The sequence below is a fragment of the Pongo pygmaeus genome, chromosome 9, assembly GCF_028885625.2.
Source record: "Pongo pygmaeus isolate AG05252 chromosome 9, NHGRI_mPonPyg2-v2.0_pri, whole genome shotgun sequence".
Classification (NCBI taxonomy): domain Eukaryota; kingdom Metazoa; phylum Chordata; class Mammalia; order Primates; family Hominidae; genus Pongo; species Pongo pygmaeus.
In genome coordinates, this window is record NC_072382.2 from 23,713,394 (window position 1) to 24,001,751 (window position 288,358).

Consider the following 288,358-nt stretch of genomic DNA (forward strand, 5'->3'; position numbering starts at 1 on the left):
AGCATCCCAGTGTCCTCCAACAGGCCAACAATCAATGGAACACTACTTAGCAACAAAAACTATTGAATCATTGACCCACGCAACATGGGCGAACCCCAAGTGCATTCATTATGTTGAGGGAAAGAAGCCGGACTCAAAAGGCCATACACAAATTCCATTTATATGACACTATGGAAAAGGAAAAGTGACGGGGTGGGAGAGCAGACCCGTGGTTGCCCAGGGTTAAGGGTTGGGGAGCTTTGACTACAAAGGGACAGCATGGGGGAGTCTTCTTGGGGTGATGAAAGTTTTGTATCTTGATTGTTGTGATGGTTGCATGATAGAACTGTACACCAGAATGAATTTCATAGTATGTTAATTTTAAAAAGTCAAGTGACTGGGCTGGGCATGGTGGCTCAGGCCTGTAATCCCAGCACTTTGGGAGGCTGAAGTGGGTGGATCACCTGAGGTCAGGAGTTCAAAATCAGCCTGGCCAACGTGGTGAAATCCTGTCTCTACTAAAAATACAAAAAATTAGTCAGGTATGGTGGCGCATGCCTGTAATCCCAGCTACTTGGGAGGCTGAGGCAGGAGAACTGCTTGAACCTGGAAGGCAGAGGTTGCAGTGAGCTGAAATTGCACCATTGCATTCCAGCCTGGGCAACAAGAGTGAAACTCCGTCTTAAAAAAAAAAAAAAAAGTCAAGCAACTGTTGAAGGTTTCAGGAAAAAATTGTGGTGAGGTGGGGAAGCAGGGAACCACATTTAGATACATGTTAATTTCGATGGATCCCCGAGTGCATAAAGGCTCACTGTATTCAGTAACAAATGACCTTGCTGTTCTCAAAATACATCTGATAAAACCGGAGTTTGTTGGACTTTAGCTGCGTAAAGAAGAGGTCACAGGTATGACTGATGTAAGAAATTACAGACCTGCTTCTAAGAAATTGCAGTCTGTGCTAGAACCAAACCCTTCAAGTTCCATGAGCCATTATCTGAGACGATCAGTGTCTGATTACATCCTAGGAAAGTCCATAGAAATGCTGCCTTCAGTGGAATCCTGTCCCAAGGGGAATGCCCGACTTACAGATGCACCCCAAGGCTGTCTGTGAAACTTACTTGGATGAACTTTAAGATCAGTGCTTACCTGAAGGCCATGACTTTGTGGCTTAGATGATTCTTCCTTTGCCAGGAAGGTCAATTATATACCAAACTCTGAACATGTGCTGACTGTATGTCTTTCCCAGTTAAATGCATCATTCTAATAAGTTCATCAACTATAAAACCTAGTGATGGATTGTTTCTTCTCCCCTCACCTTGCTGCTGAAAGAAAGATAAAGCCAATGTAGGGCTTGGGAAGATCAGATCCAGAGTTAAAGCTGGACTTCACAGCTGCCCAAATTAGCCAGGTTCTAAAGAAAAATCACACAACAGACCTATTTTGCTCATAGACAATTTTATTTTTTTTCTCAGTATGTGCCCTTGAAGATTCCAAAATGTTGGAGTTTCTGATTCTCCTGGGATCAAAGGTAAAAGCATTGTATGGAAACACTCAACCTTGGCTCATTACTCTCCTGAGGAGCTAAGTCTGGAGGCCTCAGAGAGAGGGAGCTGACATTCACAACTTACTCCAAGATGGGTAACACAGTGAACAAAGAATTAGTAAAACATAGACTCAGTCTGTAGAGGGCTTCAAATATACATATTCTATATATATAAACCTGTTATATAGGATTTCAACTTATTGGTTTCCTTGTGATTTGTAATTAAAGTACAAATGATAAAGATGTTGCACACTGCTGATTTCCCCTTCTCAGCCCCCCTCCCTCCCCAACATAAATAACATTACAAAGGTCAGGTGATCCTAAGAATTTTTGTTGTTGTAAATATTTTGTTTTTAAAATCATATTCCCCTTCCTCCCCTGCAAACTACCTCTGAGAGTTTGTAACATAGCAGCATGGAATGGACAAGACGGGACAGCATGGAGGTCTAACAGAGAGAGCGCAGAACGTTGCTTCTCACTGAGGGGCACCAGATGGGCTTCCGCATTTCCATTGACAACAGAGGCTACATTGACAGGAAGCAGAGAATGTGCAATGCGGCTTCGTCCTCCTCCAAAGAGAAGGCTAGCTGGACCACTGAGAAAAGCCCTAAAGGCATTGAGGTTTTTGGAGACAGAGCACAGCTCCAGAAATGTCTTGGCTCAGTATTTACACAATATCTTGAAGCTGCACTTTCCTTTTAAGAAATGTGTGTTTCTGAAGGTGCCTCTTCTGAGGTTGGTTGGGGGAAAGGAGAAACTTAAAAACAAAAACAAACCAATTCCCACATGTGTAAAAGTCCTGTTATAAGTCTTAGTTATTTTCACACACATCATTAATAGTAGATACTGACAATGATTGGTTTCTTTTCTTATTCTTTTTTTTTTTTTTTTTTTTTTTTTTTTTTTTAGAGCATGAGTAAAGAGAAAGAGAGAAGGAAGAAGTGCACTAAGGAGAGCGCCGTCCCTTCTTCAGCATTAAGTGACACTGGATGGTCTGGATTCGGTTCTTGGCCGGGACAAACTCGGGCTGAAGCTTCAATGTGGATTCATACCACACCAGTGCTTTTTCAAATTCTTCCTGTGAGGGCCAAGGAGACAAATGTGAGGGGATGGCACCAGCAGACTAAATATATACTGTGACCTCTTTTTTCTCAAGAAGCACCTCTGTGCTAGGGACAATTCTGCAGCATTTGCTCAATGGATCTAAGTCTTTGTGGAAAACTCTGAGATTCCTCTGGGAGGAAACAGCTGCCTTTATCCCCGAGGTATAACATCACAAAGGAAACTATGGCAGCGCCCAAGAACAAAAGGGTTTGTAGAGCAGCTTTTACAAACCCAACAACAGTAATAATTGTGGTAATAATGAGACCTAACATTCCTGAGTGCCTGAAATGTGCCAGGCACTGTGCTAGGTGCTTTATGAAATCCTTCCATTTAATCCTCACAGAAACCTCTAGAACCGTGCCTGACAAATGCCCATTATGCATCTGCCTAAATTTTCTAATGTAGCTGGAAAGACGGAAACTAAGTCAGGTATCTCAATTGGACTTGTACATTTTGAAGAGTTTTAAAATTCTCTTTAACATTTAAAAATGCCAACAAAGATTGGGAAATGATCCCTGCCATATTGAAGGTTAATCTTTTACTTAGAGTTACACTCTCAAAGAAGAGCCCAAATCAACTGGTTTAATGCCTTCTTCTAGCCAAATGAGAGACATAAGTCCTCGTTCATAGTAGCAAACTTCACATTTACTGGGGGCAACAACAGATTCTTCAAGAAGCAGAGGGAAATCTGCATATTTGGCAATACCTCCCTGGCAAAATACTTCTCGCCTCTGAAGTCAAGAATGATACATGAAGCTGGTAGCCCAGGGCTGCTCACTCTATAAGCCATTACTGAGAGCATCTTGGGAATATCCCTATGTGTGATGCCACATTTTAGATGAAAGTGAATGGCATGATTCTCATGCTAAATTGGGTTATGACAGCTTTTAGAGGGTCCCCCTGGGATTTTCAGTTCTGAAATCAGTTCTTGTTTCTGATCAGAATGAGGGATCTGGATGACTTTGCCATTTTCTCTGTAAATGGTATTCCATGAAACTAGCGGAATTTCTTCATTCATTAACTACTTGGTGAGCACCTACCATGTGCCAAAAACACTGTGAGGCACTGGGAACAGGGAGGTGAAGAGCCGGTAGGCACTGGGAAGAGGGAGGTGAAGAGTCCCCAATGAGCCCGTAGGCTAGAGGGAAAGACAAATACTTAAACAAAAAATTATAAAACAAAGTGAAAATCCAGCAAGAAAAATATGCAAAGGGTGTCATGAGTGCGATGACAGGTACCTTAGCCCAACCTGGAAGCAAGAGAGCATGTGTGTGTGTCTACATGGAGTGTTAGGAGAGGTTTTCTGGAACAGGCGGTGTCTCCAGGAAATTGTAGGTAAATCTGACTCTGCTGTTAATGTTCAACTCAGGTTGAGGAACTATGTAGTTGCAAATACTTAGAAGAATTAGATGTATTATTTTTTTAAAAACCTCTTGAACCCTTATCCATAAAATATAACATTGGTGGAGCTAGCAATTTTAGACAAGCTTACAGGAAACTGGTGGGCAATGACATATTCAAAGAGGTTTTGAAATCAAAGATGTGCTACTGTTTGGCAGAGTCTGTACATACTGCTCACACCCCCATCTCACCATTGCCACGTAGACATTGCCCAGAGTGAAGTGGTTCACAGCAAAGTGTGGTGCGATCTCTACTGCCATGGTGGCTACTATGACGGCGTCATTCCAGAGCTTGGCATTGTGCAAGATGTTGGCCAGGCTAATCAGGGGCACATCCTGGGAGAAGAAGGAGAATGGTGAGAAGGGAAAATTGGGTTTTGAGCTTTCATTCTTGTTTTTGGTGATCATAAAGAATACAGTCTGTGTTTCCTGGTGAATGGTTAGAACAGTGCCACTCAAAGTGCTTTTGTGCTGTTTGCTACTGGTCTGTGATAGATAAGGTGCTTGTACCAGAATATAAATCAATTACTTCTTTCATTGGCGAAGTCTTGCTTCGAAAACAAACACAACAAAATGTCAGCTGAAGTAAACAATCTGCTGAATAATGTAGTTGGTTTCTTCTGGTGAAGCTCCTTGTCTCACTGCAGACTGCTAATAAAAAGTCTGTGTACTGTCCACAGACCACACTTAGAGTCATGCTGTCAGAAAGCCAAAATAATTTCTGCAAGAACCATTATATCATTAGGGGTTGGCAAACTTTGGCCCATAGGCCAAACCTAGTCTTCTGCCTATTTTGAAAAAAGTTTTATTGGGACACAATCATTCCCAGTCCTCTACGTATTTCTGTGGCTGTTTTCATACTACAATGCTAGAATTAAGCACGTGCACCAGAGGCTGTCTGGCCTCCAGAGTCCAAGTGTTTTATTCTCTTGCCCTTTTCAGGAAGTTTGCTGACTCCTAGAGGTATAGGGCCTCAGCCCTTCCCTATTGCCTAACAGTATAGAGTACAAAATGATGGATGGAACAAGTAGCAATATTGCTATCATCACAAATATCATTCCCTTTAAATGTCTTACTTGAGCAACTGTTACCTGTGTCATGCCATATTGGGTTCTGTAGCAGACAGAGAAGAAACAGAAAAAAAGGACCCATCTTTGTGACAGCCATAGAATGCATGACCCTAGACGAGCTCATTGAAGTTCAATAAGGTGCCCAAATTCACAAAGCTAGTAAGAGGTAGAGCTGTGTTTAAAACTCAGCAATGCCTGACAGTAAATCCTGTGTTCCTTCCATCATTCCATATTGCCTTGATGAACAAAGAAGACACCAGCCATGTCTTTAAAAAGCATAAGATCTGGATTAATGCAGAACTCAGAACACATGGATACAAATGTGCTGATAAAACACTGTACTTTCTCATCCGTCATAACAATAACTGGTCTTCTGGAAAAGTTTGGTGTCACACAGGGTTAGCCGGTTTGTTTTTTGTTTTTTTTTTTTTGTGGAAAAAGTAGAAGTCAGACAAGGACCAGGAACTGGCCAATGTACATGAAGAAATGGAAATTTGCTTCTATCTCTGCGCTTGGAAGCAAGCTCAAGCCAAGAGGATAAGCAAAACAAGTCTAAGAGGTCACCAGGCCCCTGAGGACAGGCTAAACTCAGACTGACTTCTATGTGTCAGCCCACTTAGGCCAGTGCATTTGCTGTATGTTGGGTGGCTCTGAACACAGCAGAAAGGGGACTAAATGCAGTAATGTCTTACAGTGATCTGGAAGGCCTTCCCCACGTTCCAACCTGCTAAGGCTGGGAAGGCACGCAGCAGGGACAGTTCACAGGCTTGCTGGGGCACAAGCCCAGTCAGAAGGTCTCCTGCCCCATTCTCTCCTCGTAACATGTCCTCACTGGCTGAGCATGAGGGAGGCTGGTTGAAAGGGCAGAATAAACCATGGGGAATGGAAAGGCCCAAGGGGCAGAAGTTCCCACCTTCTGAGTCCCACTCACCTTCATCTGGTGTGGCGCATAGTGCAGAGCCTGGCGGAGGCAGTCGATTGCCTTCTTTCCTTGGCCTTTCACCCTCCAGTAGAGGGCTGCCATGCTGGAGAGGACCCAGGACGTCTGGTTCTGCAAAGGAATGTTAGCCAAGGCTGGTGTCCTTTCAAGAACATACTCACTTATTACCAAGATTAAGTTCAGTAACACAAGTCATGACCAATCAACTGAGTATTTACTAAGTGCTAGCACTCTGCTCAGCACTTTCTGTTCCTCCTGTCCTTCATTAATCCTTAGAACAATCCTGTGAGCTTGATACTACTATTACAGCCCTTCTATAAATGAGAAAACTATGACTCAGAGAGGTTAAGTGTCTTGCCCAAGTTCACTCAACTACTGAATAGCAGAATTATATCTCATATCTATGTTCTATTTTATTTAACTTTCTGAATAGGTAACACAGTCACATGTTTCAAAAACCAGGAAGTATACAAAGTTATACCATGAAGTCTCCCTCCCATCCTTGTCTCTATGGTAGACAAGTAAACACTATTTTTAGTTTTTTATGTTTCCTTCTAGAATTTCCTCCCCTCCCCTCCCCTCCCCCCTCCTCCCTCCTTTCCTTTCTCCTTTTTTTTTTGAGACAGAGTCTCGCTGTCGCCCAGGCTGGAGTGCAGTGGCATGATCTCAGCTCACTGCAACCTTCACCTCCCAAGTTCAAGCGATTCTTCTGTCTCAGCCTCCCGAGTAGCTGGGATTACAGGTGTGCACCACCACCCTCGTCTAATTTTTGTATTTTTAGTAGAGAGAGGGTTTCACCATGTTGGCCAGGCTGGTCTTGAACTCATGACCTCAGGTGATCCGCACACTTCAGCCTCCCAAAGTGCTGGGATTACAGGCATGAGCCACCATGCCCAGCCGGATTATAACAATTTAATCTCCTGCCAGAAATATGTAAGTATCACCATTTCCTTATAGCCCCATCACAGAGTTTGTTACTAAACTCTTAGGCCCCTGACAATCTGATGGGTGAGAAATGTGGTTTTAATCTGCATTTCCCTTCTTATGAGTAGGGTCGACCATTCTTTCATATTTGTTAGCCTTTTGTATGTCTTTTCTGTAAATTATTTGCTTTTATATTTTGTTAATTGTTCTGTGAGGTTTTTGTCTTGTCTGTTGGTAAAAAGTTCTTTACATTTTAGGGAGATCATCCTTGCCTATGATTTACAGATAAGTTTCCCAAGTTTGAAGTCTGTCTTTGGACTTATGGTACTTTGTGTGATGCAGATTTTGATTGCTACAGAATTTGTTTTTTTATGATCTTCAATGACTTCTGGATTTTCAGTTGTAGTTAGGAAGCCCTACCTCATTCCAAGGATATAAAGAAATTTTACTGGGCCAGGCTTGGTGGCTCACAGCTGTAATTTTAGTGCATTGGGAGGCCAAGGCAAGAGGAGATCAGCCTGGGCAACACAGCAAGATCCTGTCTCTACAAAAAATAAAAAATTTAGCTGGGCATGATGGTGTGCACCTGTAGTCTCAACTACTTAGGAGGCTGAGGCAGGAGGATCGCTTGAGCTCAGGAGTTTGAGGCTGCAGTGAGCTATGATCACACCACTTAGTGCACTTCAGCCTGCAGGAGACAGAGTGAGACCCTGTCTCTTAAAAAGCGAAAGAAATAAATATTTTACCATTTCCCCTACAGAATTTTTATAATTTCATTTTTTACATTTAAATATCTGATCCATTTGAAATTTAATCTGCTGTAAAGTAAAAGATATGACTCCAACTTAATTTTTCTCCAGATAGCTACTAATTTGTCTCAAAATTTAATTAATAATTCACCTCTCTCCCCACTGAGATACTACCTTTACTATATATAAAACTACAGTATTTAATTTAGGCTGAATTTTGAATTTAGGTCTAACTTTGGATTTTTAAAATCTATTCCATTTGCAACTTTTGATTGATGATCTCTGACTCCCAGCCATTACAGAAGAGGCACTCAGAAAACTTAACTGCTTGTCTGACTGTTTTCAATAACATTTTTGTTAATTTTATAATTCTACATTGTCAGGGCGTATAGTATTTACATTCTGACCTATCACCCTATGCCTCACCTTTTAGTATTGGTTTTACAGCTGAATATAATCAGTGGTCACTGACATTACTTTTGTGTGGTTTTCCCAATCATCTCCTGGTGGCTAAAGCTCATCTTCTAATAGTTTCCTCAAGAAGGGCTCATGGGAACAATATTCTTTGAGATCACTGCTATGGGTTGAACTATGTTCCTCCAAAATTCATATTTTTAAGTCCCAATCCCCTGTACCTCAGAATGTAACTGTATGTGGAGGTCTTTAAAGCAGTGATTAAGTTAAAATAAGGCTATTAGAATGGGGCCCTAACTCTAAATGACTGGATTTATATGAAGGAGCTAGAAGAAGGACAGACACACCAGGGTCCTGTGTGCACAGAGGGACAACCATGTGAAGAGGCAGCAAGAAGAAGAGAGAGGTCTCAGCGGAGACCAACCCTGCCAGTACTTTGATCTCAGGCTTCCAGCCTCCAGACCCATGATAAAATAAATTTCTGCTGTTTAAGCCACCCCGTCTGTGGCATTTTGTTCTAGTGGACCTAGCAAACTAATACATTCATATATGTTGAAAACTTTGTCTGGTGCTTTCAGAGCTAAAAGACAGCTTGGTTGGATTTAAAACCACAGCTTATTCTTTCCTCAAATAATGTGTCAGCATCTCTCTATTGCCTCTTGGTGTGGAATACTGCTGCAAAGAAATCTGAAGCTAGCCCAACTTGTTTCTCCTTGTTAAGTGACTTGTTCTTTTTGACTGGTATTCCAAAAGGATTTTAAATAAAATGATCTTAGGCCAGGTGTGGTGGCCCACACCTGTGATCTCACCACTTTGGGAGGCCAAAGAAGGCAGATCACTTGAGGTCAGAAGTTTGAAACCAGCCTGGCCAACACGGTGAAAACCTGTCTATACTAAAAATACAAAAATTAGCCTGGCGTGGTGGCAGGTGCCTGTAATCCCAGCTACTCAGGAAGCTGAGGCAGGAGAATCACTTGAACCCGGGAGGAGGAGGTTGTAGTGAACCAAGATTGTGCCACTACACTCCAGCCTGGGTGACAGAGCGAGATTCTGTCTTAAAACAAATAAACAAAAAACACAAAAAAGGTATTTCTTTAATGCTAATATTTGACACACAAAAGAACATAAATAATTAAATACACATATAATATATAATTTCTTCTTTTTTCTGAGGCAGCTCTTGCTCTGTCCCCCAGGCTGGGGTGCAGTGGTGTGATCACAGCTCACTGCAGCCTTGAACTCCTGGGCTCAAGTGATCCTCCTGTCTCAGCCTCCTACCTCAGCCTCCTGAGTAGCTGGGACTACAGGCATGCACCACCGTGCTTGGTTAATTTTTAAATTTTTTGTAGAGATGTGATTTTGCCATGTTGTCCAGGCTGGTCTTGAACTCCTGGGCTAAAGTGATCCTCCCACCTCAGTCTCCCAAAGTGTTAGGATTATCAGAATGAGTCACCGTGCCAAGCAAATATATAATTATATAACATAGTTAAATATTAAGTATATAACTATGTAAAACATATTCATGCTGTAAAACATACAATAATGAATATTCCAGAAACGACCACCTTACTGAAAAATGAAACTTGTATTTACTTATGTGTTCTTACACCATTCCATCCTCACACACTATTCTAAATGTTATCTTTATTATTCCATTTCACCTTTTAAATATAGTTCTATCTCTGACATACATGTGTACTTGACTCAACAATATACATTAGTTTACTTCTTCCTGTACTTTATGAAAATGGTACAGTAGTCCCTCCTACCTGAGGGGGATACATTCCAAGACCCGTGGTGGATGCCTGAAACCATGGATACCATCCAGTTTTACATCTACTATTTTTTTTCAATCTGATAATGAGAGGCAGGGAGCTTCTACACGATGATTCACATCCCGTGTGGACTAAGCCCAACAGCAGGTGGTTTCATCATGCTACTCAGAATGGTGGACAACTTAAAAACTTTTAAATTATTTACTTTTGGAATTTTCCATTTAATATTTTTGGACCATGATCAACTGTGGATAACTGAAACCGTGGAAAATGAAGCCGCAAATAAGGGGGGACTATGGCGTATTGTATGCAGTCTTGTCAAACTTGGGGCTTTTTATTCAACATTATATTTCTAAGATTCATTCATGTTGTGTTTATTCAATTTCCTTGCTGCACAATTAAATGCTCATTAAGTTGAATATACTACATGGTATTTATCCATTTTCTGTAGATGGGCATTTAGATTGCTTCCTGGTTGTCTCCTGTTATAGTTAGAGTAGACACCACGGAGTAGAATTTCTGGGCCACAGGATATGCATATGTTCAAAAAAAAAAAAAAAAAAAAAAAAAAAGAAAACCAAGAGATTGCCAAATTGTTTCCCAAAGGTGCTATGCCAACTTACAACCCCATTCACATTGTTTAAAAGGACCTCTTGATCCATATCCTTCCTAACCCTAGGTACTGTTGGTGAGGGGAAAATGGCATCTTCCTGTGGTATTACTTTGCATTTCCTGATTACTAGTGAGATTGAGAATTGTTTCTCATGTTTATTCATCACATATCACTTCTGTGAAATGCCTGTTAATAGCTTTAATGCATTTTTCTATTTTATTACTTTTCATCAATTTATATGTTTTGTATATTAATCTTTTGTAGATTAAATGTGTTACACGTTTTCTCTCCAGCCTGCCTTTAATTAAAAAAATTAAACTTTAATATACTTTAATTCATTAACATTTTCTTTTATAGTTATTTTGTGTCTCCTTTAAGAAGAAAACTTTCCTTACTCCATAGCCAGAAAGGTCATCTCCTACATTTTACTCTAATTTTTAACATTTTGTTTTTGATACTTGAGCCCTTAATTCATGTGGAATTGAATTTTTGTGTAAGATATTAAGATTGAAATTAAGTAAGCAATTGCCCCAGTACATTTCCTGAATAGTCCCTTCTCTTCCCACCAATTTTCAATATTACTTTTTTAATATATCACAGTTCTGTATGTTAGAGCAGAGGTCCCCAACCTTTTTGGCACCAGGGACCGGTTTCATGGAAGACAAATTTACCATGGATGGGGTAGGGGGTGGTTTTGGGATGATTCGATTGCATTACATTTATCGTGCACTTTATTTCTGTTATTATTACACTGTGAAATAATTATACAACTCACCATAATGTAGAATCAGTGGCAGCCCTGAGCTTGTTTTCCTGCAACTAGATGGTCCCATCTGGGAGTGATGGGAGACAGTGACAGATCATCAGGCATTAGATTCTCATAAGGAACTTCAGTGCAACCTAGATCCCTCGCATGTACAGCTCAGGCAGTAATGCGACCAATGGGGAGTGGCTGTAAATACAGATGAAGTTCACCTGCCACTCACCTTCTGCTGTGTAGCCCAATTCCTAACAGGCCACAGACCAGTACCCATCCGTGGCCTGGGAGTTGGACCCCTGTATTCGAGTCTGTTTCTGGGCTTCCTAGTCTTCCTAGCCATTTTTATTTATGCTTGAGCAAATAGCATAATGTCTTGTTTTATCAAAAAAGTAAGACAACTCTCACTTTATTTTGCTTTTCAAGAGTGTCAGGTCTATTCTTCATGATTTACCTTTCCATATAAAGACCTGCTTTTCAAGTGCCATAAAAAACCCTGCTGGTACTCTGATTATAATAGCATTGACTCTATAAATCAAATTGAGGAAAACTGACATGTTTATAACATGTGTCTTCTTATCCATGAACATTATATATCTATTTATTTAGATTGTTTAAAATGGTTTTTAATAAAAGTTTTACCTCTTGCTGCACAGAGGTCTTGATAACTTTTGTAAGATTTATTGAGAACTTTATATTTTTATAACGATGTATATTTTTTAAAATTACACTTTTAAATTTTGTGCTGCTGTACAGAAATGCAACTTTTTATTTATTGAGTTTACGGGAAGCCACTTTGAGAAAAATATTATTTCTAAAAAACTGTGGAGTCTTTGGGGTTTACTATACAGATAATCATATCATCTCTGAATGACATTTTGTTTTTTCTTCTTTATACTTAGGCCATTAATTTCTTTCTTTCTTTTTTTGAGATGGAGTCTCGCTCTGTCGCCCAGGCTGGAGTACAGTGACACAATCTCGGCTCACTGCAACCTCCGCCTCCTGGGTTCAAGTGATTCTTCTGCCTCAGCCTCCTGAATAGCTGGGATTACAGGGCTGCGCCACCATGCCTGGCTAATTTTTGCATTTTTAGTAGGGTGGGGGTTTCATCATGTTGACCAGGCTGGTCTCGAACTCCTGATTTCAAGTGATCTGCCCACTTCGGCCTCCCAAAATGCTGGGATTACAGGCGTGAGCCACTGCGCCCAGCCTAATTTCTTTTTATTGATTTACTGTACTTGCTAGGAGTTTCAGTACAAGGTTGAAAAGAAGTGGTGATAGTCTGCATTCTTTTTCCTGATTTCAAGTAATTATTTTTCATATTTCCTCATTAAGAATCATCTTTGAAGTAGATGTTTTGTTGATTATTTTCACCACATTAAGGAAGTTACTAAGTTTTATATTATAAATGGGTATGAATTATATCAAATGCAATCTACTGAAATGATTTCATAGTTTTTTTCCTTTAATTTGGTGACTCAAATTTTATGTTTTCCTAGAGTTAGACCATTTTCAGTATTTCTGGGATAAACCCAACTTGGTCAAGGTATATCTCTTTCTAAAGAAATGTGCTGCTGGATTCAGTCTATTAACATTTTGCTTATGATTTTGATACCTAAGTTCATGAGTGAGATTAGTGCTCTCTAACTTAAAAATTATATATGACAACATATATAAATATATATAATTTTTCTTTCTCATAATGTCTGGTTTTGTTTTAAAGGTTATACCTGTCTCAAGGAATTAACTGGTATGTCATTCCTTATTCTAATGTCTGGAAGTCTGTTTATATCAGGATGAGGTATTTCTCAAAAGTTTGTAGAATTCACACTTGCAAAATCAACAGAGCTTGTTGTAATCCTTGTGAGAAGATTTTTTAAAAACTTACTACTTAATTTATTTGAGAATTATGAGATCCTTCAGGTTTTCTTTTTGTTCTTGAATCAGTTTAAGTACATTATATTTTTCTAAGAAATTGTCTACTTGTTTTCAAATTTATTGGCATAAAGTTGCAATTATATGCTTTTCTTATCTCTTAATTTGATATAACCATAGTTTTGTTTTGCCCTTTTTCTTGATATTGAGTATTTGTACTTTCTTTTTATCTTAATTTTGCCAAAAGTTTATTTTACTACTTGTTTCAAAGAAACAACTTTTGGATTGTTCATCTTCTCTATTGTATCTTTGTTTTCTATTTCATTGATTTCTACATCTAGTAACAGAACTTAGAAATACACAAATTGAAAACTTACAGGACTAAAATAAGATATAAGCAAATTCATAATTATTAATATAGTTGAATATTTTAGCCTCTCAGTAACTTATAGAAGACCAAAAAAATCAGTAAAGAAAACATAAACAATACTATCAGGAACTTAACCTAACTGATATTTCTAAAATGCTCTACCTAACAAAAGCAGAAGACAATATTCCTTTCTAGTGCACATGAAGCATTAACCAAGATAGGCCACATTCTGGCCCATAAAACAAGCTTGAATAAGCTGAAAATAATTCAAATCATACAAAGTATGTTCATTTACTACAATGGAATTAAACTAGCTGTCAATTAAAGAAAGATATCTAGAAAACACCCAAATAGTTGGAAACTAAATATCATACTCCCAAATAACTCATGGGTCAAAAAAATTAGAAGGAAAATTATAAAGTACTTTGAATTGAATGAAAATGAAAGTACGACAAATTAAATTTGTCATAAATTTACAGGGAACTTTTAGCATTGAACATCTACATTAGAAAAGAAGACAGGAATCAAGTCAATAATACAAGCTTACATTAAAAGCCTAAAAAAAAAAACTATTAAAAACCTAAAAAATGAAAAGCAAATTAAATCCTAAGCAAGTGGAAGACAAGGAAATTACAAAGATAAGAGCAGCCACAAATGAAAGAGAAAACAAAAAGATGGTGAAAAGTCAGTGGATCCTCAAACTGATTATTTAAGATAAATAAAACTGGCCAAGCATGGTGGCTGTAATCCCAGCACTTTGGGAGGCCGAGGTGGGTGGATCGCTGGAATTCAGGAGTTTGAGACTGGCCTGGGCAACATGGTGAAACCTCATCTCTACTAAAAATACAAAAAATTAGCCAGGCATGGTGGTGCAAGCCTGTAACCCCAGCTACTCAGAAGGCTGAGGCACGAGAATCACTTGAACCCAGGAGGCAGAGGCTGCACCGAGCTGAGATCGCACCACTGCACTCCAGCCTGGGCGACAGAGCGAGATTCTGTCCCCCCATTCCCCAACAAACAAAAAAAATCAATAAAATTCATAAACTTCTAGCGAGTCTGATCAGAAAAAAAAGAAATAAGATACAAAGTACCAATATCAGGATTAAGAGAGGGTCCATTACTACAGATCCTACAGATAGTAAAAGGATGATAAGAAAATAATATGAAGAACTTTATGCCAATAAAGTAAACAATTTAGATGAAATAAACAAATCCCTTGAAAGACACAATTACCAAAGATCACCAGAGAAGAAAGAGATAATTTGAATAGCCCTAGATCTATTAAAGATATTAGAGCTATAATTAAAAACCTCCCACAAAGAGAACTCTAGGACCAGATGGCTTCGCTGGCAAATTCTATCAAATATTAAGGAATTCTCTACAGACTTTTTCAGAAAACTGAAGTGAAGGAAACACCTCCAACTCATTAAACAAGGTCATTATTATCCTGATACCAAAACCTCACAAAAACATAATAAAAAAACCACAGACCAATATCCCTCATGAACATAAACACAGGTACAAACTGACTGACTTATGCATAATGGAGAAGGGTGTTTATGTTGACAGATTTGCAATTTCTAACTGTAGATCTATCTTTCTTTTGTTTGCTTTACATATTTTGAGGGTATTTTACTGAATATGTATAAGTTTAGAACTGGTATATCTTTCTGGTGAATTAAACATTTTATCATTATGTAGTCATTCTCGCTACTCCTAATAATTATTGTTTTGAAATATATGTTTTTCAGGTAATTAATATAACTATGCCTACCTCCTTTTTATTAGTTTGTACCTGGTATTTCTTTTCCAATTTTTTTGTTTTAGATGTAGTCATAAAAATACGCAGTTCCTTTAAAAGTTTTCCAATTTGACATTATTGTCACTGCTATATTATAGATCATTTTATATTTGTCCAGATTCTTGAATGCTTTTTTTTTTTTTTGCATTTTCTTGTATTGATTTTTTTTTTTGGCTCATCCTCTTCTTACTTCATTATTTTATCCTCACAGGTTCTAGATTTGTGTATTCTTTTAATGATACCCTTAAATTTTACTGTAAAAATTTAACAAAGTCTAAACAATGTATTATAACTCTCTTCTCCTGAATAATAAAAGGGCTTTTGAAAACCTAAGATCTGATCATCCCACTCTTAAATATACATTCTACTTTGTACAGTATTTCAGTCATTTCTTTTAAAATCCCACAAATTATTATTTTCCACAATGTTTGGGTTTGTATCTTATTTGCTTAGCATTTTATTTTGTCATTTTATTTGCTTAGCAAATCTTCTTGGGTCTCAGATAATTCTTCTGCAGCCATCTTATAAAAAATTTTCTTTAGAACAGCACTCTTGGTAGTAAATCTTTCCAGCTCTTTGCTTATCTTTAAATATCTTTATTCTTCCTTCATTGTAGGTCACACAATTCTAGGGGGTCTGGTATCCTTTCACAATTGTCATCTGGCCTTAATAGTGGCGATTAAATAGGTTGTCATTTTAGCCATCATTTCTCGTAGGTGATCTGTCTTTTCTTCCTGTCTCCATGAGGGCAGAGATCTTTTGAGTTGTTTTTCACTGATTTATCCCAAGCACTTAAAAAGTAAATGGCATATAGTAAGCTTCTACTAACCATTTGTTGAATGAATGAATAAATGAATGAGTGAATGAATAAATGGCTACTGTGATACTTATTGAGCTATTGTCTTTCAGGTCCAAATCTGCTTTGTGATAACTGCTGGCACTCTGCAAACCACATTTCTCCTTTGTTAACAGGCTTCTTGTTAGGTTCAGCAAACATGTGCACTAGAAGATAGGAAGGCAAGAGGGAGAAGGCACTTCTTTCTTCCTGTTTGCATGCTGCTTCTGTCAGTGTTATTCCAGCAACAGCACTCTAGTCTCCAGGTTCTTTAAGCACTCCCAGACCCAGGCTCACTGTACCCTTCTGCCACAAGGCTGTCCCTCTCTGTGGAAGCAAGAGCTCCAGCTCCTCAGAGTTTCTCCTGTGAACTTCTAAATTCTGAAAACCCTAATCACTTGCTGCCCTTTTCCACACCTAGAGGTGGGAGCTGTTCCCTACAGTTGTCTTTAGTTTACTTCCTTGTTTCCTTTTTCTCTTTCAGCCCTCTACAACAATGTCACCAATTCTCTAAATCAAATTTGCTTTTCTGAAATACCTAGTGTTATTTCTGTTTTCCTGACAGTACCCTGACTGAAATGGATGCTTTAAGATACCTTTGCCTTTGCTATTTTGTAGTTCTACTATAATGTATGTAGGTATGGATTTCTTTTTATTTTTCCAGCTTCGAAAACATGGTACTTCCTAAGTCTGTTGATTCATTTGTCTCCTTGTCTCTATAATATTTCGGGTAAATTTTTTACAAAGCTTGCAATTCACTATTTAATTATGTCTAATTCATGTAACCCATCAACTGAATATCTGACTTACACAATTTATTTTAGTTTAAGATGTGCTAATTTGCTTTTTAAATTTACCTACTCATTTCTGATGCTATTTGTTTTCTCATCTTTGTAATCACATCATTTAAATGTTTTATAATGAAAAATTTCAAGTATATACAAAAATAAAGGAACTACTCTTTTTTTTTTTTTTTTTTTTTTTTTTTGAGATGGAGTCTCGCTTTGTCACCCAGGCTGGAGCGCAGTGGCGTGATCTTGGCTCACTGCAACCTCTGCCTCCCGGGTTCAAGCTATTCCCCTGCCTCAGCCTCCAGAGTAGCTGGGATTACAGGCGTGAGCCATCACACCTTGCTAATTTTTTGTATTCTTAGTAGAGACAGGGTTTCACCATGTTGACCAGGCTAGTCTCGAACTCCTAACTTGGTGATCCACCTGCTTCAGCCTCCCAAAGCACTGGGATTACAGGCGTGAGCCACCACGCCCGGCCTGGAACTACTCTTTTAAAAGTTGCACTCCTGGCTGGGTGTGGTGGCTCACACCTGTAATCTCAGTAATTTGGGAAGCCAAGGTGGGAGGATTGCTTGAGGCCAGGAGTTTGAGACCAGTCTGGGCAACATAGCGAGACTACATTTTTATGAAAAAAATTTAAAAATTAGCTTGGCATGGTCCGTGACTGTCGTCCTAACTACTTGGGGGGTTGGTGGATGGGGCAGGGAGGATGAGGCAGGAGAATCACTTGAGCACAGGAGTTTGAGGCTGCAGCGAGCTAAGACTGTGTCACTGCACTCTCGCCTGGGTGACAGATGGAGACCCTGTCACTTTAAATTACATAAATAAATAAATAAAACAATATAATGAACCCTCATGTGCTTGTCATTCAGCTTCAACACTTATCAACTCGTGGCCATGTTGTTTCATCTATAACCTCATCCATGTTAATGTGAAGCAAATTCCAGATTTCATACAATTTCATGAGTAAATTCTTTAGTGTGTGCCTCTAAAAGATAAAAACTCATGTTTAGAACATCAGCCTATGTACATTATGCCTAAAGAAGTGAAAATGATTCTTTAATATCATCAAGTATTCAGTTGGTTGTTCCTATGTCCCCCAAGTATCTTACAAAAGTTTCGTTTTGCTTTTACAGTTTGAATCACAATCTAAATGTGCGCCATACATTGTAATTGGCTGCTTTCTCCTTAAATCTGTTGTGATCTCTGGAGTCCATCTTCATTAGCTTTTTTCTTTACAAATTTATTTTTGTAGAAGAAATAGGTTATCTGTCCTGTCGGTTTCCAGCATTAGACTCTGCTATTGCATCCTCATGGTACCATTTAACATGCTCCTTTGTTCCCTGTTATTTCTCATAAATTGTAATTAGAGAAGTGACTGGTTTAGATTTAACTTTTGGGGGAAGAGTAGAGACAAAACTACTTTATAGGTAGTGATGTGTACTTCTAATGATATACACATACTGTCTGGGTGTCTCTGAGATGTTAGCAGCAAGTGATGATCACTGCTGATATTCATTAAGAGCTACAAAACTGTAATATTCCAATGTTATCACTTTCAGTTTATTAATCTTAATATTCCTAGAGAGACTTTCCCTCATCAATTGCTTATCCCCCAAAAAAAATTAATTTAGAAAAGGAAGGATACACGCTTTCTACTTTTAATTATATCTACATTGAAAAAAAACTATTCCCATGTGATATGGTTTGGCTGTGTCCCCACCCACATCTCAAATTGTATTTCCCAGAATTCCCACACGTTGTGGGAAGGACCCAGGAGGAAGTAATTCAATCATGGGGGCCAGTCTTTCCCATGCTATTCTCGTGATAGTGAATAAGTCTCATGAGATCTGATGGGTTTATCAGGGGTTTCCGCTTTTGCTTCTTTCTCATTTTTCTCTTGCCACCACCATGTAAGAAGTGTCTTTTGCCTCCTGCCATGATTCTGAGGCCTCCCCAGCCACATGGAACTGTAAGACCAATTAAATCTTTTTGTTCCCGGTTTCGGGTATGTCTTTATCAGTAGCATGAAAACAAGCTAATACAGTAAATTGGTACTAGCAGAGTGGGGCACTGCTGAAAAGATACCTGAAAATGTGGAAGTGACTTTGGAACTGAGTAACAGGCAGAGATTAGAACAGTTTGAAGGGCTCAGAAGAAGACAGGAAAATGTGGGAAAGTCTGGAACTTCCTAGAGACTTGTGGAGTAGCTTTGCCGAAAATGCTGATAGCAATATGGACAATAAAATTCAGGCTGAGGTGGTCTCAGATGCAGATGAGGAACTTGTTGGGAACGGGAGCAAAGGTGACTCTTGTTATGTTTTAGCAAAGAGACTGGTGGCATTTTGCCCCTGTCCTAGAGATTTGCAGAACTTTGAACTTGAGAAAGACGATTCAGGGTATCTGGTGGAAGAAATTTCTAAGCAGCAAAGCATTCAAGAGGTGACTTGGGTGCTGCTAAAGGCATTCAGTTTTATAGGGGAAGCAGAACATAAAAGTTTAGAAAATTTGCAGCCTGACTATGCGACAGAAAAGAAAAACCCATTTTCTGGGGAGAAATTCAAGCCAGCTGCAGAAATCTGCATAAGTAGCAAGGAGTCTAATGTTAATCCCTGAGACCATGGGGAAGATGTCTCCAGGCCACATCAGGGAATTTCATGGCAGCCCCTCCCATCACAGGCCCAGAGGCCCAGGAGGAAAAAGTGGTTTTGTGGGCTGGGCCCAGGGTCCCTGTGCTGTGTGCAGCCTAGGGACTTGGTGCCTTCTGTCCCAGCCGCTCCAGCCATGGCTGAAAGGGGCCAACATACAGCTTGGGCTGTGGCTTCAGAGGGTGGAAGCCCCAACCTTGGCAGCTTCCATGTGGTGTTGAGCCTGCGGGTGCACAGAAGTCAAGAATTGAAGTTTGGGAACCTCCACCTAGATTTCAGAAGATGTATGGAAAGTCCAATTAAACCTCTTTTTGCCCCCAGTTTCAGGTATGTCTTTATCAGCAGCAAGAAAATGAACTAATACACCATGCATTCTCCAAGGCACAATTATCAATGCAAATTCAATAGTTTAATTGTAGGTGATGCATTTCATTCATTGCAGTTATTATCCTCCTGTTGCTCAAACTGTCTTATGTTTGGCCAATGGGAGCTTATTCAAGTTCATTCCAAATTCTTTTGATACAACCTTTGTTGTCATTGCGAGCTTCCTTGCTTTCCCAGACTTGGTAGAAGCTTTTTCTCCAAAGAATACTGGTTCAAATACTTGGTAGAAGCTATTTCTCCAAGGAAAACTGGTTCACCTAGATTGTGACCTTTAGGTACCGCTTTCCACTAAAATGGAAGCTAAAGTCCACAATCTAGACACTAAAGGTGCTTATTAGTACTGGATCTGCCATTACCTCTAGTTTTTTCAGCAAATAAAGCTAGGAACTTTGTATTTTAAAAATGATAAAACACATCAGAATTTGTACCAATATTTCCAATTCAAGACCACAGGTGTTAACATCATCATTCTCACATCTGTATCTCCTTTCATCTCTACTAAAAATTCCAGTTCTCAACACCAAAAAAGAACTCATTCATTTCACAATACATACACTTAGAATCTCAGAAGAACACTATCAATATCATTAACAACATTATTGAAAATAGTACAGGTTGAGTATACCTAATCTGAAAATCCCAAATTTGATATGCTCCAAGATCCCAAACTTTTTGAGCACCAGTGTGATAACTGAAATGCTCATTGGAACATTTTGGACTTTCAGATTTGGAATGCTCAAACAGAATAATGCAAATATTCAAAAATCCAAAAATATCTGAAATTGAGGCTGGGTGTGGTGGCTCACATCTGTAATCCCAGCACTTTTGGAGGTGGAGGTGGGTGGACTGCTTGAGTCCTGGAGCCTGGGCAACACAGGAAAGACCTTGTCTCTATTAAAAAAACTTAAAAATTAGCTGGGCATGGTGGCACATGCCTGTAGTCCCAGCTGCTTGGGAGGCTGAGGTGGAAGGATTGCTTCAACCTGGAAGGTTGAGGCTGTAGTGAGTGGTGATCATGCCACTGCACCTTTAGCCTGGGTGACTGCTTTCCTTATAAAACCGAATGCCTTTAACAGCACCCAAGTCACCTCTTGAATGCTTTCCTGCTTAGAAATTTCTTCCACCAGATACCCTAAATCATCTCTCTTAAGTTCAAAAAAAAAAACCATCTGAAATTCAAAGCACTTCTGGTCCCAAGCATCTTGGATAAAGGATAATCAATCTGTACAAGGTTTTCTTTGGTTCTTAGGGTAAATCTAATTAGGGATGTATAGTCAAATACAGTGGACCCTTGAACAACACATGTTTGAACAGTGCAGGTTCACTTATACATGGATTTTTTTCAGTAAAAGTTAGACCAAGCGTGCTTGCCTCTCCTGCCTCCCCTTCCATCTCCTTCACTTCTTGTGCCTCTAATACCCCTGAAACAGCAAGACTGACCCCTCTTCTTCCGTTCCTACTCCTCAGCCTACTTAACATGAAGATGGTGAGAATGAAGACCTTCAAGATGATCCACTTCCACTTAATGAATAGTAAATATATTTTCTCTTCCTTATGATTTTCTTTTCTATAGATTTTAAGAATACAATATAAAATACATATATAAAATATGTATTAACCGACTGTTTATGTTATCATAAGGCTGCCAGTCAATAGTGGGCTATTAGTAGTTAAGTTTTTGAGGAGTCAAAAGTTATATGTGGATTTTAAACTGTGTAGGGAGTTGGCACCCCTAACTTCCATGTTGTTCAAGGGTCAACTGTAATTGTGTTTTAAAGTCACTTGGAATAATTCCTCTTGATAATTCCCTTTGGTATGGTTATACTACCAACTGAATACATAGGCTCATTTAAGTAGAAACTGCTTTATTAAAAATTTTGTGTAACTGTGCAAAATATTTACTTGGTTTCAAAGTCAAATTGAAAAAATAATGTAGATTCAAGGAACCTAGCTTCATTCCTTGTCCTCGCCACCCTATTTTCTTTCCTCTATGGAAAACCATTTAAAAATATTTTTAAGATTTAGTCTTCCATTTTAAAATATCTTTTTCTCTACATATATCCACTCTTCCCTTGCCATTTTTTAAAAAAAGATAAGTAGTATCCTAAGATATTATTTTTTTCCACTTTTTCTCCTCCACTTGATATCCCGGAGATTTTATTCCATTGAAATGGTCCTTGTTCTTTTTGACAGCTGCAGAAGCCTCCACTGTGTGGATGTTCACACATAATGTACATCCACAGGGAGCTTTTCATTTAATCACTCTGCTACTGCTGGGCATTTGGGTTGTTTCCAATTTGCTACAAATCAGGTTACAATAAACAGCCTCATTCAAAAGTATTTTTGTTTTAATGTTTTTGCCAATGCATTTTTGGGAATAGTTACTAAAAGTAGAATTGCTGGCTAAAAGGGTAAATGAATGTATAATTTTGCTAGATATAGTCAGTTTCTTCCCTGTAAAGGTCATCCATTTCTTTTTTTCTTTTTTTTTTTTTTTGAGACAGAGTCTCATTCTGTCGCCCAGGCTGAAGTGCAGTGGTGCACTCTTGGCTCACTGAAACCTCCGCCTCCCAGTTCAAGTGATTCTCCTGCCTCAGCCTCTCAAGTAGCTGGGATTACAGGTGCCCACCACCAAGCCTAGCTAATTATTTTTATTTTTTTATTATTAGTGAAGACGGGGTTTCACCATGTTAGCCAGGCTGGTTTAGAACTCCTGACCTCAAGTGATCCGCCTGCCTCGGCCTCCCAAAGTGGTAAGATTACAGGTGTGAGCCACTGTGCCCGGCCCATTTCACATTTTCATTAGCAATGTATGGCAGTGTGTTTCCCCACAGTCTAAGAGGTTTTAGTCTTAATAAAACTTCTGAATTTTTTGCCAGTGTGATGGGTGAAAAATATCTCAATGTAGTGTGGTTTTGATTTGTTCTTTTTCTAGCTTTTTGGGATAGAAGCATAGATCACTGACTTTCATCTCCTCTCCCCTTTCTGTTTTAAACTAATATATCCATTTAGGATATAAACTTCCCTCAAGTATTGCTTTAACTGCATCCCACATGTGCTGATATACCATATCTTTTATACTGTATCATACATTTCAAAATATTTTCTAATTCCCTTTGTGCTTTTTTCATTGACCCACGGATTATTTAGAGGTGTACTGCTTAATGTTACCAAAATAGGTGAAGATTTTCTTTTTTTTCTTTTTTTCTTTTTAGACGGAGTCTCACCCTGTTGCTCAGGCTGGAGTGTAGTGGAGTGACCACAGCTCACTGCAACCTCTGCTTCCCAGGTTCAAGCAATTCTTCTGCCTCAGCCTCCCGAGTAGCTGGGATTACAGGCACGCACCACTGTGCCCGATTAATTTTTGTATTTTTAGTAGAGATGGGGTTTCATCATGTTGGCCAGGCTGGTCTCGATCTCCTGACCTCAGGTGATCTGCAGGTCTTGGCCTCCCAAAGTGCTGGGATTACAAGCTTGAGCCACCGTGCCCAGACTGGAGATTTACTATCTCTTCTTTTGTTTCTGATCTTTTTTTTTTTTTTTAGCTTAATTCCACTGTGGTGAGAAAACATACTGTAAATGATTTAAATGTGTTAAACTTTAACTGAGGCTGAATTTATGACTCAGGTTATGATCAAGATGGTAAATGTTCCATATGGCTTTTTAAAAATGAGTAGTTTATCATAGTTGATATCAACATTATAGAAATATCAGTTAGGTCAAGTTTCTTTTTTAGTAAGATGATTTATATTTTTACTGATTTTTTTGTCTGCTTAATTCTATCACCTATTGAGAGGTATGTTAAATCCCACTAAGACTGCAGATATATGTTTAATATTTGTTATATAACTTAAAACTATGCTATTAGTTACATATAAATTTACAACTTTCTATATCCCTAGTGGACAAACCATTTTATCATTATGAAATGTCTTCCTTTAACCGTAGTAATGCTTCTTACCTTAAATTCCATATTATCTGATATTAGCATAACTACACCAACTTCCTTTTTACTTGTATTTGCATGATATATCTTTTTTCTTTTCTGAAACAGGGTCTCACTTTGTCACCCAGGCTGGAGGGAAATGGTACAATCATAGCTCACTGCAGCCTCAAACTCCTAGGCTCAGGATTCTCCTGCCTCAGCCTCCAGAGTAGGTATGCTACTATGCTTGGCTAGGTTGGTTGGTTTGGTTTTTTTAGTAGAGATGGTCTCTCTATGTTGTTCAGGCTATTCTCAAACTCCTGGTCTCAAGCAATCCTCCTGTCTTGGCCTCCCAAAATGCTGGGATTACAGGCATGATCCACTGTGCCTGGCTGATATATCTTTTTAAAATTTGTTTAATTTTAACTGTTGTATATTTTATATTAAAAAGCACATAATTCGGTTCATATTTGGTTCGTATTTGAAAACCCAGTTGATAATGTCAGTACTCCAGTACCTGAAGTACTTAGTCCTTTTATATTTATTCTGCTTACTGATATATTAGGTTTATCTGTCATTTTACTATTTGCCTTCTATTTCACACATTCCTTTTGTCCTCCTCTGTCTCTTTTTAAAAATTAATCAAATGTTTATTACTCCTTTTCCTTTAATTATACGTTTTGCTCTTCTTTAAGTGGTTAGCCTAGAGATTGCAACTTGCATCTTCAACCTATTACACACTAAAAATACATATTATTACTTTAATTTCATTACTTTCTTGATAATGCTAAAACCTAGCACTTTATCCGTGAATACTCATGGGAAGTTGATCTCATGTTAACCTTTTGGCTTGGAAATCTTCCCCCGTGGGAAGGGATGAAAGCTGGAGACAAACTTATGCTGAGAGAAGCTGTCCACTCCTCTCCACTGTCCATAAATTGGACTTGACCAGAAACCAAACTGCAGCTGGGCTGGTTGGCAAAAATGATTTTGCCTTGGTGCAGCTGATGCATTAAGCCAAACTAGGCATTGATGACTGGCTGGGGGTGGGAAGGAGACAAGCACATGAGCTTGAGAGTTTATGTCTGTGACTGGGTCTGTGATAGGACATTAGTGGGTGGAGCAGCCGGCTGGCTCTGACCAAGCTGAGCTGCCTGCTCGTCCAATGTAATGTCTACGAGCCTCTACCTAAGGAAGTGGGGGACAAAAGTAGGGGAATTACTCTACAGCAGCCCACATGGTTACATAAGACTATGTGGTAACCTGGCATACAAGCTGGTGCAGTGGCAATGGCAGCAGCTTGGTGCAAGTCTAGGGCCACCGGTGGAGCCCTCTGAGCTGCAGCCTGAGTCGCGTCCTGAAGGTTCCGATAGTGCAGATGGATCAGGTGGATTTAACCCTAAAACAGAGTCCGGTCAATGACATCTGCTGACAGTTAGTGACAATTAATGTCAATGTGAACTCAAAAACTCCCTAAGGAGACAATTAGAGATGGGCTTTTGAAGAAATAATAAATAATGACTAGTATTTTAAAGGTTGAAGCTAAAAGAACATGGGAACACTTTTGCAAACAGTAAACAGGAAAGGGGCACTTTTACTTTGTTATCACTGCCATTGAATAAGGCATTGGTTTTAATGCGGGGTCCTCAGGTCAGCAGTATCACCCAGTATCACCTGGGAACTTATTAGATATGTAAATTCTCAAGCCTCACCCTAGAGCTGCTGAGCTAGGAAGTAAGTCATAGGGCACCAACAATTTGTGTTTTAACAAGGCCTCCAGGTAATTCTAATGTACCCTAAAGTTTTAACTCAAGGTCGTGGAAGTCAGTCCATGAGCCTAAAATGGAAAACGATGTTGGATGAAACTTCTAGCTTTATTTCCCTAAATATCTAATGTCTGTTACAGGTAACATATGGTAAAAAATAACACTGGTTGGTAAACCTATCTGGACTGAGATGATTGTAAATAAACTACAAATACCTGATGAAAAGCCACAGCTTTGAGCTTCTGAGTGTCAGGGTTCTTATAGCCAAGCCATGTCCCTCTCCAGGACTCTATGCTCATGGGGCTATTACAAAAGATATTGATTCTTTTTTGGAACTTAGGGTATCTAAGCTAGGGTAGTTCCCACAATTAATAAATTGATTTGTTTCCTTCTATCTGAACTGACACTTGGCAGAAAATGCGGGTGGGCAGAGAATGGCCCCTGGACTAAGGTGCGAGCTATGTGAGGGCTCACTCTGGAGGTATACCTCTGATGCTGCTGCAGCGGCATGAATGTGAAATGTCTAACTGGTCCTAGGATTATCTAACGTGGTCAGTACAGTTCCCTTCTGCCTTTTATTGTTTTATTATCAATGATATTTCATTTTGATTTCAGTTCCCATCTGCCTTTTATTGTTTTATTATTGTTGTCATACATTTTTACTTTGGAAGATGTTACTGTCCGTATTTTGTAAAGCCATCCTCATTTCTCTGTCTCCTCGAACATTTACCTTTTCTGTGGCTTTCTGTTCTTTCCTATATTTCTGAGCCTCCATGTGGGACGGTTTCCCTTCTGCCTGAAAAAACCCTTTAGTGATTTTTTAGTACAATCTGTTGGTAACACGCATCTTCCAGCTTTTACTGGTCTAAAATCTTTATTTAACTTCCATTTTTAAAAAGTGAGGTATAACTTACATAAACAAATGCTCAGATCCTAAGTGTAACATTCACTTTTGACAATTAAGTAACAAAGACACAGAAATACCAACACTCCAGAAAGTTCTTTCATGCGGTATCCCAGTCAACACCTTCCCCCACGGAGTAATCACTGATCTGATTTCTATCCCTATATGTTATTTTCCCCTACTCTAGAATTTCATATGGTTAGAATCTTAACTATGCATTTTTTTGTGACCAACTTCTTTTGTGAGAATAATATTGAGATTCATCAATGTTGTGGATGTTGGTTCTTTTTTGCTGAACAGTATCCACTGTCTCAATAGACCACTGTTTACCTATTCTTCTATTGATGGGCACCTCACTGTTACCAGTTTTATTGGCTATTATGAATAAAGCTGCTGTAAATATTTTTTTTCCAAGTATTTTGTGGTCATATGTTTTCATGTCTCTTTGATAAATTTCTAGCAGCAAAATTACTGGGTCATGTATATGTAACTTTTTAATAAACTGACAAACTGTTTTCCAAAATAATCATATTATTTTCTACTCCCACTAGCAACATACGAGGGTTCCAGCTGCTCCACATCCTCTCCAACATTTGTCATTATCAGTCTTTTTCACTGTAGCCCTTCTACAGGGTATGAACTGGTATTTCACTGGGGTTTTATTTTTCATTTCTAGATGACTAATACATTGGGTACTTTTAAAATGTAATTACTACACATATATCGTGTTTTGTGAAATGTCTATTCACAAAACTCACCTTTAAAAAATTGCGTTGTCTTTTTAAAAATTACTAAATTGTAGTTCTTCATATATTTTGAACTCAAGTCCATCAGATATATGTATTGTGAATATTTTCTTTAAGTCTGTGTCTATTTTCTTAAGTGTCTGTTGAAGATAAATTTTATTTAATTTTTTTTTAAGCTGGAGTGCAGTGGCACAATCATAGCTTATTACATCCTCAAAGTCCTGGGCTCAAGCAATCCCCCCACCTCAGCCTCCTGTGTAGCTAGGATTACAGGTGTTGCTGGCTAATTTTTAAATTTTTTGTAGAGATGGGGTCTTGCTATGTTGCCCTGGTTGGTCTTGAACTCCTGGCTTCAAGTAATCCTTCTGTCTTGGCCTCCCAAAGTGATGGGATTGGAGGTGTCAGCCACCATGCCCAGCTGAGAAATTTTAATGAAGTCCAACTTATCAATTTTTTTTTTCTTGTAGAGTTCATGTTTTCTAAGAAGTCTCTGCCTACACCAAGAACTTAAAGAGAACATCTTATGTTTTGCTCTGGTAGCTTTATTGCTTTACCTTTACTTTTATGTCTATAATTTATCTCAAGTTGATTTTTCTGGATGATGTGAGGTATGGGATTTTTCTTCTATATGCATATCCATGCATTCCAGACATACTTATTACAGAGATTTTACTTCCTTCATTCAAATGCTGTGGTGCTCTTTGAGAAAATCACTTGACCATCTATGTAAGGGTTTATTCTTGGCCTCTCTCTTCTGTTTCACTGTTCTATTGGTTTATCATTTTGCCAATAACACACATAATGATTACTTTATTTGCTTCATTTTTAAAGGATATTTGCAGGGTACAGAGGTCTAGGTTGGTGCTGTTTTCTTCCAGCAATTGAAATGTCACTCTGTTGTCTTCTGGTTCCATTGCTCCTGCTGAGAAGTCAGCTGTCAGTCTTGGACATTTGAAAGTGAGTTCTTTTCTCTATCTTTTAAGATTCTATTCTCTGTCTTTTGTTTTCGGCAATTTGCTATGATATTCTAGTAAGGCTTCTTTGTATTTATATCTGTGGATCACACACTTTCTTGAGTCTGTGAAATAATGTCTTTCATAATTCTTAGGAAATAAATTCTGAGCCATTACCTCTTCAAACATTGCTCCCGCCTTGTTCTCTCTCCTCTTCTCCTGGGATTCTGTATGTTGGATTTTTTCGTTTTTGGATGTGTCCCACATGTCCTTTATTCCCTTATCTCCCCTCTGCCTCCACAAATTCCTTTATATCTTTATATATCAGTTTGGATATTTTCTACTAAAAATGATTTTCTTCTTCATCTTCAGTTTGGATATTTTCTAATAACCTGTTTTGACCTATCTTTCATCTTTTCCGCTGTGACTAATCATCTGTTCTACTGTTCTACTTGTTATTGTAGTGAAAACTCATAAAATTTATCTTAACCATTCTAAGTACACAGTTCAGTAGTGTTTAGTATATTCACATCATGTAACCAACCTTCAGAACTTCTTCATCTGGGAAAACTGAAACTCAGTATCCATTAAACAACTTTTCACACCCCCTTCCTCTCAGTTGCTGGCAACAATCATTCTATTTTCTGTCTCTATGAATATGACTACTCTAGATACCTCACATAAGTGGAATCATTCAGTATTTGCCTTTTTGTGACTGGCTTATTTCACTTACTATAATTCCTCAAGATTCTTCCATGTTGTAGCATGTGTTGGAATTTCCTTCCTTTTTAAGGCTGTATTCATAGTATGTACATCCCATATTTTGTTTATCCATTCATCTGTGGATGGGCACACAGATGGCTTCCACCTCTTGGCTACTGTGAATGGTATGGCTATGAAAATGGATGTGCAAATATTTCTTTGGAATCCTGCTTTCAATTCTTTTGGATATATATCCAGGAGTGGAACTGCTGAATCATATAGTAATTCAATGTTTAATTATTTGAGAAACTGTGATACTGTTTTCCATAGTGGCTGCATCATTTTTTTTGTTAGTTTTTATTTCATAATCATAAACTTAACTCTGCAATCCAGCTATATGTGGAGGGATATAATGAAAATATAGAACTCAAAGAACTGCAGTGAGAGCACAAATGTTATAGGATATTGTGAGCTAATGGGGTGGAACGGTGCTCTCCTGAGCTACAAAAGGAAAGGTCTGGTGGTTAAGATAAAACACAAGTCAAATTTATTAGCGTTGTGTGCAGTTGGCAATGGCGATCTTGCTTGTCTTGCCATTCCTGGACCCAAAGCATTCCATGGCTTCCACAATATTCATGCCCTCTTTCACCTTGCCAAAGATCACATGCTTGCCATCCCACCAGTTGGCCACAGCAGTGCAGATGAAAAACTGGGAACCATTTGTTTTGGGTCCAGCATTTGCCATGGACAAGATGCCAAGACCTGTATGCTTCACAATAAAGTTCTTATCATCAAATTTATCCCCGTAGATGGATTTGCCACCAATGCCATTATGGGGTATGAAGTCATCACCCTGGCATATAAACTCTGGAATAATTCTGTGAAAGCAGGAACCAAATCCTTTGTCTTTATTGTTCAGAGTGTGAAAGTTTTCTCCTGTCTTTGGAAATTTGTCTGCAAATAGCTGAAAGGAGATGTGTCCTAAGGGCTTGCTGTTGATGGTGATGTTGAAGGGCACAGTTGGGATGACCATGGCCTAGTGACAGGGGGTGTTGGGGGACAGCAGTGTCTGCAAAGCCAGCTGCATCATTTTATATTCCCACCAACAGTGCATAGGCATTCCAATTTCTACATCCTTGCCAATGCTTATTAATTTTATGTTTTTAATAGTGGCCATCCTAATTGGTGTGACGTGATATCTCATTGTGGTTTGATTTGCATTTTCCTGATGATTTGCGGTATTGAGCATATTTGCATATGCTTGTTGGCTGTTTGTATATCATCTTTGGAGAAATGACTATTCAAGTCCTTTGTATCTTTTTTAATTGGGTGATTTTGTTTTTAATTTGTACAAATTGTTTATATAATTTGGAATATTAACCTTTTATTAGATGTACGACTTGCAAATATTTTCTCCTAGTCTGTAGGCTGTCTTTTCACTCTGTTAATTGTGTCCTCTGATGCCCAGAAGTTTTAAACTTTAATATGGTCCAATTTGTCTATTTTTACATTTGTTGCCTGTGCTTTTGGTGTCATATCCAAGAAATACATATATTGTCTTAATGCTTTTTTCCTGTTTTCTTCCAAGAGTTGTACAGTTTTAGGTCTTACACTTAGGTCTTTGGACCATTTTGAGTTAACTTTTGCATATGATATAAGGGTCCAACTTCATTCTTTTGCATATGAATATACAGTTTTCCTAACACCACTTGTTGAAGAGACCATCTTTTCCCCATTGAATGGTCTTGGAACCCTTGTGGAAAATTATTTGATTATATATATGAGGGTTTATTTTTGGGCTTGCCATTGTCTAATTTGATTTTATACCCATCAATTGAGTTCTTAATTTCAGTTATTGCAATTCTCAGCTCTAGAATATCCATTTGATTCTTTTTATCCCCCACAAGTTCCAATTATCTGGGGGGAAATTTCTCTTTTATTTATTTTCTCCCTGTCTTCTATTTTCTTGAACACATTATCATTGTTATTTCAAGTCCTGGTCTTAACTCCACTGCCTGAATCATGTGTGGGTATATTTCTATTGTCTGCTCTTTCTCTTGGTTTTCAGTCCCACCTCTTGAATGTCTAGTATAATTTTACTAAAAGCTTGACATTGTGTCTAAGAAGTTGTAGAGGCTCCATATGATGTTATCTTCTAAAGAGAGCATTCATACATTCCTTAGCTTGGCAAGTAGACAATAAACTTAATTCAATAGCTGACTGAATTTGGGCTGCTATGCCATTGTGTAAAGGCTACAGTTGGCAATGGTGGTCTTCTTGCTGGTCTTGCCATTCCTAGACCCAGAGTTCACTTACCCTTAGTTTTGTCCCTTCTTAAAAGGCACAAATCTCCAGACTTTCCAAATGAAATCCCCAGACAGTCACCAAAAGCCTCTTGTCCTCAATGCTGGGTCTTGAACTCTAATACTAGCCTCCTAAAAACAGTTTTTCATAGCTTTCTACTTGGCTTTCTGGTCTCTTGTGTTTTGTAGCTTCAGAATTTGCTAATGTATTGTGAAGGGTACTAGGCTCACATCTCTGTCCTTCCCTTCTCAGCAGGACCTTAGCCTTTCTAGTATCCAATCTTATTTCTCTAGCCCTGCATGACTTCTAAAGGCTGTTGGTTTCTCTGTCCAGATCAGCCTCCTGTATTGTAGCAGATCATTCTCTCTTTAAAAAAAAAAGCTTGCATTTCCATTTTTTTCCTCTTTGTAATTCTGTTTGACAATTTTCCATAATTTTCTGCTTTCATTTTCTTTTCTGCTGCATCTAGTCCATTTTTCTAAGATTGTTGACTTTCTTCCTTCCTTGTAAAAGCTCCTTAGAAATTAGGTTTAAAATCCCTTTATCTGTAATATAATTTGAAAATACTGTTCCCAGCTTTTCATTTTGTTCATTGCGCCTGTTTGAAATGCAAGTTTTTAAAAAAAATTTAGTTATTCATATTTTTCCTTAGTGTGTATGAATTTTGAGTCGATTAGGAAATTTTCCCTATATCCAAGTTATAGAGAAATTCCCATGCATTTTATTTGTACTTGTATGAAGTCATTTTGTTACATTTAGTTTAATCTCTGATCCATTTAAAATTTATCTTGGTGTGTAGTAGAAGGAATGGATGTAATTTTTTTATTTTTTTTGAGATGGAGTCTCACTCTATTGCCCAAGCTGGAGTGCGGTGGCACGATCTCAGCTCACTGCAACCTCCGCCTCCCAGGTTCAAGTGATTCTTCTGCCCCACCCTCCCGAGTACCCGGGATTACAGGCGTGCACCACCACGCCCAGCTAATTTTTTTTTGTATTTTTAGTACAGATGGAATTTCATCATGTTGGCCAGGCTGGTCTTGAACTCCTGACCTCAGGTGATCCATCTGCCTTGGCCTCCCAAAGTGCTGGGATTATAGGCAGGAGCCACCACACCCCGTGGAATGGATATAATTTTATCTTTTCCCCTATTTAGCATTAAAACATACATTTCCTTTCACTGATGAGATGCTGCCTTTACAGTATTCGAAATTGCCATATGCAATTAGTCTTTTATTCTTTCCCATTGGTTTGTGCATTCATGCAGCAATATCAAACTACATTAATTAAAGGCTTCATGTACATTTAATGTCTTCTAGGTTAAATCCTCCTCTTCTCCCACTGTTCTTTTTTTCAGTTTCTCTAATTATTCTTGATTGTTTCTTCGAGATAAACTTAAACAATTATTAATAGCTTGCCTGGCACCAGAAAAAAACCTGGCATTTTTATTGTTATTGCATTAAAATGACTAACTTAAGAGAACTGACATTATATGATGCTGAGACTTCACATGCAAGAACATGGTTAAGTCTTTCCATTTGTTCAAGCCTAGTTTTGTATTTTTCAGAAGAGTTTTAAATTTTGGAGATTAAAAAAAAATTGCCTAAGGTATTTTCTTTTAAAATTCTCTTACAACTTCTTTTTTTAAATTGTATATATGAAAGCTATTTATTTTTGTATGATAACCGTACTGATTTCTGGCTTAATCTGTATTGGTCAATATCCATTTCCATGCTAAGAAATTTAAATCTTTGGAAATTTGTTGAGGCCTTTTTTATGGCTCAGTCATATGTTAAGTGTTCACATATGATAAACGTTCCTTCCTTGTGCATGTAAAAGAATGAATTTTGGGCCGGGCATGGTGGCTCACACCTGTAATCCCAGCACTCTGGGAGGCCAAGGCGGGTGGATCACGAGGTCAGGAGTTCGAGACCAGCCTGGCCAATATGGTGAAACCCCATCTCTACTAAAACATACAAAAATTAGCTGGGTGTGGTGGCACATGCCTGTAGTCCCAGCTACTTGGGAGGCTGAGGCAGGAGAATCACTTGAACCTGGGAGGCGGAGATTGCAGTGAGCCAAGACAGCGCCACTGCACTCCAGCCTGGGCAATAGAGTGAGACTCTGTCTCAAAAAAAAAAAAAAAAAAAAGAATTTTGTCACTGCTGGATTCAGTGCTTACATATGTCAGCTAGGTCCAGTTTGTAATTGTGGTGTTTTTGGTCTGCTATAATAATAACTGCTGTCAGTTATTATAATTTTATTCAAATCTACTTTGATTGGGAATATGTCTATTTCTTCTGCCAGTTATGTCAATGTTTACCTTATATATTTTAGACTATGTTCTTAGGTGCACACAGTTTACAGAACATACCTACCTTGTGAATTAAATCTATATTACTTTCCTATAGCTACTGTGACAAATTAACACATACTTGGTGGTTTAAAACAATAAAAATGTATTCCTTCACAGCTCTTAAGGCAGGAGGTCCAAAATCAGTATCATTGGGTCAAAGTCAATGTGTCAGCAGGGCTGTGCTCCCTTCAGAGGATCTAGAGAATCTGTTACTTCTCTCTTCTGGTTTCTTGTGGCTGCTGGCATTCCTTGGTTTTTGGCTGCATAACTCTGCCTCTATTGTCACACAGCCTTCTCCTCTTCAGGATTAAGTCTCTCTCTGTCTCCTTCTTTATAAGAATACATGTGATTGGCTTTAGGACCCAACTGGATAACCCAGGATAATCGCTCCATCTCCAGATCCTCAATTTTATCTGCAAAGTTCTCTTCTTTCCATACTGTGTATGTATATAGTTTTCACAGGTTCCAGGGATTAGAACGTGGATATCTTCGTGGGGGGGCACAATTTAGCCTGCCACAGATCCCTTTATTGTTATAAAATATTCCACTTTAACTCCAGTAATGCTTCTTATTATAAAGTTTACTTTTTCTGACAAGGGTATAGTTATATAGCTGGTTTTTTTTTTTTTTTTTTTTTTTTTTTAATCTAGCCCACATTTAATTCTTAAGTTACACAGTCTTCCTCCATGTAACTACTGATGTACTTGGGTCTATATTTGCCATTGTACTATTTGTGCTCTACTTTTATGTACCTTTATCTTCCTTGACTTCCTTTGGATTAATCAAATGTTCTACATGATTCCATTTTCCTTCTATTAAAGTTACATTTAAAAATAATTTTTAGTTGTTAGCCTAGAGCTTAAAACATGCTTTTTTACTTATTAAAGCCAATGCAAATTATTACTTTTACTACTTGGCTGATACCAATTAAGCCTTAGGACTTTTAAACTCTATTTGCTTCCCTCTCATCATTTAAGTTATTGCTACCATTAATTTTAGATATACAGTACACAAAACTGAAACTCCTCAGGGTGTACAATTATTATTTTGTACAGTTACTATTCATTTACATATGTTTCCCAGTGTTCTTCATTCTTTCTTCCAAGTCCATATGTCTATCTTGGATTATTTTCCTGATAAACTTCCTTTAATTTTTCAGTGCAGGCCTACTGGTGCCAAATTCTCTCTGTTTTTGTTTGTTTGAACACATATTTGTCTTGCCTTAATCTTTTAAGAACATTTTGACTGGTTTAGAATTCTAAGCCTGCAGTTTTCTTATTCTAGCACTTTAAACATGTTGTTACAATGGCTTCTAGTTTCTATCATTTCTGTTTAGAAGCTAACAGTCTCATTGTTGCAACTGTGAAGGCAACTGGTGAATTAACAATGGGCCACATATTCTTTGTCACTACCATCAGGTAGAGGATATTTTCCCTGCCTGTAATTTTGAGCAGGCTCCAGGACTTGCTTTGAAAGGCAGCATGGATGAAGTAGTGCTGTTTCAGTTTTACGCACAGGCTCTAAGAGGCCTGGCCCAGATGCTTCTGCTTTCACCCTCTTGGAGCCCTCAGTCATCACATGAAATAGCCCAGGACCCTGCTGGAGAGAGAACTGCAGCTGTGCCAGAGCTAATGCAGCCACCCCAGTTGAGGCCCCAGACATTTGAGTAAAGCCATCTTTGGTGGAGTCCCCACATGTCTGCAGTAGCATAAATGACTCCAGGTGAGACCAGAAGAAATGCCCAGCTGAGTCCAGTTCAGACAGTAGACTCTTAAGCAAAGAATAGTTTTGTTTTAAGGTAGTAAATTTTGGGGTGATTTGTTAGGCAGAAAAAGATAACTGAAATAGTATTTGGTATTTAAACAGAGCACTGCCATGATAGAAACTTAAGACATGTAGCACTAGTTTGGGGACTGGGTTATAGACATTTGGTGGAAGAGCAGCAAAGAGACTACTAATGGAGGCTGGAAAACCACTGAGGAAATTGGTATTTCAGGCTGGACAGAAGCCATGTAATCTACTGACAAAACAAGTGAGACTGTATCTTGGAAGACAGAAAAAGTACCTAGTGAAGTTATAAATCTGGCTAAGGTTTCCAGGAAAAATGCTGAAAGTGATAAGCAATTTTTCAAAAAACACCTGTAGAAAGGTATTAAAAGAGAGAAGAACTAAACAAGGAACTGCTCAGTTTCCAGCAGAATTTAGAGGAAAATACTTTCAATCTGGGACTTGCAGGGTTACAAAACAAAACTTTCTCGTTACCAGCTTCTCCAGCAAAAGGTTCTAAAGTTTAAAAAAAAAAATCCAGGGTGTTAATTGTAAGACTATGGCCTGAGGATCAAGATAAAATAAAGCACATGCAATACAACCTTGTTATTACTACAGATGCTCCCTGACTTACAATGGGGTTATGTCTTGATAAACCCATCATAAGCTGAAAATATTAAGTTGAACAGTATACCTAACCTACCATACATCATAGCTTAACCTGTCATTGCTTAAACGTGCTCAGAACACTTGCATTATGTTATAGTTGAACAAAATAATCTAACACAAAGCCTATTTTATAATGAAGTGCTGAATATCTCATGCTTTACTGAATACTGTACTGAATGTAAAAAATAGAATGGTTGTATGGGTACTTGAAGTATGGTTGCTACTGAATGAATATAGCTTTCATACCATCCTAAAGTAAAAGAATTCTAAGTTGAACCATCATAAGTGGGCGACCACCTGTACTTCAGAAAGATTTAAGCCAGTGCCTAGCTGATGCTCTCAGTTAGACAAAAGACATATAAGACTCTAAAGGGTATCATTCCCTGATTGACATTCAAAGTACATAGAGGACTCCTTGAAGAAATTTGTGGGTGTGGCTTCTCTCTGGTAGAGTGAGTGGTTTATAATTTCAAAGTCCACAAAGCTTTTTAAAGAAGTTGTGCCAGTGTGGATAACTGTGCCAGTTGGGACAGAGCCTAGAAGCAGGCTGAGAAAGCTATTCAGCTACAAAAACAGGACATTTCTCATGGAAAAGGAAAGAGCTCAAAGGAAAAAGTCAAGAACTGAGAAACAGAAAAGGGAGCCAACTTCAGAGAACCAAAATAGACTAATCAAATGTTCCCTACCCCTGGAATTGGGGGAATTGGTGACATATAGGCAGATGGATTTCACAACTGCCATGGGATTGCTACACGCCTTCAATTTCCTCTCTTGTAAACTTAGTCAATTGATGTGACATTGTATCCTTGCCGTAACAATGTAGGTTGTATGTGCGGGGGTGGATAAGACCAGTAACTGTTTTTTAATTCATAGGTTTACAGGTGAAGAGAAGCTGTATCTGAGGAGTCTCTTCCATACACAGGAATCCTCTCTTATCTGAGGGGAATATGTTCCAAGACTCCCAGTGTATGCCTGAAACTGTGGATAGTACCGAACCTTATACCAACTATTCGAACCTTATACAAACTATTATTTTTTCCTATATACAAACCTATGACAAAGTTTAATTTATAAATTAGACACAGTAAGAGATTAATAATAATAAAACAGAACAATTACAATAATATACTGTAATAGAAGTTGTGTGGATGTGGTGTGCATCTTTCTCTACCTCAAAATGTCTTATTATACTGTACTCATCTATTTTTGAACCTCAGTTGACTGTGGGTAACTGAAAACTGTGGAAAGCGAAACCATAGTTGAGGGGGAACTACTGTACACAAGTAGACTCTGAGCCTGATGCCATAATTGGATGGGACTGTGGGGTTCTTGGGGTGGGTGTCATTTTGCATGCAGGAGGAATTTAAGCAATTTGAGCCAGTAGGAAGACTCAGGCAAATGAGAGATGCCCTAAAATTCTATCTGCCCTCCTCTTCACCCATGTCTTATCAAGAAGTGAAGTCCTATCTGTTTCCTTGAATCTCAGCTGGCTTTGTGATGGCTGGCTCTGACCAACAAGAATGCAGTTGAAATGATGCTCTATGAGTTTCTAGGCTTTGAGAAGCCGGGCAGATTCTGTTTTTTTACCCTTCTGAAGCCCTGACCCGTCACGTGCTTATTACTGTGCCAGAGAGACCAGGTGGAGCTGGAGAGACCAGATGGACTTGGAGGGATCACGTGGTACTTAAGAGACCATGTAGAGATGGAGCCTCGACAGCTCCCACTCTTCCAGGCTTCCCCAGAGGCACCAAACATGAGAGTCAACAGCTCTTGGGTGTGTAGCCCCAGCAACATAAGTGGCTTCAGGTGAGATCAGCAGAAGAAGTGCCTGGCTGAGCCCAGCCCAGACAGCAGAATTACAAATAAATAAATGGTTGTTAAGTTCTGTAATAGTAAACAGCCATTTGTTTGTTTGTAACAATAGGTAACTGATACAGAAATAATATTTTTCCTCCTGGCTCTTAAACTTTTAATTTTCCTAGGTGTGCTTTTCATTGCACCTATTCTGCTTGGGGTCTGCTGAGCTTCTAGAATCTGTAGGCTACCTTTCATCCATTTTGGAACATTCTAGCCCATTTCTTCAAATATCACTTCTGCTCGATTCTGTTACTTCTCTATCTCCCAGACCCTAATTATATGTATGTTAGATCTTTGGAGTTTTTCCATCACGTTTCTTATGCTCTTATCAATCCCCACACTCCCTTATTTTCTCTGTGGTTGTGTCTGTATATTTTTCTAGTTCACCAATTCTGGGCTGTGCTCTGTTCAATCTGTTATTAAACCCATTCAATGAGTTTTCATTACTGTATTTTTAAGTTATAGAATGCTTATCTGATTTTTAAAGTAGTTTTTAGTTCTCTGGTGAAAAGGTACTTTTTTCATCTACTTTCTTCATCTTTTCCCTTATTTTTGTGAATATATTAATTGTAGTTATCTTAAAGTCCTTGTCTACTGAGTATAATATCTCTATTATCTGTAAAGCTACTCCTATTGTCTGCACTTTGCCTTATTATCAACCATACATTCTTGCTTCTTTGCATATCTAGTATTTTTTTCTAAAAATTGTATTCTGGTCTTTCTGTATAAAAGAACCACAGCGGCTCCAGATATTATACTTCATCAGGGCAGTTTTTCCCTTCATTCTATTAGGCAAAGAAGTCGTAAGACTATCAACTCATTCCTGCCCGATAATGTTAGGTTGGGGCATATAGTTTGGCAAGACTCAATTTGTCTGGGTCATTCCTGTTCCTCTGCTGTGGCACTCTCCAGGAATTCTGATTAGGAACTAATCTAGACCTAATGCTAGATAAGGAACTAATCTAGATGTAATCAGAATCCCCAGAGTGCCACAACTGAGGAACAGGAATGACCTCAGGTGTCTAGTAGGTAGGTGTTTGTCTCCTCAGCCCAAAAGACTTTTTCCTGTTAGAGATCCCCAGCTCACTTCAGTCTCCCATCGAAGTAGTATTAAGATGAAAGTCCTGAGGGGAAAAAGCCCTATGCTTATGGCTGGCTCTGTTACCCAGCATCTCCTTATTTCCTAAGCAGTGCGAGATGGAGAGATTTCACTCTACCTTTCCTAAGTTTTGAGCCTAATCCCCCAGACTCCTGTGTGGCCTTAGTTCTAATCAAAATGCTCCTTGGAAAAAAAACTGGTCATGTGTTTGATTTCCAATCTGTTAACTCCACTTTGAACAACTGCTAAAAGCTTTACTACTTTCTCTTTTTCCTCAGTAATGGCTTTCTCCCTAGGCTAAGGCCAGTTCTTAGCTCACACCCTGAATCAACAAGTGCTGGGGGCATAGGCAGGGAGACACAGCTGGCAATCACCAGCTCACTTTGGAAAGGTTCTTCTGTCACTAGCAATTTAGTTCTTTCGTATCTTGTTGCTTGCCTGGTTTTGTGATAGCTTTAAAAACATGATTTTAAAAGTTTATCTGGTTCATTAAAGTTACTGTGATGCACTGACCTGCCTTGATCTACTACATCCTAACTGGAATATTACTTTTACAGGTGTATTAACTTTTAATGTTATTTGACTAAATTCTTGTATTCTTTGTAGTTGCTTTTCCATGGATTCTTTTGGGTTTTCCAGACATATGATTTTATTAGATACAGTAGGCAGTCTGAATGCCTTTGTCTATATTAATACATTCAAACTCATGTTGAGTAGTAGTAGATAGAGTGGACATTCTTGTCTGGTTCTTGACTTCAGTGGAAAAGCATTTAGAAGGCGCCTAGTAAGGTCCTGGCTTTTCTGCTAAGTGATATATGTGTGTGTGTGTGTGTGTGTGTGTGTTATTGTGCTAAGAAAAGTATCAATTATTAGAGTTCTTAACCTAAGTTGGTACTGAATATATCCAATGTTTGCACAAGTCTGGATATGATTATATGATTTTTCCTCTCTATCAATATGAAGGATGATATTAATGGTTTCCAAATAGTAAATCAATTCAGTATTCCTAGAATAGCCTTTTAGTCACGATGTATTTTTCAAAATATGCTGTTAGATTATGTTTGCTACTATTTTACCACTTTTGAATTGTTAACAAGAGAAATAGGTTGGTAGTTTTATTTTTTGATGCCATTTTTTTCAGATTCGGGGAACAATGATATGTTTTCTTTGTAAAATACATTTTCTTTTTTTGATACTCTGAAATACAGCAGCATTGGAAATTTTTGGTCTTTAACGGTTTGTAAAAGTCCTCTGTGAAGTCATCTGGGTGGGCCTAGTGTGCTTTTTGGTTGGAGTTAACTATTTTTTCCATTTCTTCTATGGCAATCTTTCTGATTTAGATGCTGTTTCTACTGAGAAATAATATTTTTTAGAAAACTACAATGCAGCATTTTTTCTGCATTGTAGTTTTCTAAAAAATATTATTTCACCTAAGTTTTCAAACATATTTGAATAAATTATATGTTTTGGTCAAAGTAGTCTGATTCTCTAAGCTTCCTATTTTTGTGGTCATGTCCCCCTGCCTTTCGAATTTTATTTTGGCAATCTCCTTTTTCTTTATTAGGTTAGCTAATGATGTATCTATTTTATTGATATATACCTCAAACTAAACTTTTGGATTCACTGTTTCTACTGATTTTCTGTATAATTAATGCATCCTTTTTCTTTGTTAATTCTTTTGCTTTTAGTTTATTTTTTCATCCTGGTTTTGGGTGTTTAATTTATATCTTTTCTTCTTATTTTTCATTTTGATTGATACAGTACTTAATGCTATGAAAATTTCTCTGAAAACTGTTTTAGTCTGTTCTACAGACTGTTGTTTTCATGTATCTTCAAGAAATTCTAAATTTTTTATTTTCCCTTTGACTCAGTAGCTGTTTAAATGACATGTTTTAGACTTTCCAGGTAGGAGGGCTCTTATATTGTTATTATTATTATTATTATTTTTGCATTCTGGCCAGAAAATGCTACTTTTATTTTCTTCTTTGGAATTTGTTCACTGCTCTGATATAATTTTCACGAATGAATATTCTATGTTCAAATGATGAAAAGATGTATTTTCTATAATCAAAGTTCAGAGTTTGATATATCTAATAAGATCTACCTTACTGATTATGCTATTTAGGTCTTTTATATCCTTATTAATTTTTTGTCTGGTATTATGTGGTATATTTTAATCTGTTTCTCTGAATCTCCCTTAGTCTCTGCTTTATGACATTTGTTTCTGAGTTACTGGATACATAAATACTAATAATTATTACAAATTTATTGTAAACTGTAGTCTTTAGCATTTTAAAGTATATTTCTTTGTCATGTCAAGCTTTTTGATCTAAGTTTTTCCTTGTTAGGTATGGAGATCATAAACTTTGTTCTCTTATTTGTATTTGCCTTGTATGCTTTATCCATTCTTTTATTTTTACCTTAAATCTTGTTAAATTTTATTTGGATATTTCTTGAACACAGCATAATGTTTGGCTATGCTTTGTTAAACAATTTGAAAATCTTGTTCTTTTAATAGTTAAGGTAAGAACATTTGCAATTATGGATATAATTGTTTGTCCTTGGTCCCCTGAATTCATCTGTTTAATATGTGTACATGTGTATTCTTTTACTATACTGGCTATCTTATTTGCATACTGTCTTTTTTCAGCTTATCTTTTGGTATTTAGGAAGGCTTGTATTGTATCTATATAGTAAGGCCTTTATATAATACCATTACTCTCCCTTCCTTCATACTTTTTTTGGGCTATATTCTATTGGTCCCCTACTATGAACAGTATGGAAATTACCTGATAAACTTTTCTTACATTTCTACCTTTCCTCCCCACCAGCATTTAATTTGAAGTATCATTCTTTAATTCCCAACCAGTACCTATTAAGTAATCAGTGAGCTTATTTTACCTTTCATATATTCTCCTATTCTCTCACCATTTTTTGATAATTGTACTATACCTACATTTTCAGAGCTCAAACAATCCCCAACTTAGGATTTTTCAACTTTATGACAATGTGAAAGTAACAGGCATACAGTAGAAAGCAGTACAACACTCTTGTGAGCTGTAGCTGCCAGTCAGCCACATGATCACAGGGTAAACAGCTGATACTCTATAATATACTGTGCTGCCAGATGATTTTACCCAACTGTAGGCTAATATAAGTGTTCTGAACACATTTAAGAAAGGCTAGGCTAAGCTATAATGTTTGGTAGGTTAGGTGTACTAAATGCATTTCGACCTATGGTTATTTTCAACTTAACAATGGTTTATCAGGATGTAACTCCATGGTAAGCTGAGGAGCTTCCATAACATACGATACTGTCTTGCCTCTCTTAGAGCCATTATTCAGTCTTGGCTCTATAGACAAATATATAATGCTTGCTACTAGTCCCTTATACCAATGCTGCTCTGGTCATTTTGGCTGTCTGAAGCTTATCTCTAGACAGTCTTCTCAAGAAGGGGCTCATGGAAACAATATTTGTTACATGTTAATGGCAATTTGTCTGTGGACTCTATATTGATGGTCAGTTTGGTAGCACATAAAATCCATGGCTCCTCTTTTTTTATTCTTTAAGTATTCTAAATATGTTACTCCATTGTCTTCTGGAATCAAGAGTTGCTGTTGAAAAATCTGATTATATTTGCTTTCTTTCTTTCTTTCTCTCTCTCTCTCTTTTTTTTTCTTCCAAGATGGAGTAATTTTGCTTCAATAAGCACTGCTGTTGACTGTTCTGGATCAGTTTTCTATGACACACAGTGCACCCTTTTAACAAAATATATTTTACAGAAATAGAATAAGACTCAAATCTTATTTATTTGAATCTAGAGCTTAAAATATGTTCCTCTCTAACACGTTATCTTCAATTGTTCTTTAACTCTCTATTTTATTTTCGTCACTTGTCACTTCTGTCCTCTATGTCCCTTTCTGTGTTTGTGCTGTATTCCTCTTGCTGCTCCTTTCAATTTTGTCATCAGTTCTGTGACAAAATTTTTCTACTACTGACCTGTTTGGCCTGGCACTCAAGTTTAATATATCTCAGTTTTCTATCTCCTGTTTTTATATCCATTGCTAATCTTTCTCCTGTGTTTTTATATTTTTGCTTTGTGATCTTTATTTATGTAGGCTAATTTTTTTTTTTTTTTTTTTTTTTTGAGACAGGGTCTCACTCTGTTGCCCAGGCTGGAGTGCGGTGGCATGATCATGGCTTACTGCAACCTCAACTTCCTGGGCTCAAGCGATCCTCCCACCTCAATCTCTCAAGTAGCTGAGACTACAGATGTGTGTGAGCATTTTAATTTTTTTGTAGAGACAGGGTCTCGCTATGTTGCCCAGGCTGGCTCAAACTCCTGGGCTCAAATGATCCTCCTGCCTTGTCCACCAAAGTGCTGGGATTACAGGCATGAGCCACTGTGCCTGGCCTAATATTTTAATCCATGGAGAAAAGTTCAGTCTGAATTATAATGTGTTCCATGACAATATTTTCCTGCTGTGTGTTCTTTAGTAAGTTTTGCTGCTTTTTCCTATGGTTTTCATTCATTCATTCATTCATTCATTCATTATTTATTGAGACGGAGTCTCACTCTGTCACCCAGGCTGGAGTGCAGTGGCACGATCTCGGCTCACTGCAACCTCCACCTCCTGGGTTAGCACTGATTCTCCTGCCTCACCCTCCCAAGTAGCTGGGATTACAGGCGCGTGCCACCACACCCGGCTGATTTTTGTATTTTTAGTAGAGATGGGGTTTCACCATGTTGGCCAGGCTGGTCTTGAACTCCTGTCCTCAAGTGATCCACCCGCCTTGGCCTTCCAAAGTGCTAGGATTACAGGTGTGAGCCACCAGGCCCGACCGGTTTTCTTTTATTTTTGTATCAGTGCTGTCTCTGCTCTGTTTTTATTACTCAGGATTTTCCTGGTTGGGCTACTTATAGAAAGTTCCTTCAGGTAGTAGAATTTTGCTGATGTTTTCTGAAATTGCTAACCCTGCCTGACTTCTGCTACAATTCATCCTGTATGGTTTCTGTGTGGATCATAACCACTTTTGGCAATCCTTACTTTTTTTTGAAGTCTGGGGATCATGTGTTTGCCCTAGTTTCATTATAATTGGAGTCTGCTGATGATTTTTCCATGTGCGATATCTGGAAGATGAAGGAAGTGGCTATCTCACAATGTCACATTCATACTTGAAGTTGGGTTGATTCTTTAAATGACTATGTTAAATTAGTTTTTAATATTATACAGTAATAAAGTAGAGAGATTCTTAGCCATAAAGTAATAAAATTACATTTAAAAACCCCTCCTCTTTACACAAATATCACACAGAGGAAGAAAAGGAGTCTTAGAACCTGTCAATGATATTTTCTGTAGGCTCTATGAAAATGCAATTTGGTAAATATTTTGTTTCATGATTTCAAGAGAAAAGACATTTCAAAGTGTGTTTCCCATCCATCATCCAAAATACCAAATATTCTTCACCATCAGAAGGATATCTGACTTATTTCATATACCTAGATTCCATGGTTTCCAATGCTACCACCTCTATACACACATACTGGGGTAAAGAAGAGAAAACTGACGAGGTAAGTTTCACCACAGAAAGCAGGCAGAGACACAGAAAAGAATATTACCCAAGTGACAGAAAAAGCGACTGAAACATTCTGAGGGGAGTTATTTCACATTATCCTTTTAGCCACCAAGTGCTAAGTAACTAACAGAAGAGGTTAGAGACACTTAGGAGCAAGTAACCTAGAAAAGAAGTTAGAAGGAGGGCAATTGTTTCCAGCTTTTCTGTGGGGTGACTTACCTTTTCCAAAACTTTGGCAATTCGGGTGCCAATCTGTTCAAGCGACTGTTGTGGATATTGGTCTTTACCGAGATTTTGTAATACCTGGAAGGAAGGAAGATGGTAGATTAGAAGAATGAAGATGACGCAGGATCTAGATAATACTGCTAATGCTGAGTTGGGCACTGTACCACAGAGGCAAACTGTTTTTCTGGGATACATGCTATGGTCCTATTGGTAAGGTAATCTATGGAAGACACATTTAAGGCTGTTTTATCATCCCCTCAGCTCTCCCACATGTAACAAAAATTACAGAATGTAAAACACATTCATTATAGCAACATTAGAACACAGAGTAAATGAAATAAACTATGTGTAATCTTGTCATTCAGACATGTAAAGACATATAGAGAGGTATTAACAACCACTTTTAATACCTTTATATGTCTTTCAGATATTTTTCTATGTACATTTTTTTCTCACAAAATATTGAATTACACTGTATACTGTTACCTATGTTTTCAAATTATATATTGTGAATATTTATTCAGGTCAATAAGAATATTTCTACATATTTTCTAATGGTGCCACTGTATACTATCTTACATCTATACCAAAATTTATTTAACCAATCCTCTACTGTTGGATACTTGTGACATGTTTTTCCAATTCTTCTAGGTATACGCTTTGCTAGGTATATATTGGGTCTGCCTTCCTTACCTTTCCTTCTTAAAAATGTCAACAGGAGAATTAACTGCCCCATACATTTTTCTCAAGAGTCGGTATTTGATGGCAAGGCAGAACTACCCCCCTTGAGGGGTAAATCAGAATTAAAATTCCATGGTCATAAAGAAAAAAAGAATAATAAGCTCAGTCCCAGGGCCTGAAAGAAATCAGGCTTGGCCCAAATCCACCTAGGTGATGCCTAACTGAAAAAAGCCCGTTTTTTTTTTTCAAAGGCCTGGTCACCTGGGCTTTCCACTATCAATGTGCATCCTAACCGTGAAGCTAAAAAACGCTTGAACAAAGCCGAGCACTCACCTCTGTTAACTGACTCTCCCCTGTGTAGTGCAGGCTGGCTCGGTTGGAAACCCCATGCAAGTGGTCCAGGGTATGCATACTCGTGGGGAGATTGCCATTGCAAAGAGGCTCCATTGCTGGCTGCTGTATAGGGGTGGCAAAATCTATGTGTTCTGTGATGCTGAAAAACGGAGATTACCACATTAGCTATGGGAAATTTTTGAGTAGGTGGGAAGAGAAGAGAGACAGCATTAACAATCAGCTCATCATAGCTTCAACATGCTATCCCGATTTTAAATGAGGTAAGTTTTCTTCTAGGATTTCTTCTTCCAAGATATAAGTGGTGATAAATACCCACAACTGGTTATATCTTTTAGTTTTCTTTTATGCACAGCAGCACATTCCTCCCCACAGAAGAAGTTACCTAAAGCTTAGACAGTAAATCTTATAGAGATACAGCCGTACATTGTATTTAGGTGTAAGACTAAGTACTTCCTTTCATTTTCCCACCATATACAAGCTAACTATTATAGATTATCGTATGCACTAATATGACAAATTGGCACTGCCATGTTTTACTTGCAGCTATTTAAAAAGTCTAACAATTATTAGGCAAACATTCACTCATTATTTATTTAGAGCCTATTACATGTCAGATACAAGGACTATAATAATGAGTAAAACAACATAGTTAGTCCCTGCTGTTATCATGTTCATTCTCTTGTGAGTGATTCATTTATTACACGTGATAAGTTATAAAAGATAAAATATGGTGCAATGACAGTACACTCCAGGAGGATATATGTTGCCTCTGTGGTGGAGGAGGGTAACTAGTGAAGGATTCTGTGGAGGTAAGATTAAGTTGAGGCCAGAAGGTTTAGTATGAATTAACCAGCTGAGAACCCACAGTGAGAACAATGCCACAGACAAAGGAGACACCACGTGTGACAGCCCTGGCAGGAGAGAGGGCAAAAGAGAGGATGAAAAAACAGGCAGGGAGCAGATCAAGAAAGGCTTTGTGGTCCACTTTAAATAGCAGTAAGAATTTCCTAGAGTGCTTTAAGAATGATTTGACTTACATTTGAAGAATTCTGAGTACTGTGGAGAGAATAGATTGAACAGAGGCAAGAGTGAACAGAGCAAGAGGACCAGCTAGGAAGTACTGGATGAACTGATGTAGGGATGGTTATGCTCTGGTTTGAGGAGGCAGCAATGGAGATGGAGAAAAGTAGGTGGTTTTGAAAAATACTCAGGGAGTAAAAGTGCTAAGAATTGGTAACAGGCTGAATTTGAAAAGCAAGGGAGGAAAATCGTTAAGGATAACTCCCAGGTTTTTGGCCTAAACATTGCTGGAGCTATTTACTAAAAATAGGAAAAGAAAAAACAAACAAACAAAACAATAATTTTTTAATATGGAGAGTGGGCAAGAAAATGATGACTTTAGTTTTCCTGAGCATGGGGTGCCTGAGTGCGATATAGACAGGTCAGGGAGACAGACAAATGAGTTGAAGGCATTGTAAAAAGGTCTGGTCTGGAGATTCAAGTTTGGGAGCTGTTAGTACATCTTTGTGTTGATTGGAATTTTGGGAGTAGATCAGTCTGACTAGAAGTGATTACAAAATAAGAAGGCTTAGTGGTAAATCCTGGGGAACTCCCACACCTAAAGGGTAGAAAAGGGGCCAGCAAAAGAGAGTGAGTGTCCAGTGAGGAAAAAGCAGTTATCAGAGGCATCTACTATGTCTTGGTAGGTGTTTGCAAACCTGGATTTGCTCTGGCTCCCTTACAACTGCATGACATTCATGAGAAACCATGGGTTTTGTGCTTCTATAGAGAGGATCCAGTCTTCAATTCAAACTAAGCAGGTTATACATGGCTGCTAGATAGCTTACAAAGGACAGGTGAAGGCACCGGGAAGGGGGGCACACTCACTGTTTTGCTACAATGGGTTGGGTCCACCTGGGGGCCATGGTCAGCATGGTCATCCTTTGAAAATTCAGCTCTAGAAAGGATAACTCTTCTACTAGCTGCTAAGAGGGCATTCTTAAAGTCAGCTGGGTTCAATGGGACTCAAATGCCATAAAGGAGGGAGAGGCTTAACATACTTACTCAATGTTTTTTGAAGAAACTGCAAGCCAGGTACTCACGATGGCAGTCAGCTCTACCCAGCGGAGTTTGAGGCATTCGTCTGGGCTGGGCCATCCCAGACGCTGGTAGTCACGTTTTTTTCCTGGAAGGAAAGTATGCCATGAATCCACGCAATTGCAAAGGAACAGAACCCAAAGGGCCTTATGCTCTGGTGATTACTTCACCCGGATTGGTGTATTTGGAGGTGCTAGTCATTCCTGTAGTCTTTAGCATTTCCCCCATCTATGATCTAATTAAAATCTCGTCATTATGCAATGGAACTAAAGATCATCTCTGAGTAAAGATAGGTGGAGAAGAAAGAATAAATGAGTCCTTTGCTAGATTTAAGATTGATCAACATGAAATAAGGGGTTAAGGTATTCTTCAATGTTAACATTCTTACCAAACTTAATTTTTGCCCCTCTGTATTTTGATTTTATAAAGACAACTCCAACTTAGTAGAAACATTTCTCTCTAAAGCAGGGTTTCTCAGCCTGGTATTATTGACATTTCAGGCTGGATAATTTTTTGAGGGACCTGCCCTGTGCATTGGAGGGTGTTTAGCATCATCTTTGGCCTCCACCCACTGGATGTTGGTAGCACTGTTCCCCAGATGTAACAACAAAAATGTCTCCAGATATTGCCAAATGTCCTCTGGGGGACAAAATCACACCCAGTAGAGAGAACCACTACTATAAAGAAGAGCAACAGGGAATAATGATGTTAATGAAAGATCATCATCTCCTCCCAGCCCCCACCACAACACTACAGTCCAAGAACCAGCCTGGTTATCAACTATTCGAAGAGCACTTCCTGTGTATTCAGATCCCATGCTAAGTGCTTTACATCCTTAACCTCATGAGGTTAAGTTTTTTCCATTTTTCTTTTTTTAAATTAGAGACAGCACCTTGCTTTCTTGCCCAGGCTGGAGTGCCGTGGCATGATACTAGCTTTCTGTAGCCTTAACCTCCTGGACTCAAGTGTTCCTCCCACCCTGGCCTCCCAAAGTGCTGGGATTATAGATGTGAGCCACTGCATCTGGCCTGAAGTAGGTTTTAACCCTCATTTCTCAGATGAGAAAACAGAGACTCAGAGAGACTAGGTGACTCCAGGTCATCTGGCTAGCAACTGGCAGAGCTGGGAGTCTGTTTGACTCTAACGTGTATGTTCCCAATCAACAAGCTATTTAAAGCTATGAAAAATTTTAAAGCTCTGTTTATTAATATCCTTCGTAGGTACCACCTTTTGGGTCTGGGCCCTTTACTTACATCAAATCCCCAAGAAAAGAGCAGAACTGTCTTGTCTGGGAAGGGTTTTCTGAAGGAGTTATTATGGAATAGGCAGGAAGGAGAACTTTAGTTCTGTATAGCGCTTTTTATATTATAGGAATTTACCAACAGTAGAAAACTGTTTGAGGTACAGGCAGGGGTTTAGACTGAGATTTTAACAAAACAGAAAGGAACAGTTTTGGAAGAGTTTCAAATTAACTCTGTTTAAATTAATAACTTAAATAAGCCATAATTTTCACAAAAAATCTAATTTTTCTTTTACATTTAATAATTTCATTTGAAAAATATTTATTGAGCACCTGTTATAAGGGGCTGAGAACCATAAAAGACACTAGGGGTACAGACAGGAATAATAAGACGGCCTGCTCTTGAGCTCACAGTCTAGTAAGGAAGGTAAACATAAACAAATCATTACAATACAATAGGAAAAGAGCTAGAGCGAAGATATAGAACAATTGCACAGAGGAAAGAGTAACTAATTCTGCCTGAAGGTAACAAGGAAGAGATGGCACTTGATTTTGAAGTTTAAGGATGAGTGATATTTTAGCACGGCAGAGGGCAGAGGGGGCACAGGGCATTCCAGGCAGAGGGAACAGCATGTGCAAAGGCACTGAGGTAAAAACATGAGCATGGTTGGTTCAGAGAATGGTGTTGAAGGGTACACAGAGGCGGGCTGTAAAGGGTCTTGTACACCACACTAGGAAGTTTGAATTTTATCCTGTAGGCAATGGGAAGGCTTCAAGCCCACATCTCTCCATCTGGTTCACAAGGATATCATAAGAGGCTCTGTTAAATGCCTTGCTGAAATCCAGTTACATTATGTCTATGGCACTTTCCTGGTCTTCCAGTCTAGCAGCCCTAACCAAAAAAGGAAATGAAATTAGTTAAGCATTATTATTAGTTCTTAGAAAATCTACAATGGCTCTTAATGATCTCCATTTTTCCCCCATGGGCTCACAAACTATTTAATACTTTGCTTTATAACTTGGTCAGGATTTATCACGAAGCTGATTAGTTAGCAGTGAATAGAATCCATACTAATTTGAAAATTGGGATTTTGAATCTCTCCAGTATTTCTGTCCTCTATGCTTTAGAGCTTTTCACTTTAATGCCAATAAGTGGTTCCATGATCTCATTTGCAAGTACATTCAATGCCCTACTTGGGCCCACCAACTTGAATACATTTAAAACTGCTTAAGTGCTCTTGTATCATCTCAACCATATTCGGCTTTAGTTTTCACTTTTATAATACATTTTTAGTTTTTTGTTTATAAAAGTAATATAGGCTTATTGTAAAATATTTAGAAAATGGAAAAGTCATACAGAAGAAAATAAAAATCACCTATAGCTGTTAGCACCCAGAGATGACCATTTATAACATTTTGATGTATTTCCTGCTAGTTTTGTTTCTATGTGCTTGTTTATTATACCATATTTCATCAAATCTAAGATCCTGCCTACTGTAAATATACATTATTTTACAGGATTTAAGAAAGAAAAACAGTGGCAATATATAAGATACTATCAACTGTAAGATGTATTCCAATTTCAGAGATATTGAAATGTGAAAAAAATGTAGTTGATGAAATATAGCATAATGATTAACGTATTCTCTACATTTACTACTTTATAAATTGCTTTTCTTTACTTACTATATTACCAATATCTTGAGTGCATATTATGCAGCATAGACGTGTTATGATTTATTTAGGCAATTACAACATTTAGGTTGTTTACAAATTTTTATTATAAGCAATCCCATGATCAATATCTTTCTACTTACATCTAGGACACTTGTAAGATGATTTACTTAGTGTAAATTACTAGAAGTAGAATAACTGGTATATTTTTAAATTTTCTGATGCGTCTAGTCAGACTACCCCAAAATTCACTTCAGTTAAATAAAATGTGTGTTACACATTTAAAAACAATTTGATAATCAAAACTGGTATCTTACTGTTTATGCCTGCACTCCTTTGATTGCTGATGAGGTTGAACATCTTCTCAAGTTTAGTGGCCATCTGTGTGTGTGTGTGTGTGTGTGTGTATGTATTTGGTGAACTGCCTATGTACGCTGCACGCATTTTATTGAAATACTGTGTGTTTCATATTGATTTGTAGGTGCTCTTTAAATGATATTGATACCCTCTGCTAATCACATATTCTGTAAATATATACAAAAATAATCTACAAAAAAATACTTTGCTTCCGTCCTTTGTCTTATTTTGTGGTACTTTCCAGTGTCAGAATTATTATTTTCTTTCCCTCTCTCTGCCTTAGAAAGTTCTTTCCACATGGAAAGAGCATGTAAATATTCACCTAGTTTTTCTTCCTTTATGATTTATTACACATGTTAAATCCACTGGAATTTTCATTTCCATAATGTTTTAGAGTTTGAACATTTTTTTCATTGATACAGAAGATAGACTGGTTTCTTGACCACTTTGCCCCTTTATCATCTCATCTGAACTATTTCAAGTTACAAATACAACCTTTGTGAGAAATGAGATAGTGACATCTAAAACAAGAAGCTGGCATATTAGACATTCAAATTTACCTTGTGGCCCAGGAGATGCCACCTTGGGGCCAGTGATCTCTAGGTTTGCTTGGTAACGATGTCCATTTTCTATCTGACTTGTTTCTACTTTTTTCCCAGGAGTTTTCTTATGATCTCCTTTGGGTTTCTTTACACGTTTGACCTGGAATGTAATCTGGGAAACAGAAACATGTTAGGGACAAATGAGAACAGTGATCAAATCTGTCAATGATTTGTGAATACTAGTTTAAGAATAACCAAGTACTGTGCTCAGGTTAAGTTCTCTCCTTGAGTTTAATTCTTAAAGACCTAAATAAAAAATGGTTAGTGAAATGAACAAAATAACCTAGTCTCAAAGAATTTATAGAAGAAACTGAAAAGAAAGATGTCTGAACTGGACAGTTCCAAGTCTGCAGGCTCTGACAGTGGCTTCACACCCATCCCATTTCCTCCTGCCTCCCAGAAGAGCCAGCAATACATAAGTAACATGAAATGCTTCCTCCCAATAAAATTCCAATGTGAAGGCTGTCCTGGAGTGTATAGCCAAGTAGTGCCACATATCCAACAGAAACTTCCCACTTTGCATACTAAGATCCCCTGAAAGACATGGGCTACAATTTTGTGAGAATTAAGTTGTCAAACTTACCCATTCTGTTGCTTCATCATCTTCACTTCTGCAGTCTCCATAGCAAGAGCTTCTGGCCACTCCATCCTGGGGACCTTTCTTCAGCACCCGTATTCCTTGTAAGTCTAGACGCCGCCCTTTCATCTCTAGTGCACCCCCAAAGCCTTCCAAAGGCCATGCCTGTTGAAATTCATCCACCAAAGCCAGTATTTCTTCTGACATTTTGGTTTCATCGGAATTCTCCATCTCATCAGAACCATTGCTCTCCTCAACCACCGTACCTGAAATTCAAGGGCCAGCACGTTAGTAAAAGGTACATAACACTCATTCAAGACCTTGGGTGACTCCAACCCTGCTTCTGGAGAAACGTTTTGGCTCTGCTTAGAGGCACTTCTATAGCCCAATGTAATAAAAATACCATTCAGCATCTTCAAAATACATAATAAAATACCAACTTTGTCATCTAGCGTTTGCCAAAAGCCTGGCTGAGAACAGTGGCAGCTAGACAGCAGGCAGTCAGAGATTCTGTTATTAGTGAGCATGAGGACAGGTATGTGATACACTATTTTTTAAAAAAGATCCACTTGCTCTACATTCAAAACATAGATGGCAAGGATGAAGCTTATTATGTTATTTAATATATGAGATTCTTCAAGGTTTATTCAAATATCTGGACATAGCTGTGTGTCCAGACCATATAGCTGGCTTAATTGCCTTAACTGAAAAATGATTTGTTTAATGGAAAACTAACCTAATTCTGCATGAAGGCTCCCATTTTTCACTAATGGCTGATATAAGAAATAGCAATATACTACAATAATTTCTTTCTAAAATGATTACCAAGATATTATTTAGGTGGCTCAAGTCTCTTATATAAAGACTCCTATGGAAGACTCTCAGTGTAATGGCCTAGCAAAAATTCTCTCCCCTGAGAACTCAGTATGTTTCCTTCATTATCCAATGAAGGTTACATAGCCCTCTTGAGTTCTCCTCTAAGCTCGAATAACAAGGAAGCTCAGGCAAAATTTGCCCGAGTTTCTTAACAGAAGCCTTTCTTTTAAAAAATTCTTCACTACTTAATTTTTCCTGTTTATTTTGAATTGGCTGGATGTTACACCGTGCATTCCATGAAAGTCATCCCTAGGCCCTTTAGGAAGTAGATAGCGTACAAGAACAAATAACAAAATGTCTCCTTTTGTAACACGTACCCACAGGAAAACCTGAGAGCTCTGGGTTGATACCTCACAAAACGCCAGTTTCATTATTCTAGTGCAATAATCTTCAGTTGGTAATTGTGGCTTGTTCAGGGATTTAGAACATGGCATTACAGCCATGCACCACATAATGAAGTTCTGGTCAATGATGAACTGCATATACCACAGTGGTGCCATAAAATTATAATATTGTATTTCCCCTGTACTTTTTCTGCATTTAAATATGTTTAGAGACACAAATATTTACCATTGTGTTAACGCTTGCCTACGGTATTGCAGTACATAAACATGCTGTAGAGGTTTGTAGCCTAGGAGCAAGAAGCTAAACAATATAACAAGGGAGTGCAGTAGGCTATACCACCTGGCTTTGTGTAAGTAAGTACGGTACACTCTATGATGTTCCCACGATGGCAAAATCATCCAAGGACGCATTTCCTAGAACATATCCCTGTCGTTAAGCAACACATTGGAAAAAATTCATGCTGTTTAGCTACAAAGAGTTCTGCAAACCCAGTAATCCAAGGTTATTGCTTCCTTGTGCTCCTACCATATGGTAATATTTATCATTATTTAAAAATTCTGAGAGAGAGGGGCTTTCATTAATGGAAACTGATATTCAAATGAAGAGAGAATACGGAGCTTGCTGCAGGTTTCTGTTGCTGGTAGCCATTAAGCTTTTCCAAAGGCTGCTGGGGTTGGGGCGACAGCAATTCCTAAAAAAACAAAACTAAATATGTACATATTTTTATATTTTCTCCTCACAGGTGAGGAATAAGTAGATTATAAGTGTGCTCTGAGTTGGCAAAAAATAAACCAAACTTTATTGACAGCCTACTATGTGTCTATCTCTGTAAGCTGTAGGTGGGAACAAAAAAAAAAGGAAAGTTTCTAACCTTAAGAAATTAAATATAATGAATTTATAATCAAATTGGAGACAGAAAACTACATACATGAAATAATAAGAGAACAATTAATTTTTTTTTAAGAGGAAAAAAATATTTGCATGTAATGACAAAATGCTTCTTAGAGAAAGGCGGACTACCTGAGACAGGATTTAAACAGACAAGAGTAGAGGGTCAGGGAGATCACTCACCATAGGGACTTTTTTTTTTTTTTTTGAGATAGAGTCTTGTTCTGTCGCCCAGGCTGGAGTGCAATGCAGTGGTGTGATCTCAGCTCACTTAAACCTCTGCCTCCTGGGCTCAAGTGATTCTCCTGCCTCAGCCTCCCAAGTAGCTGGGATTATAGGCGCAGGCCACCATACCTGGCTAATTTTTTTGTATTTTTGTAGAGATGGGGTTTTGCTATGTTGGCCAGGCTGGTCTTGAACTCCTGGCCTCAGGTGATCCGCCCACCTCAGCCTCTCAAAGTGATTGGATTCAGGTGTGAGCTACTGCATCCAGCCTTCCAGAGTGACAATTTTTTTTTTGTTTTAAAAAGCATGTATGCATAGACTCATTTGTCTACTCACATACATACAGGGGTAGTAAAGGCACATGTGAGGGCATTAACAATTTCAAATTAATTAGAACAAAGAATGTATACGGGGATAGTAACAAATAAGATACTGAGGAAAGGTAGGTGATGTTATAAATGTGTGGGAAAGTCATGAAGAGGATTTGTTGTAAAGGGAGCCTCTTGTTTCTTAAACAGAAGAATAACAGGATGAGGGCCATAAAAATTACAAAGGTTAAAGTCTTAGAGTAGTAAATCAGTTTGTGTATTGGAACCGGGGTGTTGGACAAGGAAAGAGAAGACAGAAGACAAAGAGACCAATTAGAAAGGTATTGAATAATCTTTATAAGAGTTACAGAAGTAGCTTGTCTTAAGGTAAAGGGAAAAGGAATTTTTATAAAAGAGAGGGTAAAGAGGTATACAAGGAAATGTTAATGGAGAAAAATTAATAATAGGATAGGCTATAGGTGATTTCAAGATTTTTAAGTCTAATGTGAAAAACTGGGATTTTTAATATATGACTGTAGGTTTAGAATCTGTGAATATGTAAACAGAATGATATTTATAAAGACAATGGAGTTAGGAAAGGGCAACAGGATAAAGAGTTGGAATTGTAGACACTTGTCATTAATTCATGAAAATGTTTGTTGCCGTATCTAGCAATGTGCTGAGGGCTGGGTTGTAACAACCCATGGAACTTACAGTCTAGACAAGAATGGATGGAGGAATGTATCTTCAGATATTGTCCTATATAGAACACTGTCCTACACAACTGTCCCATACAGCTGAAAATACAGAATTCTGGTTTGGTGAAAGGTCTGGATTGTAGAGAGATCTCGGAAGGTTTCAAATTATGCTTGAAGCAAGAGGAATAAGTAAATCTTAGGCTTGCTGCTTGTAAGACAGATGGTATGATATAAACTGAAAACAGAGCCTATTTTTTCTTGATTTCGTTACCAAGCACCATTTTCACACTGGCAAAAAGAATAAATATTGTGAAGTTGGAGAGAATGTGAGCATCCACAGTGAGGTTTATGTGAGTTCACATCCTTTACTGAGATGAAGCCTATTCCACGGTAGTGGGAAGGTTTATACTTGTATCTGAGCCATATTAGGTACTATCAAGAATCACAGGGACTAGAAGAAGTGTTAAGAGATGAAGCTACGGGCCGGGTGCGGTGGCTCACACCTGTAATCCCAGCACTTTGGGAGGTTGAGGAGGGCGGATCACCTGAGGTCAGGAGTTCGAGACCAGCCTGGCCAACATGGTGAAACCCTGTCTCTATTAAAAAATACAAAAATTAGCCAGGCGTGGTGGCGGGCGCCAGTAGTCCCAGCTACCTCGGGAGGCTGAGGAAGGAGAATGGCATGAACCCAGGAGGCAGAGCTTGCAGTGAGCTGAGACTGTGCCACTGTACTCCAGCCTGGGTGACAGAGCAAGACTCCATCTCAAAAAAAAAAAAAAAAAAAAAAAGACATGAAGCTATGCATATGTAGTCCTGTTGAAAACAAAAAGAAGCTTGTAATGTTCCACACACATCTGAAGATTCATGTTTAAGTCTGTGCACCTCACTTTAAGAGATGTCCAAAGCAGAGCACATTCACAGAAAATATACTTGGCAAAAGTACTCAAAACCATTTTAAATGAAGAGAGACTGAAGAAGTCGACGGGGATCCAGTGGCAGGAAGAGTAGCTGATATATTACACCAAAGATTCGGGCTTGAAAAGATTTTGAAAAATTCCAAAGAGATTACTTCAAAGACAATGAAGAGACTAGATGCCATAACATAGTTATTCAAGGAAGTGAGGACATTTAACTGAAGGGAAGCAAAGACATAGGAAAGGAAGGTAGGAAGGAACAATAACCATCTTCAACGCCTAAGGGAATGTGCTATTAATGAGAAACAAGACTGATGCTGTTAGCCTCATAAGACAAAACTAGAAATGAGAGGTCATGTTTAAGCTCAATATTAGGAAAGACTTTTGGATCAGATGACAATGGTTATCCTGGAAGAAACTGGGATCATCATACCTGGAGTAGAAACAGAAGCCAGTTAATGGCTGCAGAGGACACTACTGAGAGGGAGTGGAATATCAGAAGCCGATTAACAGAAGGTGACTATATTTGATAAGAAACAACATTAACAATTTTAGAAGAGAAGTTTCAAGGAGTTTAGGGAGCAGAGGATGGAAAGATGAGTGCTAGATTCAAAACAAGACAGAAGTAAACATAGCCATAGAAAGAGGTAAAGAACACAAATTCAAAGAGATGGCCAGCAAAATCTGACCGACAACATCTTCCTCCAGAAAGTCTTGCATGAGTAATATCAATGGGTGCTAGAGTACTTAAGATTGTGGCTTCTGAAGACAAGTAAGGCACATACTATCTTTAATAACAATACTGTAGAAGGAATATGTCCCTTTGTCTCACAAGAAAGAAAGAGTATTCTAAGGAATTAGACAAACTTGGTTCCAAATTAAGATTACCACCATACGGCCGGGCGCTGTGGCTCATGCATTTGGGAGGCCAAGGCAGGTGGATTGCCTGAGCTCAGGACTTTGAGACCAGCCTGGGCAACACAGTGAAACCCCGTCTGCACTAAAATACAAAAAAATTAGCTGGGTGTGGTGGCATGCCCCTGTAATCCCAGTTACCTGGGAGGCTGAGGCAGGAGAATTGCTTGAACATGGGAGGTGGAGGTTGCAGTGAGGCGAGATCGTGCCATTGCACTCCAGCCTGGGTGACAGAGTGAGACTCCGTCTCAAAAAAAAAAAAAAAAAAAGATTACCACCATAGGGCCTCGGGCAATTCTGTCTTCAGTTCTAGGTTTCTCTTTAAAAGGCAGTGATCTGATTTGAAGTCAGATTGGGAAGCTGCAGATATGCTTACAATTTAACATATAAACAATGACATAAAATTTCAAGCCAGTCATCAGAAAGCATAAAAGGCTTAGATTAAATCACTCGGATTAAGGTAGGTAGGGAAATCATTCTCTTCTGAGCAGAAAACAATAATCATGAGTATTCGTTGCCACCAGTTGTGTTCTTCCTTTTTTTAGCTGGGTCAGTATAGCAAGAGAAAACCGGGAACTCTGAGTAGATAACCTAGAAAAGCAAACAGGGAATCTTTCCTGTAACAATTCTTGTGCAAATATATTATGGCTCCCTTTAACTGAACAGATGTTTACTGATCATGTACTATGTGTACGTGTTTGTAAAGACTTTGACTCCTGAAGATGCAATTATATCTACATTTGTAGAACATTTACTGGGTTCTGAGTACCAGGCACTATAAAATAAATGCTTCCCAAAGTTATTTCATTTAAATACTCAAAACCACTCTATAAAGCATTTTTGTTGGTTTGTTTTTAAATAAATGAGGTAAAAAAGGCTCAGGAAGATTAAGTAACTTGCAAATCTGATCAGATTTACATTTTAGAAACAACTCTTTGGATGCACAAAAAGTTAGTTAACAGTGGTTGTTTCCGCTTTTAAAATTCTGTATTGATTACATGTATTCTCTTTCTTCACATACAGACTAAAATAAAAGACTAGATTTAGAGAGCCAAATTAAGATGCTACTGCAATAGTGTAGGCAGAAATGAAGAAAGTCTGAATTCAAGCAGTGGCAGTGGGAATAAATGAAGAGAGACAGATGCAACAGGTCTGAGAGACTGACTGGATACAGTGGTGCCTGGGTGAGTTGTGATGTTCTTAAGAGAGATCAGGAATACAGAAATTAGAAGCATTTCAGAAAATAGAGCCAATATTAGGAGGAGTTCAATTTTGGATATGTTACATTTAAGTGCCTATGGCACATCCAGATAAAGAGTACGCTAAAAAAAAAAAAAAAGTGGAAATAAGATTTGGAGTTGCAGAGAATGTCTTAGCTGAAATATAGGTCTGGAGACATTGGTGTAGCCAAGGGTATTTGAATCACCAAGAGATAATACATAGAAGGTCAAAGTTAGGATCCTGGATAACCCAACAAATAAAGGGCAGAATAAAGAGTAAGTGAAAGAAATTTTAAAAGATGGTGTGTGGATAGAAGAAAGCCAAGAGCAAGTGATATTCCAGAAGCCAAGAGGAAAGGAGAGAGTTTCAAGAAGTGGGGAGGAGTTATGCATGGTTCCAGATACAGTAAAGTGGTCAAGTGGGTGAATACTAAAAAGAAGTCATGCGTTTTGGCAATTCCGATAATCTTAGCAAGAACTGTTTAGTACAATATAGCTCAAAATGTGGTCATAAAATGGAATCTTAGGAGAGGGCGTAATAGGTAAGCCCACTATTCCAAATCTTCATATTTTACTGGGTTTAGTGTAAAAGCAAGTTATCTTCCTTTTATAATGATATACTCAATATATACTAGTAACATTAAGAAGACTGATACATCATCAGATTTGTTCTAGCAATAGAAGACACTGAGGTAGAGAACAAAGGAAGTGTGAAGAACACTTTCACACTATAGCTTGTCTTCTGCCTCACCACCTAGGGGTCACCCTCATGATGCCACAATATAATGATTGTTAAAGAAGAAAACAAATTCTTAAAAGTAGAGAAAAGCCTAAGCTTAAAGCTTGAGAGTTGATTTTTCCCCAGAAGCACAGCTCAGGTCAAATCAACTTACTTTCAAGTCTAAGGGCATCTGAGTCCCTCCCTGAATTCTCAACAGAGAATACAGGGTCCTCCTCTGTTCCTCTCTCAGAGGGCTCTTCTTCAGCAGCATCCAGTGACTGTGAGTTGTCAAAATATTTCTGTTTGTCATGGCTGTTGTCCAGGGTTTTCTCATGACAATTACCTCAATGACAAGAGACACAGATATAGCACATTAGAAATATCTCTCTTGTGTAGTACTATAGTACAAGGTCCTAAAATATCAAGAAGAGCAAAAAATGTGACAATGCTGGTTTTTCTTCAGCAGAACACACAAAAATCAGTGAGCTGCAGCACCCAAAGCCAGATCATTACTGTGATTCAAGATTTTGCGCTAAAGTTCAAGTTTCAGCTGTAGGCTATTGTCAAGTATGTAGGAGGAGAAAAACAACTGTAACAACAAAGATCAAGCCCCAAGACCTTGTTCCATTCATAATGGCCATGAAATATTTTCTTGAAGTTAGAAGTATCATCAAAAAGCTTTCCTTCTATTGTGAGAAATGACAGGTTAATACCTGGATAAGTCTGAGATAAATTATAGCAGAGAAAAATACTATTTTTGCATCATGGCTTAAAATGAGATATATCAAAAGGTGATGAATTACTAAAAACTAAAAGCCAAAGAATTAAAGGGGGAGGATGGCAGAAAGTCAACAATTAAGGCTGCAATATAACTTTCGGAAATGTTTTGCAATGTTTCTTTTGGAAAACAAGTTCTGGTCATGTCAATAAAAATAACTTTTGGCATGTATAGTGGGAATGACCTCTATGGCGACTTTTATCTGTGAGTCAAAGGATTTTGATCGTATTAAGAGTTTTGTGTTAATGTGAACCCAAACCTCCACTATTCAGCTCTACCTGATGGTCATTCTCTGGGTAGGGGAGTATGTTACCAGATAGTTATATCTAACATGGCAGCAATCTGGCTGACATCTGTCCCTCCTTTGACTATCCTTGGTTAGTTCTAGCTGATCTGGCAAGCTGAATAGGTGTCCTCTTTCCCCCTTGTGTTCCATGGACACTGTCAATGAAAATGCATTTTCAGTGGAGAATCACAACTTTCCTGTTAGAGGACAATTCTTTGGTTAAGAGTGTGTAAGTAGCTGCTCTCCTTTACCAGAACATTGAAACACACTCTAATTTTTAGAGAATGTTGTCTCAAAGACAGACCGATTGATCGATCTATCTATCTATCTATCTATCTATCAATCATCTTATCTGTGTGTACAGATTCACCAAATCAAGCTCTCTCCACATGAGTGGAAACACAAGATGTCTCTTTCTGGACAGATGACTCTCTTTCAGATTTCACAATTTCAGGAAGTACTTCTAATGCCATCTCCCTTACTGTGCCAAGAAAACGTAATGGACTCAAAACCTTTTCCAACTTAATGACTTTAGAGTAAGGGGACCACATGCTTAGAGAGTCACTTTCCATTTTCCACTATTATACATTGGAGGCTACCATATTTAACAAGACTATGTCAGAAATTGAGGATTCTTTAAGAGTTTTAGCTCTCAAGAAATCGACAAACAACTTGGGCAGACAGTAAATACAAGACAACAAAGAATACTTGTTCCAACACTTTTACACTGTTGGTGGGACTGTAAACTAGTTCAACCCTTGTGGAAGTCAGTGTGGCAATTCCTCAGGGATCTAGAACTAGAAATTCCATTTGACCCAGCCATCCCATTACTGGGTATATACCCAAAGGACTATAAATCATGCTGCTATAAAGACACATGCACACGTATGTTTATTGTGGCATTATTCACAATAGCAAAGACTTGGAACCAACCCAAATGTCCAACCATGATAGACTGGATTAAGAAAATGTGGCACATATACACCATGGAATACTATGCAGCCATAAAAAATGATGAGTTCATGTCCTTTGTAGGGACATGGATGAAATTGGAAATCATCATTCTCAGTAAACTATCACAAGAACAAAAAACCAAACACCACATATTCTCACTCATAGGTGGGAATTGAACAATGAGAACACATGGACACAGGAGGGGGAACATCACACTTTGGGGACTGTTGTGGGGTGGGGGTAGGGGGGAGGGATAGCATTAGGAGATATACCTAATGCTAAATGACGAGTTAGTGGGTGCAGCGCACCAGCATGGCACATGTATACATATGTAACTAACCTGCACATTGTGCACATGTACCATAAAACCTAAAGTATAATAATAATAATAATAAAAAGATTTTAGCTTTATCCATCACATTTTAAATTTCTCACAAAGAGAAAAAAAAAAAAGAATACTTGTTCCAAATACGTGCTTCAGAGAATAAGCTTTGAGTAGTTAGAACTTGAATTTTAAAGAATAGGCAGGACTTATAAAAGGGGAACTACATGAAATGGAAGAAATATTTTTTGAGTGATTTATATTTTTTCCTCCACTTTACCCTCATAAAAACCATGTGCATCTTCATTTTACAAATGAGGAAACCGATTCTCAGTGAAATAAAGTAACTTGCCTAAAGTCAAAAGTAAGTAGTAGATCTGAGATCTGGATCAGGTTTATCTTATTACAAGGCTTCTAAGCTTCCCCCCGCCGATCAGTAGGGAAGGCAGCATTCTAGGCAAGGAAGAATGTGTTGGGCAAAGCAACAGCCACAGGAATTCTCATTTGTGTTTGGGAGCAGTGAAAAGTACAACTTGTAAAAGACTGAATGTGGGGTGTGTGTGTGTATGTGTGTGTGTGTGTCCGCCCATGGAGGGCTAATGGGAAAGAAGCCATGAGCAATGGTAGTTGCTTTCTTTCTCCAGATTCTCCTATGACAGGACAGAGGTGGTTAATTTGCCTCCACTTCTGTTTTCACCATCTGGTATGTGTAGTTAAGTCAGGGGAGCTAAACATAAGAGCATTACACCAGCATGGCACATGTATACATATGTAACTAACCTGCACATTTTGCCCATGTACCCTAAAACTTAAAGTATAATAATAATAAAATAAAAAAAATAAAAAAATAAAAGAAAACATAAGAGCATTAAAATAAAACAGAATAATGACATCAACCAACTCTGCACACCCAACTGAGTATAATTTATTATGAAGAACATCACACTTCTCAGAGACAATTCTTAATTGGGATATAAATAAGCATAACTATTAAAAGCAGAGAGGAAATAATTATGACAATGATGCTGATTAAAGCATTCTTCACATTGACACACGTTGTGTAAAACATTATAAAAGCAAAGGACAAACATTTAAGACTGGAACCCGGTGAAACTCTGTGTTTCCTGAAGTTGATTTCCTCCCTCAACATTTGATTCTCTTCTGTTTCTCTCCCACCCTCTGCCCACAGTAAAAATTTAATTGGTCTCATCTTTTTAAACTTATGCAATATGAAAAAATACCTTGTAGGTAATTTATAAAATATTATGTGCACAAGGGACCCTGAAGCTAAATTACTCCTTCTGCATGACCTCAAACTCAGACATCTTGTGCAAGCCATGTGCATTCTAAGAATGTCTTGTCCTCAAATTCAGGAAATTGGGGCCAACATCTCTCAGAGGAAGACGAGAAGAAGAATCAGGGAGGAGAACAGGAGGAATAAAAAAAGAGTAAGAGGTTTATGTTAGGGTATTTCTTGGAAGTAGGCATCAAAATGATCACATAAAAGCTACATGCTTTAAGATTAGAATTGTGAATACTAACGTTCTTACGCTCAACTGTTAAAAACAGACCAGTTTGGCCAAGCGCGGTGGCTCACACCTGTAATTCCAGCACTTTGGGAGGCCAAGGCAGGCGGATCACGAGGTCAAGAGACCGAGACCATCCCAGCCAACATGGTGAAACCCCGTCTCTACTAAAAATACAAAAAGTAGCTGGGCATGGTGGCACATGCTGGTAGTCCCAGCTACTCGGGAGGCTAAGGCAAGAGAATCGCTTGAACCTGGGAGGCGGAGGTTGCAGTGAGCCGAGATCGCGCCACTGCACTCCAGCCTGGCAACAGAGCGAGATTCCATCTCCAAAAAAACAAAACAAAACAAAACACCCAAAAAACCAACAAAAAAAACCAGACTGGTTTAGGGTTCTGATGTGATTTGCATATGTAGCTTGGCGATAGTTGAATTGCCTAATTTTAAAAATTACTCCTTCCAGTTTCTAAGGGTAGGTGAAGTATTTCAGAAGAACTTAAAATTTCCATTCTTTAGACTACAGTATAGGTCTGCTCCAGCTCAAAGGGGAACTAAAAAAAGTTGCCTTTGTGGAAAAATATTGCCTGTTTTCCTGGCAGAGGTCGGAATGATGTTCTCATTAAAGAAACACAGGAAAATACTGGAGAAGGAAAAATGGAAAGATACCTGGAAAGTAGCAAGTCATCTTCTATGCATAAGACTTATTTTTTGCTGACACAAAAATGGGGAGATTCTATGACTTACACTAACCTTGAGAGGTATGAGTTTTCTTTAAAGGAACAACACTATTTAAACAAAATGCTTTAGGTAACAAGGTCCCAGGTGAAAATGGAAAACACTTTTCTGTGTTTAATGCTGTTACTTGCTTGCAAAGCATTTAGCATCTAATTCAAATCCTGGCAGTTCGGTTTTTCTTAGAAGTAAGAGACTACAAAGATTATCAACTAAGTATAAAACTTCAAAAAGGGTATTTCTGATTCTGGAACTACTATGAGATCCTAGTATATTAACATTCTTTTCTATGCTTAGAGTATCTCCTGCATAAATAGGGTTATTAATACTAACCTATCTTACAAGGGTGTTTGGAAAAACAACTACATATTTAATATACCTTGTCAAAGTAAAGTCTCCTGATGGGTAAAGTCACAATTTATCATGTGGCTAAACAGTTTTTCAAAGTATATTAAGTTCTCAGGATCTCCTATCTTCTCATCTTAATTGTTTACAAATTGCTAGAAGAGTATTTTCCACTTTCTAATTAGAGCTGGGTAACCAATTATTTGTTAAAAAGAATTCTTACCTTCTAAATCTCATATATTGGTAGAGATTCCTGGTTGGGTAACTTAGGATGCTTTTCGGTTAGTTATAATAAAGAAATGCCACAAATGAATCGAGAGGCATCAAAACTTTGTAAGAGCCAAGTAACTAAAGCCAGCACCCAGTGATAAGATCCTGTGGTTCTTTTAGCATTAGAGCAGTGGTTATGGGTACAGCCTGGCGCAAGACAAGTTACTTTACCTTTTTGTGAATCGGTTTCCTCATCTACAAACTGAGTTTTTTGTTTTTGTTTTTCAAGAGATGGGGGTCTCACTATGTTGCCCAGGCTGGACTTGAACTGCTGGGCTCAAGTGATCCTCTTACTTCAGCCTCTGGCATGTGCGACTGCACTGGCTGCAAACTGAGCTTAATAATAATATCTATTTCATTAGGTTGTTGAGAATTACATGCAAAGAGCTAGACCATTGCCTAGCACATGGTAAGATGCTATTATTATCAGCCTTGACTCCCTGAAAAGCTGCACTGGAATAGTAAGTTATCCCAATGTAATCCTTTCAAAATAAGGCCTTTTAGTTATAGCCAACTCAGAATCTCTAGTATGATCAATTAACCTGCTATTAGAAGTTATCAGGGTATCCATCTCATGCCAGTTAGAATTGCGATCATTAAAGTCAGGAAACAACAGATGCTGGAGAGGATGTGGAGAGATAGGAATGCTTTTACACTGTTGGTGGGAGCATAAATTAGTTCATCCACTGTGGAAGACAATGTGGCGATTCCTCAAGGATCTAGAACTAGAAATACCATTTGACCCAGCAATCCCATTACTGGGTATATACCCAAAGGATTATAAATCATTCTACTATAAAGACACATGCACACATATGTTTACTGCAGCACTATTCACAACAGCAAAGACTTGGAACCAACCCAAATGCCCATCAATGATAGACTGGATTAAGAAAATGTGGCACATAGACACCATGGAATACTATGCAGCCATAAAAAGGATGAGTTCATAACCTTTGCAGGGACATGGATGAAGCTGGAAACCATCATTCTCAACAAACTAACACAGAAACAGAAAACCAAACACCACATGTTCTCACTCATAAGTGGGAGGTGAACAATGAGAACACATGGACAGAGGAGGGGAACATCACACATCGGGGGGTGGTGGCTAGGGGAGAGATAGCATTAGGAGAAATACCTAATGTAGATGACGGGTTGATGAGTGCAGCAAACCACCGTTGCATACGTATACCTATGTAACAAACCTGCATGTTCTGCACATGTATCCCAGAACTTCAAGTATAATAATAATAATTAAAAAAAGAAGTTATCAGGGTATCTGCATAATTTCAACTTTCTGTGTGTGTGTGTTTGTGTGCATGTATGCAGGGGATGCTGGAGGCAGTATAGAGTCCATTTCTACCAACCTTTTAGAAGAAAGCAGCAATTAATTCAGATCAAACTCCTCAGCATATCTAAGCCCCAAAATATTTAGTACACCTAGAAATTAGTCTCACAGTAGGCTCTGCTCTCTAAAGGACATTTTAATAGACAGACTGCCTTACAATATGAAAATAGGCTATGGGTACCATGTTACCTATAGTCTTTTACCTCTTTGCTGTTCAACAACTCCCTCCCTATAGTTTTTTGGTTTGTTTGTTTTTAGGCAGAATTGCTCTGTCACCCAGGCTGGAGTGCAGTGGCATGATGTGGACTCACTGCAACCTCTGCCTTCCAGGCTCAAGCCATCCTCCCACCTCAGCCTCTCGAGTAGCTGGGACTACAGGTGCACGCCACTACACCTGGCTAATTTTTGTAATTTTTGTAGAGACAGGGTTTCAGCATGTTGCCCAGGCTGGTCTCAAACTGCTGAGCTCAAGCAATCTGCCTTCTTTGGCCTCCCAAAGTGCTGGGATTATAGGCATGAGCCACTGTGCCCAGCCCCCTCTAGTTTGCTAATCTTGCTTCAGTCCTTCCCCAAACTTTTTGTTTTCATACAGTAAACATAAGTTATATTCCCATGCAATTTATTATAAAACTAATTCCTAAGACATAAATAATAAACTGATTTGTAATGCGAGCTATAATTCAAAATTTAAGACAAAGATGTTAGAAAATTAGTCTTTGTGAAACAGTGGAATATTCTAATGGTTTTCCTACCATCCCTGCTCCAACAGGCTTATATTATACTCTACAGTCTCCTTTCTTCTGCCTTTCAGAAAGGTTACCCTACAGGAAGCATTCTGATATATTCAATTAAAGTACCTAGGTGGAAAATACAGACAACGTCATCCTTTTAACAGGTATGAGTGACTTTTTCTATAGTATTCTCTCCTTACCTTTCTACCCAACTGCACTCAAAATTATGCAGTTATAAAAATGATTTCTTTTGGAAATAGGTAACTTAGAAACACATGGTGACTGTTTCCTTTTATTATAATTTAAGCTACCTAATAACACTATTTCATATTTATCTCTAGTAAAATATAATCTGTCTTTTAGAAGAGATAGTAAAATACCATGAAGTGAACAAAAATATATCTTTCAGTTGCTCACCACTGTTATACAAAATTACTTAAAAATATTACCAGGTGATACTACAGGTGACATGTGGGACTTTGGCACCACACAGAGTAATAGGTATAGCTGAGGAAAAAGGAGACCTTACTGGGAATAGATACCTTTATGATTTTCACCTCCAGATGTTGTAACAGAGTCTAACAGACCTTTTACCAAGAGGAACACTTCCATGGTATAAATTCAAATCCTGCCTTGGCTGCAGCCTTACCGTACAAACTTGGGCAAGTCAATTTACATCTCTGTGTCTAGGATTTTTTACTCTGAAATGGAGAGACAAACTACTGTCCTACTGTCAGAGGATTCTTGGGAAACGTCATTAATGAAACCACTGCTAATATAAGCATACAGAACCTGAATCTGGGTGAAACCTAGGTTGCTGATGACTGTACCTGAGACAAATGAAGATGCCTCACCTCCTCTGCCCTGTTCTATCCTCTATTTGGGAAAGAAAAAAGAAATTATTTGAATAGAAATAATGGCTCCTTAGAACTGTTCTCATTCAGTAATTACTGCTGAATGAAATTCTTTGCAGAAGGTTTTAAAATAATGGTTATGTACTGACTGACCTCAAAAGTACAATGGCAAAGAGAAAACAGACCATAGTAAAGACTCGAAATCAGCACTCTCTCCTGGTGAGGTGATTAAGTCAGAAGAGCTTACAGGAAAAAAAAGAAAGAAAGAAAAGTATGTGATTCCCAAATATGAACGTGTATGTGTGTGTTTCCCTTTTACTACATATTCTGGAGTTGAATTCTGTCCTGGGAAATACTCTGTTCACACATGGTCACACCTGAAACTTGCTTTGCCTAAGAATTTAGAGCTGAATTGGTTTCTGCAGACCTATATGCCCCTGCATCCCATATGCCCTGATGCCTTTTAGAGTAGAGAAAGGAGAACTGGCTATAAATCTGGCCTCTTGGTCTTGCCATGTGGCCTTCTCTTAAATGACTAAAGCACAGGAAGCAAAGTCAGCACTAGTTGAGACACAGATACCATGACATGTAGGCTGTGTTAGAAACTATTTTAATGAAGAATCCAGGCTTTCAGCAGTTATAAGTGCTTCTAGAAAGGTAAATGATCAGATTACATATCTAAAGCAAATTTAAAATTCATTATAAGTTTACTATGAGACTTTTCCACGCAGAAATTATATTGAAAAAGAAAATTAACTGACATAGCTATTTTTTTTTTTTTTTAATTTAAATCTCTGGCTTACTTCAGCCTAGGGAACTTTTCTTCAAGCAAGAATACTGGGGAAACAAATTCAACAGACTTCCTGAGACTGACTCATAGGTGTTAGTTTTCAATGAGGGTCAAGAGAGACACTAGTTTATAACTTTCATTAAAAACAGGAGGGACCGAAGGTGGGACAATACAGGCCACTTGTCAGATGTGTTAGCTCCTAGTGGACCAGTAAGATAATACAATTCCATTTTTCTTCTCCCTCTTACAGTGGGAACTGTAGACCTTAAAAGGAGATTTGTATCTACTTATGTATATTGAGAGGGGTTTCCTAGAAAGTACTCTGGGCAAACTTTGGGTGGATACAAGTTAATTACTTGTTATTACATTTAATACTTAGTTATCTAGTTCAGACTTGAAATATCATCAGCTACTTTGCCATTAAAGAATATTCTACGTGCTAAATGTTGGGGGGAGGGTATGGAATGCTTGGTGAGCTGGGGTATGCAGATGAAAAAAGGATTGGTTTCTGTACTCAAGGAGCTAGGAGAGTCTTGTTAGAGAGTTGTGTGATGTACACAGATAACTACCATGGCAAGTCACAGGAGCCAAAGGAGAGGCACAGTTAAATTGTCTGATTACACATTACTTATAATTAGGAGATCAAGTAAGGCATATGGTGGAAGTGGGTCTTGAAAGATGGGTAAAATTGGTACTTTTATGTGTATGTGTTGTGGGAAAGAGCTGGAGAGTTATGGGATAGAGCTGCAGACAGCAATGAGTGCTAACTCATCAAACTAGCAAAGCAGGATGTATGTAGTCAAGAAAATTAACTACCCGCAATAGCATCATCATTTGGTACCAAGATTTGGTACAATTTCCACAGATTCTGCAAAAGGCAGATGTTATAAAGTTCTTATAGTCAGTGACCTTAAAATACAACATATCTTTCTGATTCAATCATACACTCTTACAGTGAGTCTGCTTCACTCAATTCTTAAACTTAGAACAAGCATACAAACAGTCGGAGGGGGCTTAGATTTCCTAGCTACCCACAACCGTTAGTGTTTACCATCTGCCTCTCCTTTTTCCTGCTACAAGTGGTCACCTGCTGACACAGAGGAAAGTGATCGAGTAGGAAAACCAACAGGCTTGGTTTACATAGTAAGTATGATATTTAGGCCAACCAAACGTCCTTTGCATTGGTATAGGTAGTAAGTATGATATTTAAACCGAAGTTTTAAATATGGTATTGGTATTTAAAACTTACTAGCAAACTATACTTGGTTTAGGTAGTAAGTATGATATTTAAACTTACCATTGGTATAGGTAGTAAATATAATATTTAAACCAACAGACCTTGTACATTACACAACTCTCTAACAAGACTCTCCTAGCTCCTTGAGAGCAGAAACCAATCCTTAATTATGCCCAGCACTTTTTGGGCTTATCAGGCTTGTCTTTTTTCCCTAGAGCAAGGATACAGAGCAAGGCTGAGGCTAATGAAGTTACAAAGGCTATTTTGTCTTTTTTTCTTCTCAAATTAAGTGAATTACAAGGACAGTATCTTGAAATGAGAACTCAAGATCCTAGTTATTCCATAATTGATCAAGATTTGAGTCTAGTAATACCTCATAGGTCCTAGATAGAAGGAAAAAGATCAAGCGCTAGGAAATGTCCTTTGCATTGGTAGAGGTAGCAAGTATGATATTCAAACCGAAGTTTAAAAAATCCCACTGAAGTCCCTCTATCAAACAACGTTATGAGCAGAGACTTGTGGATGGATCTCAGTAATAAAGTTTCCTAATACCCTGATTGCAGATCCTGCCTCAAGGGTATGGAATTAAGATAGGCACTTTAATTTGAACATATCTATTTACACGTAAGTAAATATGGCCAATGCATGATCAAGGGGAAAGTGAAAAGCACATGATGATATCATGTATTTTTGTTACATATTGTTTCCTCTTGCTTTATGCCACCAAATGAAAGTCACCTGGGGCACTCACCTCAGTGGCCACTTTGCAGGTAATAACATGGTTTCCAGGATCTTACTCAGTCTCTTCCAACTTTCAACATTTATGGCTTTTAGCCAGTGTACTGTGAGAGGGGTGGTGAATTGATTATTAATTGGTTCATATTAGGTTTTTCTCTAGCTGTATTTCTCATCATCAAGCGAAACAGGGCTTTATTATTACAGAGGTGCAGCAGGAATCAGAAAACTTGCTTGACAGCGGTACCTGCTCAGCTGCTACAGACCTCTAGCTCTTTTTTCCTGAAATGTACTTAGGCAAATTGTGCTTATTATTTTCTATAATCATCTCACTGTATATTTGTGACCTGACTGGGTTATTAACAAAGCCTGACAGCAAAAGAGGTTTAAAGGATGGCAAAATTTGAATGACAAATTTAGGTTTGTTCCTATAAAAGGCAACTAAACGGGAAGACAAATCCAAAGCTATGGTCTTTTCAATATCTGTGAAATGTGATTTAAATTTCTCCTGCATCTTTGAGATAATAATTAAATATACTTTGCTGGTTAGTAACAGATTACTGAGATTTTCCTGGCCAGAGTGGCTCAGTATGAAATAAATTCAACCACTAGTAATAAATACTAACAATGAAAGAAAAAAGGGGGAGAAAAACCCAAACAGCATACACATGTACACATATATATGGCAGACATCCTCAGTCTTATGTGTTTTAAAATCTCACGAATGTTCTTTTCTAATGATTATCAGACTCGCTGCTTTATATCCAGCAGGCCATGGAACTGAGTAGAGATCATCCAATGATTAAATATGAAAAGGGGTTTACATAGTTCGTGCTGTTTTAAAAAAATAGTCTAAAACTAGGAACTCATTTCAACTGTCTCAAAGCAAACATAATTTTCTGAGGCACAAATCACTTAGAAATTTTAAAAAGAGCCCGCTCTACCAACGTAGAATAGGTTGTGTGTATATTTTGCCAATTAGAATAATTTTTTTAAATTATTTTTTTCAAGAGACAGGTGTCCCATCATGCTTCCCAGGTTGAAGGGCAGTGGTGTGATCAGTGTGCACCCTAGTTTCATAGTCCTGGTCTCCAGTGATCCTCCCATCTCAGCTTTCTAAGTAGCTGGGACTACCGTGCACATCACCAAGCCCAGCTAGAATCATCTTTCTGAATGGAGAAGAGTTGTATAAATGCTTGCTATCTAAGATGGCAAAGCTTAACATTACATAAACTGAAATGTCTCCAAAACATCTAGAATGATGAATGAAAACTCAAGATTTAGACAACATCCAATGAACTCGCCTAACTCACTACACACAAGTGTATATAACAAGAAGTCAGGCCCCTTCAGTTCCTGTAAGGAGAATGAAATACAACTGCAGCAACAAACCATATTAAAAATACCTTGTTAAATGACTAGGGGAACTATATAAAACAGACCCCCTCTTGCTTATAGGGCTTAGACTATCCTTCTGAGAAACACCCTATTTCTTCAATCACCCATCAAGGTTTTCTACTATTTTATTGAAAATATACAATTAACTTTTCATGTTTCTTCTTTTTTTTTAGACAGAGTCTCTGTTGCCCAGGCTGGAGTACAATGATGCAATCTCAGCTAATGCAACCTCCACCTCCCGGGTTCAAGCAATTCTCCTGCCTCAGCCTTCCCAGTAGCTGGGATTACAGGCATGCACCACCACACCCAGCTGATTTTTGTATTTTTAGTAGAGATGGGGTTTCGCCATGTTGGCCAGGCTGGTCTTGAACTCCTGACCTCAGGTGATCTGCCTGCCTCGGCCTCCCAAAGTGCTGGGGTTACAGGCGTGAAGCCACCATGCCCAGCCACCTTTTCATGTTTCTAACAAATGAAGTTTTTAAAGAAAGCTTTCCTCATTTGTGTTCTATTATTATTACATGTTTTTTAAAGAATGATTCTCAGCCGGGCACGGTGGCTCACACCTATGATCCCAGCACTTTGGAAGGCTGAGGCGGGTGGATCACCTGAGGTCGGAGTTTGAGACCAGTCTGGCCAGCATGGCAAAACCCCATCTCTACTAAAAATACAAAAAATTAGCCAGGCATGGTGGTGGGCACCTGTATTTCCAGCTACTGGGGTGGCTGAGGCAAGATAATTGCTTGAACCAGGGAGGTGGAGATGGCAGTGAGCCGAGACACAGCCACTGCACTCTAGCCTGGGCAACAAGAGCGAGTGAGACTCTGCCTCAGAAAAAAAAAAAAAAAGAAAAAAGAATGATTATTGGTTTCATTTCCTATTTGCTTTAAAGTTATTTTAGTCACTAAGTAACAGGATAAAATATGAGCTGTATTTTAGAAACTATAATAGCCCTAAAAGTAATTCAATTATATATAGAGAGCTCACTTTAATACTTTCATTATTCTAAAATTTATTAATGTTGTTTTAATGTAGATATTTCCCCATTTTATAGAAAATGCTTTTGATAAAATGAAGTCACCAATGATTTCTAAACTGTTAAACCCAGAGCTTCCCACAGTTTATTCATTTACCAATTACTATCATGATTTTTCCATAGCTAGCAGTATCATTACTTAACGTAATGTTTTTCTTTAATGAATCTAAAGTTTAATCTTACACTAACTTAGGTTAAAAGGCAAAATCATTACCATTTTTCATAAATCACAGGTTTTATGTACCAGTTATTTTTTCTAATGCTCATCAAAATAAACCATAAATATTAAAATTAAAATACCAACTAAAAGCTTGCAAATGAACCAATTCAGGACACACTACTATTGTCCTCTTTGTCCCTCTCAAACTCTCTGTTCTTCTAAACTTCATGACCCTGCTCTTCCAGTGCCTCTATTTACTCACTCTTTCACTGACTCTGTTCCTTAAATGTTAGTATTTTCTAAGATTCCATTCTTGGCATTTTCCTCACATCCTGCACATTCTGAGGGAATCAGAGGCATCTCCAAATGAACATGTCTATCACTGAACTTGCTATTCCCAGCACATCAATGCATAGATGATTTCTCCTCTGTATTCCCATTCTTAACAACATTGACGTCTATCCAGTTACCAAAGTTAGAAACCTCTCTAGTTAATTCACATTCTGAGACAACTGTTTTCAGCCTTTCCTCTCTCATCAAATCTCCAACATTCTCTGTACCTCTTCATTCTCATCTGACAAGTCACCTCATATGTTGCTGAGAAGTAATCAAAAGTCCCACCATCAAATCTTTCAACATACCTACAACTTTACTTATATATCATCCTTGTTCCTAAGGACCACTCGTACATTCGTGCCTTAGATTTCATCCCCTCCTGTCTACTCAAGAATTCTGCTTCTACAGTTAGCCCTTTGCTGCATCTTCAATCTTTCCCACTTTGCTGGATCATTCCTATTGAAACATGCTGCAGGGCTTTCTATTTTTAGAATAACAAAAACAAATTCCTTCAACCCCACAGGCCCCTCCAGCTATATCCCATTTTCCTGCTCTTCACTATAGCAAAACTTAAGAGTTGCTTGCCATCCTCACTTCCTCATCGCCTTCAAAACCGATTTCACACAAGCTTTTACAAGATTACCAACAATCTCCATGTTACTAAATCCAGCGGTTCATTCTCTGCCCACATCCAGCTCAATCTCTCAGGATATAGCATGCTGGTAAAATAATAATGATATGCTTGATAACCCCTTAAAACATTTTCTTCACTTGGCTTGGGGGATAAAATACGTCAATGGTTTTTCTACTAGCTTACTGGCTACTCCTTTATTGCTCTTTTTCTTCCTGACCTTTAAATGTTGGCTAGAATACCCTAGTAACTGATTTTTGACCCATTTTCCTTTTTATAGTAATTATTGAGGTAATTTCATCCAAGCTAATGACTTAAAAAATGCATACGTCCATGACCCATAAATTATTATCTCTAGCCTGGTCTCTTCCCCATCATTATAACACTCATGTATCCAACTACCTATTCAACATCTCTACTTGAACACTTAATAGGCAACTCAAATTTAACACGTCCAAAACCAAACTTGTTTTTCTCCCCAAATCTGCTCCTTTCTCAGACCTGAGTATCTCATTAAATAGCACCACTATTTACCTGATTGCTCAGGTTCCAAATTTAAGAGTCACCCTTGACCTCTCTTTCTTTCATTTCCCATATCCCTTTCTAGGAATGTCTTGTTGGTTCTACCTTCAAAATATATTCCAAATAGGATCATTTCTCACTTTCTCCCTGTCCACCCCAGTGGTAAAGGCCAATATCATCTCTCACTGATATTTTTGCAATAGCATCCTAACAGGTCTTCATGCTTCTGCTCTTACCCCACTAGTCTATTCTCAACAGAGCAACCAGAGGAATTATGTTAAGATGTAAATCAGTTCAGAACACTTTTGTGTTCAAAATCTTCCAAGTCAGCAGTCCCCAACCTTTTTGTCACCAGGGGCTGTTTTCGTAGAAGACAATTTTTCCAAAGACTGGGGGGTGGGTGGGGATGGGGTTTTGGCATAATTCAAGCACATTACATGTTTTGTGCACTTTGTTATTACATTATAACATATGATGAAATTATTATACAACTCACCACAATGTAGAATCAGTGGGAGCCCTGAGCTTGTTTTCCTGCAACTAAATGGTCCCAACTGGGTGTGATGGGAGACAGTGACAGATCATCAGGCTTTAGATTCTCATAAGGATCGTGTAACCTAGATCCCGCGCATGCATAGTTTACAATAGGTTCATGCTCCTATGAGAATCTAATGCCACCACTGATCTCACAGAAGGCGGAGCTCAGGCAGTAATGTGAGTGATGGGGACTGGCTGTAAATGCAGGTGAAGCTTTGCTTGCTGGCCCACCACTCACCTCCTGCTGTGCTGCTCAGTTCCTAGTCATACATCTTTCTCTTAGAAGAAAAGCCCAAATTATTAGAATGGTCTGCAAGGCATCAAAAAAGTGGCTCTATCCTCCACCATATTTATCTCTGCTTTCATCTCCTACATCTCCACCACAGATGGAAAGCCCTCCTTGCTATTCCTAACATGAACATTTGCAATGCTATTCTCTCTGCCTGAAATGCTTTTATGCTGTATGTCTGCATGGCTTAGAACCTCTATCCTCCCTCAAGTCTATGTTCAAATGTCACTTTCCCAGTGGGGCCTCCCTTAATGACCCCAACCCCCTGAGCACTCACTTTCTAATTAAATGATTTATTATGTTTATTATCTACTCTCTGTTTCCTTCTACTAGAATGCAGCTCTGTAAGAGCTGGAGGTATTTTCTGTTTGGTTTCCAATTCCTAGAATAGTGACTGGCATATAGTAGATAAGTGTTCATTGAATGAATGAATGAATGAATGAAGAATAAACCACACCCAGTTTTCTTTGGTTGAAAGAAAACAAATTGTTGCTTTAGAACATTATATCCTCTATCAAATTTCATATTTCTTAAGTATTATTTGGCCAGGCTAACAACCTATAATGATGAATAGCTGTGAAACCTGGATGAATAGCTGTGAAAAGATCTCAGGCAAGGGCTAATAGGCTCATTCTTTAAAATAAAACTTTTTTTTTTGGCATGCAGGACAAAAAATTCACATTAAAAACCAACAAATATTTATATATAATGTCTTTCAGAGGCTGAAGTATAAAATCATTGATCATCAGAATCTGATAATACTGTCTCTAAGTTCTCATAAAAACCAAAAGTATCCCTTTTGTTCAAAAAAGCTAAATGCTGGAAATCCCAAAAGAAAAATACTGTCTACTAAGCTAATACTACAGAAGTACAGCCATAAGATCTTCCATGTAAAATAGAAGGCTATGTGGCAATCTAATGATGCAAGATTCAGAAAAGATCAGGGTGATATGTTAAACTGAGAGACCATTTTAGGTATGCTCTTGGGGTTCATTATGACTGCACCCCATAATCTAGTTTACATCCATGTTTTATGTAGAAATCCATCTCTTTTGAGGGATGACATAAAAAGTGTAGTGATTATACCACTTTTATAAAATGTCCCAGGTATCTACAAATATGAATTCTTTCAATCTTTCAATCATGGCAGTGGAATAATTTATGACTGGCTGAAGGTAGAAGTATTATGCATAGGAATCACACTGGCCCTGGAAGACAGAGGACTCACTTTTTAGTTTCAGCTCCGCCAGTGACTGACTGTAATTTGAGTAAATCACAATCTTTGCTTGTAGGTTCATAAATACAAAAATTCTTTTTCCTATTCTCTCCTCTATCACGTTAAATACATGTTAAAGATACATGTTAAAAAACTGTTAACCAAGTAACTACAGCCCTTTTAAGTAAAAAAAAATACAGATTTAGACACATTACATACACAGAAGTACATTTGGTTTTGTTGCAGGATATACCTGGCATCTCAGGATTTTAAAATCTGCAATACATCAACCAGTTTTAATTCTTTTTACAGAAATAAATGGAGGTGACCTAACTAGTAGCATATTTAAAATGCTGTAAGAGTCAGGTGCAGTGGTACACACCTGTAGTCTCAACTGTTTGGGAGGCTGAGATGGGAGGATTGCCTGAGCCAGGAATTAGAAGCTATGGTGTACTACGATAGAGCCTGTGAATAGCCACTGCACTCCAGCCTGGGCAACACAGTGAGACCCTGCCTCTAAAAAAAAGTACTATTAAAATTGGGTCTATAAGAATATCTTTTTTTAAAAAGCAGATACCTTCACTAATTCTTATAAAAGAATGTAAAAGGATGTGATAAAGCAAAGATCCTTCATTGCAGGCAGTATATATGCTGGATAATCCACTGGAGGGCAGCAAAGTGCAGGATTTCTTTTTCTTCAACATCTGAACTCTGTAAAATTGCTTTAAGCTGCAAGTTATAAATCTACAAAAATTTAGGTAGAAGAACACAGACTAAAACTACAGGCAATGAAACAAGTTATAAAAGGAGATATGATTTACATAAATAGATGCTATAAATACAGAAACACTGTGAAGAGAAGACAAAATAATCCATCTGCACATTGGAATAGATATTAAATCTCATGTATATGATTTGAAAATTCTACTTTTTTCTCCAGAGACAAAAGCTATCAAATATGTATTAGACAGAGAAACTTGCAGACAATTATAGGAACACCTAGACATTAAAGTCTGAGTTCTTCTGCATAATACTTATTCATACTTTCTAAGGATCTGGGCCAATTTTTTTAAGTAGGCATGTGCCTCAATTAATTAAGAAATGACCAGAGATCAGAAATCTTGGGTTTAATGCTTAATTATATGCGGTAAACAGCGATGTTGCTGTTGGTGGCATAAAAGTCTAATAAATAGAACCTACTGGTTTTATGCTAATGTAAGAAAAATAATATAGACCATTAAAAATAAAGTAAAATCAAATGTATCAAAGATATAAGTCTAGATTACTTTAGTAGTAGAAAATATCTTTGCTAGATGTAACTTTTTAATTTGCAGATTAGTATTTCAAAAATATTTTACGGTAATAAATGCTTGGAAAATCCACTATCATGTTGTAATGCCACATCAATGTATTTCTGGACTTTTCTACAGATTCGATATTTAATCATTTTGCTCATATTGTTATTAAAAGTTATCTTCCATTTTTTAGAGAAGATAACCTTTACTGTTCCATAAAGTTTCATTCTGTGACACTTTTATTTTTTCCAATAAAAAAAGGCTGTTTTTTTAAGTGTTGAGCACTTTATAGACTTTGCTTATATTCAAAAGCATTATAAGTTTATTTAACAGATTCTATTTTACTTTTAAAAGGACGAAGCTGTTATTGAAGAATAAGTTTGCTACAGTAACCAATTCAGTTCTGCTTAAGTTAAATAAAATTGTAAAATGACAAGCCTATAAATGTGGAAAACAGTAGGTATTTTAAAACTGCCCAAACAAGATGTTTTATCGAAACTGAAAGCACTTTTACAGTCAATTCAAGAGTGGGCAAGTAAAAAAAATCAATGTATTAAGTTCTACTTCACAGCATCCTTGAAATGGTAGTGATATAAAACTACCTATAAAAGACCAGGATTTATGAAATTTTATTCAAAAGAGGGAGAGATGATGATGATAAACAGCTGCTATAAGAACACATGCATCTAACAAATGGCAGCCAATACACTGATTTCTAGGTTAATAAAAGTTTGAAAACATTGTCAGATAAATAATACTTCATTAATCAATACGGTTTTAGCTATGAAGTCTTTATAAGTACAAAAAATTTTTTTTAGCATAGTGATTGTGTATTTTTAAGTTGAACAAAACAGTATTTACAAGTAATAGAATACATTACCTGCATAGGCATTCCAAGAAACACAAACTAAAAATCTGCATTAAAAATTCCATGATTATATATGAAAAATAACAAAATACTTGCTAATGTTAAACTGCCCATCCTTTTACTGCCAGGTCATACTATTTAAGACATTCTACTATATTATAGTTGCTGTAAAAATAATTGCTTATTTTTCTTTTTTGAGACGGAGTCTCGCTCTGTCACTCAGGCTGGATCGTGCAGTGGCACAATCTCAGCTCACTGCAACCTCTGCCTCCTGGGTTCGAGCCTGAACTTCAAGTCTGATTGTCCTGCCTCAGCCTCCCGAGTAGCTGGGATTACAGGCGCCCGCTATCACGCCCAGCTAATTTTTGTATTTTTAGTAGAGATGGGGTTTCACCATGTTGGCCAGGCTGGTCTTGAACTCCTGACATCAGGTGATCCACCTACCTTGGTCTCCCAAAGTGCTGGGATTACAGGCATGAGCCACCATGCCCGGCCAACAATTATCATGAATTCTGTGACCCAGCCAGCAATTTCATGGATTCCGTGACTACTACATGGAAAAAGAATCGTAAGCCTTGTCACTCTCTTGAAACCTCTGCATTGTCATAATAAATACTTAAAACACATGTCAGACAAGAAGATAACTTATGAAACTTATTTCAATATTGCAAACATGAAAAAGGAAACGGCAAACAGAATCATCTGATTTCACTAAAGGTAAAGAAATCCTAATCATCCTTCAGAGGTTTTTTTCTTTTTTTTTAATCAATTATTTAGCAAAGCTCAGAGATAAATGGAATAGATGCAACTGTTTAGATTTCAAACATAAGAAGTTCCTGGGTTCTATAAAGGTGTTTGGCTTCTTTCAAGTTTTAGGTTTTCAAAGCTACAACTCAGCAAAGTAACTATGAATGAATGGGATTACTCTGGAAATAAGTAACTCAAAATCACTGTCAAAGAAAAACACAATATTGAAATTGTTTCACTACTACTAACGAATTTTTAAACCTAGAAAATGCTATAGCATACATATCCATTAGAAGGTAACAGTATTTAGGTGTTAGCAAACGTTGGATTCTTTTCTAATTCATATCAGAATGATTTTAAGTCTACCAGCAGTAATAGACTATTAGCTGTTCTTAGGTAAACTATGACATTTGAAAGATCACAGCATTCTGAGAAGATGCAGTAGAATTTTTAAAACAAGAAGACCACAGAATATATTCCAGGATTAAGTAACTTCTTCTGGTGGCCTTAGTGCATTTGAGCAGACATTCTAACTAAATTTAGTAAATTCATTAATTACAATGTAAAAGGCGCTAAATATTTTTTATTGATGAGCTCCCTCTGAAAGAACTATTATTAAAAAAAATTGTGTTTCCATGTCAAATTATTTTCTTTTGTTATTATATTGGACCCAATAATATTCTTTGAATTCTCTGGACTATCAGATACCACAACTCTGAGAAAGATCTGTTCTGAGTTATTAGTTTCCTGGACCAGTTGAGGTTACATTCTGGGGAAAAAGTTCAAGACAACTGTATTCCCTCTTTTGACATGAGTGACATGTACTAAGAATACATTCCAAGAAACTGAAATACTAAATAAAAACATGTAAAATTAATGCTAAGGAGAAGACTTTTTAGAAAAGGGTCACTACATGTATACAGTGACAAAATGCTTCTTCTCAAAAACAGAAATAAATTTCAATAGAGTTGAGGGAGATGATAGTAAATCAAGAAAAGAAATTCTATTAATATAAAAAGCTCATTGAAAAAGTAAAATCCTTTTTATAAGGCTGTTCTTAGGTAACCCACAACATTTAAAAGACCACAGTGTTGCGAGAAGATGCAGTAGAATTAAAAACAAACAAACAAAAAAAGACCACAGCATATCTTCCAGGATTAAGAAGATAAAAATTCACAATTTGCACCTTTAAAGTTCTGAGCACCTTGTATTCACTACGAATTTCTAATGGCTTATTTTTAGCCAGTATCTACTATATGGTAAGAACAATGCAACTATTATGTATCCATAAATATAAAAAATTTAAAAATAAAAAAGAAAGTAATGGCAGAGCTGCAGCTCAAACATGAATCTGTAAGATTCTAGTGCTAGCCACTCCACTCTATTGCCTTGCTATACTGTTTTGGGCCTTTGGCATTCATAAAAGAACTTTAATTCAGATTGTGCTCAACACTGACCCACAACTGAGCTACAGAGGTATATTGCTGGGAGATTCTTGGTTTCTTCAGTAAATAATTGGGCTTTGATATTTAAAAGGCAAGCACTACTTACTGTCTGTCATTCTATTAAAATTGTAAGGCAGTCTGGTATAGTGAATCAACAAAACCACTTTCTGGTCCCAAATCTACTAATAATTATTGATGTCTTTTAGACAAATCACATAAATAAGTGGATGTCAGGATTTTCTTTGTTTTTAAATATCAAAAGTGAAGGAGCTGAACTAATATCCATCTGATTAAATATCATAATCTAATTTGAATATTAACAAAGCACCCACTGTGCACTCTACAATGGCTAGATACTGAGGATCCACACGTATGTAAACTGCACCCATCCCAATTCAAGGCAGAGAGTTAAAATTCATGATTTTATTTTTTCTTATAGTGAAGGTTAAACAGAGAACCAAGTATCATGTGATTCTTAGAAAGAACGTTCTAATAACAAAAGTGCAACAGCTTTAGACATTAGCTTTACCCAGGTGGATACACCTATACACAGGCATATATGCCATATATATGCTGTGGGAGGGAGTGGAAGCAGGGAAAAATATGCCACTTAATGTCGGGTCACTATTTTAAAGGTAGAGTAAAGGTCTGAATCACCTTCAATGAAAGACAAGGAGCTGTATTTCAGTGACTGAGTATACAGAAGAACTGCTTCAATTCAAACTGTATACTTTGACTTCATGGACAGGAAAAATGTACTTTACTAGGAATGTCAGTTATTATAAAACACTGGAGATTTTGGAGGGAGGAAAAAAATCGCAAAGCCTATCCATCCCAGTTGAATATACCATGTATTTTAGTTAGCCTTTCTTAACCAGAGTTCTAAGAGAGAATTAAGCCTTAATACCCTAAGGCATCTATAGTAAGTAGGGAATTAACATCTTTTCCTATGCATCTGGAATTATACTGGTTATCTAAAATCCTTGGGTAAAATAGAGAAAATCATTTTCTGTGTTCTTTTGATCAGAAGAGGAACTCTGGCTGAACTCATTAGTTTGTCAGCATTTGAAAGCTGCTTACCACTGCAAACAGAAGAAGTGATGTTGTACAGAAAAGGATAAAACTGCATACAGCGGATCAACTTCAGGCTGTTTTCACACTCTGGGCATTTGGTGGTTAATTTCAAGGCCTGTCTAAAGGCCTCAAGTGCCCCACTGATATTCTTCAGAGCAAGGTAAGCATTTCCCAGGCTCAAAAAGGTCAGAGGCTGAAAAGAAAAAAAAATCGGCAAAACGTTAATGAACTAATATTTTCTGGGAGTTACAAAACGTTTACAGTATATGGCTTTTGGCTCTTTTTAGGTTACCCCATAAACGTTATCGCTAACTGTCCATTTTATTCATACCAGCCAATTCTAAACTATATAATACATGTAAATGTGTTTACTTTTTTTGCTAAGATAAAAAATATATAAAGTATGTAATATAAACTATATATGTATATATCCCTGTAACGACCATACTGCTCAAGACACTAAAATGTTTTCAGTACTCCAGGAGGTTCCCTTGGGCAATCCAACCCCAGAAGTAACCATTGTTGTGATGTGACTTCTGTCATCATAGTTCTTGAACTTCAGGTAAATGAAATCAAACTGCATGTTCTCCTATGAGTACATGTAATATGTGTCCTTTTGTAGCTTCTTTCACTCAATCTAAAATTCATTCATGCTTCTGTGTACATCAGTAGCTCACTGTTTTTTAAGCTGATGTGTAATGTTCTAACATAAGAATATACCACAGCTTGTTCATCTGATTGGCAGTTGGGCTATTTCCACTTTCGTCTATTATAATAAAGTTACTACGAATATTCTTGTAAATGTCTTGATAGGCATATTGTCCTCATTTTCTTTGAGTATATACTTAGTACAGGTTGTAAGGTAGATGTATATTTAGTTTTAGTAGATACAACCAAATAGTCTTCCAAATGGATGCACAAATTTACACTCCTACCCGCAAGTGTGAGAATTCAGAGACTCTGTATTGTCAGTCCTTTTAATTTTAGCTATTTTAGTGAGCTGCAATAGTGTCTAACTGTGGTTTTCATTTGCATTTCCATGATGAGTAATAATGTTGAGGATTTTTTTTTTTTTTCAGGTGCCTATTGGCCATTTGGATATCCTCATTTCTGAAGTACCTGTTCTTTTCTCTATCTAAAGGAATTAGATTGCCCTTAATGCCTTGAAGGAGCTCTCTGTCTATATTATATATTAGTCTTTTGTTGAAAATATTTATTGCAAAAATCTTCTGTCTATGGTTTGTTTTTTACTCTCTGAATAGTATCTTTTGATAAACAGAATTTCTTAATTTCAATGAAGTTCAGCTTATCATTTTTTTCTTTTATAGTTAGTGCTTTTTGACATCTTTGCCTACTGCAAGGTCATAAAGACTTTCTCCTATATCTTTATAAAGAAGGTTTATTGTTTTATCTTTCATATTTTGGTACATGATCCACTTTAAATTAATCCTGTGTTATGGTGTGAGGCAGAAGTCATAGTTCTTATCTTTCTCCATAAGGATATCATCCAATTACTCTAGCACTAACTTACTGAAAAACCAAAATGTTTTTTCCTCACTGAGCTACAGGTACACCTTTGTCATAAATCAGTGGCCATATTTATGGTGGTCTACTTCTAAATTCCCTATTATGTTCCATTGCTATGTTTGAGTATCTTTGTACCAATACCATACTCATTTAATTACAGTAAATCTCAAAATCTGGTAATAAAAGCCTTCCAACTCTGTTCCTCCCCATCACCCTGCCCCCATTTGTGTGTGTGTGTGTGTGTGTGTGTGTGTGTGTCTATTCTAGGTCTAGTTCTATGTAGATTTTAGAATCAACTTATCAATACACAAACACATATATGCAATTACTAGGTGTTTGACTGAGATTGAATTGAATCTATAAATTGATTTGCAGAGATCTTACATCTGAACAATACTGACTCTCTCAATGTGTGAACATGATGTATATCTCCCTTTACAAGTTGGGTATCCCTTATCCAAAATGCCTGGAACCAGAAATGTTTTGGATTTCAGATTTTTTAACATCTTTGAATATTTTATTATATTTACTGGCTGTACATCCCACATCTGAAAATCCAAAATCCAAAATGCTCCAATGAGCATTTCCCTTGAGTGTCAGGGAGCACCAACCTTGGTGCTCAAAAAGTTTTGGATTTTCGAATGTTTGGGATTTCAGATTTTTGAATTTAGGATGCTCAACCTGTATTTATGTCTTCTTTCTCTTCGTGATATCTTGTAATCAGTATATAAATATTGTATATCTTCTTTTAGGTTTATTCTTAGAAATCTGATGTTTTCTTTATTTCCTTTTTTTGAGACAAGGTCTCATTCTGTTGCCCAGGCTGGTGTGGAGCTCCTGGGCTCAAGAGATCCTCCTACCTCAGCCTCCCAAGTAGCTAGGAGTACAGGTGCATACCACCAAACTTGGCTAATTTTTTTGACTTTTTTGTAGAGAGTGGATCTCATTGTGTTGCCCAGGCTGGTACTGAGCTCCTAGGCTCAAGCGATCCTCCCCTCTTAGCCTCTCAAAGTGCTGAGATCACAGGTGTGAGCCACCACACCAGATCTGATGTTTTCTTGATGCTATTGTAAACAGTGTACTTTGTATGCTATTTTCCAATTGTTTGCTGAGACTCTGTTTTCATAAGCAGCCCAAAGTATTTAGTTTAGGCCATTTTAACTGAAATACATCTATAGTGTTTTTATATTTGCTTGTGTGCCAACCATAAGTTTTAAATTTATTTTATTATTAAAAATAGTTAAAAAGATCTAAGAATGTTTTATTTTCAAACTGTATAATATATCCCTATGTAAAACAATGCTTATGATTTATCCAATTACCTGCTTTTGACTGGGGCTGTTAGATCATCAGAAATTTCTCACTGTAACCAAGCCAGAGGATAAAAAATATTCTAGATTAAGGAAGTCTAACCTAAGCAGCTCAGATTACATTCAAACTATTACTTAGTAGTTCACACCCAGATACAAAATTAAATCCCATACTTAGACTTCAAATGTATCTTTATATTTTGCATAAGGAAACAAAGTGTTATAATTATCCCTATGACAAAATGATGGCTGTAAAAATATCCTGCATTGAGATGAACTGGTTAGCATTTTGGAAAAAAAGTTGAACTTCATCCCTTGAACCAAAAAATAAGTACTGAGTGTTTACTATGTTGCAGGCATAGTTTTGAACATTGAAGATACAGTAGAAAATAAGAAAGGTAACTGCTGCCTTCATAGACCTTACAGTCTAGTGTGGGGATGTCAGTGAGTAAAATGGGACGGAGAAAAATATAGAAGGAAGAAATAGAGGTAGCACTAGATTGGGGGGGGTGGGGAGTGCACCATTTAAAATAGAGTAGTATGAGAGGACTTACTGAGAAGTTAGTATTCATAAGACTTCAAGGAGGTGGAGCAAGCAATGAAGAATATTGGTGGGATGAAGTACTCCAACCAGAGAGGACAGAAAATGCAAAAGACCTGAGGTAGGGGCATGCTTAGTATATTCAAGGAACTACAAGGAGGCAAGTGAGGCTAGAATAGAATGTGCTAAGGAATGACTTGACACAGATAAGGTCAGAAAAGTAACAAGGTCATGTAGGACCTTCCATATCATTACAAACTCGTTTCCCGTGAGTTCTATGGAGAGCCACTGCAGGGATTTTGAGCCAACAAATAACAACATTTGACTTTTTATAAGGATTTCACTGTTGCTGTATGAGAACAGACTGGGGGACAATGGCAGAAGCAGAGACACCAGTTTAGAGGCTATTAAAATAATCCAGACAAAAATAATTATGGTTTGGATGGGACAGCAGTAGAAGCAATGATAAGTAGTAAAATCTGAGGTATATTTTGAAAACAGAATCAACAAGGTTAGCTAGTGGACTGAATTTTCCCTGAGAATAGGAGAAAGGTATGAAGGAAGCCCCTAAGTTTTTGGTCTGAGCTACTGGAAAGATAGCTTTATTATTTCCTGAAATGAGGAAGACTGGGAAGAATAAATTTGGAACGGTGTTAAGGAGTTTGGTTTTGGCCTTTCGTTCTAGAGTGCCCTTTAGACATCTAAGTGGAAATGTCAAGTAAGCTGTTGAATAAAGGAGTCTGGAGTTCAGGGCAAAGGTGACAGGTAATTCAACAGGAAAAGGGCAGTCTTCTCAAGATATGAAGCTGAACAACTGGATATCCGTGTAAATATGAACTTTGATCCCTACCTCACACTACAAAGAAAATTTAACTTGAAATGAATCATAGACCTAACTGTAAAGCCTAAAACTATAAAATATCCAGGAGCCATCACAGGAAAACATCTTTATATATTTGAGAATCAACTATTCAAAGATTAAGCCATAGAAAACAAAAACAAACAGTTTCGTGAGAACACTTGAAATCTAACAATAGAAATCAACATTGAAAAGACTGGCAAACTTACGGGCAATTTTTAAACGCTAAGATAAAAAGGCAAAGAGGGAAAATATTTTTAACACATGAGAGATGGAGTTAAAGAGTTTATCATACAAAGGGTTTGCACAAAATTTAAAAAACAAAATTCTAAAATGAACAAAATGTATATACAAACTTTTACTTTAAAAATACAATTACAAGGTTGGGCGTAAGGGCTCACACCTGTAATCCCAGCACTTTGGGAGGTCAAGGCAGGCGGATCACTTGAGGTCAGGAGTTTGAGACCAGCCTGGCCAACGTGTTTCTACTAAAATACAACCCTGTTTCTACTAAAAGTACAAAAATCAGCCGGGCATGGTGGTGTGCACCTGAAATCCCAACTACTCCAGAGTCTGAGGCATGAGAAGAGCTTGAACCTGGGTGGCGAAGCTTGCAGTGAGCTGAGATCATGTCACTGCACTCCAGCCTGGGTGACAGAGCGAGATTTTGTCTCAAAAAAAAAAGAAAAGAAAAAAGAAAAAAAAGAAAAACAAAAACAACCATAAGATAAAACTTTACGTTACAACAGAGAAGTGGTATTTTTAAGCAAGCAAACTTGTTTTATAAACGTTAATTCATAGGTAGTATAACATGACTAGAGTATTTGCTCTGTGGCCAATCTCCCTGAGTTCAAAACCAAGCTGTGACTTCCCATAAATCCCTTACTCTGTACATTTAACTCTTAAGAGTTTCCTCATCTATCAAAGGGGAAATTCCATCTCACAGGGTTGTTGTGAGGATTAAATTAGTTATTACATGTAAGATGCTTAGTATCGTGCCTGGCTCTAGTAAACAATCAAAAAAATTGGCAGTTATTTCAGTTGTTCAATTCTAATAAAGACACAGGTGGAATTAATATTTTTATACCTTGTTCATGGCAATATATACTGGCCAAATCATTTTAGTGGGTTGTTTGGTATTTTGTGCCAGAGCCATCAAAATATTCATTCTCTTATTGACTTAGTAATTCCACTGCTAACAATCTTTAAGACCTCTGCAGAAAACCATCATTGATAATAGCTAAGTACTGTCAGCAAACTAAATATGCGACAACAGAAAAATAGGTTGTGGCATATCAGTTCATTGGTCCTTTATACAACCATTTAAATTGATGGCTTTAAAATTAGGTAGGAATAAATTTTTAGAGATCACCTGTACAGTAGAGTTGAAACATTATGAAATATTTGTATAGAAGACATGCTTATAAGGAAGAATTTCCAAAAGTTGGGAAGAGGGTGCTGATTAAGGAACATTTTTGGGGCCGGGTGTGGTGGTGCATGCCTGTAATCCCATCACTTTTGGAGGCTGAGATGGGAGGATTGCTCGAGCTTGGGTGTTCAAGACCAGCCTTGGCAACATGGTGAAACCCCATCTCTACAAAAAAATACAAAATTCAGCCATAAGTGGTGGTGCATGCCTGTAGTCCCAGCTACTAGGGAGGCTGAGGTGGGTGCACTACTTGAGCCTAGGAGGTGGAGGCTGCAGTGAGCCGTGACCACGCCACTGCACTCCAGCCTGGGCAACAGAGCAAGACCCTGTCTCAAAGAAAAAAAACAAGGTATATTTTTGGGGTACCCCCCTGATCCATTAATTTATCTTTTTATTCTTATTGTAGCACCATGGTATTTAACAACTAAAATTTTAGTATGATTTTAAAATATCAAAAGGTAACTGATCACTAAAGGAAGTCTTTTTTCTTCAGAAGAATAGTACCTAAGTCCCTTGGCTGAAAACAGTAAAAAGGGAATCATGAAAAGTTTCAAGGGAATACGGCTGCATTGCGCTTTCCATTTCCCACTTTACCACATCTGTTCCCACTGTACCAGCACCTGGTACACAGTAAGCACTAGATAAATATTTCATGTACTTCTCTGGCAATGTGACCTGTTACATAATATTGAGATTGTAAACTTCTGCTTAAAATCCAGTTGTGAATTTGTGTATTTCAAAAGAAAACAGGCAATATTTTCTTCTCATCCTTAAGAAATCAGCTTTCGGATACCATAAATAAACCTCAACCATTCATGCACATCCCTTCTAAAGGTTTCTTTGGATATAAAACCTATAAACATTAAGATATCAGGTATACAATCAATTTAATTGTATATTTATTATAACTGAATTTCATGAAACCTAAAATGACGGCAATTATAACATCCATCCTGATATCAGAGATGTTAAAATATGAAAAACAAAAGTTGTATCTTCAAAACCATGAACTACAAAGCACTGATGTAACTCCATAAGATGCATGTTGAGAGCTTTGGGGCATGAAAATCAATGTATCTATTTATTCTTACGAAAACCATCTTTGAACTGTCCTCTGGCTTGAATGGTATAAGTATTTCTATAAATTAAAGTTGTAAAACAGTGTAATATTAAGCAGTGTGCACGCTGTGATGAGTAGGATAAAATACAAACCAGATGTTTCAGACTGACATAAAAAAGTGGCAGTATATTTTTACAGCTATGTTATTCTTATTTAAATGTAAGTTTCCAAAAAAAACTTAACTGTGTAATTACAAATTTCACTCAAAATTTAAAGAACACATCAAAATGAAACAAAAGCTTTTTCATACTCTCTTGAAATAATGCAAATGCTACTGTGAAAGACAAAACATGACATTTTTTATGCTTTCCCTAGAAAAATACAAATTGTAATCTAAATTTGAGTTACCCTACATAGTATACGGAACTATGAAAACCCTTAAAACCTCACCTCAGAGCTATTGATGGCCAAAGCTTGAAGTAGCAGCTTAGTGGCATCAAGATGAAGGCCGTAATGAATCAAAAGGTTGGCCAAGTTGACAAGAGGAACATCTTGGTATTGAAGTGGAGCTAAATTCAAAGCCCTCTGAAGACAGGCAATAGCAAAAGTGCTATTTCCTACTGCTCTCCAGTATAGTCCAGCTTCATTGAGTATGAGCCAGACAGGAGCATTTGGCTGAAAAATCCAAAAATACTTCAGTTAGTACAAGAATGCAGTACTTGTTCTAAGTAAGATTTTTAATAAGTGTATTTTAACTTTTAATTATAATTAAGAAGCATTTAAGTTTTAGATGTGTATTTTAACTTTTAATTATAATTAAGAAGCATTTAAGTTTTAGATGTCTAAAGTAAATGACTTACCTTATTAATAGCATGAAATAAGAAAGACCCAATTTCTTCTTCTGGGATAGTAGAGTTATTAATACGGGAAAGCAAAATCTGAAACATCAAAAGGAAGACTGACTCAATTGAAAATAACAGGGAAGACATTTGAAAAGAATTTCTATAGATGGCAGTCTTTTCTTGAGCTCCTCAGGAACAGCTAATTTGAACAAATATTTATAATCATATATATGACATAAATTCATTCACATACCAACAGGTGTTGACCTGCTCACATGTATATAATAGTTTAATTAAAAAGTTAAAAAGACATATTTACCCCCACACATTAAAGTAACCTACCATACCCCATTAAAGTCAGCCGAAGTGTTCAGAACCCAAGAAGAAATCATTCAAAAGACAACAGCATGCAATATCTGCTGTAATAAAAATCTACTGTCTTTCCTTCCTGGAAAATACCAGATCCTCAATTATTCTACTTCATGTTCCTGCAGCATTTATATAAGTGTAAACAACTCTAAGGCACAGATCATGGTCTGTTTATCTTTGTATTCCTAGCATCCAAAACAATGTCTGGCACATAATGTTTTTTGCCTAACGAAATGTCTGTTGAATGTAAGTAGTAGTAAGTGCCTATAGTTTTGAAATTAACTTAAAAAAAAAAAAAGGTGGTTGTGATGGTCTGTGATTGCAAAAAAGGTAATTTTTTTTTTCATTTTTATCTATGGAATGATATCTAATATGGTAATCTACAGTAATAAAACACTCATAGTTATACATAATTAATAGGAATTTAGGAAAAGAGCATAACTGAACTTCTAATGTTTGCAGAGTCGTTATCAAATTAATATAAATTCCTAGGGACCTCATATAAGGTCACAGCAGGGTTGATAAGGCCAGAGAAAGAGATTCTTCAAGCTTTCAATTTATATAAACTTCTGGAGGCCTGGAGGATGCAGAGCTAACTTTTAGTGGTTGCAATGGCCTGCATTACACCGACTCCATTAGATAACAGAGAGTTCTGTGCTACTCATCTTTCAAGTGCTCTGAGTTAGAGGAATAGTGTTTAGGTGATCTATGTATAGCAGCTCCAAGGAACTCGCTGGCATTTCTTTAATAGCATGACTGACTTCGCCATCATTTCACCAGTTCTTTAACTCTATCCTTCCATTTTATATACTTAAAACTCAACAGCTACCTTCTATCAATTTTTTGTTCCATTTAAGAGGCTTCTGAAGTCACCCAGAATGGACGGCAATAAATACCAGCCTAAGTGAGCCTTACTTTTCGTGCATGGTCATCTGGCATTTTGGCTTTCAGATCCATGCGAACCTCTAATTCTTTGACTAAGTAGGACAGAGTGTGGCTTTTTCTGAAGTCAGTTATGGAACAGTCAGGGGTTTGGGCCTCTTCTTCTGTAGAATAATCATCACTGCTGAGTTCGTGGATCCTGGCACAAGAAAAAGGAACAAGATTCATATTTTCAAAGTTTGGGTGACTTCAAGATAAAGACTTAACCTTTCAAGTCCAAGGCTGGTGCTCTCAAAGAACCGCTAGATGACAATCATGCAGAATCAGGTGCTTTGCCAAATCCATCAGCACTTGCCTGAGTCCTTTGTTTTCTGGAGGCAGAAAATACGTTGGCAATTCCCCACCAACAGGGACTCTAGGGTAGCTTTCTGTACAATCTGCTCTTTTAGGCCACAGAATATGCTGTTTGTCCTGATAAACAAACAAAATTTCTCATAAATTTCTTTGGAATCAGTATTTCAATATGCTAAATAAACTTTTAAAATGATATAAATATACTACAATAATTGAACAAAACTATAATATCTTAAGATGATGGTAGACTCTATAATATTCCTGCTACTGCAGATTATTAATCTAAGTCAGTAATTCTACCTGCTTTACCACAGACTGGTTCAGGGTTGGGCGGGTATAAGCCAGTTGAGCCAGTGAGACACAAGAAGAGGCTTGCTTGGGGCTTTTCGGAAAGAGAAGCAAGTCTTAGGCTCTTATGTTACACATGAACAAAAAATCATGTTGTTCCAGTTGCTGCTGGCTGTCATCTTATGACCATGAAAAAAACCAAGCTTTTGGATGAAACCAATACTGTGGATGGCAGAGTGAAGAAAAAAAACAAAAAAAAAAGAAAAAGAAGAAATGGGTCACTGATGACATCACTGGACCACTGAATCAACCAGACCTGAAGTTTATCCTATTTCTGGACTTCCTGTAGTAACAGGCACATTTTCTTTGTGTTTAAGTTAATTTGAGGTGGAGCTTATGACTTGTACCTGAAAGCATACATAAGCCTATAAAACCTATTTGAACACTATTTTTCCCTGAACTAAGGTCTTTTCTTTGCCAATGCCAAAGTTTAACAATTGTTTTATGATTTGTAAAATGTTAATTTTCTCAAAATATAAATAAGATGTACCAGAGGCTTACTAAACTTAAATCTTCAAGCTATCAAACTTTGAGGGATTTATATTAAATATAATTAAATCGAAGTGGCTGTTTAATTCTGTTAAACCCTTGATTAAATTCTGAAAATTTAATGGTGAATAAAAAGCACATAGTCTCTGTCCTCATACCTTGGTATCTGCCTCAGCTAACCTACAATTCTTTCTTAGCTAGTCTAGAAAGGCACATGCACTAACTTGTTTATTGTCTGTATCATCCACCAGAATGTAGGCTCCAGAAGAGCAAGCGGGCTTATCTATTATACTGCTAGCATTAGCCTGGCACACAGGTGGGAGTTCAATAAAAGAATGCCGATTAAGCGAAGTATATAAAAACATACACTTGGGTCAAGTTTAGAAACTTGTTAAGGTTGGTAATAATACTCAGAGGATAAAGCTTTGAATTGAAATCAGGGTGTCTATCTGCTCTACTTGATTGGGAAAAACTCAAGGCAGAAATTGCATCTTACTCATTCACTACCTAGCAGAATGGCTTCCATTTAATAGAAATGTACTACACATTTGCTGAACTAATCTGAACAGTCATAGAGGCCATATTAGTCAGTGAGGTTGAGGGCCACTGCTTTAATGGATCTTGTCAGTTTGAGAAAACTGCTTCATCATCCTCTATTAACTTACCCTATATGCATCAGAGTCCCTGCCCCAAATCCAGAGAATAGAATGGGCTACGGGAGAAGACTTGACCGAATCATTGATATCACTCTGATTTGATTGAACATCAAAGTTCACAGACATCATACTGGAGGTTGATGAATCCTCACCAAACTAGAAAATGAAACAAAAAGTTCAATCAAATTGAAAGTGGAAAAGGAGTTGTGACTATAATTTAACTCACACCAAAAAAGCGAGTGAATATTCAAAATTAGTAGAAAATCAGAAAGTAGCTCAGTAATAAAGCAATTGGATCTTTTAATTTTAAGAGCTATGCCCCAACGATATTCTTTCATGGATAATACATAGTTAGCAACTTTCAATAACTTTGCCATTGGAGTATGAGAAAAACGGCATAGGTCGTTTTCCTGTCCCTTTGCTTCATTTTTATGATTTACTCTCTTTAGGTTAATAATTAGCTAATTGAGAAATCTGGTTAATTATTCCCCTTTTCTTCCTACACTAAAATGCTCACCACTCTAAAATTAGCGTGCCGTGTGTGGGTAGAGGCGAGGGAACTTAAGAAAGTATTCTTAAGGGTTCTATAACTATCACTTAAGGATTACAGACTGTTGTGCAATCAATTACAAAGAAAAGTTTTGGGGGTGAAAGGGTAACCTAGAAGATGAGAGAACACAAACATATACAGCCTTCCTTCAAAGCAAGGTGGAACAATGTTGGATATACTTACAAAGATGCTTGTGTGTTTCTGAAACCTTGCTAGATAATGAGAATGGGACTGGGGATGTGATGGGGTAGGAAAGACATAAGAAAAAGGAATGAATATGATGAATTTGTAGCTCTAGGTCTTTATGAATAGGAATGGATTCTTTCACTATATAGCAGTGATACAATTTTATGAATATAGACTATTGGAAGCTACACTCCTTCAAATGATCTGTCTTGAGACCATGAAAAAGTCCAAAAGGTACATTGGGTTTCAATCTATTTCATTTCTAAACATCCCCCTTTCTTCCCTTTAAAATGCTTGGTTTTAAGATAAAGAGCTATAATCCCAGAGGGTGTGAATCTGGTCTTCTTTATTTTTTCCCTTGGAAATCAAACATGAGATATTGCTGGGAGCTGGTTTACAATACTCATAGGAAGCTTTTGGTCTCTATCACTATTTCCCCTTTTAAATGGCTTCTTAATTTTTCTCTTATTTTTTCCCAATGCAGTCTGGATTTTTCCAATTAAAGAGTTCTAAGTTTTTGTGGTTTGTCCTCCTACAGATGCTCTCCTAATCTCTTAGTTATCTTAATTAGTTATTGCTGGAAATTTCTATATCTACAATTAGACATGATAAGTTTTCTCTAAGATAGAATAAATGTTTTATTTCTAATACAGGTTGAGTATCAGTTTTCTGAAATGCATGATCAGGAGCATTTCAGATTTGAGATTTTTTTGGATTTTGGAATATTTTATTACACTTACCTGTTAAGCATCCCAATCAAAAAATGTGAAATCCAAAATGCTCCAATGAACATTTCTTTTGAGCATCATGTCAGTGCTCAAAAAGTTTCAGTGTTTGAATCTTCTTTTTTTATACTCAGAATTCTGGCTGTACTTGCTGTCTGTATCACTTATTCAACATCAATTATATACTATTTGGTATCATTATATGTGTTAGTTCTTCCCAACTAGATAGATTAGGATTGTATACATGTATGTGTGTGTGTATATATATGTGTATATATAGCGACAGAAAGTGAGAGAAAGTACACACCTAGCAGTGTGCTTAATAAAGATTTTCTGTTGATAATGAGCATTTTGTTGGTGGTATTGGTTGAGGCAATATAATTGGACTGATTACTTTAGGAAACAAATAGCATGGTTGCTCTCAAATTTTAAATAGGTCTTACTCTAATAGGGAAAGTGGGGAGATAAAAGCTTTGAGTTCAATAATAATAATAGCCCAATTCTAGCTCCCATGGTAAAGGAGAAAAGAATCAAATGCACGTGCATATAAATATTTAGATGGTACTTTGAGAAATAGAAAGCATCCATGGAGTTACTGAGTACTCCCTATAAAATCTGACTTTGTAAACATAACAACATAACAGATAATCAAAATCTCTCTCTCGCTCTTTCTTTCTTTCTTTATTTATTTTTTTGAGACACAGTCTTGCTCTGTTGCCCAGACTGGAGTGCAACGGCATGATCTGGGTTCACTACAGCTTTGACCTCCAGAGCTCAGATGAATCTCCCGCCTCAGCCTCCCGAGTAGCTGGGACTACAGGTGCATGCCACCATGCCTGGACAATTTATATATGCTTTTGTAGAGATGGAGTTTCACCATGTTACCTAGGCTGGTCTTGAACTCCTGGGCTCGTGATCCTTCTGCCTCTGTCTCCCTAAGTGCTGAGATTACAGGCGTGAGCCACTGTGCCCAGCCTCAAAATCTTAAATATCTAAATGATAATCACAAATTTTAGAGATCAAATATACAAAGAATCAAGGGGAAAAACAAAAGTTTTAAAAAATCTTTATAAAGCAAACGTTTATAAGAATTAGATTGGACCAAGAAAAAGACCTGAACATAGTCCACATTTTCAAAGATATCTCCACGATGATAGCGTACAGGCTGGTCCCACTGGCAATGTAAACTATGCTGCTGGTTGACCAGTCGGCATATCTGATGATTTCCTGGAATAAGAAAGGAAATTACACAAATGATGAGCAAGGTCAACAATGCCAATGTGATTTTCTTAGACTAAGTCATTTAGTATCAACCCTGTATCCCTCAGAGCCTAGCAGGCTACTTACATAGGATGTACTTATATAGAGAAATATTCATTAATGGTTAATCAAATTAAATCATTCTAAGAAGTCCTGGTTTTTCCTTCTATAAAAACAAAGGGACTCCACTAGATGATTACTGAGGTATCTTTCAGCAATTATGGTCTATGATTGTAAAATCTATTGATTACATCGTTTTAAGAGACTTTGGCCATCTTTCTGGAGAGAATTTGCTTTACATACTTCATAATTTTGTTTCAAATGCATATATAAGAGCTCAGGTTGCATTTCAATATACTGGGCGGTAAGTAATTCCAAAGACTGAGCATACTTTTTACACTCATAATAGCAAAGAAAACTTGTTAAGGGAATTGTAAAATAAACTATAAATGGTCACAGCTAAGTGCCAAAGGTTAAGAGGCTTTCTTGACCAACATACTTATCAAGGGAGAAGGGTATAATTAAGAGATTCTATTAATTTATTCTCTGGTATTGAGTTGTCAGATCTGCTCCCTTGTCATTAGAAACAAAACATTCTAGATATAACCAAATCATTGTTCTCATGCCAACCCAACCCTCTTCCCAGAAAAATAAAATTGGACACATACACAAATCTACATATAATTTTGAGGAGGATTTCAGAACCCCCTGAAACTAATCCATCGACCCAGGTTAAGAATTCCAGTCTAAAATTTTACTTCTAAAATACCGTTTTTAAGACAGCAAGAAAAAAAGGAGTATGGATGGGTTGTTTGTAGGGTGGGTCTGGCTTGAATTCACTTAGTGTAAGGCCTTGTTACCCACAGTGCAGAATTTTCAGACCCGCGGCAACAGGCATCACCTGGGAGCTTATTAGGAAGGCAGACTCTCAGGCCTCCATTCAGACCTACTGAATCATAATCTGCATTTCAACAAGATCTCCAGGAGACTGATATGCATATTAAAGTAGGAAAAAAAACAGATGTTGAACACAGAACGCAAATAACTGTTAAGACTTCTAGGATCTACAAGACTTGTTTTTTATTTCAAAATGTAAATTTGAAAAAAGCAAGGCAGACCCAACCAGCTCCCCAGGCCTCCTGGTATACCCACAGTGATGAATCATGCTTTCAAGATGTAGGGAAGTCATAAACACAACTTCACACTGCTTTAAGGCTACAAGAAAGTTATGATAGTAAAGCATGCTAAAAGTGAATTTCCTAACCTGTCTTCAACTACTTGGAGTCACTACTTACCTAATTGTGCCTCTTTTGCCATCTGAGTCTCATGAATGATATTTCTTAAGATTTGCTCCTCCTGAATCAGTTTGTGTTTTTCTAGGATTTCCTGCTGTCTCAGGTAGTGGTCATGCTGCTTTTGATACTCTTTTAACTCATTCAGTGTTCGCTGGAGAGATCTTAACATTTTTTAATACCAGGAAAAAGTTAGAGCTATAAAATCATAAATTTTAAACCCACTTAAACGCATAGATTTTTCTGGTTCTCAGCAACAATTACTGTGTGTTTTCCTTTTATTTAACATACAACCCTGTACCACCAGTTCAAGAATAATAGGGCAAAAAGATAAATGTGAAATTCTTCCTTTAAATACAACTTTTTTAAAAAAGAAATGGAGTCTTGCTCTGTTGTCAAGGCTGGATGGAGAGGCCTGATTGTAGCTCACTGCAGCCTTGTACTCTTGGGCTCAACTCCTGGGCTCAAGGGGTCCTCTTGCCTCAGCCTCCTGAGGAGTATCTGGGACTAAGGCACACACCACCATGCCTGGCTAATTTAGTTTTAGAAACTGGGTCTTGCTATGTTGCCCAGGCTAGATTTGAACTCCTGGCATCAAGTGATTCCTCCCCTCCACCCTGCCTCAGTCTCCGGAATAACTGGGATTACAGGCATCAGCCATGACACCTGGCAATACAACTATCATGACATCAAATGGTATGTTGCATTTTTCAGGTGCCATAAAAAAAATACATGACAATATACAAGTTTATGTATTTAACAACTCTATTTCTCTCTACAAAATTTGCATTAGTTCCATCAACATTCAAAGTCTTTCTAGAATCCTTTCCTCCTTTTCACTTTTTCCCTAGATTCTGCTTAAAGACAAAGTTAAGAGTTAGGGGCCACAGTACTTTGCTTTCATACTCTAGCTTATTGGTTACAGGCCAGGAAAAACTACAGAAACTATGCTTCGAAAGGAATATGCTTCACCACCTGATTTCAGTAAATCAGCTGCCTGATTACATTTAATCAGAAAACCCATACTGCCTATTACACACGGTAACATATAGAGATTTTAGGAGCTATACAGATTGTGTAAAGATACAGCCAGCTCAATTATTAAGAGCATGATATTGGAAAAAGCTCAGCCAGGTATAACAGAAACCAGTTATGAATAAGCAAGCTGTCATCCTTTTTACTTCCTACCACATTATGCCTTAAAAAGATTGGAAAATAAGCAAATACAAAAGTTTAACGAGTTCTAAATCTCTGTTTAATTCTCTACTAACCAAAGTAAACTCAAATATTACAGCTAATTCTGAGATATGAAAAATTCACTTCTGAGTTAACATGAAGCTTCTTAACTAGCCCTACTGATTGAAGGAAATGTTTTTTAACTTATTATATCTCAAGGATCAAATACAATAGACTTCCATTACGGTACAACCTAACACACAATCATGATGAAAACGTGGGCCAAATAATGTCTCTCAATGCCATTTAACTACCTTAACAATAGCCCAACCCTAGGAGCCACCACCTCTCTCCAAGAGGAGAAAGATCAGCTATTGCACATGTAAGTGATTTTACTGAAACTTAGTATATTCTACGGAAATAAAAATGTAGTCAACGAAGTTAGTAAGTATCCCAGTCTCCCCACCTCAACTGACTTCATAAAAGTAATCAATGGTCAAAATTGTCAAGATTTAAGTGACAGCTTTTACTACAAATATTCTCTAGTTGCAGGAATCCATACAATTAAAGATATTCCTCTACACAACCACTGAATTATGCTAAACCACCAGGACTTACAGAAAAAGGATAGGACTTGCAGTAGTGAAGAGGTTTCTTTCTTAATTCCAATTACCAAATTAACACTGATATCCCCTACACAGATTTAACCTAAGGTTCGATAGTGCTAGTGCTTGAGTGAAATTTTTCCTCTCAATTACCTATGTTGAGCCTCCAATTTCTGCTCCAGTTTTTGCTGACATAGGACAGCATGCTTCCTCTTTATAGCTTGCTCAAACCCAGGTCTGGCCTGCAAAGCGTGGTCATAACAGAGCACTGAGTGGTTATATTCCCCAAGCATCTGAAGAGACAAAAACAAACATACGCATACACACACACACACACACGGGAAAAAAAAATGTTAGCCATGGCCTGGTTGCATCTGTCCAAATCCTCTAATATTTATGAGATCACACCTACATCTTACTCTACAGTGACCATTATTTTGATCAGTGACCAGATCCCTACAATATTAAGGCATACTATAGGATGGTTTAGTTGGAAGGTATTGCTAACCTTAAAAGGTGTAACCTGTAGAAGTTTAAAATTCCAATTTAATTATTATTATTTTTTTTTGGCAAGAGACTAGAATAATTACATTACTGTGTTGAGGATTTTTCTTCCTCCTAATTTCACTTCCATTGTTCAGACCAAAAAAGGAATGGAAAAAAGTAACATTCTACTGAGGGGGGAGAAAAAAAAAAAAAGAAAGTGGCAACTAGCATGACTCATGAAACAAAGAGTAGTACTTACTGCATATATATTCCCCAAAGTATAATAGCTGGTGAAGAAGTCACTGTCATCCAGAGCTGCATGGACCACAACAGCAGCATCAGCAGAGAAGTGTGCTCTGTGTAGAACGTTTGCCAGGTTGACCAGGGCAATGTCTTTATTGTGCCTAAGGAAAGCAGCACATATTCCATGATTATGTAGAACCACTTGACAAGGAAAAATGACATTCAAAGTTACTTGTGCTTAGGAAACTAAGATATAGGTGGAGAAAATAAGATAATCATAGTGTTTCATTTTTAAATTATTGATGGTTCTTAATCTGATAGCTACAAATTTTGTCACTAAAATAAGGTATTGCAGACACTGTATGATTTTACAATTTATTTAGGGCTTATATTTGCTTTAAGAAAAGTTAAACTTAGTTTATGATAATTCCATTCAAGTATCATGTGAATCATAGGGCATCTACATATTTTTTCCTTAATGGAAATGGAAAGTATATTACACAATTGTCACTTTGAAGTTTTTGACATCTGTGATTTTTTTTTTTTTTTTTTTTTGTGGTGGGACTTATTTCTTTGAACAGGGATGGAGAAAAGTATATAATGCAATGTTGCTTCTTACTGCTTTCTTATGTATTGTTTCTTTAACAGTCCTGAGGAATGTGGAAAATCAGGTCCAGAAGAGGAGGAATCTTACCTGGAAGAGAAGTGAAGTGCTCGCATGGCACATTCTACTACCTGATATGGCTCATTCTTAATTCTCCAGTAAAATGAAGCCATGTTATACAGTACCCACGAGGAAGTGTTCTAGAGATTAAAAAAGTAAAATTACAAACACGACTCAAGACAGTTTAACTTAGAATACTCAAAAGGAGCACCTTTAATATTCTGGCTCTTCTGAAATTCAAGAGGAAGAAGAGCCAGACTGAATGATAAGCAATGATAAAGAACAGGACACAGTACAAAGAAACTATACCTGTCAAAAGAGCATTCTAATCATCAGCTAAGCACGTGCATTAGGGTGTGATCTTCATATAGAGACCATCCAATTCCAGCTTATTCCAAGACGGAAATAAGAAAAATCCCACCAACTGACCACAACTTGTTGAGCCCTTTTTCAGGACTTCAGAAATTAAGTCAGAAGACCTCATCTACTTAGAAATAGCTCTAACATGAAATTCCTGAAATTAACATTTTAGAATTTTTTCTATTTATGTAGTATCTGAGTGAAGGCACAAACAGGCTTACTCTAAACATAAAGACAAAAAAAAAAAAGAGGAAAAAGGGCCAAAAACATGAACAAACAGCTAAGAAGTATGTAAAATGTGTAACTTCACAAAGAAATAGAAATTTAAAAGATACAAGTTTTCCTTTTACAAAGTGGCAAAGACTAAAAAGAAAGCCAATACTTACTGAATATTATTAACTTTAGATATTAAACTATAGAAATGCTAAGTTACTATAGCATTTCTGGGGGACAATTTGACATGTATGTAAAAAGCTTTAAAAATGTAATGTATATCACATTAACATACATATTAATGTATATTACATTTACCCTTTGACTCCCACAATTCTACTATTAAAAACGTATACTATGGGGAATAATTATGTTTTAACTATAAAGCTGTGTAAAAATCAAACTCCAAAAGAATATATTACAAACCAGTTTTGAAATTATTAATTTTACTTTCTTTTATAGATTTTCAATGAATCTTTCACAAGGACCAATTATTTTTAAACGAGTTATTTTAATGTAGTTAAAAATAGTTTAAATTTAGTTAAACGTAGTTTTTTAAGACTACAATAAGTACAATCCTGCATTATTCATCCTTACGTATTGTCTTCAAGAAAAGTATGTGATTTTTGAGTGATGCAATTACAGATTTTAACATTATGAGCAGATCAACTATGAACTTCTACTTGAAGCTGGTTAAAGCACAGTACATTCTTCACAACTGACTTGTGGCCGGGGTTTCAGTTTTCTTTTTGATGGCCTTTTGTGAAAGTTGTTTTTCAAATCAACAAATGCTTTGGTTTTGATTTTCATCTTTTATTTTCACATTATAATGTAAACTGGGACAAAAAGTTCAATTAAAAGTTCTACATGAGGCCGGGCGTGGTGGCTCACGCCTGTAATCCCAGCACTTTGGGAGGCCTAGGCGGGCGGATCACGAGGTCAGATGGAGACCATCCTGGCTAACATGGTGAAACCCCATCTCCACTAAAAATACAAAAAATTAGCCGGGCGTGGTGGCGGGCACCTGTAGTCCCCAGCTACTTGGGAGGCTGAGGCAGGAGAATAGCGTGAACTCGGGAGACGGAGCTTGCAGTGAGCTGAGATTGCGCCACTGCACTCCAGCCTGAGCAACAGAGTGAGACTCCATCTCAAAAAAAAAAAAAAAAAATAGTTCTACATGAACTACTGAAGAGATCATGATAAGTTAAATATCTATCATAGCATACTGGGGGTAAGATAAAAATATATATTTAAAGAAATATCTTTCTGTAGTTCTCATAAAATCTCCCCCAAATCTATAAATGTTCTAATGTTACTGTGAATTACTCCCTCCTTCCTTTGACCACTTTCTGCCATTGACTCTTAGGACACCACATTCTGCAGGATACCCTTTCTGGTCTTTTTTGCTGGCTTTCCCCTTCTGCTTGATAACTACATGTGGGAGGTGCCCAGGAGTCAGACAGGCTTCTTCTCAAACTTCAGTCTTCCCCAGATGACTTCATCCAGTTCCATCGCTTCAGATATTCATTATTTAATAATCAATCTCCATGTGCCCAACTCTAACTTTCCCTGAAATTCCAAACTCATATAGGTATTTCAAATTTAACATGGCCCAAATAGAACTCTTATTTTCTCTTCTCCCACCCCAACCCTCTCCTCCAAGTTGTTCAAGTCAAAAATTTAAGTTTTCCTTGATTCCTCTTTTGCCCTCAATCCCCACATCTAACTCATCAGCTTCTAAACTCCTGAATATCTCCTGAATAGTTCAAGTCCTCTCATTTCCACTACTAACAATTGCTAGTCCAAACCACCTTCATCTCTCTCTTGAACTACTGCAACAGCTTTCTAACAGGTCTATTTCCAGTCGTGGCCCCTTCAATAACTTCTTCATATAGTAATCAAAGTGATCTTTTCAACTATTAATTGCAATACATTGCTTCTCTGCTCCAACTTCTCAGCACACTTGGAATAAAATCCAAAATCCTTACCCCGGATTTCAGACCCTTACATAATCTGGCACTGGCCTACTTCTCTGGCTTCATTCCTTATCATCCTTCCCCTTGCTCACCAGGTTCCAGCAATACTGGCCTGAATTTGGCTGCCTGCCACCTGTTATGGACTGAAAGTCTATCTATGTCTCCTCAAAGTTCATATGTTCAAGTGTTATCAGGCCTGTGAGGAGTGGATAAAGGCTAAATGAGGTCATAAGGATTGGGGCCCAAATTTGGTTTCTTCCTATAAGTGTCCTTGTAAGAAGTGGAAGAGACAGATCTCTCTCTGTCTTTAAGCATGCACACAGATGAGGCCATGTGAGGACACGGAGAGAAGGCAGCCATATGCAAGGCAGGAAGAGAGGCCTCACCAGGAACCAAATCACTGGGACCTTGATCTTAGACTTCCCAGCCTCCAGACTATGAGAAATAAATTTAAGCCACCTAGTATGTGGTATGAACAAATATATTTGGTCTTTGTCCCTAGTTCCTGACACACAAACCTGAAACTTGAAGAATCACAGGAGTAATGTGTATCTTTCATATGCTAATGGGATGACTGGAGGCAGGTGGCCCCCAGATAGCTTCAGGACAGATGCTGGTCCCAGCAAAGCCAAGGCATGATCAGAGGGTTAGATCTTTCAGAATCCCATCCTCCCCCTGTCCTTCGGGGAGAGGAGAGAGAGATTGAGTTCATCACTCATGGCCAATACTTTAGTCAATCATGCTTACATAGTGAAACCTCCATAGAAACCCTTAAACAACAGAGTTTTGAGAGCTTCTGGGTTGGTGAACACATTGAGACTCTAGGAGGGTGGTGTTCTGGAGAGGACATGGAAGCTCTGTGCACCCCTTCCCCCTATTCCCTGGCTTATGCCTTTTGCTGTTCCTGAATTGCATCCTTTACAATAAACCAATAATAGTAGGTAAAGTGCTTTCCTGACTTCTGTGAGCTGTTCTAACTTGGGGAGGCAGCTGTGGGAACATCCTGACTTTATAGCTGATTTGTCTGGTGGCCTTGACTTGCGACCGGCATCTGAAGTGCAGGTAACCTTGTGGGACTGAGTCCTTGACCTGTGGGGTCTGTGCTAACTCCAGGTAGTTAGTGTCAGAATTGTATTGAGTTGTAGAACACCTAGTTGATGTCGGGAGAACCAGAGAATTAGTCGTGTGAGAAAAAACTCCATATATTTGGTGTCAGAAGTGTTTTGAGCAGAAACGGTCCAAAGTGGTACTTTGTTATGGAAGCCTGAGCAGACAAATACAACCACCTAACCTCAATCAGGATTCAGAGCCTTTGCTGTGGCCTAGAATGCTCTTCCGTGGTCCTTGAATTTTGGTTTCTTCTTATGATTCAGGTGTCAGCTTAAATTTCACCTTTCTGGAGAGGATAACCCCAACTGCTAGATCTAAAGTAGCCACCCAGTTACTTTCTGTTTTAATTTTCTATAGAACACTTACCACTATGGTCTACTCTCAACTAACCATTCTCTGAAGGACACTGTAAAATCCTGGGCCAGTTTTCTCTTATTACTCATCAAGTTCTGGGAACGTAAAAGTTTTACATTACCTTCAGAAAAATAAGATGAAGATGGTAACACAGCTACAGAAATAAACATATAAAGCATTTGAAAGTCAAGTTATTATCGGACTTTTATCTGAAAATTCCTCTCAATATACAAAGCTATGTATTTGAATAAACTGTATACAAAGGTGGCAATTATACATCTTATTTTATACCACTATAATACTGCTTAGAAAGTAAACTGCATTTTATGATACTCTTTAGGCACAAAGAACAGCAAAAACATTTTCCAAATGCCCACGTTAATCCTGAATGATACATTTAAATTCTTGGATCCTGTTACATAATTCCCTATTTCATTTTTTTTTAAAGTAGATATTCCCTTAAAAGAAAGTGAAGATTTTGTTGCTGGTGAGATTCTTTTTCTGTCTCAGAAAACAGTAATAATACATGTATTGTGTATAGATATATTAACGACACTAAAACATTAACTTTCTTACTTACACAATGTATATAATCCAGCCTATAAACCCTGTTGCTTATGTCAGTTTATATTTTGTTTTTCATCAATTAGTTTAGATAAAACTTTCCAGCATCTCTTCCTGGGAAAGGAGACTAGTCTATCCATTTTTCTCCCCAGCACTGAACTATGCAATTTGCATCAATGTAAGTGTAATTTTAAATCATCTTCTAGATAAAAACAAATTAGTCAGGTATTTTCCAAAATAAAAATATCTTCTGTTTACACAGAGCCTGCTGGCTCTTTAAGTGACTGATGACTTACCTTCTGTAGGCCTTCATGAATGAGGTGACCTATGTCATCTATACTCCTTCCTAACCGTTTAGATAAATATGTGAAGACTGGGTCTTCTTTAGGTAGTAGAGGTGCAGAAAGATTAACTCTCTCTTGTACACCCTGAAGAGAAGAAAAAGATTCAAAAGACATATCAAAGGATATAAAAGATGACAAATAATTCAGTATCTTGTAGTATTTATTTTGAAATATGAATATTTTGGAATTTTAAGAAATAAGAGATGTCTATAAAATTATAAAGCTGTTCGGAAGGAGAGAAGAAAGAGAAATAGTCTTTATAAGTGAGAGACCAACGAAAGAAGAATGCAAAAAAAAAAAAAAAAATTCCTAAAGTTCTCTACTTACTCTCAAGTGCTGAAAAGCATGTATACTATATGGAAGTTCTAGAATTTTAGTACAATCAGGTTGCTCAGGGTCTGGAGGGACAGGAGATTCTGTGTCTATATAATCTTCAGGACTAAAATCAAAAAGAAGCAATGAATGAATAAAAGATGAGATAAACAATACTTTATTTATTTATTTAGAGAAAGGGTCTCATTCTGTTGCCCAGGCTGGAGTACAGTGGCATGATCACAGCTCACTGCAGCCTTGATCTCCTAGTCTCAAGCGATCCTCTCATCTCAGCCTTCCAAGCAGCTGGGACAACAGGCATGTACCACCACAATCAGTTAATTTTTTTTACTTTTTGTTGAGACAGGTCTCACTATGTCGCCCAGGGTAGTCCTGAACTCCTGGCCTCAAGTGATCCTCCCATCTTGGACTCCCAAAGTGCTGGGATTACAGGCGTAAACCACTGCGCTCAGTCAATAATACTTTAAGAAATGTCAAATTTTCCCCATGTTCTCATAGCATCTCAACTTTACACAATTGTTAGTCAATATTCATACCTTTTCACATAGCTGCCATGAAGAGTCAAACATTTTGGGAGTTCAAATTAAAGTCAATCACAGAGAAAATAGTAGATAGGTCACAGAATAAGATCACGGACTTTTTAATAACTAATACAACTGCTCAGTTGTTTCTAGAAATGTTAAACCGATTTATACTTCCACTGACAGTCTCTCTACATTTTACCAGTTACTATTTTTTTGATATGCTTTCCATTTTGGTAGATGAAACTATCTAAATGTTTTCATTTGTACTTTTTTGATAATTTCTGAGAAATTTTTTTCCATGTTTATTGGCCATAGGTAGTTTTTGTTAATTTTTTTAACTACAAATTGTTCAATTTTATTTTTTTCTTTTTATTTTTTAATTTTTATTTATTTATTTATCTTTTATTTTTTATTTTTTTTGAGACGGCGTCTTGCTCTGTCGCCCAGGCTGGAGTGCAGTGGCGCCATCTCGGCTCACTGCAAGCTCTGCCTCCCGGGTTCACGCCATTCTCCTGCCTCAGCCTCCTGAGTAGCTGGGACTACAGGTGCCCGCCACCATGCCTGGCTAATTTGTTTTGCATTTTTAGTAGAGACGGGGTTTCACCGTGTTAGCCAGGATGGTCTCGATCTCCTGACCTCGTGATCTGTCCGCCTAGGCCTCCCAAAGTGCTGGGATTACAGGCGTGAGCCACCACGACCAGCCTTTTTTTTAAGAGACAGGGTCTCACTCTGACACCCAGCCTGGAGTCTGGGCTAGGGTAGAGTGGCACCATCATAGCTCACTGTAACCTTGAATTCTTGGGATCAAGCGATCCTCTCAGTTTAGCCTCCTCAGTAGCTACAACTATAAGTGCACACCACCATGCCTGGCTAATTTTTAACAATTTTTTTGTAGAGACGGGGTCTCGCTATATTGCCCAGCCTGGTCTCAAACTCCTGGCTGTTGGCAATCTTCCCACCTTGGCCTCACAAAGTACTGGGATTATAGGTATGAGGCACCACGCCCAGCCAAGTTGTTCCATTTTCTACTGTGGTGTTAAATATTTTAAATTAATTTATAAGAATTCTACATGTAATATGTATTTTGAACTTTAAAATTCTAAAACTCATCTGTGATTGAAGCTTACTCTTACTACAGAAATAATTTCTTACTAATTTGAGAAAGGAAATGTTTGAAAAAGCAATTTTATTTTTGGAAAGAGAACTTCTTTACCTGATGTCTTTGCTCTCCAAAGTTATGTATGTGCCATCATATAGATCCAGGTCCCCTAAGGGCACCTTGGCTTTGATGCAGTCTGGGTCTTCTTTATTATGTCTCTGTTCCAGTCCTGTGTCTCTGTCCTCATTCTCTTCTATGTGAATTTTTTGAGCAACTAATTGTTTCTGTTGAGAAGAAAGTAACAACAGAATGGATTCTTCTAATATTTTAGTCTAACTACCATTGAAGAGAAAGGGGAATCTGAGTTGAAGAAGTCAGAATCCTCTATGTAGGAAGACAAGACAAGAATTCTGAAAATGCCCTTAGTTAACTTAGTCAACATACACAAGCTTCTCAAAAAAGATGTCCACATACAGAAAGTAACAAAACACAACATTTATCATACTGGCACACATGTGCCTTCATAATATGATTTCTGACTACCCATGAAGCACATCTACTAACTTAACTTTACTGGCACAAAATGGCTCTGCAGTGAAAACAAACCTGTCAGGTTGTTTCAATCCTTCAAGACATAGTACATGTTGCTATTGGTACCTGGGTATTCCAGTTAATTCCTGTCACCCATAAAATATCTATTTTTTCAAATGTACAGACAAATAACACAAATATCCACATTTTCACCACCCATATCTATCATATGCCAATATTTTATCTCCCCCCACCCGCCCTTTTTTTTTTGAGACAGTGTCTTGCTGTCACCCAGGCTGGAGTGCTGCAGTGGTGCGATCACAGCTCACTGCAGCCTCGACCTCCTGGGCTCAAGCGATCCTCTCACCTCAGCCTCCCAAGTATCTGGGACTACAGGCATGTGCCACATGCCCAGTTAATTTTTTTTTTTTTTTTTTTTTGAGACAGGGTCTCAGTTTGTCACTCAGGCTGAGTGCAGTAGTGCGATCACAGCTTACTGCAACCTCAAACTCCAGGGCTCAGGGGATCCTCCTGCCTCAGCCCCCCAAGTAGCTGGGAATACAGGTGCACACCACCATGTCTGGCTAATTTTTTTTTTTTTTTTTCCCCATACAGATGGGGTTTTGCCATGTTGCCCAGGCTGGTCTCAAACTCCTGAGTGCAAGGAATCCACTCGCCTTGGCCTCACAGAGTACTGGGATTACAGGCTTCAGCCACCATGCCTGGCCAACTTTTCTATTTTTTATAGAAATGGAGTCTCACTATGTTGCCCACGCTGGTCTCAAATTCCTCGGCTCAAGCAATCTTCCCACCCTGGCCTCCCAAAGTGTTGGGACTACCGGCATAAGACACCATGCCCAGCTCAGATTTTTTTTTTAAAAGAAAAAAAAAAGGGAGTTCAAGGTATTCTTTAATGTCTTCTGAATCTCTAATTTCTTATAATTAATCTGAATTTATGTGTCATTTCCATGTATATTTTTATAAAATATTACACTACCCTTACTCTCCTAAAATATTACTTTCATTATATGTGTATCCAAAATCAAAACACAACATTGCTTTGCAAGTTTTAAAATTTTATATAAATGGTATCATACTTAATGTATCTACAACTTAAAAAAAAAAGTATGTATGTTTTTGAGATTTATCTACATTAGTCAGGATAGCTCTAAATTTTTCATTTAAATGGATGTATAAATATGTATCCATTTTCCTGTAAACATTTATGTTGCTTCTTTAAAAAAAACTTTCTTTGCTATTAAAAATGCTACTATATTCTTATAAATGTCTCCTTGTACACGTGAAAAATTCTAGCAAGGGCAGAAATATGGGGGTCATATGGGATGCACATTTTCAGTTTTATATAGACGTGTCAATCTGCTTTTCACAGTGATTATAACAATTAGAATTGTCCCAGTAGATCATAACACCTATATCCCCAGAATCTTAGCAATGTTTGGTTTTGTCATACTTTTTAACTTATGCCAATCAAATAGGTATGAAACATTATTTTGTTATATTTATTATGGTAGTAGACTATGTTATTGTGATAGACTGTATTACTATTCACTAATATCCTGCCCCCCCTTACAAGATGATACATCACTGTTTTGCTGGACTCAGGCTTGGGCAACATGACTTGCTTTGGCCAATGTAACATAAGTCCCATGTGACCCTTTTATAGGAAAGCTTTTATAGAGTTAGTATGTGCTTCACCATGTTCTTTCTTTTTCCCTCAGCTACTGAGAATGCCAATATTACAGACAGTGGCTGCTCTGTCGGCCTAGGTCCTGTCTTATGGATCACAGTGACATGGTACAGATCCCCAACAGAGCCCCGAATCATCACTTAGCATGACCTTATTGTTTATGCCATTAAGATTTTCGGGGTTATTATTAATGGGGACAGAGCCTATGATCTGTTTCCAATTATTCCCTCCACACTTTTCATGGAGTTATGCTATCCTGCCCTACTGACTTCAAGGCATGGCCACATGACTTGCTTTGGCCAATGGAATGTGAGTAGAGATGGTGTATGTCACTTCTCAGTAGAAACTTTAACCAGGCTTATATTATTTGGTTGTTCTTCCTTGAGCCTTCACTTTCCTTCATGAGAACAGCACTGAGGTTCTGCGGGCTATTTGTTGCCAATGCAAAAGCTGACTAATACACTATAAAATATGGACTATATCAACTAATAGAATAATATTTAATAAGATTGAACATATTTTCATATGTTTATGAGATATTTTGTGAATTGACTGTTTAAGTTTGCTTATTTTTTCCCCCAATAGGTTTTCTTCTTTAAAAAACTGATTTGTAGGATTGGCGTGGTGGCTTGTGCCTATAATCTTAGCATTTTGGGAGTCCGAGCCTAGAGAATCACTTGAGTTCAGGAGTTTGAAACCAGCCTGGCAATACTGCGAGACCCCATCCCTACGAAACAAATAAAAAGTTAGCCAAGTGTGGTGGTGGTGCTTGCCTGTAGTCCTAGCTACTGGAGAAGCTGAGGTAGGAGGACTGCTTGAGCCCAGGCAATGAGGTTACAGCCCAGGCAATGAGGTTACAGTGAGCAATGATCATCCTACCTGCTTTCCAGCTGGGGCAAGAGTGAGACCCTGTCTCACAAAAATGAATAAATAAATAAATACATACATACGTAAGAAATTAATCTATAGAAATTTATGGAAAAAGTAATTCTATAAACTCATCCTCTGAGTTATATGCATGGCAAGTATCGGCTTTTAGTTTGTAGCTTATCTTTTAATTTTGTCATTTGAAGAAAAACTTTAATTATAAGGTGGGCAACTTTATCAACTGTTTTCTTAATTGTTTGTACTTTGTTTTATTTAAGAAATCCTTCACAAACCTGAGATCGTAATTACATCAATCAACTACAGTCAAGTACCACATGAAGATGTTTTTGGTTAATAATGGACCCCAGTGGTGGTCTCATAAGATTATAATACCACATTTTTACGTACCTTTTTTATGCTTAGATATACAAATACTTACCATTATGTTACAATGGCCTATAGTATTCAGTACAGTAACATGTTATACAGGCTTTATCACCTAGGTTTGTGTAAGTACACTCTATGATGTTCCCACAATGGTGAAATCCCCTAACCACACATTTCTCAGAGCATATTCCTGACGTTAAGCAATGCATGATTGTCTACCAATTTTTTTTTTTAGTAAAAAGTTTCACTTTTCATACTTAGATTTTTAAACTGTATAGGAATTTTTTTTTTTTTTGTACATTGAAAGGTATTTTTTTCCCACATGGACAATCAATTTCCTAATATCATTTATAAAAAGTCTATCCTTTCCCCATTTATTCAATCAATTTTTATATTTCATGTTTTCTAAAACCTTACATTATACCTAAGTTTTCAAACTTATTGGTCTAGTTTTTGTAGTATTAATAATTATGTCTTTAGTTTAAAAAATCTTTATCTGATATCTGCTTTTTCATCACTAACATTTCTTTTTTTCTGTCATTTCTCTTTTTTTCTGGTAAGCCTTGATGCTAGAGTTTGGTTTATTTTTTAAATAAACAATACTGTTTTCTTGAGACTGTTTAATTTCTTATGTTATTTATGTTATTATTTCCATATTTATATTAGGCTATTTTAGTTATTTGGTTTATTATGTTTTCTAACTTGTGTTGAATATTTAACTCATTTCTTTTCAGTCTTTTTTTTTTTTTTTTTTCTTTTTAAAGACAAGCTCTTGCTATGCTGTCCTGTCTGGACTCAAACTCCTAGGCTCAAGCAATCTTCCCGCTTCAGCCTCCCAAGTAGCTGGGATTACAAATGTGAGTTACTGTGCCATTTATTTTAATAAATGCATTTTTCTATAAATTCATATCTAAATATATCTAAGCTTCATTTCAGGATTTTTGAAATGAAGTGTTCTCACCATAGTCTAAAGTTTTGTGATTTTTCTCTTTAAACCATGGGTGATTAAGAATGCCTTCAAGATTTTCAAAAATTTGTGTTTTCTCTCTTTTTTCCTGGGCATGTGTATTTTATTTCTTTTAACTTAATTGCACTGTGATCAGAGAACATGTTATGCATGATAACAAAACTTTGTAAATTATTACCTTTATATGCTGGTAGTGGTCAATTCTGGTAAATATTCTACATTGAAAACACTGTAGGTTCTCTTTGTTCAATTTAGGGCATACTCGCTCCCTCTATCTCTTTTTCTATGTCCCACTGCACACATCTACATATAGATATATATAGATCCAAAGGTGTTACCTCCTGTATTTTATAGTATTTTTGTTGGACTTATCAGTTTCTGATAAAGATCTGCAAAATCGCTTCCTCTGGTTGACTTTTCATGTAATTCTGTCAGTTTTTGCTGTCTTGATATAAACATACTCACATCCATGAGGCCGAGCTGTTAGGTACATACAAGTATATATTATATTTTTTGGTAGGTTGTTAGCAAGTAGTATCTGTCTATTAATTATTTTAGGCTCTTATTTTGCCTGAGACAGGCCCACTGTTCTTTATCACTGTAAATCTAAAATTCTGAAAACCTAAAGCTTTAAAAAAATTTTTTGCATTAAAATTCACATGGCAACAAAACCTGATTGAAAGCCATTTTACAGTCTTTATGCTCTTACCACGCATGGTCATACACATCACTAAAGAAATATTAATGTATCTGATTGTAGAGTTTGAAACAGCCCTGAGAGAAGTAGATTTGTGCCCATCACATTTCTTTTTTTTGTTTTGTTTTTTGAGACCTGGTTTTGGTATGTAACCCAGGCTGCTGGAGTGCAGTGGTGTGGTGCAATCTCAGCTCACTGCAACCTCCGCATCCCTGGCTCAGGTGATCCTGCCACCTCCGCCTCCCAAGTAGCTGGGACTATAGGTACACACCACCTTGCTGGCTAATTTTTCTATTTTTGGTAGAAACAGCATTTCTCCATGCTGCCCAGGTTGGTCTCAAATTCCCGGGCTCAAGCAATCTGCCTGCCTCGACCCCCCAGAGTGCTGGGATTACAGGCGTGAGCCACTGTGCCTGGCCTAACATTTCTAAAATTAAAAAACCAAAACAAGAAACCATATTCTTAAACATATATATAGCCCCAATGATTTCAAATAAGGAACTGTGAACTTGTATAAATACATCCATATCACCCTTCTTTTGCTTAGCATTTGCATAGTAGATACTTTTTCTATGTTCTCTCCTCTCCTCCTACATCCTCTTTTTTTATTTGTAAGTTTGGTAACTATAGATTTCTTTTTTTTTTTTTGAGACAGGGTCTCACTCTGTCACCCATGCTGGAGTGTGGTGGTACTATCATAGCTCACTGTAACCTCAAACTCCTGGGCTCATGCAATTCTCCTGCCTCAGCCTCCCCAGTAGCTAGGACTACAGGTGCCTGCCACCATGCCCAGCTAATTTCAAAATTATTTTGTAGAGACAGGGTCTTAAACTTCTGGTCTCAAGCAATCCTCCTGCCTTAGCCTCCCAAAGTACTAGGATTACAGGTGTGGGCCACTACACCTGGCCTGCATGTCTATTATGTTAGTGCTTGCCCCTACTTTTTTTTGTTTTTGGTTTTCGTCAGTAAATATTTCAGTATGTTTTGAAAAGAAAAGCCTCTTTTGTAAAAAAATAAAACCACCACACCACTATCCCATGTAAAAAATAGTAATTCCTTAATATCAAATATTCAGACTGCATCCAAATTCCCAATTGTTTCTTCTCTTTTAAAAATATAGTTTGTGGCCGGGCACGGTGGCTTCCGCCTGTAATCCCAGCCAGCACTTTGGGAGGCCAAGGTGGGCGGATCCACCTGAGGTCAAGAGTTCAAGGCCAGCCTGGTCAACATGATGAAACCCCATCTCTACTAAAAAAAAAAAAAAAAATTAGCCGGGCGTGGTGGCACATGCCTGTAATCCCAGCCACTTGGGAGGCTGAGGCAGGAGAATCGCTTGAACCCCAGGAGGCGGAGGCTGCAGTAAGTTGAGATTGTGCCATCGCACTCCAGCCTGGGGGACAAGAGCAAGACTTCATCTCAAAAAAAAAATAAAAAAATAAAAAAATATATAGTTTGTTTGAATCAGAATTCAATACAGTCCATACACACCGCTATTGGTTGATTTGTCTCTTACATCTCTTTTAATCTACTGGATACCACTCTCTTTCTCTCCCCCACTCCCTTGTAATTTATTTGTTAAAGAAACTGGGGCCAGACATGGTGGCTCATGCCTATAATCCCAGCACTTTGGGAGCCCAAGGTGGGAGGACTGCTTGAGCGCAGGAGTTTGAAATCAGCCTTAGGCAATAAAGTGAGACGCTGTCTCTACAAAAAATAAAAAAAATAGCTGGGCATTGTGTACGCCTGTGGTCCCAGCTACACAGGAGGCTGAGGCAGGAAGACAGCCTGAGCCCAGGAAGTTGAAGCTGCAGTGAGCCGTGTTCATGCCACTGCACTCCAGCCTAGATGACAGAGCAAGACCCTGTCTCAAAAAAAAAAAAAAAAAAAAAAAAGAAAAAAGAAAAAAGGAAATTGGATTGTTTGTTCTGTAGAGTTTGCCACTCTAGGGGAGTTTGCTGACTAGGTCCTCAAGGTTCACTGAACATGTTCCTCTATTTTCTGTATTTCCTGAATATTGACAGCAGGATCTAGAGTAATAATCTTTTTGTGTCATGGACTTCTTTGGCAGTCTGATGAAGCCTATAAATCTCTTCTCAGAATAATCTTTTAAATATATATAATGTAAGAGATAGAATGACAAAGGAAACCAATTACATTGAATAACAAATTATATTGTAGTTTGATTATTTTTTGGCAAGACTACTTAAAAAGTAGCAAGCAACATCCTTAAGTTTTTAATATATTTGCCAATAAATTTTCCCATAGGATTTTAATTTATTCAGTTATTTTTATCTTTTGAACATGACAAACAGTCTAACATGCTTTAATCATTGAACATGCTCCAACCCAACTATATATTATTAATTTTATCTAGTTTGACCTTAGAGAGCCCAATAAGTAAATAAATTTAGCAACTTTTTCATCAATGTTTTTAACTTATCATTAGACATTCTATGAACTTCCACTAGGTTTACTTTTCTTCTTGCAGAAATACATCCTTAATGTTTTTTTCAGCTGAAGTGAGGGTCTCTGGTTAGTACTGCCTTTGTATGTCAGAAATTACTTTGCCCTCATTCTTAAATGATAGTTTAAAAGAATATAGAATTTCAGCAGAATTGATTTTCCCTTACCCTTCACTGTCTTCTGTTATCTAAGATGTTCATATAGTTGTCACTACTTGGTAGATAAACTGTTTTATCTAGTCTCATGGCTTTAAGTCTATCTCAAATTTCTATCTTGAGCCTGTATCTTTCCCCTTGAGTTTGCACTAGAAGAACCAACTGCCCACGTGATGTCCATTCTTGAATGCCTGATAGGCATTTCAAACGTTAACATTTCAAAGCCAAACTCCTCCCCAATCTTCTACTTCCTTCAGTCTTCTTTATCTCAGCTAATATCAACTTCAACCTTGCAATCACTCAGGTCAGAAACCCTGAAGTATTTCTTCACGCCCTGTCTCATCCCCTTCTTTCCAATCATTCCATGACCATCATCTAGGTCTCATAGTTTTGTGGTTGTTTCCAGGTTCTATCCAGTTACCAAGCTCAGAATCAGACCTTCCACTTTTGGTTTCGAGTTCCTATCCCAAATATTCTACCCTAAAATGATATTCAGGAAACTTAAGATGTAATTATTGAACTACTGGATGATTCAGTTCCTTTTTTTGGTTATCAGGATTAGTCTTTCTGTTTTTGATATGTTTTCTTTTGTTGTTATTATTATTATTATTTTTGCAAGGCTCTTTCTATGAGCAGAATGGCTCCATCCCAGTCTTCAAGCAGTAAGTCTCGTTCTGTTCCTACATCTTGCATGGAATATTGTCAGCTCCCTTAACTCCACAGTGCTGCATATCAGACACTATAGTCTGCTCCTGGCCCTGGAGCCCAAAAGGTCAGTAGCTTTGGCCACATTCCCAATTTAGTGCTTCTCCTCATTTCTGGTTTATGGAGATGCTTATACTACTTTCAAGCCTGCCTACATTTTATTTTGGTTTATATTTTTATATTTTACCTGGCATTGCTATGCATATGAAGCAGAAGCTTCACAGTATAAGTATAAACAAAAATAGAAGTTTATACTTAGTATAAGTATAAACTCCTACACTACTTTAACCAAAAATTGGTGGAGTCAGTATTTTTCATTTCATTTTCACTGACTTAATAAATGGCACTTTCTTCCTATATATCCTCTAATTTAAATCTCTTTCTCTTTATATAATACTGCCTCCCAAAAAAGATAGCAATAAACATATACAATGTGTCTATATACCTGAAAACAAAACAAAACAAAAAACCATTTTCTGCACCATTGCATCTTTCTGAACACTGGGTTTAAATAAAAATAGATCATGCTTCCAAGCATGAAGCACTATAAGGATACCTATTGTCTAATTCCTAGTATTGATAAAAATCAACATTTCCAAATTTACAAGTGATAAAACCAGCAGGAACAAGGTGAGAAACTATTTTTACAATGTTGAGGTATTCAAGTTCTAGAAACACTCTAAATATACCACTAATTAGGCAGAGCTGGTTACCATGTGCTAAAGTCTTCTCTCTCTTAATTCACAGATTTTTCTAAAAGTACATATTTATAACTATTTGTAGACATATGTATGTTGATAAATATACTAAATGTATGTAAATGAAATTCAGGACTTTTACATAACAAGAAAATACATGCCAACTTGGCTTAACAGGTATGCCAGCTTTTGGCCAGGTGCGGTGACTCATGCCTGTAATCCCAGCACTTTGGGAGGCCGAGGTGGGCAGATCACCTGAGGTCACGAGTTTCAGACCAGCCTGGCCAACATGGCAAAAGCCATCTCTACTAAAAGCACAAAAATTAGCTGGGTGTGATGGCGGGTGCCTGTAATCCCAGCTACTCAGGAGGCTGAGGCAGGAGAATCGCTTGAACCAGGGAGGTGGAGGTGGCAGTGAGCCAAGATCATGCCACTGCACTCCAGCCTGGCCGACAAGAGCGAGACTTCGACTCAAAAAACAAAACAAAACAAAAAACAGGTATGCCAGCTTTTAAGTCAAGAGATACAGCTTTTGTTTCTGGTTCTGCCATATCTTGCTTTGTGAAGTCACGCAATTCATTGTCTTTAGGTCTAATTGTTTCCTTGCCTCTAAAATGAGGACGATCTTATGATTCCTTCTAATTCTCAAATACTCCGATTCTACTCTTATTATTATTCCCATTAGTTTTTTTTTCTCATTTTGCAATCTGATTTAATGTTTCTACATCTTACAGTTTCTTTACAATTTAGATTCAATTTACACTGTAACTTTAAAGCAGAGATTTCAAGAGAAAAAAAACCCTAGTTTTTCAAATAACAAATACTGTTTGCTATTAAGGAAAATCAATTTATGGAAATATGTTAGAGAAAAGGAAAACTGATGTTTATTTTAAAAAAGTCAGATTTTATTAGCACTAATAATAACTAATGTACCTCGAGCTTTCAAGGTACAAGGTGATTAATGTTTTTCATGTCAACCATAAGAAAGCATAATCGGAAGACATTAGTTTTTACTACCTGAGAATAAACAATAATTACATTTTTAGGCTATTAAAACCTTTCTGTCTTTTCATATTTTACCCAAATTATTCTAGGACTATCTTCAGAGATTATATCATTTTCATATTTGATGGAAAAAACTTAAAAACACAGAAATTCTGTTCAAAGATAAATGAGTTTTAAGAATCACGCATATACCCAGGCTAGAGTAGTCTGTTTTTCTTACTACTACTCAAATATCACTTTGATAAAATGATTAAAAAACACACACACACACACACACACACACACACATTGCAGGTAGTATATTCCCGCAAAAGTCAGAAGACTCAGACTTAAAAAATAATATGCTTTAGCTTTTCTTTGAACACAATGGCTCCTGTGAAATGCAACAAGCATCAGCTGCATCTCACAATGCCCAGTTGCCTCACCTCTAATTCTTTGAGGTAGTTAACTGTTGTTTCTTGTCTCATTAATATGACTAGGTCATGAGGATGCTTCAAGTTCATTGGTGAATCCACCTGCAAGCAAGCAATAAATAAATAAAGCTTGGATTTCATTAATGCTGGTTTGGATTAACAAAGTCATTAATATGCTTTAAATGACTGTTCATTCACCATTGTAATCAGCGTTACTCCTCAGCAAAACTCAAGGAGTATTTCAAAGTGGTCACATGTAAATGTTAGCAAAGGGAATGACAAGTGCAACAGTTGTCCTGTGAACTCCAACTTGGAAGAACAAGCATTCAAAGTACATATGCTGACTTTACAGGTGATATAATAGCAAAGAAGAGAAGTATTTGGCAGTGATTGATAAAGTAACTTCCTTAAATGATGTTTCATGCCTGTAATACTAAAAAATGAATTGTCTTGTTTTGATAGCACATTTCATATCTGAATAGGCTTGGAAGTGATAAAAGGAAAATATTAAATGTACCTCTTTTTGAAAGCTATTTGTAGAAGTCATAAATCAAAGATAATATAAAATAACCTTGAGATTTATTACTTATTGCTCATGTTCTCTGGATCAACAAATCAAACAATTATGTTGAAGCTGTAGAAAAAATGAACACTCATATACTGGTAGCTGGCTTATAAATGTGTTCTCATTGTTTGGAGTGTCATTTGACAACATATATCAAAATATTACAACTGCATAACCTTTGAGCAAAAGAAAGTCTAGGAAACTATCCTACAGACATTGTTCAATAAGTAGGCAAGGATACACATAAGGATGCTCACTACAACATTTGTAGCTGCAAAAGGACAATCAGAAACAACCTAAGTCAACCAATAAAGTGACAGAGAGACCCACTGTCCAATGGAATGGGATACAGGAAAAAATGTTAAAGCTACTGCCAGTGACCAGAGTATAAGAGCTTTACATAAGGAAGCAGGAGGAAGTGCTTAATTTACAACTCTGTCCAGACATCAAGAGATAGCTATTTAGTACCTGACTCTATAGGTATTTTTAAGTGAGATTTTTAGAAAAAATAAAATTGGGGGAGGGAAGGAACTGTGGAAGTGTGACAGTCCCATTCCAAAATGCCTAACCAAGGCTGGGCGCGGTGGCTCATGCCTGTAATCCCAGCACTTTGGGAGGCCGAGGCAGGTGGATCACCTGAGGTTGAAAGTTTGAGACCAGCCTGCCCAACATGGTGAAACCTCATCTCTATTAAAAATATAAAAATTAGCCGGCATGGTGGCGCAGGACTGTAGTCCCGGCTACTCAGGAGGCTAAGGTAGGAGAATCGCTTGAACCCGGGAGGCGGAGGCTGCTGTGAGCTGAGATTGCGCCAATGCACTTCAGCCTGGACAACAGAGAGAGGCTCTGTCTCAAAAAAACAAAAAACAAAACAAAACAAAACCAAAAAACAAAATGCCTAACCAGTCTGTTTACCTGATATTTGAAGAATCGCAAGAAAGAAAAAATGAGATAAATGAAGACTGAAAGAACTATTTAAAGCATAATCTTAGCTTTAGATTAAAAAGTTACTAGATAACAAAGTTTAATAATATTTCGATAGCATAGATCTGGTCAACATTCAATTGTGAGGAAGTACTTATCATTTCCTTGAAGCTTTTAGTTCAGCAAAGATACAGAGGAGGCATAAAGATAAAATTATTAGCAGAAGGAAGGGAGTTCACTGACAGCTGTGTTTCTCTTTTTGAGATGACAGCAAATGGCAAAGATCTTTGCCAGATAAAAGTTGACTGCAGAAGACTTACAGCCTCACATACATGTTTTCTGAGGTACTTTCAAGTTCTTAAATTTTAAGATGTATGACAATTGTCTTTGGGAAATGTTAATGTGAATTTCTCACTTCTCAAATACTTCTCCTCCTTAGAAGATTATCAGAGTATGTTTGACAAGTTTGTAAATACAGTTATATGCCAAATAACATTTCAGTCAATGGCAGACTGCATATGTGATGGTGGTTCCATGAGATTATAATACTGTAGTTTTTTTTTTTTTTTTTTTTTTTAGACGGAATCTTACTCTGTCTCCTGGGCTGGAGTGCAGTGGTGTGATCTCGACTCACTGCAACCTCCGCCTCCCTGGTTCAAGCGATTCTCCCGCCTTAGCCTCCAGAGTAGCTGGGATTACAGGCGTCCGCCACTACGCCCAGCTAAGTTTTTGTATTTTTAGTAGAGATGGAGTTTCACCATGTTGGCCAGTCTGGTCTCAAACTCCTGACCTCGTGATTCGCCCGCCTCGGCCCCCAAAGTGCTGGGATACAGGCATGAGCCACCGCGCCCAACCTAATACTGTATTTTTACTGTGCCTTTTCTATGTTTAGATACACAAATACCATTGTGTTACAACTGCCTACAGTACCATAACATGCTGTACAAGTTTGTAGCCTAGGTGTCTAGTAGGCTGTACAGTCTAGGTATGGGTAAGTATACTCTATGATGTTTGCACAAGGCTGAAACCACCTGACACATTTCTCAGAACACATCCCCATTTTTAAGCAATGCATGAACATGTTACAACATCCATTCAACCAATAAATGTTTATTAAGCTTCTATAAGCCAGGCCCACTATGAGTCAATGTTTAGAGTCTATGTACTCCTGTGTCATATACAACGTGTAAAAGAATGGTAATATGCCTTCAAAGTCTTCAGCATTGAAAAGAGGCTGCTATAAGTCCAGAAGCAAAAAGGAGACAGGAATTAGAGAGAGGTAGGTTAAAAAGGACATAATGAACACACAAGATCTCAAAGCACTTTATGGCTTTTTCACAAAGGATAAACAACCCTACAAACTTCCACTGCTGCAGAGAACAATAAATGATGCAAATAATAACCTGAATTGTAAAGAAAAATTAGAATCATTTTCACTTACTTTAAGGAGGTGAAGAAATTATGAAAAGTATTTTAGAGAAAAATTTAAACTACAGGGAAAACCTGATCAAGTATCTGGAAATTAGGCTCCATGGAATTCTATTATTCAGAATGATTCATTCTCTGAGTTCCAAGTAAACAAAATTTCACTGTTACTGTAGCAATTTATTATAATAAAGAAAATGACAAGCCATATAAGGCAATTCAATTTCATTTTCCTTTGAATACATTATATAAGTACAAGTTGAATATTCCTAATCTGAAAATCCGAAATCTGAAATGCTCCAAAATCCGATACTTTTGAGTTCACTGGAGCATTTCGGATTTTGCATTTTCAGGTTAGGGATACTCAACCTGTACATGTATCCAATTATATATAACATGAGTAAATATTTTACTCCTATCAAATTATTTTCATGTTATTTGTTGCTTTAATTAACCAAGATATTGTTAATATCTACACCTCCAATCTGGAACCCTATCTCAACAAATTCAGTAAGTTCACATGGTAACATGGAAATATCACTCACTATATGAGGGTAATTATTTCACTGCCAAATCAGATTAAGGGTGAACATTTTAAACTTAACCAATCTAAGAGTATAAACATTTTTGATGTCCTACAAAAACCAAGTTTGAGTCAATCACTTTTTAATTATTCTTTATGGCAGAAAACTGAACATTTCAGTGTAACATTAATTCAAGCTCTCATGTGCAACTTATTCTTCATATATACTGAACACTTTCACTGTTTTTTTTTAAATGGTATTCATCTAAGTACACGAAAGCAACATGGGAAACTCACTCTTCTCCAAATAGAAATGAATATAATCTTAAATTATGCCATTCTCATTTAAAGTTTTTCCCCTTAAGTTAGAAACTAGGGACAAAATAATTTTAATATTTTAATTCAGAATTATAGTTATTTAAATATTAAGACAATATGAAGGAAAACATAAATCAAAATCTTCAAAGTTGCCAAGATTTTGCCTCTATGTAAAACCTGAAATGGTTCTGTTTAGTGAGTATTTGTAGTGTTTGCTATCCAATATCCATAAGTCCCCCCTGTGGCAAAAGCACCTCACTTGCTTCCTTCCCCATATGGGAAGCCGTTGTCAGAGAATTCCTTTCCCTTGGTCATGGTGATTATTTCTGAGATACTACTCCAGTAAGGTCAGTTGGTACTAAAGACACTCTAATCCAGAACTTTGAGCTATTGGTAACTAGCCTTCTTGTATCTACATGGGGCCTGAGAATGGGGATGAAGAAGCAAAGAAACAGAAACAGAAAAACCGATCCTTGTTATACTGTTTGAGTCCTGAATCAAACTGTATCTGCAGCCCTTACAATTTGCCCAAACATTCCAATGAAAACTTTACAATACAGAAAGTATTGATGTGTTATTTCTCAACTTCCACCTGATTTTCACCTGTGTCCCTCTGCCTAGGGCATTTTATTACTATTGTGGCTCTTTTAAGAGCCTCTGTGCCTTTGCACACACTGCTTCCTCTACCTGGAATGCACTTCTATCCATGTGCTGTATATGAAGGCCAAATGACATTTCTTTTGTGAAGACATCCTTCTCTTGAGCACTCATAGCACTTTATATACACTTCTGTAATAGCATTTATTATATTGTTTAATTACTATATGTCTGTCTCTCCAAAACATTTTTGATCATAATCACAGCTGGTTTAAATTTAAATACATATAGATCATTCAAAATCCAGGTACCAATTTTTGCTACATACAGGTATCTATTTTTTTCAACTTTTATTTTAGGTTTGGGGGGTATGTGTGCACTTATGTTAAATGGGTAAATTGTGTGTCACTGATGTTTGGTGTATAAATGATCCCATTACCCAGGTAGTGAGCATAATACCTTATAGTTTTTCAACTCTTCACCCTTTAGTAGTCCCCAGCGTCTACTGTTCCCATCTTTATGACCACGAGTACTCAATATTTAGCTCCCACTTACAAGAACATGCAGTATTTGCTTTTTGGTTTATGCATTAATTTACTTAGGATAATGGCCTCTAGCTACATCTGTGTTATTGCAAAGGACATAATTTCAGTCTTTTTTGCAGCTGCATAGTATTCCATGATGTATATGTACTACATTTTCTTTATTCGTCCATGGTTAATGGGCACCTAAGTTGATTTCACGTCTTTGTTATTGTGAATAGCACTGTGATGAACATAGGAGTACACATGTCTTTATGGTAGAAAGACTTATTTTTCTTTGGGTATATAATCAGTACAGGAACTGCTGGATCAAATGGTAGTTCTGTTTTTTTTGAGAAATCTCCACAGGGGCTGAACTAATTTACATTCCCATCAACTGTGTATAAGCCTTCCATTTTCTCTATAGCCTTGCCAACATCTTTTTTTTTTTGGTCTTTTTAATAATAGTCATTCTGACTGGTGTGAGGTAGTATCTTATTGTGGTTTTGATTTGCACTTCTCTAGTGATTAGTGACGTTGAGCATTTTTTCATATTTGTTGGCTGCATGTATGTCTTCTTTTGAGAAGTGCCTGTTCGTGTTGCCTGCCCATTTTCTAATGGAGTTGTTTTTTGCTTGTTGAGTTAAGTTCCTTATAGATTCTGGATATCAGATCTTTGTTGGATGCATAGTTTGAGAATAGTTTCTCCCATTCTATATGTTTACTCTGTTGATAGTTTCTTTTGCTGTGCAGAAGCTTTTTAGTTTAATTAGGTCCCACTTGTCCATTTCTGGTTTGTTGCAATTGCTTTTGGGGTCTTAGTCATAAATTCTTTGCCCAGGCCTATGTCCAGAATGATATTTCCTGGGTTTTCTGCTAGGATTTTTTTTAGTTTTATTTCTTATATTTAAGTCTCTAATCCATCTTCAGTTAATTTCTGTATACGGTGAAAGGTAGGGATATAGTTTCATACTTCTGCATATGGCTAGCCAGTCATCCCAGCACCATTTATTGAATAGGGGGTGCTTTCCCACAAAATTTTTTTTATGTATTTCTTTTTCTACCTTCAGTATGTAACTTGCTTTCAGGTATATGCTAGGCATATTAATACTGTTAATTGTTTGAGGACAGTATCTGTTAGATACTCTGCCACATTTACTAGATACTCCAACTCCCTCTGCTAAAGCACTACCATTCACTGATGACTATTTGGAAAAAAAGGTGAGGTGGCTAAGGCACCAGAGATCAGAAACAAAACATGCATCTGACCAGTCTATGACTAGCTGTATGGCTTTAAACAGATCATCTTCCCTGCCTGGGCTTCTGTTTCTTCATCTATAAACTGAAGGGACGCAAGCAAATGATTTCTAAAATTCCTTTTAATTTTCAAATCCTACTTCTATAAAAGACTTAACGTTACCATAAAAGTATCACATTTTTACTAGCCAGACCCATACCCCCAAAATAGTCTCATATTCAAATATATGAAATTATCATCCTTTCAATTTGCCCATATAAATTTGTACTCACTCTGGGCAGGAATATTTTCCAAAGCTGTAGTTAAAAGCTTCTTTTAGGGCTGGGTGTGGTGGTTCACGCCTGTAATTCCAGCATTTTGGGAAGCTGAGGCGGGCGGATCATGAGGTCAGGAGATTGAGACTATCCTGGCTAACACGGTGAAACCTCATCTCTACTAAAAATACAAAAAATTAGCCAGGCGTGGTGGTGGGAGCCTGTAGTTCCAGCTACTTGGGAGGCTGAGGCAGGAGAATGGCATGAACCTGGGCGGTGGAGCTTGCAGTGAGCAGAGATTGCGCCACTGTGCTCCAGCCTGGGCGACAGATCGAGACTCTGTCTCAAAAAAAAAAAAAAGCTTCTTTTAAACTGTCAATTTGTCTAATTAAACCAAGGTTCTAATTAGCAGTGGCTACTTCTGAGCAGTTATGTTGTTCATGGCAAAATCAGCCCTCTTTATCCTTAAGCTACTTAATACTAACAAAAGATTTTTTAGAATTATAAACTAAATATATTTTACTGTAAAAACAAACACAGTACCATATAGACAATATGAAGGAGAAAATAAAAATTACTTGAAATTTTACTTTCAGAGATATCTGCTGTTAGATATATATCATGTCAGGATAACTTCTATATACATACACAAACACACAGAGCTTTGTAGGTAAATATTTTCACAAAAACAGGATAATAATATATCTACTATATTATTTCCTTCCTCTCTCTATTCCTCTCTACACTTTGTCAGATCTCCCAGTAAATACAGACCTATGTCAATATTTTCAGTGGTTAATATTATTTACCCAGGTTCCTAACTAAAATTCGGGTTTTTGGTTATTCTCCCTTTTTAACAATATTACAATGAATATCCTATACTAAAACTTTTGGCTGTGTGCAGCGGCTCACACCTGTAATCCCAGCACTTTGGCAGGCTGAGGTGGGTGGATCACCTAAGGTCAGGAGTTCAAGACTAGCCTGTCCAACATGGTGAAACCCCATCTCTATTAAAACTACAAAAATCAGCGGGGCGTAGTGGCACATGCTTGTAATCCCAGCTACTTGGGAGGCTGAGGCAGGAGAATCGCTTGAATCTGGGAGGTGAAGGTTGTAGTGAGCCAGGCACTCCAGCCTGGTCAATAAGAGTGAAACTCTGTCTCAAAAATAAATAAATAAATAAATATATAAAAATAAAAATAAAAATAAAAATAAAAATAAATTAGCTGGGTGTGGTGGTAGGTACCTGTAATACCAGCTACTCGGGAGGCTGAGGCAGGAGAATCGCTTGAACCCAGGAAGTGGAGGTTGCAGTGAAAGGAGATCATGCCATTGCACTCCAGCCTGGGCGACAAGAGTGGCTCCTTCTCAAAAAAAAAAAAAAAAAACCCACGAACCTTTTTAGACAGCTATCAGATTATTTCTTTCCTGTAACAGAAAGAAAACTGTCAGGTTAAAGGAACTTTTTTTTCGGCATTTGTAAATTTACAGTTTTTGCTAGCTTTTCTTCAGAACAGTTGAATCAACTTAAATTCCTAACAACAGTGACTGAGTTCCTACACATCCTTAGGAATGCAGAAATAAGGGTGAATATATACATTTTTTTCTCTCTTTTTTGTTTAAAGATATAGATAGGGTCTTGCTCTGTCACCAAGGCTAGAGTGGAGTGGTGTGATCATAGTTCACCGTAACCTTGAATTCCTGTGCTCAAGCAATCCTCCCACCTCAGCCTCCGCAGTAACTGGGACTACAGGTGAGCTGCTGCATCAGGCCATGAATACATTTCAGTCTCTTCCTTGGCCATATGTATTTCTTTTGTGTATGTGATATTGTAAAATATATATTTGGTCTTCTACCCCACCCACCTTTTCTTGGCATACAACTCCTAAAATCCTTAGACTCTCCAAAGTGCTGTCTTTTTGTAGAGTAGTGAGTTGACTGATGGCTGGCCGCCCCTAGGTAGTTTCAGGATCAGGGCAGGTCCCTGGAAAGACTAAGGCATGATTAGGACTTTCAGCCCCACCCCTCAACCTCTGGTGAGAGAAGAGGGGCTGAAGGTTAAGTTGATCATCAATGGCCAATGGTTTACTCAATCATGCCCATGTAATAAAGCCTCCATAAAACCCCAAAAGGACTGGGTTCAGGAGATTCCAGAAAGCCAAACATGTGGAAGTTCCCGGAGAGGGCATGGAAGTTCTACACCCTTTGCCCCATACGTCACCCTGTGCATCTCTTCATCTGTGTCTTTTCTAATATAATAAACCAGTAAATATAAGTAAGTTTCCTTGAGTTCTGTGAGCCACTCTGGCAAATTAATTGAACCCAAAGAGGCAGCTGTGGGAGCCCCAACTTGAAGCTGGTTGGTTAGAAGAGGCTGGGACTGAATGGGGTGGGAGGAATCTTATGGCACTGAGCTCTTGACCTGTAGGATCTGATGCCACCGCCAGGTAGACAATGTCAGAAGTGAATTGGAAGCCATCTAGCCGGTGACAGCTGCAGAACTGACTGCTTGCTTGTTGGTGGTGTCAGAAACATGTTGTAAGAGAACAGTGGAAGAAACTGAGATGTTTTTTCCATTCACGGTGTACTTATAAAAAATCTCACCTGAGTGTGATGGTTCACACCTGTTATCTTAGCACTTTGGGAGGCCAAAGAAGAAAGATCACCTGAGATCAGGAGTTCAAGACCTCCCTCCCCTCCCCAAACAACATAGCAAAACCCCATCTCTACAAAACAATTTTTAAAAGTAGCTGGGTGTGGTGGCACATGCCTGTTTTAGCTACTTGAGAGACTGAGGTGGGAGAACCACTTGAGGAGTTTGAGGCTGCAATGAGCCATGATCGTGCCACTGCACTGCAGACTGGACAACAGAGACTCCATCTTAAAACAAACAAACAAACAAACAACTTGCTGCCTCTCTTTAACTATCTGACAGTTTACATATTATAAGAATGTGGTTTCTAGTTGATATGACTCTACGTGATTATTCTCTTCTTGTTTGTGTTTGCTAACTTTTTCTACAGTGAACATGTATTATTTAAATTTATAAAGTGTTCTTTTTTTTAATGTGCTATCCACAAGTCATGTTGTTAACACTGAAACTTTAGAACACTACGTAACATGTTTTATCTTTTTTTTTTTTTTTTCTTAAACAAACTGTAATGACAAATATAAGCTTAGGTCTGAGGAAGAATCTTGTATTTTTCCCTCATGTATTCACTTATGGAGAAAAAAAATTCCTCTCACAGAAAAGGACCAAGGTAGAACACCTCAAAAATGCAACATCTTTTGTATTTTCTTGCTCCTTACCTTTCTTCCCTCAGATTTTTACCCTTATCACAAATCTAGCTCAAACTTATTATCAAATGACTGCCTAAGGGACCCTTCTGTTTGTGATCCCTGCCAGGCTACTATGGTGGCAAGCAAGATGAGTTTCACAGGGATGGAATGACGCAGGCAGAAAGTCTGTTGCTCCACTTCTCATGGAATTATCTCTTTAGGATTCAAGTCTAACCATCATGGGCTTGCATCTTCTTTGAGGTTTAGAGAAGTACAGCTTCACAAAAATAGTAGCCCAGCTTCCACTCTTGAGAGAGATACACATGGGCTCCTGGCTATAACTGTCAAAACAAATGTGTAATATAAACAGATCTTTTACTAGAAACATTTCATTGTATGAGATCGAGAAAACTATAATAATGAACTGCCAAGATTTGGAAATATATTTGTTAATTATGACTTTCTGAAGCTAGAGTACTTGTACAGTATTTTTGAAAAATCAGACGCTGGCTGCGGTGGCTCAAGTCTATAATCCCAGCACTTTGGGAGGCCAAGGTGGAAGAACTCCTGAGGTCAGGAGTTCGAGACCAGCCTGGCCAACATGGTGAAACCCCGTCTCTACTAAAAATACAACAATTAGCCAGGTGTGGTAGCATGTGCCTGTAGTCCCAGCTACTCGAGAGGCTGAGGCAGGAGAATCACTTGAACCTGGGAGGCAGAGGTTGCAGTGAAATAAGATTGCACCACTGTACTCCAGCCTGGGTGACAGAGCGAGACTCCGTTTCAAAAAAAAAAAAAAAGAAATTAGAAACCAATTTTAATCTCATAGGATATCAAGTCATCAAAGTAAAAAACAAACTTTAAATAAATGAAAATGCTAAACCTTGACTATCATCTGAATTTCCACGGCCTTATATCCCTGTTTTCTAAAGTTTTACCCTCAACTGGATTTTACCTTCTCATTTTCACAGTTCCTGAAATATACAAATGTATCTTTACAGTTGTAAATTTACATAAAATAACCTAGGTATGGGACACATATTGCACAGTTGTTATCTAGATTTGAACATCTATAGTGTTGCCGTCAATTTTATGAGAATATTCGTGTCTGCAAACAATCACCATTCTCCTAATTGACAAGCAAGTTAGTAACCATTTTCAACATGAACCACAAAGGAGTAACTTCTTACAATAGTGCTACCAGTCCACATTTTCTAATTCATGTCACCAGGGCATATACAAATAGCATAATTAATAAAGTAGAACATTTGCAATTCTAAAAGGAAGGTAAGTGAAAAGCTGGATCAAGACACAACAGTCATGGCTCAAACAGATGCTGTTTTACATAAAAGTAGTTAGAACAAGAGATGATATGTGAAAAGAGACCTGAAAGGAGAGAGAGGCTGAGCTGTGATGCCATCTGCAGAGGAAGAAGCAAGGACAAAGGTCCAAAGGCAGAATCAAGCTTGGTGGTTTGAAGAACATCCCGAGGGCTGGTATGGCTGAGGCAGAGCACACTACACCACACAAGGAAGAAAGTGGTGTCTGAGGCTGGAGGAGTAGACAGGGGCCAGGTTCTAGACCTTACAGGACCTTGTAGGCCATAAGGAAAACTCCAGATTTTAATCTAAGTATGACGGGAAACTACTGAAGATTTTCTGATGTTCTTTGTTTCCCTCCTATACCAAAGGGAGTGACATAACCAGCTGTGCTTTTTAAGAGATTACTTTGGCAGCTCTGGAGATAACAGATCTAGGGGACAAAAGTAGAAGCAAGGAGACCAGGTAGGAAGCCACTGCATAGGTTCTGCAAAGAGATGAAGACAGTATTGACTAGAGTTACAGAAATGGAGGTGGAAAGACATGGCTGGATTCAGGAAACATTCTGGTAGTAGGGCTGACAAGTTATTGCTAGGTTGGGTTTGAAATTTGAGAAAGAGTCAAGAAGATACCAAAATTTTGGACCTGGGCAATTTTGTGAATGGGGGAAGATCAGGTGTGGTGGGGTAGAAAATCAAGAGTTGAGTTTAGGACATGATGTATTTGTGATGACAGCTAAATGGTGATGTTCAGTAGGCAGCTGGATATATGAGTCTGAAGTTCAGGAAGAAGTTGAAACTGCACATAAGATTTGAGAGTCTTTAGAATATAAATGGTACTTTATGCCCCGAGACTGCAAAAGATCATCTGGTGAACATATGTACAGAGGGAACAAAAGGGGCACACCAACATCTAAGACTCATCAAGAAAAGGCGAATTCAGCAGTAGAGAATCAGAAGTCAGGGCCAGGGATTGAGAAGAAAAACCAGGAATATGTGTTGGCTCTTCCGTATGCTAATGCATGTAAGAGCTATTACAGGTGTAAAAAGTTGCTTAGTTGCACACATTCTCTCTCCCTTACTCAGTGTTTCCTCAATGTATACTATGTGTCAGCCACTCTTTTAGGTAAGCATGTAAGAAAATAGCTGAATAAGATATGAAGACAAATGCTGGGCTGCTAAGAACTTAAGATTAGTGAGAACTGAGCATAGGCTCTGGGTATCTTGACAAGAGTTGTAGGGATGAAGGATGAATTGGAGGGGGCTTAAAAAAGGAAGAGAGAGGAGACTCCATGAGCACAAATAACTCTTTTAGGGTGTCTGTCTGTAAAAGAGACACACACACACACACACACACACACACACACACATTCCTGTTTTCACTTCTGCTATCAAGGAGTACAGCTGAGACGCAGGTTTTAGCTTACACCCTGCTCCTTAACATTTTGGAATGCAAAGTTGTTCTAATTTTTGACGTGAGCAGCTCGCGAGCCCTCTTATTTATTCTTCACTATCAGAGCGCCTTCTGTTTACTTTCACCAGAGTGGCTTCTAAACCGCAACAACTGCTGAACCCCACAGCTGGTTCTAATCCCTCCTCAACAGTGCAGCTGCCATTTCTCATCTACCTCGCCTCTGTTTTTTCTGATTATTTTCTTCTGCTTATCTTTTTCATTGTCTCTTGTTGCCCCATACTTTTTGCTTTTTGATGCCTGCGCATTAAAGCTGACCTTTTAGATATATCTAAACTGGTACAAAGACAGCGAGGATGATTTCCCTTGCATAACACAGCATGACTACAGTAGATAAGCAGGAATGATCTCTGAAATTATGGCTCTTCACACCTACTGTGCACCTTTTCTGAGGGCCTACGGGCTGATTCAATAACGCGTGACTCAAAGCTTTAAAGACATGGAAGTCAGAGGCTTCTTTCAGGCTTAGTCCCCAGATGACTAAGATATTACTGAATACTATAAGGATTCATTGAGAAATGTCTAGTGTGGCATTTACCTAAGTAGGCAGGCCCAACATAGTATGGTAGATCCTTTCATAAAGGAATTCAGGATGCTATGGAAGAACATAGAACAGCTTACTCAAATTTGGGCATACCAGAAGCTTCACTGAGAAAATGATGTTTATATTATGATGAGTATGACTCAGCTAGACTCGAGTGTTGGGGAAGAACAACATGTGCAAAGGCCCAGAAGAAGTAAGAACACGGCATATTTGGGGATGCTCACAAAAGCTAAGTCAGACGGCCGTGTGTGTTATTCTAGGGTTAGGGTGCGGTACTCAAGGATGACCAGAGATAAGGCTAGAGAGGAAGGGCCAGGTCACATAAGATATGTTCGAGAATCTGTCTCCCTCCCCGCCACCAAAACCTTGTCAATAGAAAGAGTTTGGACCATGACCTGGGATATGCACCAAACTATTAAAGGTAGCTTTCCCTGGGGAGTGAGAGTGCACAGAGGTGGAGGGATTTCACTTTATTACTTTAAATATTCCCATGCTGGCATGGTGGATGTTTATTTTTACAATGCCATGCATTATTTCTGAATTCAGTTTTTTTATTTTTTGAGGCGGAGTCTCACTCTGTCACGCAAGCTGGAGTACAGTGGCACGATCTTGGGTCACTACAACCTCCACCTCCCGGGCTCAAGCGATTCTCCCACCTCAGCCTCCCGAGTAGCTTGGATTACAGGTGTGCACCACCATGCCAGGCTAATTTTTTGGTATTTTAGTAGAGACGGGGTTTTACCATGTTGCCCAGGATGGTTTCAAAATTTTTAATTAAATAAAACAAAGGAGAAGAACAGGAAGCTGTGGCAATAATAAGGTGGCCTGAATTAGAGTAATGATAGTAGCTATGGGAAGAAGTAAAATATAATTAGTAAAACAAAGATCTTGGTGAGGGCTAAGGGAGACTAAGGAATTAAAGTCAACTAGATTTCTGACGTGAACAAATAGGTAGTTAGTTGTATTAGTCTGTTTTCACGCTGCTGATAAAGACATGCCCGAGACTGGGCAATTTACAAAGGAAAGAGGTTTAATGGAGAACTCACAGTTCCATGTGGCTGGGGAAGCCTCACAATTATGGTGGAGGAGATTTGGGTGGGGACACAGCCAAACCATATGAACAGTGGTTGGTAGTATCTTTCATTACATTAGCAATAATACGGCTTGATGCAAGTTTGGGGTAAAAATGAATTTCAATTTGGTCATTTTAACTTGAAGTACTTAGGAGACATTCACATGGAATTAGAAGTTATAGGCTGGGTGTGGTGGCTCATGCCTGTAATCCCAGCACTTTGGGAGGCCGAGGCTAGTGGATCACGAGGTCAGGAGTTTGAGAGCATCCTGGCCAATGCAGTGAAACACCCTCTCTACTAAAAATACAAAAATTAGCCAGGCATGGTGGCACACGGCCCTAGTCCTAGCTACTCGGGAGGCTGAGGCAGAAGAATTGCTTGAACCCGGGAGATGGAGGTTGCAGTGAGCCGAGATTGCGCCACTGCACTACAGCCTGGCGACAGAGCAAGACTCCATCTCAAAAAAAAAAAAAAAAAAAAAAAAAAAAAAGTCTTAAATCTACAACTCTGGAGAAAAAAAACTAAGTTACAAAAGGAATGCAGATACTCTCAGCATATATATGGTAACTGATGCTCAGGTATATGTACAGAGTTTTAAAAAACTGGAACAGAAGCTGGAAGGATGGCAATATCTAAAACTGAATTTCTTGGACTATGTGCGGTCTACCTGCATTATACTCTCCTAAGGAGTTTGATAAAAACGTAGAATCCTTGGCTTTACCACCAACCTACTGAATCAGATACTCTGGGTGTCTTGGAAATCTGCATTTTAAGCAAGCAACTCCCAATTCCCCAATTATTTTTGTACAAGGTAAAGTTTGAGAACTACTGATCTAGAGGGTGAGTATGAAAAAGAGCAAGGGCAAAGAAACAAAAACAGAAACAACAAAGTTAAGAAGGAGATGAGCTGGCCAGGCGTGGTGGCTCACGCCTGTAATCCCAGCATTTTGGGAGGCCAAGGCAGGTGATTGCTTCAGCTCAGGAGATCAAGATCAGCCTGGGTGACATGGCGAAACCCCGTCTCTACAAAAAATACAAAAATTAGCTGGGTGTGGTGGCACGTGCCTGTAGTCCCAGCTACATGGGAGGCTGAGGTGGGAGGATCACTTGAGCCCAAGAGTTCAACTTTACAATGAGCCATAATCATGCCACTGAACTCCAGCCTGAGCAACATGGTACAACCCCATCTCTACAAAAAATTAAAAAAAAAAAAACTAGCCAGGTGTGGTGGCATGCACTTGTAGTTCCAGGTACTAGGGAGGTTGTGGTGGGAAGATCACTTGAGCCCAGGAGTTCAAGGTCACGGTGAGCTATGACGGTGCCACTGCACTCTAGCCTGGGTGACAGAGTGACCTGTCTTTAAAAAATAAAAAACATTATGGCCGGGCGTGGTGGCTCACGCCTGTAATCCCAGCACTTTGGGAGGCCGAGGCAGGCGGAGCACCTGAGGTCAGGAGTTTGAGACCAGCCTGACCAGGAGAAACCCTGTCTCTACTAAAAATACAAAATTAGCCGGGCATGGTGGTACATGCCTATAATCCCAGCTACTCAGGAGGCTGAGGCAAGAAAACCGCTTGAATCCAGGAGGTAGAGGTTGAAGTGAGCCGAGATCACACCACTATACTCCAGCCTGGGCAACAAGAGCGAAACTCTGTCTCAAAAAAATAAAAAAATAAATAAATAAAAATTTAAAAAATTGAAAAAGTGGGAAAATTGTTTAAAGTTCTAATTTATTTCTGTACATTTCCAAGCTCCTCTCACTGCCCTACAGCATAAACAAAGTCAGAATCTCAGTAATTTATAAGAAGAAAAATAACAGTCGACAATATCTGAAAAAATGGACTGAATGAGAATCATTTTGAAGCGAAGGTCCTGGACAAACTGCAAAGGTTTGGCAGATGCCTAGCAAATTAGTGAATAACCACCATGACCTCTCCAGGTGTAACTAAATCCCGGAAGTGTATAAACATAGAAACAGTCCTTTATGACAAAAAAAAGATGAGTTACTTTTGAAAAGTACAGAAATAAAGCTGTCAGCTTCACAGTGCCATATGGATGCTCTCTCCCAGATTAACCAAATTACTTAACATCAGACCAAAATTAAACCAGGCCTTCACTTACAAGCTATTAATGGCTGGGCACAATGGCTCACACCTGTAATCCCAGCACTTTGGGAGGCCAAGACAGGAGGATCGCTTGAGGCCTGGAGTTTAAGACCAACCTGGCCGACATGAAGAAACCCTGTCTCTACTAAAAATTCAAAAATTAGCCAGGTGTGGTGGTGCACACCTGTAGTCCCAGCTATTTGGGAGGCTGAGACAGGAGAATCACTTAAACCCAGGAGACAGAGGTTGCAGTGAGCCAGAATCACACCACTGCACTCCAGCCTGGGTGATAGGAGTGAGACTCCGTTTCAAAAAAAAAAAAAAAGAGGATCTGTACTCCGAAGATACTGGCCTGACTGGGGGCAAAACGATTAAGTAAATGCTGAATGAACTCACACTCATTTAGGACCCTTCCACACCCACTTACCCTGAATCTTAAGTTACTACAAAACATTCAATGGAGATAAAGCAAACTGGAAAAGAAGATACCTTTACTTCATTATTTCCATTTTTGCTTGTATGTTTCTTTGTAGTCTTTCATTTGTAGGTGTTATGAGAGGAAAAAATCTACTTCAAACTTACTGAGTACAAGGCGCTCGCTTGCATGCTACTGCAGACTAATCCATTTTTACTTACTATTGCCACGAAATGCCACACGTTAGTTACATGACTTTGAGTGACTTTCTCTCTTAGGAGTTGTACTACATAATCTTTAAGAATGTTTTCCAAATCTGAAAGTCCACAGTTCTAAGTAAGACTGGAGAAGAGGGAAATAGTGACAAAGAATACAAATATTAAAATGTATAAGACAGCTGAAACAGATACTCTTAATTTACTTAAATTTTTAGCCCTCCACTTATGAAGAAAAAGAATATCCAGAGGCAGAGAACTCAGTACTAGCAATACAACTTCTTGATTCAATAAGGCTACAACTAACAAACTGGTAACATTTCAAGAGTTTCTCTGTTAGCTGCTACCTAGAACATGGAACATACTTTTTTTCAACGAAATGAAGTGTCATAGAGTGGTTAGGCTCTTAGGCAAATTCACAGAAGTTTAACCTTTGATGCAAGTAAATTGCCAGACACTGATAAAAAATAGAAAACAGAATACAGAAAGTAGATATTGCCAAACTAGTGATTAAGCAAAAACAACATCAAAATGAAACAACACAAAATTTATCTTGAAACCTATTTTTCACAAAGTCAACCAAAAGATCCACAGGCTTGATTATGATAGTGATCCTTTTAGTAACTAGATTATAATAGCTCACTTCTTAAGTCCATGGGGTCCAAGTTAAGGACCCTTGCTTAAATAAACTGAGATAGCCTTACTAGGTTCCAGGTACCAGCAACAGACACTAGGGCATCAGAGGTATGTCAAAGCCCAAAGCTAGGAAAACAGGACAGAGTGGAGAGGAGAAGAGGAGGGGGTTTCTCTTAGCCTTCCCCTGACACCAGTGGAAAAGGAACTTAGTGACTGGAATGTTCTCTCCACATCCCAGCTCCAGGATTCCCTGGACCATATTTGGGAATTCAGTGGCAGCTCAGTAAACATAACCTAAAAATTGGGCAAGGTATGCTTCCTAGCTGAGGCAGGGATTGTGAAATGCAACAACTTGCTGGGCATGGTGGCACAAGCCTGTAGCCCCACCTACTCAGGAGGCTGAGGTAGGAAGATCAATTAAGGCTGCAATGCATGGGAATAACCATGCACTTCAGCCTGGGCAATAAAGACCCCCATCTCTAAAAGAAAAAGAAATAATTCCTTTAACCATCATGCCAAATAATGGACACCAGCTGCTGCCTGCAGCAGCCCCAGCTCTGACTGTGAAGAGGTTGCCTGCAGGAATGTATGCTCCTTGCTCTTACATAAGCCCCCTTTTCAACCCACCAAAGGATGTACCATTTCCAATATATATGCATGTTGACAAGTCTGCGGTATGTAACTGGTGGGTGCCTATCTTTACTGTCTGCTAAACCTTGAAATATAAAAAATCAAATGAATTTTCATCTCTCCTGGGAAAGACTCCTTGCTGTACTTAAAAAGTTATAATGGCCGGGCACAGCGGCTCACACCTGTAATCCCAGCACTTTGGGAGGCCAAGGTGGGCAGATCACAAGGTTTGGAGTTCGAGACCAGCCTGTCCAGTATGGTGAAACCCTGTCTCTACTAAAAATACACACACACACACACACACACACACACACACACACACAGAAATTAGCTGTGTGTGGTAGTGCATGCCTGTGATCCCAGCTACTCGGGATGCTGAGGCAGGAGAATCGCTTGAACCCGGGAGGTGGAGGTTGTGGTGAGCCAAGATAGCGCCATTGCATCCCAGCCTGGGCAACAAGAGTGAAACTCCATCTCAAAAAAAAAGTTATAATGATGGAAAATGTCCCTGTTAAAATCTGTATTTTGGACAATTCAGATTTTTTTTTTTTTTTGAGACAGAGTCTCGCTGTTGCCCAGGCTGGAGTGCAGTGGCGCGATCTCGGCTCACTGCAGGTTCCACCCTCCGGAGGGTCATGCCATTCTCCTGCCTCAGCCTCCCGAGTAGCTGGGACTACAGGCGCCCGCCACCTCGCCCGGCTAATTTTTTGTATTTTTAGTAGAGATGGGGTTTCACCGTGTTAGGCCAGGATGGTCTCGATCTCCTGACCTCGTGATCCGCCCGCCTCGGCCTCCCCAAAGTGCTGGGATTACAGGCGTGAGCCACTGCGCCCGGCACAATTCAGATTTTTAAGTCATAAGTACTTCTTTATGATCACTGTGGAAAACAATGACCCATATATCTAATTTGGATATGTTTAATATTAAGGTTCTCAAAAGGTATGTACCACTCTAATTTTCTAAAAGCTGTTAATCCAGTTAGCCCTTAGCCCTTTGCCTGGTAGTAGGTCACTTTAAAACTTAAATCACACTTTTGCTCTCATTCAAATATTGTAACCAAGAATAAGGAGCAAGAATTTGGTATGTCAGGACAAAGTATACAGATGGCCCCCACCTTTCGATGGTTCAACTTATGATTTCTTGACTTTACAATGCTGCAAAAGTGATATGCATTTGGTAGCAACTGTACTGAGTGCCTATACAACCATTCTGTTTTTCACTTTCAGTGAAGTATTCATGAATTACATGAGGTATTTTGATACTTTATCGTAAAAGATGCTGTTAGATGATTTTGCCCAAATTTGGCTAATGTAAGTATTGTGAGCACGTTTAAGGTAGGTTAGGCTAAGCTACAATGTTTGGTAGGTACATTAAATGCATTTTTGACTTACAGTATTTTTGACTTGCAATGGGTTTATCAGCACATAACCCCTTCATAAGCTGAGGAGCATCTGTATACACTAAGCTTTTAATTATGTTTCTGAATGTACAAATCTGCAATATATATGGATTTCATACACTAATGGGATCTTTCAAGTCCTTAAGTACAGTATATACAAATGTTATAATTAATCACGATCTAAATTGAGAGTTTGGATTCTACCTGCATACAAATTATCGCCAGGAAGGGAAGCATGGGTCATGCACAATCAGCTATCAGAGTGGAACTCAGTAGCTCACCACAGCACCCAACTCTTTTACTTTATTTATATGTGGTGCCTTTTCTTCAGATTAAATCCAACTTTCCTTCCCTGGCCTCTTATTGTTACACTGTAGACACCAACCTTATTTCTTCTGGCATAAAATTTTGTGGCTGCCTGAACATAACGCTGTAAATGTTATGTATAGCAAAGTATTGGAAAATTCAATGAAAAGGATCACTTAAAAAGTCATGTAATAAAGAAATCTTGCTTTTTAAACTTTAAGCCTAATTACTTAGCTCAGGAGTGACTTGGCAGAGATCCAAAAGATTCTTCAGCTCTTCCCCGCTTCTCTGAGGCAAGTTTCCAGTAACCCCTGCCTTCCCCCATTAATACATATGTATCCAAAGTGCAAAAAGAAGGAATTTGTTTAAAAAAAAAAAAAATCAGACTCTACTTTCCCATTGTAATGTTAAGCATATACATAAAACATTTCTACCAGCTTTCACTTTTTAGATGGGCTACTTTTTCAGCTGAGTGGTAGGACACCAAAATGGGAAGGAGAAGTCAATGTCATAGAGTATAAATAGCTGTGGCCAAAAACAATATTGCAGAAGAGCCAATAGGAGAAAGGCTCCCCAAAATGCAGCAGGAGTGACTTAATTCCACGTCTTCATAGAGACCTCAGGGAAAACCACTATCAGGAAACAAAAGAAGGGTGGAAGCAACCAGCACTCACATATGGTCTTACAGTGTTTTCTTGGGTTTCTGAAACACATACACATATATTTAAAGTCTCAGATCGTATGGCAATGAAAAGGAAACTGTTCTTTATGTATGTTACATAGAAAACGTTACCCAATAGGAACACGGTCTTTTCTCAGATATGCTGAAAACCACTCATGAATACCTAGGCAGATTTTTAATTATACTTACTTATTATATTTGAGATAGAATTTGCAATTACATTACACGGCAAATCTAAATCTAAACCTCACCTTAAACGTTGGAATGTGTTCCTATCATGATTCATTACACACAACCCAAAGGACCAGTAATTTCCCACCACACTAGTTAAAACGTTTTAGATCAGTGGGCTAAATTGCATGGGGCACACACTTCACTTTCTAAATGTCTGCTAGACACTTCAAGATTGTTCTCAAGTGTTCGAAGTCAGTAAGTTTACCAACATTCTGTAGCGGAAAACACACATACGCACTCGTTAGGCACGAGCAGCATTTACAAAATGCAGGCAATCATAAAGTTATATAAGAAAAGCAGTCTCGCCTCTGAGGAATTAGTTCAGGCATACAAGAATCCAGGAAATCGCATATCCTCCATGCGAGGCTGGGTCACAGGAACTAGGTAAAGAAACAAAGCAAAGTACACTGGGAAACGAGGGCAGTAACAGCTGAAAAGATGCAGGCAACGCCACCAGCGGCATCTTTCAAGCATTCCTTCGGAAGGGGAGTGTTTCTATGCTGTTTCTAATGAGCCACTGCTGACCTCAGTAACGGTACAAGCTGAAACCAACACAACCAGAAACGAAATCCACCATGTGACAGACGAGACTAGGGGAACAGCACGAATGGTCCACAGGCTAGGGGTGCAGAAGCTGTCATACCTTGGGACTCGCACACACCCTGGCGCTGCCACCTGCTTTCTATTTCCTCGGGGAGGGCCGGTGACGCGTGAACACGAGAGGCACCAAAGGCAGGAATCCTGAAATCTGTGATTTCTAAACCCCAAGCTAAAAAAGGTCCGTAGGGCCCGTCCCCCGCAGCTGGGCGACTCTTCCCCACGCGGCGCGCGGCCCGCGAGGTGGGTGAGAACTTCTAGGCGGCCAAACGAGGACCAGGAGACAAGTGGGGAGCGGGAAGTGCCTGGTCCGAATGCAGGGAGTCCGGGGTCGCGGTGCCACCACCATGTGAGGGTAGGCTGGGGGCGGGGCTGCGCGGAGCCCAACAGCCAGGGGCCAAGCAGGGGACTCCCCCCGGGGCGAGGGCGGGCACGGGAGAAGAGGGAGGCCCCGGCCGCTACCTGCTGCTGGATCTTCCCGTCCTCCGTGACGACCCAGTGCGTGGTGGCGAAGGCCCCTCGTGCCGCCACACTCAGCAAGGCGGAAAGGCTGAGGAGCCAGCCTGGGCCGGAGCAAGGCGGCAGCTCGTACCGGCCACGGACCCCTACTGCCGCTGCCATCTTGCCCCCCCGGCCGGGCCGCTCACACCGGAAGCGGAAGCTAGTCTCCAGCGCCCGCCATCTTGAAGAGGTCGGCCCTGGAGGAGGAGCAGGAGGAGGAGCCGAGAGGGCGTAGCTCGCTGACTACCAAGTTTCGTCGGCCTCGGTTTCGGCGGCCAGGAAGGGCGACCTTCGGCACCTCTCCCAGCTTGGCTTCAGGAATGGAGACCGCTTTTTAGTTATTGTTTTTCTGTGGGTGATACGATCTCGGAGCGTGGGAACCAGAGGGAGAGAAAAGCAGTGGCTTAGGTGGAGCTTAAGCAGAAGTGAGAGGACTCAGTTTTGTTGTTTTTTAAATCTTTGCTTTTTCGTTTTATTTCTGGTAGATAGTTGGGGAACAAAAGGTGTGCTTTCGAACCACCTATGGGAAGAGAGGTGTTGCTTTTATTCTTAAAGTCTCACAATAGTGGAAGCTTCAGAATGGAGACGGTTGTTAGTCTAGGTCACCGCTGTCCAGTAGCACTATAATGCGAGCCACGTGTGGAATGTAAAATATAGAGGGAAGTAACCCTACTAGTACATTTTATTTAACTCAAAATACACAAAATATTAATTCAATGTGGTCTGTACAAATCATTGAGATAGTTTCGTTTTTTTTTTTTTTTTAACTAAGTCTTGGAAATTGGCATTTTACACTGACAGCTTATCTAGTCATATGTCAGGGGCTTCATAGCCGCATGTGGCTAACGTACTGGTCAGCACAGGTCTAAGCTAGAGGTCTAGGTCTGGAGACCAGAAGCATTGGCATCACCTGGGAGCTTTTTAGACCTGCACATTCTCGGCTCTTCCCCCTCTCCCCCGCAACTTGCTGAATCAGACTACATTTTAACAATAGCTTCAGGTGACTGGTATACATATTAAAGTTTGAGAACCACTTCCCTCTAGTGAACCAACAGTCAGGCAGGTGACAAGCTTGGCTGCCAGCTTCTTGCTAGATATGTCATTTTAGGTCTTTCAAGATTGCCCTCTGTGTTATTTAAGGTTGTATGCTTTTGGTTTTCTCCTTGGGAAAAGAAGGATGAGAATATTGTTTAACCACTTCTCTACACAAGTGTATGCAGGAGAGCAATTGCTAAGTGTTTAAACACCACGCTATAGAAATACAGAAACAACCACAGCATTGGTGTTTTTTTTTCTTCATTGCAGGAACAGCTTTTCTTGTTCTTTAATGAACATTCATTTCATTACAAATATATGGCTTATTTGCTTTTTGTCTGGTACTCTGATAGTCTCTGGGTATGGAAATGTAACCATTGGGCAGTGTGCAATATAGTGAGATATTATTGGCAGGTTAACAATTAAAATACAGGATAATGGGGGTGTATGAATGCATATGTACAGGAGAGAGCAACCAACCAGGTGAAAAAAAGGCTTGGAGCTCAGGTGCTGGTTCAGGCAGAATAATAAGTGAAAAGGTGAAGTTGGCCGGGCGCGGGGGCTCACGCCTGTAATCCCAGCACTTTGGGAGGCCGAGGTGGGTGGATCACTGGGGTCAGGAGTTCAAGACCGGCCTGGCCAAGATGGTGAAACCCCATCTCTACTAAAAATACAAAAATTAGCCAGGCGTGGTGGTGGGCGCCTGTAATTCCAGCTACTTGGGAGGCTGAGGCAGAGAATTGCTTGAACACAGGAGGCGGGGATTGCAGTGAGCCGAGATCACACCACTGCACTCCAGCCTAAGCGACAGAGCGAGAATCCGTCTCAAGAAAAGAAAAGGTGAAGTCAGTGGCATGTTGTAAGAGTTTCTTGGAGTTTAGACATAGGCAATAGGGAGTGTTTCAGAATTTTAAAATAGAGAAGTGGCAAATGATGGAATCCCTTTTGTCTCAGCATCTTATTTTTGGGGCATAGAGGTCAACCCTATTTCTTGTGTATAAAGCTGACATCATAATCATCATCTAACATTTCTTGAGTGTTTAATACATCCTGGGTCCTGTACATGCATAGTTCCTATTAATCGTCACAACTTAACCAAGCTCTGGCTAGTTAAGTAAGTTGGCCAAGATCATATTGCTAAGTGGTAGAGCTCAGGTTTGGACTCAGATCCACCTGACTCTAGATCTGAGAGCCTGAGAATGAATGAAGGTTAGTGAGGAATTTGAGAAAGGCCCCAGCATCACATATTTTGCTATCAGCAATTTCTTTGACCTTCACAAGTTAACCTCTAAAGGGGTGGAATTATAGCTTCTATAGCTTTATTATACCACCTATTTTCTGTAGATGATAACTCTTATCTTTTGGGATCCTGTATTAGTTTTCTAATGCTGTGTAACAATTGCCACAAACTTAGCTTAACACATTATCTGACAGTTTCCTTGGGGCAAGAGTCTTCTGCTGTGGTGTGACTGAGTTCTCGGCTCAGTGTCACTAGGCTTATATCAAGGCTGCAATCTCATCTGAGGCTTGGGGGTCCTCAGTCAAGCTCATTCTTCAAGTCCTTGGCAGAATTCAATTTATTGCTAATGTAGGACTGAGGTCTCCATTTTCTTACTGGCTGCTGATTGTGGCCATTAACACTGAGGCTACCCACAGTTTTCTACCATGTGGCTCTCACAATGGCAGTTATTCCTTGAAGGCAAGCAGGAGAATATTTCCGCTGCTGAAATCTCTTGAATTCCTCTATCTCTAAGCCTAGACTTAAAGGGCTCATGTGAGTTGATAAGGTCTATCTGAATAATATCCCTTTTTATTCAACTGATTAGTAACTTTAATGCCGTCTGCAAAAATTCCGTTTGCCATATAACATTATCTTAGTCCATTTTGTGTTGTTATAACAGAATGCCTAAAGCTGGGCAATTCATAAAGAAAAGAGGTTTAATTGGCTTATGATTCTGGTGGCTGAAAAGTCCAAGATTGGGCAGCTGCATCTGGTAAGGGCCTCACGCTGCTTCCACTTAGGGAGGAAAGCAGAAGGGGAGTGGGTGTGCATAGAGATCACATGTTGAGAGAAGCAGCAAGAGAGACAAATCAAGAAAGCCAAACTCTTTAACAACCCACACTCGAGAACTAATTCATTCCTGAGAGAGCAAGAACTCACCTCCCTCCACCACCACCGTGAGGGCATTAATCTGTTCATGACAGATCCACCCCCATGACCCAGAAACCTTCCACTAGGCCCCATCTCCCAACACTGCCACATTGGGTACCAAATTTCAACATGAGTTTTGGCGGCCCTAACCACATCCAAACCTATAATCACAGGAGTGATATCATATTCACGTTTTACCCACATAGTCAAGTTAGGAAATTTCCCCCTTTTCTACTCTATTAAGGTGAAATGGACAAAATTGTATATATTTAGTGTACAATATGATGTTTTAATATATGTAGGGGAGATTTTATGAGGGCAAGGACCATTGGGGATCATCTTAGAATTTTGCCTACCACAGATCCTGACTGCCAAGTATCATTCTTCTAGTCTTTCACTGAACTGTTTTAAGTATCACAGACTAATTTAGACATACTTTTGCTCCTGTTCCCTGCCTAAAATCCTTTCCTCATGCTGCTTTCTCAAATCTATTTAAGATACAGTTGAAATCCTAGCCTGCAAAAATGTCTGTCAACTTGTTTGCCACCTCTGAATTCTGTAGCAGTAATATGACAATACTATGCTGCTTTGTGATATTATTTATAAACTTTGAACAGCCAAACTCTTGAGTCGTTCTTGCAAAAGTTCTTAGTTCTAATCTGGTGAGGCAGAACACTCAAACAGTAAGTCAGGCAAAGCAAATTTTTTACAAATAGGCAGCAAAGATACACAGAAATGGAGGATCCATGATTAGCTGATCCCATGGCTCAGGAAAGCTGCTTAGGGCAGATGGAGCCTCATCTGCACATACCCCATGTTGCAGCACAGATGAGGGACTCCAAAAACACTTTGGGTTTTGTACCCTGGGTATAACTGAGATTGCTGAGTACAAGTGTTGCAGAACATCCTGTTTTAGGAAAAATGAGGACGCAGCCCAGGTTGTTCTGGAAGCTTCCTCCTTATCTCAGGATGTTGCATTCTCAGTACATTCTGCCTGAAAATTGCAAGCAAGAGGGGGAAGAGCTGGCATGGCCAAGGCCATACAGGGACCTGTCATCTTGCAATTCTTTAATTACCTACACTAGCAACTGAGGACATGAAGCATTTCCTATACTAACATTTTTATCTTCCTTGGAGCTTCTGTGCAAAATAGTTTGTTGACTCAGTTTTTTAGCTCCCCCAAATGTAGCATTCCCATTTTGTGTGAATAAAACAAAAATCTTAACCTAAATAAAATTGTTCCTAATTTCCCACATCTAGATCACTTGTCACCGTTCTTTTATTCTGTTGTTCTAAGATCTGATGTTTCTTTTTTCATTATACTTTTCCTCTTAGATGAAACTTATAGAAATACAGGATGGCAGTTGACAAAATTGCTGATATCTCAAATTGTGATTTCTTAGTTCAACGAATGATAGGCAACTCCCTAACTGCATATAATTTAGTCTTTGAACATATTTTAGCAAATAGGTCTTTTATTTACTATTACTATAAATCATAGAATTCTTGAAGTTATGAATTAGAATTCATTCTGTTGATAGAATGATCTTTCTGGATTAATATCCTCCCTTGGGCCACCTTACCTGAAAATTGCAAAGGATTTACATACTGCCTATTCCTTAGACAAAATATTTAAGATATAAATACCCCTAGGGAGGAGGGTAACACTCTGGCTTACATTCTGTTATCTTTTGCTTTGTAATAAAACCAACATAAGTCTTAGAGGTTTAAATTTTAAGCCTTAAAAGATGATTTATTATTTTTCAGTTTGTCGGACTCAGCTGGGTGGTTCTTCTGCTACTCCTGGTGTTGGCTGGGGTCACTCTTAAGGCTGCATTCAGCTAGGAGCTCAGCTGAGGCTGAAATGTTCCAAACTGGCTCCAAGATGTCTGGTGCTTTAGTTGGAGTGGTTGAAATGGCTGGGGGTAGCTGGGCCTCTCTTAGACAAGGTAGTTACATAGACTTCTTACAGGGTGGCTCAGGGTGCTGAAAGAATAAAAGGAAGCTGCCAGGCTTTCAGAGGGTCAGGCCCCAGAAGTGGTAAAGCATCACTTCTGCATTCTCCTGGTTAAGGAAAATAACAAGCTTAGCCCAAATTCAAGTGTGGATGGACACAGATTCATCTTGATAGGAGAAACAGCATGTTTGAGTAGGAATGGAAGGAATTATTGGCATCCTACTATATATAATCTTTTTTTTTTTTTTTTTGAGACGGAGTCTCGCCTTTTGGCAGGCTGGAGTGCAGTGGCACAATCTCGGCTCACTGCAACCTCCGCTTCCCAGATTCAAGCAATTCTCCTAACTCAGCCTCCCTAGTAGCTGGGACTACAAATGCATGCCACCACACCTGGCTAAATTTTGTATTTTTAGTAGAGACGGGGTTTCACCATGTTGGTCAGGATGGTCTCGATCTCTTGACCTTGTGATCCGCCTGCCTCGGCCTCCCAAAGTGCTGGGACTACAGGGGGTGAGCCACTGCGCCCGGCCATAATTAAGTCTTTAAGAGTAATTTTGAATTGGTCGGAAGCAGGGTGGAGGGGAACAGGTTGGAAAGGAGCCTGGTTATAGCAAGAAGGGCTTTACCTGTGTAACTCTTCAACATCAATATGCACGGTGAGTGAAGAGGATTTTTAAAAGGGAGGCAGAGGATACCTAATATAGTAATTTCATTTAGAAATCTTTGGCAAATAGATCAGGCAGTCTGAAGTATGAGGGCTACCATGGACGAGACCAAGGATTCAAACTCACAGTGACACCAGGGCTGCTCTGAGGATAGCAAGATAGTCATCTTAGGTTTTTATTGGTATGTTAGATTTCATATTAGTTTAAGCTTTAGTTTCAATCACGCTGATTACAATGATCTCTCTCCTGCTGTTTTTTACCCACCTACTGAGGAAGCACATAATAGGTAGTCCTGTAACCAACTTGAGAGGAAAGGTGTCCCAAGGAGGGTCAAATTTACTCAGACCTGAATCAGCCAGATAAATGGGCAGAATCAAGGAACCATGATTTTCCAGAGGAAAAATTCCTAATGTCAGAAAGAGTATGGTGTTAACTTTCAGTTACTGAAAGCAGTTCACTACTGTAGTAGAGGATGAACTTAGGACTTCTGAGGTCAAGGTTAGGAATCTAAGAACTCTGAGATAGCCCATTCTCTAACACAGTTTGGCACATTCTTAAAAGCTAAGTGTCCTGCACATTTTGTTGCCTCGATCTCAAATGCTTTTCCTTGAGGTCTTCACGAGGCTGGCTTGGTATCATTATCCAGGTCTCAGCTCCAATTAATCACTCAGAGGCTTTTTTCTGACTATTTTATCTATACTAGCTGAAGCACATTAGAATGCTTCAGTACCCTTATAGCACTTACTACTCTGGTACAGGCTTAAGTTTCTCAGGATCTGCATAAGAGAATGTAAACTCCAGGAGTTTGCCTGTTTTGTTCACCACTATATCCCCTAGGCTTAAAACAGTGCCTTCAACTTATTATGAGTTGAAAGCTTACCATGTACAAAACACTGTTCTGGCTGCTTAGGATTATGAATGAACAACATGCAAAAATCTTTACTTTTGGGGCATTTTAGCCACATTATATTCTAGCAGTAGGGGATAGAGTGAACATACAAGTTGATAAAACTGGAGAGCATATAGTAGGGTAAGTGGGTCTGGAGTATTGGGGTGGAAAGGGGCATTGTAGTATTAGATAGGATTGAGAAGGTTAGCTTCGAGGATTTGAAAAAGGAGTTAGATGTGTGGATATAAGGAATACTGACTAGAGGAGGTAGCTAGCTAGTGCAAGGGCTGTAAGGCAGGAGAATGTCTTTGGCCTGCATGAGGCTAACTGGCTGCGGCAGAGTGATCAAGGGGAAGAATAGCAGCTGAGGTCAGAATTAAAAGCCATGGTAATGTTTTTGATTACTATTCTGAAACGGGGAGCCAGTGAACAATTTCTGGCAGAAAAGTAGATGTCTCTTTGCTGCTGTGTTTCAAGCAGATTGTAGAGAGTTAGGTGTGACAGCAGGGAGATCAATTAGGAGGTTATTACGAAACTCTAGGCAAGAAATAATGGGGAAATAAATTTGGCATTCCTTAGCATATAGATAGTATTTAAAGCTATAAGCCTGGAAGGCCGGGAATGGTGGCTCATGCCTGTAATCCCAACACTTTGGGAGGCTGAGGCTGGTGGATCACCTGAGGTCTGGAGTTCGAGACCAGCCTCGCCAACATGGTGAAGCCCCGTCTCTACTAAAAATACAAAAAATTAGCTGGGCGTGGTGGCGGACACTTATAATTCCAGCTACTCGGGAGGCTGAGGCAGGAGAATTGCTTGAACCTGGGAGGCAGAGGTTGCGGTGAGCCAAGATCACGCCATTGCACTCCAGCCTGGGCAACAAGAGCGAAACTCTGTCTCAAAAAAAAAAAAAGAAAGCTATAGGCCTAGATGTGATCACCAAGGGAATTTAGTTATCTTAACCTGATCCACTTAAACCCCAGCTTTTAAACACTCACAACCAACCTTAGTGCTACTTCAGGAATACTTTCATAAAGCCTGGCAGTTAAATTACTAAGTTCCAACTTGCTTTGCACATTATCTGAAGATAGAAATGATTTATTTAATGATGATTTGGCAATTATCTGATGTTTTGCTTTGATTAAAAAAACCAAATCCTTTTTTTCAGAAGATTAGCTCCTAAAAATAAATTCAAATCAGAATTTTTAAGGATCAAAATTAAAGATGATTTACAAAATTATATCAACACTGAACTCCTTATGGGCTGGGGGCAGTGGCTCACACCTATAATCCCAGCACTTTGGGAGGCCAAGGCGGGTGGATCACGTGGTCAGGAGATTGAGACCATCCTGGCTAACACAGTGAAATCCTGTCTCTACTAAAAATACAAAAAATTAGCTGGGCATGGTGGTGGGTGCCTGTAGTCCCAGCTACTCAGGAGACTGAGGCAGGAGAATGGCATGAACCCGGGAGGCGGAGCTTGCAGTGAGCCGAGATTGTGCCACTACACTTCAGCCTGGGAGACACAGCGAAGACTCTGTCTCAAAAAAAAAAAAAAAAAAAAAGACTGAACTCCTTGAAGGCGGAGAGCAGTTCTTGTCCATCTTCATATTTTCAGCCTATTGGCACAGTAGAAGCAATCAATAAATGTTAATAACTATGCAAGAATCTGAAGTTACCATAATTATAACACATCAAGACACAAAACAAAATTACAAAAGGAAATTTATTTCAAAAGCATAAGGGGACATTTACATTTAAACAAGATGATAAACAGGTGTCTTGCAAAAGAAAAAAATACATGGCATTAAGTTTTTCATTCAAATTCGGAAGCAAAAATAACCTAAGTTGTGCACTATTGCCTTAGGAAAGGGAAGGGGAAGGGTGAGGGATAAGAGAACAGTCAACTCAGTATCAAACTTGAGAAAGTAAAGTCACTTCTACTCAGTTTTGAGTTTACAAATATGCTTATAAAGAGAAAAAGTGGTAAAATTATATTTAATGTTCAAATTTATTTAGCTGTAGTCTCAATATAATTTCTGTACTTGAAATGGCTTTGGGCCACTGGCTGATCTATCTCTGAGGTCCAGATTAGCTGGTCAGTTTTCAAATGGCAATTTTATATTCCTTTGTTCAGATTCCAAGGGAGTTTAGGTTCAGCTCATGGTCTCTTGGAATGTTTATAGATTATTGCGACCACTCCATAGCCAAGCTGACCAACTTTTGCTCACTTGTATCATTCTAGCCTTTCAGAACTATTTTCCCCATACACATGTGCAGTAATTCTAATAAAGGAGTTTTGCTTCTTCTGCAATGTAGAGGTAATGGTAATGAAGACACCTGCATTGGAATCACAAACTATTCCTCAAAAAAATACATCAGACTACTAGAAATGTCATTCAGGCAGTTGATTTGAATAGCAAACTTGGGGAGGGAAGATTAACTGTGAAACAAAAATATACGAAACATTCAAATGCAGAACAAAGGGTCTATGCTACTAAAAATGCCCATGACATTAAACACTCCACAAACCCCCCATCTGTTGTTTTAACCTAAAAATTCTATTGGCTAACTTATACAATAATTTTGATTAATAACCTGAGAAGTTAAAATCTTGAAAGTGGCAAAAGCAAACCGAGAGAGCATCCCTTATTTATTGGTACCATGTTATCAAGTCACTTTTTCTGGGTAGCCCTGGTTATTAAATCTCCAAATTCTAAATTATACCATCTCTTCCTGTAGCCTATATGTACATCAGATTCAGTATTTTGGTTGTTATTTCACCAATAGCAATTCCAATTTATCTTTGAAAATGCAGCCTTTATTCTTAGTTTTAAATAACAATAATCATGTAAGTGCAACTGACTTAGAATGCCTTGCTACTGGAAGTAAAAACCTAAATAACAAGTTAATAACGGATTCAGCCTCAAAAGGATAATCACCGTGTCAGACTACCCGTTCCTGGAATTTAAAAAGTGATTTATGTTGTGTAGTCAAGTTTCACTGCATGCATATATATATATATACACACACACACACACATATATGCTTATGTATGTATGTATATTATACATACACATTTCTATTCAAATAGTAAGATTCCATATTCAAAAGTTTGTATCACAATATATGGAAAAGAATTAAGTAAGCGGTGCAAAGCAACTTACTTTCTCCTAAAAATGTAATGTCATTCCTATATTTTAAGAAAGCTATGTAAGTATTTTGCTTTTATGACACTAGGTAGGAATGCTGCACCACTGCCCAGCAGCTTTATTAAACAATTAAAACAAAATGTTAAGATTGACCATTACTCTTCTCCATATATTCGGCAAAAAACTACGAGGGAAGAGGAAAATCAGTAACCTTTCAAAACTGATGATCTTTATCAGCAGAACTAGACTGAATTTCATTACATTTTAGAATGAACAACTCTCAACAACAAATTATCAAGATGTTTAAAAGAGTCACAATCTGAAGTCTGGATAATGATACTGCAAAAACAAGTCAAGATTGCAGACAAAGCATCCAAAAATATCACTGTGGTTTTACCTTGGACACAACCATGGTCTGTTACAAAAGTAGGTCATACATACAAAGGTATAAAGAACATTAAGTTTTTAGCTGAAGGCAGCAGTCTGTTTAAAGGGACATCCCCGGCAATCCAATGAGTAGTAGAATTTAAGTATATTAAGCTCATGACAACGCTGAAGAATGCTGATGTCTTATTCAGTAGAGTCTTCCCCGACTACGATTTCCTCGTGTGCCCCAACCTCGGCCACCTCTACTTCCCCTGAAGGCTCCTCTCTGCTCTACGAAAAAGCGAACAAGGGTTTAGGTCTTGCTTAGGATTTCATGGTGCAGCAAACGCAGAAGAAATGTAGCTCATAACTCTGAATACAGCAGTAGGCCCTATAAGAACGGAACTAATATTCTGCTATTCAATCTACAAATTTAGCCTGTACATAAAACAAGAACAACATATATACTGAAGCACGTAAGGCAAGGTACCAACTACATTCATGGTAGTTGCTTAATTAAATGTATCCCAGTAACAAAGTTGTTTCAAGGTGATGTTACGATAACTACACTTTTTTTGGAGGGTCTTGCTGTGTTGCTCAGGCTGGAGTGCAGTGGTGCGTTCACAGTTCACCATAACATTGAACTTCTGGACTAGAGTGATCTTTCTGCCTCAGACTCCCCAGTAGCTAGGGCTACAGATGCACACCACCATGTTTGGCTATTTTTTTTTTTTTTTTTTTTTTTTTTTTGTAGAGACAGGTCCTCATTTTGTTGCCAGGCTGATCTCAAACTGCGGGCCTCAAGGGATCGTTCTGCCTCAGTGCTGGGACTACAGGTGTGAGCCACTGTGCCCAGCCCATACACTTTTTAAAAAACTTAATTCTTCAAATTCACAAATAATAATTCTACATATTCGTGGGGTAGAATGCTTTGATACAAAGAATGTAGAGTTATCAGCTCAGGGTAACAAGCATATCCATCATCTCAAACACCTATAATTTCTTTGTGTTGGGGACATTCAATATTCTCCAATTTTAAAGTATATATTAACTATAGTCGTGCTATAGTGGTACAGAACACTAGGGCTTATTCCTATGTTATTCTGCATTCTCCCACAAATCTCTCCCTATCCCTTCCTTCCCCCTATCTTCTCAGCCTCTAGTATGTGCTGTCCTACTTTTTACTTCTATAGGATTAACTTTTTAAAACTTCCACATGAGAGAGAACATGCATTGTTTAGTTTTCCATTGCTGGCTTATTTCACGTACTATAAAGTCCTCCTGTTCCTTCCATGTTGCTGCAAATGAAAGGACATTCTTTTTTTATGGCTGAATAGTATCCCATTGTGTATAATACCACATCTTGTTTATCCATTCATCTGTTGATGCACCTGTTGATTCTGGGTTGATTCCATGTCTTGGCTAATGAATAGTGCTACAATAAACATGGGGGTGCCAATGTCTGACTTTTAATCATATGTAAATGAGATAAAATCTCTTCAATGAACTTCCAAACTTCCTCATTGTGGTTTTGATGTGCATTACCCTGATGCTTAGTGTTTAGAATTTTTTTCATACATTTATTGGCCATTTGTACGTCTTCTTTTGAGAAATGTCTGTTCAGATGATTTGCCCATTTTTAATCTAGATTTGTTTTGCTATTAAGATGTTTGAATATCTTCTATATTCTGAATATTAATCCTCTGTTGGATGAGTAGTTTACAAATATTTTCTCCCATTCTGTAAGTTGTCTTTTCACTGTTGATGGTTTCCTCTGCTGCACAGAAGCTTTTTAATTTGATATGATCCCATTGGTTTATGTTTTTGTTGACTGTGCTTTTAGGTCTTAGTCATAAAATCTTTTCCCAGACCAATGTCCTGAAGTGCTTCTTCTGTTTTCTCTTATGGTAGTTTTATTGTTTTAGGTCTTACATTTAGGTCTTTGATCCATTTTGAGTTGATTTTTGTACAAGGTGGGAGGTGGGGATCTAGTTTCATTCTTCTGCATATGGATACCCAGTTTTCTCAGCACCATTTATTGAAGAGACTGTCCCTTTTTTTTTGTCCCTCCAATGAGTATTCTTGCCACCTTTGTAAAAAATCAGTTGGCTGTAGATACGTGGATTAATTTCTGGTTCTCTGTTCTGTTCCATTGGTCTCCATCTATTTTTATGCCAGTATCATGCTGTTTTGGTTACTACATCTTTGATTTATATTTTGAGATCTGGTAGTGTTCTAACTCCAGCTTTGTTCTTTTTGCTCAGGATTGCTTTGGCTATTTGGGGTCTTGTGTTTCCATATAAATTTTAATATTTTTTTTTGCTGGCAATTTCTGTGAAGAATGTCATTGTTATTTTGATAGAAGTTGTACTGAATCTGGAGATCACTTTGGGCAGCACGGTCATTTAAAATATATTAATTCCTCTAATCCATGAGTATGGAGGGTCTTTCAATTTGTTTGTGTCTCCTTCAATTTCTTTCATCAGCGTTTTGTAGTTTTCCTTGTATAGAAATATTTTACCTTCTTGGTTACTTTATTCCTAGATTTTTTTCATAGCTATTATAAATGCGATTGCCTTGATTTCTTTTTCAGCTATTTCACTGTTCATGCATAGAAATGCTACTGATTTTTGTATACTAATTTTGTATCTTCTAACTTTTCTAAATTTATCAGTTCTATGAGTTTTTTGGTAGAGTCTTTATATATATATATATATATATATATATATATAAAACATCATGTCATCTGCATAGAGAACAATTTGACTTCTCCTTTCTAGTTTGGATGCCCTTTATTTCTTTCTCTTGTCTACCTGCTCTGGCTATGACTTCCATAACAACTTATTTATTTATTTATTGTCTATCATTACTAAAGGTAACTCATATAACTATGAGAAATATCTTAAATTATCAATAATCAATTTCGAAAATCAGGTAGACTACAAAACGTCCCTTTGAATGCAATAAATACACAATTTTTGTTTTGATCACAGTATTTCACGCAACTAGACTCACACAAACGTAGATCTAAATGCTGAGTTTTTTTCACTGCTTTATCAGCTACATACGCTTCTCAGAGTACTGCCAAAAAGCTGCTATGTGTGTATGTGCGTCTGAGTGTGTTTCAGCTACCGATATAAACTAAGCATATCTTTTGCTGAAAAATCAAGTCACTTGTGATGTACAGAACAAGAGTCTCTGATCCATTGGTCAGTCACTTTTATAGCCACAGAGAAATAGTCCTCAAAGGTGTCGTCCCGTGAAGAAAACTGATCGAAGTTATCAGCAAGGCTCGACTTTTAATCACATGTAAATGTGATCAAATCTCTTCATTAACTTCTAAACTTCCTCATTATAGCAATCTTGTTAGCAACAATAGAGAGAGCTTGGTTTTGCTGTTTTTGATCCACAATCTTGGAGGCTTGAAAAATACCTTTTCAGTCAATTTTGCAATCAATTTTTTTGCCATTATGTCTTACTAGGGTGATGTCTTGATGTCTTTTTTGACCCCCCTTTCTGCAGAAAGAAAAGTAATTCAATTCTGAGACAGGAAACTCACTGGACCTTTCCACAGTTTGGCTAATATTTATCTGTATAATAGAATGGGTCTGATTCAAAGTCACCTTCTTATGCCATGACACATTTTTACAAGTTGATTAGTATGCAAACCATTTGAAAATGAAATCATTGTGTTTATTATCCTAGTGAACACATTCAGAAAATCAGAGGTGGTTTCTCTGAGGGCAAAATGCTCCCAGAGAGAGATGCAGTAATTATGGGAGCATTAAGGTAGTCCAGTAGCCTTTTGTGGGCCATGACTTCTGCATTTTTGACTGTTTAGACTTAGAGCCATCTATGCAGATGCCTGCACATTTCACCCTACCATACTCATTATTCACACCAACACACTTAACACTGTCATAGATACCATTATTAGCTTTAAGCTAAAGGACTATTACAATCCAGTCTTTCAATTTTAATATGAATTCGGGTTACATTCTATTCAGCTGTACCTAATGAGGAAATTAAATACACTGTATGAAGGTACCATTTGACGTAGTTATCTTTTCTATATTGGCTAATGCTCTTTTTTTTTTTTTTTTTTTTTACCTCCAATTGATACAGCCATTTCTATAGTACAGAGATTCACCAAATTTTCTTCTTTTTGAAGAGCTTCATCCTAAAAAAAATTCTGCATTTTCATGATCTTTTCAACAGTTTCAAGCTTACTTTTTTTTAAATTCACTGCTCCCAGTTTAAATTAAACTTTAAGGATTATTTTTATATTCCAAAAAGTAAAGAACACAAGTCACAAAATGTAGAACATTTAGTACTTTTAGGTTACTGGGAGAACTTTGTGCACTGGAAGGAAAACTAAATATGGGTATGTTTATGAATGCACTGGGAAGTTGAACTAATTTGTGACAACCAATACCATGTTTGTAAAGCAAAAAACAGAGACATTGGTTAGTAAAGCAATAAACTTGGATACTGAGAACTGCTTTCATTTCAATAGGTGAAATAAAGTCAAGCAAATGCTTCAAATTTTGTTGTGAGGATATCTATGACCTGATCACATTAAATTCTCAAATGTAAAATAATTGCAGAAATTCACTGTTCTTTCTAATAAGAAGAATCAGATTTTAGTTTGCTTTTGCATGTTTGCTTTGCCCTTCTGATATTTTGAAGACTGGGAATAACTGAAGTTGTGACTCATGGATTTTTGTCTTGAGTAAAACTTTGCTTTTGTTTTTCACGTTGACAGTTTTTTTGTTTCTTTTTAAAAAAACATTGTATACAATCTAGTGTTAGATTTTTCACATTCTTTTCCCACATGCATTATATCACCTGATTCTCACTATTGAGCAGGCAATGAGTTTCACACAATAGAATCCTCATGTAAAATCAAATTGACTTGCCCAATAAAAAAGGAGTACAATTCTTGTATTGCCATAGCTATTGATTACTTTCATTAAAGCCATTCTCCCAGTATCTAACTGTTGATTTTAAGAACGGTACTGTTAGACACATTAAATCATACAAGTGACAGAGAACAACATGTGATTCAACCAAGTAACGGAGAATCCTTTCCCCTTACAAAATACTGTCACAAATATTGTTATTAGAAGGCTGTAAGAGCTGTTACCTCATTTTTCAGATAAGAGGCAAGGAGATGCACATTTACATACTGTTATGTAAGTAAGAGAGTTCAGTGATCATCCTTAAAGTAAAGTTGTCTCAGAGTCTGGAGGGGAAGGGTTCATTTCAGTCTAAAATTGACTTTCTATATAATCTGTTTGTTCAGACATTAGAAGAATTCAACTGTTATAGAAGTAATTTAATGTTACAATTATCTCACCTTGGAAACAAAATTACAGATATTATATGGTTCAGAATCTACTTTTTTTTATTTTAAGAGACAGGGTCTTGCTTGGTCACCCAGCTGGAGTGCAGTGGCACTATCATAGCTTACAGTAGCATTGGCCTCCTGGGATTCAGTGATCTTCCTGCCTCTTGCCTCCTGAGTAGCTGGGACTATAAGTGCGTGCCACCATACCCAGCTAATTTTTAAATTTTTTTTGTAGAAATGAGGTCTTGCTTTGTTCCCCAGGCTGGCCTCGGACTCTTGGGCTCAAGTGATCCTCCCACCTCGGCCTCCCAAAGTGTTGGGTTTACAGGTGTGAGCTACCACGCCTGCCTAAACTTTGTCTTTTTTTTTTTTTGAGACGGAGTCTTGCTCTGTCGCCCAGGCTGGAGTGCAGTGGTGCGATCTCTGCTCACTGCAGGCTCCACCTCCCGGGTTCACGCCATTCTCCTGCCTCAGCCTCCTGAGTAGCTGGGACTACAGGCGCCTGCCACCACACCCGGCTAATTTTTTGTATTTTTAGTAGAGACGGGGTTTCACCCTGTTAGCCAGGATGATCTCGATCTCCTGACCTCATGATCTGCCTGCCTCGGCCTCCCAAAGTGCTGGGATTACAGGCTTGAGCCACCGCGTCCAGTCTAAACTTTGTCTTCTTAAGCAAGGTAAGGAATTGACCTGATATTTCTCTCCATTCTTTTAAAAAAAAGATCCATGAGGAAATAAGCCAATGAGAGATAAACTTTACTTTTGATTCAACAGCTGTGGGAGAGGATGGACCGGTATGAAGCTCTCCTGGCTCTAATGGCTAAAGGGGAATAGGAAGCACTGACAGGAGGATTGCATTCTGGGCAGAGGGAGAGACTGCAATGGAACACATCTTCCTTGCTAGATGATGCCTGAACATCTGACTCCACTTCTGTGACTTCTTTTTAACTAGCTACAGAAGATGGGAGTATAGGCAGCAGGTTGACAACGTCGAAGAAAGAGCATTTATACTATCTCTCAGAAGCTATACCCATCCCTGAGGGAGAATGCACAGAATGCCTTGCCTTGAAGCTGCAACTGGGAAAGCATGGAAAGAATGGTTCTGTCAACTTATTTTGTTTCTGTTGGTTCCTCTGAATACAAGAGGCATATTTTTCTTTAAGTGCTTACTGTTTAATGTTGCATGCTCAATACAGTCAGCCCAGAAGGGTGAATGAGAGAGGAATGGGATAAATCATTTCCTCAACAGCCCTAGTTCTCCAAGCTAATTCAGAAAAGTCATTGGATAGAACCATGACACTGTATATAATTACTAATTAAAATAAAGTATAACACAACTTCTGCCTAATCTCTCATATTCCTTGTACCCAAACGGAAACGCTCACCATAATTAAAGTTGCCCAAATTGCTGCTATATTTCCCACTGGGAGGGTTATAAATCTGCCTGGCATCTCTTTTTGGTCCTGCTGAAGATTTCTTGGGTGGTGAACCTGAAGTTGTATCTTCACTGGCTCTCTTTTGCCTGTAACAATAGGAAGAACAGCAATTTAAAAACATTCTATTATGCCAAAAGCTATCAATACATTTATAATTTAGCATATCGGTTAGGAAAGACATCCTAAAGAGGATAATCTCATCAGAAAAAAGGAATTAACATTTGATGTCATCAAATTAACCATAGTTTGGTTATGCAGACAATGTCAGAAGGCATTTACAAGGCTTTAAAATAATCTGAAATATGTAGCTTCACAGACTAACTTGCAAGTGACTCACTTTACAAAACCTGTCAGAAAAAAAATCTAGTTTTGCTACAGGAATACAAGTAAGGCTGAAAGTTCCAGGGTTGCCTCCCACCAGTTTATTTTTACAAATATTGAAATTAGATTTTACATTTTAAGTCATACTTCTAATAGTCATATTTAAACATGCTATTATGAATCATTTAACATTGCACCCTTTTGAACAGTAAATGTAACTCGTATTAAGTTTTGATAACACTCAAATCTCTTTTAAATATATTTCTTACCCAATCTCAACCTTTTGTACAGGTTTCCAGGATAGTGTTACTGTGCTCTTATAAGAAGGAGGAATGTGGAAGAGATCCTGGAGAGACAAAAATCAGGCAAGAATTCTAATGTATTTATTGGTGGCAGGGAGTGGTGGTGAGGGTGGGAAACGAAGACAGATCTTAAAGATTAAATTTAGGAGACAGAGTTTACTGCAACAGAAAATTAAACAGGAACAATTTTGTTTACAAATCACATCTATTACCTCATTAACATAATTTTGTGCACATAACAAACTGTAGTGTAGCTAATTTTTTTCTAAATGTCAGTATACATTTCAGGATAAAATATATCAATATTTATCCACTATAATAAACAAAGTCAGCAAATAAGTTTTGTTTTGGTTTCTTTTTGCATAGATGCAGTCACCATGGTGCTTTAAGGAAAATACAATGGTGCAATCTGACCATTGTAAAAATGGTTTGGTTAAATTGTGGGAACTCCCATTTATAGCCAGCCAATCAGAAGCATGGGTAAAACAACTTGGAGCTTGCAACTGTCATCAGAAGTGGTCTTGTGGGACTGGGCCCTCAACATGTGGAATCTGATGCTACCTCAAGGTAGATAGCATCAGGACTGAATTGGAGGACACCCAGCTAGTATCCACTGCAGAACTATTTACTTACTTGATGTATGGGGAATAACTTCTACCCATCTGGTGCTAGAAGTGCATTGTTAGAGTATAGCATGAGAAACTGACTTTATTCCTATATTCACAGAGCACTCTACACACAGGTTGCTGACCCTATTCATCTCTCTTTCCCCTATACCTTCCTTTAGATAACTTACAGATTCCTGAAAAGAACATTTTCTCATCTGCATGCAGGTAATAAGCATTTGCTAAGTTTAAAATGTTCTTAACACATTGTATCTTCAACATAGACTTGTATCAGCGGTTCAAATAAAGTCAAATCTCACACTTTTATATATGAATTTACTATGCAAAATAATTATTTGTATTTAAGATTTGTAATAAATGGCAATTATTGGAAACATTTCCTCAGGAGATTAGTATAATATTCTTACCTCTTCTGTGTTTAATGCCTTTTCACTTTTCTACTTGGCACTATGATACTCCTTCCTCAACATCTAATCACTGCTGCTTTTTCTCAAATGCTTCCCTCTCTCTTCTGATACAAACTGCAGCTGACCCTTGTACAACTTGAATTTGGACTACATGGTCTCACTTATACGCAGATTCTTTCCAATAAAAGTTACACCTAGTGTGCCTGCCTCTCCTTCCACCTCTTTTGCCTGCTACCCCTGAGACAAGACCAACCCCTCCTCTTTCTCCACCTACTAAATGTGAAGACAACAAGGATGAAGACCTTTGTGATAATCCACTTCCACTTAATAAATATATTTTCTCTTCTTTATAATAAAACATTTTTTTCCTGCAGCTTTATTGTAATATAGTACATAATACATACAAAAAATGTGTTAATTAACTGTTTATGTTACTGGTAAGGCTTCTTGTCCACAGCAGGCTATTAGCAGTTTTTTAAAATGATTTTTTATAAAGCCAAATTTAGCATTGGCGGGGGGGGGCGGTTGTATACCAATTTTGGTGATGCAAATGTTAATAAGTTCTGATAACCCACTACCATTGTACCAGCCAGTGGTTAAGTTTGTTTTGGGGGAGTCAAAAGGTATACATGGGGTCAGTATCCCTAAGCCCTTCATTGTTCAAGGGTCAACTATAATTATTCCGTATCATTTTTACATTAGCTTTAAGGCATAGTAGTCCCAATTTTTGTTACTGGCAGGCTACTGCTCTAGGTGTTACAAATACTGTTTCTTTTTCCCATCTGGCACAATACAATTAAGCTGTAATTGTATAACATAATACAAGTGATGGCTACTTTGTGATATTTTTCTGGTTCTCTCAGGTTATTATTTTTGTTTAGGCTAGCAGATACGTGGGAAGGGTAAACAATTGAAAAGTAATTATGGGTTAATGGAAAGGTATACCCTAGCCTACAGTACAGAAAGCTCACCATTTATTACATAGTCAAGTTTATAAAAAACAAACACAGAAAAACATTTCATTGTGCTACATACCACATGTCCATTCTTAAGAGTAAGCAAAACAGGGATTTACTGGCCATTCAAAAGAACCCAACAGCTAATTAAGACCACTAGAACTTAAGTTGCTGAAATTTCTGAGAGTGTATCTATCTGTTTCAATGCTTTGAGCCAGAAGAAGTTTGCATGCCTCCCTTTGTCGGAAGTATCTTATGAAAAACTTTTAAATAAATAAATGTGTGATTTTATGGTAACTGCAGAAATGTCACTTCGTATTATAGACTTACCTTGATTAAAACATTGATATTGTTTGTTATTTTCAATGCAACGACTTTAATCTTGTTCTGCAAAGGGAAAGGAAAATTAAGACAAACTGCCAATAACTTCTATGAGACATAATCCATTCTGTCATAGAACTAGAGTAATTACACTTCTCTATCAGAATCACTTCTACAGTCTTTATAGAATTCCTTGGTTTAAATCTATAGATAATGCGTATTCCTATTGCTTGACTCTAAACAAAGATGTAGCAAAGAAAGCAAATAATCTGTGTTCCCTTGACCGGTTAGAATGTAGCTAAAAAATGAGTAAGGTCACATGCACATAGAAATTGTTTTAAAATAAATCAGTTTAAGTTATAGGAACACAATAAAAATCTAAAATATTTCATTAGGACTGGGATGAAGACTGTTAAATTAGGTGAGATAAGGGAAAATGAAAAACTCCCAACACAAGTCTATATAGTTTGGTATGGAACTAGCAGTTTATGAAATGTGAGCCAGTATTCTTACCTCTTCTGTTTTTAAGGCCTCACCCGTTTTACCCTGGAGAGCTAAGCGAAGTTGTCTGATATAAACTTGCAGGCCCCGTGCAAAGTACTGCAGCCTAAATGAAAACGTATTTGTTAATTAGCAATTCATCACTTCAATTTTGTTTTTAAACTCAATCTTATATTATAGCAAAATGATCCTAAGTGCACAAATGGTTACATGACCAATAAATTAAAGAACAGAATTTTAAGTTGCTTGTTTCTGATTAAGAGCTTCATCAAGTATCAAACTTCTGCCTTACCACACAGTAGAGGACAGTAACAGGTAACACATGGCTCAAGCATTTCAAAATTTAAGATGTGAATTTGTTAATGGAACAATTCAATAAGCAGTGTCTTTGTGAAAACTACTTATATTGACTTCTCCAGTGCTGCTTCTCCAGTAACACTAAGATATTAATAACAGCAGCTACAGTTTACTAATCCTACTATTTGCCAGGCACCATGCTAACAGCTGTACATTCATTGTCTTATTAAATTCCTACAACTCTATGAGGTAGGTACTATTATCACTTAACAACTGAGAAAAATTTGGGGGAGCTAAGAGAGGTTAGGGTACCTGCCCAAGATCATAAAACAAGTAGGAAGAGCTAGAGTCCTTTACCCCCCATGGATTTGTTAAGTCATTTCTTTTTAACTTTTTTTTAGTTTTACTTTTACTGTTTCTTTTTTTAGAGACATGATCTCATCGCCCAGACAGGAGTGCGGAGGCATGACTGCAGCTGACCGTAACCTCAAGCTCCTGGGCTCAAGTGAGCCTCCCATCTCAGTGTTGCAAGTAGCTGGGACTACTGGTGTGTCACCACGCTCCGCTAATTTTTTTAAAGTTATTTTTTATAGAGACAGGATCTTACTATGTTGCCCAGCTGGTCTCAAACTCCTGGCGTCAAGCAACCCTCCTGCCTTGGCCTCCCAAAGTGCTGGGATTACAGACGTGAGCCACCATGCCTGGCTCATTTCTGTCATATGTTTACAAACATGCCCATTTTTTGAACCCTCCAATCTGTACCACTGGGGTAAGGCAGGATGGGGAGCTCTCATAGAACAAAAGCAAAACCCAAGGAACTTCAAGATAGCTCCCACCTTTGCCAAGGATTGAGCCACCTCAATCATATATCACCTGATTTTGAAATCTTTGAGCTTTTCTGCATTCAGTTTGGCTGTTAAGAAATCTGGAAGTTTTCGGCCCAACTGGTGAAAACTGTACAACAAACATTCCACATAACTGAACTGTAGCTTGGGTTCTTCATTACCAGCATTCTCTCCATTTTCTGCTTCTTCTGGAGGGAGGGGCATGTATTCCTAAGAGAGAAAAATATACAGATGTTTGCAATCTGCTCTACATATTCAAATTATAAACAGATATTCAGGGAATTATAGTGCATGTTTTTAAGACATGGAACATTAAAAACTACCAAAACCAGACATTTGGATTTCTTTTTTACTTACTGGATCAATGCTCTAGCCTGTCAATGCTCCATATTAACCTGTTACAGCTGCTGTTACAGCTGCTATTATTAATAATGAAAATTAATGTAGCTATCATTTATTAGGCACTTACAGATAAAGGCACTGATGCTCTGAGAGTTAGGGTAACCTTCCCATGGTAACAAAGTTAATAAACTAAAGAGTCAGAATTCAATCTAGATTTGACATTAAATGCTGATGCTCTTAACAACTATACTATGCTTACTATAAAAAGATTTTCTGAACATCAGTCCATATTGTTTAAGTACTGACTCATTACAAGCAAAGTGCTGCCAATGGCATTCAGTATCAGTGCTATAACAACCCAGTAAGTTACATCTGGACGAGCGCCAGATGTTGATGACTCAATTCATGCTAAGGACCTAATGCTTATCACTGTGTTAGTTATACAAATACATCAAATAAGAAAATCACTCAGTGATGCTGATAATGATTTTATCAGATGGCCTATTTTCTCCCTAATTATAAGAAACACCAAGATTAAAACAAAGTAGACAACAACATGTGGCCTAAGACGCTAACAATACTTGTTAGGATTATTGTTTAATTGAAATTTCAAAAACTGGTTCTTGTAATCTAGAAATTAATACTAAATTAGACTTTGAGCTATATACTGACTATCCCATAAGGAAAGGAAAAAGTTCTTACCAATAACTTATCAAATAGTTTCCTTAAATTTGTTTCTAGTTTTTCCATGTCACCACAAAATGAACTCATCTCCGCCAACAATTTCAATACCTAAAACACACAATTCACTATTACTGTTTTTTTGAATAAGCAAAGGTTATGAAATGAGAGTAATTCTAGATGATGATTTAAGACTTTATTTTCAATTATGCTTTCACAGAATCATAACATTTGAAATGGAAGAAAACCTTAGAGATGCAGCCCAACATTTTACCGTGAAGGAAAGTAAACGTCAGAGATTATGTGACTCGACAAAGTCACAGGGTGTAAGTGGCAGGGCAGACCCTAAAACCCAGATCTCATGATTTCCAATATATCTGTGAGAAGAAGTATGGAAAATAATACATACGACACTTTCTGCTACAGGTTAATGATCGTGCTAATTACAAGGCAAAAATGATAAATATATTAACTGTAAAGACACACTTAGTAAGAACTCTCAACAGCTAAGAACTAATTACTCATGGTTAAGGTGGGCCTGATTTCCTGTTAAATTTAGTCTCTGGATACTTACTCAAAATATTGGTAATGACCACTATTCTCAAAGTTCATTCCTGCATTTCCCAATCCCAGTCTGATGGGCCTAGCTCAGCACATTTGAAGCAAACTACCTTGTCAGTGCACAGTGAGATTCTTCTCTATCCCAAAGACCCATGAGGGAAATGGCACATGCATTTCCATATTTCAGTCCAATTCAATAATCACTATTGGGTGCTTGATTCAAAATCAAGTTTTGTGCCAGATTCTGGGGATACAGAGGTGAATCAGGTTAAATGTAGGGAGAGATTATAAACAAATGTAAAGTATTACAGATGCTGTGAAAAAATGTTTACATACATTACAGTTGAGATACAAAGGTGGGAGGGGTAGTGAATTCTATTGAAGAAGGAATAAAGGATATTTTGTGTTAATCCAGTTTAAAATTGGCTCTATCAGTTATGGATAGAAATGAATGAATTAAATACCTTATTTAAAAATATTAAGGCTACAAAGGTAGAGACTGACTATAATAAAACTACAGGCAAGGCTTTCCCATTGCAGCAAACTTTAATTGAATCCATGAAGCAGTCCTAATGCAATTATTTCTGGTCTAGGGAGATTACTGGCTGGCCATTACCAGACATTTAAACTGCTCCCTTAGAAATCAGATCTAAGTTAGTGGTTTACATTTTTGTTAAAATATAAGAATGCCTTATCAGTGCTAAAGCTGAAATTTTTGCTTACCTCCAACTGTATATCAAGACCTTCCACTGGGGTAGTCAAGGTACCGAGGTTAGGGAGAACCTGCTCACAGAAATATGTCACAAACCTTGTGGAATGGACATTTTTCTGTAAGAAATCCAAAGAAAATGCATTGTCAAAAAACAAATATTTGCTCAAATATTATAGCAGAATTTCATTCAATAAATGCTGAGCACTACAGCATCAAGTATTCTGACTACAAATACAATATAGTGCACACCCCAGCATGCCCCAGATATAACCTCAATAGGTGATCTACGAAGGGGCTTCAATAAGTTCATGGAAAAATGGAATAAAAAGATAAAGAATAAAAAATATAAACTATTTATCAACATAAGCTCTATCAAGGTCAAGACACTTTTGCAGGCAATGATACCAGTCATCTCTAAAGAACTGAGGGTCCTGGGAACTTAACCATGTCAATGCAGTCTTTTTTATACTATTAACCAAAGAAATGTGGGTGCCCTTTAAAGATGTTTTTTAGGATTAGGCAACAAAAAGAAATCAGAAGGGCCCAAATAAGGACTTTAAGGTGGATGCCTAATGATTCCTCATCAAAACTCTTAAAAAATTGTCCCTGTTTGATGAGAGGAATGAGCAGGAGCACTGTGGCGGTGGAGGACTCTGGCGATGCTTTCCTAGGCATTTTCCTGCTCAATCTTTGGCCAACTTTCTCAAAACAAGCTCGTAATAAGCAGACATTATTCTTTAGCCCTCCAGAATGTCAACTAGCAAAATGTCTTGAGCATCCCAAAAAACTGCCATAGCCCTTCCTCTTAACTGGTCTCTTTTTGCTTGGACTGGGCCCTTTTCACTTCCTGGTAGCCACAGCTTTGACTGTGCTTTGTCTTCAGAATTGCACTGCTAAAGCCATGTTTCACCTCCTGTTCCCATTCTTCAAAGACATGCCTCAGGATCTTGATCCCACTTGTTTACAATTTCCATTGAAAACTCTGTTCTTGTCTGCAGCTAATCTGGGTGCAATAGTTTTGACACTCATCAGTAGGAAGTTTGTTAAACTTTAATTTTTCAGTCGGAATTGAGTAAGCTGAACCAACTGAGATATCTATGATGTTGGCTATTGTTTCTGCTATTAATCATCGGTCCTCTTCATTTAGGGCATAAACAAGATTAAATTTTTCCTCGCGAATTGATCTGCTGCAATGGGCTTTGACGTTGTCTTGTCCCTTCTTAAAATGAGTGATCCATTTGTAAACTGTTGATTTCTTTGGGGACATTGTCTCCATAAACTTTTCATAAAGCATCAATGATTTCACTATTCTTCCACCAAGCTTCACCATAAATTTGATATTTGTTCTTGCTTCAACTTTAGCAGAATTCATGTTGCTCTGATAGGCGCTCTTTTCAAACTGATGTCTTACCCTTCTTAGTTCCTCAAACTATATCCTGTTCAGACATGTTATAAGTACAAGTTTATTTTGTTGAAAAATGTTTTGAAATCCATGCATAGGTTTTTTTTTTTTTTTCTTCCCATAATATGCATTTTCCAGGAGCTTTCTGAAGGCCCCTTATATACTTTACTGCAAAGTCATCTGGAGCACTGGGACACCTATACATTTTGATCTCTTCCTTGATTCTCTGGTCAAATTTGGGGCATGGCCAGGCATGGTGGCTCATGCCTGTAATCCTAGCACTTTGGGAGGCTGAGGCAGGTGGATTGTCTGAGCTCAGGAGTGCGAGAGCAGCCTGGGCAACATGGCAAAACCCCATCCCTACTAAAAATACAAAAAATCAGCTGGGTGTGGTGGTGCGTGCCTGTAATCCCAGCTACTCAGGAAGCTGAGGCACGAGAATTGCTTGAACCTGGGAGGTGGAGGTTGCAGTCAGCCAAGATCATGCCACTGCACTCCAGCCTGGGGGACGGAGCGAGACTCTGTCTCAAAAATAAATGAATGAATGAATGAATGAATGAATGAATGAATTGCGGGCATCTTTTAGTGTTGGATTTTCAGACTGCACATTTCTCAAAAGGGATAATTCTATTATTTAATTTTCTCTGTAGAGACAAGGTCTTGCTCTGTTGCCCAGGCTGGTCTTGAACTCAGCCTCGAGCGATACTCCCACCTTGGCTCACAAAGTGCTGGGATTGGGATTACAGGGACGGGCCACCACGCCTGCTCTAGGATAATTCCTTTCAATTGTGTTTTTCAAATGAGTGTATGCATATCCCCGAAGATGCACGGCCTCAGGAAACACAAAGCCCGAGACAGAATGCAAAATTCTCATGACTTTTAAAAAATGTCTCTAGGACGACTTATTGGCCACTCGTGGTGGCTCACACCTGTAATCCCAGCACTTTGGGAGGCCAAGGTGGGCAGATTGCTTGAGCTCAGGAGTTCAAGACCAGTCTGGGCAACATGGGGAAGCCCCATCTCTACAAAAAAAACAAAAATTAGCTGAGTGTGATAGTGCATGCCTGTAGTGGCAGCTACTTGGGAGGCTGAGACGGAAGGAAGGCTTCAGCCTGGGAGGTAGAAGCTGCAGTAAGCCAAGATCATGCCACTGCACTCCAGCATGAGTGACAGGGCAAGACTCTGTCTCAAAGGAAAAAAAAAATTCTTTCTTTCAAAAAAATTTCTTGCTGCTTTGGGTTCTCACCAACTCCACTGTGGCCTTCATAAACACAGACCAAGCATCCCTCATCTGAAAATCCCAAATCTGAAATGCTTCAAAATCCAAAACTTTTTGAGCACCAATATGATGCTCAAATGTCATGCTCAAAGGAAATGCTCATTAAAGCATTTCAGGTTTTGGATTTCTGAATTAGGGATGCTCAACCAGGCACAATGCAAATATGCAAAAATCTGAATACACTTCTGGTTCCAAGCAAGCATTTCAGATAAGGGACACTACTGGAAAGGTTTAAGGGGAATGTTAAAATGAGTATTTATGGAAATATATATACAGCTAATAGAGTAATCAAAATACCAGGTGTGTAAAAATAAAGAGCTCACAGAGAAGAGGGGTACTGCCTGCCGAGTGCACTGTAAGAGCCTGTCCACACAGTCAGGATCCGAGGGATTGAAGGTCTGTTCTAGGTCGGCCTGTTCAGCCACCAACTCTACAAGTTGCTGTCTTCCACTCACTGTCTGTAAGCTTTTTAACCCAGACAGTATCTTCATAAATAGAACAAATTCTTCACCAGTCACATCTTCTAGGACCTGGAAAAGAGACAATTCAGAATAAGAGTATGTTCATCATTTGAATGGGACAGATCAACACTGAAAGAGAATACCTAATTTATTTCAGTTACTAAAGTCAGTTTGTTATTAATGCTTCCAAAATACTGATGAAAAGGCAACTTCTAGCTTCAGTCAATTGAGCTTCAGCGTAAGCCATGCGTTCTCCAAGGGGGCAAAAATTGGTTCTTAGAAAATGTTACTTTTTTACGTACAAAGCACAGATACACATATAGTACCATAAACAGACATATAGTGTATATATGGCATTAAAATTTCATTGAAGAGCAGTTAAGAAAAAAAAAATTTAAAAAATTGGCTATTTAGGGGAGTGACTTTAAAAAATGGTTGGAAAAATTCTGTAGCAAACTGTTGAATCAGATTGTTTCTTATATTTAAAAGCAGTGTAATTCATATTAATATGGTAATTGTTGTATACAAAATAGGACACCTTACAAGTCTCATGTTAAATCTTCTGTATCAGTGGGTCTAAATCTTTCTATTCATGGACCAAAAGAGCTCACAATCATGACATACTCTACCAGATTACAAGCTGGGGCATAGGTAAAATAGCCTGATACTCCCAGTTAAAGATCTACTTTTTTCTCACTGAAAAATAATCTTATCAATAAGGAAGTGGGTAGTAGTAGTCTGAAATTTCTAAAGCCTGAACCATAACAGTGATCACATGCTTTAGATAAAATGCTGAATCTTCTGTAACACATTAAAAAAGTAAACTATTCCAAAACTTTGGCCCATTAAGATGAGTGAAAAGTTAATTGTGACACACCTTGCCAATCTTAGCATCTACAACTATGCTAGATGCTGGGAGCAAAGACAAGCATGGTCTCACCCTTGAAGAGCAGATAGTGTCAAGGGCTAAGGTGAAAACAGGTCATTTTGATGTGATATGTTTCATTTTGAAATAATTTAGAATACTATGAGAGAGTATCCTAAAATGGAAGGGAGGGGTAGGACTTAGGGAAAGTTTCCTGAAGGAGGTGATTTGCAGAGGTTGCACACATTTTAAGGACAATACCACAAAAAGTTTAAATGCAATCAGATTCCTTTAAATTACCAAATTGATTCATCATTACCACTGACAAAAGTGCTAAATTCAATCTAAGAAAAACTTAGAAGTTCTATGGTGGTTCTAATGGGATATATATCATTTTATACACAAGCCACACATAACATTGATGAATACTGCCAATGTCAAGTATGCTCTTTTGCTTTAGAGAATTTCCACCAAATGAAGACCAAAGCTCACCTTTTTGGATTCAGTTAGTATAAGCTCTTCCACTTCCTTTGTTAAGACTTCATCTGGTAAAGTCTTAAGTTTTGTAGAAAGGAATTTAATTGCTCGTTCTCTAACAATGTCCTCTCCTTGAAGTATTTGGCTGAACAACCCACCTAAAGTCCCTGCAACACAAAATAGTTGCCTGTAGCAAGTCAATTCTATAGTATAATGGTGTTTTCCCATTTAACTCAATTTATAGTATTTCTTCTCAAATAAGTTAATGAACTTCCCAAATATCATCCTCATTACTAGTTAAAAGTAGTCTGAAATTTCTACAGCCTGAACCGTAAGAGTGCTTTCTTCATGAAGACATAGTCAGCTTGAGCATGACTTTCCCTTTTTATCATTACTAATAATAAAACCCAGGTATTTTGGAAGCATTTCTTGAAAGTGTCAAAGGGAGTTCTTCCAACAGATTTCTAATGGAAAAATGTGATCTGTTTTTGCAGTTATTTCTGCTGGTTTTTCTAGTCATAAACATCTTGACCTAAGGAGACTTTTTTCACAATTCTTAGAATTTTTATGAAATAGAACTCTGGGTAAACCCTAGAGTTTATTCTTAATGAGTAACACCTAACTTTGTGACTCTGTTAAGACATCAAACACAATTCAGAATAAGAACTGGCCTTACCTTTTGCATCCATTTTAAATATACTTAACAGGGCATTGTTCACTAAGTTAAATTCTGCAGAGTCATCTGGATAAAGAAAAAGTGGCATAATGAATATAAAACAAATTTAAAATATCATCTGCTTCAGTTTCAAACTTGATTCAACTTAGTTTCTCAAGGTTACATTGACAGGAAACTTATAACTTAAGCCTTTGCCTCAAGTACCAAAAAGATACATGTTCCTTATAAGTTGAGAACCCGATCTGGCATGCCTGAAAAACTTTTATTAAGATGCTACAATTATGAAACTACAGGAAATTGGGGGAAAAATTATGATACATCAAAATGCCCAAAAGAATCTAGTCATTACACCTTCATAACGGAATTAAAAACAAAATAATACCAGGAATTAGATAACCAGAAATCATTACACTTTAACTACTGAATGAAAGTAGGAAATTTAATCTCTATCAGAGGTAGGACCTCCAGCTCTCCTGCACCCCATTTAAAACCTAAAAACAGAGTCAACATTTCAGAAAGAAGATATATATTTAGAGAAAAAGGTAATAATAAAATCCCTTACCTGTCTGCAAAAGTTGCGTTAGTATATCTGCCACTCGAGGAAGATTTTCTCCAGTGGCAAATTGAGGCAGTTCTTTAATTGCTTGACGTCGAATCTGGGCATGATTTCAAACAAAAATTAACCAAATACTATCACCTTTAAAATAACAAACAGCTTTTTCTTTTCTTTTTTTTTTTTTTTAAAGAAAAGGTATTGCTCTGTTGCCCGGGTTGGAGTGCAGTGGTGCAACCATGGCTCACTGTAGCCTTGACCTTCTAGGCTCAAGAGAGCCTATTGCCTCAGCCTTCCTAGTAGCCAGGACTACAGACGCAAGCCTCCACGCCTGGCTAATTTTAAAGGTGGGTTTCCCTATGTTGCCCAGGCTGTTCTCGAACTACTGGGCTCAAGTGATCTTCCCACTTCAGCCTCCCAAAGTGTTGGGATTACAGGCATGAGCCACCATGCCCAGCCGCAAACTCAACTTTTTAAGAAAACTAAAACCACAGAGAAGCCATCATTAGGGGCATATGAGTCACAAAAATATAAAACAGCAGATTTCTAGCAGTTTTAAAAAGAATTTGCTCCAATTGGCCGGGCGTGGTGGCTCGCACCTGTAATCCCAGCACTTTGGGAGGCTGAGGTGGGTAGATCATGAGGTCAGGAGTTTGAGACCAGCCTTGCCAATATGGTGAAACCCTGTCTGTACTAAAAATACAAAAGTTAGCCAGGTGTGGTGGCACACACCTGTAGTCCCAGCTACCTGGGAGGCTGAGACAGAAGAATCGCTTGAACCAGGGAAGCAGAGGTTGCAGTGAGCCAAGATCGCACCACCGTACTCCAGTCTGGCCAACAGAGTGAGGCTCCTTCTCAAAAAAAACAAAAAACAAAAAAACAAAACAAAAGAGAATTTGCTCCAATTTATTATTCAAGTTACACAGAATAAAATATAAAAAGGGATGTTAACAATGTCTCGCTGAAAGAGACAGATTTGAGATTATAAACAACTATTTATATGCTAATTATATGCAACTGTTAGGTTTTTACTACCTATGGGCTTATAATATAGTATTCCTTAAAAATGGCTACTGTGGCAATGTTATACCTAGTAACTGTTTAGAATTTTCAGTATTGACTACTAAATACAACATTTGTGGCTATATTCTGCATGTTTAATTCCAAATACTGATCTTGGCTTATTCGATTTTTACATAAAATATGTACAGGGGGCCAGATGAGGTGGCTCACGCCTGTAATCCCAATGCTTCAGAAGGCCAAGGTGGGAGGATAGCTTGAGGCCAGGAGTTTGAGACCAGCCTGGACAACATGGTAAGACCCTACAAAAAAATTAAAAATCAGCTGGGAATGGTGGCCTGTGCTACTTGGGAGGCTAAAGTGGAAAAAAAATGCATGAACCCAGGAGTTCAAGGCTGCAGTGAGCTATGGATGTGCAACTGCACTCCGGTCTAGGCAACAGAGTGAGACCCTGTCTCTATTAAAAAAGCAAAAAAAGTATAGGGTTCATATCCAGCAAATTCTGCATGAAATGTTGGCAATTCGCTGTTTCATCTGAAAAGACAAGAGCTAACGGTTGAATATTCTTAGGAACCTGTGTCAGCAGCCAGAAATATTACCAGTTAATTCTGTTCCAAAAAAAAAACCCCAAAAAACAAAAAACAAAAACTATTTCTTTTTAATCTAGTAATCCTATTCACTTATTACACAGACCATTTTTCTGCCATGCAAAATATATAAGGGTAGTGAAACTACATTTTATGATATAACACTTAATAATTTAAATATCCAAGTAAGCACAAATTGATTAAAAACAGTCTAATTTCATATGCACAATGAATAACAATCTATGAAACAAGATGTGAGCCACAATGCATTTTTAACAGCTGATAAATGATAAGCGAAACTAAGTATTTTGAGATTCTATGCATTTTTCATAATTTAAAGGTGTTGAAAAAGGCTAATACACTTTATCATATGTAAATTTAAGCCTGGGTGTGATGCCATGCCAGACCATACTGTAGTATTTTATTGTGTACTCTGACATATCAGATTGCTACTCCAATTGTATTAGCCACACACAGAAACATCTGAAAGATTGCTATAAAGTGTCATTCATAAACTTACAGATACATCTTCATCCTCACAGAGGTCTAACTGTGCATTGATAGCAGAATCGGCCAATTCTGGAAAATGCTTAAAGAATTTCGGAATAAATTGAGCTGCTAATCGTTTTTCCTTAGTACCACCTTTCACACCATCCAATATCACTTGATAGGCATCTTTATGCTGAAATAAAAAATAAAACAGGAAAGACACATGATTTTGAAGGATGGGAAGCTACGTAAAAGACCATAACAAACATGTTAGAGTGTGCTTTAAATTTTTACACAGGCTAAGAAATAAGGCTGATTTTTGGAGGTTTACTGCTTAAACTGACACTTATCTTCCCAATTCCGTTCTCCCTCCATCTTTGGTTTATTTTTGAGTTGGGGGAGACGGATGAGTCTAATTTTAAGTAGAAAAAGCAAATGTGTTTGTTAATATACCAATACTTCTTCATTCTAGTGATTATTAACTCTGGCCATGTGACTGTATCATGCTTAAAAAATTTGTAATGGGCCAGGCGCGGTGGCTCACGCCTGTAATCCCAGCACCTTGGGAGGCCGAGGTGGGTGGATCACCTGAGGTCAGGAGTTCAAGACTAGCTTGGCCAACATGGTTAAACCCCGTCTCTACTAAAACACAAATATCAGCCAGGCGTGGTGGTGTGAGCCTGTAATCCCGGCTACTTGGGAGGCTGAGGCAGGAGAATTGCTTGAGACCGGGAAGCGGAGGTTGCAGTGAGCCAAGATCACACTACTGCACTCCAGCCTGGACGACAGAGTGAGACTCTGTCTCCAAAAAAAACAAAAAAAAAACCCAAAAAAAACCAAAAACAAACAAACAAAAAAAACAATTGTAATGATGGCTGGGTGTGGTAGCTCATGCCTGTAATCTGAGCACTTTGGGAGGCCGAGGTGGGCAATCACTTGAGGTCAGGAGTTCCAGACCAGCCTGCCTAACATGGTGAAACTCCCTCTCTCTAAAAATACAAAAATTAGCTGGGCGTGGTGGCAGACATTTGTAATGCCAGCTACTCAGGAGGCTGAGGCAGGAGAAACGCTTGAACCCAGGAGGCAGAGGTTGCATTGAGCTGAGATCGCACCACTGCATTCCAGATCGGGTGACACAGCGAGACTCTATCTTAAACAAGTAAATAAATAAATCATAATGAATACCATAGAATTCACAAAGAATTGCACTGTATTTACTTAAACAAAAATTTACCTGTTTCTAATTAGCACCTTGAAGAAGGTGAAGGGAACCCATTCCAGAAATTTAGCAATTCCAGCAATGTTAGGAAGTGCAGTTTAATTTTACCTCATAGCAGTATATGAAAGCCATGACAATTCACTCCATATAGCCAGACAATTTTGGATTAAGATAGACTCTAATGTCACATGTTTAAACCTTTTATTGGAACAATACACTCAAAGCTCATGTTTCCTTAAAAAAAAAATCACAAGTGCTCTCCCTCAAATACTCATAATGGGAGGAATCAATAAGTTCCCAATCCTCCTTAAGTACTTGCCTCCAAACCAGTCCTTTTATGAAATGACACTGATAAAGACAGTAAATAACAGTAACAAATACAGAAAGACTACACATACATATTCTGTTTGGACATATGAATAAAACTTAGTAACTGGAAAAACAACTTAAAAATTGTAATCTTGACCAAATGTATACACAGTATAGTATTTATTATGTATAAGGAGTGTTCTAAGTGCTTTAGACACATGAGCCTACTTCATGCCATCTAGCGGGGAATGACCAATAAATATCCAATGAACTACAGAATTACCAAATTTATTTTACAGTGATTCTTTTTTGTGGATAATGCTATGTTAAGTGAAAAGATAAAGCAGGATGCAAAGTTACAGAACAACTCCCAAATAACAGAAATTTCTGTGAATAAGGTTAGCTTCTTCATGAAATGCAGATATATCAGTCTTCAGGAGTCATCACTGAAAAGTGTATTATAAACACATCAAGACCCCGTCTCCCCAAAAAATATAAAATTAGCCAGGCATGGTGGTGTGTGCTTGCAGTCCCAGCTACTTGAGAGGCTGAGGCAGGAGAATCACTCGAGCCCAGGCGATAAAGGCTGTGGAAAGCCATGGTCACGCCCAGGAGTTAGAGGCTGTGGTAAGCTGTGGTCACGCCATTGCACTCCAGCCTGACACAGCAAGACCCTGTCTGAAAGAAAGAAAGGTGTATGACATACTTTCCACCGCAAACATTAAAAAAAGAAATCATGCTGACTTCTCTACCACTTTACATTCCTGTGGTTTGCCTCAGACTTCTAGGCAGGCTTCATAAAATCAAAGTTTGTTCTGACACTCTTACTTTTTGCAGGGTATCACAAATCTAATTTTCTGTAACTCAAACTTACTTATAAAGCCATTTGAAGAAACTCCTTACACTGTCCAAAATTAAATGAAAAAAAAAAAAACCCTGCTTAAAACAAAACTTCCTTTTGCCAAGAAAAAAATATTAAATCTGGAATCAAATAAAAAGGAGTCATTAACAATACTTATTGAAGGTCTACCAGGGACTGAGTGATTCCTTGTCTATATCACAATAGGTGTTACTACTATTCTTATCTTTTAGATGAGGAAACTAGGGCTCAGAGAAGTGAAATAAATATTTCCACATATTTTTGAGGGATTACGAACTTGGTTGGTCAGTGGTTTTAGCTTAATCATACAAAAAACACTACTACAAGAGTGGTATTTCATGAAATAAAAGTCCAAGAAGCCTACACGCCAACCCTGCAAAGCTAGTATACTCAATGATTGAGAAGAGAAGGAATCAGGGTTTCAGCATTATATAGATCTAATCAGCCCGACTGCCGTGGTCCTTTAACAGGTGTCAGATACATTTTTTAACTTTTAAGATTTCGACTACATAATATAAAATTAAGTATCTATATTTTAAAATAAGTAAATTCATAATAATTTGAAACAGAATTTTAAATAATGGTGGGCCACAGCTTGCTCTATTATGGCTAGTCAGGAGCCCTGGGCAAAGTGCAGTGGAAAAGGAGATTAGAAAGGTAAAGGAGCACACAAGAGAAGAGTGAGACCTGAAGGAGTAGCAGAGGCAGAGTGGGGGAAAGGCAGGATGAACGCATAGGCAGAACATGGGGGTACATGAGAAGATGATAGAACTGGAAGATTTGAGGTATTAAATAATTCTGCACTTAGAATTTGTCATCTGCAGTTTGCTTATTAGAATATACATGCTCATATATGTATGTATGTGTGTGTGTATGATAAAGTTCCCTTTATCCATTAGAGATAATCTGTGTAAATGGTTTTTCTTTTGTAAATGGTTTCTCTGTTCCTTCTTTCAATACATTTCTTCAACTACGAAAAAGAAATACTTACTGAAGGGCAAGGTACAGTGCAAGAAGAGAAGCAATAAATAAATAAATAAATACATAAAAGGATTTAACCCTTGAGACGTTATAATTTAAGTACAGAAATAAGAAATAAAATAAAATACAAGTCTGAAGTATTATTAAGTACATCGTGCCAAGGGGTTCAAAAAGAGGATTTGATCTGCTTTGGGGAAATTAGCCAATAAAACCTCAGAGGGCTTGTGTTTACCCTTATATATTTAGAAGGCATTACTCTGAAAGGAGTATTGACAATAATGGGGAGGGAATAGTCTGTAGTGGCAGCAATCAGAACAACTGCAGTGCTCACCTCTCTGGTAAAGGTTGACAATCAAAATAAAAGTTAGAAGGAAGTCAAGACTGACAAACCTGAATGCAGTCTCAGAAGTATCCAGACAGGTATTTGCCAGGAAACTTAGTACTGATCATAAATCTCTCATAAGTTGACATGAAAATCAGGCTTTGCTACATCAAGAACATGAACACGGTTTTCTCTCCTTAAAAACAAGTGAAATGGTGTCCTCTCTACTAAGTTGGCTTTTGCCTCTGTTAGTTAAAATTACAAGCAATATCTTAAAACCTACTGTCTTTTTTAGTACGTGATTTTAGGCATTTTATCTAAAAGGGGAGAAGTATAACCCAACAGAGCAGAATTAGTAGGCATTATCTTTGGTTCTCCTAAAATTCACAATATTTGAGCTACCTGAGCTAACCACTACATCTCATCATGCAGAGATACTGTTTAAATAGTTGCTTGACAGTTGTCAATACAAAACGCATTGATCACCCATAACCTACAGGGAATTGTGTTAAATTCCAGTGTCCAGCCGGGTGTGTGGTACATGATAGGTGAAATGTACGGAATAAAGCACGGAGTCCTCATTAAAGTGTAGACAAAGGTATCCTTTTTCGTTTTTCACAGACTTGTCTCTTAAGTACCCTTACTAAATAAAGAGTAAATTTTTGCTGTGAAAGACATTTTGACCCCTTGGGGAGAACTCTCAATTCAATCTGGTTTTTATAAAGATGACATGAGAAGGAAATGCAAGCAACTCTCAAAATTACAGTAGGGGATGGGACAGCATTATGTATACGGTTTCAAAGGCTTCTTAGAAGGATTCCTGACACAACCACTGTTCTAGCTTTCACCCTATCCCCCCTACTGATAAGCAACAAAGTCAAACTTAGGTAGAACAATTTGCTACAAAGTTACCCAACTAAGTCACAGATAAATTATACGATTGAGAATATCTTCACTACTAGTTCTTTTTAGGAACAACAAATTCAAACTGATTGACCACACATAGTTTGTATCTTTTTTTTTTTTTTTTAATTTTTTTGTTTGAGATGGAGTCTTGCTCTGTTGCCCAGGCTGGAGTGCAGTGGCCCGATATCAGCTCACAGGAACCTCCACCCCCCCCCGGGTTCAAGCAATTGTCCTGCCTCAGCCCCCTAAATAGCTGGGACTTCAGGCGCACGCCACCCCGCCTGGCTAATTTTTGTATTTTTAGTAGAGATGGGGGTTCACTATGTTGGCCAGGCTGGTCTCGAACTCCTGTACCTCAACTGATCTGCCCACCCAGGTCCCTTAAAGAATTGGGATTACAGGCGTGAGCCACCGTTCCTAGCAGTTTTTATCTTCTTAATGAACAGAATATTCCTCCTTCACAACCGACCTACACACTCTATCCACATGTACAGCAGAACATCCGTATACATTTCTCACTGATAAAAGTGAAATTCCCTACTGACAGGGAATGAAGGAAAAAAAAAAGCATTTGCTATTTCAAACTGGTATATTCACAATTCTAGATTAAGCTACAATAAATCTCCAACATGAAATTTTTTTTTCGTTCAGCTCAGAAAGGTCCTATTTGAATTATGTTCAGAAAAGAGGACGGGAAAGGTACTCCCACAACTGTTAATAGACTAGAATCTTCCACTTTCTCCAAGAAGGGATGCGTAAGCAGAAAAATCACAAAGTTCTAAGCACCGAAAAGCTATGGTGTGGGATTTCTAAAACAATGATCAAGGTTACCTCCAGGAGAGCCTGGTTCTTTTCCCAAGAACACACATACTCAACCACTTATCAAGTTCAATGTACTCCGGTACTTGAAAACTCATACAGGGAACAAATAACTTGTATGGATAATTCAACACTGCTGAGAAACTGTGTATCGGGGGCAAGCATCGCAAGAGAGCTCTTCCAGACAACTCCATTCAGAGCTGCACTCTCACACTCTCCTTCGCCCAGCCCTGTTTTATTTTCTTCAAACATGTTTCATTAAAAAGAATAAATTTAAAAAAACTTTTTTTTTTTTTTTTTTTTTTTTTTTGAGACGGGGTCTTGCTCTGTCTCCCAGGCTGGAGTGCAGTGTAGCGATCTCGGCTCACCGCAACCTCTGCCTCCCGGGTTCAAGCAATCCTCCCACCTCAGCCTCCTGAGTAGCTGGGATTACAGGCGCGCGCCACCACGCCCGGCTAATTTTTGTATTTTTAGTAGAGACGGGGTTTCACCATGTTGGTCACGCTGGTCTCGAACTCCTGACCTCGTGATCCGCCCGCTTCAGCCTCCCAAAGTGCTGGGATTACAGGCGTGAGCCACCGCGCCGAGCCTCACAATGCCTATCTTTCTTATTGATCACTTACTACACTCCCTCCTAACTGTACATTCTGGGAGAGCGCGGACCTTTCCATCTGTATCTCCAGCGCTCGGCGCTCAAAAAATGTACTGAATAAATGAAACCGTGAGCCCTCATCAAAGTCTGGACCAAAGAGTCCCTCTTCTGTTTCTCACAAACTTCTGTCTCCTAAACACTCTTCTTCAATTAGTAGCAGAATTTTGCCTCCCCCCCAAAAAAAAACCACATCTTGACCTCATGAAGAAACTCCCGATCCAATCTTGGAAGCACTGAGCGCCACCGAAAAGGAGAAAAGCTTAAGAGAATCCTGTAGATAAAAGCTCGTGAAGAGAATTAACGTGAGCCTGAACGGGCTGAGTTAGGTTACGCCACGGTGAGAAAAGCCTGGGCGAGGGAGGCAGGGAAGCCTGGAACCCTGGGGACTGCGGTCTCCCTGGTGAAGCCAGAGTCTACACTCCCAGAGAGGCCCACCCCGACGAGACGGCCTGAGGAGGCTAGGAGCCCCCGGGAGGATGAAGCCGCAGCCTCCGCCCGGTCCGGGGAGCGCGGCGGGCAGCGCTTTCGAAAGGCCGCGGAGCGCCGGGCCCTGCAGGCCGCCCGGGGACTCACTCACCTGGCCCACTTGCTCCGTGGCATCGGCCAGGATGCCATAATTGCGGTAAAGCTCCTCCACCGTCGGCATGGTGAGCGACAAGCCCAGGGCCCGCTTCCGCTATCCTTGTCCTGACCGGCGCCACCGCCACCTCGGAACTTCTCCAAACCCACTACCCGCACTATTACACCTCCAGCTGCCGCCAGTGCAGCCGCCAGTCACCGCGCACAGCGCGGCTCCGCCCCCGACGTCTACGTAAAGACGCGCGCGTCGGGAGCGGCCTTCAGTAGACTCCAATGCGCCTCCGCGGTTTTTGTCGCCCTCTACAACTTGGAGGAGCAAAAAGCGGCAAAGATGATTGAATTAGCTCACGCCTTTTTGAAAGCTTGAGCTTGGCTGGAGGCTCTCGATGGAAGCGGTGTGGGTGGGTGGGCGGGGAGGTAAATACAAAGAAAATTGCGTTTCTGCCCTTAGAAGATCTTACATATGAGAAGTCACAAATGGTTTCCTCCTGATTCAAGGAAGGTAATATTAATCGGTGGCAATAGAGGGTAGTGGGTCCGGTGGGAAGCAAAAAACATTCCTATGCCATTAAAAAACCTTCTGTGTCCACCACACTCATCAAGCGTGGGGTCAAATTTGGCCTGCTGGAAGAATTTGCTTATCTTTGCTGCCAGTGTAAAGAATTGGGGGCACCTGATTATGTCCAGTACCCAAGAGAGTAATAAATAAATGAAATCACGTATGCTTACTGATAACAATTTCTAAGATACAAGTTTAGATGAAATTATATATATGATATTATTAATATACTAATATATATTAATATACTTATATATTATTAAGATACTAATATATATTATTAATATACTAATATATGTATTAATATACTAATATATATTATTAATATACTAATAAATATCATTCATATACATATATTATTAATATACTAATATATATTATTAATCTACTTATATATTATTAACATACTAATATATATTATTAACATACTAATATATATTATTAACATGCTAATATATATATTATTAACATGCTAATATATATTATTAACATGCTAATATATATTATTAACATACTATTATATATTATTAACATACTATTATATATTATTAACATACTATATTTATTAATATACTATTATATATTATTAACATACTATTATTTATTAATATACCATTATATATTATTAACATACTATTATATATTATTAACATACTATTATTTATTAATATGCTACTATATATTATTAACATACTATTATTTATTAATATACTATTATATATTAACATACTATTATTTATTAATATACTATTATATATTAACATACTATTATTTATTAATATACTATTATATATTAACATACTATTATATATTAACATACTATTATTTATTAACATACTATTATATATTAACATACTATTATTTATTAACATACTATTATTTATTAATATACTATTATATAGTAACATACTATTATTTAGTAACATACTATTATATATTAACATACTATTATTTATTAACATACTATTATATATTAACATACTATTATTTATTAACATACTATTATATATTATTAACATACTGTTATATATTATTAACATACTATTATATATCAACATACTATTATATATTAATATACTATTATATATTAATATACTATTATATGTTATTAATATACTATTATATGTTAATATACTATTATATATCATATACTATTATATGTTATTCATATACTATTATATATTCATATACTATTATATGTTATTCATATACTATTATATATTCATATACTATTATATGTTATTCATATACTATTATATATTCATATACTATTGTATGTTATTCATATACTATTATATTATGTTATTCATATACTATTATATAATGTTATTCATATACTATTATATTATATATTATTAATATATAATATTATATAGTATTATTATATTATTAATATAATAATCTTATATAATATTATATATTATTAATATAATATTATATATTAATAATATATAATATTATATATTGGTATATATTATTAATATATAATATTATATTAATAATATTATATATTATTAATATAAAATATTATATATGATAACATTATATATTATTAATATAAAATATTATATATGATAACATTATATATTATTATTATATAATATTATATATAATAATATTATATATTATTATATATAATATTATATATTAATAATATTATATATAATAATATTATATATTATTATATAAAATATTATATATTGTTAATATAAAATATTATATATTGTTAATACAATATATATTATTAATATAATAATATATTATTAATATAATAATATATATTATTAATATATTAATATGATATTATATATTATTAATATAATATTAATATGATATTATATATGATTAATATAATGATATTAATATATTATATATGATTAATATAATGATATTAATATATTATATATGATTAATATAATGATATTAATATAATATTATATATGATTAATATAATGATATTAATATAATATTATATATGATTAATATAACATATTATATTAATATTATATATAACATTATTAATATAATAATGTTATATATAAATATAATAATATATTAATAATAATAAATATAATAAAATAAATATGATATTAATATATAATATATAAATATAATAATATTATCTATATAATATATTAATATAATAATATTTATATATAAACATAATAATATTTTATATATAATATATATTAATATAATAATATGTATATATAAATATAATAATATATATATATATATTGCCATGCGCGGTGGCTAACGCCTGTAATCTCAGCACTTTGGAAGGCTGAGGTGGGTGGATAACTTGAGATCAGGAGTTCAAGATCAGCCTGGTCAACATGGTGAAACCCTGTCTCTACTAAAAATGCAAAAATTAGCCAGGCATGGTGGCGTGCACCTGCAGTCCCAGCTGCACGGGAGGCTGAGGCAGAAGAATTATTTGCACCTAGGAGGCAGAGGTTGCAGTGAGCCCAGATCATGCTACTGCAATCCAGCCTGAGCCACACAGCAAAACTCTATCTCAAAAAAAGAAAAAGAAAAGTTAAAAGGCAGGTATAAGATGATCCCATTATGTAAAACATACAAAGCATACAAAACAAAGTTATGTGTGTATGTGTAAAAGGATGTTAAAGGATGTTAAAATTTCAGGATTGAAACATCAAACTATAATAGATTGTAAATTTCAAAGCCACATCCACTTGTACAGAATATACACAGGAAATGATTACAAAAGAACTCCCCAGCTCTTGTACTTCTCAGTTAGATTGAGGATAAATCTCAAATCCTAAAAAGGATTAGAGCTGAGTATGATAGCCAACAGTCCCAGCTATTTGGGAAGCTAAGCGGGGAGAATCACCTGGGCCCAGGAGTTCACGTCCAACCTGGGCAACACAGCACGACCCCTGTCTAAAAATAAGAAATGAAGTGTAAAATTTGATGTTAAAAAAAATTGCAGGCCGGGCGTGGTGGCTCACTCCTGTAATCCCAGCACTTTGGGAGGCCGAGGCAGGCGGATCACGAGGTCAGGATATCAAGACCTTCCTGGCTAACACGGTGAAACCCTGTCTCTACTAAAAATACAAAAAATTAGCTGGGTGTGGTGGTGGGCGCCTGTAGTCCCAGCTACTCGGGAGGCTGAGGCAGGATAATGGCGTGAACCCGGGGGGCGGAGCTTGCAGTGAGCCGAGATTGTGCCACTGCACTCCAGCCTGAGTGACAGAGCAAGACTCTGTCTCAAAAAAAAAAAAAAAAAAAAAAAAAAATTGCAATTTGGACTCTTGTGGAGAAAAAGAATTAGAGAATAAAATGAGACTTGGTGATTTTTTTTTTATTTTTATGTTTTTGAGAAAGATGTCTTGTGAGTAGGTTGAGGGCAATTTCTACCCCCTTCCCTCAAGCATGGGGCCATCTTGAGGAGCCTGAAATATGGTCCCAGGTGGTTGAGAGACACAAAGCACTGGACACGCCTGATAAGCTCAGGTTACCCGTGACTGCAGAGTGGAGGTGGCCATGTTGGGATCTACTGTGTTCCCAGATTTTGCTGGAGCGAGGGGATAGGAGTGATCCCCTTATAGCAGAGATGAGCCATATAAAAGAGAAAGAGATTCTGGATTCATTTTGAGTCCTGCCTGAGAGTAAGAAAGGCCCCATGGCAAGAGTCAATGGCGCAGAGAGTGGTGACTGCGAGCAGCACATCAACACCTCACGGGAGTGACCATTGGGAATGGCCTCTAAAGGCCCCTTGGAGTGGCCCACAGGACAGACCTGGTCTCTATCCGACCAGAGAGAGCCTGTGGTATTGCACCGTCCAGACCTTTCCGAGGTTCTCCTCTTCCTTTCTTCTCATGTTCCCCTCTCAATCCATTTGCGCAGGAGGGGTCAGAAGCTGCCCGCCAAACTGAGTGGAGGATACAGAGAAGAAAGGCAAGATAGGGAGCGGCCTCAGCTGGAGAAGAGAAGAAGATCTGATTGGAAATTAAGTTTGGATTCACATGTTGGAATGGACGTTTTAATTTCTGAAGCAGAAAAGGCCTGGGTCTGCCAGAATTTCTCTCTAGGGCTGGAATGAGATGACCCTGCCTGGTATGGTCTGAATGATTGGGTCCCCCCAAATTCATGTTATTGAAACCTACCCCGCAAGATACTATTAAAAGGTGGGGACTTTGAGAGATGATTATGTCCTGAAGGCTCTGCTCCCACCAATGAGATTAGTGCCCTTATACAAGAGGCTTGAGAGAGCAAGATCCTGCTGTTGCCTTGATCTTGGACTTCCCAGTTTCCAGAACTGAGGCAATAGATTTCTGTTGTTTATAGATTACCCATTCTAAGGTATTTTGTTATAGTAGCATAAATGGACTAAGACACCACCTGAATAAATTTTAAAGAGGTGGTGGAAGACAGTAAGAAAGCTATATATATATACACGTATATTTATATATATAGACATATATAGCTATATATATAGCTTTATTATCTTATATATTTATATATATATTATATCTTAATATATATATATTTTAGACATGGTCTGGCTCTGTCACCCAGGCGGGAATGCAGTGGTGTGATCTCGGCTCACTTCAGCCTCAACCTCCTGAGTTCAAACCATCCTCCCACCTCAGCCTCCCAAGTAGCTGAGACTATAGGCGCACACCACCACACCTGGCTAATTTTTGTATTTTTAGTAGAGACAGGGTTCGCCATGTTGCCCAGGCTGGTCTCAAACTCTCGAGCTCAAGTGGTCTGCCTGCCTCGGCCTCCCAAAGTGCTAGGATTACAGGCGTGAGCCACCGTGCCCAGCCAATAAAGCTGTATTTTGATCACATCCTTCAAGTTAGGTATTTGATGTGTGATACATATATATTTAAACGTAGAAAAAGCAATCTGGGGCAGGAAATAAAGCTGTGTTTGCTTGAGGGACTTTTGCTTTGGCTTAATGTTTTAATTCATTACAATAAGTATGCCTATATATATATACATAATATATTTTATGTATCCATATTTGAAAACAAATTTAAGAAGAGGAAAAAGACTCAACTAGTGTTTCTATGTTCTAAAATATAGCTATTCATATAAACTCCTTTAAAACTGACCCTTGACGGCCAGGCACTGTGGCTCATACCTGTAATCCCAGCACTTTGGGAGGCCGAGGTGGGAGGATCACGTGAGGTCAGGAGTTTGAAACCAGCCTGGTCAACATGGTGAAACTCCATCTCTACTAAAAATACAAAAATTAGCCGGGCATGGTGGCGGGCGCCTGTAATCCCAGCTACTTGGGAAGCTGAGGCAGGAGAATCGCTTGAACCTGGGAGGCGGAGGTTGTAGTGAGCCGAGATAGTGCCATTGCACTCCAGTCTGGGCAACAGAGTGAGACTCTGTCTCAAAACAAAACAAAACAAAACAACAACAAAAAAACAATAACAACCAAACAAACAGAAAAAAACTTATGCTCATCTAAGTTGCCAGGCAGTTTCATTCAACACTACTCTTCCTGGTGCAGTCTATTACTTAGCCACGTTAGTCAGGCTTGTGAATGCTTCTTGGTCTCCTTTTTCTTCTCAAACAGTCCTGGGGTTTGCTTTAAATCGTTTCCTATTTTCATCTATTTCTAGCTGGTCATTTAAGCTAAGGGCCTACGATTGGTCCTAATGATGATAATGATGACAAAATCGATGACGATGCTGATGGTAATGATATTGGGAGTCATCCCAATAATAACCAGCATATATTAAGTGATGGCAGAGTTCTGAGCACTTCATGTGAATCAATTCTCAAAAACTCTGTGAGCTAGGAGATAATATCATCATCTCCACTTTACAAATGAGGAAACAGACACAGAGACATGAACTAACTGGTCCCATGTTCCTTAACTGAGATGAGTTTTGAGTCCTGGCAGCCTAATTCCAAAACCCATGCTTTTTTTTTTTTTTTTTTTTTTTTTTTTTTTTTTTTTTTGTTGTTGTTGTTGTTGTTGAGACAGGGTCTCCCTCTGTCACCCAGGCTAGAGTGCAGTGGTGCAGTCATGGCTCACTGCAGCCTCAATCTCCCAGGCTCAAGCCGTCCTCCCAACTTGGCTTCTTTTCTTTTCTTTTCTTTTCTTTTCCTTTCCTTTCCTTTCTCTTTCTTTCTTTCTTTCTTTCTTCCTTCCTTCCTTCCTTCCTTCCTTCCTTCCTTTCTTTCTCTCTTTCCCTCCCTCCCTTCTTTCCTTCTTTTCTTTCTTTCTTTCCTTCTTTCTTTCTGTCTTTCTTTCTCTCTCTTTCCTTCCTTCCTCTCTCCTTCCTTCCTTCCTTCCTTTCTTTCTTTTTCTTTCTTTCTCACTCTATCACCAGCCTGGAGTGCAGTGGCACGATCTCAGCTCACTGCAGACTCCGCCTTCCAGGTTCAAGCAATTCTCCTGCCTTAGCCTCCGGAGTAGCTGGGACTACAAGTGCGTGCCATCATGCCCAGCTAATTTTTGTATTTTTAGTAGAGATGGGGTTTCACCATGTTTGCCAGGATGATCTCGATCTCTTGACCTCATAATCCGCCTGCCTTGAACTCCCAAAGTGCTGGGATTACAGGCATGAGCCTCCACACCCACTACCAACTTGGCCTTTCAAAGTGTTGCGATTACAGATGTGAGCCACCATGCCCTGCCAAAAAGCCCACACTTTGCTATGGAAGTGCTTTGCCTCTCAGCCTGAACATTCTCTCCTCCTCCTTTTCACACTACATTCAATCAATAACAAGTGTCAATTTTATACCCTAAATCTGTCACACATTTATGTGTTTCTCACTCTTCCTTCTGTCCCATGTCAGACCCTAACCCCTCAAATCTGAACAATGGCCACAGTTCCTAAATGGTTTCCTTATCCCCAATGTTAGTCAATTCTACTTCTTATCAAGTATCCTTTTATAATTTTTGCATTTTTCTTTAATTAAACAAGTAACTGTAAGAATACAGTATCATCATAATGCATCCAAATACTACAAAATGTTTCATGTAATAAGCAAAAGTTCCTCTTCAACTCTCCCTTCCTCAGAGGTAACTATGACTACCAGTATAATTTATATTCTTATAGGCCTTTATATACAACACACGGGTTTAAAAATACATAAATGGGAGCACATTACACATTTTGTTCTACACCTTGCTTTTGTTAACAATATGTTTTGTAAATCTTTCCCTGACCTTACTGCCTATTATTATTATTATTATTTTTAGATGGAGTATCACTCTTGTCACCCAGGCTGGAGTGCAATGGCGTGATCTCAGCTCACTGCAACCTCTGCCTCCTGGGTTCAAGCCATTCTCCTGCCTCAGCCTCCAGAGTAGCTGGGATTACAGGTGCCTGCTACCATGCCCCAGCTAATTTTTTGTTTTGTTTTGTTTTTTTGAGACGGAGTCTCACTCTGTCACCCAGGCTGGAGTGCAGTGGTGTGATCTCGGCTCACTGCAAACTCTGCCTCCTGGGTTCAAACGATTCTCCTGCCTCAGCCTCCCAAGTAGCTGGGATTACAGGCGTGTGCTGCCACGCCCAGCTAATTTTTTGTATTTTTAGTAGAGATGGGGTTTCACCGTGTTAGCCAGGATGGTCTCCATCTCCTGACCTCATGATCTGCCTGCTTCTGCCTCCCTAAGTGCTGAGATTACAGGTGTGAGCCACTGCGCCCGGCCTCTAATTTTTGTATTTTTAGTAGAGACGAGGTTTCACCATATTGGCCAGGCTGGTCTTGAACTCCTGACCTCAGGTGATCCACCCACCTCAGCCTCCCAAAGTGCTGGGATTACAGGTGTGACCCACCACTCCTGGCAACTGCCTATTATGGATGTACCATAGTTTATTACTAGTTTCTCTGTTTCTTATAGGATATGTCAGTTGTTCCTCATTTTTCATTATTACACTGATAAATAGGTGATTTTTATTTTCTTCTTTGTGCTTTACTGTATTGTCCAGATTTTCTACAATGACTTTTGTAATTTTATACAGATTCTCCTTCCTTTTCATTGGATCTCTGAAGGAGTTTAGAGGTCATGTTGTCAAACTTTCTCTATTCTTACAAAGGCAAAATTCAATCCCAGAAAAGAGAATTGGATTGGCTAACCTTAGGTCACATGTCTCTTCTGCCCAGTCAATTTAGACCAGGAAAGCAAGGTCATACAAAGCAAACATTTCTGCCGGGGGCCCATAGCTACTGATGGAGGAGTATGGGACTGTTCCTAGAAAATGAGGAGGCAAAGTGGGTGTTGATTTCCTTGTGGGGGCATTTCTGTAGCATCTGCTATGGTTTGAATGTTTCTGTCCCCTCTTGGAACTTAATCTCCAAACAATAGTATTAATAGGTGGGTCCTTTAGGAAGTGATTAGGTCGTGAGGGCTCTTCCGTCTTTTTTTTTTTCCTTTTTTTTTTGTTTTTTTGAGATAGAGTTTTACTCTTGTTGCCCAGGCTGGAGTGCAATGGCACCATCTCAGCTCACTGCAAACTCCGCCTCCCGGGTTCAAGTGATTCTCCTGCCTCAGCCTCCCGAATAGCTGAGATTACAGGCATGCACTACCATGCCCAACTAATTTTGTATTTTTAGTAGAGATGGGTTTCTCCACGTTGGTCAGTCTGGTCTCCTGACCTCAGGTGATCCACCCGCCTCGGCCTCCCAAAGTATTGGGATTACAGGCATGAGCCGCTGTGCCTCACTGGCTCTTCTCTCTTAAATGGGAGTAAGGCCTTTATAAAAGGGGCTTCACACAGCATTTAGCCCTTGTTGCCTTTCTGTCCTTCTGCCACATGAGGACACAACAATAAGGTGATGTCTTGAAGCAGAGAGAATAGCCCTCACCAGGCACCAAAACTGCTAGCCCTTGATCTTGGACTTCTCAGCCTCCAGAACTGTGAGAAACAAAATGCTATTACTTATAGATCACCCAGTCTCAGGTATTTTGTTAAAGCAGCACAAACAGATAACATTCTGTGTCAGTGGGTACATTTGAGGACCATCTGGATTTCATTCTGTAAAGCTGAGTGCCTGAGTAGAGATTGTGTTTTGGTTCATCATTCAAGTACGTATTGAACATTTCCTATGAGCCAAGCACTCTTTTAGAATGCAACCAAGCCAAGCAAGCAGGAAGCTTACATTCTGGCAGAGGCAGAAAAACAATAAACAAAATACATGAGTAAAATATATTTGGTTTACTCAAGTAAAGCAATAACATCAGTATAGAGTAAAACCAGCCAATAGAAAGGCCTCATATATGGAAGCTGTGATATGTGACTGATGACAGTCTGGAATTAGCCTTACAGTGTCTAGAAGAGATCTAGGTGCTTATCTGGTTTAGTGCTTGCCCTGGAAATCCACAGTGAACATCTCTTCCTTTTTTTTTTTCTCGCTCTGTCACCCAGGCTGGAGTGCAGTGGCATGATCACAGCTCAGTGCAGCGTTACTCCCCTGGGCTCAAGCAATCCTCCTGCCTTAGCCTCCCAAGTAGCTGGGACTATAGGTGTGTGTCACCATGCCCAGCTAATTTTTAAACTTTTTGTACAGACAGGGTCTCACTATGTTGCCTAGGCTGGTCTTGAACTCCTAGTCTCAAGCCTTCCTCCTGCCTGGCCTCCCCAGGTGTTGGGATTGCAAGTGTGAGTCACTGTGCCTAGCCCATCTCTTCCTTTTTGTTGCTTCTCTGTGACACTCAAATCTTCCTACTTTGTATTTCTGTTGTTTGTATACAGCTCCACTGGATAATAAAACTTGATCAGGAACTACTTATTAGATGTTTAATAAGTGTTAAATAAATGAAAGAATAAACTAAAAAACAAGTTTTCCAACAGCAGTTTATTACAGTATGACAAAAGCTTCTACTGGTTTCTTGGCAGTAAGATTTTTTTTAACTTTGTTTTCTTTTTATTATTTTATTTTTAGGAAAACCATTCTCCCCTTTTCCTAACCTCCCATTATCCCACCTACCTAACATCAGTGACTTTTGCCCCAGTATATTGTGGCATTTTGAGGGCTGTGACTATCTTTACATTTATTTATTTTGTAACTTTAAAATTGGGTTTGTCTAGTAAATATTAGTTGAAAAGCTTAAAGGACCACCTCCTCCCCTGCCAGTACTTCCAGTACTTTTTTTTTCTTTTTTTTGGCGACAGATCTCACTCTCTCACTCGGTTGCCCAGGCTGGAGTGCAGTGGTGCTATCTTGGCTCAATGCAACATCTGCCTCCTGAGTTCAAGCCATTCCCATTCCTCAGCCTCCCAAGTAGCTGGGATTACAGGTGTGTGCCACCACGCCCAGCTAATTTTTGTATTTTTAATAGAGGTGGGGTTTTGTCATGTTGGTCAGGCTGGTCTCAAACTCCTGACCTTTTATTTGGGGAAACATTGGCTGCTATATAAAGGTGTTACATTTCTGATGGATGTATTCCTTTTTTTTTTTTTTTTTTTTTTGAGATGGAGTCTTGCTCTGTCCCCCAGGCTGGAGTGCAGTGGCACGATCTCGGCTCACTGCAACTTCCACCTCCCATGTTCAAGTGATTCTCCTACCTCAGCCTCCTGAGTAGCTGGGATTACCGGCACATGCCACCATGCCCACCTAATTTTTGTATTTTTAGTAGAGATGGGGTTTCTCCATGTTGGCCATGCTGGTCTTGAACTCCTGACCTCAGGTGATACACCCACCTTGGCCTCCCAAAGTTCTGGGATTGTAGGCATGAGCCACTGTGCCTGGCCTCTGCCAGTAGTTTTTATGCCTTATATTTTGGCTCTACATTTTGCCTACATTCTGAGAGCTTTTATTTTAAATTTCCATCTTCCAAGGAGGTCTTTTTAATTCTAACAGAAAAGAGATCATGGCTCTCTGGAACAAACCAAGAAAGATTTCCAAATTAAGGTCTACCTGGGTCTTAATCCAACTAATGATGATAATCATAGCAGATATACATTAAGTGTTAACCGTGTGCATAATAGCATGTGTGTTACAGTAATAGCTGAACCCTGTGGAGTAACTGCTATCTGTCAGGCTTTGTGCTAAGTGCTTTCGATGTTTCAGCTCAAACGATATTCACAATAACTTAATGTAAGGTTATGTAACTTTATGTGACCCTGTCACCAGGGCCACACAGCTGGTGAGTAGAAGTTCTTGGGTTCATATCCAGGTAGTCTGGCTCTGATGGCTGCACCTCTATCTACTAAACTGCCTGTTATTTAAATATGTTTATTTCTAAGTCAGGTGTGGAACCTACCAGTTCCTTATCAAGACACTTCCAACCTCTGATCCAATTTGGGTCTGACCAGGGGAGCTTCACATAATTATGAATAGTATCTACTTCTAGGTTTGTTGTGGGGATTAAATGAAATAATACAGGCTAGTGCTTAGGACAGTGCCTGCCCCATGGTAAGTGCTCAATGTTCGCTTCCTTGCCTTGCACCATTTTAGGTCTTATTAATTTATATTTCAAGAATGAATGATCTCTGGTCACTGTCAGTTACTCTTTGGAGATAAATTTTTTCCCTCTGATTGCATCTCAAATATGGGAAACCAGGGTGTATTGGTTTTCTGTGGCTGCCATAACAAATGATCATACATGTGGTGTCTTTAAACCATTTCGTGTTCTCACAATGCTCTCACAATTCTGGGGGCCAGAAGTCTGAAATTCAGGTGTTGCTGGCAAGACCACGTTGCTTCCAGAGGCTCTGGGGGAGATTCTGCTTCTTTCCTCTTGCAGCTTCTGGTGGCTGTCAGCATTCCTGGGCTTGTGGTAGCATCACTGTAATCTCTGCATCTGTCTTTACGTGGCCTTCTCCTGTGTCTGCCGATTGAGAGCCCCCTCTGTCACAACACCTGGGAACGTGACCTGGGTTCCTAAGCACCAACTAAGAGTAGGGTAAACAACTCACTGGAAAAGTTGAATTGTTTGCCTGAAAACAAGCTGTAAACAGACCACCTACTGAAGAACAGCTCACCTCCTTCTGGCCTGCCGCCCATTGCAATGCAGGAGCCCCAGATGTTGCTATTACTGTCCTAGCTACAGAAGAACAGGGGCGAGACAGACAGAGAGGAGAGAGAGAGACAGAGAGAGACCACTAGCAGTTAAGAGCACTGGATTAGAAGGGTGACAGAGGGGACCAATGAAATATTATCCCTGGGACTTTGAGCAAGTTAATAAACTACTCCAAACCTCAGTGTTCCCATTTTAAAATGGGAATAACAATAGTGCCACATCATAGGGCTGTTGTGAGGTTAACATGAGAGCTCCTTGTGCAGAGCCTGTCACATAGTAATATGCCTAATAGTAATGATAGTAAGTACCATGTTCTGAATGTTTTCTCTGATGTGCGTCTGGGTATCCCCACTTTACAGATGAAACAGGTAAGGCTGAGTAAGACCAAGAAAGATGACCAGGTGTGGTGGCTCATGCCTGTAGTCTCAACACACTGGAAGGCCAAGGAGGGCAGATTGCTGGAGCCCAGGAGTTTGAGACCAGCCTGGGTAACATGGTGAAACCCCAGTAAGCACTTGTAGACCCAGCTACTCTGGAGGCTGAGGTGAGACAATCACCTGAGCTGGGAAGGTTGAGGCTGCAGTGAGCCATGGTCATGCTATGGCACTCCAGCCTGGGCGACAGGGGTAAGACCCTGCCCCCTGCCTCAAAAAAGAAAAAAAAAATAAAGAGGAGAGATTATTAGTGGCAGAAATAATAATTATTATTATTTGAAATGGAGTTTTGCTCTGTTGCCCAGGTAGGAGTGCAATGGCACGATCTTGGCTCACTGAAACCTCCACCTCCTGGGTTCAAGCAATTCTCCTGCCCCAGCCTCTTGAGTAGCTGGGACTACAGACACGCACCACCATGCCCAGCTAATTTTTGTATTTTTAGTAGAGATTGGGTTTCACTCTGTTGGGCAGGCTGGTCTCGAACTCTCGGCCTTAAGTGATCCACCTGCCTTGGCCTCTTGAAGTGCTGGGATTACAGGCGTGAATGATTGCGACCTGCCAAATTATATTATTTTAAATTTTTAATTTTTGTGGATACACAGTAGGTCTATGTATTTATGGGGTACATGAGATGTTCTGATACAAGCATGTGATGCATAATAGTCATATCATGAAGAATAGAGTATATCCATCCCCTCAAGCATTTATCCTTTGTGTTACAAACATCCCAGTTATGCTCTTTTAGTTATTTTAAAATGTATAATTGAATTATTATTGACTATAGTCACCCTGTTGTACCATCAAATAGTAGGACCTATTCATTCTTTCTCACTATTTTTTCGGTATGCATTAACCACCCCCATCTTCTCTCCCACTCCCTGCTACCCTTCCCAATCTTTGGTAACCATCCTTCTACTCTCTATCTTTGTGAGTTAAATTATTTTGATTTTTAGATCCCACAAATTAGTGAGAACAGTGGCAGAAATTATTATTATTAATGCTTTTTCGGCCACTCAGTTAATTTTACTCTTTCAGCCTCCTTTTTCTATCTGCAGAGAAGAGTAATTCCTACATTAGTGTACTGTGAAGATTTGAAGGACAAAAGTACTTTGAGGGTGATCAGCTTGTTTTATTTTTAACAATTTTGGCTCACATTTACTTAAATGTATTAACAGCTGGCATCACTTATTTCATGCTTTTGAAAAAGCCTTACATGTGTAGGGCCACTTAGTTTTGCAAAATGCTTAAAGCTCAGGAAATTTGCTCTGGATTTCTTAAATAGCTAGGGAGTTTGGAAGGCGGGAAGGAAATAATTGAGAATTTCTCCTTGAGCTGAAGAAAGTCCACTTTGTCTGAGTTATGGCATCTTCTTCAAAAGACATTTTATATAGTGCAAAATGTTTCATATAGTCCACTATTGATCATCGGGACATTTAGCTGTTTGGGAATTACCAGTAAAAAAGGTGCAGTGGAGGCTGGGGCTGGTCTCACCTTCCTAGCATGGATTGATTACTAACCTTTAGGGTCTCGGGAGTGGAGAGAACCTGAAGGAGGAAGGGAGGGCAGCTGAGATGATGCAGCAGCTACTGCTGATAACAGTGGTAACAACAGTAACAAAAATGACAGCCAACATATATCTAGTGCTTTCTGTATGCCGTGCAGCTCCATGCTAAGTGCTTTCCTTGTGGGAACTGCCTCTCTCTCTAGGTTTGGGAAGTATAGATTTAATTCTGCGCTATAGCAGAGAGATCACGAGGTCACATAAGGTGTCCAAGTTTATTTAGGTTTATTAATTGGTCATAGAGGCAAGATTTGAACTCAACTCCTTTTGACTTCAAAGCTAAGCTCTTAGATTCTTTTTCTTTTTCTTTTTTTTGAAACAGAGTCTTGCTCTGTTGCCCAGGCTAGAGTGCAAGGCCCGATCTCAGCTCACTGCAACCTCTGCCTCCCAGGTTTAAGTGATTCTCCAGTCTCAGCTTCCCAAGTAGCTGGGATTACAGGCACCGACCACCACGCCTGGCTAATTTTTGTGTTTTTAGTAGAGTTGGGGTTTCAAGGCTGGTCTTGAACTCCTGACCTCAGGTGATCCACCTGCCTTGGCCTCACAGATTGCTGAGATTGCAGGCATGAGCCACTGTGCCTGGCCTTCTTTTTTGTTTTTGTTTTTTAGAGACAGAGTCTCACTCTGTCACCCAGGCTGGAGTACAGTGGCACAATCTTTGCTCACTGCAGCCTCGACCTCCTGGGTTCAAGTGATTCTCTTGTCTCAGCCTTCCGTGTAGCTGGGACCACAGGGACACACCACCACTCCCGGCTAATTTTTTAAAAAATTTTCTCTAGAGGTAGGTCTTTCTTTGTTGCCCAGGCTAGTCTCAAACTCCTGAGCTCAAGGGATCCTCTCCCCTTGGCCTCCCAAAGTGCTTGTATTATAGGTGTGAGCCACCTTGCCCAGTCTAGCTCTTAGATTCCACAGCTTTACATCTTTTCCCACTATCCTGCACTGTAGCAACTAACTGAAGCTGGAGAAACTTCTTTCCTCTCTTTGTTTTCCCTTCCTGGAGAATGAGCAGATTCTGTGCATCTTTATTCCTTCCATGCTCCCCATTCATTAATCAATACAGATAGCAAATACCTACTGCATGCAAAGAGACACAAGTTGGGATCAGTTTTGTCCAGCAAGGCAGAATGGTCCTAGAATCAATTCCCAAATATGAAATGAAAAAGATATTTTGGCTGGGTGCGGTGGCTCACTCCTGTAATCCCAGCACTTCGGGAGGCCTAGGCAGGCAGATCACCTGAGGTCAGGAGTTCGAGACAGCGTGACCAACATGGTAAAACCCTGTCTCTACTAATAATACAAAAATTAGCCAGGCGTGGTGGTGGGCACTTGTTGTCTCAGCTACTTGGGAGGCTGAGGCAGGAGAATCGCTTGAACCTGGGAGGTGGAGGTTGCAGTGAGCTGAGATCGGGCCACTGCCCTCCAGCCTGGGCTGTAGAGTGAGACTCTGTCTCAGAAAAAAAAGAGATAGTTTTAAAAGTATGGATAATTGTTATATTTTAAAATTTAAAATGTAGTTCTTATTCACTGAAGAAAATTTGAACCACAAAGAAAAGTACAAAGAAGGAAATAAAAATTTCTTACTATCCTATGCTCAGAGACAACAACCTCTGTTAACACTCCAGTATGTTTGCTGAAAAAAATGAAAATGATTTTCCTATTTCTTTTTTTTTCTTTGTGACAGGTTGGAGTAGTTTTTCCTATTTATACATAAAAATATAAATTCTAACTTATAGAAAACATTATTTAAAATTTTTATTAGGGGTATATCATAGTTGTAACTTGTTTTTCACTTAAATCGGAAACATTTTCCTATATTGTTAAATATTTTTTAAAATGTTTTTTCTTTTATTGATATATCATAATTTACATATTGGCGGTGTACATTAATTTACATCTTGATGGTGTACATTAATATACATATTGATGGTGTACATGTGAGTGTTTGTTACATGCAAATAATGTGTGATGATCAAGTTAGAGTAATTGGGGTATCCATCACTTTGAGTGTTTATCATTTTTATATGTTGGTATAATTTCAAGACCTCTCTTCTAGTTACTTTGAAATATACATAATATGGTTGCTAAGTATAGTCACCCTAGTCTGTCATTAAACATTATAACTTATTTCTTCTATCCAATTATATGTTTGCTCCCACAACCAACTACTCTTCTCTTCCTCCCACCACCCCCACACCATTCCAAGTCTCTGGCGTTTTTCGTTCTATTCTTTATCTCTATTAGACCTCTATTAGATCAAGTTTTTTAACTCCCACATATGAGTGAGAACGTGTGGTATCTGTCTTTCTGTGTCTGCCTTATTTCACTTAACATAATGACCTCCAGTTCCAGCCATATTGCTGCAAATGATATGATTTCATTCTATTTTTAATGCCTGAATAGTATTCCGTTGTGTGTATGTACCACATTTAAAAAAATCCATTCATTTGTTGATGGGCACTTAGGTTGATCCCATATCTTTGCTACTGTAATAGTGCTGCAATAAATATACAAGTGCAGGTATTTCTTTGATGTACTGATTTCTTTTCTTTTGGATAGATACCCAGTAGTGAGATTGCTGGGTCATATGGTAGTTCTAATTTTAGTTTTTGAGAACTCATACTGTTTTCCATAGGGGTTGTAATAATTTACAGCCCCATCAACAGTGCATAAGAAATCCCTTTTCTCCACATCCTTATGAGCATCTGTTTTTTTGTGTTTTTAATAGTAACCATTATAACTGAGGCGAGATGATAGCTCATTGTGGTTTTGATTTTCACTTCTCAAATGATGTTGAACATTTTTCATAGACCTGTTGTCCATTTTTATGTCTTCTTTTGAGAAATGTCTATTCATGTCCTTTGCCTACTTCTTAATGGGATTATGTGTTTTTTAACTGTTGAGATGGTTGAATTCCTTGTATATTCTGGATATTAGTCTCCTGTTGGATGAGTAATTTGTAAATACTTTCCTCCCATTCAAAAGGTTGTCTCTTCACTCTGATGATTGTTTTGCCGTGCAGAAGCTTTTTAGTACAATATAGTTCAATTTGTCTATTTTTGTTGCCTTTTAAGGTCTTAGCCATAAAATCTCTACCTAGACCATGTCTTGAGGAACTTTTCCTTTTTTTTTCTTTTGTTTTATTATTATACTTTAAGTTCTAGGATACATGTGCACAACGTGCAGGTTGGTTACATATGTATACATGTGCCATGTTGGTGTGCTGCACCCATTAACTCATCATTTACATTAGGTATATCTCCTAATGCTATCCCTCCCCCTCCCCCCACCCCACAACAGGCGCCGGTGTGTGATGTCCCGAGGAGTTTTTAAAATATTTTCTTCCATTCGTTTTATAGGTTTGGGTCTTAGGTTTAAGTCCTTAATCCCTCTTGAGTTGACTTTTGTATATGGTGAAAGGGATCAAGTTTCATTCTCCTGCATATGGTTAGCCAGCTTTTTCAGCACCATTTATGGAAAACGGTGTCCTTTCCCCAGTGAATGTTATTGGCAGCTTTGTTGAAGATGAGCTCGCTGCAAATATGTGGATTCATTTTTGGCTTCTCTATTCTCTTCTGTCAGTCTATGTGTCTATTTGTATAACAATATCATGCTGTTTTGGTTACTGGAGCCTTGTAATACATTCTGAAGTCAGGTAGTGTGATGCCTCCAGCTTCATTCTTTTTGCTCAGGATTGCTTTGGCTATTCAGGCTCTTTTTTGGTTCCATACAAATTTTAGGATTTTAAAAATATTTCTGTGAAAAATGATGTTGCCATTGTGATAGCGATTGCATTGAATCTGTAGGTCGCTTTGGTCAATATGGTCATTTCAACAATATTAATCCTCCCATTCCATGAGCATGGGATGTTTTCCCACTTGTTTGTATTCTTTTCCATTCATCAGAGTTTTGTAGTTTTCCTGGTAGAGATCTTTCATCTCCTTGGTTAAATATATTCCTAGGTATTTTTTTTTTTGTTAGCTATTGTAAATGGGATTGCCTTCTTGATTTTTTTGTCTAAAAAAACCCCCCTGTTTTATACAGGTGTATAAAATGCTTATGATTTTTGTATGTTCATTTTGTATACTGCAAATTTATTGAATTTATCAGTTCTAAAAGTTTTCTGATGAAGTGTTTTATATTTTTCTAGATAGAAGATCATGCATCTGCAAAAAGGAACTTTTTTTTTTTTTGAGACAGAGTCTTGCTCCGTCTTGCAGGCTGGAGTGCAGCGGCACAATCTCAGCTCACTGCAAGCTCCACCTCCTGGGTTCACGCCATTCTCCTGCCTCAGCCTCCTGAGTAGCTGGGACTACAGGCACCTGCCACCATGCCTGGCTAATTTTTTGTATTTTTAGTGGAGACGGGGTATTGCCGTGTTAGCCAGGATGTTCTCGATTTCATGACCTTGTGATCCACCAGCCTCGGCCTCCCAAAGTGCTGGAATTGCAGGCATGAGCCACTGTGCCTGGCCAAAAGGGAACAATTTGAATCCCTCTATTCCAGTCTGGATGCCTTTTATTTGTTTTTCTTGCCTGATTGCTCTGGCTAGGATTTCTAGTACTATGTGAAATATGAGTGGTCAAAGTCAGCATCCTTGCTTTGTTTCAAGTTCTTATGGAAAAGGCTTTCAACAAATTCCCATTAAGTATGATGTTAGCTGTGTGTTTGTCATATATGTCATTTACTATTTTAAGGCATGGTCCTTCTATGCCTAGTTTGCTTAGCGTTTTTATCATGAAGAGGTGTTGAATTTTGTCAAATGCTTTTCTGCATTTATTGAGATTATCATGTGTTTTTCGTCCTTTATTTTGTTGATGCAATGTATTATGTTTATTGATTTGTGTATTTTGAACCATCCTTGCAACCATTATATAAATCCCACTTGATCATGGAATATGATCTTTTTGACCTGTTGTTGGATTTCATTTCCTAGTATTTTGCTGAGGATGTTTGCATTTATATTCATCAGGGATATTGGCTGATAGTTTTCTTTTTGTGTGTGTGTGTTCTTGTCTGGTTTTGATATCAGGTTAATGCTGGCTTTGTAGAATGAGTTAGGGAGCATTCCATCTTTAATTTTTTGGAATAGTTAAAAAAAGAATTGGTATTAGTTCTTTTTTGTACATTTGGTAGTATTATGCAGTGAATCCATCCACTCCTGGGATTTTCTTTGTTGGGAGACTTTTTATTACTTATTCCATCTTGCTGCTGGTTATTGGTCTGTTCAGGTTTTCTCTTTATTCCTGATTAAATCTTGGTAGGTTGTATGTTTTTAGGAATTTATCCATTTCCCTTAGATTTTCCACTTTGTTAGTGTACAGTTGTTCATAATACTCTGATTTTTTTTGTACTTCTGTGCTATCAGTTGAAATGTCTCCTTTTTCATTTCTTATTTGTTTTATTTGTTTTTTTTTTCTCGGTTAGTCTAGTTAGTGGTTTATCAATTTTATGATCTTTTAGAAGAACCAGCTTTAAATTTTATTGTTCCTTTGTACTGTTTTTTAGTCTCTATTTAGTTCTGCTCTGATCCTTGTTATTTGTTTCCTTCTACTAATTTTGGGTTCGGTTTGTTCTTGCTTTTCTAGTTCTTTGTGGTGCATTATCATTCGATGGTTTATTTGAAATCTTTCTTTCTTTTTTTCTTTTATGTAGGTGTTTATTGCCATAAACTTCTTGCTTAGCATGCCTTTTGCTATGTCCCACAGATTTGGTATGTTGTATTCCCATTTTAATTTGTTTCAAGAAATTTTTTGATTTTCATCTTAATTTCTTCATTGACCCAATGATCATTCAGGAGCATATTGTTTAATTTCTATGTATATGTATAGTTTCCAAAGTTCCTGTTGGTATTCATTTCTAGTTTTACTCTATTGTAGTCTGAGAATATACTTGATATCATTTTGATTTTTAAAAATTTGTTGAGACTTGTTTTGTGGTATGGTATATGGTCACTCCTAGAGAAAGTTCTATGTGTTCATGAGAAGAATGTATATTCTGCAGTTGTTGGATAAAATGTTCTGTACATGTCTGCCTGTTAGGTTCATTTGGTCTAAAGTCCAGTTTAAGTCCAATTTTTTTCACTGTCTGAATGATCTATGTAATGCTGAGACTGAGGTGTTGAGGTCCCTCACTATTATTGTATTGCTATTTCTTTCTTTAGATCTGCTAATATTTTCTTTATGAATCTGAGCACTCCAGTGTTGGGTGCATATATATTTGTAATTGTTATAGCCTCTTGCTAGATTCATCCCTTTATCATTAAATAATGACCTTCTTTATTTCTTTCTATGCTGTTTTTGGCTTAAAGTCTTTTAAAATCTGATATAAGTATAGCTACTGCTGCTCATTTTTGGTTTCCATTTGCATGGAATATCTTTTTTCATCCTTCTACTTCCTGTCTATATGTGTCTTTATAGGTAATGTGTATTTCTTATAGGCAGCATATGGTTGGATTATGTTTTATCCATGTAGCCAGTCTATGTTGATCTCAGCTGAGCTGGTTGCTCACTTCTTCCTCCTTCTGTGCCTCAGGTGTTTCCTGTAACTTCTCTGTTGGACTCTGGTGTTCTCTCCTGGATGTCCTATTAGAGGTGTGATTATTCATAATTTTGGTTCTTCATTCTGGAGAGGGTGAGTGTCCAATGTCTCTAGTCAGTCATCTTGAACCAGAATCCTCTAAATATAGTTTTCACATAGCTGCATTGAATGCCATTTTGTTATAACTTATTTAATCATTCAAGAGTTATTAAGCATTTAGGTTGTTCTGTTTTTCACTATTATCAACAATGCTCGATGGGCATCTTTGCACATACTTCTTGCATTACATCTCTGATTATTTCTTTATGATAGATTACTATAAGTGGAATTACTTAAGAGAAGAGATAAGCTCATTCTTCAAGGCTTTGGATCATGGTGCCAAATTGCTCTTTAGAAAGATTTACTACTTTCCTGTCCTGTCAAAGGGTTGTTCCAAGAAGACTTTTTATTTTATTTTATTTTTAAAATCTGAAGTAAAGGCTTTCTTTCCTTTGAGTTTTGATTTACAGACTTAATATTTCTGGGCAACTTCTCTATGTGTGTCTGTTTGCTGTTTCTGGAGAAGATGCCAAGATGGCGGCCAAAACACTGCTGTCTCTCTCTGAGTAGCCTCCTGTGACTAGCACTTTTGGCTGCATGTGATGGCCACTTTCCTATGTGGCAGAACCTGCCTCTTACTGCATATACCAGTTCTTCATTTTTCTAGCCTGTCTTGCCAAAGCTTGGGAATATGATTTACCCTGGCCAATGAAACCAGAAGATAATTCATGACTATTAAGAGAAATATTTTTAATCCTGATCAAGAGGTAACCTCCTATTTCTCCCAACCTTTGAATGTGGTTGTATGAGGATACAATTTTAGGAGCTGTGGAAGCCATATTGTGAATGTAGAGGGAAGACCAAGAGTCAAGACTAATGGTTGGAAGACAAATTGTTGGGGCACAGAATATGATTCCCCCAAATATGGAACTTTGATGTACTGAGTGCTTTGAGAATTGAAAGGCCTCAGAAATAAGCCTCAGAACCAAGGTCTCTCTCGTATTTTCTACTCCCTCCCTGTCTCTCTGATTCTCTTTCCCACAGAAGCACTGGAAAGGACTCTTTCTAGAATTTTCTTATCTATGAAAGCATCTTTCTAAATGAACACAATTGTTCTTACTTCCTCATAGGAATGTCATCAAATAACCAGGAAAAATCAACCACTGGAGAAGAGAAGAGATTAGGAGTTGTCACTGCATCCAGACAGACTTTTCATCTGTTCTGAGGGTAGCTCTGGAGACTACATATGGACTTATCTGCATAATAAGGCAATCTTCGTTCCTGTGCAGTTCTGGCCCTCACCTCCCTGTAACTTGTCCCATTCAGCTTCCATAAGAGAATCACTTACAAGATAATACCTGTCTCCCAGGTCCATACACTTCTCTCCTAGGAAGAGAGTATTTAAACCTCAATCATCTTGTCCCTCTTTGAGTTTCATACTTTGTGTATGGCTTTGTGCTTATGCATGTTAAATAAATTTTGTATGCCTTTTTCTCCTTTTATTCTGCCTTTTGTCAGTTCCTTTTCAGTGAATCTTTTGCAGGCAAAGGGGAAGCTTTCCCTTGTTTCCTACAAAGTACTGGAACTGTTCACACTGGACTTTTGTTATGTGAAAAGAAAACCAAATTGTCCCTTTTTTTTTTTTTTTTGAGTTGGAGTTTCTCTCTTGTCACCATTGCTGGAGTGCAGTGGTACGATCTTGGCTCACTGCCACCTCTGCCTCCAAGGTTCAAGTGATTCTCCTGCCTCAGCCTCCTAAGTAGCTGGAATTACAGGCACCTGCCACCATGCCCAGCTAATTTTTGTATTTTTAGTAGCGATGGGGTTACACCATATTGGCCAGGCTGGTTTCAAACTCCTGACTTCAGGTGATCCACCCACCTCAGCCTCTCAGAGTGCTGGGATTACAGGCATGAGCCACTGCACCAGGCCTAACTGTCCTATTTTTAAATGCCATTTTTATCAGTTGGCTTGTTATTTGTAGTTGAAAGCATTCTGATTTCTCTCCCTATATGACCCAATCACTGTTACTTCTGGTTCATTCTCCATATCATACTCATCAATTCATGGCTATCCTAGTCACTGAGAGGCGAGAGAGGACTCAAATGATAAACAAGGCAAGCAGCATTAATCCTGTAGTTATGGAGCTTCGGGAAGGGAAACAATACATAAATTTAAAAAATAAAAAAGTTTCCATAGGTTATGATAGATGCCATGATAGAGAATGACAATGGTGACTATAGTGCCTAGGAAGGTGTTTCTGAAAACCAAACTTTTGTGTTAAGACCTAAAGAACAAAAAGAGCCAGTCCCTGGGAGAGTGTTTTGGAATGAAGAGCTGTTTGGCCAAGTCATTTAACTTCCTAATGCCTCAGTCTCCTTATTTGTAAAATGAGGATAACAATAGTACCTAATTTAAAGGTAGTATTATGAGGATTAAATGAATTCATAATGTAAAGTGCTTAGACAATTGCCTGGAACATGGTAAACCCTTTGTAAGTGTCAGCTATTGTTGTTGTGGTGGTAGCGAGGCAGGATTTTTCTTGGTCACTTTGCCAGCCGGGGACCTCCAGCTGGTGATGCCCCTGCCTGGGCCTCACTCAGGCATGCTACCTGCTGGAGGAAGTGGCTTCACCATTCAGTCCGCCTGGACTGCACCTGGCTTGCCCACTGGCTCAGCCCCAGTCTGCCTGTATTATAGCTTGTACCTGCATTTGGCAGTTCTCAAGTTCTTGTCCTGCATCCAAGAAGAATGAGGATATGCTGGCGATTGAAGGGTGAGGAGGGCGGAGAAGAATTTTACTGAGTGATGGAACAGCCCTCAGCAGAGAGGGGATGTGGGGACAGTTACCCACCTGAAGTCTGGTGGTTTCTTCCCCCAGTGTGACTGGGTCCTGGGCTTTTATGGGCACAGGATGGGTGAGGGGTGGGCCATAGGTAGTATTGGAAAAGGCAACATTCTATTTGTTAAAAAGCATATTCAGAAAGAACCAATTGGGAAAGGGTGGGCAAACAGGAATAGAAGTTCTCACTCCAGGTCACATTTTTCATCCAGAACCAGCAGCACAGTCTTTCAGGCTTCAGGCTGTTTTTGGCTTGAAGGTGGGGTTTCACCGGGGCTCTGCTCCTATCTGTCTAGGCATTTGTCTGCCTCCTCCCACTCTCAGTAGTGGTGATGGCAGGGATTTCTATGAATTCCCAAGGACTTGTACTTTCACTTTATGATGACCTCTGCCTCCAGCTCCTGTGTGTGGTGGCACGAGCTGTCTCTTGTTCTCCCTGTGTCAACCTGTGTCTTGACATACAGCCCATTCTCTAGTTTCCACCAAAACAAATAAATTTTTTTAAAACCACAAGCAAACAAACAAATGAACAATAAACAAAAGCATATTAATAAATAATAAAAACAATTCCATTCTTGCTAAACATTCATAAATGTTTAAGCTCTATAGGAGACTTGAAGAGATCACAAGAAAGGGATATATTAGCATGCAGACATCCATCATCTTGTTTTCCCCTTCCCTTTCTTTCCTCCATCTCCTTCTCTGGAGCAGAATAGTTTCTTCTCCCATCTTATGCCTAGAAGCTTAGTTTCTTTTTTGTTGCTTGAACATGTCATAAAACCTTGCTCTTTGCACCAAGAGCCTATCAGTGATGCTGCGCTGTTACTAAGAAATAAAGTCTTGTTGTGTTAGGTTGTGTTATGTTGCAGTAACAAACATCTCCTAAATCTGGGTCGTTCAAAACAAGATTTACTTCTTGCCCATTCAAAGTCTGTTGTGGGATTGGATGACGTTTCAGAGCAGACTTCCTGCATGTGATGGCTCAGGGTTGCACTCTGTGTGTGCTGTCAAAATCACTGCAGTGGGGTAAGAGTGAGGTGGAGAGTTGGGCACTGGCAATTCAATACATCCACCTGGAAGTGACAGGTTACTTCCTCTCATATTTCACTGGCCAGAGAAAGCTACACAGCTACTTCTAACTTCAAGTGGCAGGAAAGTACATGCCTTCCTTGTGCCCCAAAGGAGAGGGAAACAAGATATTGGCAAGCAGTATTAATGTCTGTTGAAAAAATGATCTTGACTTCATTCCATTGACACACAACGAGGTGCTAACAGAACCAGGATAAGAATCTAGAACTCTGGCTCTGTAATCTGGGAGCCTTCCCACTGGAGGTGGTGGTGATCAGGAAAACTACACACCTATCGAGAGCTTGAGGTCTGAAGCAAGACTAAAGTCAACACTGTCCAGACTACACCTCAAGTTAGCAAGTGCAGAAACTCCCACTTCATTTTCACAAGGGTGATTTTATTTCAAAACCAGGCATAATTATTTCGGGCTCCTTTTTTTAAGGGGACATTTCATCTGCGTTGAATTGAATATTCTTAGAGTGCATTAAAATATACCATGTAAAACCAAAATCTCATTAAGTCTTCACTGCAAGAGAATCAACACAACAACCTAAGCTCTTGTGAAAACTATTATCACCAAAGGACTTTTAGACAAATAGTTGAGTAAATGCAACCAATCGGATTTGGCCTGGCATGTGGTTGGGGTTCAGTAAATATCTGCTGAATGAGTGAAAGAATGAACCCTATTTTCCAGGCCTATTACACTTACTTATTCAACCAAAAAATATTAATGCCAATGTGGTATATGGTTACCTTGATGGCTCCCAAGGAATCACACCTCCCAGTCTATGCACCCTGCGTAATGACCCTCCACGTTAACCCTGGGCTTGCTCAGATGACTTGCTTTGGTCGATGGAACATCAACAAGCATGAAGCAATTAGAAACTTGATAAGCATTTGTGTACTGGGGTTTGTCCTCTTGTAAAGCTGCACGGGGAAACCCAGATGAAAGACCACTGGGAGAGAGAGGCTCAGCTGCCCCAGCTTCCTTGGCAAAGCCCACCCCCTGGCTCACCCTGCAGTTGAATTCAGTTGCCTGAGAGCCCAGGAGAAACCAGCAGCAGGACAGCCCAGACAAACCAAAGAATTGTGAGATATAACAAATCATTGTTTTAGGCTGGAGGTCAGCAAACATTTTCCATAAAGGGCCAGACGGTGGATATTTTGGGCTTCAATTTTTGTTGCAACTGAAATGGGAGAGTTCCCTGATTCCCCTCGCAGGATGTGCGACAGGGGTGTGACTCGCCTGTTTGGTTGCCCTGCAGTTCAAATCCCTAAGGGAAGCATGCAGATGGGCAGGCGCAGAGGCCAAGGCTAGTGCTTTGGGCTGTCGGCCCCCTGGTAGTGTCTAGGGGTGGGTGCCTGCAACCCAACCCCGTGTTACAAAGCTCTTTTAGCTTTGCCGTCTGCAGACAGCTTTGAGTATTAATCAGCTCAATGGACCCTCTCTGCCTTACTGCAAGGGCAGAGGGCCAGTGTGACAGCCTTTTGTATCCCGAGCTCTTGCCCAGTGTCCTGAAAGAATCGGATCACATACGGGCTTGAAGCACGAGTGCAAGGCTTTTTTGAGTGGTGAAGATGGCTCTCAGTGAGATAGATGGGGAGCCAGAAGACGGAGAGGAAGGGTAAATAATTTTCTCCTGGAGTTCAGCCACCCAGTGGCCGGACTATTCTCCGACTTCCCTGGCCAAACTCCCCTCAGCGTCCAGACATCCTCTTCTTCTCTCTTCCTCTGCCATGTGGCTCTACCGTTGCTGCTCTGCTGGTCTCTGCTGCTCCTCTCAACATTCAGCCGCTATGTGTGCCCACTAAGGTCCCAGGTTTATATGGGTGCAGGATGGGGGTGTGGTGGGTCAGGGTGGTCTTGGAAAATGCAACATTCAGGTGAGAAAACAGGAGTGCCTGTTCTCACTTAGGTCCCTGGGCACAGGCCGAGGGTGGATCCCTCACCAGGGACCTTGCCCTTCTCTACCCAGCACTTTCCTGCCCTCCTCCTGTATCGCAACTACTGAACTCTGCTATTACTTTGCCATTATAGCATGAATACAGCCATAGATGATACATAAACAAGTGGGCATGGCTGCTTTGTTTTCAAAAACAGTGGCGAGCTGAATTTGGTCCACAGGCTGTAGTTATTGACCCTGTTTTAGGCCTCTAAGTTTTGGGAAAGTTTATTTTGCTGCAATAGATAATGGAAATAACCTGCCATATTGTTCTAATTATTCAAGGTATCCTCATTTCTGAGAACATTCCATAGCTATGACTTCATCCATGATGACTCCCTGGTGTGAAACGCCCTCGTTTCTTAGGCCTGGCCCTAGGAAAATTGGAAAGTCAGCAGCCTGTGTTTTTAGCCTCTCTGTTGAAAGATTTTAGGAGAACCAAAAAGAAGTGGTTAAGTGCTTCTTTCACTAGGAGGAGAAGGTGCCAGTTCTTAAGTTCCAAATGAGTGATGGGGACTTTTTCCTGCCCCAGAACTTTACGGCTCCATGAAGTCTGAACAGGATGACTTAAAACTGCATAAGAGGCAGTTGAAGGGAACTCTCTTAGCCTGATCATCTTGTTATATCATTAGAAAAATTCAATTGTCCCAGTAAAATGATGGCTTCTGACCTATCAATTCACATGTTGCCCAGAAGTCTCAAATTTCCTGGAATTTCTACTACAATTCCTATAACTCTAAGTAATGGTCTTTAAAAATCAGAATTATTGTATAATGAAGGGTTAATCATCAAGGAACTAGAGTCCCACCTCATTGTTACTTCAAACTGGCCACATATCTGGTGGATAAGAGTGCCGGTCCTTGAGTCCAGCTGCCTAGAAGAAAATCCTGCTTCCCATCCATTTAATGACTACATGACACTGGGCGAATAATTTAATACTCTAAGTCCAAGTTTTTCATGTATAAAGTGGTGATAGTAATTGTATTTATCTTTAGGATTTTTGTGACAATGGAATTATATAATTTTCATGGATTTATCACCGTGCCTGGCTCATACTAAGTACTCAATACATTGTGGCTATTACAATTATTAACTCGTTGTCAGTCAATTCAATAGAGTTTCCCAATTCCTTAGATTTTATCATTTTAATCATTTCCTGTAGTGTTCTCACCTCTGTAACTCATTGATTTGTGTGAAAAATGTTGGGAATAAGTAGCACAGTAGTAACTAATCTCAACTTAAGGAGGAAAGTGAAGTTGAGGTGTTAGGTATTCTATTCCCCCAGTTGTCTTTATTCTTGCTCAATGAAGCTGGCAGGAGACAAGCATTATTGTTCCACATCCTTGGTTTACAGGGGGAAAGAAAGAGGCAGGGACTTAGGAGAGGGCAATGAAGAACTAACATTTCACTGTTTCAGGGCAATTCCTTCAGAGGCAAACCCTGAGAAGATTTGAATGAAGGAAGTTGATTTGAGAGTGTTCTCTGGACCAACATCTGTTGGGAGGTAAAGGAAGCGGAATGGGCAGAGGGAGAAGCTGGGTGTCATTTAGTTGAAACAAAGGCCTCAGTCATCCCTTTGCAGCCCTGAGGCTGGAAAGACCCTGTGGAGTTGACCCAAATGAGGCAATCGAATTGGGCCTTTAAACCCACCAACTGATGAGTCTTTGGTTGTGGGCCACAACTGGTAAGGACAAGGCTACTGTCTTCAGTTGGGAACAATGCCCAGAGGGGGACTTAGCTGTCAATACTCTGCTGAAGGTTTTAGGGGGATCTGGGTGACCTCTCACAGCATTAACAACATACAGCTTCTACTAAGTGCCACGAATTGTGGTAAGAACTTTCACACACATCATTTCATTCACACCTCACATTTCACAACAAAATTGTGAAATAGTCAATGAAGAGAGCTATAATATTTTTAGTGCCTTCTGTATGTCAGATGGTTTCAACCCTTAGTTCATATAATTTTCCTAACAACTTGTCAAGGTTGGAATTATTTGCTGCCTTTTATGTGGTAAAGATAAACTTAGGCACGTTAAAATTTTAACAACTTTATTTAAACAAACATTGATTCGTGAATTAGGCAGCACCAAACTGCAAGCGGCTCAGGACTCCACTGAAGGGACCCAAGGGGAAAACTTTTGTTCTGAATATGCAGAAATAAGGCAAGGAAAATATTGGATTGAAAGGAAACAGTAGTTTTAAGATCCCTAGTTAGAGGTCAGTTGTTGGTTTCTGATTGGCAAAGCCCCTAGTTAGGAGTTACTTGTCAGTTTCTGATTGGTAAAGCTTGTTTTGTTTTCCTAGAATCTGACCCATTCAGGCTGAGTTGGGCTTTGGTTTGCTTACATAAAAACTCAGAGTGCTACGGTGAAACCCCGTCTCTACTAAAAATACAAAAAATTAGCCGGGCGTTGTTGCGGGCGCCTGTAGTCCCAGATACTCGGGAGGCTGAGGCAGGAGAATGGCGTGAACCCGGGAGGCAGAGCTTGCAGTGAGCCGAGATCACGCCACTGCACTCCAGCCTGGGCAACAGAGCGAGACTCCGTCTCAAAAAACAAAGAAACAACACTCAGAGTGCTAGAGTTGCCTTAGTGTCATTGCTTCCCAATTAATTATTTTGACAGATAGAAGAGAATTTGGCAGTTCAGAAAAGCCAAGTTGTCACTCAGGATCCTAACCCAGCTCTATCTGACATCAAAGGTAGTGCTCTTCCCACTGGGCAGTACAGACTCATGTTCTAGATGAGGAACTTGAGGTTTAGGGAGGTTAAATGACTTCCCCGAATATCAGAGCTGGCGGAGAGCTGAGTTGGGGCTTGAACTCAGGTCTGTTATGGGATGCTGTTTCCCAGGCACCATGCTGCTTTGCAGGATTGAGAAAGTTGTGCCCTGGGAAAGATGAAAAAGACCATGATACGGTGGGAAAACAAAAGGCAGCTAAGATGCAGCTTAACTTCTCTGAACTCTTAACAGTCCCTAACACTAGGAGGGCATCAGGATACTTCCTGACAGCTGCAGTGTATCAGCTTTGTGCATTTCACTAGGGATGGCCGAGAAGGATTTCAAAATCTGCATCTCAGTTTAACCTCCCCCACTCCCCCGCACCGCCCCCAGCCCCTTCTACTCCTGTATCAGCCTCTGTAGACTAGACACAACTTTGAGTTGGGGGCTAGAAAATCTTACTTGGGAAGATTAAGTAAAAAATTAAGTCAGGTTCCTTTGGCTGTGCTATTTGCTGCGCGTGGGGGCCACTAGATGGCGTTCACCGCCTATTCCTGAAACTCCAGTTTGTCAGTGGGGGCTTGGTTGCCTCGCTCCCTCCCTCTGCGCTGTAACTACAGTATTAATAGCTAATAGTTATTAAGAAGTTACTATGCGCCTAGTAAATTACTATGCTAAGTGCTTTACATAAATTATCTCATCTAATCCTTACCATAACTCTTGAAAATAGGCAGTTATCCTTAATTTACAAATGAGGGTAAGTAACTTGCCCGAGGTAACAAAGCTGATAGTCTCTGAGTCAAGCCTGGTTTCAACCTGGTCCTCTGACGTTAGAGCTTTGACCTCCACATTCTATCGTCTCTCCAGTCCTTATGTAACAGATGACGATGAGTGCTTGCTCTGTGCCAGATGCCACCTTACAGCTGTAAGTAGTGGGATCCAGGCTGTGAATCTCAAACTTAACTACATTCTCTTTCTGTCTCTCTCTGAGTTACCTTCTGAAGGTGACAAAAAATGAGACTATTGGACCACTCAGACTCATTGGGGCCCTAGGCTGATTCTGGAGCCACCCTAAGATTCTCCCCTTGAGCACCTTCTGCTTCACGGAAGAGAGCTCTCCACGAGCTTACCCTGCTGCGAGTCAGCCCAGACTTTGAGTCAAATTCAGGTTCGAACCTCAGCTCCATTCTTTACTGGATCAGTGTAATTTTGGTTAAACGTCTCTTCAAAGTAAGTGCTTTCAGCTCTGCTCCCTTGGCTGTAAAAACACAGAGTCACAGTCCCCAATCTTCTAGTGTTGCTGTGGGTCCACAGTCTAGGTTGGGAAGGGGCATTTGAGAAATGGGGGTCCCCTTACCCTCCCTCTCTGGGTTAGTTCCATGGTGTGAGGCAGCCCAGGAGGGGCGTTGGGCATGACTTTTCCAAAGTGGGTCAGAGATCCTTTAAGATTCATGACATCCTTTCTGGAGATGCTGAGAGAAGCAGTTACTTTATTTGTGTATCTGCTCAGTATCTCTTTCCCTCTCTAGACTGGTGCCCTCCAATAGGACTTTCTGCATTTATGGAAATGTTCTATAGGTGCATTGTCTAACATAGTAGTCAGGTCACACGTAGCGTTTGAGTACCTGAAATGTGGCTAGTGAAACTGAAGAACTAAATTTAACCTTAGTCAATTTTTAAATCTTTTAAATTTAAAATTAAATTTGTAGCTAGTGGCTACTTTATTGGACAGCACAGTGCTAGACAGCTCAGTGTTCACTATCGTATCCCCAGAGCCTGGCACAGCATCTGCCTTTAGTCAGTGCTGGATACATATGTTTTAAATGAATGAATGCAAATTATCCACATGAGTCTTCCTAAACTACAAAAGTAGACATTTGAATGTAGGAAGGCTTGGGGTCTGAGATAGCCGGAGGTTTAGTGAGCACCATTTTCAGGAAAGAAAGAGAGGAGGAAATATCAAACGTGTAGGTATCACCTAAGAGAGGGAATCTGAAACAGACCACGGACTATGCCGGGTATAAAGTACTAAGTTAAGGAACATTTGCCACCTCCCTATTTTGTTGTTATTTCATTTTTCCTGCAGTGATTAGGAATCAAATCCTTAAAGCAAGAAGGGAACTGTGGGCTTGATGGCAAAGTCCCGAAGAAGGGGAGGAGCTAGAGAGACTGTATCACTGCACAGTGAACCCTGACAGGGAGAGAACCCAAGGGATAGAGCAGGAGGCAGGAAGATGGCAGGGATCTTGGGCTTGTGTGGGAGGGAAGGGAATAGAGATATTGCTCTGGGATTTAACAGTCTGGAGGCTCAGTTAGGTCACCTGGTGTAAACTCAGTTACCTTTATAGTTCCTACTTTGAAGTTAAAATTGGACAATTGAGAATACTGGCTCTTTCCATTTTCCTGCCTGTGGAGTCTCTCTGGCCTTAGCCTCAAGCAATTTCTCTTTCTTTCTCACTCTCTTCCCTCCTTCCTATGAGCCTAGTGCAAATTAATAATAATAATAATCAACATTTATCAAGTGCATACAGAGACTCAGAGTCTAAATGGGTTGTATCTTTTTTTTTTTTTTCTTGAAATGCAGTCTCACTCTGTTGTCCAGGCTGGAGTGCAGTGGCGTGATCTTGGCTCACTGCAACCTCTGCCTCCCAGGTTCAGGCGATCTTCCCACGTCAGCCTCCTGAGTAGCTAGGATTACGGGCATGTGCCACTATGCCTGGCTAATTTTTTTTGTATTTTTAGTAGAGATGTGGTTTCACCATGTTGGCTAGGCTGGTCTCGAACTCCTAACCTCAAGTGATCTGCCCACCTGGGCCTTCCAAAGTGCTAGGATTACAGGTGTGAGCCACTGCGCCTGGCCTGGACTGTATCATTTAACCCTTCTACCGAGCTCTGAGGTAGGTGATGTTAGGCAACATTTATCAATTGCTTATTATTAACAAGCACTGCTCTAACTCTTTAAATTTTCACAACCACCCCATTTTCCATGGGTAGGTGCCATTGTCATCATCATCAACATCCTTCAATTTACAAAGGAGTGCCCTGTGACCTGGAGGGGCTGAGTAACTTACCCAAGACTACACAGCCAGTGAGAAGCAAAGCGAAGATTTGAAACCTGGGCAACTGGGCTCCGGAGAATAACCCTACTGCCAGGTTCTGGGAGTTACTTTATAGGTATCAACTCTTTTAATCTTCATAATAACCCTATGAGGTGGAGATAATTATTATCTTACCCATTTGATGGGTGGCGAAGCTGAGGTTTAACGAGGTTAGGTAACTTGTCCAAAATAATACAGCTAATTAGATCTGTGGCCAAGATTTGAACCTAGGCAGTTGGACTTCTGAGGTTACTCTTTAAACCACTGGGATGGATGTTCTGGGTTGAATAATATCCTCTCCCAATTTATGTCCTTCCTAGAACCTCAGAATATGAACTTTTTTGGAACTAGAGTTATTGCAGATGTAACCAGCTAAATTGGGATTATACTGGAGTAGGGCGGGCCTTTAATCCAACACAACTGGTACCCTTATAAGAAGAGAAGAGACATCCAGACACACGGGGAAGATATCCATGTGGAGATGGTGGCAGACATTGGAGGGGAAGTATCTACAAGCCAAGGAATGCCAAAAATTGGCTGCAAACACCAGGAGTTAGGACAAGACGAGGAAGGAACCTTCCCAGAGCCTGCAGAGAGAGCCTGGCCCTGCCAACCTGCTTTCAGACTTCCAGCCTGCAGAACTGGGATAAGTCTTGTTGTTTTAAGCTACCCAGTTTGCGGTACTTTGTGGCAGCAGCCCAAGAAAACTAAGACAGTGGGATACACAGTCTAAGACAGAGAAGGAAGTGACAATTCTTTTTTTTCCTTTTTTTTTTTGTTGAGATGGAGTTTCACTCTTGTCACCTATGCTGGAGTGCAATGGTGCAATCTTGGCTCACTGCAGCCTCCGCTTCCCGGGTTCAGGCAATTCTCCTGCCTCAGCCTCCTGAGTAGCTGGAATTACACGCACACACCACCATGTCTGCATAATTTTGTTTTTTGGTATTTTTAGTAGAGATGGGGTTTCACCATGTTGTCCAGGCTGGTCTTGAACTCCTGACCTCAGGCGATTTGCCCACCTCAGCCTCCCAAAGTACTGGGTTTACAGGTGTGAGCCACTATGCCTGGCCAGAATGGACAATTCTTTAACTTGCTGGTCAGCGTGAAGTAGGATAGACTTTGGAGTCGCTCTGAAAACTCAGGTTGAGGCTATGTTTTAGGGATGATGAGGGGACGGGCAAGGGAATAGAAGAGGGAGCTCGACTCCCCACTTGAGGGATTGACCCAGTCCCACACAACCAGATGGTGGAGGGCTGATTGGGTCTGTGCCTCCCCTTAGGATTATGGTTTATGCTTTGGAGGCAAATATTAATAGACCCAGGTTTACATTCAGGCTCCTACCTACTACCTGGGTGAGCTTAAACAAATTCCTTAAATTCCTAAGTCTCAGTTTCTTACTCTGAAAAAGTGGTGATAATAATAATTTTTCATTTGAGAATGTTGTCAGGTTTAAATGAGGCAATACAAATAATGCCCCTATATACACACATGAAGCTCTCAGTGAATTATAACTGTTATTCTTCTTCCGGGAAGTGGCAAAGCGACTGAAGGAAGCATCAGGCCTGGATGGTTTATGCTCCAGGGCTGAACTCCATAAGGTTGAATGTACGACCTCCAGGGTTCTGCGCAATTCTACGATCTCCCCCCATCTCTGGTGCTTCTCATAGAGCTGGACTCAATGAAATCTTTTACTATAGCCTTTTCTTTCCTAATCCGGTAGGTGGCGATAAGCCTCCGTCATTTTTCTTCATGACGCTTTTACTCTTCCGCCCTGCTATTGGCTGTGTTGTGGGACGAGGCCATGGGGAGTGATTGAAGCAATTCAGACCACGGGGACTCTTTTGGAAAGCCTTAAGCACCCCTCAGGGCACAAACAGGCGATCATCCTCACCCCAGAGGGACTTCCCAAGAGCTCTTCTGACGATGTTTATCCCCGGGGCGGCCAGCTCAGACACAAAATTTATACTTATAATAAAAGGCCTCTGATTTTGTTCCCAGAACAAGGATACATCATCTTGCTAAATCCCAGAGGGAGCACAGCCCTACTGGCTAAGAGGTGAACCCCATCTCCGTGGTAAATCTCATGGTGTTTTCGGAGGCAGCTGCATGCCCCTGTAAATTTTGAGCCTACAGCATGGACATCATCTGGCACTTCTTAGAAATGTAAAATGTCAGGCTCCACCCCAGACCTGTTGAATCAGATGGTGCATTTCAATGATCTCCCCGGGTGAATTGTATAGCCAGGAAAGTTTGAGAAGTCCTGGCCTCCAGGATCTCCGAGGGAAATATTTCCTGTCACCAGCCTATAATTAGTTCTCTTTAGTCCAGTGGAGAATAAATAATAAGCTAACATTGTCAACATGTGTCATATTTACAAAGGACACTATTACTGTATGCCTAAAGGAGATATATAAATAATATCTATCTGTCTATACACACACATATAGTCTTTTTTTTGTTTTTGAGACAGGGTCTTGTCCTGTCACGCAGGCTGGAGTATAGTGCTGCAATCTCTGCTCATTGCAACCTCTGCCTCTCGGGCTCAAGCAATCCTCCTGCCTCAGCCTCCCGAGTAGCTGGGACTACAGGCACATGTCACTGTATCCGGCTAATTTTTGTATTTTTAGTAGAGATAGGGTTTCATCATGTTGGCCAGGCTGGTCTCGAATTCCTAGCCTCATGTGATCCACCCGCCTTGACCTCCCAAAGTGCTGGGATTACAGGTGTGAGCCAGCCTACGCATATAGTTTTGATGGTTTACCTTTCCAATACCCCTTTAGCTCAATCCCATTTATAGCTGAGAAAACTAGACTTAGAGGTACGCAAATATCCAAGAGGAGAGGTACGCAAATATCCTCAGGTGATTTGCCCAGGTTTGTGAGATGTAAGCACAGGTTTTTGGAGTCCACAGTGACTGGATTTCAAAATAGCAATAGAAAGAATAGCCAGCATTTATCCAGTGCTTGCTGTGTACCTATGCCAAATGTCAAATGTATTATTTAACATCATCTTCTTGACAGTTCTAAGCAGAGGATACCATTGTGCTCGCTTCACAAATGAGAACACTGAGGAGCAGAGAAGTCAATGAACTTGCTTAAGGCCACATAGCTGCTAAAAAAAATGACCAATCTAGAATTATCACCCAAGCCAGTATGACTCTGAGCCTGACAGCTTAAACACTACAGCTTAAAGTCTTCCTGAGAAATGTTTGAATTCCTTGTGTACATGTCCTTTTGAAACACTTGCCCACGATTATAATGTACTTTTGAGTACATTATTAGTTTGATCTTTAAATTAGTAGTTATAGCAGGCTTGTTTCTTCCCCAATGTTTATTCCCTTCTCCTACTACCCATATTAGTCTTCTAGGGCAGCTGTCACCAAGTGCCACAAGCTGGGTGGCTGAAAACAATAGAAATTTATTGTCTCCAGTTCAGGTGGCCCGAAGTCTGAAATCAAAGCATCAGCAGGGCCATTCTTCCTCTGAAACCTGTAGGGGAGAAATCCTTCCTTGTCTCTCCCTAGCTTCCAGTGGTTTTCTGGTAGTCTTCGGTGTTCCTTGGCTTGCAGCTGCATTAACTCCAGTCTTTGCTTCCATCTTCATGTGGTGTTTGTCCCTTATGTGTCTGTGTTTTCTCTTCTTTTTTTTTCTACCTCAACCCAAAAGGTACAAAAATAGGTTGTAATTAGGTAAGTTAAGATGAGGTCATACTAGAATAGAGTAGACCTTGTTTACAATATGCTTTTCATTTTTATCCAAGTAACAGAAGTACAGAGTTTGGAGCCATCAGAAGGAATGAAATATTGGCATTTGCAGCAACCTGGATGGAGTTGGAGACCATTGTTCTAAGTCAAGTAACTCAGGAATGGAAACCAAATATCATATGTTCTCACTTATAAGTGGGAGTTAAGCTATGAGGATGCAAAGGTGTAAGAATGATATAATAGACTTTGGGCACTCAGGGGAAGGGAGGGAGAGGGATGAAGAATAAAAGACTGACTACACAGTGGGTACAGTGTACACTGCTCTGGTGATGGGTGCACCAAAATCTCAGAAGTCACCACCAAAGAACTTATCCATGTAACCCAAAACCACCTGTTTCTCCAAAACTACTGAAATAAAATAAAATTGAAAACAAACAAAAAGAAGTACAGAGTTTCAACAGTCAAATGTCACTCCAAGAACTAGGACCACAGTGTTCCCAGCTCTTCCCAAGGCCTGTTCTGCGAGTCACTTTGTATCAGTGCTGTCTGTGCCTCTCTGGTTATAACTTCATTTTCCTAAGTGGCATGATGCTCACTTTCAGTGGTTGTTCATTTTAGGTAAATGGCAAGCCAGTGGGACATATAGGGGCAATTTCTCCCCTCAGGTAGCACAGACCTGATGCAGGTTAGGTGCCTGAGGAGGCTGTAATGAGCAGGTGGTCCTGACATGGGAATGTCCCGCAAGGCCCAGAGGTGGGTCATTCTTGGCACACTGATGGCTCAACAAAGGGCATCACATAGGGACCCATCACTAGGCTTTGCACTCTCACCCTGGCAAGGGAAATGGCTGTGACTCCTCTGTTTTATTCTTAATGTATATGATCCTCAACTTACAGTGGACTTATGTCTTAATAAATCCATCATCAGTCAAAACTATCATATGTCAAAAATGCACCTAACGCCGCTAACACAGCAGATGGTCCCCGACGTTCAATGGTTCCATTTATGCTTTTACCATGTTATGATAGTGCTGGAGTGATGTGCTTTCAGGAGAAATTGTAACCCTATCATGATTTATAAGGAGCTCCTCTAAATCCATCCTACAGTGGGGCTACCTCCCAAAAGACCCATCTCAAAGTTGAGAAATCTTAAGTTGAAGCATCATAAGTCAAGGACTGTCTGTATGCATTTTACTTACATAGAAAGGTTACACAATCCATGTGTACATTATAATACACACCAGGGTCATAGCTACAGGACAGTTTCGGAGTCTGTGATAGCCCCACTTCCTTCACCTGGGTCACCATGGTCTCAGTGTGCCCTTTGTGACATGTGAGCTCTATATGGAAGCAGTCACCAGTGTACCTGTGGCAGAAGGTGGCAGCACCATGGGCTCACCTCCCTCCCATTTCCTCGATCCTTTTCTCTCCTGTGGGTTTCTTTGCTTTCTAGTCTTCTGGCCGCGCTTCCTCATGGTTCTCATTGCTCTCATCCCCCCTGCCCCTCCCTGGGATTACACTTTCCTGTCTCCCACCCCCAGGCCACCTTCCCTCTCAGCTTGACTCCACCTTCCCCGTGATTTCTGATCTTTTCCTCCAGCCTGCCTTTGGGCTTCTCCCTGGACTCTGCATTTCTTTTCACACTCTTTCCTCCTCTCTTTACTTTCTACTTCCAGGCCTTTGCTCACTGGCTCAGTCCTGCTCTTCTGTCCCTCCTCCTGTGGCCCACACCCTGTACCTACGTGGGTGCCACATGGATTTGTGGGAAGCCACCATCCTGCACACGCCACTGTCTACACCAGTTGGACCCTGTTTGTAAAAATCCTGCTCCTTTATTTGTTCAGAAAAGCAGGCTCCTTCCCCCTCCAACTGAAACCCAGCACATGTCCTTTGGCGACAACAGCCTTAGGACCCTCCTGATGTCGGGCCCAGGGGTGCTTTTTCTTCTTATAGGGAAGTATACCAGCCATGTTGGTATAAGGGCCCACTCTGTTCTAGTGTGACCTCATCTTAACTTAGTTAATTACAACCTATTTCTAAATACAATTGGTCACATTCTGAGGTACTCGGGATTAAGACTCCAACATTTATTTGTGGGAGACACCATTCAACTCATAACAATATCTCTTGAACTCCTGGCCTCAAGCAATTCTTCTGCCTTGTGCCTCCCAAAGTGCTGGGATTACAGGCATGAGCCACCATGCTTTGCTCCATAACAATATCTCAAAAGGCAGTACAGTGGCCTGGTGTGTGGGTTCTAGATCCAGAGTGCTGCAGTACAAATCCTGGCTCTGTCACTGAATGACTTAGAGCAAGTTACTTGGAGTATCTGGGCTTCAGCTTCTTCCTCTATAAATCAAAGGAGAACCTCAGAGGAGCATCATGAATTAATATACATAAAGCACCTAAAACAGTGTTGGAGTAGAAATTGCTTATTCCCCTTCCAAATCCCTTTACCAGCTGGTGCACCCATTCCTAGCCATGGCTGATAACTCACACCAGTGATCTTCTATGGAAAAGGTGGCCCATGGGAGCCGCCCTGTTGGAGATGCCTGAGAGGTTGATCTCCCCTTCCTGGTGTACTGGCCAAGGCTGGACTTTATCTGGGACCACATCCTTGCTTAGCTCTTTCTCCTTGCCTGAACTCTCCTGAGAGTACAGCCTCAGTAAGTCAAGTGCATCTGAATTCCTGCCTCAGGCTCTGCTTACAGGGCACCCGACCTGAGCCAAGTGCTCTGGATGAAAGTATTAGATTGCTGTTACCATTAACATGTTCAGGGAGTGTATTAGTCCCTTCTCACACTGCTAATAAAGACATACCTGAGACTGGGTAATTTATAAAGGAAAGAGGTTTAATTGACTTACAGTTCAACATGGCTGAGAGGCCTCAGGAAACTTGCAACCATTGCAGAAGGGGAAGCAAACATGTCCTTCACATGGTGGGAGCAAGGAGAAGAAGAATGAGCAAAAGGGAGCAAAGCCCCTTATGAAACCATCAGATCTCATGAGAACTCACTCACTGTCATGAGAACAGCAGGGAGGTAATTGCCCCATGATTAAATTACCTCCCACTGAGTCACTCCCATGACACATAGGGATTATGGGAACTACAATTCAAGATGAAATTTGAGTAGGGACACAGCCAAACCGTATTGGGGAGCCAGGAATTTACCTCCCAATTTCTCTGCCTTCCCCATGCTTTGGTACTGCAATTATATATATATTTTTCTGCCATTTATCTTACAACGCCAAGAATGAAAAGTTTTCCCCGTACACATTCACGGGTTCCTGGGCTGAGACTGTCCATGCACACCCAGGGGAACCTGTCCCTTCATCACCACTGACCACCCCTGAGAGTGTGTGCAGGCCTGAAGCATTTCTTTTTGCCTTACCTCAACTTCTGACTGCTACAGTTTCCTCTGCACTTCACTTCAGCAGCCCACTTCTTAGTGCTTGCTCCTCAGTCATTTGTATGGAGGACGATGTCTGCTTTGTGACAACATGTGGATTAGTAAATGTTGTTGGCTCAGCCTAACACAGTTCCACCCTATCTGAACTCAGGTTGGCTTGCTACACCTTAGCCCTGTCCCTGTCATCATCATCATCAATCATCACCATCATCATCATCATCATCATAACTGCCCTTAGCAAATGACTAGGATGTACCAAGTTGTCCATAGCATATGTAATAATAACAAAGACATTAGTTTTAACCTTCAAAAATACCCTGAAATAAAGAGTGACATCCCTGTTTTATTAGTGAGGAGCAGAAGCTCAGAGAAGTTAGGTTACTTCCCGTGGCCACACAGTTGAGCCAGACTTTGAATGACAGTCATTTGGGGGAGAACTTGAGTGTAATTACTCAAGTTCTTTGTTGGAACTACATTCTCTATAAGCCCCGAAACCATGAGCCATTGATTTTGTCTAGCGAATAGCACTTCTGATAGCTGGTGTTCTAGGCCCTTCCCAGAAATAAGAATTGATGTTTTAACTCCTTGAATCTGTCCTTTCCTTTTTTTTCTCCAACTTGGGCTTAAAGTTTCCTCAAATTGTTTCACTTCTATTTGCCATCTGAAGCTTCCTTACTTTAATCTACTGCACTCCTTCTCCTCCATTCCCCAAGCCCTGGACAAATTCATGCATATTATTTGCCAATTTCTTTCTGTTCCTGAGATTTGTTTCTCTAACATTCACTCAAGTCTATGCCACCCAAGTTCCAATTCATGATAAGATTTGCATTTTCAGACCTATATTTAAATCAAAGTATATGAGATTCTTGTTCATCACAAATATTAAGAAGGGGGTAGTCATGTCAATTGTCATAATTTATCATGATGTTTGGAAATACTTCGTTAATTAAGTTCCCAAACAAAGCCTCCTTCTTTCCCCTTTCCAGGAGCCCATTAATTAGAATTAGATTATTTTGAAATCACGACTTGGTAGCAACCTGTGACAGATATCTGAGTTACTCAACAAATCACAGGGGCTCTGTGAAATTGCATAGGAAAAGCTTTGCAAATGACAATACCCACTAACAAACTCACCATTTCCAACAGTTCTCTGGCACACAGACTTCCGTGACTCAGGGTCTTTGTGAGTGGGTATCAGGCTCTTGATGTTTGATGAAAGATGAATGTCTAACAAATGCAGTGCAAATTCAATGGCAATCAATTGCAAAGTGAAACTGAAAATATTGCAAAAGGTGTAGGATTTCATGAAGTCAAGGGAATTGATATTGGAGGATGGTCTGAACCATTGGCAAAATAGAAATCAGAAGAACCCTTACAAATTGAAGCAGATAAGGATGAGGATGCCTGAACTTCTTTGAGAGAAAATGATTAGAACATCAAATGCTTAAGGGAGTCTCTTGGGCAAAATGAGGAAGCCTTTAAGTATTTTTCAAAAATGACTCTCTTATTTGTTCTCACTGAGAGCGTTAAATATGAAATAAAGAATGCCCTATTGTGCAATCACACAATTTTGTGAAAAAATTATGCTAAAGGAATCAATGCATGATTTATTCTTTATTCTGGAATAGTAATGACCTACAGCTTGTTATTTATAAGTTTAAATCAATTTTTATAACTTTTCACTTCAGGTTTTATTATTTTATTTTATATTTTATATATATATATAGATTTTTTTTTTTGAGACAGGGTCTTGCTGTCACCTAGGCTGGAGTGCAGTGGCATGATCATGGCTTACTCCAGCCTCGACCTCCCATGCTCAGGCCTCCCAAGTAGCTGGGAGCACAGGCGCGTGCACCATGCTTGAATCCCTCCTTCCTTCCTTCCTTCCATCCTTCCTTTCTTTTCTTTCTTTTTTCTAGATGAGGTCTCGTTTTGATGCCCAGGCTGGTTTTGAACTCTTGACCTCAAGGAATCCTCCCACCTTGGCATCCCAAAATGCTGGGATTAAAGGCGTGAGCCACCATGCCCAGACCACTTCAGGTTTTAATATAGAGCCCCAGTAAACCTGGTTTTCTCTATTTTCTATGACATTTTTCTCTCCTTTTAAGTAAGTTCATTCACTGTGGTCAATTACCCCTGGAAATCAAAGCCTGTCTGTATAGGACAGACAGAGTGCCTGCCCACAAGGAGCTTCTGGTGTTATTGGCGAGGTTTTTCCAAATGCGCGGGGCACAGGACAGTGACGAGTGAGAGGATTCCCTTCTGACCAGGCTGTAACTACGGTTTAACTGGGGAAAGAGGAGATGGGAAAAGGAAGGAGGAAATAAATGTCTTCTATGTTCAGTCAAGATCTGCAGGATCTGTGGCCTGGTCTGGCCTTGCTTTCTTTGGCTCCCAAGATGACCCTCTCCTTCTACACAAACCCTTTTTCCTGCTGCTGTCAGGAACATGTTGACAAGACTCTTTTGTTGGCTTTCTGAGGGAGCTCATGAAAAGCACGTTGGGAATTCAGCAAAACACCGGGGCTCTAACTGCTCCTGAATGAGACAGAATTAGAAAATGGCTTCAAATTGAAAACTTAATTTTCAATTAGTGTACATTCAGGCAGGAGTGGGAGGGATTAAGGGATGGCAACTTGTTTGGTTAACACGCTTTTTAGAAAACACGTTTGCAAGCTATTAGTTAGCTTCCTCCTTTCCTCCCCCTCCTACCATCCTAAGTGCTCCTTGCTCTGTAATTTGGCAGCCGCTCGCTCGCCGGCCTGCTGCGCTCTCAGTCCCTGACTGACTCAGATGCAGATGGCAGCAGCGGCAGCCACAGGAAGTGGGACGCAGCCTGTGGCCTCCGAGATTGGCTTCTCTGTGTCCTCCTTGCTGTGGACCCCGTGACGCCACAGGTGAACTTGCCACCTTAAAAGACGCATGTCCTTCTGATGGCTTTAAAAAACACATTTGGAAAAGAAAAAAACAATTTCTTTCTCCTTCTTTCTCCAGCATATTTGGCCATATTATGAGGCTCGCCATTGGGCAAATATATTCAGCGCAACGTCTAAATTTGGGATTTGCAGTGAGTGGGCTTGAAGGTGGGAAGAATGAATGCTGTAGGAATGGAGTATGAAGTTGGATATAGGGGATGGTAGAGGCACAGGTCAGGGATACGGATGGCTTTATCTGTTCTCTGGTGCCCTCTTTCTCATCTTTAGATAGGTGTCGTCCACTTCTCTCCCTTTCCCCTTTCCCTAATTCACAAATACTTATCCGGCCCTGAGTGTTCCAAGCAACCACAGCCCATTCCCCTTGGTTAGTCCTGCTTTCTCTTGGTACTTTGCTACCTGTGATGAGTTTTCTGTGGAGTCAGTGTCTCTAAAGTGCAGCCTCAATTAACACGTGCACGCGTAACATGGTGTGTTTACAAGTCCTGTAACTGGAAATCATTAATTCAGTCAGCAGAGCAATAACTTCATTAGGAACTTCCTTCTGTCATTAGTAGGCAAGAGAAAGTGTGCCACTGTGATTAAACATGCCATTTCAGACGTGGCAGGCAAGACTGCTATCTGCTTGGCAGGCGTTTTTCATCTTTTCATCTTCCTTCCAACTCTTCTCAGATACAGCATAGCTGGCTGCAAATGTTGGAAGCCAGCATTTCATTCTATAACAGGCATGGCCACTGGCTCTGCTGATCTGTCACTAGGGTTTTCCTGACTCCTTCTTCGACCTTGGCTCACATCCCAGCCCCAAGCTCCTGGCGACATCTGCTCCCTACAGATTGGCCTGAACAAATTCCAACTGCCTTTACTTAAGGCTCTCTCTCTCTTAGTGAGTGCAACCCTAGGCTAATTTCTACAACCCCTTCTCAAAAGCATCAGTGTCCTCAGCCGCCACTAGTGAAATCCTTCCCAAGGTTAAACTCCTCTCCAGAGAAGCGATCACCACACACTGCTTCTTCATTAGCCGTATCGTGCTAATGAGCGACTCTTGTTAATCCCTTCTCTGCCATCCAGTCTGTAGCCTTCCAGCCAGTTTCCAAGAAGTGTTGAATTTAATTGAAGAAACGATGAGACTGGCTCAAATGCTAACACAAGCTTCCAGACTGACAAAAAAGGAGAATAGGAAGGAGTTTTGAAAACAAACTCCTGCTAGACAAATACCAGTGAATCTTGACAGCTCAGGTGCAATTAATTGACTTTGAGAAATGAAACTGAAAGCTAGGATTTTCAGGCTTGAAGGGTCCTAGAAGTCTTGTAATCCCATCCTTTTATTTAAAAAAAAAAAGTGGGGGGTGGGGGGGAAATTCTGATTTAAAGCAGCTAAAGGACCTGCTCAAGTGTCTAACAAGGGAGTGGTAGAGAAAGGTGTCTAGCCCAAAGCCTGGGACTGTTCCTCTTCCCTGTGATATTCAGTATACACACAGCCCTTCTCTTTTTTCCTGTTGTAAAAGCAGTTGAGGTTTTTGGTGATGGTGTCAATGCTCATCTACTTACATTTTTCTTTTTCTCTCTTTTTTTTTTTGGGACGGAGTTTCACTCTTGTTTCCCAGGCTGGAGTGCAATGGTGCAATCTCGGCTCACTGCAACCTCTGACTCCCAGGTTGAAGCGATTCTCTCACCTCAGCCTCCCGAGTAGCTGGGATTACAGGCACCCGCCACCACGCCCAGCTAATTTTTGTATTTTTAGTAGAGATGGGGTTTCACCATGTTTGCCAGGCTGGTCTCCAACTCCTGACCTCAGGTGATCCACCTGCCTTGGCCTCCCAAAGTGCTGGGATTACAGGCATGAGCCACCAGGCCTGGCCTACTTCAATTTTCAAGGATGTCAGTATGCTTCTCCCCAAAATTTAGGGACGTATCAGTCAGAACTCTTTTGGTTGAAAGAGATGAAAATACAATTTGTCAGAAAGGAGAATTTATCAGCTTACAGTCTCTAAGGGAGGTTGGGTAACAATCATAGAAATCTGGGATGCAGGACAAACTAGAACAAGCTCTGGAATATCACCAGCTCTTTCTTTGTTTTCCACTGTGTCTCCTGCATTCTTTCTCACTGAAGACTGCTGTTTTTTCTTTTTTCTTTTGTTCTATTTTTCATATGGAGGGGAATAATTGCTATCGACAGTGCTAAGTTTTACATCTTACAGCTCCTACCATTGAAGAGGACTTAATCACATATATATAGTCTCAATCCTTAGAAAGTGTTTGGTTGGCTGGGGGTGGTAGGAGGAGCTGGCTTTATGTATTTCAACTTACTTGATCCTTATAACAACCCTAGGAGTTTAGTACAATTAACAACATTTTGGTTTTGTAGATGGAGATAATAACACAGATAGGTAAATTTGCTTGCCCGATGCCACACAGGTAGAAAGTAGCAGACTGGGATCTAGACCTGGGCCATCTGGATTTTGGATATTGCATTAAATCATCATGCTAATCTGTGTCTTAAGTGGCCAGACATTATTATGTATGACAATGAGTTTTGGAAGAACCTCTTCTACTTCCTTAAATACTTTACCTACCTGTTGAATAATGATGTTGGTTGATTTAATTCAAAGTATCCATATTCCCCTTAAAATAGAAATAACCCTGGGAACAATATCCTATAATTTTTATTAGTAAGATACCCTCAAATTCAACTAACATTACTTAAATCCCTATTTTATTTATTTATAGAGAGAGGGTCTTGCTGTCACCCAGGCTGGAGCACAGTGGCATGATCATAGCTCACTGCAACGTTGAATTCCCAGGCCTAAGAGTTCTTTCTGCCTCAGCCTCTTGAGTAGCTGAGGCTGCAGGTGTGTGCCACCATGCCTGGATAATTTAAAAATATATATTTTGTAGAGATGGGGTTTCACCATGCTGCCCAGGGTGGTCTCGAACTCCTGGGCTCAAGTGATCCTCCCACCATGGCCTCTCTAAGTGGTGAGGTTGCAGGCATGGGCCACCGCATCTGGACTTAAGTGCTTATTTTACATGCTACATTAGTACCATGAAGCGGATGGGATAATCTTCAGTTTACAGATGAGGAAACTAAGACTTGGCAAGGTTAAGCGACTTGCCAAGGTCAAGCGACTTGCCAAGGTCACACAGAAATAAAGCAGGCAAGCCAGGATTTGCACAGGCCTGCCTTTCTCTGAGCTTAGCACTCTCTAGAATACTGTGCTTGTCAATGAAATGAATCTGTCCCATGCTTTCTGGTTTGCAGAGCTGATTGTATTAGGGAAGGAAGGTGGAAAGTAAGAGGAGAAAAAGAAATTGTGTTCTTCAGGTTTACTGTAAAAGTGAGATTCCTTAAAAGATCTAAGGGGATTGATGTATGAAGAAAAGAGGATGAATGTGAGGGGCTATTCCAGAAAATTCCAGTTTTCTCACTTTACTGCTCAGAGAGAATGGAAACATTCATTGACATGAATAGAAGGCTCCAGCAATTAGGGTGTTAATATTCTGTGTGGTCGTAATTATGTTGTAACTACCAATTATGGGAAAACTCATCATTTGACTGTAATGTAATTACATTAAATAGCACCAGTCATGTCGGTGCAAAGACTGGGGCAACCTCTGATTATCCACTGTACCCAGACACCTCAGCCTGGATCAGGAATAATTGGTGTAATGTGGTTTTGCATTTCAGGGTTGGCCTCTGTGTTCCTCAGAAAATCTTTTCTTGCTTTCTGATCCTCCCTTGTGCAAGTGATTCAGCTGTGTTTGTGACCTGGAAGCTGATGAGAGTTTAACATCCCCAATCTAGGTGTGTCTTAGTATTTCCCGGAGCAAGAAAGGAATTGAGAGGAAAGCATCTCTTACAGTTGGTGAGCCCTCTGAGGACCAAGACTGTCTTTCTTTCTTTCTCTCTCTCTTTCTTTCTTTCTTTTTCTTTCTTTTGTCTCTCTCTCCTTCCTTCCTTCCTTCCTTTCTTTTCTTTTTTCTTTCTTTCTTTCTTTCTTTCTTTCTCTCTCTCTCTTTCTTTCTTTCTTTCTTTCTCTCTCTCTCTCTCTCTTTCTTTCTTTCTGAGACAGGGTCTTACTCTGTCACCCAGGCTGGAGTGCAGTGGCACAATCTCAGCTCATTGCAACCTCTGCCTCCCAGGTTCAAGTGATCCTCCAGCCTCAGCCTCCCAGGTAGCTTGGACTACAGGCATGCACCACCATGCCTGGCTAATTTTTGTATTTGTTTAGTAAAGACAGGGTTTCACCATGTTGGCCAGGCTGGTCTCAACTCCCAACCTCACGTGATCCACCTGCCTCGACCTCCCAAAGTTTTGGGATTACAGGCGTGAGCCACTGAGCCCAGTCTAGTTTGGTTACTTTTCAAAAATTCTTTTTTTTCCCCTGCAAATCCCATTCTTCTCAATCCAAATCCCATTCTTTTCAACATTGGGAGTGTGCCTTCAAGGATTAGTTTTTGTGGGTGTCTATGTTGGAGGTTATACATTTACTTTTTTGAAAGCCAATCACTTGTGAAGTTGATCTCAATGAACATCCTTGGGGAAAACCTACATCTTAGAAGGACAAAGGGAGGTGCAATGAGGTGAAGAGGCTCAAAGGTATGAGAAAGAAAAAAAAAAAGGTCTCATTTTTCTTCTTTCTTTGATGCTTGGATTTGGCAGTGATCTGATTTAAACATTAGGGGACAGCAGCAGATGGTGTGATTTATATTCATATATAAAATGCTTTCCCAAGTGATTTGAAGGCCCTGATGGATTTTAAACATTGTAATAGCTGTGATTATTTTGTTGTATTTTATAGACACATTGTATTTTGGTCATTCCTGATTGATTTCTTCTCAATTCTAAAAGCAGCAGTGGTAAGGATAGGCATCTTCCATTTAAGAGACAGGGAAAGCAGGATGGAGGAAATGATTAAAAAATAGATTTACCCTGGGAGACGTCAGCGCAGGTCACTGCATCATGAACTGGGAGTGAACAGAGACCCTGAGAGCCCAGCCTGATGGAATTTAGTTCATTCTCAACAGAAAACAGATACGATTACAGTGGAGGTCAATAACCGAGTTGCACCAGCTGTGGGATTTGTAGCTTCCTGCTGACTGACGGGCCTCACCTTTCCAGATGAATTTTCTTTGCTTATATTAAGTCTCTGCAGAGAGGATTTTATTGCTCTCTGTGGAGTTAGAGAAGTTAGGCTTTTCAGTTTGGACCTTATGATTCTAAGTGAAAGAGCAACTGGCCTTCTTAATTAATATCTAGAAGAAAGAGCCATTATTTTGGAGAAATCCTCAAGCTATTTCAAAGAGAGGTAAAATCAGGATACTGTGAGGTGCCTCATCTTCCACAGGGAGAAGCTGAGGAGGATGGCACTGAGCTGGAACCTGGAGGTGAGAGCATTTTAGGAAACTGACTCATAAACATGACCCCAGTGGATGTGCTTCTGGCAATGCTGCAGTCCCTGGAATAAGCAAATATCTAAATAATGGCACGAAGTTTTCAGAGTTAGCAATCCCTCCTCTATATTTTGATCTTAATTGTTGACTACCTAACTTAAAACATTTTATTGTCTACTTTTATCCCCAATGTGATTAATGCTTATGATAAAATTCAGAAAGTCACAGAGGAGTCATTATCCTGTTTCTCTGTTGCACCGACCTCGACATCTTGCCTGTGTCCCATGTTTCTCCCACATGCCTATAGATTGGTGTGTCCATTTCACACCGATTCAAGAAATGGAAACTGAACAGCTAGAGAAAACCTTCCCTAGCACTGAAACCAGTGGTGAATTTGGTAAATGCCTTGCAGAAGATATAGAAGAGGGACAAGCATTTAAAAGATCTAGAAACACTGATGGTTGAATTATGCATTGTGTTTCAGAGCAAGAATGCTTGGACAGTGATTGGAAAAGGAGGTAAGAATATTAAGGCTTTCTATACAGACTACAGAGCCAGGGTTCTAGCCCCAGAGGGCAATGGCCCCAAGTGCATGCTGAGTATCAGTGCTGATATTGAAACAATTGGAGAAATTCTGAAGAAAATCATCCCTACCTTGGAAGAGTACCACCATTATAAAGGAAGCAACTTTGATTGCGAGTTGAGGCTGTTGACTCATCAGAGTCTGGCAGGAGGAATTATTGAGGTCAAAGATGCTAAAATCAAAGAGCTTCAAGGGAACACTCAAACAACAATCAAGCTTTTCCAGGAATGCTGTCCTCATTCCACTGACAAAGTTGTTGTTATTGGAGAAAGACTATGGAGTTGTAGAGTGCATAAAATCATCCTTGATCTTATATCTGAGTCTCCTACAGAGGATGTGCACAGCCTTATAATCCCAATTTTCATGATGTAACCTATTACATTACATGATGTAACATCATTATATTATGGTGGTTTTACAATGATGTCTGATGACCACCATGGATGCCTGGTGGGGTTTCCCAGGCAGGGAAGAGGTGGTTTTGACAGAATATCTACCAGTCAGGGTGGGTGTTCCATGTGGCCATCTGGAAGAGATTATGATGACATGAGTCCTTGTTGAGGACCACCTCCTCCTTCTTTTCGACAAGGTGCCTGGGGTGGTAGCAAGGCTGATAATCTTCCTCTTTCTCCACTACCACCACAGAGGGTAAGAGACATAAGGGCCTATGACAGAAGAGGAAGACCTGGAGATGGTTACATGGCATGGCTGGCTTCAGTGCTGATGAAACTTGGGACTCTGCAATAGATACATGGAGCGCATCAGAATGGCAGATGGCTTATGAACCATAGAGTGGCTCCAGATATAATTATTCCTATGCAGCGGACAGTGGCTCATATGGTGGACCTATTATTACTACACAAGGTACTATTCCCAAATATTTGATTGGATCTATTATTGGCAAAGGTGGTCAGTGAATCAAACAAATCCATCATGAGTTGGAGCTTCAACTAAAGTTGATGAGCCTTTAGAAGGAGGTGAAGGTCAGATCATTATCATTATAGGAACATAGGACCAGATATAGAAGGCACAGTATTTGCTGCAGAACAGTATGAAGCAATTTTCTGGAAAGTTTTTACTAATGCTAGTGAAGGACTGAAGGAGTCCTGCATCTTTTTTTTTTTTTTTTTTTTTTTTAATTTGCTTCTGTTTAAAAAGCCATCATGCCTCTGCTTCACAGGTGTTTTGCATTTGAGGTGTAGTGAAACCTTTGCTGTTCACCAGGTGTAAGGTTTTAGTTCCTTACAAACCGGGTTGGGGGTGTAGGGAAGGGCTTGCAAAAACTAATGTTGAAATTTTGAAACAGCAGTAGAATGAGCGGATTTTTTTTTGTGTTCATTGTTACTGGTTTAAAAAAATGTTCCCCCATGTAATTTTTGTGAACACCTTACTTTGTGGTCACTGTAACATTTGAGGGGTGAGACAGGGAGGAAGAGTAACTGTAGGCCACATGTCCCTGGCATCTGTTCAGAGCAGTGTGCAGAATGTAAGGCTCTTTTGTAAGAAATGTTTTACAATTTTTAAGATAAATTTAGATAAACCTAAAATAGTCACAGAGGATGTAAAATAAAAGTGAAAGACTCCCTTCTTACCCCTCACCCCTCCATCATACCCTTTAAAACTAACAACTGTGAATCGTTTGTTAACCCTATACAATCATTTTAAATAAAAAATAAGCCTGTGTGTGCATGTGTGTATGTGTGTGTGTCTAAATCATATTCTTTATATATTTCTACAGCTTGTTTTTTAAAAAAATTAACACTACAGGCCGGGCGCGGTGGCTCACACCTGTAATCCCAGCACTTTGGGAGGCCAAGGCGGGTGGATCACGAGGTCAGGCGATCGAGACCATCCTGGCTAACACGGTGAAACCCCGTCTCTACTAAAAATACAAAAAATTAGCCGGGTGTGGTGGCGGGCGCCTGTAGTCCCAGCTACTCGGGAGGCTGAGGCAGGAGAATGGTGTGAACCCAGGAGGCGGAGCTTGCAGTGAGCCGAGATAGTGCCACTGCAGTCCGGCCTGGGCGAAAGAGCAAGACTCCGTCTCAAAAAAAAAAAAAAAAAAAAAAAAATTAACACTACATATCAGGCATTGCTCTATATCATTAACTATAGACTTAAATGGTTTATTTTAAAAATATTACAAATTATTACAGTGCATAAATATACTATTATTTACTTCCATCCATTATTGATGAACATCTGGGTGGTGGTCAGGATTTTTTTCTTTATGCTTTTAAAAAACTGTTGTCATTGCAAACAATGCTACTCTTCACACTGTTTGTGCCAGTTCATCTTAGATACCTGAAGACCGGAGCTGGAAGTATCTTCAGAGGTCAGCAAGTTCAATTTCTTCTATTTGCAGGTGAGAAAATTGAGGTCAGACAAAGAAGAAAGTTATTTGCTCAGGATTATATATTCTGTTATGGTTTCACCATGTATATGACCCTGATCTCTTGACTCCAGAATCTTCTGTGTGTTGGAATTTAAATATAAGTGACTATTGAATATTCCTTGAAATAAGTAGTCTGCAGGCTGGGTTTTCCATTCTTCCATTATGTAGTTTTCTGTTGGGGCTGCTGCATATAGATGTGTATGTTGTGCACTGTGTAAAAACACTCAGACTAATAAGAGGTGAACGAGGGCTGAAATGGAAGGTTTGCTTCATTTGTTAAGCTCTGAATCTGGTCTTGATGCTACATCTGAGTGGAATTTCCCAGACTGGGCACCTTTCTCAAAATTACCCAAAGGCACCATGCAGGCTAGCAGAGGTCCTCATTTCTGGGATTTGACTTTAAAACAGTAATGCAGCTTGTTGTGTCTTATGCAACGCTATTAGTTCCAGTGGACACAGAATTCCACTGTTGTTCACACTTTCTTGTCTAGTCTTCCTGATGACTGACAGTTCGCATTTGATAGATAACTGGGTGGGATTAGGGCTACAGGATATGGTCACAGGTGGGTTAAATTTAACAGCCAAGTGTGGCTGACAGAGAGGTCTCTCATGGGCAGAAGATATTATTTACTCTTTTGTGGTTTGATACTCAGCTTTCTGGAGCCAATGATGTTCTCCCTGCCTTGTGAAGCAGGGACACAAGGGGCCCTGCTTTTTCAGTTGGAGGGGCCCCCTTTTCAGATAATTGGTAGCTTGGAGCTCTGCATTTCTCATGACCTATTTTCCCTTGTATTCCCCACTCTGCTCCTAAGTATTGTAGGTTCCCTCTTCAGCTGCTGGTCAACAGACTCATCTTGCATGACAACTGTTCAGCTAAAGACAATTTGCCGCAACAGCTCCAGAAAAGTTATTTCACTTTTTAAACAGATTCCTGTTTTTGTTATAATTACTTTTTTTTTTTTTTGAGTCAGGGTCTCACTCTGTTACCCAGGCTAGAGTGCAGTGGTGTGATTTTGGCTCATTGCAGCCTCAAACTCCTGGGCTCAAGCCATCTTTGCACCTCTGCCTCCTGAGTACCTGGGACTACAGGTGCATGGCACCATGGCAGGCTACTTTTGTTTGCTTATTCATTAGTTTTGTAGAGATGGGGTCTCACTGTGTTGTCCAGGCTGGTCTCAAACTCCTGGACTCAAGTGATCCTCCTATCTCGGGCTCCCAAAGTACTGAGATTACAGGTGTGAGTCACTTTTCCAGGCCGGTGTGATGACTTTTTAAAACAAAAACACACTCAGATAAAATGAACTCAAAACACACTAAATATAAATGTTACAAAGAAGAGTGAGATTCCAGGATTCCATCTGTAGGCATTTACTGGACCCAACAGTTTCTAGTCAGAGACTATATGGGACTTTTTGACTTGCACATCATTCTGAATGACCTCCCATTTTTTCATATTTAACGACTTTTTAAAAAGAGCAGTTTTAGGTACAAAGTAAAACTGAGAGGATGGTACAGAGATTTCCCATATACTCCCTGTCCACAACATGCATAGCCTCTCCCATTATCAACATCCCCAACTAGGGTGGTACATTTGTTACAATTCACGGACCTACATTGACACATCATATTCACCCAAAGTCCATAATTTACATTATGGTTCACTCTTGGTGTTGTACATTCTACAGGATTGGGCAAGTTTATGAAGACATGCATTTATTTACCATAATAGTTTCATACAGAATAGTTTCACCACTCTAAAATGTCTTTGTGCATCACCTATTCATCTCTCTCTCCTCTAAACCCTAGCAACCACTGATCCTTTTATTTTTTTTAAACTTTATTTTTTCTTGAAAAAAAACAAAAACCGGGATACATGTGCAGAACTTGCAGATTTGTTACATAGGTATACATGTGTCATGGTGGTTTGCTGCACCTATTGACCTGTCCTCTAAGTTCTCTCCCCTCACCCCCAACCCGCAACCAGCCCTGGTGTGTGTTGTTCCTCTCTCTGTGTCCATTTACTCTCAAGGCAACCACTAATCTTAATTTTTTTTAATTGATGTAAAATATACATGTATAATTTACTATTGTTACCATCTTTAAGTGCACAGATCAGTGGCAATAAATACCTTTATGTTCTTCTCCCCCTCTTCACTTTCTTCTCCCCCATCCCCTTCTTGGCCTCTGGTAACCACCAGTCTATTCTCTATCTTTATGAGATCCACTTTTTTAGCTCCCACATATTATTGAGAACATGCAATATTTGTCTTTCTGTTCCTGGCTTATTTTGTTTAAAATAATAGACTTCATTTCCATCCGTGTTGCTGCAAATGACAGGATTTCATTCTTTTTTATGGCTGAATAATATTCCATAGTATATACACACCACATTTTCTTTATCCATTTATCTGTTGATGGGCACTTAGGATGATTCCATATTGTGGCTATTGTGAATAGTGTTGCAATAAACATAGGAGTACAGATATCTCTTTGATATATTGATTGCCTTTCTTTTGAATGTATGCCCAGTAGTGTCATTCCTGGGTCATACAGTAATTCTATTTTTAGTTTTTTGAGGAACTTTTATTCTGTTGTTCATAGTAGCTATACTAATTTACATTCCTACCAACAGTGTTTGAGGGTTTCCCTTTCTGCACATCCTCATCAGCATTTGTTACTTTTGTCATTTTTTTTTTGAGACAGAGTCTTACTCTGTCACTCAGGCTGAAGTGCAGTGGCACAATCTCAGCTCACTGCAATCTCCACCTCCCAGGTTCAAGTGATTCTATTCTTGTGCCTCAGCCTCCCCACTAGCTGGGATTACAGGTGCCCACCACCATGCTGGGCTAATTTTTGTATTTTTGGTAGAAATGGGGTTTCACCATGTTGGCTAGGCTGGTCTCAAACTCCTGGCCTCAAGAGATCCACCTGCCTCAGCCTCCCAAAGTGCTGGGATTAGACACATAAGCCACTGTGCCCAGCTCTGTTTTTGTCTTTTTATACAAGCCATTTTGACTGGAGTGAGATGGTATCTCATTGTGGTTTTGATTTACATTTCTCTGATGATAACTGATGTTGAACATTTTTCATATACCTATTGGTCATTTATGTCTTCTTTGAGAAGTGTCTGTTCAGATCTTTTGCCCATTTTTAAATGGATTTTTTTTTTTTTTGCTATTGAGTTGGTTGTATTCCTTATATATTCTGGTTATTGATCCCTTGTCAGATGGATAGTTTGCTAGTATCTTATCCAAGTCTGTGGGTTGTCTCTTCACTTTGTTGATTGTTTCCTTTGCTGTGCAGAATAATTTTATCTTAATGCAATCCCAATTGTCTATTTTTGCTTTGGTTGTCAACCACTGACAGTCTCCATAATTTTGCCCTTTCCAGAATGTCATGTAGTTGGAATCATACAGTATATAACATTTTCATATTGCCTTTTTTTCACTTAGTAGTATACATTTATGTTTCTTCCATGTCTTTTTATGGCTTGATAGTTTATTTCTTTTTAGCACTGAGTAATATTTCACTGTCAGGATGTACCAGAGTTTGTTTATCCACTCACCTTTTGAAGGACATCTTGGTTGCTTCCAAGTTTGGGCAATTATAAATAAAGCTGCTGTAAACATTTGTGTGTAGATTTGTGTGTGGACGAAAGTCTTTAACTTCTTTGGGTAAGTACCAATGAGTGCCCTAAAATGTTTTGCTTTGCATTCATAGGCCCAGTGAGAGGAAGGGGGGGCAGTATCAACTAAAACTCTTCAATGTGTTAGGTAGGAGCATTATTTCCCCATGTTTGGAAATCCCCTTGCATTTGGACTTTTTTTTAACCTAAATATATACTTCTGTGTAATAATTTTAAGTACAACTCAGTGAAGCAAATGGTGTAGAAAGGAGAATGCATCTTTCCCAGAATGGGCTCCCTCTCACCCGCCTCCACCCACCTCTCCCTGCTCTTCATCCTGTGTGGTGTAAAATAAACCTTGATTGTACCATAGTTCATGAACTGACTGGATTTAGTTTTAATACTCATAAAACTTGGTTTCACCATTCAATTGAGATATTATTTTGTCTTTGCAAATTGTTTGAGTATCATTGTGTTCGAGTATCATTGGTCATGGTGAAATACATCCTATTTTTTCCATTAAAATTAATGAAAATATTGTTTCTTAGTGACTTTTCATGTAGTAGCAGTATTTTCAGGAGTGAATTAGAGCCACTAAGTGAGGGATGGGCATACTGAATGATGGCTGTTGAGGTCAGGGGCCATAGATTTTCATTGCCCTATTGATAGCACCGTGTACGATCATGTAGTAGGCCCTTAGTAAAACTTCGTAGAATGAAAAAGCAAATCCTCTTTATGTAACTGCAAGTTGGGGATGTGTGTTTTCAAGTAGACGCTGCAGGGATCATATAACAAAACTTCTCATTTTCTTTTAACTTTTTTTTATTATTATACTTTAAGTTCTAGGGTACATGTGCACAACGTGCAGGCTCGATACATAGGTATACCTGTGCCATACTGGCCCACTGCACCCATTAACCCATCATTTACATTAGGTATTTCTCCCAGTGCTATCCCTCTCCCCATGACAGGCCCCAGTGTATGATGTTCCCCACCCTGTGTCCAAGTGTTCTCATTGTTCAATTCCCACCTATGAGTGAGAACATGTGGTGTTTGGTTTTCTGTCCTTGTGATAGTTTGCTCAGAATGATGGTTTCCAGCTACATCCATGTCCCTGCAAAGGACATGAACTTATCCTTTTTTATGGCTGCATAGTATTCCATGGTGTATATGTGCCACATTTTCTTAATCCAGTCTATCATTGATGGACATTTGGGTTGGTTCCAAGTCTTTGCTATTGTGAATAGTGTTGCAATAAACATACGTGTGCGTGTGTCTTTATAGCAGCATGATTTATAATCCTTTGGGTATATATCCAGTAATGGGATGGCTGGGTCAAATGGTATTTCTAGCTCTAGATCCTTGAGGAATCGCCACACTGTCTTCCATAATGGTTGAACTAGTTTACACTCCCACCAACGGAGTAATAGCATTCCCATTTCTCTACATCCTCTCCAGCATCTGTTGTTTGCTGACTTTTTAATGATTGCCATTCTAACTGGTGTGAGATGGTATCTCATTGTGGTTTTGATTTGCATTTCTCTGATGACCAGTGATGATGAATATTTTTTCATGTGTCCGTTGGCTGCATAGATGTCTTCTTTTGAGAAGTGTCTGTTCATATCCTTTGCCCACCTTTTGATGGGGTTGTTTGTTTTTTTTTCTTGTAAATTTGTTTAAGTTCTTCATAGATTCTGGATATTAGCCCTTTGTCAGATGGGTGGATTGCAAAAATTTTCTTCTATTCTGTAGGTTGCCTGTTCACTCTGATGGTAGTTTCTTTTGCTGTGCAGAAGCTCTTTAGTTTAATTAGATCCCATTTGTCAATTTTGGCTTTTGTTGCCATTGTTTTCGGTGTTTTAGTCATGAAGTCCTTGCCCATGCTTATGTCCTGAGTGATATTGCCTAGGTTTTCTTCTAGGGTTTTCATGGTTTTAGGTCTAACATTTAAGTCTTTAATCCATCTTGAATTAATTTTTGTATAAGGTGTAAGGAAGGGATCCAGTTTCAGCTTTCTACATATGGCTAGCCAGTTTTCCCAGCACCATGTATCAAATAGGGAATCCTTTCCCCATTTCTTGTTTTTGCCAGGTTTGTCAAAGATCAGATGGTTGTAGATGTGTGGTGTTATTTCTGAGGCCTCTGGTCTGTTCCATTGGTCTATATCTCTGTTTTGGTAACAGTACCATGCTGTTTTGGTTACTGTAGCCTTGTAGTATAGTTTGAAGTCAGGTAGCATGATGCCTCCAGCTTTGTTCTTTTGGCTTAAGACTGACTTGGCAATGTGGGCTCTTTTTGGTTCCATATGAACTTTAAAGTAGTTTTTTCCAATTCTGTGAAGAAAGTCATTGGTAGCTTGATGGGGATGGCATTGAATCTATAAATTTCCTTGGGCAGTACGGCCATTTTCACAATATTGATTCTTCCTATCCATGATCATGGAATATTCTTCCATTTGTTTGTGTCCTCTTTTATTTCACTGAGCAGTGGTTTGTAGTTCTCCTTGAAGAGGGCCTTCACATCCCTTGTAAGCTGGATTCCTAGGTATTTTATTCTCTTTGTAGCAATTGTGAATGGGAGTTCACTCATGATTTGGCTCTCTGTTTGTCTGTTATTGGTATATAGGAATGCTTGTGATTTTTGCACATAGATTTTGTATCCTGAGCCTTTGCTGAAGTTGCTTATCAGCCTCAGAAGCAAAATCTGTCATGTTCAAAATGGGTGTGGCTTTGGGAATTTCCTTGTCTGAGTGAGTCGGAAGCAACTGAGCAATCCTGTCAAAAATGAAGTTTAGAAATGCATACATATGATTTGCAATGGAATAAGTTAATACTGCTTTACGGTTTGATCAGGATTCTTGGGAAACAATGAGCATTGGGTGCCCAGATGGGTTACTTAGTGAGGCAGGTTAAAGAAAGAAATATTGGAGTGATTGTAGAGAAAGAGGAGGGAAGAAGGCATGAGGAAAGGAGAAGAGCCTTCAGGAGGAACTGGTCAAGGCTGTCAGGAGCACTACTATGAAAAACTGGAAAGCTGTGGAGCATGAGAAGGAAAAAAGCATGGAGTAGGGTTGGTATCTGCTCAGGAACAAAATGGGCCAATGTGGGAGATCTCTGAGGAAAAGGGAGGGAAGGGGCCAGAGAGCATTAAGTTGTGGATATTTCGGGGAGGCCGTGGCGAGGCGACTCAGCCTGAACAGGTGGTGGGGTCTGGGGTTTGCTTTTCCAATGACAAAGAGACGTGGAGAGAGAGGGAGATAGGTACCTATATAGATATATGGATAGAGAAATAGAGACATACAGAGAGGCAAAGACAGGTGAGAGATACACAGACTGAGAAAGAAAAAGAGAAAGAGACAAAATGAGGGGAAGTGGAGGGAGGAAGAGAGAGAGAGAGAACAGAAACACAAATTGAAGACTGAGGCAAAGAGACACAGAGAGAGTTAGAGAGTATCCGAGTTGCTCTGAAGAGAGGAAGATGTGATGGAACCAGGAAATGAAGCCTATTCACAACCAGACTGGAACAAGAGCCCTGACAAAACATCATCTGCTAAAGAGAAGCGTGCCCTAGTTGCCTGTTGGCCCTTGGATTCTGCACACTGCAGGTTACAAACTCTCATTCTCCAACTGACCGACTGCATAGACCTCAGGCTAAGGAGACATGAGTCACTGAGGCACTCAAAAGACATAAAGATGTGAGAGACAAGGGAACTAGGGGTTTGGTCATAAGAGGGAAGTGCACAAGCCAGCCAGCCAGCAAACCTTTTTTTCTTTGATGGAGGTGGCAGGAAGGTCACCACTTTAAAAATACCCCCAGAGCCCTGTGTAACTAAGTTTTTTGAAAAAAACAAAAAAGAAAAAAGAAAAAAAGAAAAGAAAAATAAATCAAAACCTATTATTAAGGTAGACAAAAGGGTTCCTTCTTTCTGGGTGTAGGTGGGGTTGGGGATCTTCTTGTTAGATTTTGGGAGTTCAGGTTTCTTTTGCTTCGCTTGCTATACTATTTGCTCTCTTTTGCTGTCTCTATAAAGTGACAAGTCAGAAACATTACCAGGGATAATTCAGTGCTTTACTTCATTAAAATGTGGCAGGGCTTAATGTGATGGGAGACCCTGCTACTCCCAGTTTCAGTGAGTGGGTGAGATGTCCCACCACAACTCTCCTGCCGGGTGAGTCCATGAGCTTTTCCTATCCTAGCTGCAGACAGAGCTGCACTGAGACTGCGGACAGTGGCAGCAATCCCCTCATCAAATGGTCATGAAGAAGTGTGTCTTCCATTGCCTCACTTCTTATATCAGGGGAAGAATGGTGGATGTTTGTAGGAACAAGCCATTTGTAGTTTTGTGAAAGTGTGCACCTTCAATTTGAAAGCCTGTGTCATTGAGGTAAATTTCTGAAAGCAGGTACAAAGTATTATGCCAAATTTTTTGAGGCTAGCAGATCCCAAAAGATTGCCCAAGGTGGATAAATATTTATATGTTTCACCTGAAAGTGGTGAGAGGCTATTTTGTTTTCCATGGGCCGGAAATCAGCGAAAAAGAGGTCTTGTATCCATTCACATTTTTGTATCTTCAATTTCCATGATCAATTAAAAGACAGTAAACTCTTATCCTGAATAGAAGTACAATTAGATCCAATAATGAAATCATCAAGTACTACTGAAGTGGAACTTGGTAGTAATTAGTTTTTTGATACATAAATACAATTTCCCAATGCAATTTGTCCCTAAGCCCAGGCCACTGATTCAATTCACCATGTTTGCTATTACAAGGGAATGTGCAGTAAGGTGCATTCCAATTCCTCATGGATGCATCTCTCCAAGGAGAATAAAACAAGTTGGCTAACATCTGAAACAACTAGCGGGACGTGGAGGAGAGATGTTGTGCCACCATCCTGGGATCCGGGGTGGAGGGTGTGCCTCCAGCATCTCACTGGCACGTGAACCATTCTATCAGGTAGCAAACTGACGTTCTCTGTTTATCCTTTTCGTGTGTCTGTTTCTCTTTTTCTTTCTCTTTCTGACACTTCCCCTTCATTAGTTTATCTATATGTTTATTCGTTCGGTATTTTTTTTTTTTTTGAGACGGAGTCTTACTCTGTCACCCGGGCTGGAGTGCAGTGTGCAATCTTGGCTCACTGCAACCTCCGCCTCCTGGGTTCAAGTGATTCCCCTGCCTCAGCCTCCTGAGTAGCTGGGATTACAGGTGCCTGCCACTATGCCCGGCTAATTTTCTGTATTTTTTTTGTGGTAGAGATGAGGTTTCACTAGGTTGGCCAGGATGGTCTCGATCTCCTGACCTCGTGATCCGCCCGCCTCGGCTCCCAAAGTGCTGGGATTACAGGCGTGAGCTCATTCAGTATTTTTCGAGGGCTGCCTGCTATACTATGTCAGGTGCCGGCATGTAGCAGTAAGGAAAGGAGACACGGTTCCTGTCCTCAGGGGATTGTGAGTCTAGTATTCAACTTGAAAGAAATACTTAATTTAAGTGTAATTGTTGCAGTGCTAGGAAAGGTCCTATCAGAAGGCAGAAAGAGGGCTCTATCCTGGTCTGAGGGGTCAGGAAAAACTTCCCAGAGGAACTGACATTGTAGCTTTGATCAGAAGCATAGATAGGACTTAGGCAGAGAATTTGGAGAAAACTGTCCAGGCAGAGAGGAGTGCAGAAGGACACTAAATGCAACAGAGAAACAGGAATGCCCATGCCAGTGGGAGCAGAGGCAGGAAGCAACCAGGGGACATGTGGATGAGATGAGGCTGTGCAGCCACAAATGGCCAGATCATTCAGGGCCTTGTATTAATAGCTCCTGTCAAAGGTTTTAGATTTAATTTTAAAAGAGATAAGAAATTCTTTGAAGATTGTAACATAGAGGAGCCATGTGGTCCTTCTCTTTAGTTGCAGGCTCCCCTAAGTTTGAATAATGATGTGCCTCTTAATTTGGAAGCTCTGATCACTCTTCAAGTCAGTTTCCACCATTCCTCAATATTTTCAGAGATACCAGCTTGGAGGGAAATATAGGTGGTGGCCCATCCTCCTTCAAGGAGCTGTAAAGTCAGAATTTCAATGCTCCTGTGATAGAAAGTCCTCACAATTATGATCAGAAGTACTTCAGGCAAAGGTTAAAGATTTGTGATATGGGTTCATCAGATAAGAAAAATACCAGTATGAATGAGTATATTTACCAAATGTTTACAGAGAGTGATATTTCTCCTCCCCACCTTCCTAACCAAAATCCTCTTAACAAGGAGTTAGATCATTGCTTTATTTTTCCCTCTGAGGCTGAGGGCCATGGAGGGGCTGAGGAGGGAGGGATCAAGGACTGACTTTGGATTCTTTCCACAAAATACCAGAGTGAAGTATTCGTTGACCTCGTTTTCTAATGAATGGTGACTGCACCTTCAGTTGCCCCAGTGTATTTGTTAGGTGATGGTAGGCTGTAACCGAGCAGTTTAAAGAACAAAAGTATATTTCTCTTTTGCATATTACTTTTGATGTGAGCAATTCAGGTCAGGAAAAAGCTCTGCTTCTCTTGGTCATTTGGGAACCCAAGTTTCTTCTAAGTTATTACTCCTCTATCTCCAGGGACATTGTCATCAGCTGCATAAATAAAATGATGCTAGATTTGTTGCCACATCAAGATTCTAGCTGACAAAAGGATGGAATATAGCCTCCTAGAAGACATTCTCAGATATCTTAAGTGGCACATGTCACTTCTGCTCACATTCCATTAGTGAAAAGTTAGTCCATGATGAGAACTTAGTCACCTAGATCACACTGAGTTGCAAAAGAGGCTGCGCAATGTCATCTACATGGCTGGCTGCATTTCTTTTGCTATGGGAGAGTGGATTTTGATGGACAGCTAGAATTCTCCATCACACCCAATGTGGTAGATTGATTACAAAATGGGCCCAATTCTTCACCTCTTTCTGCGTCTGTACTCTTGGCAATGTGATGTGGGGGCTCTTCCCACCAAGAAATAGAGTCTGTTTTACTGCTCCTTGAATTCTGGCTTGGCTTTTACTTTGCTTTAGCCAATAGAATACGGTAGAAGTGGCAATGTGTATACCCTTGGTACTTTACCCCAAAAGCTGTCCATGGAGTCACTACAACTAGGACTATTGATATGCAGGTAGACTGAATATTGCACAGGAACCAGGACCTTAGAAGCAAGAACTTCATACCTGCAAAGAGCAGACCTGGTTCCTAGGATCCTGAAATGCACCAAGAAATTACTAAAGAGATGTTAAGGCACAAATGTGTGTATTTTATCCTTATGTAGCAACAGGTCCAAACTTTACTTCATCCCTTCTGCCATTCCAGACCTTGCCTTTTGACTTCAGGACCCCTTAGCTGGCTGATCCACTTCCCAAACTATTTATCAGCTGCTCAAGAAAGAGTTCGTGCAAGCTGACCAGCAGGTGGTATATTAATATTTCATGACTGGCTGACTCTTCCTAGGTATAATAACTAGCAGAAAAAAAGCTGGCTGTATTTATTACTATCGAGATGATTTCCAGGTAAGGGAAGCCATTGTTATAGCAATTCCCTCCCAGTGGCACCAATGCAGGTTTAAAAATCTGGACTATTTCCCCACATCCAAATGGGGCCACTTATAGTTTATCATCTGTTGATAGGAAAAGTTATCTGCACAGCTGTGGATCCACATTAGTTATGCTCTGTGCAGGACAACACTGTAAATTATTTGCAATATGCTGGAACTCAATACAGACTGAGTTTATAAATATGATATTAAACTCTTAAGAGGTAGTTGCAGACCTTTATAAAGCCATTAATTTTTAAAGTGGTTTAGTATTCCAAATTAGCAGCTGGGTGTGGGTGCCAGCTTCCAAAAACAGATGGCGCTGGCTTTTCTAAAAGCAATAACAAGATCCTGAGATCAAATGGAAGGATCAGGACTTGATACTTTTTGGAAATCTATTTCAAAGCCCTGAATAATGTGTAAGTTTCAAAGCCCTCCTCCTGGAGGCTTCCCTGATCACCCCAGTTCATTGTCTGGAGTTCCATCATCTGGAGTTTTATATTCTGGAGTTCCATCATCTGGAGTGCCACCTGAATTCCAGCATGCTTGCTGCATGCTGATATTTTGAAACTAGTCACATACAACTTTGTTTTATATACAGTATTTCATTTCTCTTATGTGTATCTTATATTTTCTGACTATCAAATAACTAAAATAATTCTACGTATTATAAACCCTTCTAGAAATATGTTCTACAGAAAGAGAAAGATTCTGTAATTTGTCCTCACAAAGGTAACCACTGTTAATCATTTGGTGCAGAATCTTTCAGATATTATTTTTGGTCTCTATACTAACATATATGTATCTCTAAACAGAAATTATGCCATTTATACTATTTTACAAGTTCCTTTTTACGTGCTTCCCCATGTACAGTGTAAGCTCCTTGAAGACAGGGATTTTATTTATTTATTTATTTATTTTTTGTGACAGAGTCACTCTGTCACCCAGGCTGGAGTGCAGTGGTGTGATCTCGGCTCACTGCAACCTCCACCTCCCAGGTTCAAGTGATTCTCCTGCCTCAGCTTCCTGAGTAGCTGGGATTACAGGTGTGAGCCACCATGTATGGCTAATTTTTGTATTTTTAGTAGAGAAGGGGTTTCGCCATATTGGCTAGGCTGGTCTCAAACTCCTGACCTCAGATGATCTGCCTCTGCCTCCCAAAGTGCAGGGATTACAGGCGTGAGCCACTGGGTCTGGCCAAAGACAAGGATTTTAGCTCAATAAATTATTCTGTGCTTATTTAATATCTACTTTGTATTAGGTGCAACAAGATAAAAAATGAATAAAGTGAAAAAACCCTCAGATCTGAGGAGCTTTCCTACCTGGCCAAAAGAAAATTGAAAAATAATTATTATAAAACAATGTGACAAGGACTGTAACATAGGTTTATATAAAGTGCCATGAAGAAGTTTTCAGTCAGCCCACAGGGAAAGAGGACACACATCTGTCTGACTAACTCAACTGGCTGCAGAGAGATTAATTTGGGTCATTAAGGAGCAGGACTTGGCCCTGGATTCCTCTCTTTACTTGCCCACACCTTGAAAATATTGGCTCTAAATAATTTCTTGGAGCCAACTGATGTGCAGCACATTAAAAACTCTTACTGTCTCTCTCTCTTAGCTGATCACACTGACACAAGAGTGTAATATATTATTAAATGCCTATCTGTAGGATTCCAGGATTCTGAAAATGAATGTGCTTTAACAAAATGAATATCACTGAAACCCCACCAGCAGCACCACTATTCAGCCCTTCCCTGAAGTGCCATCTGGTCAAGTTACTTCACATCTCTAAGCCTTGGTTTTCTCCCTGTAAAGTAAGAATAATGGTGCCTCTTCAAATACTAAGAGAAAAATACATGCGCTCCTCAATTCTGATGATTAAGTGGGATGATATATGTGACAGCTCCCAGCTTTAACAGTGGCTATTCAGCAACTGTTAAGGTAATGAGTATATAAAACAAGTAGGACCCAGGGGGTGCAATCAGCAACCTTATGTCATCTCAATATCCCTTTAGAAGGCTCTAGATAAAATTTCAAGTAAATTCCAAAAACATTTCTGTTCACTCTAGGGAGACCTAGGGTTATGTTAAGCCATAAACACAGTCTCAACTCAATAATTCTAATGATCAGTCCTGTAGAATATTTCAAATTCCCAAACCAATTTCACAATAAATCTCTCCTTCTCCAGCTGGGGCCTGTTGCAAACTAGTCACTTTTCATGGATAAGGGTGTTGTCTTCCTTATCCCCTTCTACACACTACACTTCCATCTTCCCTCCCTTCTTTTTTTGTTTCTATTCCTTTCCCCAATGCCCAAAAGCATCACAAAAGATTGCCTCAAGGCCATCCAGGCAGCTAAATCCTGGCGTTTTTTCCTTCTTTTTGAAAAGGGTTCTTGCTATATTGCCCAGGCTGGTCTCAAACTCCTGGACTCAAGGGATCATCCTACCTCAGCTACCCAAATATCTGGGATTATAGGCATGCACCACCATGCCTCTTTCCCTTCTTGATACTGTAGTTTTTTTGTTCCACCACCATGGTGCTAAAGGGTTGGAAAACAAAGGGTAGGAGCAGGGAAGCTAGAAGAGGTAAAGAGGTTAGGAATATCCCTCTATGATTGGCATGCACCTAGGATTCCTCTGTGCTCTCTGAGCCTGGCAGGTGTTTAAAGCTGACTCTCTCATTGGATCTTTCTTTGGTGATCCCAAACATCACCTTTACCTAAGCCAGTGTTCTCCACCTTGGTGCTATCGATATTCGGGGCTGGATAATTCTTTGTTGTGGAGAGTTGTCCAATGCACTGGAAAATGTCTAGCAGCATCCTTGCCCTACACCCACTAGATGCTAGTAGAACCTCCTCGAGTTGTAACAACCAAAAATGTCTCCTGAGGGGTGAAATTCCCCATGGCTGAGAACCACTGACCAAGGCAAATATATTCTATTTCAGTAGTTGTTTACTCCCTCTGCTATCCCATGAATCTAGTATCTGCTTCCAGATGCTGTCTATTGAGGTGCAGTTGCCTTCTAGGGAGCCCTTTTTGAATAGATCTAAGATGACTCCTACACTGGCTATCCTACATGCAGAACCCACATCAAGTCCATGGGGGGAAACACTCCCACATGTTTTTTTCTTAAAAAAAAAATTAAGAGTATATGCCAATCACAAAATACAGCAAGTCTCCAGGCTACAATACCATAGCACTCACCAACTCAACTCTTGCACTCTGGATTTCCTGGGTAAGACTGAGGTGGACACCAATCCGCCATGTCTTCAATGTGTCAAGCCTCCAAACGGTCCAATTCATGTTCCTCACACTGTATTGGAGGACAGAAGCAGGCAATACACTATAGCCCTTGGAGAACATGCTGTAAGAAAATAATTCTCACAAAAATATTTCTCCATCTCTATTCAGTACTCTTTTATGCCCTCAATCTGGTGATATCTAAGGAGTTTCTAGAACCTCTACTTTGAACTATTTACTTGTTAGTATATATCATAGCCTCTTTTGGTAGCTGAGGGCTATCTTTTCTCATTACCTCAATTAAAACTTCCAGTTTAACTTCATTTTATATTCTTATCACTTCCTTTGTCTTTCTTTATAACCAATCCCAGCACCTACATAAAGATAGTAAGAAAACAGCTATAGCTGCATCCACTGTCTATTGCTAAGGCAACAAATCACCCCAAACCCAGTGTCTTAAAACAGTATGCATTTATTACTGCTCATGGGTCTATGAGTCAGCTGAATAGTTCCTTTGGTCTCAACTGGACACACTGATGCATCCATGGTTAGCTGTGGGCCAGGTAGGCAGCTCTGTAGATCTTGGCATTGCTTTCTTACACATTTGGAAGTAAACTAGCTGTAGTTGCTGGTCTAGAGTGGCCTTGGTTAGACACTCAGCCACATGGCCTTTCATTTTCCAGCAGCCTGGCCTGAGCTTGTTCACATGGCGGTGGCAGGGCTCCAAGAAGCACACAAGCTCTCTTGAACTTTATCCGTATACTTTATAAGTACCAATGGTGTTTGTGATAAATTTAAACTGTAAAACTAGCTGAAAGTTTTATACACTTGTTAGCCAAGTGACTGTTAAGTTTATGTTTTCACTATGATTTTTATTCACCTTTTTGGAAACATTAATTGTCACCTACATACAATGTACCAAGAATGGTACTTAGAGCTAGGGAGAAAATGTTTTAAAAACATCTTTGTTTATCATGTTATCTCAGCCTAGAATTCAATCCCCACTTGTGAACCTGGTACTTGCAGTATCATATCCAGGGAAAATATAAGTACTTGCTTTTATTGTAAAGTTGTGTCTTTTGGAGCACTAGTTTCTGATGAAGTAGCCCAGGAACCACCATAGGAGGCAAGAGAGAGAAACGAGATTTGGGGGATGACTCTAGGCTGGCTTGTCTCAACCATCAACCAGGGCAGCTGCAGTCGCTTCCATTTTATATTTGGAGTATTTGATAGATTAGGTTATTTTGGGGCAGATATTCATTCCCTTCCCCCCACATCCTCCATGGGAGGAGAAGACTTTCCCACACATTGATATTCGACTTGGCTGTACAATTTGCTTTGGCCAATGGAATGTGGGTTGAAGTGACAAGGTACCACTTCTGAGCCTCAGCCTTGAAGAGATATTGCTCTTTCTACTCACCCCGCAGGGAGCTTCTGAACTCGATCCCAAGAAGAACATGTTTAGGTAGCTGCTGCTCCTCCAGCCTCATCCCCAGAATGAGACACGTGAGGCATAGCCAGACATACATTAATAATAAACATTGAATATTGTATGACACTATGGTGTTTGTGATTGTAATGCAGCAGCAACTGATCAGTACAAACTTCTAGTTAGGATCTTACTTGTAGTGAGGGCTTGTTCATTCATTCACTCATTAAAAAAAAAAAAAATCAAGTGCCTTACTATATACCAGTTAGAACACCACTAGATAGGTGGCCTTAAACATCGATTGGCTTTGTTTACCTTCTTGACTTCTGCTCTTTACATTTGGTGTGAAGAAGCTTATGGTCATTTATAATACATAGACTCTAAGAAATGAAATCAAGACACACAACCCTCAAAGGAAAAATAGTGCTAAAACATCAATTTGAGAAGTGACTAAGAACTGACAGAAAATTAGTCAATTATATGCAAGAAATAAGCAAGCCATATGTAAGTTGCACACAACTCTTCAAAAGTATCTTTTAAAGAAGAGGTGTTGCAAGGTGAGAGGACTGGCTACTGGGATTTACAATTCCAGCTCCTCCTCTGAGGGTTGCATACCAAAGAAACTCAGTAGGAGTCCCTGACAGCCTTAGAGATAGGCCGAGGGGGCTGATATAACAAAGCCAGGTTTTTCTCTTCCTTGTGTGACTAGCTCCTATCTTTCAGGCCCGGGGAAGGAGCCAGAGCAGATCAGAATGTATTTAGAATGAATCTTCTTAATGAGCTGTCAAGTTCAGTGGAATTGCCAGACCTGGGCTTTAATAATTTCCTGGTTTTTCGTACCCGAGCCTATAAAGATGGTATACAGGCCACAAAGGATGGAGAGTGGTCTGGGTAGGGTAAAAAGGTGCGGGGAGGGAAGTTGGAGCTGCCATCATAATAGGTGGCATGTGTAAACTTATCCATCTGGGTCCCTGGGTTTCACACCTGTCTTTGCAGCTGGAGACAAGGGGATGGAGTGGGGAGAGGTGAAGCAGCTGGGGATAAAATAAGAAAATAGGCAAAGCTTGAATGTGGAGGCCCTCTAGCCTCCCTTTTAACCAAACCCTTCTTGAATCCTGCCTTCTCTTGTCCCCACACTCACTCCTTCCCCATCCTCTTTTCAATCTGTCTTATCTTCTTTTCTCTAGAACAATCTCTCAGTTGTATTATAGGGCACAGTGTTTTAGGACTCTGGGGTTTTAAGGTCATAAAAAGCAGCAGTCCAGACCTTGTATTTTCTAGATAGGGAATCTGACACCTAAAGATGGACTGACTTGAACATATTGACCAGCTGGCCAGTGGCAGACCCAGGACGGAGTGTTTTGATCTCAGATGATGCTGTTTCCATTACTCAAGGGGGGATTATTCCCTGCTAAAAACTTGGGATATTATCATCATCTGGGAATCTTGAAGAACAAAATAGATATGCAAAAGGACAAAAGTCGAAATGAGGAATTTTGAATTTCAAATATGTGCAAGCAGGGAAGACATTTGTGGACTGAGGATCCCTCCAGTGCCCCTGAGACAAATCTCTGCTATTTCCTACTCTGCCTCGGGGTGAAGGGGGGAAACTTTTTTTAATGATACACCCTCCAAATGTACCCGGTATGAAAGAGCGACCATCCTTTCATAAGCCCTATATGCATTGACACTTTGAGGGTTCTAAGCCATTATAAAACTCCCATATTAGCAAATTCTACCCTAGCAAATATGATTGGATACTATTTTGTAGTATTAAGGGACATTTCCCCCTTCACCTCCCATTCCTTATACTTTTAGCCTACATTCACTCAGATAAGGAATTTCAAGCTTACTGTCTTATAGAAGGGCTGACACAATAGAATGCGGTTAAAACAAATAATCTGTGTCTCAAAGAGACTAAATAATGAGTGGGGGCAAAACTTTTAACTACAACCTGGACAAGGCCTCTGGAACTGGAGAGAGGAGGAGAAATGAAGAGGAAAGAGGAAAATGTAGAAAATGACATTTCTTTGGGCTCTATATCTTGTCTACCATTTGCTTATCTCTGGGAAAAAAAAATTCAGTAGATAAGTTTGAACTTTTGTCAGGAAGTAGGAACTCTGGTGTTATACCGGTTAATTACTGTTACATACAGAGCACGCCCAACAATGAGCATTTACTTAACTCCTGCATCTGTGGATTGGATGGGGCTGTCTGAAATTGATTGGTTTGAGCTTGGTTTGAACTCTGCTTAGTTCAGCTGGGCTTGTTCACATGTCTCTGTGTTGGCTGGCGATCAGATGATTTAGCTTGGACTCACTAGAGAAGCTTGGCTCTGCTTCACATGTTTCTCATCCTTCTTAGACCAGTGAGATAGCCTCGGCATATTCTTCTCTTGGCTATAGCAGAGGTGCAAGAGAGTGAATGGAAACAAGCAAAGCCTCTCAAGGCCTATGCATGGAGCTGGCACACTGTTCCTTTAATCTCATTTGATTAGCCAAGGCAAGTCATGAGGCAAAATTCAAAGTCAAGAAACAGAGAAATAGAATTCTATCCCTTTAGTGGGAGGAACTGCAAAGTCATATGGCAAAAGGTGTGGGTAGAGGAAGATACAAAGAATTGGACCAAACATGCAATTTATTGTAACAACTTTTCTCGGTAGAACCATAAAAGATGGCAAGACTTCAGCATATCATGGGAGCAAATATTTGTATAATTTGTCTAGAAGGTAGCTGGGCTTTAGCTAGCCTTACAATGTACTCATATTCCACGGGAGTATTTCCTATGACATTGGCCATGGCATAGGTGTAACACAAAGAGACATACCTGAAAAGGCCATCAAATGGTTATAAGCTGGCAATGACCCAACGGCTTAAGGGCTGAGGATCACGTGGAATGATGGATGGTCACAATGCATACTTGCATGACTGTATGACAAGCAAAGGCTAGTTGTCCTCTTTCTCCAAAGCTTTGGCACCATGAAAATCTTCTGGAACTTACACATGATCTCTAGAAAAGAGGATGTCTGTATCATAGGTGGATGGGGTTTGAGGGCACATAGCCAAACTAGTTGAGATTAAGTTTTTAAATATTTTTATTATTTTTTTTTTATTTTTTGAGACAAAGTCTTGCTCTGTCTCCTAGGCTGGAGTACAGTAGTGCAATCTTACCTCACTGCAACCTCCGCCTCTTGGGTTCAAATGATTCTTGTGTCTCAGCCTCCTGAGTAGCTGGGATTACAGGCGTGTGCCACCATGCCTGGTTAATTTTTTTGTATTTTTAGTAGAGACAGGGTTTTGCCGTGTTGGCCAGGCTGGTCTCAAACTCCTGGCCTCAAGTAATCCGCCCGCCTTGGCCTCCCAAAGTGCTAGGATTACAGGTGTGAGCCACTGCACCCAGCCTATTTTTTTTTTAAACTTTGACATATGCCAGGCATTGTAGCTCACATCTGTAATCCCAGCACATTGGAAGGCTAAGGCAGGAGGATTGCTTGGGCCCAGAAGTTCCAGACCAGCCTGGACAACATAGTGAGACCTCATCTATACAAAATATTAAAAAAAATAGCTGAGTGTGGTGATGTATGACTGTGATCCCAGTTACTGGGGAGGCTGAGGCAGGAGGATTGCTTGAGCCTAGGATTAGTGAGTTATGATCAAACAACTGCATTCCAGCCTGGGTGACTGAACTAGACCCTGTATCAAAAAAAAAAAAAAAAAAATTGGCATCAACTAAAACATCTTACAGCTCACCAGTTTTTACAGTCCACTGAATAATTCATTTCAGTACTCCAGCAATAAAGTATTCTAAATAACATAGACCAGAACTGTCCAACAGAGATATAATATAAGCCATATATGTAATTTTAAATTTTCTAGCAGCCACATGAAAACTATAAAAAGAGATGGGTGAAATTAATTTTAATAATAGATTTTTACTTAACCCAATATACTGAAAATATTATGAGATTAAGTTTTTATCACTAGTTGGAATGGGGGACTGAAATAGAAGTTAGTTTACAATCACATTTCTAGCATACCTGAGGTTCTGGTTTGCAACTGATACCAGCTATCCCTATGCACTCCCTATTCTTTAATGTATCCACAAGTAATGTTTTCTGAATAAGTCATTGCTTTCTTATACCTCTCTGATTCCAATATCAGAACTAGAAGTTGGCTTTCTTGTCACCAAGCAACAATTTTCTTTTATGACTCTATGAAAGTCACTGAATACAGAGTAGAAATCATATCCTTGAGAGGCTAGATGATCAATTAAACTCACCCACTAAATGACTTGCTCCAGGACACTATCTTTGTGACCCATGATTCAGATTTTTGCTGAATGGCCTTAAGAGTTACTTCATATTCTGGCCCTTCTATATTGCCCTCAAATATTAAATTCAGAAATTTCCAGAGTCTGTGGTGCAGTTTTTCTTGTTTGAGCCATCTCTGAAACTCCTACCCTTCCCTCAACCTCATGAAAGTGAAGAAAGTCAAGGGTAGGTTAGGAAGATTTCAATGAACATTTAAACATAGTTCCCTTTTTCCTTCTTAAATATGCTCTCAGCGCTAACATCAACACAGTTTCAAGTGTTGCTAATATTTCCTAATAAAAGGATCAAAAATGAAAAAAGATGCTTTGGGCATATTTTACTTTCAACTTTGTAAACAAATTACACTGAAGTTTCACTCCTGGGATAACTATGGCTGGCTTTTCTTCAATTAAAAGAGAAACATGTATTGATTTACTTACATATGGCATCACTTAATATTGGGGTATAGCTTTGTTGAATTAAATAGTTTCCTTGGCCATGGCAAAACTCAGGGTAGGATCGATGTGCAAGTAAAAGGAAGAAGATGAACGAGCAAACAGATGCAGTACTCTTTATTCATTGGCTTATTTAAATCTTAAAAGACCCTGTGAGACACTTGGCATTAACCTCATGTAGCATAATGTTTACGAACCATTCCCATAACTCAGGCAAGTTTTCCTTTTAGAGTAGTTTCCTTTTAGAGTAGTAGTTCAGAGATATTGTGGATTCAGTTCCAGACCACAGCAATAAAATGAATACTGCAATGAAGCAACTCACACAATTTTTTTGTTTTCCCAGTGCATATAAAAGTTACTGTACTGTACTGTAGTCTATTAAGTTTTTAATAGTATTATGTCTAAAAAACCCAATGCATACACCTTAATCAGGAAATACTTTGCTCTCATTAAAAAGTGGGTGAAGGGTCTGATAGACATTTCTCAAAAGAAGACATACAAATGGCCAACAGGTATATGAAAAATACTCAAAACACTAATTATCAGGGGAATGAAAATCAAAGCCACAATGAGATATTATCTTACCTCAGAATGGCTATTATTAAAAAGACAAAAATAACAAATACCGATGAGGAGGTGGAGAAATAGGAACTCTCATACACTGTTGGTGGAGATGTAAATTAGTATAACTATTACGCAAAAAATATGGAGATTTATCAAAATCTGAAAAAAAAAGAGATCTACCATGCAATCCAGAAATCCCATTACAGGATATTTATGCAAAGGAAAATAAATCAATCTTTCAAAGACATACCCTCCACCCTCATGTAGTCTATACTAGACTGCAGTATAGTGTAAACGTAACTTTTACATGCGCTGGGAAAACAAAAAATTTGTGTTAGTTGCTTCATTGCAATATTCACTTTATTGCAGTGGTCTGGAACTGTATCCACAATATCTTGGAGGCATTACTTTACAGCCAACTATTCTGGAAGGAAAACTTGCCTGAGTTATGGGAATGGTTAGTAAACATTATGCTACATGAGGTTAATGCCATGTTATTATGGCACTATTCATGATAGCCAAGATATGGAATCAATCTAAGTGTCCATCAAAGGATGAATGGATAAAGAAAATGAGATGTATATATACACAATAAGATACTATTCATCCATAAAAAGAATGCGGTCCTCTCATTTGCAGCAACATGGATGAAACTGGAAGTCATTATGTTAAATGGAATAGGCCAGGAAGAGAAAGACAAATATTGCATGTTCTTACTCATTTGTGGAAGCTTAAAATAGTGATCTCATGAAGGCAGAGAGTAGAACAATATTACCAGAGGCTAGGAAGGGGATGGGGGAATGAAGAAAGGTTGGTAAATGGGCACAAACATACAGTTAGATGGAATACATTCTAGCACAGTAGGGTGACTATAGTTAGCAATAATTTACTGTATATTTCAAAACAGCTATAAGGGAAGATCTGAAATGTTCCCAACACACAAAAAACATTAAATATTTGAGATGATGAATATCCTAAATACCCTGATTTGATCATTACACCATTGTATGCATATATCAAAATATCACATGTGACTGATACATATGCATAACTATTATATACCAATAAAAGGTTAAAAAGTGCTTTGTTGCTAAACAATGCTAATGATCATCTAAGCCTTCAGCAAGTCCTAATCTTTTTGCTGGTGGAGGGTTATGCCTTGAGGTTGATGGCTGCTGACTGATCAGGGTGGTTGTTGCTGAAGTTTGGGGTGGCTGTGGGAATTTCTTAATATAAGACAACAATGAAGTTTGCTGTATCAATTGATGATTCCTTTCACAAAGGATTTCTCTGTAGCATGGAATGCTGTTTGATAGCATTTTCCCCATGGTAGAATTTCTTTCAAAATTGGAGTCATTTCTCTCAAACCCTGCTGATGCTTTATTAACTAAGTTTATATAATATTCTAAATTCTTTGTTGTCCTTTCAACAATGTTCACAGCATCTTCACCAGGAGTAGATTCCATCTCAAGAAACCACTTTCTTTGCTCTTCCATAAGAAGCAACTCCTCACCTTTAAAGTTGGATCCTGAGATTGCAGCAATTCAATCATATCTTCAGGCTCCACTTCTAATTTTAGTTCTCTTGGTATTTCCCCTATATCTGCAGTTACTTCCTCCGCTGAAATCTTGAACCTCTCAAAGTCATCTATGAAGGTTGAAATTAACTTCTTCCAAACTCTTGTTAATGTTGATATTTTGACCTCCTACCATAAGTTGTGAATGTTTTTAAGGCATATAGAGTAGTGAACTCTTTCCAGAAGATTTTCAATTACTTTGCCCAGATCCATCAGAGGACTCACTATCTATGGGAGATGTAGCTTTATGAAATGTATTTCTTAAATAATAAGACTTGAAAGTCAAAATGACTCCTTTACCCATGGGCTACAGAATGCATGTTGTGTTAGCAGGCATGAAAACAACATTAATATTCTTGTAAATCTTCATCAGAGCTCTTGTGACTAGTGCATTGTCAATTAGCAGTAATATTTTGAAAGGAATCTTTTTTTTTTTTCTGAGCAGTAGGTCTCAACAGTGGGATTAAAATATTTGTAAACCATGCTGTAAACAGATGTGTTGTCATTCAGGCTTTGTTGTTGCATTTATAGAGCACAGGCAGAGCAAACTTAGTGTAATTCTTAAGGTCTCTAGGATTGCTGGAATGATAAATAAGCATTGACATCAACTTAATATCACCAGCTGCATTAGCCCCTAACAAGAGAGTCAGCCTGTCTTTGAAGTTTGGAAGCCAGGCATTGACTTCTCACTAGCTATCAAAGTCCCAAATGGCATCTTCTTCTGATAGAAGGCTGTTTTATCTATATTAAAAATATATCATTTAATCAAGCCACTTTCATCAATGACATTTGCTAGATCTTCTGCATAACTTACTGCAGCTTCTACATCACCACTCGCTGCTTCGGACCTTGCACTTTTGTTTTACAGAGATGGCTTCTTTCCTTAAACCTCATGAACCAACCTCTGCTAGCTTCAAAATTTTCTTCAGCAGCTTCTTCACCTCTCTCAGCCTTTATAGAATTGAAGAGAGTTAGGGCCTGGCCTGGATTAGTCTCTGTCTTAAGGGAATGTTGAAGGTGGTTTGCTCTATCCAGACCATTAAAACTTTCTCCTTATCAGCAATAGGACTATTTTGCTTTCTTATCTTTTGTGTGGTCACTGGAGTAGGACTTTTAATTTCCCTCCCATTCATGACTTGGCTAACTGTTTGGTGCAAGAGGCCTACCTTTTGTCCAATCTTGGGTTCAACATGCCTTCGTCACTAAGCTCAACCATTTCTAGCTTTTGATTTAAAGTGAGAGACATGCAACTCTTCCTTTCCCTTGATCACTTAGATGGCATCATAGGGTTATTAACTGGCCTAATTTTAATATTATTGCATCTCAGGAATTGGGAGGCTGAGGAGAGTGAGAGAAACGGGAACAGTCGGTTGATGGAACAGTCAGAACACTCACACTTTTTGATTATGTTTGGCATCTTACCTGGGTGTACTTTGTGATGGCCCAAAACAATTACAATAGTAACATCGAAGATCAGTGATTACAGTGCATCATAACAGATAAAACCATACAATAATAATGAAACAGTTTGAAATATTGTGAAAATTGCCAAAATGTGACCCAGAGATATGAAGTGAGCACATACTGTTGGAAAATTGCCAATAGACTTGCTTGACACAGGGTTGCCACATACATTCAATTTGTAAAAAATTCATTATCTGCAAAGCACAATAAAGTGGAGCACAATAAGATGAGGTATGCCTGTATTAGGACTTGGTGGGGAGCCACCTACATGCATAGGATGTCTGGACACCAACAGATTAAATTTTTGTGGAAACAGTCATTCATCATTCTTATTGGGTGGTCACCAGGCAAGGGGCTGCCACAGATGGAACAAAGTTTCTCCTACTTAGAGACTGGTTTTAATGGTTGGACTTGGGTGCCTATATTGAGAAGTTCTCTGTTGAGTAAAAGCGAGGCAGTTGCCTGGCAAAGACTTTTTGTTCAACATTGTTCCCCGGGCTCACAGACCACACCCCTTGCACCTTTGCAGCATATGCATTGGGGTGTGCAGCGGGAACGGAGGAAATGCTTATTGAAAAACTCTCCAGTATCAGGTCAAACTACAGAAAACCATGCCAGATCCAGTGTGTTTCTTCCATTATCTCCCTCCAAATCCTCACCATCCTCTAACTGGAAAAACACACACATAGTCTCTCTCTTCCAATTTTATGCACAAATGTGAACATCTTAAATCATTAGCACCTGGGAGGAAACCCTCTTTATGCAACAACAACAACAACAACAAAAACAACAACAACAAAAAGCCTAGGACTTTTCTCATCTCCCCTAGTGGAAAATATTTATTTCTTCCTACAGAGGATGGGGAAGAGTTGGGGGAAGGAGTGGGTTGTCTTTCTCTATTGAATGGGCTCTGTCACTATTAATGACACTAAAACAAAGAAGGAAAATCCCCATATTTCATATGGGGTTTTCATATTGGAAGAGGCTGGGTGACTGTATCTTTCTATGCTTCTTCCATGGAACAAAAATTGAAGCACATGCAAGTTCATTTACCGAAGTTCCCAGAAAAAGTAAATGACAAAATGTATGTTAAAATTCGGGGTTTTTCTGACTCCAACAGTTATGATATTTCCACTCTTCCAAAACATATAGCTTTTGAGTCTGGCTCTGACTAAAGATACATTGTGAGCAAAAGAAAAAAAAATGGACCATTTAAATTTAGCACTGAGACTTGGGGTATACAAGACACGGAATGCATTGTGCAGGAAGAAATAAATCCAAATGCCCTCTTTGTGCTTTATTGCCACTCCCCTCCTCTCATATAAATGCTCAGCCCAGAGCTCAGGCAGTAGTTGGATTTGGGAGGGTTAAGGAATGTTAACTAAAATAAGCAAAGCGGAGATGGATTCCAATTCCATTAGAGCTCAGCCTAAAAGCACTTTCCTTCATATGAGGGAAGCAAAGATCAAGCGAAAGACAGTTGCCAGATCCTTTGCTCATTTCCTGGAAGCTAATGGACCATGAGGGGAAGGATGTTTATGCAACTATAGATACAGCCAAAGAATGTGCTCTTAAACTGTTGTCTGGGGGTTACAAATGTGCCTTGCTTTCAGAACACACTTTGTCTGTGTGATGCAGTCAGGAATTTCAGAAGCTGGTTCCATTCTTTCCTTTTAGCTTGATCCAGATATAGGCATTGTATTGATTGATTGATTGATTGATTTAATGAGCACTAATTAGCTCAGGAAGGAATTACAGAAATCAACCTGAGACCCAGTATCTCTCAGCTGGGTTCTTATTAGAGTCAGTGAGTCAATCTCAGGGGTGATTGATTGATTGACTCACTCGTTTATTCACCTGTTTTCCAATTTGCAAGTTTGTGTGCTTCGCAAAGTACTTGGTCAATCTTTCAAGATACATGGTTTTTAATCTTTCTCTCTCTCAACATATCGCAAGGTTGAACATTATTTATTAACAGGGTATAGACTGTATTGGAAAGATGTATAACTATATTAAACTCATAATTTTCAATGGTAATTTCTTAGAATGCAGCTAAAATACATAACTAAAATATGGTAAGTTTAAAGACAAATTGTAGAGATGAGACTGAACTATGGCAGAAATTCATAAAATAGTTCGTAAATGACTGATATTCAGGAAACATTTCTGTATGCTGTGTGGGATACATGAAGTTACCTTTCCTTGAGGGAGCTTACACTTGATATGAAAAGACAAGACAAGAATTTTACAGAAGAAAACCTATACTATTTTATAGATGATATGCTTTCCAAGTTCAGAGGAAGGGCAGGGATGGATGAAGTGGAGACGCCATGGGACAACTTCATGGGTGATGTGGAATGTGACTGGATTTGAAGGACAAGAGGGTTTGGAGGGAGGAGACAGGAATGAAGAATGCGGTATAAAGAGAATGTGGGGAAGAATCATGGGATACACTGTTTAGAGGGGGAATGGACCCACTATCCTCTCCTGAACCTATGGCAGACATACCTGAATCAGTATTGTGGACGTCTGCTGGATTTAAAAAAATACGTATTCATTTGTCACTCTTGCATCTATTTTTACTTCCTTGATAATGATTGCTTTCTTTTGGGGCATTAGTTGTTTGTCATTTATGATGGTTTGACAGGATTTTCCATCAAAGTGCCTGTGACTGTTAACTAAGTGGTAGGCATGTGATCCAAGTTGGCTCACTGAACCCTCTTTGGTGAATTTGAGCCTTGTTTTTTTTTTTTTTTTTTTGAGATGGAGTCTTACTCTGTTGCGAGGCTGGAGTGCTGTGGCGTGATCTCAGCTCATTGTAACCTCCACCTACTGGGTTCAAGCGATTCTCCTGCCTCAGCCTCCCGAGTAGCTGGGACCACAGTTGCATGCCACCATGCCCAGCTAATTTTTTTGTATTTTTTTTTTAATGGAGACGGGGTTTCGCTATGTTGGCCAGGATGATCTCGATCTCTTGACCTTCTGATCTGCCCGCCTTGGCCTCTCAAAGAGCTGGGATTACAGGCGTGAGCCACCATGCCCAGCCCAATTTGAGCCTTTAAGAAAAGATGGACAATCCAGGTGTTAGCTCATTTACCCTTGCAGCTCTGCCCTACCAGAGCTTTTCATCAGCTCCTATCCTCTGGAGTCCCTGGCTCCTCGACCTTCTGAGTCTGGTTCTTAGCTGTTGCCTTGATTCTGTGAGCCACCTCATACCCTCACAGTAAATCCTCTTTCTGCTTCAGTTAGCCAGTGACCAGCTGGGGTTTTTAGTTGCAAGCAAGAGAAAACAAACTCTGGCTAACTTAAAGAGAAAAATATTGGGAAGATATCAAATGGCTCTCAAAACTGATGAGAAGCCTGGGTCAACAAGTTTTAAAACATAGATGGGAAGCAAAGGAAACTGCATAGCTGGAATCATAGCCAAGGTCATGTCACATGAAAAGTCCATCAAGGACGTGTTGGTGCAACCCTGGGCACCTGGCCACTTCCTTTGGACATGAATGCTGTCCCTTGCACTATCCTTTGGCTTGTCCCTTGGCCACTGCTGTACACTGGATGCTGTCCCTTCCACTATCCCTACTGGGCACTGGAAGAAGGTAATTCTGGTGCTACTTACACCAGCTTCAAATTCCTAGTTAGAAAGATCTGAAAGATAGAAAGATCTAAAGCTGAAGGATAGATCTGCCCTCTCTCATATAGTGGTAGATTCCTCAATTGCAGAAAAGGAGTTCAGGTATTGGTGAAAAAAATCTACTTTAACAGACATAAGGCAGTGGTACCGAGGTGGAGGGTCTCTAGTGGATCTGATTTTTCTCTCTGGCTTGCCGCTTCTCTCATATTTTGAGCTGGAAATATTAGCTTGCATTTTCTGTAAGAAGCATCACAAATTTATAGGTTAATAACACTAATAGTGTTATTGATGATGATGGTGATAATGATAATAGCAGCTATTTATCGAATGCCTCATATGTTCTAGGCATCCTTTTAGATGGGAATGCATATAATCTCTAATTCTGAATCTTTGCGATGACTCTGTGACATAGGTTTCAACACTCTGTTTTTACAGATGAGAAAGTGTAGGTTTAGAGGGATTAAGATCACTCAATCACATGTGCCACAGCGAGGAATGAAATCCATGTGTATCTGACACCAAAGGCATTTGGTATTTCCTTTTCCTTTGTGAAACAGTGTCCATTGAGCTTTTTTCTCAAATGTGGCTAAGAAAGCCATCCCATGGCTAATTTGTACATTGCTTATCTGATTACAGATCAGGGCTGACTGCATCAGTGTGGCAGTTCAAAATGGTGGAATTACCTTCCCAACACTGTTGGGAAGACAAGAGATTGTGCGCAGGCAGCCATCAAGCCTTCCAGTTATGTATTCTTTTAAATGTCGTTACACACGCACACAGAGCCACTGGAGCTCTCTGGAAAAATCTTTGAATTGTGGATTTTACATTAAAGCTACATCTTGTAGCTTTAGGGTAAGGCAGTGGGAACAGGAAGGAGTGAGGTTTACCAAATAGAGGTAAAAAAAAGGTTTAGGTTTTTCTGCATTCTAGATGTGCTGGAAAAATAAGATACCATCTGTTTGATTGCAAGATGAGAAATAAAAATAATTTGGAAATCTGTCCTTCAAACTGTAATAATTCCATGCTTGCCTTTGTTATCCCAAGAAAGGGATAATAGAGGTTATGATCTCTCAGTAGGGCTCTGTTGGACATCTCTTATGTAATAACCACTCCAAATGATCTCAGGCCTTTTATTCCATCCACTTTGGCAACTTGAGGCTTATACTAGCTTCAAGTAGGGGCAGTCCAAGTGCTCCTCTCTTACGTCTTGCCATGGACCTATCTGACCTCATGATGTTGGCCACCTATGGGAATAGCCACAACCCTCAAATGCAAAAGAGCCAATGCCATGGGTATCACCCATGGCCAATGGGAGAGAGAAACTGATAAATAAAATGCTCCTTCTTTATTTCCCTAGTGGGTGGCTCAGAGATACACTATAGTAGATGTCCAGGAAGGTTCTGGGGGATCAAGGAACCAGGACCCCCTAGTAGTGACCATCTCAGTAGCACATCCTTGTGTTGACCTTCCTTTCTTTCCTATTTCACTTCCCCTCTCTTTTACTAATTCCTACTTTCAGGGATAATGTCTCCAGATAAATTATGCACACTTTTAAACATTTGCATCAGGTTATTTTTCAGGCGGCAACTCAGGCAAAGAAAGATTCTAAGCATAATAATAATGAATAACTCAAATTGGCTTAGTATTTTACAATATACTTAGCTTTTGCACACAATACTCTTATTTGCACTACAACCTTGTACCGTATGTGGTACATGAATTATTATTATTCTTCGGTCCTAAGCTAAGGTTCCAAAAGGTAAGAAAGTTTAATCAAGGTCATACAAAAGTTAAAGGTAGATCTGGAGAAAAGAATATTGTTTCTTGAGTGCTTGGTTCAGTGTTCATTCTACTCTGAGTACATTTAGAGTCCTGGAAGACTTCCCTAAGGTTGTGCAAACTGGAACAATATTCCAGAATTTTGCCTTTACTAGACTTTAATTGTCAGTATATTAAACTACATGACATGTATAGGTTAATGATTCAAATGACCATATGTGCCCACTTTATTTGCAGCCCTATGTTTACTGAAACTTTTCTTTTCTTTTCCTTTTTTTTTTTTTTTTTTTTTGAGACGGAGTCTCGCTCTGTGGCCCAGGCTGGAGTGCAGTGGTGCGATCTCGGCTCACTTCAAACCATTCTCCTGCCTCAGCCGCAACCACACCCAGCTAATTTTTTGTATTTTTAGCAGAGACGGGGTTTCACCGTGTTAGCCAGGATGGTCTCGATCTCCTGACCTCGTGATCCGCCGCCTCGGCCTCCCAACGTGCTGGGATTACAGGCGTGAGCCACCGCACCCAAAACTTTTCTTAAGAAAGCATTGAGCTCTTTCACTTCTATAGGTTTTTATGTGAAGCTAGACTGTTTTATAAGCAGCCCCTTCCCTGGAAAAAAGGCAGGAAGAAGTTATGATAATAAAAATAGCTGCCATTTATTGAGTCAGCCACTGAATGATTCAACAAATGAGAGTCAGTCAGTGCTTTCCAGGTTATCTTGATTAATCCTCAAAAGGATCCTGTGAGGCAGGTACCATTAATATCTCCATTTTGAGAAACTGAAGCACAGAGAAATTAAGCAACTTACCCAGGCTCACACAGCTAGTAAGCAGTGTAGTCAGAATTTGAACACAGGCAGTCCAACTCCAGAGCTCACTCTCTTAAACATTATGATATACTTCCTGGGTGAAAAAAGGTATTTGGTATTGCTCATTTTGTCGTTTCATATTAAATGATAACTCTATTGCCTGGTTTCCTTGAGTCTGGAAAAGGATGGTAAAGTACTGTTTCTTTTAATGGAATATTACTTCATCAACTCTGTTTTACAAAATTTAGCAAGTCCTGACTATATTGAAGTTATCATTCTGCCTATAACACTAACATTTAACAAAGAACTAAAGAGGAGGGTTATTTGTGAACTTTCTCAAATATATGGAGTTTCTTATAGGTGAAAATATGAGAAAATATAGGCATCATGTTAAGAAATTAGTTCATCTATTTTGAATCCTCATATGTATTAGAAGTTATTTCTAAAAAGTTGAATCATTCTTATATTAAAAAATTAAATATCAAACTTCTAATGAATTAAATGGAAAAGATTAAGTGTAATATTAATGAATAAGAATTCTAAAATAGAACATCTCCAGGTACATTTTAAGTATTGAAGAGCTTTGATTCTCAAACAGAGGAGGGGAAGAGGTGAATCAGAATCACATGGTATAAGTGGGCATGGCCAGGCGGGGACCCTGGGAGAGGCCAGCAGACTGGAGGGTGCTCAGATTAAACTGACCCCATCCCACAGGCAAGATGGCCCTGCTCTGTCCAGGTCTGAAAGTAAAAAAATAACATATGCTGGGAAGGCTGTGGATAAAAGGGAACACTTATACACTGCTGGTGGGAATGCAAATTAATTCAGCCACTGTGGAATGCAATTTTGAGATTTCTCAAATAACCTGAAATAGAACTGCCATTCGACCTGGCAGTCTCATTACTGGGTATATACCCAAAGGAAAAGAAACTGTTCTACCATGAAGACACATGCAGGCGTATGCACATTGCAGTACCATTCAAAGAGGTGGAATCAACCTAGATGTCCATCAGTGGCAGACTGGATAAAGAAAATGTGATACATATATACCATGGAATACTACACAGCCATAAAAAGAATAAAATCATGTTCTTTGCAGCAACATGGATGGAACTGGAGGCCATTATCCTAAGTGAATTAACGCAGAAACAGAAAACCAAATACCACATGTTCTCACTTATAAATTGGAGCTAAACAGTGAGTACACATGGACACAAAGAAGGGGGCAATGGAAACTTGCCTGCTTGAGGGTGGAGGTTGAGAGGAGGATAAGGATTGAAAAACTGCCTATCAGTTATTATGCTCATTACGTGGGCGATGAAATAATCTGTACACTAAACCCCCATGACACGCAATTTACCCATATAACAAAACTGCATATATACCCACTGAACCTAAAATAAAAGTTGGAAAGAAAAAGAAAATTGCCACCAGTTAAAAAAAAAGAATCACATGCTGTACATATACACCTCTGCTTCCTTACCTGTTTGACTGAATCCTGACATTTGCCACAACATGGATGGACCTGGGTGACACTATGTTAAGTGAAATAACTTAAATCAGAAAAAAATATTGCATGATCTCACTTATACATGAAATTTTTAAAAAGGGTCAAATATATAGCATGAAACAGTGGTTACCAGGGTCAGAGAATGGGGGAGGGAATAGGATGGAGTAGGTCAAAGTATACAAAGTAGCAGATATGTGTGATAAATAAGTTTGAAGATCAAATGTACAATATGAGGAATATAGCTATTAATAGTGTATTATATCAGGACTTTTGCTAAATGAGTAGATTGTAGCTCTTCTTGCTACAGGGAAAAAATGGGTAACTGTGAAATCATAGAAATGTCAATTTGTTTCATCATCATAACCATTTACTACGCGTATGTATCCTATAACATCATGTTGTATGCCTTAAATATACACAATAACATTTATTTATGGGAGACAGGGTCTTACTCTGTCATCCAGGCTAGAGTGCAGTGGTGCAGTCTTGGCTCACTGCATCCTCGACCTCCTAAGCTCAGGTGATCCTTCCACCTTAACCTTCCAAGTAGTTGGGACTATGGGTGCGTGCCACCACACCTGGCTAATGTTTGTTTGTTTGCTTGTTTTTTGGTAAGAACAGGGTTTTGTCATGCTACCCAAGCTGGCCTTGAACTCCTGGGCTCCAGCAATCTGCCTGTCTGGGCCTTCCAAAGTGCTGGGATTACAGGCGTGAGCCACTGTGCCCAGCCTCAATAAAATTTATTTTAAAAAAGAGTCACATGATGAGGATTGTTCTTCAAGGTGATTATAACCAATCTGTAGTTTTTTTTCAGCTATGTAAAGGATGTTCTATTGCCCCACATCCTCCATAAGGCTGGTGTTACCCAGACTTTCTAATTTTGCAAATCTGGTAGATATGAAATGGATCTCATTGCTTTTTAAACATAAAGTTTCTTAAATGAAGGAGGTTATTTATGAAGTATTCTTTTAACTTGATGACCTTATTAGTAGATCAACTTCTCTTCCTACACCCTGCCTGTCATTTAGGCTAAGCCACGAGAACTAGAGTTACAGGAGAGAAGAGAGCATGTGCTGCATGGAACAGCAATGTTCACAAATGGGGATGAAAGAAGGTACGAAGTGCAGGTAATTCTTATCAGCAGAAAGAGGAAGGAGAAGCTTTTCTGGTAGAGATTAGAGGGGAGACAGCAGAGAGGAAAAAGTCTCCTCCACTCCACTATCCTCCAATCACCAATGGCATGGGATCACCTGAGGTGAGACTACTTAATATTCAATAAAACAAACCAATGTTTTTTTTTTTTCCTGAACATATGATTTGCTCTTTGTAAAAATGGTGACCCATATCCCCAATATGAACATGCCTGAGTTCCATCTGCTAAGCCTTTAATAGAGTATCAGGTGCTATGCCAACTAACACTTCATCTACACCGTGTAATTATCCAAACTGTCATATAGGAGGTGAGACAATGGGATTTTTCTTCTTTTACATATGAGGCAACTGAAATATGTGAGGTGAAGGAACTTGTCCAAAGCCACACTGGTAGTAAATGGAGCTACTATTCTAATCCAGAGGTGACTAACTCCAGACAGGCACCCCTGACCACTGAATTACCCACATTTTAATTGAAGTACCTGTTGGTAGCAGTCTCATAGGAGGGTGCTGGGTATTAGGACGACAGAATACATTTGAATGCTGTTCCCAGACTTAGAGGTCAGAATAGCTCATGGGCTCTTGAGCAGGAAGAGGTTATACCTTTTGGCAAGTGATTCTATCTTGATTGCCTGGTATGACAATAGTCAGTCTAGATAGAGGCAGGCAATTAATTCAGGAAGCCTTCCAGGACATGGTAGACTCCATTATCAGGTGAAAGAGTTAACTAAAGGACAATTGAGGATAGTCATTAAGAACTTGGGCTCTGGAGCCAGTTAGACAAAGTTTTGAGTCTTGATCTCTGTTATTTTTTTTATAACCTTAGGCAAGCCACTCATCTTCTCTAAGCTCTTTTATGACCTGTCAAAAGTGGATAATTATATATACTATATACAAATATATACACTTGTGAATTAAATGAGCTATTGTATGTGAAGTCTTTTGTGCAGTACCAGGTATACAGTAAGTGCTACATAATGGGAGCTGTTAGATAGTGAGATGGTAGCTGGCAGGTCTGGCAGTATGCAACAACCATGGAGTAGTACCAAAGAAAATTGCTGCTGACTTGTGCAATGTAAAATCATCATGAGGAAAGTTTGACAAGTAGTCAATGGACATACAACTGTGGACTTTTGAAAAACGATCTATCGTATTGGCAGCATTTCATCTCAAAAACACATCCACATCCGTGCACCTAGGCATTGAGTTCAGTTGCCGTGCCCATGTGGCTTACTTTGGAAGGAAGGGAGCTGAGGCAGTTTCTTTAATATTACCGCTGAGGGAATGTCTCCAAGGACATCTGTTTTCATAGGTCTTTTATGTTGGCTTCAAAAAAACTTGTAAATGAGGTCAGTACCTCTTGACTATTTTGAAGGTTTGCTCTTTGTAGTGACATGTTCTCAAGTCTTCTAGAGGTGATTTTTAGAAAGTAATGAGAAGAAGGAAACCAGCATTCCAATTGGGTAAAGTCTTACAATTTCCCCATAGGTGGAGAAGGGTATGATTTCTGAATGGGGAAAAGAGATGTGATGCTTTGTAATGAGTTTTTCTTTGTTTAAGATAATGGCACTCTTGACCTGCAATCCTTGGCTATGCTGGTTGATTCATTTTATCACTATTGGGTTGGATCAGTACTGAGCTTTCTACTTTAACACTCCCGAGGTAGGTGTTGGGATGATGGTGTTTGGCTGCCTGTCTGGGGAATCACTCTTCATCTCTTGGCCTCATTTTTTCCTGAATGTAACTGTAGAGCTAACCAACAGAACTGACTGGCCATGGCATGTGTTTTATTGCCGTGTGTGTGTGTATTTCCATAAAATTGCAAGTTCTCCATTCAGGCCCTAAGAATTCAAATCCTGAGCACAAGAGGAGCACAGGCAGGTAGAACACTGAAAGAACAGCACAAGGTAGTGAAGAATCCTGTCAAGAGGAGATGACTATTTTTATTCTGTCTGCCTGAACAGAGAGCTCTTGTGATACATTGACTCTGAGAGAGCAGGTGAGACTCGGTGCTCAGATGAGACGTGAAAGGTGAGGCAGCCACACACCCGAAAGGTCAAATGCTCATTGTCCTCCTGTCTCAGAGAGCCTGATATTGACTGCAGAGCTCCCTCGTTGTTTCTTTCCTTCCATCAAACTGCTTTTATACAAGAGCCATTAGCCCCAGCTCTTCCTGTCCTGGAAGGGCCGGGATTAGAGAGTGCTGGGCGGTTACAGGTACTTGGAAATGGCAGCTTTTGTCAGTTTATTGCCTTTGAAAAGTAAGCATCAGAGAGAGGGGGGCAAAGCCCTAAATACTGCCATGGGTAAGGGGATATAGCACCCTTTATTGAGGACTAAAAGAGTAAGAGTTTTACCTCTTCCTCTAGCTACCCATTTTTTCCTCTCATTAATCTTATAGAGGAGTAAAGGTCAACCCAGAGCTTCTGTCTGAACTGACTTTTGTTCCAATAATTATACCTCATCCTACATGTTCCTGTGTTCTTTTTATCCTCCCTAAGCAGCTTCTCTTGAGCATTTGCTACATTTAAAACTTTACCCCAAACTTTCCTTTCTCCCCGCCACAAAGAGGACTTCTAAATCTAAGTGAATTTCTTCTCTTTCCTCCCAGCCTAACCGGTGCCTACTTAGCAGATGTCACCTGGTCTAGTTTATGCCCAAGTCCTGTTACTGAACATTAAACCTAGCATTCTCTATGGGTCCAGAGTAATTTGCTTTTTAAAGAAACAGGGATAATGTGCTATAATTTGTGTGGTCTGTCACCTATAAAAGGTTGTGAAGGCTTATGATGGTTCTTTTAAAATTGTAACTTAAATGACTGAAATAAATTGCTTTAACAAATGGCCTTGTGAAGCACTACTCTTGTCAAACTAAATTTCATTCTCTTGGGGGAATCCACAGAAGAAGATTTAAGTAAAGATGAATGCAGTTGAGTCTTTTTAGACCGGTTCCCAAAGGCAATTCTAGGCCCTCAGATATTTCCCAGAAATTGTTGCCATTAAATCTGAAAAACGGGGAAAGTCATCTCAATATGAGAGACTCAGAGACCTTCAGTCAGGTTTGTCTTTGGGCAAGTTCTAACACATGTGAAACATTGTTGAACTGGAAGAAACCATTTTGCTGGAGATCACAGAATTTGGCCTTTATCTCTTGGTAAAATCACAATAAGTTGTTCATTGTAGCTATTTAACAAATGTAAGGAAACCATAGAAATTTAGCCCCTTCTGCCGATTACTACATGCTGAAGCAAAATGCTGTGTAGAGGCTCATGAGGTGATGAGCCTCACTCCACCTTCAGAATTTCTTTGCTGTAATCTCAGTAACCACCCTTCACCCAGAAATCCTCTTCCCACACCCAGGATCATCCATGTTGCACGTTGAAGCTTGTTTTTCAAACATCTCTTCTAGGAATGGTGTATTAGTTAGATTTGCTGTGTAACACATCACCCCAAAACACAGTGGCTTAAGAAGTAAACATTTATTTACCTTATAATTCTGTTGGTTAGAAATGTGAGCTGGGTTCAGCTAATTGGCTTTTCTTGTCTGCATTGGATTCATTTATTCATCTTCTGTCAACTGCCAGGCAGTCTTTCAGCTGGTTGGTTTGGTTGGCTTCAGTGGAGACAGCTTATCTTTGTTCCATATGGGAGGTCGTTCAACAGCTGGTTAGCCCAGACTTGTTCCTATGGCCACTGGGCAAGATTCTGAGGAAGTGTGGATGTGGAAGCTGCAAGGTTTCTTAAGGCCCATGCTCAGAAACTCACACACATTCCCTATTGCCACATTCTGTTAAGCAAGCAAGCCCCAAGGCCAATCCTGATTGGAGGGGTGAAGAAATAAACTCCACCTCTTTGTGGGAGAATCTGCATAGTCACATCACTAGTGATTGGATACCAGGAGGGGCATGAATGAGACCATTTTTTTTTTTCAAACAGTGATGTCTATATATGTAGGTTTTTTTTTTTCTTTTGGCCTGGAGGAGACTTTTGCTCAATTGGGATAGCTTTTTAAGCCAATGGAGGCTTATTCTCTGTAGAGCTGAGATTGCATTTTTAAGGAGTTTCAAAATATAGGCCTACAGTTTGACAGTCTCCATGGGACTGAAGTGCCTTCTTTGTCTCTAATTACCAATGCCATGCTCAACACAAGTGCTCAATGGGGCTGTGTTCCTGTGGATGTTCTCTTTAGTACCTACACCACACTAACATCATCTCTGCTGCTGGTTTTCTGTTATGCCCAAACTAATATTATGAACTATTGCCAAAGGACAGCACACCCAAATCTCTATAATCTAATTACATATGTTTTGCTTTATCTGTGGTGATTCCTAATCACTTGCTCTGCTGGTATTTCCGTATTCATTCCATGTGTACTTATTGCACATGCAGATATTATCCAAGGAGTGGAGCTATCTCTATGGCTGGGGAGGTTTGAGTGAGTGAAACCTCGGCTCACACTGCTTTTTTTTTTGGATCAGCCTGCTTGAGGAGCTGCCTGGTGCCCATATGGGGGCAGATGTAGGAAAGTGCTGTGACCAGGCCGATTGTCTGAAGTCAGGATTTCTTATGGAAAACACATTAAAAACTTTCCCTGAACATCACATCACATATATCTGAGTTCAAGGCAAATGTCAAGACAAATCTAAGAGTTGCTTTGTTTTTTTTTTTGATTACTTACTCTTTTGGACTGACCCCATCTGCTTTCCTTCCTTATAGAACAATTGACAGTTGATGGCATAATGCATGCATGGTGCCTTATTTATGGTTTTTTATAGAGCCTGTTGCATGCTTCATTGTGCTTTATGAAACTCCAATCTATTCAGATTATAAATCTTCTCTTCTCTTTTTTGGAAGCAGCTTCCTGCAGGACTTAAAATGTAGTAAATATTAAAATGGTAATGCTTTAAAATTGTACTGTGGGGCTGAAGAGTTAATCTTCTAATAATAAGGGTCTCCTATGAGACAGGCACTGCCTAGGTACATTAAATGCATAAATACAAAAATAAATAATTCTCACCGTGACCCTTCAAGTTGAGTTTGGTGGTCCTTGTGTCATTTATGAGGTAACTAAAGCTCTTAGCAGTTAATTAACTTAGAAGAGCACAGAATAACTGTGTCGCTAAACCAGAATGGGAACTAAAGTCAGCCTGACTCCAGAGCCAGTTCTTTTTCTACTACAATAGAATTCTTAGTATGATAATGGCCTCTGACTGCTGAGTCACTGCCACTATCATTTTGTAGGAATGCACTTACTTTTTCCTGGAAGAAGCAGGGCAATTTATCCCCTCATCTCCTCATCTTTATGATTTCATGACATAGCTACAGAATAGAAGTCATCTTTTAAAAACTCACATGGGATTGGAATGGTAGACATTGCACAGACCTAAGGGAAAGGCACAGACATAGTGGGGGACATGAGGTAGGTGGAGAGATTCAGAAAAAAAGCTTTTCTGCCAATCTTGAAAGGATGCAGTTTGAAAATTACATATATTTAAACTGAATGCTAAATTGGAAGAATGTACGTCATTAAAAGTTTGGCCAGTGTCAGTGTCTTTTAAAAACTCTCAGACATAGACTGTGACCAGACTGACAACCTCTTCGCTCTCTCTCTCTCTTTTTTTTTTTTTTTTTTGAGATGGAGTCTTGCTCTGTTGCCAGGCTGGAGTGCAGTGGCGTGATCTTGGCTCACTGCAACCTCCGACTCCCTGGTTCAGGTGATTCTCCTGCCTCAGCCTCCTGAGTAGTTGGGATTACAGTTACGTGCCACCATACCCAGTTACTTTTTGTATTTTTTTTTTTTTTTTTTTAGTAGACATGCGGTTTCACCATGTTGGCCAGGATGGTCTGGATCTCCTGACTTCATGATCTGCCCACCTCAGTCTCCCAAGGTGCTGAGATTACAGGCGTGAGCCACTGCGCCTGGCTCCTCCTCTCTCCTGACCCAGAATTGGGTTTGCATGATCTTGCAAGTCCTTGGTGATTTTCTCAAATGAAGGCATCAGGTCAGACTCTTCCTAACACATCTCTTTATTATTATTATTGTTGTTATTGTGAGTTGAAGTCAGTTACATCATAGCTGCTCCGACGAATCAGATGATCAGCTGTATGTAGGCAGTCCAGCCTTTCTCTGCACCCTGGTGCTTCTAGGAGTGACATTGCTCCAGAGCAGCATGCTTCACTCCATTAGCTTGGTTCTAGCAGAAAACCATAGGTTTTACTTCAAAGTTCTTTGGTTCCAGAACAGTATTTCCAAAGGATGTTCCAGAACAGCACTTCTCAAGTCTGGGAAACTGTTGGAAATTAACAACATGCACTGGCCTATGAAAGGCTCATAGAAATGTTGTGTTTAATGCACCTTCTAAACTGTTTAATTCTGGGTAGAAATCAAAAGTTCCATTTTAGACCTGTCATGTTTGAGTTGTATTTGAGTGGAGGTATCCAGGGAGCAAGTGGATCTACGAGTCTGGCACTCAGGGGAGAGATAAACACTAGAGAGAAATGTTAGAAAATTATCAGCATATAGATGTTTTCTAGTGCACTGGGAATCCCCCTATTATAAACAGAAAGGAGAAGAGGGCCCAGTCTGGAGCCTGGAACACTCTAGGGAACACATGGCTTCAAGGTGTAATAAAGTCACATTAAATAGGATGAAAAACTTAAAAAAAACACACACACAAAGGAGATGTATTAATTATACTATTAAAACTTAAAAGCTGACCTAGATAATATTCATTTATATAAAACCTTGGAAAGTTTTCAGTGCTTTTACATTTAACTTTGGGCCTAATAATTTCAAAACAGTGACAGCTTTGCTGAAAATAATGTCTTAAAGAATTTTTGTTCTTCTGACAAACTCTCTTCTCAATAGTCCATAAGAGAGAATAGACAAACTTTTATTTACAGGTCCTGCTGTTTATGTTCCATGTGAAGCCTCCTGAATTTTGGGTCTGGATGAATTGCTTTGGCTTCATAGGTTGTGGGGAAGATACAGAAAAGTAGAAGAAAGAAATAAAAGAAATAAAAATGCAAGCTGAAATGAGCAAGGGGACACATTCATGGTCACACATACAAATGTACAGAAAGTAGTGGGAAAATGTAATAATTAATACATGCATCATTGAAGGAAGAAATGTAAAAATATATTCACCAGAACCTACATTCAATGGGGGACAATTAAATCATAATGAGCATCATGAAATCATATATTTTTCCTGACTTTTAAAAAGTAATTTTTAAGGTGATACTATGGAATATTGGAAAAATGTTCCCCAAAGATGTGTGATACGGTTTGGCTGTGTCCCCACCCAAATGTAATCTTGAATTGTAACTCCTACAATTCCCACATGTCATGGGAGACACCCAGTGGGAGATAATTGAATCATGGGGGCGGATCTTTCTTGTGCTGTCCTTGTGATAGTGAATAAGTCTCATGAGATCTGATGGTTTTATAAAGGGGAGTTCCCCTGCACACATTCTCTTGCCTGCTGCCATGTAAGACGTGACTTTGCTCCTCATTCACCTTCCACCATGATTGTGAGGCCTCCCCAGCCATGTGGAACTCTGAGTCAATTAAACCTCTTTCCTTTATAAATTACCCAGTCTCGGGTATGTCTTTATTAGCAGCATGAAAATGGATGAACACAGTGTGAGTAGGGCTTTTTAGTTCTCTTTTCTACTTTCCACATTATTTTTCACATCACTTCTCCCAGATTTCCAGGCTCTTATCCTGCTTGATCATCTCTGTTAAAGAAAACAATCCTGAGAACCAATTTACACAGGATATACGGTAGTCCCTCCTTATCCACAGTTTTGCTTTCTGAGGTTTCAGTTACCCACAATCAACCGTGGTTTGACAATATTAAATGAAAAATTCCAGAAGTAAACAATCAATGAATTTTAAATTGTGTAGCATTCTGGGCACCCAGGGTGTCACCCAGTCCTGCTGCTTCACCTAGGATGTGAATCATCCCTTGTCCAGCATATTCACCCTGCCTACACTCCCCACCCTTTACTCAATGAGTAGCCAGCTTGGTTATCAGATCGACTGTGATGGTATTGCAGTGCTCGTGTTTGTCACCCTTATTTGACTTCATAATGGCCCCAAAGTGCAAGGGTACTGATGCTGAAATATTGCTATAATTGTTACATTTTATTATTGTTGTTGTTAATCTCTTTCTGTGCCTCATTTATAAATTAAGCTTCATCATGGGTATGTATGGATAGAAAAAAGAAACCCAGTTTTTATAGGATTTGGTACTACCTATGGTTTCAGGCATCTACTGGGGGTTTTCAAACATATGTCCCACGGATGAGGGGGGACTACCATACAATTCATTCATTTATTCATTGATTGCTGATTAATTTACTTATTCAGCAAACACTATTGAGCACTTACTACGTCCTAGGTACTGTTCTAGTTCCAAGATTACAGCTGTGGACAAAATTCTATATATAAAATGTCTGCTTTCATGGAATTTACCTTCAAGTTGGAATGGAGGTAAAATAAATAAATATAGAAATAAGGGACATATGTGTCAGATGGTGGTAATGCTATGGAAAAAAATAAAGCTGGAAAGAGGAGGGATGGTGGTGGGGTTGAAATTTCAGTAGGGCCATCATGGAAGGAATTGCTGACATTTGAGCAAAGATCAGAAGAAAGTAAACAAGAGAGCTGTGCAGATATCTTGGGGATCGTATCTATTATCTTTGTTGGAGTAGCAGGGAGAAGAAAATGTTAAACTTAAAGAAGTAAAATGTTAATAACGGCATTTCAGATGATAACTAGGAAGACAATTTTGTTGCAAAGACCTTCTTGGAGTCCTATGTACCATGCCATGGAAGTCACTGCCAACACTACCAGTGGGAAAGGCCAATCCAGGATAGAAGTTTTGAGTCATTACTTACAAAGATGAAAACTCTGCTCTCTGGCAGATGACAGCCAATGAATGGATCTATTGTAAAAAGTGAAAGGCTCCCAGAAGCATGATAGGATGACAGGAGACAATTGAACATTATTAAGCAGACAGAGAGAGACAGAGAGAGTAAGAGAGTGAGAGAAGAGAGAGAGAGAGAGTCCACAGGGATTTATTTACTCACATCATCACAAACAGGGCTGGTTGCTTTGAGCAGTCAGAAAACCTGGTTTGGAGTGAGAAATAGTGGTTGAGTGTGAAGGCCAAGCTCTGAGTGGTAGACATAAGGCAGGTTTCTGGATCTGCTCTCACAGAGGTGAAGTAGGCTGCCTTTCCACTTTTGTGTGGACTGGGAATTGTGTAAGGCTCATTGTTTTTGGGTTAAGAGCAGAAGCTTTGGAGCCAGATTTCTAAGATTCAAATTTAAATTCTATCCCTTACCTGCTGTATGAACATAACCAATTCCCTTAACTGCTCTGTGATTCTGTTTTCTCATCACCATCTTCTCTGTCATCATTGTTGTTGTCGTCGTCGTCATCATCATCATCATCATCATCATCTGATTCTGGTTCCTATTCCTTCAGTGGCTTTTCCCATTAGTTGGACACTTTTGTCTGCAGCTTTTTCTCTCCCTGTATATTCCTGTGCCTGCCAAGTTATTTCCCAGCACCAGATTGGGCTTTCCTCGGTGTCTGGATTCCTCCTGAGTAGACATCCTGGATATCACCTGGATACAGGCTGTTTCAGTTCAATTGGATCCAAAGTCAACAGACTGTGCTCCCTACAGGAGGAGAGGGTTGGGGGTTTAATATGTTCAGAAAATAAACTCAGAGCTAACATAAAAAGAAAACATCTCCCTTAACAATCTTTGTGAACTTATTTAGTTTAGGGTTTAAAGAAAACGTAGAGGCATCATATGTATCATAAAAATGATAGCTATTATTTTTTGAACGTGTACAATGCACTTGGCACAAGGCTAGATTTTTAAAGAGTACAAATCTCTTAGCAATTCTGCTAGGTAGATATTCTGATGAGGAAGTATGAGGAAACTGAAATTCATAGTAATGGCAGATTTATAAGGGACAGTGCTAGTTCATGATCTTTCTCTGACACAATTTTCTCCCATATATTGGTTTGATCATTTTTCCTCACCTCTGGATATCCTATATGTGTGTATGAAGCATAACTCAGTTTTAGATGGTAAGGGCAGCTTTTTTCAGTTAACAAATTTAATTATTTTCTTACCATGAAAGTAATACATGTCCAATACAGAAAATCATGACGTAGTAGATAAGTTGTCCAAGGTCATGCTGATTTGATAGGTGGCAGAGTTAAGGCTCAGCCTTTCCTGGAAACTATGTTCTCAGCCACTATTGTACAAAACCATTTCCCTATGTTGGTCTCCCTTTGGCTGACTCACCCACAGGGTCAAATACATTGTTATTTAACATACTGGCACATCTCAGTTCAGGGCACTTGTTTGGATTTGCACAGTTTCATCTGTCTTTAACAGAGATTAACAGTATGGAACTTCTCTTGGCCAAATAGGCTGCCAATTTGGGGATAGTAACATTCTCCAGATTAAAAATGTAACTGGAAAAGCCAGTGATGCTAATGGAATTGATGTCCATACATGATAAATTGACTGCTTTTAAAGATTGTCTAGTGATCTGTGAAGTCATGTCTATGCATATTGATAAATTGTTTGCATTGTTTGGCTGGGGGTGTCTCAGGTCACCTCCTTCTTTACTTGTAGTTCTCCAAAGTCTACTTCTGCTAATTGGGATTGTTTTTGAGAATAATACTTTAGGGCAGTGATGGATAAATACATCATCACAATTAGTTTACTTTGTAAACATTTGTTTACTTTGTAAACATTTGTTTACTTCTATTTGTTTTCAGTCATAATTAAATGCAGTGAAAGCCCTATAAAGTGATAGAAAATGTGAATCAGGGCCTTAGACCCTTGCTTTGTACATTATGAGTTACACTAGCCAATAACTTGTGACTTTTCCATTTCTCAGATTACTTAAAATTCTCCATCAATCATAACAGTAGGAGAAATTTTAGTGCCTGGGATCATGTTTTAAACAATTTTTGGAGGAAGAAGGTGGTAAAATTGGATATATCTCAGGAAATATTGCAAATTCATTTCCTGCCAGTTGCAGAGAGTGAAGTTTTGTGATCTTCATCAGTTGATGATTGGAGGATAATACTCATGAGAACCTGAAATCAGAAAGAAAGCTGATTTTTAGCAAAAGAATCAACATGTCATGATATTAGAGACTGGAACCTATTTCTCATGCCTGAGGTGGAATAAAACAAAATACAGTTTCTTGTCATAAACATATTTAGAGAAATTTAAGAAATCTCCAGTTACAGTTTGATTGTGGCTCATAAGAATAATACTGCATTTATCTTCTCTAATCTGTAAGTCTAAATGGAATGTAGACAGAAGTAATGACTGTCCAACTACTTGTCATGGTGGAGCTTCTTTGAGGATGCGTGGTGCAGTAGGAAGAACACTGGTGGTGAAGGCAGAAAGATTTCCTTTGATTTTCAGTTACTCCTCTTACTGATGTGTGACCTTAGCCATGTTATTTAATTTCTCTGAGCCCACATATTCTTATCTATAAGATGGAACTAATAAAACATCCCTCAGAGGTTTGTTATAAATATTAAATTTTAATGCATGTGTAATGCCTACTGCTCAATAAATCTAGGTCAACAATTTAATTTTCAGAATTGTGAAATCTAAAAGTGGTGAAAGTTGTATCCTTGAAACCCTTTGGATGGCAAAACCTGAACTGTCTGATTTGATTTCATTTGGCAGAAATTTTTTTCCTAGTCATGTTGCATTAGTTCGTTTTCACACTGCTAATAAAGACATACTTGAGACTGAGTAATTTATAAAGGAAAGAGTTTTAATTGACTCACTGTTCAGCATGGCTGGGGAGGCCTCAGGAAACTTACAATCATGGTGGAAGAGGAAGCAAACATGTCCTTCTTCACATGGCAGCAGGAAGGAGGAGTGTTGAGCAAAAGGGGGAAAAGCCCCTTATAAAACCATCAAATCTTGTGAGAACTCACTATCATGAGAACACCATGAGGGTAACTGCCCCTATGATTAGATTACCTCCCACCAGGTCCCTCCCACAACACATGGGGATTATGGCAACTCCAATTCAAGGTGAGATTTGGGTGGAGACACAGAGCCAAACGACATCACATGTGAAGCTATTTATAGTCTTTTTCCAGTCTGTGTGAATATTAATAGGTTTTAGTGAATTAATACTAGTGTTTGATTATTTATGTGTCTCAGACTCTACAAGGGGTGGTACATAGTGTACAATTTAATATATTTCTAAAATGTAAAAAAATCCTGAATCCTGAACCATATGTGACTCCAAGAATTTCTGATAAGGGATTTTAGGCCTGTATTTCTTTCCTGCTTTTAGAATGAAGGAATATCATTCTTTATATTGGCTTATTCTGGTTAATATTATAATATCACAGATAGTCATTTTGAGAAAATAATCTTTAGGATTTTTAAAAATCATTTTGAAGCGATATTTTTACATTGCCTGAACTAAGATTTATGATCACAATCTGATAACTATCTTAGAATTCTTCACAAAGACCTTAAGACCTAGAACCTAGTAGGTTTTATGATGAGATAAAAATATCTCAAATTCTGATTTAGTTTGACTGAGTTAAAAGAGACCCTTTTACATTAGTCATAGTTACTTAATAAGTATCTGTTGAGATGGGTTGAAATCCTAAGATATATGCATGAATTTTAGAATAGTAAGACAGTAGATGGAGGAAGAAAATTTGAATAGATTCTCATCTTTAACATGCCTGACTCAACTTTTGGTCTCTTTTCTGATAAAGTTATATTTAGTTAAAAAGACAAATCAGGTACTTTCTTGATTCTTAACTGCTCACTCACACATAAACATTATTCTTACACTTAGCATTGAGTTTGTGTATTTATTGCCAGAAATTGTGAAGACCAAGAAAGTTGCAGATACATATACTAGACAACCCAAAGGTAGGGAGTGGTGGGTGTCGGGGGGTGGAAACCAGGTACTATCCATGGTACTGAAGCAGTCTGGTTCTTTTGCCAAGAGCATAGGCCACTTGCTGAATTATAACAAAAATCAAATGATCAATTGCCTGAAGTACCTGTAGCTCATTTAAAACAAATTCTGGGTTTAATTGAGCCTGTATCAAATAGATCATCCTATATTGAGATGATGTTTTTGTAGTTTAAGATTTGTAAGAGAGATTATCAGTAGTACTCCAAACACATAGTGAATAGACCAGTGTAATTCACAAGCTACTAAAGAGAAATTATTTTGTAGGCTACATACTCACTGGGTAAAAACTAAACTAATTTATTTAATTATCCTTTTGAGAGCTCTCTACATTAATTTTATGAATGCAATAGAAACACTGAAAAGCCAAAGGAAAAATAGGAAATTAACATACATGAAAGTTGGTTATTAATTTTCCCTTCATATAGAAATACATTTTACTGTGTTTAGAACAATGTAATTTCAGAGACAGCGAAAGTGTCTTAACTCACAAAGGAATCAAACAGAAATGGAATCAGAGAAAACATATTCTGACCCTTTGAAGTGATGGGGGTTTCAGCATGTTAAGGTGCTTGATTTTGGTTCTTAGACCACTCTTGGTGCAACTTTCTTCTAAGATAGATAAATAAATATGAGTAAAGGCACAAGGGTAGGTTTTAGGTAAAACCAGGAGGTAGTAGAAGTGTGTTTTAATAACTTTATTCACCTTCTTTTTCACCTGTGGAGTATTAGTGTCTCCTCAATTCTCTTTTCTCTCTTTTATCAAACCAGCCCTTCCAGGAATGTTTGAATTGGAAATTTTTCCTTGAATTATAGAATGAAAGGCCTTTTTGTGTAATATGATTACAGACACCACAGAATAGGAGGTTTTCCAGGCAAGAGGATTATCTTGGTGCCCATGAAATCACCCAGTGAACTTGCTAAGAGCATGCCAGTTATGACATAGAATATTTTTAGCTCATATTCTGTGGAAAAAGTCTAGTAATGACTGAAATATTGCATCTTTTTTAGCCTCCTACAATCCATTTTTTTCACAGTGAGTCAGAGGGACCTTTGAAAAATACAAATTATATCATATTCTTTCTCCTATTTAAAATGATTTAGTGGATTTCCTTTATCCTCAGAAAAAAAGTAGCCAGGGTTGTAACATGGCCTATGAGGCAGTGTAATAATATGGCCTCTGGTACTTCTCTTCACTCTTGGCAATCCAGACACATTGGTCTTGTTTTAATTCTTTTAGAACTGCAGGATGGCAGGAAGTAGGTTTTTTTGAGTGCTCTATTTTCTAGTGCCTAGTGAGGTGCCATGATTAATAAGCACTTTTTTTTTTGAGACATAGTCTCGCTCTGTCACCCAGGCTGGAGAGCAATGGCACGATCTCGGCTCACTGCAACCTCTGCCTCCCAGGTTCAAGCAATTCTGCCTCAGCCTTCTGAGTAGCTGGGATTACAGGCACCTGCCACCACGCCCAGCTAATTTTTGTATTTTTAGTACAGACAGGGTTTCACCATGTTGGTCAGGCTTGTCTCGAACTCTTGACCTCAGGTGATCCACCCACCTCAGCCTCCCAAAGTGCTGAGATTACGGGCATGAAATAAGTACTTTTTAAATGCATAAATGAAAGAAGGAATAAGTGCAGTGTTGTCACCATTCTAGTCTGTCTTGATAAAACTACCCCTGAAGATGGCTGACTAGAAGCAGTAGCTTTCGGAGGCTCCTATTGAAAAAAAAATTAGAGTGTGGATCCTTCACCGGCAACCAAAGTATCCAGGTTCTCTCATCAAAGTTGACTAGAAAGCTGGAGTGACTCACGGAGAGAAAGAAGAACAGTGTGGTGCGCGGCCAACTTGAGAGCCACACGGGGAAGGGGAACCTCCTCCCCCTAGCCAAGGAAGGTGGCCAGTGAGTGTGCTACCCAGCCAGGGAAACTGTGCTTTTTCCACAGAACTGTGCAACCCACGGATCGGAAGATCCCACTCGCGAACCCATGCCACCGAGGCCTAGAGTCCCAACTCTGGCATGTGCAGATTCTTACAGCCTCTTAGCTGGAATCTGCTCAAGCCTACCGAACTCCGGAGGGGAGGGGCGACCAGCACCGACTGGGGCTGCCTGCTGACTAAGCCATTGGAGCTCCCTGGGGGAGGGACAGAAGCCAGCACTGGGACTCACAACTGCCTGACACGCTAAGATCCCTGGGCAGGGAAAGGGCGACACACATTTCTATAGCTCCAGGCTGTGCTTTTCCCCTTCTGGAGCCAGGGAGGCAGGGCAGCTTGGTCCCAAGACTTGTCCCCACAGCCTAACACACTGGCTGTGGCAGTCTCTGTGGCCAGAGTGCCTCTTCAGGCCTAAACCTGACCCATCCTTCCTCATTGGGTGGGGCTTCCCTGCAGGATCTCCAATAACTCCATCCAGAGGCTCAGGGACAGAATTGGATCTCCCTGGGCCTGAGCCCCTAGGGGGAGGGGTCGCAGCAGTCTCTCTGGACCAGCAGACTTGGCCTCTTGTCCTGGCAGTTCTGAAGAATCTGGGCAGCCCAGATGAGAGGGATTCCCCCCAGCAAAGCACACCTTCTCCACCAAGGGACAAAGTGCTTCATTAAATGGGTCCTGCTCCCCGTGTCATCCAACTGGGTGAGACCCTCCAACAGGGGTTGTCAGACACCCTTTACAGGAGTGATCCTACTGGCATCAGGTTAGTGCCCCTTGAGGTCAGAGGTCCCAGAAGGAGCAGGCACCAATCTTGGCTGTTCTCCAGCCTCCTTGAGTGACATTTCCACGCACAGTAGCAAATCAGATAAATAGGGCCTGAAGTGAACCCTCAGCAAACTGCAGCAGCCCTAAAGAAAAGGGACCTGACTATTGAAAGTAAAACAAACAAGCAGAAAGTGACAACAACAGCATCAACAACACAAAAGGCCCCCATAAAAACCACATCCAAGGATCAGCAGCTTCAAAGACTGAAACAAGACAAACTCTCGAAGATGAAGAAAAATCAATGAAAAAATGCTGAAAACCCAAAGGCCAAAGTACTTCTTCTCCTCCCAATAATTGCAACATCTCTCCATCAAGGGTGCAGAACTGGATGGAGGATCAGATGGACAAATTTACAAAAATAGCTTTCAGAAGATGGATAATAAAAAACTATGCTGAGCTAAAAGAGCATGTTTTAACCCAATGAAAGAAGCTAAGAACCTCGATAAAAGGTTGGAGGAATTACTAATTAGAATAACCAGTTTAGAGAAGAACACAAACGACCTGATGAAGCTGAAAAACACAGCACGAGAACTTCGTGAAGCATACACAAGTATCAACAGCCGAATCGACAAGTGGAAGAAAGAATATGAGAGTTTGAAGTCTACCTTACTGAAATAAGACATGTATACAATAATAGAGAAAAAAGAATGAAAAGGAATGAACAGAGCTTCCAAGAAATATGGGACTTCATAAAAAGACCAGACCTATGATTGACTGGAGAACCAGAAGGAGACAGGGAGAATGGAAATGACCTGGAAAACACACTTCAGGATATTATCCAGGAGAACGTCCCCAATCTAGCAAGACAGGTCAACATGCAAATTCAGGAAATACAGAGAACACCATTAAGATACTCCATGAGAAGATCAACCCCAAGACACATAATCGTCAAATTCTCCAAGTTTGAAATGAAAGAAAAACTGTTCAGGGCAGCCAGAGAGAAAGGCCAGGTCACCTACAAAGGAAAGCCCATCAGACTAACAGCAGATCTCTCACTAGAAACTCTACAAGCCAGAAGAGATTGGGGGCCAATATCCAACATTCTTAAAGAAAAGAATTTTCAACCCAGAATTTCATATCCAGCCAAACTAAGTTTCATAAGCAAAGGAGAAATAAAATCCTTTCTAGGCAAGCAAATGCTGAGGGATTTCGTTGCTACCAGGCCTGCCCTGCAAGAGCTCCTAAAAGAAGCACTAAATATGGGGAGGAAAAACAGGTAGCAGCCACTGAAAAAACACACCAAAATATTAAGATCGATGACATTATGAAGAAACTGCATCATCTAGTGTGCAAAATAACCAAATAACATCATAATGACAAATCAATTTCACACATAAAAATACTAACCTTAAATGTAAATGGGCTAAATACTCTAATTAAAAGACACAGACTGGCAAATTGGATAAGGAATCAAGACCGCAGGTGTTATGTATTCAGGAGACCCATCTTACATGCAAAAACACACAGAAGCTCAAAATAAGGGGATGGAGCAAAATTTACCAAGCAAATGGAAAGGAAAAAAAAAAAAAAGCAGGGGTTGCAATCCTCGTCTCTGACAAAACAGACTTTAAACCAACAAAGATCAAGAAAGAGAAGGGCATTACATAATGGTAAGGGGAACAATTAAACAAGAAGAGCTAACTGTTCTAAATATATATGCACCCCATACAGGATCACCCGGATTCATAAAACAAGTTCTTAGAGACCTACAAAGAGACTTAGACTCCCACACAATAATAGTGGGGGGCTTTAACACCCCACTGTCAGTATGAGACACTCCAACAAGACATAAAATTAACAAGGATATTCAGGACTTGAACTCAGCTCTGCATCACGTGGACCTAGTAGACATCTACAGAAGTCTCTATCCCGAATCAACAGAATATACATTCTTCTCAGTGTCACATAGCACTTATTCTAAAATTGACCACATAATTGGAAGTAAAATGCTCCTCAGTAAATGCAAAAGAACTGAAATCATAACAGTCTCTCAGACCACAGTGCAATAAAACTAGAACTCAGGATTAAGAAACTCACTCAAAACCACATAACTTCATGGAAATTGAACAACCTGCTCCTGAATGACTCCTGGATAAATAATGAAATTAAGGAAGAAATCAAGAAGTTCTTTGAAACCAATGAGAACAAAGAGACAATGTACCTGAATCTCTGGGACACAGCTAAAGCAGTGGTAAGAGGGAAATTTGTAGCACTAAATGCCCAGATCAGAAAGCTAGAAAGAGCTCAAATGACACCCTAACATCACAATTAAAAGAGCTAGAGATGCAAGAGCAAACTAATCCAAAAGCTAGCTGAAGACAAAAAATAACTAAGATTAGAAAAGAATTGAAGGAGACAGAGACATGGAAAACCCTCCAAAAAAATCAATGAGTCCAGGAGGTGGTTTTTTGAAAAAATCAACAAAATAGATAGATCACTAGCTAGGCTAATAAGAAGGGAGAGAAGAATCAAACAGACACAGTAAAAAATGTTAAAGGAGATATCACCACTGACCCCACAGAAATATAAACTACGACCAAAAAATACTATCAACACCTCTTCGCAAAATAAACTAAAAATCTAGAAGAAGTGGATAAATTCCTGAATGCATACACCCTACCAAGACTAAACCAGGAAGAAGTCAAATCCTTGAATAGACCAATAACAAGCTCTGAAATTGAGGCAGTATTTAATAGCATACCAACCAATAAAAGCCCGGGACCAGATAGATTCACAGCTGAATTCTACCAGAAATACAAAGAGGAGCTGGTTGCATTCTTTCTGAAACTATTCCAAACAACTAAAAAGAAGGGACTCCTCCCTAACTCATTTTATGAAGCCAGCATCATCCTGATACTGGCTGGCAGAGACACAACAACAAAAAAGAAAACTTCAGGCCAATATCTCTGATGAACATTGATGTGAAAATCTTCAGTAAAATACTGGCAAACTGAATCCAGCAGCACATCAAAAAACTTATCCACCATGATCAAGTTCACTTCATCCCTGGGATGCACAGCTGGTTCAACATAGGCAAATCAATACACATAATTCAACACAAAAACAGAACCAATGACAAAAACCACATTCTTATCTCAGTAGATGCAGAAAAGCCCTTTGATAAAATTCAACATCCCTTCATGTTAAAAACTCTAAATAAACTAGGTATTGATGGAACATATCTCAAAATAATAAGAACTATTTATGACAAACCCACAGCCAATATCATGTTGAATGGGCAAAAGCTGGAAGCATTCCCTTTGAAAACCAGCACAAGACAAGGATGCCCTCTCTCACACCTCCTATTCAACATAGTATTGGAAGTTCTGGCCTGGGCAATCAGGAAAGAGAAAGAAATAAAGGATATTCAACTAGGAAGAGAGGAAGTCAAGTTGTCTCTGTTTGCAGACAACATAATTTTATATTTAGAAAACCCCATCATCTCAGCCCCAAAACTTCTTGAAATGATAAGCAACTTCAGTAAAGTCTCAGGATAAAAAATCAATGTGCAAAAGTCACAAGCATTCCTTTACACCAACAACAGGCAAGCAGAGAGCCAAATCATGAATGAACTTCAATTCACAATTGCTACAAAGAGAAAAAATTATGTAGGAATACAGCTAACAAGGGATGTGAAGGACCTGTTCAAGGAGAACTACAAACCACTGCTCAAGGAAATAAGAGAGGACACAAACAGGTGGAAAACATTCCATCCTCATGGAGAGGAAGAATCAATATCATGAAAATGGCCATACTGCCCAAAGTAATTTATAGATTCGATGCTATTCCTATCAAACTACCATGGACATTCTTCACAGAATTAGAAAAAATCTATTTTAAATTTCATATGGAATCGAAGAAGACCCCATATAGCCAAGACGATCCCAAGCCAAAAGAACAAAGCTGGAGGCATAATACTACCTGACATCAAACTATGCCACAAGACTACAATAACCAAAACTGCATGGTACTGGTACCAAAATATACAGACCAATGGAGCAGAACAGGGACCTCAGAAATAACACCACATGTCTACAACTATTTGATCTTCAACAAACCTGACAAAAGCAAGCAATGGGGAAAGGATCTACTATTCAGTAAATGGTGCTGGGAAAACTGGTTAGCCATATGCAGAAAACTGAAACTGTACCACTTCGTTACACTATGTACAAAAATTAACTCAAGATGGATTAAAGACTTATATGTAAAACCCAAAATCATGAAAACTCTAGAAGAAAACCTAGGCAATACCACTCAGGACATAGGCATAGGCAAAGCTTCATGACAAAAATGCCAAAAGGAACTGCAACAAAAATCAAAATTGACAAATGGGATCTAATTAAACTAAAGAGCTTCTGCACAGCAAAAGAAACTATCATCAGAGTGAACAGGCAGCCTACATAATAGGAGAAAACTTTTGCAATCTACCCATCTGACAAATGCCTAATATCCAGAATTTACAAGGAACTTAAACATATTTACAAGAAAAAACAAACAACCCCATCAAAAAGCAGGCAAAGGATATGAACAGACATTTCTCAAAAGAAGACATTTACGTGGCCAACAAACATAGGAAAAAAAGCTCAACATTTCTGATCATCAGATAAATGCAAATCAAAACTACAATGAGATACCATCTCACACCAGTCAGAATGGCAATGATTAAAAAGTCAGGAAGGTGGAGCCAAGATGGCCAAATAGGAACAGCTCCAGTCTACAGCTCCCAGTGTGAGCCAGGCAGAAGACGGGTGATTTCTGCATTTCCAACTGAGGTACTGGGTTCATCTCACTGGGGAGTGTCGGAAAGTGGGTGCAGGGCAGTGGGTGCAGTGCACCGAGCATGAGCTGAAGCAGGGTGAAGCATTGCCTCACCCAGGAAGTGCAAGAGGCGAGGGAATCCCCTTTCCTAGTCAAAGAAAGGGGTGACAGATGGCACCTGGAAAATCGGGTCACTCCCACCCCAATACTGCATTTTCCAATGGTCTTAGCAAATGGCACACCAGGAGATTATATCCGGCACCTGGCTTGGAAGGTCCTATGCCCATGGAGCCTCACTCATTGCTAGCACAGCAGTCTGAGATCAAACTGCAAGGTGGCAGCAAGGCTGGGGGAGGGGCGCCCGCCATTGCTGAGGCTTGAGTAGGTAAACAAAGCAGCCAGGAAGCTCAAACTAGGTGGAGCCCACCGCAGCTCAAGGAGGCCTGCCTGCCTCTGTAGACTCCACCTCTGGGGGCAGGGCATTGCCAAACAAAAGGCAGAAGAATCCTCTGCAGACTTAAATGTCCCTGTCTGACAGCTTTGAAGAGAGTAGTGGTTCTCCCAGCACGCAGCTGGAGATCTGAGAATGGACAGACTGCCTCCTCAAGTGGGTCCCTGAGCCCCAGGTAGCCTAACTGGGAGGCACCCCCAAGTAGGGGCAGACTGACACCTCACACGTCCGGGTATTTCTCTGAGACAAAGCTTTCAGATGAACGATCAGGCAGCAACATATGCTATTCACCAATATTCACTGTTCTGCAGCCTCCACTGCTGATACCCAGGCAAATAGGGTCTGGAGTGGACCTCCAGCAAACTCCAACAGACCTGCAGCTGAGGGTCCTGACTGTTAGAAGGAAAACTAACAAACAGAAAGGACATCCACACCAAAACCCCATCTGTATGTCACCATCATCAAAGACCAAAGGTAGATAAAACCACAAAGATGGGGAAAAAAACAGAACAGAAAAACCGGAAACTCTAAAAATCAGAGTGCCTCTCCTACTCCAAAGGAATGCATCTCCTCACCAGCAATGGAACAAAGCTGGATGGAGAATAACTTTGACAAGTTGAGAGAAGAAGGCTTTAGACAATCAAACTACACCGAGCTAAAGGAGGAAGTTCTAACCCATGGCAAAGAAGTTAAAAAAACCTTGAAAAAAAATTAGACAAATGGCTAACTAGAATAACCAATGCAGAGAAGTCCTTAAAGGACCTGATGGAGCTGAAAACCAAGGCACAAGAACTATGTGATGAATGCACAAGCCTCAGTGGCCAATTTGATCAACTGGAAGAAAGGGTATGAGTGATGGAAGATCAAATGAATGAAATGAAGTGAGAAGAGAAGTTCAGAGAAAAAAGAATAAAAAGAAACAAACAAACCCTCCAAGAAATATGGGACTATGTGAAAAGACAAAATCTATGTCTGATTGGTGTACCTGAAAGTGATGGGGAGAATAGAACCAAGTTTGAAAACACTCTGCAGGATATTATCCAGGAGAACTTCCCCAATCTAGCAAGGCAGGCCAACATTCAAATTCAGGAAATACAGAGAATGCCACTAAGATACTCCTCGAGAAGAGCAACTCCAAGACACGTAATTGTCAGATTCACAAAAGTTGAAATGAAGGAAAAAATGTTAAGGGCAGCCAGAGAGAAAGGTCAGGTTACCCACAAAGGGAAGCCCATCAGACTAACAGCTGATCTCTTGGCAGAAACTATACAAGCCAGAAGAGAGTGGGGGCCAATATTCAACATTCTTAAAGAAAAGAATTTTCAACCCAGAATTTCATATCCAGCCAAACTAAGCTTCATAAGTGAAGGAGAAATAAAATACTTTACAGACAAGCAAATACTGAGAGATTTTGTCACCACCAGGCCTGCCCTAAAAGAGCTCCTGAAGGAAGCACTAAACATGGAAAGGAACAACCGGTACCAGCCACTGCAAAACCATGCCAAATTGTAAAGACCATCAAGGCTAGGAAGAAACTGCATCAACTAACGAGCAAAATAACCAGCTAATATCATAATGACAGAATCAAATTCAAACATAACAATATTTACCTTAAATGTAAATGGGCTAAATGCTCCAGTTAAAAGACACAGACTTGAAAATTGGATAAAGAGTCAAAACCCATCAGTGTGCTGTATTCAGGAAACCCATCTCATGTGCAGAGACACACATAGGCTCAGAATAAAAGGATGGAGGAAGATCTACCAAGCAAATGGAAAACAAAAAAAGGCAGGGGTTGCAATCCTAGTCTCTGATAAAACAGACTTTAAACCAACAAAGATCAAAAGAGACAAAGAAGGCCAATACATAATGGTAAAGAGATCAATTCAACAATTAGAGCTAACTATCCTAAATATATGTGCACCCATTACAGGAGCACCCAGATTCATAAAGCAAGTCCTTAGAGACCTAGAAAGAGACTTAGACTGCCACACAATAATAATGGGAGACTTTAACACCCCACTGTCAACATTAGACAGATCAACAACACACAAAGTTAACAAGGATATCCAGGAATTGAACTCAGCTCTGCACCAAGTGGACCTAATAGACATCTATAGAACTCTCCACCCCAAATCAACAGAATATACATTCTTCTCAGCACCACACCACACTTATTCCAAAATTGACCACATAGTTGGAAGTAAAGCATTTCTCAGCAAATGTAAAAGAATAGAAATTATAATAAACTGTCTCTCAGACTACAGTGCAATCAAACTGGAACTCAGGATTAAGAAACTCACTCAAAACCGCTCAACTACATGGAAACTGAACAACCTGCTCCTGAATGACTACTGGGTACATAATGAAATGGAGTCAGAAATAAAGATGTTCTTTGGAACCAACAAGAACAAAGACACAACATACCAGAATCTCTGGGACACATTCAAAGCAGTGTGTAGAGGGAAATTTATAGCACTAAATGCCCACAAGAGAAAGCAGGAAAGATCCAACATGGACACCCTAACATCACAATTAAAAGAACTAGAAAAGCAAGAGCAAACACTTTTAAAAGCTAGCAGAAGGCAAGAAATAACTGATCAGAGCAGAACTGAAGGAAATAGAGACACAAAAAACCCTTCAAAAAATCAATGAATCCAGGAGCTGGTTTTTTGAAAAGATCAACAAAATTGATAGACCACTAGCAAGACTAATAAAGAAGAAAAGAGACAAGAATCAAATAGACGCAATAAAAAATGATAAAGGGGATATCACCACCGATCCCACAGAAATACAAACTACTGTCAGAGAATACTGTAAACACCTCTATGCAAATAAACTAGAAAATCTAGAAGAAATGGATACATTCCTTGACACATACACCCTCCTAAGACTAAACCAGGAAGAAGTTGAATCTCTGAATAGACCAATAACAGGCTCTGAAATTGAGGCAATAATTAATAGCTTACCAACCAAAAAGAGTCCAGGACCAGATGGATTCACAGCTGAATTCTACCAGAGATAAAAGGAGGAGCTGGTACCATTCCTTCTGAAACTATTCCAATCAATAGAAAAAAAGGGAATCCTCCCTAAATCATTTTATGAGGCCAGCATCATCCTGATACCAAAGCCTGGCAGAGACACAGCAAAAAAATAGAATTTTAGACCAATATCCCTGATGAACATCAATGCAAAAGTCCTCAATAAAATACTGGCAAACCGAATGCAGCAGCACATCAAAAAGCTTATCCACCATGATCAAGTGAGTTTCATCCCTGGGATGCAAGGCTGGTTCAACATATGCAAATCAATAAACGTAATCCATCATACAAACAGAACCAATGACAAAAACCATATGACTATCTCAATAGATGCAGAAAAGGCATTTGACAAAATTCAACAATGCTTCATGCTAAAAACTCTCAAGAAATTAGGTATTGATGGGACGTATCTCAAAATAATAAGAGCTATCTATGACAGACCCACAGCCAATATCATACTGAATGGGCAAAAACTGGAAGCATTCCCTTTGAAAACTGGTGCAAGACAGGGATGTCCTCTCTCACCACTCCTATTCAACATAGTGTTGGAAGTTCTGGCCAGTGCAATCAGGCAGGAGAAGGAAATAAAGGGTATTCAACTAGGAAAAGAGGAAGTCAAATTGTCCCTGTTTGCAGATGACATGATTATATATCTAGAAAACCCAGTCATCTCAGCCCAAAATCTCCTTAAGCTGTTAGGCAACTTCAGCAAAGTCTCAGGATGCAAAATCAATGTACAAAAATCACAAGCATTCTTATACACCAATAACAGACAAACAGAGAGCCAAATCATGAGTGAACTCCCATTCACAATTGCTTCAAAGAGAATAAAATACCTAGGAATCCAACTTACAAGGGACGTGAAGGACCTCTTCAAGGAGAACTACAAACCACTGCTCAAGGAAATAAAAGAGGATACAAACAAATGGAAGAACATTCCATGCTCATGGGTAGGAAGAGTCAATATTGTGAAAATGGCCATACTGCCCAAGATAATTTATAGATTCAATGCCATCCCCATCAAGCTACCAATGACTTTCTTCACAGAATTGGAAAAAACTACTTTAAAGTTCGTATGGAACCAAAAAAGAGCCCGCATTGCCAAGTCAATCCTAAGCCAAAAGAACAAAGCTGGAGGCATCACGCTACCTGACTTCAAACTATACTACAAGGCTACAGTAACCAAAACAGCATGGTACTGGTACCAAAACAGAGATATTGACCAATGGAACAGAACAGAACCCTCAGAAATAATACCACACATGTACAACCATCTGGTCTTTGACAAACCTGAGAAAAACAAGCAATGGGGAAATGATTCCCTATTTAATAAATGGTGCTGGGAAAACTGGCTAGCCATATGTAGAAAGCTGAAACTGGATCCCTTCCTTACACCTTATACAAAAATTAATTCAAGATGGATTAAAGACTTAAATGTTAGACCTAAAACCATGAAAACCCTAGAAGAAAACCTAGGCAATACCACTCAGGACATAAGCATGGGCAAGGACTTCATGACTAAAACACCAAAAACAATGGCAACAAAAGCCAAAATTGACAAATGGGATCTAATTAAACTAAAGAGCTTCTGCACAGCAAAAGAAACTACCATCAAAGTGAACAGGCAACCTACAAAATGGGAGAAAATTTTTGCAATCTACTCATCTGACAAAGGGCTAATATCCAGAATCTACAATGAACTCAAATGAATTTACAAGAAAGAAACAAACAACCCCATCAAAAAGTGGGCAAAGGACATGAACAGACACTTCTCAAAAGAAGACATTTATGCAGCCAAAAGACACATGAAGAAATGCTCATCATCACTGGCCATCAGAGAAATGCAAATCAAACCACAATGAGATACCATCTCACACCAGTTAGAATGGCAATCATTAAAAAGTCAGGAAACAACAGATGCTGGAGAGGATGTGGAGAAATAGGAACATTTTTACACTGTTGGTGGGACTGTAAACTAGTTCAACCATTGTGGAAGTCAGTGTGGTGATTCCTCAGGGATCTAGGACTGGAAATACCATTTGACTCAGCAATCCCATTACTGGGTATATACCCAAAGGATTGTAAATCACGCTGCTATAAAGATACATGCACACATATGTTTATGGTGGCACTATTCATAATAGCAAAGACTTGGAACCAACCCAAATGTCCAACAATGATAGACTGGATTAGGAAAATGTGGTACATATACACCATGGAATACTATGCAGCCATAAAGAATGATGAGTCCATATCCTTTGTTGACACATGGATGAAGCTGGAAACCATCATTCTCAGCAAACTATTGCAAGGACAAAAAATCAAACACAGCATGTTCTCACTCATAGGTGGGAATTGAACAATGAGAACACATGGACACAGGAAGGGGAACATTACACTCTGGGGCCTGTTGTGGGGTGGGGGGAGGGGGGAGGGATAGCATTAGGAGATATACCTAATGCTAACAGACGAGTTACTGGGTTCAGCACACCAACATGGCACATCTATACATACGTAACTAACCTGCACGTTGTGCACATGTACCCTAAAACTTAAAGTATAATAAAACAGAAACAAGTCAGGAAACAATAGATGTTGGCAAGGCTGTGGAGAAATAGAAATGCTTTTAAACTGTTGGTG

At 39.1% G+C, this 288,358-nt stretch overlaps 4 protein-coding genes across 9 annotated transcripts; 1 reads left to right on the top strand and 3 right to left on the bottom strand.

Moving 5' to 3' along the window:
• Window positions 1–1,417: 1,417 nt before the first annotated feature.
• On the bottom strand, window positions 1,418–139,278 carry TTC17 (tetratricopeptide repeat domain 17). 3 transcript variants are annotated; one of them, XM_054441666.2, is made up of 25 exons: window positions 139,052–139,278; window positions 117,313–117,402; window positions 106,819–106,988; window positions 105,076–105,187; window positions 104,701–104,832; window positions 99,858–99,967; window positions 99,180–99,324; window positions 98,588–98,727; window positions 96,657–96,817; window positions 95,216–95,328; window positions 92,650–92,796; window positions 91,149–91,264; window positions 90,827–90,992; window positions 89,561–89,638; window positions 89,151–89,375; window positions 81,981–82,167; window positions 59,685–59,855; window positions 52,409–52,668; window positions 51,784–51,937; window positions 47,920–48,040; window positions 45,835–45,994; window positions 44,815–44,898; window positions 6,028–6,147; window positions 4,219–4,362; window positions 1,418–2,600 (listed from the first exon to the last, which is right to left on the bottom strand). In XM_054441666.2, the coding sequence occupies exons 1-25, from the start codon at window positions 139,208–139,210 to the stop codon at window positions 2,469–2,471; spliced, it is 3,597 nt and encodes a 1,198-aa protein (XP_054297641.1). In that variant the 5' UTR covers window positions 139,211–139,278; the 3' UTR covers window positions 1,418–2,468. The 3 variants fall into 3 exon arrangements, with proteins under 3 accessions (XP_054297641.1, XP_054297643.1, XP_054297644.1); XM_054441668.2 differs by lacking the exon at window positions 59,685–59,855 and having other exon boundaries at window positions 139,052–139,273; XM_054441669.2 differs by lacking the exons at window positions 1,418–2,600; window positions 4,219–4,362; window positions 6,028–6,147; ... (1 more) ...; window positions 45,835–45,994; window positions 47,920–48,040 and adding an exon at window positions 49,477–50,084 and having other exon boundaries at window positions 139,052–139,275.
• On the bottom strand, window positions 26,985–31,525 carry LOC129009015 (peptidyl-prolyl cis-trans isomerase A-like). The gene has a single exon (XM_063670973.1). The coding sequence runs from the start codon at window positions 29,999–30,001 to the stop codon at window positions 29,519–29,521; it is 483 nt and encodes a 160-aa protein (XP_063527043.1). The 5' UTR covers window positions 30,002–31,525; the 3' UTR covers window positions 26,985–29,518.
• A 4,725-nt stretch (window positions 139,279–144,003) lies between the features above and the next one.
• On the bottom strand, window positions 144,004–177,679 carry API5 (apoptosis inhibitor 5). 4 transcript variants are annotated; one of them, XM_054441673.2, is made up of 14 exons: window positions 177,436–177,650; window positions 170,802–170,963; window positions 168,684–168,777; window positions 168,122–168,187; window positions 167,461–167,612; window positions 165,966–166,172; window positions 162,973–163,077; window positions 161,710–161,799; window positions 160,694–160,875; window positions 159,536–159,629; window positions 159,032–159,088; window positions 156,680–156,756; window positions 156,039–156,175; window positions 144,004–144,263 (listed from the first exon to the last, which is right to left on the bottom strand). In XM_054441673.2, the coding sequence occupies exons 1-14, from the start codon at window positions 177,502–177,504 to the stop codon at window positions 144,256–144,258; spliced, it is 1,500 nt and encodes a 499-aa protein (XP_054297648.1). In that variant the 5' UTR covers window positions 177,505–177,650; the 3' UTR covers window positions 144,004–144,255. The 4 variants fall into 4 exon arrangements, with proteins under 4 accessions (XP_054297648.1, XP_054297647.1, XP_054297646.1 ...); XM_054441672.2 differs by lacking the exon at window positions 144,004–144,263 and adding an exon at window positions 147,494–149,589 and having other exon boundaries at window positions 177,436–177,679; XM_054441671.2 differs by lacking the exon at window positions 144,004–144,263 and adding an exon at window positions 147,494–149,594 and having other exon boundaries at window positions 177,436–177,677.
• A 36,957-nt stretch (window positions 177,680–214,636) lies between these two features.
• Window positions 214,637–227,907, top strand: LOC129008603 (heterogeneous nuclear ribonucleoprotein K-like). The gene is made up of 4 exons (XM_063671648.1): window positions 214,637–214,662; window positions 219,427–219,564; window positions 220,064–220,214; window positions 226,126–227,907. Exons 1-4 carry the CDS (start codon window positions 214,637–214,639, stop codon window positions 226,594–226,596), a joined length of 786 nt encoding a protein of 261 aa, XP_063527718.1. The 3' UTR covers window positions 226,597–227,907.
• Window positions 227,908–288,358: the final 60,451 nt, after the last annotated feature.

Bases quoted from the DNA above. Each gene is read 5' to 3' on its own strand.
- LOC129009015 (XM_063670973.1), bottom strand. From the start codon at position 30,001: ATGGTCATCCCAACTGTGCCCTTCAACATCACCATCAACAGCAAGCCC.
- TTC17 (XM_054441666.2), bottom strand. From the start codon at position 139,210: ATGGCAGCGGCAGTAGGGGTCCGTGGCCGGTACGAGCTGCCGCCTTGC. The intron at 117,403-139,051 runs GTAGCGGCCGGG...GCTTGCTTGCAG, and splicing joins ACGGGAAGATCCAGCAGCAG to GTGGATTCACCAATGAACTT. The intron at 104,833-105,075 runs GTAAGTAGAGAA...TCTTCTCTTCAG, and splicing joins ATGCTTTTCAGCACTTGAGA to GGTGTACAAGAGAGAGTTAA.
- API5 (XM_054441671.2), bottom strand. From the start codon at position 177,504: ATGCCGACGGTGGAGGAGCTTTACCGCAATTATGGCATCCTGGCCGAT. The intron at 160,876-161,709 runs GTAAGAACTTTT...TTTCTCTCTTAG, and splicing joins AACTATTTGATAAGTTATTG to GAATACATGCCCCTCCCTCC. The intron at 149,595-156,038 runs GTGAGCGTTTCC...GCTTTTTCGTAG, and splicing joins TTTGGGCAACTTTAATTATG to AGCAGAGAGGAGCCTTCAGG.
- LOC129008603 (XM_063671648.1), top strand. From the start codon at position 214,637: ATGGGAATGTCCCGCAAGGCCCAGAG. The intron at 214,663-219,426 runs GTGGGTCATTCT...TCTCCTTTTAAG, and splicing joins ATGTCCCGCAAGGCCCAGAG to TAAGTTCATTCACTGTGGTC. The intron at 219,565-220,063 runs GTGAGAGGATTC...GTAATTTGGCAG, and splicing joins GGGGCACAGGACAGTGACGA to CCGCTCGCTCGCCGGCCTGC.